The sequence below is a fragment of the Podarcis cretensis genome, assembly GCF_951804945.1.
Source record: "Podarcis cretensis genome assembly, chromosome: 3".
Taxonomy (NCBI): domain Eukaryota; kingdom Metazoa; phylum Chordata; class Lepidosauria; order Squamata; family Lacertidae; genus Podarcis; species Podarcis cretensis.
This window is the reverse complement of record NC_137172.1, coordinates 77,974,978-78,263,335: the sequence shown is the minus strand read 5'-3', so window position 1 is coordinate 78,263,335 and position 288,358 is coordinate 77,974,978. Positions and strand designations below refer to the sequence as shown.

The window sequence follows — 288,358 nt, the reverse complement described above, 5'->3', positions numbered from 1 at the left end:
GTCCCTAACCCCTCAGAGATCCATTCTCAGAAAAAAACAATGAGCCCAGTTCCCCTACAGCCTGAGGAGGCAGCATTACCTCTGAGGACCACGATGTTGCAGTCTTCTCCACCCTGCTACTCCCTACAGCAAGTAGGAAAAATATTTAAGAATAAAGGCCTCATTCATTGGAGCTCACAGTCTGAAGGAAGTCGAAACTTGTGTAAGGCTCAGGCAGAGTTTGCTAGGTGCTGGAGCAACTGAAAGTTCAGCTTATTCAGCTCCCAATCCCAATTGGCTCTCTATGGCTTCTTGGTTTCTTCTTATCCAACACATGACTTCTGTGATCATGTATCTGGAACCTGTAGCCAGTCCTTTCCCTAGTGTATTCACGATTGTTGCTTCTTGCGAGCTCTACATTCTACAGACATGAGGACAACGTGGCATAGCCCTATGCCATGTAATACCCCTGCTGCATTTATATATCCCCGGTGCAGTGATGATTGTGATCTTAGCCTATTTTGAAGCTGTGGAGCAGGAGTATGTGTGAGAAGATGTGTGAGTGCAGTTATCTAGGACTTCAGTGGGAGTGTTATGCCAGTTCTTTTTCAGGCAGAATGTTATACCATCAGAGAAGACAGGAACATACCATGAACACAAATAGGATTCTTCCACTTCTTGCTTTCCATGCCCATATTCAACTCTCTTCTTGCCCTTTCAACTGCTAGTATTTTACTGGCATGGTGTCTCCACAGTGTATTTTTGCAGCTCCACCATCATAGGAGGATTAAGGAACTCTATTCCTGTCCAGTAGGCATAAGTCGGAACAGGATTGCTATATTAATATACTGTGTATGTGTGTGTGTTTTCTCACAAGCATGAAAAAGATTTCCTTTTCTGTTCATAAGTTGCCAGTTTTCTTTTCTTTACTATTTAACGTTCTCTTTCCTGAACATTTGGTCATATCTGAAATCTGCCTTTGTCTCTGCCAAAGTCCATGAACAGTAGGGACTTCTGTTCCCTGCTCCGTTTTGCTGGTTTCCCCTCAACATCCCTTTGCTCAGTTGCATATGTTAATTCGCGTAAATGTGTGCAAATTTAAAATTGCCCATTGCCAAGCAGAGTGAGGCTGAGCTACAAAGAACTGACAGGGTGGCAAGAATATCTGAAACAGGCATGTTTCACAACAGTCAGCGGGCAATCCTTCCCCTGGCTGAAGTAGTCCTGGATGGAGATATTGCAGACCATGAGGCAATCCACAGTAGCTTTTCCCTCTGTCAGGGTACAGGCAGGACTGATATGGACTAGAGAGGAAAAAGATACTGACCAAGATGGAAAACCTGAGCCTGGGCTGTACCATGTTGTACTGCAGGTGGAGGTTAACAAAATGAAATGCTCATCCACATAAAATCTTCCTTCCGTATAGAAAACAAGATGTTGAGGGAAATTATCTAGCCTTTTCCTGGATTTGTTCATTTTCTGTATGCAGGTAATTTTGTATGCATCTTGTGACCTATCGTATTAAAGCCCATGAAGTTCTTAAGAGATTGGTGTTTTTAGTTTTGATGTATCTCAGTGCTGGACTGGGCTTTTAATGTTTTTGTGTAGTCTGACAAGGCCAAAATTGTCAATTTTTGAAATTTCAAATCCTCATAATTCAAAAATGGGATGATATAAAAAGCTAAAATTTTAGATTTAAACTTAGTTTTGATCATTCAACATGTGTACAAAATATTAAGAAAATCGGATGGCATGAGGTAAAAAACGTTGGATCACTTGATATGGAATGATCCAGCAGATCATTCAGTCATGTAAGTTCCCATCTGGCAGTCTGAAGCAGTTATGGTCAATCATAGGTTTGCCACCTCAGGAAGAACCCCCCTCACCTTCACCAATGCTTAAGTTGTCCATTCTTTCTACTCATTCTTTGGCTGGGTTAAAATTAGCAGTAGGCATCTCTTAGCAGAATATCTTTACATGCCTGTTGTAATTGTAGGCCTGAGATGGTTAAAGGCAGTGGCACCACAGCAAGGCAGGCAAGCAATAGCTTGAACAGGAAGACATCAACAGATACTAAAAAAAATATCAAAAAAATCCCATGTTTGCAAATGTCAGTGAAGATTTTGCATAGGCTGGATCACAGCCCAGATTTCTTCCACTGTATAAGAAGCATTATCTATTTTGCCCCAGGGAAATACATATTCCCTACTCTCAATTTGTAGCATGCATTCTTTTGTTTTGTTTTTCAGCTGTTCTAACATCTTACATGTTGCCCACGCACCACACTGGAATTTGCAGTGAGTTCTAACATTACCAAAACACTATCAAAGTATGCTGTCATTTCTTTAACTTCATATCACCAGAGAACTTATATATATATATATATATATATATATATATATATATATATATAAATAAAATCATATAGTCTTCCCATTTTCTTCGGGGATAGCCAACAGCCAGAGCAATTTGCCAAGTACAAAAAAAGAAAAGAAATATTAGCACAGTTAAAAAAATGATAGTATGTTAAGGTTAAATGTTATTTGCCTGGAAGCACACATTTTCACAGCATGCATATCAATTGTTTCAGCTTGTAATTATGATACAATAATGAAGTCCCAATGCGCATAAATGTGTGTTGATGAGGAAATCCTGGAACCTTTACTTCATTTACCCTTGAGTAGGAGACTTCACTTTCCTTTCCCTTCCTGGGAAATGCTGATCTGACCTTTGTCTTCACACCCACACCCACCCACCGCCTTTTGTTTTGTTTTCTAACAAGCCTCTTAGAGACAGAGCGAATTCACCACATATCCTGTACCCGAATCCTGGCAACTATTCTGCAACTCTTGTCCTGAGACCTACTTTGGAATGCAGGAACTGTGGCCACAACCACACACTGAAAGCATATATATATATATATGATTTCTTGGTTTACAAAAGTACAGTGATACCTCGGGTTAAGTACTTAATTCGTTTCAGAGGTCCGTTCTTAACCTGAAACTGTTCTTAACTGAAGCACCACTTTAGCTAATGGGGCCTCCTGCCGCCACCGCGCCGTTGGAACACGACTTCTGTTCTCATCCTGAAGCAGAGTTCTTAACCTGAAGCACTATTTCTGGGTTAGCAAATTCTGTAACCTGAAAGCATATGTAACCTGAAGTAACCCGAGGTACCACTGGGTGGATATTTTTGGACCAGGTTAGCCAGGTTGATTTGAATGCTGTTGGTGGGTTCTTGTTGTTGTCTTGTTGGGCTGTGAAGGGAAACCATATCAGGGTCACCTTGTCAGTTTAAGTTTGTTGGTTAGTTTTTCTAATAAGGCTGTTTCCCATACTATTTGATACCATTGGTCTATGTTTGCTCCTGACAGGTCTCCCCAGTGTCTGGCTATGACGCTTCTGGCTGCTGCGAGTAGGTGGGTTATGAGCTCTTTGTGTTGTAACAGTCATGGCTTCCCTTCAATAATCCTGGGATCAGCCAGTTGCTAAGGGTAAGGGGTGAACTACTGGATTTTTTTGGGGGGGGGAACCATGTTCTTTAAAGGTATCGTGTGGATGTGACCTACTTTTATGTGGGGGCGGGGAAGGCTCCCCTGAAACCTCACTTTATCTGAAGCTGATTCATGTTTTTAATCTCAAATTCATAAAAGTTTCACCTGGCCTGTCTGCTCTGGGGCTGATCCCTTGCCAAGCAGTCCCTCTTAGGAAGAGAAACAGTGTGTTCCTCTAAAATTGATTGTTCTACATAGTTCCTTCTAATCAGCTTTTAAAAGAGCAGCCTAGAGGAGAGAGTGTTTGGTGTGTATATCATGCCTGTTTGTCAATGAGAGACTATTTATTATATTCTCTAATTAAACACAGCCATACATTATTACTCATTGTTTCTGGGACATATGGAATCCTGCCTGTGGAAATGAATGAGATAATTTTTTTCTCTCACAAAACCACATGGGGCTGCGTTTGAGACAGCCCTCACCTTGATGTGTGTCTGTCTGTCTCGGCGCATGCACATACGTGTATGTGATAGAGACACAATGTGTAGACTTCAAGAATGTGTTTTACTTCCATTCCTTTTAATGACTGAGACACAACACACCCCAATTCCATATCACAAAAATGTTTTGCTCTCTCTCTCTTTTAAAAAGGCTCTCTTTACTTTCAAAAGCAACTCATTTGTCATGTAGATTGAGGGAGGAAAAAATATATAAAATCCTCACAGAACTATATCCACAAATATGGATGGTGTCCATTATATTGCAGATACTTTCTTCTAAATCCTACCAGCCATTAACAGCACCCTGAATATTCGGCAAGCTTTTGAGTTTAAGCATTAGAGCCATTTGTTCTTTTAATCATTAAAATGAATAAAAATTGATTTGAATGTTGTGAATGACTTCATGTTATTAAGAACTGGGATACAAATATTTCAAATAATAAAATAAAGCAGCACCCAGTATCAGGATCACTACCTCATCTGCAATCTTTTCTTAACATCCTAGATTCACTATTCTGTCCCCTCTACATTAATGGAGCACCATCTAGTCATAAATCCTGCACACTACAGGTTTAGGGTATACATTCTTAATTAACTCTCATATGGCGACTTTAAAACAGTGACAGAAGCATGATAAAGGAATCTTCAGGTGCCATGAATGAAACCCTGAAAAATAAGAAAACAATTATTTCTGTGAACCTGATTCACTCCATCACAATGGAATGTGCTTTGATTTCCAACGAGATGACAAGACTTAAGTAGGACTATTGTTACTCAAGAGGTCTCCTTGCCATTATTTTCCTGGTGTTTCATGGACACGTTGGAATGAACAAGGCTAAGGTAGCAAGGCTAATGAGTTCCAAAGAGTACAGTTGTACTAATAATGAGATATACACATCCAGGTTGGAATCCTTGCGGGCTGCCTCCTCTGATTGCTCCTTTCTATACGAGGGATTTTATAAAATATGGTAATTAACAGGGTGACTTTAGACTATGAAATTTATCATGGATAATACGTTCAGGAATCCTGGTAAAAGGCCAAGGCTGGCATTTCTTTAACTCATAATTATTGTGTTTTATTGTTGTGGTTTCTCTAACGCCATTAACAAGCTAGGACTCAGCTTTATTAGAATTCACTTGGCCCTCACTGCTCTATGCATATTTATTATGTGAGAGAATAGGATTCTTTTCCTCCAGCCTTCACTAATTTAAAAGAAGATATCCACAATGAAATGTATTCAAATATTTTGACATTTTGCTTCACCTCACTTACAGAGCAGAAATTGTTTCTGACAGTTATTATACAGTACGGGAATCCTGCTGTTTCACTCTGCTGAAGCGCAGGTTGAAAAGACACAGCGATTGCATTTTGTTCAAAGAGCGCTTCTTTGGCCTAGAAATAGCAACACTGTCAGCTGTGATTCACTGGAAGTTTAGATAATATCCTCTATGCATCTCCAATAGGCACACAGATTTGGGGGTTTTCCACCCCCTCCTTCGAACACTGAAGAAAACAAACTGAGATACACCCACCTTCATTCCTGAAACTTTTTATGGAAAGAATGTTTTTTTTAAAAAAAAATCAACAGTGGGGGGGGGAATAGATTTTAGAGATGGTGTCCATCAGGACCAGTCCTACCAAGAGGCAGAGTAAGGTAGACACATGAGGCGACAGAAGGGAGTGGCAGCAAGGTGTTTGGAGAACAGAGCTGGGTTCACCATGTAGCCTTCCCTTCACCCTATGAACTAGCTTGCTGCCTTCCGGTGCATTGAGGATATTATCTCATCAGCAGTGTGGAAGATGAAATAAGTGCTAGACCAATCAGCTTCTATACATGGAGTGGGTACCATTGTGTTCTTTGGCAGCAAAACGTCTTGAGTCAGCCCTGGTACACATGATAGGACACAACACAACTATAAAGTCTTATTGCTGTCAGATAAGGGTCTATGAATATAGGACACACATTCCCTTCCTTAAGCCAGCAGTAGGGAGGAAGACCCAATGGATATTCAACCAATTCCACTGATGTAGCCATTGAACAATAATTGTTACCCGCATATATTTTAACACGTTTTCTGAATTACAGTACTGTAACATTTACTCTTTTTAACAAATGGAATATAAGAATTGATATGTCTTAATGTATAATTCAAACATATATCAAGTTCATGCAGATTTTCCATAACTGGGGGGTAAACAAATTATGGAACTTGGCATGGTCTGCATCTGTAACCATGTCATTTCTATGTATAATTGCTTTCATCAAGTTGTTTATTCACTTCAAACTTTCTCTGTCTTAATTCATGTAAGTTTTTCCTCCCCCTATTTCTGAAACATACCAACTTTAAATGCTCATTCTTTCTAGTATTAAGTCTCCAGTTCATTCAAACTGATTTTGACTGCAACACATGCATACAGCATTATCAAATGCTTAATTTTAATTTCACATCTTCAAAATAACAAAATTGCTAGAGAGTCTCGCCTAAATCTATAACCCGTCACTGCATCTATGGTATATATGACCTTTAGCAACACAGTCGTACCTTGGATCCTGAACATCCTGGAACGTGGACATTTTGGCTCCTGAATGCCATAAACCCAGAAGTGATTGTTCCGGTTTGCAAACATTCTTTTGGAACCCAAACATCCGGCAGGGCTTCTGCGGCTTCCAATTGGCTGCAGGAACTTCCTGCAGTCAATCAGAAACCGCGATTTGGTTTTTGAACATTTTGGAAGTCGAACGGACTTATGGAACGGATTCTGTTTTACTTCCAAGGTACAACTATATCTCTTTAGCAGTGGGACATAACCAGTAGCATGTAGAAAGTCTGAATTGCCCTCATTGTGTTTCCTTTTTTCCCCTTTTTTCCATTCCTCTTTTTTAAAAAAAATAATATTTATTAAAGTTTTGAAAATTACAGAAAGAAAAAAGAAAAAGAATTAAACATAACAAAACCATACAATACAATACAAAGACAAAAATATTACATATATCTTTTTAGCAGTGGGACATAACCAGTAGCATGTAGAAAGTCTGAATTGCCCTCATTGTGTTTCCATCATCCAGGGTGCAATGAGCTCCTGGGTCTCCAGAAACAAGGAACATAGGGAAGAAGAGCATCACTGAGAAACAGAGAAATATTTTCTTAGAAGATGCCAGTTTCTTGGGGGATGAACAGCTATCTTCTCATCTCAAGTATACTTCTCCTGGTAGTTGGTGATTCAATCATCAAGAGCATAAATACTTGGGTATGTGGTTGGCATACAGATGGAATTGCCTGCCTGGTACGAAAGTTGTGGATGTTGTCCCTCACCTAGACCAGGCATAGGCAAACTCCGGTCCTCCAGATGTTTTGGAACTACAATTTCCATTATCCCTAGCTAACAGGACCAGTGGTCAAGGATGATGGGAATTGTCTCAAAACATCTGAAGGGCCAGAGTTTGCCTATGCCTGACCTAGAGAGTGCTTTGGGTATTTGGTTCTTCTTGAACTATTGTTTAAGTAGGTTCGGGAAGCTTCCAGTTTGCAGAACAGTTTACAGGAGTGTTATTATCTTGCTGCTGTTTTAAATTTTGGAATGATTTTTTCAAGATTTTATTTATTTATTTGCTGCATGTTTTATATTCTTTGTGAATTGTTTTGCAATTTTCTAAATTAGGAGAGGCATATAAATGGATCTGATCAATAATCAAATAAATTAAATTAAGTATAAAGGAGATCAGATATGCACAAGCTATCACATTTCCAAGTATGTGGGAATAATGTACAATGTAAGACTTTCATAATGTCTCAATGTAGCAAGTTCATTCATTAATATGACTTAAATTAGAAATATCATGTACAAAGCCTCCAATAAAAAGGAAGCAGAGTAACAGGTTGTGATCTCAGATTAGAATATTCATATGTTTTCTTCCCCTCGTTTTTAAGATTGACTTGCGATATTTAGGTTCCATCCAGAAAAGTAAAGATTTTCAGCCAGTTTTTTTTTGAGCCATCTGTTTTCACAGCTGATTCATATGACGATGACAGGAGTGGATCATATCTATTAATCATTTATGTTAATTCAATTTCCAATATCTCAGTCTTAGCCCAATGTGATTTACCATCCCAATTAATAACAATAACAAGCATTTCTTTAACGCCATTTCTGCTACTACAAACTCCAAGTTAGCAGTAAACTGAGGCAGTGCTCACATCCAACTCAAAAATATTTCATTCCTTGCCATTCGAAAAGGGGCGAGGTACTAAATGTAACTGCAGACATCAAGATTCTACCTTTCTCTTGGGAATCATGCTAGTAAAGTAAGTCTAAAGGTGAAACAGGAACCAATAACTTCGTGAAGGGTACTTTTTTGGCATTGTCTTGCTGCAAATAAAAAAAACGACATTATGGCTTAATGTGCGTTCTGAGGAAAAATAAATTTCTTCTTGGATTCTGTGCAACCTTGCTTACTATATTCTGCCATCTATATGTATCTATGAAGGCCTGAGCTGAAATGAATTGTTCACTCTGTCTTAGTTTTTCTCAGTGTTAAAAACCGTGTCTTGTTTCCAGGGCCAGCTCAAGACATTTTGCTGTCAGAGGCAAAGGGCAAGTAAGCGTCCCCATTCCAGTGTTACAACAAAATAATTCTAAGATTCCCCTGTGAAGGAAAGATGGTCTTTGTAAGTTTACAGAAAAGGTGAATAAGAGGCAACAATCAGAAGGGTATAAAAATATGCATGGCATAGAGATAGAGGGTAGAAAACAGTTATCCTCCCTTTCTAATAACACTAGAATTCAGGGAATCCAATGAAGATTAATATTCGAAAATCCATAACAGACAAAAGAAAGTTCCTCTTCACATAGTACAGTTAAATTATGGAATTCACTTCCACAAGAAGTTGTAATGGCCATCAACTAGGATGGCTTTAAAAAGAGTATTCTCTTTAGAGAATTAGAGAATTCTTGGCATATAAGGCTATCAGTGGGTGCTCTGCCTCTGTTCTGAACCACAGGCCCAATGGAGGGCCTGAGCGAGTGTTTTGATGCAGGGATACCAAAGAAGGATGTCAAAAGAACCAGAATTTCTTTATTAATAATAATAATAATTTTTATTTATACCCCGCCCTCCCCAGCCAAGGCCGGACTCAGAGCGGCTATTAGAGAAAACACAGTGTGCAGGGTCTAATTGCCTTTACAGGAGTGGGATGGACACTGCAACAGTGAGAAGTCGTCATGACTTGTCTGCAAAGTGCTAATATGTTAAACATGACTTGTACAGAAGACAGCATACATCAGTTGGGTCAGAACCTCCCATCAATCCACCTGACCACTGAGGGCATAGGTGGCAACTATCCAAGGCTGACAGATAGCTCTCCTCTCTGGACCAAGAGCCCAGCATCCCAGGGCCCACAGATATGCATAGCTTCAAAGCAAGCCAATTATCATATATCAAAGCAAGTGAATATAAACATATATGAGCTCAGTCTTGCAACAACTATCAATTAACTGTAGGGTTATCTTGACTACAGAGATGGCGGTTTGCAGAGCTTCCTTAACATCTCTCCTCTGATTGCTTTTAGACGTAGATTGTGTATGGACAAATATAGTGATATTTGGAATGCATATAAAAAGCATAATGACTTGTTACTAATTTTATACTCGTTAGAATAATCATGCTACTTTGATATCCATATATGTACCACAATTTCAAGCACTTTTATTTTTCTTCCCTTTGGACCACTCTCCACCCTTTTCACTTTATTTCTGTACAGTGGTACCTCGGGTTACAGACACTTCAGGTTACAGACTCTGCTAACCCAGAAATAGTACCTCGGGTGTTAAGAACTTTGCTTCAGGATGAGAACAGAAATCGTGCGGTGGCGGTGTGGCAGCGGGAGGCCCCATTAGCTAAAGTGGTACCTCAGGTTAAGAACAGTTTCAGGTTAAGAACAGACCTCCAGAATGAATTAAGTTCTTAACCCGAGGTACCACTGTACTGGAAATCTATACCAGTTGCTGGAAACCACAGGAAGGAAGACTGCTGTTGCACTCAGTAGCTACTTGTGGGCTTCCCATGGGTATCTGGTTGGCCTCTGTGAGTACAGGATGCTGGACTGGATAGACTACTCGCCTGATCCAACAAGGCTATTCTGATGTTCTTAAGCTTCAGTGTTCCTTAATATTACCACCACATTGACGACAGAACAGAATTCCCCACTACTCTTGAGTACAACCGGCTAGATTAAGGGACACAGGGCAGGCCATAGGGCACAAAAAGCTCTGTCTTTCAGACCCTCATGACACACATCAGTATTAGCTGCCTGAGGCAGCTGCTTCACTCATGCTGTCTAGTAGTAGGGCTTGCTTTTGTTAAAACAGGTTGCAGATAGATTTATACGGTTTCAGTGTGGCCTTTAGAAGGTGGCTCAATAGCAAATGAGAATTGTTCAGAATGGTCAAGTTTGGGGCTGGTGTAATGAATAGGACCGAGCAGGGATGGGGTAACTTTGTATTTAGATTGTGTTCATGTTGTTCGCTGGATATATACTTAACCTGAGCCCTTCAGACAGGGCAGGCTAGTCATCATGTTAAGAAATGTCCACATCCAATCTCATATAAATTTCAAGTCAATTGATAATGCTTTTGAGGAAGAAGCTCTTGTGGTATCAACAGCTTAGGTGGGAAAATGAGGAAACAAATGGCACCAATTAAATGCAATATCTAGAATATATAGGTGCTACAAAGTATGAGACCCCTGCAGAACAATTACATATTTTTTTACCATTTATAGTTCATGTGAAACACACTCCTTTGGAATATATACCTTTCTCTTTGTTGAGGAAGCCATGAGTACAGCAGATCTTGCAAAGACACCCAGCTTGGCTCTTGGAAGCTTGTGTACAGCCTTCCAAATGGAGATTGATATATCCAGTTCTGCACACAGTACCCAATTTGACAGATACTGATTCAGCATATGTGGTGCTGGTGATCTGTATGTCACTTGTGCAGAGGATGTATCTCTTGTCAGCTGAGACAAGAGTTGCCTCCAAAGTACCATCAAGTACAGAAGAAAGTATTAAACTCTGCAGAAGGCATTCTGAAACAGATCGTCAAGTCCAATTAAAATCTGCAAGTATAAATCCCAATGACCTCTATGAAAAGTAGGCTTCAGTGTTTTAAGATGTAGAGCCCACCTTTAATCCAAAATGCATTGGGAGACCTTTTTCTTTTCTATTCTATTTTGCATATATTTGTATGGTGGTACTGCTGCTGTTGTGACCCATCTTAGATCAGGCTGTGACCTGGCAGTGTGTCCCAGACCACAAGCTGAAGACCATGTTCTATGACACACACCTTATTTTCTCTGCAGTGTCACCATAAATTCACTCTGGACTGTTATTACTAACAGACCATGTCAACTGTTGCCAACAGACCTTCTCAAACAGAGGACCTTGCTAAGCTACAAAAGGCTGATGACAACGATGATGATTTGTGATACTCACACAATTGCCTTGATTGTGAAAGGGGGCAAATTTAGATGACAAGGCAAATGCAATTCACACGACTTCCATGATGTTCTTCAGATTAACAGTTTTCAAAGTTGAAGATGAAATGGAATTCTTTAGGATCAAAAGTATTCACTTTGAAAAGTTGTGATATTTCCACAAAAGCTGACAATGAGCCACTTCTGAATAATTTGTGAATGCAAATACCATTCCCTTCATTGTCCCTGGGATCCTCAGAAGATCTGCCCCTTTCTTTCTTTAAAAATGGAGGGTGGGAAACTAATAGAATTTAAAAGAACTTTTGTTCGATGTGAGGTGCAGTAAGGGTGCTAGTTTTCCAAGTCTTTATGGAATCCAATTATAAGTCTCTTTTTATTCATGCACTTTTACCTCAAGAGAAGCTTTGTTCTCTGTTGGTGTCATTTTCCCAGCGGGGGCTTCACCTTGACATTGGTGCTAAGTTTCAGTGCCTTTCTCATTAGGAGACAACTGACATCAATTCACAAGATCTTGAGGCGGGGCCTATCCTAACCAGCCACACACATGATAATTTAAAAAAAAAAATTCCATTGTTATCATGCAGGTTTTCCATGGTTCGTTATTCTGAAGCTTTGTGTGTGTGCTGACAAATATGAAATATTGGAAACATTTTGTGCATTATTACTATTACAGTATTTTAAATCTGCAGTGTTTATGCAATTGATAGCTTTAGATTTTATTAGTCTTGATTGGCCCTGGTTTGTTTGTTTTTTTAAGTGTGATATACAATTGATGCTGCTCACTGAAGTTTTATATACCTTGCATTTTCATGTAAAAGTACCCAAAAGTGAGACATTTCAAAGGCCCAGGTAAGAGTTGCTATTCTCACTTCCTGAGTCTTAGGGTGCAATTACGTGTTATGAGGCAACATGGTTACAACCCTATATTTGCCTTGTAATGCTATTGGAAGGTGGAATATGGTTGCTATACTTCCTTTCCGCCCCTCAGTCAGGGTCTGAGACCAGTGAAATAAGTCCAGATGGGAGAAAACAACATGGAAGACATTTTCAGTGGCGAATTGGTGGGCACAGGAAGGATTGAACTAAGATATAACCAGACTGTTGCTGTTTAGTCGTTTAGTCGTGTCCGACTCTTCGTGACCCCATGGACCAGAGCACGCCAGGCACTCCTGTCTTCCACTGCCTCCCGCAGTTTGGTCAGATTCATGTTTGTAGCTTCGAGAACACTGTCCAATCATCTCGTCCTCTGTCATCCCCTTCTTGTGCCCTCAATCTTTCCCAACATCAGGGTCTTTTCCAGGGAGTCTTCTCTTCTCATGAGGTGGCCAAAGTATTGGAGCCTCAGCTTCACGATCTGTCCTTCCAGTGAGCACTCAGGGCTGATTTCCTTAAGAATGGATGTGTTTGATCTTCTTGCAGTCCATGGGACTCTCAAGAGTCTCCTCTAGCACCATAATTCAAAAGCATCAATTCTTCGGCGATCAGCCTTCTTTATGGTCCAGCTCTCACTTCCATACATCACTACTTGGAAAACCATGGCTTTAACTATACGGACCTTTGTTGGTAAGGTGATGTCTCTGCTTTTTAAGATGCTGTCTAGGTTTGCCATCGCCTTTCTCCCAAGGAGCAGGCGTCTTTTAATTTCGTGACTGCTGTCACCATCTGCAGTGATCATGGAGCCCAAGAAAGTAAAATCTCTCACTGCCTCCATTTCTTCCCCTTCTATTTGCCAGGAGGTGATGGGACCAGTGGCCATGATCTTCGTTTTTTTGATGTTGAGCTTCAGGCCATATTTTGCGCTCTCCTTTTTCACCCTCATTAAGAGGTTCTTTAATTCCTCCTCACTTTCTGCCATCAAGGTTGTGTCATCTGCATATCTGAGGTTGTTGATATTTCTTCCGGTGATCTTAATTCCGGCTTGGGATTCATCCAGCCCAGCCTTTTGCATGATGAATTCTGCATATAAGTCAAATAAGCAGGGAGACAATATACAGCCTTGCCGTACTCCTTTCCCAATTTTGAACCAGTCAGTTGTTCCATACCCAGTTCTAACTGTAGCTTCTTGTCCCACATAGAGATTTCTCAGGAGACAGATGAGGTGATCAGGCACTCCCATTTCTTTAAGAACTTGCCATAGTTTGCTGTGGTTGACACAGTCAAAGGCTTTTGCATAGTCAATGAAGCAGAAGTAGTTGTCTTTCTGGAACTCTCTAGCTTTCTCCATAATCCAGCGCATGTTTGCAATATGGTCTCTGGTTCCTCTGCCCCTTCGAAATCCAGCTTGCACTTCTGGGAGTTCTCGGTCCACATAATGCTTAAGCCTGCCTTGTAGAATTTTAAGCATAACCTTGCTAGCGTGTGAAATGAGTGCAATTGTGCGGTAGTTGGAGCATTCTTTGGCACTTCCCTTCTTTGGGATTGGGATGTAGACTGATCTTCTCCAATTCTCTGGCCACTGCTGAGTTTTCCAAATTTGCTGGCATATTGAGTGTAGCACCTTAACAGCATCATCTTTTAAAATTTTAAATAGTTCAGCTGGAATATCATCACTTCCACTGGCCTTGTTATTAGCAGTGCTTTCTAAGGCCCATTTGACTTCATGCTCCAGGATGTCTGGCTCAAGGTCAGCAGCCACACTACCTGGGGTATACGAGACATCCATTTCTTTCTGATATAGTTCCTCTGTGTATTCTTGCCACCTCTTCTTGATGTCTTCTGCTTCTGTTAGGTCCTTTCCACTTTTGTCTTTTATTATGGAAATCTTTGTACGAAATGTTCCTTTCATATCTCCAATTTTCTTGAACAGATTTCCCATTCTATTGTTTTCCTCTATTTCTTTGCATTGCTCGTTTAAGAAGTCCTTCTTGTCTCTCCTTGCTATTTTTTTGAAATCTTCATTCAATTTCCTGTATCTTTCACTATCTCCCTCGCATTTTGCTTGCCTTCTCTCCCCCGCTATTTGTAAGGCCTCGTTGGACAGCCACTTTGCTTTCTTGCATTTCCTTTTCTTTGGGGTGGTTTTAGTTGCTGCCTCCTGTATAATGTTATGAGCCTCCATCCATAGTTCTTCAGGCACTCTGTCCACCAAATCTAAATCCTTAAACCTGTTCCTCACTTCCACTGTGTATTCATAAGGGATTTGACTTAGATTGTATCTTACCGGCCCAGTGGTTTTTCCTACTTTCTTCAGTTTAAGCTTGAATTTTGCTATAAGAAGCTGATGATCTGAGCCACAGTCAGCTCCAGGTCTTGTTTTTGCTGACTGTATAGAGCTTCTCCATCTTTGGCTGCAGAGAATATGATCAATCTGATTTCGATGCTGCCCATCTGGTGATGTCCATGTGTAGAGTCGTCTCTTGTGTTGTTGGAAAAGAGTGTTTGTGATGACCAGCTTGTTCTCTTGGCAGAACTTTATTAGCCTTTGCCCTGCTTCATTTTGAACTCCAAGGCCAAACTTGCCAGTTGTTCCTTTTATCTCTTGACTCCCTACTTTAGCATTCCAATCCCCTATAATGAGAAGAACATCCTTCTTTAGTGTCACTTCTATAAGGTGTTGTAAGTCTTCATAGAATTGGTCAATTTCAGTTTCTTTGGCACCAGTGGTTGGTGCATAAACTTGGATTACTGTGATGTTAAAAAGTCTGCCTTGGATTCTTATCGAGATCATTCTATCATTTTTGAGATTGCATCCTAGTACAGCTTTTGCCACTCTTTTGTTGACTATGAGGGCCACTCCATTTCTTTTACGGGATTCTTGCCCACAGTAATAGATGTGATGGTCATCCAAACTGAATTCGCCCATTCCCGTCCATTTTAGTTCACTGATGCCCAGGATGTCAATATTTATTCTTGCCATCTCATTTTTGATGACATCCAACTTACCAAGGTTCATGATTCTTACATTCCAGGTTCCTATGCAATATTTTTCTTTACAGCATTGGACTTTCCTTTCGCTTCCAGGCATATCCGCAACTGAGCGTCCTTTCGACTTTTGCCCAGCCGCTTCATCAGCTCTGAATCTACTTCTACTTGTCCTCCGCTCTTCCTCAGTAGCATGTTGGATGCCTTCCGACCTGAGGGGCTCATCTTCCAGCGTCATAACTTTTATATGCCTGTTGTCTTTGTCCATGGAGTTTTCTTGGCATGTATACTGAAGTGGCTTGCCGGTTCCTGCTCCAGGTGGATCATGTTTGGTCAAAACTCTCCACTATGACCTGTCCATCTTGGGTGGCCCTGAACGGCATAGCTCATAGCTTCTCTGAGTTATTCAAGCCCCTTAGCCACGGCAAGGCAGTGATCCATGAAGGTGATATAACCAGACAGTTCATGCTTAAAAATCAAAAAGGCGACAGAGGTGATTTTAAACTAATTGCTCAGGGGAAACTGATGGTGTACAATTTCTCTGTTTTAGTACAACTGTTACCAGAATTGTTACTGTGGCTACTCAGCTATGCTCAACTCATTCACACAAAGTCGTGTGCATTTGTGTACTTTTAGATGTCAAATCTCAGCTCTTAGATGTGTTAGATTTGAGTTTCCTAATCTGTTTCATTCATGAGTGACAATGGGGTCCCCTTCTTCTTTTCCATGTGAGGCTGTTTTGCCACATTTTTACTGTCTTAAACAACTTGGGTGCATCGCTCAGGGATAAGACAACTATGTTAAAGTTCATGCAGCCATTTAATCTGTTAGCAAGGAGGATTTCCCTATAACTACCAGTAGGACTGGCTCAAGAGAGTGATGCCCTGTAGTAGTAGTAGCAGCAACAGGCTATGGGTCAAATGACATGCCAATCTCTGTTTGTGGCTTGCAAATGTAATGTGGAAGTTTGGAAAGATCAAACTCTTTTGAGGCCTATGCAAGATGTGTTGAGATATAGACTTGACACCATTGGTATAAGCACCTCTACCACAACCCACTTTTTAAAGGTTAAGTGTTCTTCATGCATGCAAGTGATGCACACTACACTAAAAGAATGGGTGGCAGAAGAGAAATGGATGTGATGGTGAAGCCCATTACTTTTTTGCTCTGAGAGCTTTGAAGCAGCCAGCAGGACATGCACTAGCTATAATGAGAAGCAAATTATATTGTAAGGAGTCTGCTGCCCCCAGCGTGGAAGTCGCATGATCCAGTTGGAATCTGAATCCTTTCTAGTGATATTTAACCCTTATACATTTCCACTGCACTATGCAAACAATAACTAATTATAATCCATATGAAAGGATTATGTGTGTTGCCAGCTTGTAGCAAACGCTTTCACTGTGAAACAGTCATTGTTCAGAGCTTTAAAATTTTGTACTAAACTGCATTGCGAGAAGAAAGAAGGGAAAATAAGGGAAGTGCTGTTTAGGACATTGATGGTTCACAGTATACTTAACAGCCTGATAAATGCCGTAACATGGATTTCATATTAATAAAGTGAATTAGTTATTTAGCTGGCACTATTTTAATATTCCATATCCTTGGAGCTCCTCACAGCAAGGAATATATTTTAAGCCAAACATGAAAGTTCCAAGGCTGAAGTCCACACTTAATAAGGAGGGAGTACGCCTGACTGAGTTCAATGGGACTCATTTCAGAATACATGTGCTTAGAATTGCATTGTAAATATATAAATCGCTCTCTCTAATAGTAAGCTCAGGTGGTGAGTGCTGACAGCTCTGTACCCAGAACAGTCCCATCTGCAAACAAAAGCGGGTGAGAAGCCCAAGGCATACAGAAGTACAAAAATATTTCAAATACCCTCACCCCCCAAACAATGCACCTGAAGGATTTCTGTGAATGCACATGTATGAAATTGCTGGAATGATTCAACAGCATTTTAATTCCAGGAGCACTGCTTCAGTTCAGTCGTTAACTTTAGAATTTCTCCCTTTAGTAATAAAGGGGATCCAGTAATAAAGAGGGAGAGTAAAAATAAGAAACAGTTTCCCAGCAGCTTCGTTTCAGAAGTGCCATCTCCTACTCTGAATGTGACATATTGCTATGCTATCTTCATTCTCACAAACTTAAGCCTTTATTTAAGTTTGTCACTTGTAGAAATGCATTTCTGCATGAGGAATTAAAACTACTTTCTAGCTGTCCAATAACTTAGTGATGATCCACACATGCATTTTATATTATGTTTTTAACTAGCTGCTTTTTTTTAATGTGCTCTAATCTGAATTTATTGTCTTATTGCTTACCAGTGTGTGAATTAGTTATTTTTTATTGTGGGTTTTATGGATGGCTTCGGCTTTTTAATAGAAAAGTGGCACATAAATGTAACAAATAAATTATCACTCAATGAAGCACCTTACACACTACGAGGGAGTATCACTGGAGAATATGTGAGATGTTTGCACAGATTTGTTCCATGCTTCCAGGTATCATGAAAAGTACAACACTCGTGAATACGTCCCATGTGAGTTCCTGTTGGTGGATGTCCTTAGCAAAGCATTTAAAAGCATAGAAGATACGGTATGCAATTACAAAATGAGAACCTTGGGCATTCTTTGGGTATTTCTCACGGAGACCTGAACAGGGGGAAATAATATATTGATATGCATTACAATATTTTCATGCAATATGAAGTATATTGATGGCACAGATCCTTGGCATTAAAGATCCGATATCCTTCATATTATTTGCTTTGTAGCATTGGCGAAGTAAGAACAAGATCGGGCTTGCTGGCTGATATATTGTGCTACATGGTGATGTGCACCTGAATACCAATAAGAAGAATGCATAAAGAGGAGCCATCGTTTAAACTGAAGGTATAAGTTATTGAGACAAGATATCCAGAGAGATACAAAAAGAATCGTTCTTACTTTCTGCTCTGTTTTATTAATAAAAGATAGGGCACTCTCAGGAATTAGGAAAACATTTCTGTCCAACACCACAGCCATCAAGCCAGTTCTTTTCAGAAGTCAATGGAACTCCTCTTTCAAACATAGTTGTTTAACAACTGCAAAAGAAAAGAAAAAACTCTGCAGCCTTCTTTCTGTTGTCTTCCATCTGACATCACCACACTGTTCCACATCTTTATCTCATTCCAGGTCAATTAGAAGAAGAGGAGGAGAAGTGGTGTGATGTCCGCAAAAGTAGCGGGGAGAGGTGAAGTGTCATGGTACCATGTAAGAACATAATAACCTAAGACGAGCCTGCTGGATCAGGCAATGGTCCACCCAGTCAAGCATCCTGCTCCACCAGTGGCCAGCCAGATGCCTGTGGGAAGAAGCTTGAGTGTTACTACTCAGATTCCCTTCCAATATTGTAAGTTAACAGATGCTCTAGTCACTCTACTACAAGAACTTCAGAGGCTGATGATGGTATTGTAGGAAAGTCTTTAGATGGAAAAGATGAGCACAATCTTAGTCATGCACTCTCAGCATAACTTACCTCACAATGTTGTTGTGGAGATTAAACGTGGAGGGAAAGAAGCATGGAAACCACCTTGAGCTCCATAGAGGGAAAGGTGGGATGTAAATGCAATAAATGAATGATTGCAATAAATGAATAATTTCCATGAGTTATGAAATAAATGTTTCTGTATGAAATTACATGTATGCTATATTTTTTAGAGGAAGTGAGAGCTGGACCATAAAGAAGGCTGATCGCCGAAGAATTGATGCTTTTGAATTAAGTTGCTGGAGGAGACTCTTGAGAGTCCCATGGACTGCAAGAAGATCAAACCTCTCCATTCTGAAGGAAATCAGCCCTGAGTCCTCACTGGAAGGACAGATCGTGAAGCTGAGGCTCCAATACTTTGGCCACCTCATGAGAAGAGAAGACTCCCTGGAAAAGACCCTGATGTTGGGAAAGATGGAGGGCACAAGGAGAAGGGGACAACAGAGGACAAGATGGTTGGATAGTGTTCTTGAAGCTACCAGCATGAGTTTGACCAAACTGTGGGAGGCAGTGGAAGACAGAAGTGCCTGGCGTGCTCTGGTCCATGGGGTCACGAAAAGTCGGACACGACTAAACGACTAAACAACAACAACATATTTTTTAGAAGTTGTCTACATGGGGCTGCCTTTGAAATGTGCTCTGAAATGTCCTCTGGCTCAAAGAACTGCAGCCAGATTGTTGACTGTGGCTGGTTATAAGCAGCATACAACTAATTCCCTTGTTACAACAGCTTCACTGGCTACCAGTCTTCTTCAAAGTGCTGGTTATCACCTATAAAGCCCTGAATGGCTTAGGTCCAAGTTACCTGAAAGATTGTATTCCTTCATACAAACCTGCCTTGTTTTTGAGATCTTCAGGAGAGGCCCTTCTCTTGGTCCCACCACCCTCATTGGCACACTTGGTGCGAACACGAGAAAGGGCCTTCTCAGTGGCTGCTCCCAGACTTTGGAACTCTCTCCCTAGAGAAGCTAGGGGTCCGTCCTTGTTGCCCCTCCACTAGCAGGTAAAGACTTTCTTGTTCTAACAGGCTTTCGGGAACTGACTGCTTTTAATGAAAGGACCGGTGCTGTGCTGTTTTTATCATAATTGTTGATATGGGAAAACCCAGACAGATGGGTAGGGTATAAATAATAAATTACTATTAGAAATTATTATAATAGATTTTATGTATGTATATAGCTTTAATTCTATCAATGTTTAACTGTTTTTAATGGTTGTTTTTTCTATGCAGTTCTTATTTTTAATTGTAAGCCTCCTTGAGTTTCTTCAAGGAAAAAGGCAGCCTATAAATAAATTAACCATCATCATCTTGTGTCCCCCCCCCCACATTTCAGATTTTGCTCTTTGCTGTGTTCTCCCTGTCTCTTGTTCATGAACACACCATACTTCGTTTAAAAATCTCACTGCAAGAAAGCTGCTCCCCACTGCCTTCTTCCTACATATACAGTGATACTTATGCCCCTTGCAATAACATTGCATAAGCCTTGTATTATGTTGAGGAAAGGATTTTTCCTCACTGGTGCTGGATCAGCATAGCTTTCATACTTGCAGAGGAATCGTGGTGGAGAGGTAGCCAAAGAACACTGGTGGTGTGGGCCAATGAAGCAGCCAAATGCAGGGTCCTCAGAAATGGCTGGTGTGGCACAGGAAACATTCCCCACCCATTCCCCCACAGGGGAGCACTGAGGTGTGAGGAGTGATAATTCGCAACACTCTCTATAGGGAGTGCTGCCCCACCTGGAGCACTTTGGGTGAGGGACCAACAAGTCTGACATCAGTATTATTGCAAAGCCAAGTTGCCCAGTCTTGTCTCTCCTTCTATTAGAATGCAGAAAGTGAAATGGGTTGTATCAGAGGTACATGAGGTGCCACAATATGGCTCATCCCCTAATCCAACAAGATAAAGGCAACTCTGCTGCTTAAGAAACTTTATATATATAAGACAATCTAATATTCAGTGGGAATTTTTCAATATAAATGCAGCCCAAAACTCATTGTCAGCCTGTGATATAGTAAAACTTTCCCCATTGGTCTCCTGCGCATGACAAGGTGATTCGCATTTGAATCAGAAAAAAGGCTTCTAAGCAACTTTAGCTGTTTTGTCACAGAGTATATTTCTTGAGCAGTGCATCTAATTCACCTTGTAAGGCAATGAAAGTGCACCCTGGAGTGTTGTGAGTTGCCAAATCCTCTGGGTTACTAAATATGTTTGGTATCTGAGCAGCTCATAGATTTGCAGTGGGATGTAACAACAACCACCTTCATCACATTCTGAAAGCTTCAATAAAACAAAAATGTAAAGTTAAACCATCATCTCGGTCTATTGATTTATTGATGTTGGTTGTTTGCTCTCCTGTCCCAATTCTTCAAACATTACACAAGTGGCAGGAAATCGTGGCAAAGCAAGACCTTCTAATGTTTGTGTCCGCATAAGAACTGTTTATAATAAGTGCAGTCAGCAGCTGGGCTGAAAATACATATTTACTAAAACCAACTATTATGCTGGTACGAATGGAGGCTATAAAGAGGAGAACATGCCATTCCCTCTTTCCCAAGGCACATCCCTTAAACCTCTGGTTGCTTATTGAAAATATTGTGCTTTCTTTGTTTGTCAGGATTTATTATAATCCTAAACCACTGAGAGTAGAACCAAAAAAGAAGGGGGGAAAGGACTAGCCTGAGACCATGGCTTCTGGGAACTCTTTTTATGGCCCATAAACCAAGCAAACACTCAGTTGCTAATAAAGGAGTACATTTTGCATCACATAGTCATGTAGCTGCCATTTCCCTAGGTGCTGCTTTCATTGCACTGCCATCTACTATTGAGATGCGTCTTACTTTCCTGAAATCAGTGCCAAAGACTTGCTGCAACAACAACGAAATAACAAAAGAAGCACAGAGATGTTTAGGGCTGTGTGGTGTTCGCCACATGAAGTTGGGAATAAGAAGAAGCGCCTGTTTTGACTGCCTTGCTAGTCTTCAGGTGTGCTGGGATTTCTTTGACAAGTTACTTTGAATAAGCAGAGCCACTCTTACTGCTGTTTAGGGACAGCACCTGCTTCATCCTCGACTTGTAACCTCCTCCAGCTCCTTTGATGTCTCTCGAGGTTGTCGCTCAGTTCCTCTTGCCTTTGGAGAGAACTTCTGGTCCTTGTTTCATTATGTCGAGTCACGCAGAAGACAGAGCGATGTACTCCTGGTGTGATGATGAAATTGGTACAGAGTCTGCACTTGTCTGTAGTAGTTTATTATTGCGGCTGGTGAAGAAGGAATCCAAACCTGGCAGTAGCAGCCTGCTACAAATCAATATTTTACAGGTAGCATGCTCTGAAGAGATGACACGTTGACAGACTAGAAAGAGAGAGGGGTGGGTGGGGAAAGAGAAGGAGTGCAAGAAAGAGAATTTATCCTGGCATTCTGTGAAAGGTTTTTGTACAAAAAACGTGAGTGAAAACACAAAGCAAACACAGCTGCTGATGCTCTGTCTCCAGGCTACATTGACTCCTTTACAATAGGTATTATTTCCCACCTGCTTTCTCTACGGTACTTCTGCTTCATAGTATGTAAACGGAAGCAGTAGTGCCTACTTTCTTTGGAATTTATATACTGGGAGAGAGGAAGCATACAGTGTTCTGCAATGCAATGCCCTACCTTGGTCATTACTTCTCTGTCCTATGGGAAATAAACACCAGCTCTCACTATCTAAATCAGTGTTTCCCAAACTTGGATCTCCAGCTGTTTCTGGACTACAACTCCCATCATCCCTAACTAGCAAGACCAGTGGTCAGGGGTGATGGGATTTGTAGTCTGAAAACAGCTGGAGACCCAAGTTTGGGAAACACTGATCTAAATCTACAGCAGGGCCCTCCAGGTGGTTTTTTTTTGGGGGGGGGGACTCCAACTTCCATCAGCCACAGCCATCATGACCAGTGATCAGGGATGATGGGAGTTGTAGTTCAGCAACAACTGGAGGGCCAAAGCTCCACCAGCCCTAATCTATAGGTATTAGGTATGGGTTGTATCCAACAAAATCATTGGAGGAGCAGAATGACTTCTGCTTGTGCAATAGACCCCACCCCCATTCTTCTCATGGAAGGGGCTTCTTTTTCCTAAGCCATAGTCAAGAGGGAGGATGTTGGATTAGTTTTTTAAAGTTGCTTTTATCAAATAAAATATCCATTCCATTTTTTCTTAAACTACATAGTAGTGGGAGAACACACTTTCCAAAGCCACAAAAAATGAGGAAACAGGCATCAAGGGAGGAAGGAAGGAAGAAACTCTGATACAACAGAAGAATGGAACAGCTAGAGCAGTCGGGGCTGCGTATAACAAGGCTGCAGGTTGCTCAGCTGTGCCATTAAATAAGGAATTTCAGGAGGTTGAGCTAGGGGACAGCAAAACTTTGTCATATCACTGATAATAAGCATCAAATCTAATGTATGTTTTAGAAAGATGTTTGTTCACATTGCATTTGGACACCTCTTATGATGTCATAACCAAATTTTGCCTGATGGTTCCTAGGAAAAAGGAGCAGGTTTTCATCCATGTTTCGATACAGTCAGATTTCATTCTGAATCAATGTGGTGAACCAAACCTTTTAAAATGGCACTGAACATAAACATTGATTTCAAAACTGCACTGTTTTTGTTTTTTAAGAATTCCCGAGCAGCACTGAGAGTTACAAATAAATGGCACAACAAATATCATTGTTAGGAAAGAAGGCATTATAAATTATTAGCTGTTAGCTACAAAGTCATCAGAAATTACCAGCAGCAAACAATCCAGATATACTTTAGGTCTGATGCAACTCTAAGACAAACCGAAACTGCTATGCTACAGCTAATAGCATCCTACTTTAACACGTTAGTTGGACTTCCCCTCCAGTTACAGGATTCACTGCAAGATAGCAAGCCCATCTTTAGTTCTAATGTCCTTAACTTTTTTTTTATTAAAAAAAGCATCTATGTGATAGCAGCTGCTAGTTCAAAAGACACGCTGGGATGGTGACAGTAATTATTAGCAATACAAGATGAACTCCACCAAGTAATTTTGGTCAGGTTTAAAAGGATTATTTTATTTGATCACAGTGAGTTATAAACCAAATTACTTCTGCTAAAAAGAGATATTTCTAGTGATCTTCATGGCCTTAACAACTTGTATAAAATTATTTTGCCAATTTGAATAATGGAAAGTGAAATGATATAGATTTCCTTTCTCCAGCTTGTTCACTATAACCCCCAATTATACACACACATACATACACACACTTTTTTTTTTTTTTTTTTTGGTAGAAATCAGGTAGAGCCTTAATCCACCTGTGTGTACCCGGAATAATGACTGATGCAGGCTTTGCTAATAAGTCTGTGCTTGCTGATGACACTGACAATGAAATGAGGTGAATTAAAGTAAATAAAATTTCAGTGGCCTATCACTTCGAACTTTGAAACTGAGCTCCTGTTTACTGGCACCTTACAACACACTCTCATTTCAAAAGGTAATTTACAAGCTGTCCAGGAGAATGCTGCTACATATCCATTATATAATGGATGCTGAAATATAGCATACAAAAAGGGGCATAGGTTAGGCTGAGAGGTTGTGGCTGGCCCAAAGTCATGCAGTGAACTTCATGGCTGAGTAAGGATTAGAACCCTGGTCTCCCAGGTCCTAGTCCAGCAGTCTAACCACTATACCACAATGGCTATCAGTCTGAAGCATAGCAATGTTCCTGTCCCACACTGTTGTCTAAGATGTGCAGGTCTATTATTATTATTATTATTATTATTATTATTATTATTATTATACCGCCCTTCATCCAAAGATCTTAGGGCAGTTCACAAGATAAAAGGTCAAATCAGAATACATGTCAGAATCTGCAAAGTGCATAATGGAAGCTCCATATGAACAGTGACCCCATGAAAGCTACTGGTAATTTAAATCTCAGTGTGCGGCTGCTGCTGCCTTTGCATTTGAAGCCGTTTCTCTTGCAGGGGATGAATTCTCTGCCACTATGCCACTGCAAAACTACACTTTATTTATTACATTTATATCCTGCTCTTCCTCCAAGAAGCTCAGGGCTGCGGAACTCCCTCGCCCTCATTTTATGCTCTCAACAATCCTCTGAGGTAAACTGAGCTGAGAGACGGCCCAAGGCGAGTGGAGTTCATGCCCAACTGAAGGAGGTTAGAACCTAGATTTCCCTAAATTCTAATCTGAAACTAGTAAGGACATGGCAGTGTAATATAAAAGAACTGGGTCCTGTGTAGCATGCCAAGCTGACGAGAGGGATGGACAACCGTTCATCCCTGTCTCCAGGATCCCCCGGTTCTCTATCAGCCATGAATCAGTGCAACGCCTTTAATCGTGACGGGTGGGAATCACAGTTGCTATCCTGCCTGCCAAGATGTCCTGGCAGATAGCTTAGAGGGGTAGCCTTGATACTAGTAAATAAATAAATAAAAATACAGACTAAATGCGGGAGACAGTCTCACACACCTATCCAGAAAATCACAAGATTACATTTGGATTTGTCCTTCAAGGCACTTGTAAACATATCACCCAATCTATACAAAGGGTTAACAGCTGCAAAGAGAGGATGTGCTTTGATTCCCGCACCCCCCTGCCAAGAATCAAGTTTAAGATGGCTCACTGAATCTTCCCCTGCCAACAAAATGCAGAATATAAGCCATTAAGAGTATACACGCCTTGTGTTTTCAGACAGCCTCCTTTCGAAATACTGATGCCTGCTTATTAGGCTGGCACCTTTCATGCGACATAATGGGTAACACATCTGCAGCGCTGTTCTCAGAAACAGTAAAAGACAGCTGTTAGAATGACACTTCCCCCAATTTTAGGCAATCAACCGCTTGCGGGGCTTGCAAATATTGCTAAGAAGTCACCGTGCCTGAACCTTACTTTAATATGAGGCTTAAAAGCAGAACCAAAACTGATGTAAAAGAAAAGGAGGGGGGACAGAGAGAGTGAGCCTAAGAATCGTCTTGCTCAGTCAGTCCAAGGTCTCTCAACTAAGTCCTGTATGATGTTTCCAAAATAAGCCAACCACATACCATTATGCCAGGGGTAGCCAATATGGCACCTACAGGAGCCCAGGGGCCCACAGAAGCCTTCCCTGGCATCCGCAGGGTCCCCTCCCCCTACTGAAATTAGGTTTTAAAGAAATGTTCTCCAGGGCTGGGTGATATGCCTATATAGTCCAAAACCATATTGAAGTCCATATTGTCATATCGGTTTCACAATTTTTGACCTGGCAATATATTGTAAATCATGTGTGTGTGTGTGTGTGCACACGCACGCTCATGCTATGCAAAAATCACAAAAAGTGAGAAAAACTGTGAAGCCAGTTAATGCTTTTCTCGATTCCTGCAGCCCATTAACTCTGCTGGCTCAGCTCTCCCTCATGTAGGGGGCAGTAAATCACAAGAGCAGGTGTCGGTAAAAATCACAATGTGGGGAAAACCAGAAAGCTAGCCAATGTGTCTACATAGCTCCATCCCTATTTCTGACATCATGATATATCAGCATAATGCGATTCTTAAAGGTAAAGGGATCCCTGACCGTTGGGTCCAGTTGCGTGTTGAGTCCCACAGTGCCACCCCCCAAAATAATTCACACTTCACACATCAATTTTTGTTTAAGGTTTTTGGCATAATTTTGGCCACAACTTTATTCAAATACAAAAAATGTGAGTGGTTGCTTAGGCATTGGTTATGACTATCTGTCCATGCCCTCAGGGACAGAGCTGGCCTTCCGGACACCAACGGAAGCCAGAGTGGGAAACAAGTATTGGGTGAGAAATGAGGCTGGGAATCAGACCCACACTTCTCACCCTCATGTTCCTGTGGGGCTTGCACAGCCCAAGTCCGGCTCCACGGACAAGGACGAAAAGAATGGCAAGCCCCTGGATTCCTTTAACGGAATTCCCTTTCCGCATCATTTGGAGGGATAGGCACTTACCCCTCCAAGCACCAATTAACCAATGCCTAACCGCCAACCTTACAAGTTGTGACGATTTGCTACGCAGTAGGCAAAAACCAAATGGCACCAGCCAATCAGCCAAGTGGCAAAATTCCTACCAGGCCCCCGCACAAAGGCGAACGACCCCATGACAGGCATAGCAAGGTCAAGCGATCAAGAAAAAACCACCCTATTAAAGGGAGGGAGGGCGGGTGATCCGGTGCAAAATGGCCAAGAGGACGTCCCCATGTCTGGCCCCTATATTTAAAGCCTCTGACCCCTCCTCCGAATTGGCAACAATCAAAATTCCCCAGCAACCCAATTAACCCCTTAAAGGCTAGGGTTGCTGACCAAATTTGCCTAGTCATGGCAGGGTGGCCTGTTCCCCCAACCGCAACACGTGCTCTCTGTTAGGGAGAACACGCTTTGCGGACGACTCTGGGGTTGCGGCGCTCATCTTGCTTAACTGGCCGAGGGAGCCAGCGTACAGCTTCCATGTGGCCAGCATGACTAAGCCACTTCTGACAAACCAGAGCAGCACACGGAAACACCGTTTACCTTCCCGCCGTTTACCTTCCCTATTTATCTACTTGCACTTCAAGCTTTCGAACTGCTAGGTTGGCTATGCGATGCTTAGTTGGTGATATATCACAGACCCTCCAAGTGTCCCTATTTTCCAGGGACGCTCCTGATTTAGAGAAGCCATCCAAGTTTCTGATTTGATCCCAGAATGTTCCAGAATGTTCCACTTTTCCTTAGGATGGCCCTATTTCAAATGTTGGAGAGCATCCAAGCCCTGAGCCATCTGAAGGCAATCCTGTACTGTATAGGGAAGTTTTTTTTAAAAAAAAAAAAAGTTTAATGTTTTTATATATGTTGGAAGCTGCCCAGAGTGGCTGGAGCAACCCAATAAGATGTGTGGGGTGTAAATAGTAAAATTATCATTATAGAATGGGATGTCCCTATTTTCATTGGAGCAATGTTTTCGCATATGATATCACGATGTTGAAAACCATATATCGCCCAGCTCGAATGTACTCTTGCAGCATGTGCTTGGTTGTACAGTGCCTGTGACAGTTTCTCTGCCCTGCAAAGGCAAAAAAAGTTTGGTGATCTCCTATTCTAGGTACAGTGGTACCTCGGGTTACAGACGCTTCAGGTTACAGACTCCGCTAACCCAGAAATAATACCTTGGGTTAAGAACTTTGCTTCAGGATGAGAACAGAAATCGCGGCTTGGTGGCAGCGGGAGGCCCCATTAGCTAAAGTGGAACCTCAGGTTAAGAACAGTTTCAGGTTAAGAAAGGACCTCCAGAATGAATTAAGTTCTTAACCCGAGGTAGCACTGTATTCTTAAAGAACTCAAGAAGATTACTGTGCCAGCATCTGCCATACAGAGGTATGTTACCTCTGCACATAGAGATTCTGTTTAGCAGGGATGCTTAGCAGCGATTGATAGGCCAACCTTCCATTAAGTTCCTTCATCCTTGTCCTCTTCCCTTAGAAAAGCTACTCATTCTATGCATTTATTATTGCCCTGTAACCTCAGCATTGTTAAAGGTTCTTGAGTGAGTGGTTGCAAGCCAAATCCAACATCTCTTGGAAGAGTTTTCTATATCTGTTTCAATAGGGGCTTTGTCCCAATTTGTGGCACATAAGCTGCCTATATAATAACCCATGGCCTCCTGAAGTGGGTGAATGTTTCAGTTCTTCCTTTTAAAAGTACCGTATTTTTCCATATATAAGACAAAAAAAATTATTATATAAAAATGTTTAAAATTGGGGGTCGTCTTATACATGGATATTGCAGAGGGGGGACGGGCAATTGGTGGCAGCTGCGAGCAGGAGATTGTCAACAGCGATAGGGCGTGTTATTGGTGGCTGCGGCAATGCCTGTTGGAGATTGGCTGTTGCTGTGGCAATTGGGCAGGCGATTGGTGGCTGCTGGTGGTGAGTGGGCAGATGATTGGTGGCTTTGGCAAGGTGTGCGATTAGCAGCGGCAGTCAGGCAGGTGAGCAATGGTTGGCAATCCCCCCCCCAAAAAAAAAGCTTAACAACTCTGGGCAATCACCCATTTCCCTAATTTGGGGTCCCAAAAAACAGGGGTTGTCTTATACACGGGGGGCATGTTATACACAAAAATACGGTATGAATGAGTTTTAGGTTTTACTCTGTTTTTGTTTTATAGATGTGCTATTTATTTATTTTATTGTTGTAAGTCGCTTTGCATTATTTTTTGTTTAAGAAAGTGACCAATAATTAATAATAATAATAATAATAATAATAATAATAATAATAATAAAAGTAAGCAATGCATGTGAGACAAACATGGCATGCTAATGAACCATAAGCTTTAGTAGTGCTAGAGTTCATATCTATTCTTTAGATTCCACTCATAGCTGCAAGAGGTTCTCAAAGCAGCTTACCGAATCACAATCAAATCCCGTACAGTGACAGAAATTGCACCATCCATATGGAACCAGGATTAGTCAGGTGACATTTTCTGCCCTTATCCTTGTCCTTAATACCAGGCAGCAGCTCCCACCAAAGTAAGTGTATGGGGCTGAGCAGCTGGATCTTGATCCGTCTGTGACAGAGAGGTCTTCCCTTTCTGGCTATCCCACAGTAACATATGAAAGGGGCCTTCAAGACCTTGAGTATGAAGCCAAACCTATTCTTTTATGCCAAAGTAATCTGGAAGTTTGTTCCAATCAATACCCGTCACTAGTTCAAACAGACTTTAATTAAGGAATCATTGTGAAAGCAATAATAGGGCTCCAAATTTTGTCCTTGCTCAGGGCGCCATATTACCTGCCATTAGTCACCAGTTCCAATGACTTAGAACAAAATGGCAGAGAAATGATGAGCAGCCTCTTGGATATCAAGCTTCTCCTCCAGTTCAAACTCCTAACCATCACCCAAAGCAATCATTACTTCCAAATATCCATTAAAATACTTCTTAACATTTGCCATACCTCTTACATTAAAATCTGGGCTGGCATCTACTCATTCTGTATCTATGCTTTTTTAAACACACATAGGTGTTTAAATTGTAATGGAACGTAACGAAATAGAATAATAAAACCCAAGATGAAAATTAAAAGATATCTTGGACTGAACGTAGCAGGAGAAATATTCATACCAAAATGAAGTAGAGCAGGTTCCCAGTAACACAAATAGGTTTACATTATCCTGTAACATAAACTGTAACTTAAACTGACTTTCCCTTCCTCTGTGAACAGCAGACGAAGGGATCACTAAAGAGAATTATCAGCACTCACACTAGACTGCCATTCGCAGGGCTCTTGGTGAGCAGACAGGACAGTTGAACTAGTATAAAACCAATATAAATTTGTAGTGAAGATATGCCTTAGGATTACATGGGAACTTTTGTTTCTGCTAGAACATCCCAGTAGCTTTCAGTGAGATTTTATTTAATTTATTTAACAATGCAGGATTTACAAATCTGAACGAATAAAAAAGCCCTCCTCCTTCCTACAGCACTAGGACGCAATAATCAGGTAAGATACATGGTTATTGCACCCCAGATATCACTGTTCCATACCACTGTTTGTTTCTCATTAGTAAACATTTTCTTTTAAATTATCTCAGATGCTCATTAAATATTATCAGCTACTTAGAACCAAAGGATAATTATGAGTTTAATGAAGCATGTACTAGCTTGCTCAAGTCTAACGTTTGCTTCTCTGCTGGGACTCCATTTTACTCTGCACTTATCCTTCAGCAAAGCTACTCTACAAAGTCACTTTGGCAATAAGAAGTATTTAATTAGATTAATGAATTTTTATCACCTCTCTCAGGGATTAGGCTTGTTAAATCCTGGCGACCAAAGAACAACAGATTTTTTATTACTAAATACTTAGGGATGTGCTGGTTCCACTGCCATGGCCGCCCTCATAATTCTGTCTGCTCTGGGCAGTTTTTACCTTCTTCCTTTTTTTTTAGGTCCCTTGACAGGTTGCAGATATTTGGCAGGGACAGCCGGTGCCTTCAGTTAAATCACAGAAATCAAAATGCAAACGACAGTATGCCAGAGCCTCAGACAAGGTTTCAGTTGCTGACTTTATTTCAAAGTTTTGAGTGTGACTAAGAAGAGCGATTAAAATGTTTGCGGTCAATCCGTTCAACAGATTAAATACATAGTAAGTAAAGGTTTGCTTCGATTTATTGATTTCAAGGTCATATTGTACTGATTTATGGTTATTTTAGCTTTATTTCAGGTACTAATGTACCGCTTAATATTCAGAATTTCTAAGCAGCATACATACAGTGTTAAAATACAGGATCGCCAGCTTCTTCCCAATATGCCAGTTTACTGGTATAGCTGGGAGAAGGTGGGTGTCATGGACTGGGTGGATGCACCAGCCGGCAAACCCCCCTAGGGAACACCCCCAGGGGAAGAAGGCTCAGAATCAGGGGATTGGAGGTGGGATGATGACAAGTGGACAGAGGGAGAAGGAGTAGATTGGGAGGAGGAAGTGTCAGAAGCAGAAGAGGTGACAGGGTTTATCGAGCAGGAAGAGGCTGCGGCAGAGCACAGTTCAGACTCTGAGGCAGAAGTGGGGCTGGAGAGGAATCTGCTGAAGAAGCCGGGGAATGAGTCTCCTCCTCTTGTTGCGCAGTTTTTGCAACTGAGTCATCAGGGCAAGACCTCCAAAAGAGAGTTACTCAGTCCACGAGGCCTGAGCTGTGGTTTGTTTCCTTCAATAAATATTTGACTTCACTGACCCCGAGTGGTTTATTGCTTTTGCTGCTGAGTCCAACCCTGACAGTGGAGGGAAGATGGAGAGAAGTTCACTGAGGGATCCTATTCCCCATTGTTGCTGCAAAAATGAAAGGGTGAATCCACACCTGCCATGAAGTGCAGGTGACCTGCAATGCATCTGATGGGTTCACACAAGAGTATCTATCAAGACCAGTTCTTGGAAAACCTGTATGGAAAATGGTGACATGGAAGTATCAAATGTCCATGGTGTTGGACATGCCTGGGGCTGATGGGAGTTCTAGTCCAAAACATCTGGAGGGCACCAGGTTGGGGTAGGCCAATTGATTTGGAAAAAAGCAACCTTGACAGATTGATGTGAAAACTCCTCTGCTTTATAGACCAAAGTAGGACACTGTCTCAAAGTTGCTGACCGACAAATAAAACTGACACAATGAATCCCACGATAAATGCAGTAAAACAGACAATATCATCAATAGCCCAATAAAACACACATTGATAAAAACTATCCACAGCACCCTCAGCAACACAAGTGAAACTTTAAAAAAGCTTCTTAATCAACAAGGAAGCAAACTTTCCAGGCTTCACTGGGGAGTAAGTTCTTCCATTAAAAAGAGGGGCAAATATTAAGAAGATTATGTTTCTTGTAGGCATTGAACTTTGTATTGAAAACAGTAGCACTTTGATTATCTCCTCTGAAGATCTTTCAGCACATGGCAGAAGGTAACAGTTGGCATACAACACTATCATTATCATCATCATCATTAATTAAAAATTTATACTGCCCTTCATCCAAGAATAACAGGGCAGCTCACAACATAGAAATATAAAATGAGAACAGGAAATACATAATAAAAACAAAAACAAACCAATAATCCCCTTCCCACCATAGGATGTCTAGGCCACCAAAGATCAAAACAAATACTTTGAGCTGGACGCATCCAAGTTACAGCCTTAATGTGAATGGACACCATAAAGGAGGAGGTCTGTGGAAGCAGTTTTCCTAAGGGTGAGAGCGTAGTGTAGCCTGCCTGATCATTTCAACCCAGGCTGTATATTTCTGCGTTAAATGTATGAGCATCATTTTGGGTACCCAGGTTGACTGATGTCTGGCTTGTACTAGCCCAAAGCCCCATGTCTGATGTGCATCAAGTCAGATGAGTATTGGACCCAGGGGGACCATACTGTGTCACATGCCTGGTCCACATCTGTCTGTTCAGCAAACATGGTAAATTGCAGAGTGAACACCTAGAGAGTAGTCAGGAGCAATATTGGCATGGATCCATCCTGCACCATGCAGTGCCTGCTTAAACAGAGACTATTTGTCAATTTCTGATGCTTCAGGAGGCGTGTTGGCAAAACAAAGGTGTGAGTACAGGCTCAGCCTGAGGCTGCCATCTTCTACTCACATTTTATTTGGAAGCTCCTCAGCTGAACTCAATAGGACTAAAAAAACCAACACCCACAGTTACTCATTTGAACAGTGTAACCTCACATGCATTTCTTTGTAGCAGGTGCCCCATTCTTACTAGTACATCAGCTGATACATTGGATATCAGCTGATGTATTAGTAATAGCATTTTTTACAGCAGTAAGCAGTCACCATTTTCTCTTAAGTGATGCTGAGCATGGACTCAGAGTGGTCTGCTTGCCTGGTGTCTGTACCACATATGAATGAATGAATGAATGAATGAATGAATGAATGAATGAATCTTTATTTGTGTCAGCCATCGGCCATAGCAACAAAACAGCAATGCAATATACAAAGAACAGAAATAAAAAGTTGATTATATAAAACACACTTTAGGGTCCCGAATCAGCAGTCAAATAGTGGACCTTATTCTGATTGCCCCAGCTAGCAACCTTGCAACCTTTGCTGTCATCCACTCCTCTTGATCTTCCAGGAGAAAAGACACTATGGCAGTGTCCTGGAATGGACAATAAGAGAGGGGTGATAATCTCATTCTCAAGTCTTCATAAAGAGTGCAAGCCAGAAGGGCATGCGCCACTGATTCGATACCACATACATAGCTCAGGGTCCCAGAAGAACAGTATGAAAGAACAACTGGGACCTACAACAAAATTTTGCAGTGTCTATTCACCTCCTGATACAGGAAGAACATTCCCACTCAGATTGCCTGCTGACCAAGCTGTCATTGCATTTCATCCTTTAAGTTTCCATTTTTTTGTTTTGAGGTGACACATTTCAAAGCTTCTGACCATGCTCGTTCTCAGGGGTGTTTGTTTGGTTTTTGTTTTTAGGTGTTGCCCCTTAGATTATTTTTATGTTACACTTTGGAAACCTATTCTCAATCTGCATATCTGTTAATAAACTAAAAGTATTTCCAAACACTTTGCATCTCCAGAGATCCCACTTTTGGAGAATAGCCAAACACAGGTAAGCAATTGACTCCTGCAACTTGCCACCACCATAGGAAGTGGGACACATGCATAACAATACATTCTACCATGCGTGGTTCATGCATCTTACAGTGCAATCTTATCTGCTTGTATGCTTGGAAGTCGCATTGAGTTCATAATGCATAGGATTGCAACCTTAGTCATTTAAATGTAACGGAGTGTTTTGCATTGCCTGAACATGGCCTCCTAACAGTAGATTTCACACTTAAATTCCAAACACTATAGGCATACACAGGGTGATGGCATCGGCTAGCCACACTCCAATACATGTGTGCCATTTTCAATCTCTCTCCAACAGGACTACTGTGGTGGGGGTAATAGCAAAGCAACACCACTAGGGGGCATGAATGCTTTATTTCAACAACTCCACAAAGGGTTTGAGTCAGGTAAACAGTCTATAGCCACTTGAACTTGTTCGCAAAGATTGAGGTCTGCGTCTGCAGAGCTAGAAAAGGAGCAGAGAGTTAGCCAGCAGCACAAAAGTTTATCTATATTCCGCAGAGTGCTTCATTGAGTAATAAAGTCACCTTTCTCGGAAACCTTTTGCCCAAGAGTGAACTCCATCCTTCACAGCCTGTTTAAAAGAGTCTTATAGAGTGTCTGCATGAATAATATGTGAGCAGCACATGATTATAAAACTTTTAAAGAGGCAAGACTCAAAGGGAAATGGGAGAGGCGGAGAGGAGGCAGGAAAGATAAATGGGGAGGAAGGAGGGGTGGGGAGCGGAGGACCAAAAACAAGTCTCACTGCTAAATCATAAAGAGACTTGGTGAGCAGGGAGAGGGTGGTGCAGCTTCTCATAGTGCAGGCATGCAGGCTGCAAGGAAATGATGCTCAAGGAAGCACAGAGAGAGCAGAAGCATTGTTTTAATTTTACAGGGAGCAAATGGCATATTTTATCAGATTTCACAAGACTGTCTATGCCAGCACATTTCTTCCTTTCACTGTGTAATTAAAATCTAAATGTTATCTTAAAGCCTTCCTTTCTAGGAAGACAGCACTGGGAAGGGTTCATCCATACCATGACAACAGTAAATGACTAGAAACAAAGCCTATTAAGATATATATTTAGATCCTTTGCAGATCAAAGGCACAGAAGTACTGGGCGAGCTCCTAGGGCCATTTCGGGTGCAAAGAGGCACCAGGAGAAGATGCAGAGCAGCCACACACTCGTCTTGTGCTTCCAGTGTGAAAAGCGAAGGGCAAAACTCAAGCATCTTCTCTTCTTTGATGTGTGAGTTCCAAAAGTGTACAAAGGAATATGATGCACATAGGGGAGCTGCATGATGCTCCCACCTAACCTTAAAACAGGAAGTACATCCTTTGAACATCCATCCATCCTACCCTGCCATTGCTCTTAATGTTTTAGGGAAAGCATGAGCAATCTGTGATTTACCAGTTGAAAATATTTTTGGTGTGGTCATGATTTAATTTTCTTTCTTTTTTTTAAAGAGTTGAAGGCCATAACTTGCCCATTCCTTCTTTAGTGGAACCTATGCATTTCAGTCAACTCTAGGAAAGGGAATAGCCCATGGCCTTGGTATTTTTTCTGGCTTCATGCCATTTGAAAAGCTTTGTTTCTCCAAACCTTATGAGATTCTTGCCTTGCCTCCCACAGCAAATCGTGAGAGCCTTGTGGCTATATCGTCTACATACAAAGGTATCTAGAAAATCCAGCTAAACTGTTGCAGATTTCCCTTTTTTTGGCTGTTGACCAAAGACTGAACTTTACAGAGAGCTATGAGGGAGGATCTGCTTAACAGCCTCTCATACATCTGATTTGTGCCAGGCATGAAGGGCGAAGAAGTGTAAGAGCACTATGATCTGGAAAGCACAAGCCTTTTTTTGGAAGCTGAAGCTGAAGTTCATGTTGAAGGAATCACCTAATATCACTTATCCCCTAGTGCTTTGATAGAAATTGATCTGAAAATTGCAGACACAAGATGGATGCCTCAGGGTAAGAAACCTGCCAAGTTGCAGACAGGTCCAGGGGCTTTTGTGCTGTGCTTTTAGCAGTTGAGCTAGAATGAATGGCTTTGTCTTTTGCGAACTGAGGAACTTCTCTGGATTCCATAGAATTCATAGAATTGTAGAGTGGGAAGGGTCATGAGGGTCATTTAGTCTAACTCCTTGCAATGCAGGAATCTTTCACCCAATGTGGGGCTCAAACCCATGGCCCTGGAATTAAGAGTCTCATGCTCTGCCAACTGAGGTAATGAGAAGTTTCAGATTTTTTTTTTTATTTTTTTATTTATTTATTTATTTATTTTTTTGCCAACTTCTGCTAAGTTGAAAACAGCCCTTTGGTGAAAGGAAGAGGTCTCCTCCTAGCATCTTTGGATTCACCAAAAATAATAGGAATATTTTTATCTTATGGAAGTTTTGTAGGATACGATGTCTTATACATTTGGAATTTTAATTTTTGTTTATTGTAATATGCACTAAGGCTTCAGGACAGAGGGGTTGTACAGAGGCATGGAATGATGCAGAATGATCAAAGAGGAAAGATGAATTCCTTCAGAATTGTATACAGGAAATAAGGGGAAAGGTAGCACCAGGCAGCAATGGGTCTCCTCATCCCATTAAAAGTAATGCCAGAAATTCCACCCATTTTCAATTTATGAGGATTGCACCCATTCCTGTTGCAAGGCTGAAATCGGAATCAAAAATAAACAAACATTTAAAATATAATCAGTAAACCCCCATGGCTGAGAGAACGGAAAAGTAGGAAGCAGCGTGAAAGTGCTTAGGAAGAAGGGCACCTGTGACTAAGATATAATGCTATTTTTCATTTCATTTATCGGCAGCTAAAAAGACACAGTTTAAAATAGCTGAGTGGTTGCCTTTGTGCTAATATAATTTAGCACTCTGGTTTGAGTGACAGCTCTGATTCATCAAGGTAGCAAGATCTGTCCTGGTTCAGATAGCTCTTCTTCATGTGGAAGACAGCAAAGTGACTGGAGATTAAGAATCGCCTTGTGGAGTGGGGGTGGGGGGAACTCCTGTGTCAGACCTCCCCCTACTGGCCATAAAGCATAAGAGGAAAGACCCAGAAAAACATGTTAGAGGTGTCTCTGTGTCATAGTGCTTTGCAATTTCTACAACCACTTGAAAATCACCTCATAAGAATAAAGATTCCTGGGTCCCTTTTCAAAATCTGAACACAACTGCAATTAACCACAAAAACTACAATGCTGTAAAAAGTGCAAGAGGCTGCCTTTTTCCAATAGGGATTGAAATACATACTTATTGTTATAGAAAGTTAGACAGAATTTATGTGAAACTCAGAACAAATATTTTAAATGTGAGAAATTGATAATTAAGGCAACAAAAAGTTTGTGAGGCCATATTCTTAGAGGAAAGTTTTCTCTCACTCAGGCTATGCTGGTAAGCAATGTGGATGCTAAGATCTCAGGTTTTATTTCAGCACTGAGACCAGGATCATGAACAGGAACAGTATGGGAACTAAACCAGAGAAATTCCCGCATGGCAAAATAAATATTTACACCCATACGTCTCTTGGCACTGGGTCCATTCAAAGTGAGGGGAATCAGAAATATGCAGACTGTCCCCCTTCTGCAGTGCACAGTGGAGCTGGCTTTGGGGGCAAGTTTCTAACTCCCACCCTTCCTTTTAAATATAGCATGGGAGTTTGAAACTTGCCCCCAAAGTCAACCCAACCGTGCCTTATAGACAGGGGGGCTATCTGTATACTCCTGATATGAAATGAATTATGCAAATGTGTACCCCTCTCCTGGTTTTCTACAAAGTTTATAGCAAAGTTTTGCGCAGATAGCAAAAATTGGGTTAAGCAGGGAAATAGCCGGGGGGGGGGGATAGGCAAATGAGGGGAACATGAGAAATGCATATAAAATTGTGCTTGATGGGGAGAAAATGGGTGGGGAGACAGCTTCTGCCAGTGGGTGAGCAAGAAGATTGTACCTATGCAAAAGTACTGACTGTAACCAGTGCCCTATCTGAAATGGGCTGCCTTACTTCTATGTACAGCCTTTGTAAGCAAGTGACATGTAGCCTTGGCAGGCACTGCAATAGTACCCTAACACTGCTCATGCCAGGGGGACAACCTGTTATAAATGAGATGCTGCAAATATATTGCCATAAGGATAAGTACTTCTCACCTAGCCAGCATCACATTTAAATCAGGACATGGACTCCAGTTATTTAGTCATGTTCAGAGCAGAGTATTGAACCAGGATGAACATTTCATCTGTAATGTGATAGAATAGAGGCAGGACAGATTTGGAAACTATTTTGTGGGGAGGGAGAATACTTTTAAAATTCTGGGAGTTATAGAGGATTCTAAGAATAGCTGTAGATTTATTGTGGGCTTTTCTGCATGATTGGTTTCGAACAGGTGTGGGGAGGCTTTCTAAGCCTATGGCTGAATTTCCTCATGGGCAGCCTTCCAGGAGCCAGAGGTGAAAGTGGGTGGGGAAACAAGCCAAAGTGGGCAGATTTATTCATTTAGATATCTTACCTGCCCTTTACCACAAGGTCTCAGGACAGGTTACGACAATAGAACAAGTAAAATAGTGAAAAAACAGTTCACTTCCACATATAAACACTATTAAGAATAATTCCAGCACAGATGCAGCCCAGGATAAAGTTGCCCATGTAAAATATCCATTGAGAGGAGAAGAACTTTAGCAGGAGCCCAAAAGACAACAGAGACGGCACTTTTCTCATAGGCCTTTGGTCAGGGTTCAGTCTGACTCATTTTCTCTTTGTAGAAAAACAAGCACGAAGGAGGTTTCCCAGCCTGCTCACAGGTCCTTATAATATCAGCAGAAACAGTTGGTCCTGGCGAGTATTAACTGCTTTCAATTTTAACCTGAGGGTTGTCATTTGTTCAGTTTTAATTTTAATTTTAAGTTATTTGAATTAATTTTGGGATGCATTTTAATCGATTGATTGCTTGTTTTTATGCATATTGTATTATTTATATGATGTTAGCTGCTCTGAGCCTAGCTCTGGCCGGGGAGGGCGGGGTGCAAAAAAAAAAAAAATTATTATTATTATTTATGTGACGAGAGCAAATTCCAAAGGGTAGATGCCACTACACTAAAGTGATACCTATATTGTATTGAACAGGCAGCTTGTACAGCTGGCTACAGAATCCACCCTCTCAGAAAGTCAGAGGTTTACACACACACACACACACACACACACACACACACACTTTCATTCCTTTTCCATGGGAGCAAGATGAATTATTACAATCCGAGGGTGGCAGTCAGAGAAAAACACTTAAGAGGATGAGAAGCAGGCCATTGAGGGGTGGGGTCTGAGTGGGGCACTGAGTGAACGGCAGAGCCCTAGAGGGCTGCATTTGTCCCCAAGACTCCTCCTCACCCTTGGTTTAGAAAATCCTTCTTCTCCCTCATGCCATGATGCGGGAGCAGCCCTGCTACGGCTTGCCACCCTCAAGTATCCAAGATTTCATTGTCGTACCCCACTAATATTTTTTCCCCTCACGCCTCACTATAAGGAGAGTTATCTTATGGCTGTATCTCTGCTGCCGGCTGCCCTTCCTACTGTTAACAATTACAAAGTAATCAGAGACCTGCTGCTTTGTAATGCTAACTTCTCTAAGGATACTTGCTTTGCCTCCGCCCTTGTATCTTCCCCTTGGTTTTAAGATATTTTCAAGCATAGGCCTATTTAAAAGCACAACAACCCTGCTGAGAGAGAGAGAGAGAGAGAGAGAGAGAGAGAGAGAGAGAGAGAATCAACTGACGGAGGCAATTACACCCTAACCCCCACCCCAAAATATTAAGGGAATTGACATATCATAAATCGATCAGCAAGAGACAGAATGGTCAAAGAGGAACTGGGAATAATGAGCACACCTACAAGGTCTGGTAACTACCAAAGTTACCAGAATCCCCACAGTAATGCGAAACACTGTGATAATCTTTGGGCATTGTCACAGAGTTTGCCACACATCATAGCCGGAGGGGGGTGGTTCTCTCAATTTCAGCTTCTCTCATTTTTGTCATTTGTCCAACCCCAAATTCAGCTCTTTGCATTTCCACAGAAAGTTGCAATTTTTTTAAAAAAAAAACATTGCGAAAATTCACCAGCATTTTCTTCCAATAAACACATGGGGATGTGGTTTTGACTGAGATATCCATTTTTGCGATCAGTACATTTACACCAATTTACACATTTGGGTAAGCATTGGTTTGTTAGAGAAATGCATCCCAAACTTTTGAGAACTGCGAATAACTGTGTTTCAATCCGTGAATGTGAATTTGGTAGCTTCTCATTAAAATGTAAACAAAATGGAATTTTTTCTCCATCCCTAACATGACAATCTATGTTCACCACTACAGTGGTACCTTGGGTTAAGTACTTAATTCATTCTGGAGGTCCATTCTTAACCTGAAACTGTTCTTAACCTGAAGCACCACTTTAGCTAATGGGGCCTCCTGCTGCCGCCACACCACTGGAGCACGATTTCTGTTCTCATCCTGAAGCAAAGTTCTTAACCTGAAGCACTATTTCTGGGTTAGCGGAGTCTGTAACCTGAAGCGTATGTAACCCAAGGTACCACTGTATGGGCAATCTCCAGAACATCCCAAGGATTATAAAAGCTGATGTCTGAAAACCTTCTAATATTTTATAACCAAAGCTAATAGCACTTTGAGTAATGGCTGTTGTTTTAAACTTATACTTAATGCAGGGAACTGATGTGATCACAGAAACTACCACAGGTTTTCCCACAATGCATTGGGGTGACTAGAAGTGTCCACATGGGGCCCTGAGTCTGTGTGAGCCAGTCTTAATTTTACTACAGAATCCATCGGAATTCATATCCTACAGAGTCACGACAGGAACCAATTGAGTATCCACAGAATATACTGATTTTGTTGCTCTGTTACTTAAGGCTTAGTACAACATTTTGTGTTTTATCTGTAAGGCATGTTGAGCCTTTGTAAAATCTACCCAGCGTGGTCTCTAACTACATTCTGCAAAGCCTTCGACAAATATAGAAAGTTTAATTCAATATTGTCGGTTTCCTGTTTTAACACTGCAATAATTCCAGCTTTATAAATCTCTTTGTTTATCTGTGTGTGCAGAGACAGAGAACCGTGATAGATATGTCTTAATGCTATCTTCCTTGTTGCAAAGAGATTTTAATTTAATTTTGGGTTGTGTGGCATTTGTTTTATCATTTATGATTAAACGAATTTTTCAAGGGACACCAGAAAGGTGATTGAAGGTGACCCATATAATCTGCTAGGAAGAAGATGCCCCTTTCTACCCAGCTAAGATGTGAAATGCCATTGAATAAAATTATAGGGAGGGTGTGGGCAGCATTGACGCTACTTGCTATAGGGAGGGCTTGGGTTTAGTTTTGTTTTTTTAAAAAAAAACAGCAAATAAAGGAAGGAGCATAATATAATTTGGAGAAACAAGGATTAAAGGTTCCCCTGCTCATGCTGTTTTCACTGTACATATTGAGTTAACAGCATGCTATTGTACTGAATGAAAATAGAGCCCACATAGGAGGCTAGAGTGGCGCAGATAAATCCCCACAGCTTCTTGTAATAAATGCAGTTTTTGTGTCATGGAGGTGTGTGGCCATAAATAGTTTTAGGTTTCAAGTTGGTATAATAAGGCGAGATTGTTGCTTGACTCACTGTGGCGCACAGATAGTCTCAGTCACAGAACAAAAGAACCCCTGAGACTGAGGAGCACCAAACAATATCTTACTGCTTATCAACTTCTAATATGCGAATTGTCAAACTTCAGCATGTGAGCCGCTCACCTGTGGTGCTGGCAGCTTTATTTTCCTCAAAGATTACTTGGGCTTTATGTAATTGGTAAGCGGAAACATTGCCAGGGCTATACTGCAAATAAAATATAACTGATGAAGTTAAGAAGCCCAGCAGACGGCAAGGGATGTGTATAGTCAGCCTGAGGCTACACCAAACAGGCAAGAGAGAATAGGCTTCTTCTTGGCTTAGACTTACATGACTTACATGCAACAGCATTAAATGGTAACGGTTTTCCTAGACTGTATTAGTTTAAGGCTGTTGGGAGGACAACTGGATTTTGAATGTGGAAGGAAGGAAGGAAGGAAGGAAGGAAGGAAGGACCTCTCTACATCCTGAAGTGCAACGTAAAAAAGTAAAGGGACCCCTGACCATTAGGTCCAGTCGTGACCGACTCTGGGGTTGCGGCTCTCATCTCGCTTTATTGGCCGAGGGAGCCGGCGTACAGCTTCCGGGTCATGTGGCCAGCATGACTAAGCCGCTTCTGGCGAACCAGAGCAGCGCACGGAAATGCCGTTTACCTTCCCGCCGGAGCGGTACCTATTTATCTACTTGCACTTTGAACTGCTAGGTTGGCAGGAGCAGGGACCAAGCAATGGGATTCGAACTGCCGACCTTCTGATCGGCAAGTCCTAGGCTCTGTGGTTTAACCCACATCGCCACCCGTGTCCCTGAAGTGTAATGTATCAAGTATATTATTAATAATATCCTTACCTCAAGTTGTAGCATTCCCTGAATGACATTGACTGCTCCTGAGACCAAGGACATGGACCTAGTCAAATGTTAGCACACTAACAGCTTGCTAAAGCTTACATGTGAATGGACTAACACACGTGATGTGTGTGGGGAATGTGGAACACAAACTTTGAATATGGCTCATATTACCTGCATTTTGGCTCTTCGTACAGCATGGACAGGCTTTTCCATGCAGGCTTCTACAGGATGAGCAGGCCTGAGTCCAATCAGCTTGAGTATATGGTTGAAGATGCTCCACCAAGCTTCAGGGGGATCCTGGTAGAGGGTGATTCAGTCACTAGGCACATAATTAACTTGGGTTGTAATAGGCATGTGAACCACACAATGACTCACATGGCCGGCACAATGGTTGCAAATGTCCTGTGTTGCCCATACCCTGCAAGTGTCCTGGAAAAACTGGAATACCCTGTGTTTTCCTGCAGCACCATGATTTCGTGAGATTTCATGCTGAGATCTCACCCCAAAAAAGTGCTTTCTCCAGGGCTGTGAACTTGCACAACACCCCAAAATGTGTGTTTTGAGGCACCGTGCTCTCACGCAAGAGCATGGCCCTGGGGGGAAAGCATGTCTTTTGAGCTTTGTGGTCTCTCACAGGTCACATGACTTGTGTGGGAGCACAGATGGGAAGACATGCTTTGGGACTCAACATGTTGGAGGGTATGGTTGTCTAGATAGCCTGGTGCTCGGTAGAAGTCAGTGGTCATGGGGCACGTGGGCATCAGTGGTGTGGTGAAATATAGCTATATGGTCCTGGAAGTGAAATGGAGGTTGCTAAGTAGGAGGAATTTCAAGCTTTCTCTGAAATGCTACTAGTTCCATGCAGGACTGGGGGGGTGGACTTTCACTATCCTAATGCCATTATAGAAATCTATGGCAGGACCCCACTGATAATACTGTGTACTATTCCCCTCTCTGAGCCTTGAAATGGATAGTGAAAATAAGGACCAAGATTATCAAGCTGCTCATAGGTTGACCACTGTGAGAACAGGATGCTGGACTAAATGGGCATTTGACCTGATCCTGCAGGGATATTCTTACCTATGCACTCTGGGAATGACAGCCAGGAGAAGCCAGACTGCCCAGTGTCTGTTGGAGCTTCAAGCCATTGGGTCTATTATTTTCATGGCTGCAGTGTACAGAGCTGCAGCATTTAGGTGGCTGAGTAGCATTCTGGATGGTGACAGTTATGAGCAAGACAGACAGAAAATAAAAATAAATCGTCTTCATCTATGTCAGTCAAATATGCTCAAGAAGCAGTAAACAGATGAAAATGTCAGTCTTGTCAATTCCACAAGATGCCCAGGATGCATGGGTGAAAACGGGTGCTGTGCCAAAAATTTCTTCCTTTTTTAAAAAACCATTCCATATAAATTAATGAGAAAGGAACTTGCATTTGAAAATGATCAGAGGGAGCGAGAGAGAATTATCATTACAATTCTTATGGCTTGGGTTCAGGGTGTTGTTTGCACTCATTTTAATTTGAGGTGGCCAAGGGAAGTTGTAAGTTAGCTTTTTTATGATTCTACAAGTCATTTTTCAGCCTCCCTGGCAGCTAAGCTTCCTGAAAAGCCATGATAGGCTTTTCTGTAAGTGTGGGGAGCCGGAGAGACTATCAGGTGAAGTCTTTTTTTTACTCTTGTGAAAATCTGGTTTTTAAGGACAGGTTTTCACACCACTAGGAAAAATACTCTTCTGGACGAGATCAAGGTTTCCTCAGGCTCCTGCTTAGATAAAAGTAACAATAAAAATTGATAGTGAAGTTGCACAAGATCAACTTGTTTTGTTCCAGGGAGGCTCCAGTTCTTACACAAGAATTACTCCTCCTGATCCAACCACTCTTTTGAGCTATCAGAAGTGATCTGGTGTCACCATCCAGATTCCGCATGCTAACAGAGTCCCAGCTTTCTCAATCTGTGTGGCATTAGTTAGAAATAATCAATGGCAACAAGGCTGGGCAGCTGCGGATTCTGATATATTTACTGCAAAGCCTGCAAACTCTGTGAATATTTATATGGCAATGAGCTGCTTCAGCATCCTGAATCACTCCAGACAGTCGCAGAAGAACAATTGAGAGTAGAGTTACACTGGCAAGTAAAATATTTAAGAGTTGCAGCGGTGGCATTTGACAGGGATGCACTTCAGACCTCAATAGCACTGCAAAACAAAATTGTCAGCTTCTTCTGTAAAACATGGCAGAGGGGAGGAGGGGACAGCCCTTTAATCCTGAAAGGCAATAGATACAGAACAAACCCCTGAAAACCTATAACACTTAAAAAAAATGGAAATGAATAAATTTAGAAAGTACTTTTCCTAGCATTATACTAGTATTGCAAAGACTGGGAGTTAGGAGTGGAAGAGAAATTCAGTTCATTTGGATGGAGAAAAGTTCTGTGGCTATAGTTGCACCCATTGTGTACCCTCAGGTTCCTACAGCCAGTCAATGTCAGAGTTATGGGCATCGGCACAGGACTAATGGTCTCACTCAGTATAAGCCAGCTTCCTATTCTCTTATGTATATTCTACAACTATACCACTATAAAGGGTAAAGGCAAACAGGTGCTTAATTCCACTCTAAGATTTCCAAGCAAATTACATGAGATTTAGTTGATTCCAATATATTTATTCAACCCCGTATATCCAATTACACTTAACCATTACAATACGTTCACATCATTTAATTGGACACAACTTATTCTAATTTGATTACATATTTTTGTGGCTATGATAGCATCCTCTCTCCTTTAAGCATCCTTTATTTTGTCCTTTAAATTTTGGAATGGTTGCATTTCCTTAATAGCAAGGGTTTTTTGCCGCCATATTCCATGCTCTATCTTTGTGGCACATTTCCACATTAACAATGTGTGGTAAACTGACCAGCTGCCTTCCCTTGATCTTTAATCCCCTCTAATCTGTTCTGGGAACACTGAAATGTTCCACTTTGGTTCATTATATTTAAAAAAAAATCCTAATAGAATAATTTGTATAGAACATTTTTTTAAAATAAAAAATTAGTAAATGGATGGAAGAGGGTTCTATCCCCTTGTTATTACAGATTACATTTCTTGTGTCATAAAAGGATTATTTGTGATGCACAGTTCACACAGTGGCTGAAATCCAATGTCCGAGTGAAATCCAGTGTTGCTGTTCTGTTCCTGGGATGGCTTTTGATCCAACTGATGCAAGCACAATTGTAGGAGCCACTGACCATTTCAGGCCAGTGCACATAATAAGAATTTTGCAAAAGTGCTACAGGCACCAGTCACAAAATGGCTGCCATGCAGACGTGTAGGAGAGGTCAAGCCACTGCAAACAGGAGCTGAGCAGGAAGAGCAAACTGTCTCTCATGCCCTGTGGATTTTTGAGGAGATATTTACTGAGACTTTTGGCGGGCACCATAGGAGATACTGACTGGAAGGTGCCACACTGGCACCCCCTATGCTCATTTTTTAAAAGGGGGGGGGGGTTTCCCCTGCAACTCTCCACACCATCTTCCATTTTGCTCTGGAAGGCCCCCAAGCCTCTGGAACACTTTTTTTGGGAGGGGAGAGAGATAAGAAGTTACAGAGGGGATGAAAAATCAGCAAAAATTGGCTCAACTTTTCTTATGGCAGCAGATGTCCAAATGGCAGCATTGGATCTCACCCTATGTGTTTATTTTCATGGCTCTTGTTATTGTTGGTTTTTCCATTGTCAAAAGATGCTCACTAACAACTTGGAATGACTGTTTAATATGTTAGGGGTCCCCCCCCCCTTAATGTGTGAGCTGATTCTATATTCTGGCTTGATATGCAAGGTGTACTTTGCTGTGCCTGAAATTAGATCCTAGTTTTTATCCCCTAAGATAATAAAACAAAGGTGCTGTATGCTGTGTGGCATGGTAGCAGGATCCACCACTTTTGACTGCAAAGATATGGACATAAGTAGCTGGAAAATGCAATGCAAAAAAATAAATTTTCTCCTCTGTGTGTGTGTTTGTGTGTGTGTTTGTATTACTATTGTATACCAGTGTCACTTTCCATGTTGCTTTTATCATTTCCTGGACACCAAAATAACCTCTCTCCCTCTCTCTTTCTGCGCATGTGTGTTTAAATTGGATCTTATTTAAATGAACCCCTTAGCAGGTTGGCTGAGTTCTTGAAAGCCTAGCCTGGGCTGCAGATGTCTGCCTGTTCAGCCACATGGCAGAACCAGGCTCTGGGAATCCCTGGAGCCTAGTGCAGGAACAGGAACTTCTTGGTGCTGGATGCAAAAATCCATATCCCTTTCCAGTTCATTAGGAGCGCCTATTGTTTGCCATATTTATCTGCCATCACTGCTGTTTGTTAGCAAATGGAAAAAGAAGTGCCAAGGCTCCATTTCAAGCCTGCCCTCTGAACACTGGGAAGGGGCTCCAGCCATTCAATGACAGATGGTCTTTGAATGATATACAGAACCTCTGCCCTTGGGCCTGCTTTAGGGGAGCTGTTTTGGATTGTTGCTCTGAAGAGCGGGCGGTCGTTGCACGCGAGGTGATTATTCCATAATAATTTCAATTATTTTGCCTGTTTTCAGACAATAGTTGCAGAATGTTTGTTTGTTTCTTTTATTCTTTTCTCTTTTTTTACACTCACTGACTTGTGACACCAGCGTTGTTTTCGAAGGCTGGGAGAGAAACCGAGCCTGGTATCCCTTCCCATTTTTGCAGATCATCCTTGTTCACATGAATTGCTGCTGTTTAGAAAAGAAGTGAGTTGCGGGTCTTTCTTCTGGCTTGGGAAGTTAAATGAAATGAAATAAAAATGGATCCGAGAGAGAGAGAGAGAGAGAGAGAGAGAGAGAGAGAGAGAGAGAGGTGGGGAGGTGGGGAGGGGTGTGTGTGTGTGTTTTAGTAGAAGATTGTCACAGTAGCAAGTCTCCCGAAGACGCTGCTCTTTAACTCCTCTTCCTCGCTGCTGAGAACACAGCTCCAGGAGCCTCATTTACATGCATATGGGCATCTGATTGGATCTGTTCAAAGGTACAGTAGGAGTCAGTCAGATTGCATATGATGTGCATATAAATGAAGTTCCCCAAAGTGAATCATGATGCTTCAGGAGAGACGGGGAAAATATGCTCACTCTGGTTCATCCAAAGGTCCAATAGGAACTTGTGTTCTTTTTCCCCCCTCCACCTTTTCTTGCTCCCTCCCCCTCCCTTTCTGGTATATGCTTAGAGATAAGCAGAAAGTACACACTTTTCTATTTTATTTTATTTTTTTTAAAGAAATCAGCCTTCATAATTTGAATTTTAAAATCACATGCAAGAGATTTCTGGAAGCCCAGAACTTGAGTTAGCGCTGCCTCGCTACTCCAAGGCGACGTGTTTTTCCACACACAGGTGTACTCTGCATACCCCTACTGGACACACCCAGGGTGCAGAGATCTAATTCACTGACAGCATGCGAAATATGTGAGACATATCAGTGGTGCTGGGCAGTTGGAGCTTTTCTGGTAGCACTCACTCTCTGACAAACTGCATTATCAGCACCAGTTATTTTATTGGTGGGATGCAACTTGGCTGCAATAAATCCCAGGCAAAAGAAAGCAGATAAATGCATCAGGATGCCAGCTCCTATTCCCAAGGGTTCTGGGCTTTGTTCCTTTTTCACTCCAGGGAAGGCTACCCAGTGACATCTAAAAGAGGGGGAGCATTTATATGTGGCACTTTATCTCAATATATGCATTTTTTGCACACAATATTTAGCTGGAGAATTGCACTGCAAATTTCAGAGAAGTGCAGATTTCGGAGGATGGCTGTGTTTCTGTTCAAATATTGTTTCAGAACACTGGGATAGCTCAGTTGGTAGAGCATGAGATTCTTAATTTCAGGGTCCTGGGTTCAAGCCTCACATTGTTCAAAAGATTCCTGCTTCACAGGTGGTTGAACTAAATAACCTTCAGAATCCCTTCTATGATTCTATAACATGAGGATTTGGCAAGTTCATTTTCAATGCAAATTGAAACAAATTTCTCTCCCATTCCTATGTGACTGCCCATATACCCCTCCCCACCCCCAGTGGGACGTCACCACTTCAAGATCTGGAGGAACGTTCACATTGTTTTTCTATGTGATAAAGGACACAACTCTTTAGACATCTAAAACATTGATGAAGACGCCATTTCTGTTCTGACAGAGTTGTGTGTTTCCAGACATAGTACAGGAAAGCTAGATGTGATGGAATCCACTTGCTTGTAAGAGAGCCATCAGCTTGCCCTAACAGTTCTTGACTTTCCATGCCGGTTGTGTCCTACAACATTCCTTTTGTTCCTTTTGGTTGTTCCTTTTGGTTGTGTCCTACAAAGCGAGACACAGTCCTATGCCTTAAGTTACAAATAGAAACAGGAATGATTTTGATATTTTCAAGAGACTGTGTTCTATAGCAATTTGATTCAGGAAAGCCCCATAGCATGGGAATGAGGGACCTGTGGCCCCCTCATGGAATCATACAATTGTAGAGTTGGAAGGGTCATCTAATCCAACCCCCTTCAATGCAGGAATCTATTACCCAATGTGGGGTTCAAACCCACGACCTTGAGATTAAGAGTGTCATGCTCTACCCCTCCCCCAAGTGTTGTTAGATCCCTGGTTGGCCATGCTCACTGCTGCTGGTGGGAATTGTAGCTCAACAGCACCTGGAGAGCCCTAAAGAAGGAAAAATGTATTTCCAGAATGCTTTGGGCTTTAATAAATGCAGACACTTTTAGAATTCATCCCTCTCACACTTTCTTGTTTCCTGTAACAGACTGCGCAGGGGCCTTATCCAATATACAAGAACCAACACTCAATAGATAAGCCAAACTAGTTGTTAAAGACTGGAGAAAACAATGCAATGTAATCAGTCTGTGCTGGGTGTATTGGCAGAAACTCATTTTCCCCAGTGAAAGATAAATGTTGCAAGGCACCCCATTTTTATCATCTCTGCTTACTACAGGTGGCTGCTTATATTTCCTGAAAGGTGGTACTATTTTGCCGTAGATAATAATAACTAAGGCTGCAACTCCACTTACCCAGGAGAAAGCCCTATTGAATTAAATAAGATTTATTTCTGGGTATACACGGTTAGGATTGCTCTGTAAGTATGCTATAGAACAAAATCAGGACACAATATCAGTTAAGCATTTTTTTATTTTAAAAAAAACCCATTGGTTAAAGTTTGTGCCAACCTCTTCATGAAATCAATAGCCAAAATTTTTTGGATTGATCATGCCCCATGGGTTGTTTTACCACACACACAAAAATCTGGGCTATGAGACACAAGAATGAAGTAGCAAACTTAGTATTTCTGTTGTGAGCGGAAAATTATTACTAGCTTTCATCCAGCAAGAAAATCTAAAGTCGGCATATCTGATGGAGCTGTGCATACCAGTCCACACTTCAGTCAGCACATACCTGGCGGAGCATGTTTGGAGCCATTTAGGTAAATGTTCAGCTGGAAGGAAGGGAGCCCTTTGCATGGGGAGGACACAGAAGGAAAACAAATGGGGCTCCACACAGGGTCCCATCTTTCAGAAGCCTGAAGCATGCATTCATGCACGCGCACACACACACACACACAGGCACACAGTCACTAGCATGCACTAGCATTTTCATAGCCTAATGTTAAGCAGAGCATCTCCCAGCTGCACAAGTTTTTGGAACGGATTCCAGATATTTCATCCATCCTTTTGTGCTGCCTTTGAGGAACCTGTTAGGGAAGCCAAGGTGTCAGGGAAGAATTCTCCAAAAAGGAGGGGGGCTGAAATAGATCCCTCCATTCCGAGTACTAATAACCATCCACATTTTCAATATGTTGAGCTGTGCTTTTCATTTTCTAAAAATATTAATTTTCATGTTGGACTTGAATCATCCCCCTTCTATTTCCTCTCAATGTTTCCATCTCCCACTCTCTTCTCAGCCAGACCAGTTAAACAAGACATGTCAGTTAACCCCCATCACTATGTATGTATTTATTTGGAATTTATAGAGAATATATATATATATATATATATATATATATATATATATATATATATATATTGCACCTGGCTCTGGTTGGTAGATCTTTGGGTTTTAGTGAAAAACAAACCCACAAAGTAAAACTGAGAAGGCTGAAGACTACCCATCCACACCCTGAGCAAGGCCCATAATTCTCAGACATTTTGATATTTAAAATATCCTAGGTACATTTGATGGCCCTGTTTCTTGGCCCAAAAGAGCAAATGTGTCTTGCATTTTCCATCTTCAGAGAAACGATCAGCATAAAGCCTTGTAAGGGACACATTGAGCTGACATGACTAGGAGGGGGTTATTCGAAGCAAGAAAAATGACGTTTGCACAATGTAGCTTATATAGATGGAGGAATCCAACATCTACTCCAGGGGGACATATTCTGTAACATCTGCAGTTTTAGTTTAATCAAATCTTGGACTCCTTCTCCAAGGAGAAGTGCCTAGCAGTCAATAGTTAATACCCAATTGAAATTCAGATTGCTCCAAGATGTCAGTGAAAGGTGGACAGAAATGCCTGAGAAATGTTATTTGCCTGTCTGTGTCTGCACTGAAACCAAACCCACCCCGTCTAGCGCATGCTTGCAACACAAACCCTGGTGATGGTGAAGATTTGCACAGCATCTGCATGTGGGGAAGAGGGTATTCCCATAGTCCCAGACCTCGTCTTTGAGACAATGCTGAGTATGTTCTCACAAACCGCAACAGTCTTTTGAAGCTGTTTGCAGCAGTTCAAAAAGACTCCGACTGCAGCACAGTCTCCCCCCACCCAACAAACAAAAATATAACATTTAAAATTAAACTTCAACATTTTCTACCTGCCAAGACCTGTGTGTTCAGAACTCCAGATCTTTCAGGAAAACCACCGGTGATATTAACATTTCATGTCATTATTTATTTAACATCGAAGAGAGTGTTCAGTTTGGCTGACAGGGGGGTGAAGTAATATCTAGTTTTGCAAAAAAAGAAAGAAAGCTGCTAAAAACAGGACAAACAGATTTTTCATCTGTTATAGTTTTTTTTCCCTCCTGAGAGTCCCATGTGTGTGTGTGTGTGTGTGCATGCGCGCGCCTCTTGAAAGGAATCACAGGTGTGGAGAATGGTGTTGCACTCAGGTTCTGCTTGTGGTCTTCTAGTGACAAAAGGGTTCCGGACTAGATGGGCTTTTGACATGATCCAACAGGTCTCTTCTTATATATCCTTGCACTGAAATCAATACCATGTTATGGCTTTTTCTCAAGCTATTTGGAAAGAAGTGAGATGCTGGATAAAGCCCACCCCCAGTGGACTAGTTCAGCTAGAGCCAAACACTTCCAGCAATCTAGTAAAATACCTTCAGTGTGTCAGTCGCACAAGAGAAGGGAAAAGAATCATCATATGTACCTTAAGCATGGAGTTCCTCTCATATCTATCTGCCCAGTCCCTATATCATCTTCAGAAGCCCTTGTATGTACAGGTGCCCTCAGCCCAATAAGATGAGCTTCAGATAACAGAAAATGTTTTCTGTTGATCACACCTTCATCCAGTAGAGTCCTCATCAACAACTCCCAAACAGATTCAGTTTTTAAAAAAACTGAGCACTGAAGGAAGGTCCATCTCCCATGTTCTCAGGATTCCAGAAATCATCTTGACATCTTCTTTGCACAATGCACAAAACAATTTTGATTCAGAAATGGCCATTGGTCCCACATCCCAAACAGTAGTAAGATGGCCAACTAAGGTCACATCCATACCATACATTTAAAGCATTCTTATATCAATTAAACAGTCATAGAAAATCATGGGAACTGCAGTTTATTAAAGTCGCTTTGAATTTTGCCATATTAGGATGAGTAATTTTTGCTTCTTATATCAGCAAATCAAAGCTTTGAGTGGATTGTACTTGTTGGGTCGCAAATGCAAGCCATGATATTATGACAACATGGCAGGAGCATTACAACAGGACTTTGAAATGATATATCGGAGCAAATGTTGAAAACTGGGACATAATGATGTAATCCAATAAGCCCAGCAACATGAAACCCTTGTTTGTGGACCAAACATCTATTCTGTCATCACATCACTATTCTGTCATCACAGAGTGAAACCCTGCTCTCCTTCCAAGCCCTTTGCACATTGGTGCTGACCAAAGGAAACAGTTTTACACATGATAGTTGCAGATCGTTCGGACACTCAAATCATTTTGCTGTTGAATAATCCTACCAAAGTCCAGTGAAGAACACTAATGTTGAGGCCAATTTACATAATCCCCTCATTTACATTTTTGTTTTGTTTAAACCCAAATTCAATTTAACTTTGCATGTAATAACTGGTATTGTAAGCAGGTTCACCAAGCTACCAGTTTGCCAGCATAGACTGTGGTCATATAAAGGCTTGTGTGCATCAAATATAGTGCCAAATCTACCTCCTACCAAGATGTGGGTAGGCAAGGTAAAATCAGTCCAATGCAACAGCCACGAGAGGAAGATGCAAGAGCATCAGCAGGCATCTCCTGATGGTTCAGACTAAATACCGCATGATGTACACACTCACTAGGAAGACCTTGCTGGTTCCTTCATGACTCCATCCTTTGGTGTGACCCAGGTAGTGATGCAGAAGCCAAATCCAGATCCACCATGGAGCTGGAGTCCTAAAAGAAAGCTACATAAGAATTCAAAATGTCTTAACCAGTATAAGAAAGAGGGAGAGAGACATTGGCCGAGAACCAGGATTAAATTTTTGTTTGCTAAAATCAACTAATGGGGAAAAGTCAGGAGAAACCTGTGAGGTTAGCTTTATGCCCATCTCATCTTACATAGCTTGCTAATTAAATGTTTTGGCCCCAGTTAGCTAAGACAGCTGCTCAGTGATCCTACAATCTCTCCCCTGAACCTTAGACTCATGAACACATTCGTTTTTGCACAATCTGTTCAGTTCATCCACTCACTCCATTATGTTGGGGTTATCGTTTCCAAGCCAATGATTGAGAGAGCAAGAGGTGTATCCTGGGGGTGCATCTGAAGAACTTTAAGGAATATAAAGCTGGAGAGCTACTGTTTCAGACAAAAAAAAAGGGGGCCATTTGGCCAGGTTTTGGAGAACGAGTTTTACAGTACAGAGAAGACACTATGCCAGCTGATCAGCTTAAAGAAATGCCAGCGCAATGGAAACTGCATTAGGCAGACGTGCTTTTAAGAGAACTCTTTGTGGAGATGTTTGTTCTTCAGTTTCAGTGAGTATAATGTAAAAAAGCAGCTTGAAACTGAAAGGATGCCCAGCTATTGAAAGCATCTTATACAACTGGTGCCGTTTATGGGTCTGCTCAAAACATAGAAAACCATTACTGTTGCCTGTGTAAAATATAGTAAAACTGCCATGAGATCCTCAGGTGAAGGGCAGTATAAAACTTTAATAAATTAATTAATAACCACTGAGGAACCCAGGGCAGAAAAATTGGGTGAATAGTCCCCAATGACTGACTAGAATTGTTCTAGCTCTAGGGAGATGATGCAGGCTGAGCCTCTCATGTAGGATTCTGCTGCAAAAGTGAGACTGTTCACCAGTTCACACACAAAACATGCTTGTGCTAAGGCATAGGCAGCCAACATGATTCCTTCCAGGAACTGCTGGACTACAACTCCCATTAGCCACAGCCAGCATGGCAAATGATGGGAATTGTAAACCAGCAGCATTTGGAGGGCACCACTGCAGCTACCCACCCCCAGCCCCCTTCTAAAGCTCCTAATTTGCCCAGTCAAGACCTTTGAAATGTTTAATCATACAACGGAGTCTTTTTAGCACATTTGCTGAAGCCATTCGCATACCATGAGATTGGATCAACGTGCTATTCACTTCTGTTGGGCTGTCTTGTGGTTTAACAAAGAAAGTTGCAGATGCTTCTTTTAATCATTTGGAAGACATTGCTCATTATCTGTTAACTTTCCCCTTATGTAGAGACTCAAGAGATAACTTCCTGAAACCTTTGTTCGCAAAAGCAAGCAGGTATACGGGTGGCGCTGTGGGTTAAACCACAGAGCCTAGGACTTGCCAATCAGAAGGTTGGCGGGTCGAATCCCCGCGACAGGGTGAGCTCCCGTTGCTCGGTCCCTGCTCCTGCCAACCTAGCAGTTCGAAAGCATGTCAAAGTGCAAGTAGATAAATAGATACTGCTACGGTGGAAAGGTAAACGGCGTTTTCGTGCGCTGCTCTGGTTCGCCAGAAGCAGCTTAGTCATGCTGGCCACATGACCCGGAAGCTGTACGCCGGCTCCCTTGGCCAATAAAGCAAGATGAGCACCGCAACCCCAGAGTCGGTCACAACAGGACCTAATGGTCAGGGGTCCCTTTACCTTTATACCCTGGTAAAAAAATGGTCTGGTTTCTTTTGAGTGGTGATAATAGCCTTGTAATACACGGGGTGGCCTTCTTTGCACTAGTGGGTTGGGGGATCAGGGAAAGGGAGTTAGATAAAATCACTATAAAGTGTTGTGGTGGTACTGAGGCTTAATTTGAAATCAAGCTGGGTTAGAGTTTGTTGGTGTCTCTGGTAACCTCTCTCCGACATCATGGATGTTGGCTCATATTATGGATAGATGGGTGATCTGTATTGCTTTATTAGTACTATTGCTGCAGGTTTGCCAGGCCTTTATTCTAGTTAAAACAAAAGGCAAATAACTGGTGTTATGCCAAAGAACTGCCTGTGTTTATTGTCTAGCAAAGTTAGAGTGACCAGGAAATCTTTACATGCCCCTTACATTTGACTGTTATAAACAGTATGGAGCAGTGTCATAAAGCCAGAATTGCCCTGACAACTTTTCCACTACCCACTCACAGGCACATTCCTGTGGCTTGGGGCACCAGTTTTAATGCTCAAACCCCAAATCCAAGAGTAAATAGCTGCCACCACCCACCTCCTGTTTAAAGCCAGAAGTCTTTGGAAACTGGCTGAAGTCCTATTTGCTCTTGCTGTTGCTTAACTTGGCACCAGACTTATGATCCTTCCCCAGTCCACCCCTAAGAAATGTTTTATGTTTAATCATACAGAAGCTCAATGCCATTCATTTCACAAATGTGTACCTGCACACATACATCTCTTTATTTGTAAAAGGAAGATTTGCCAGAACAACCAGGAGTCGCAAAGTGTCTAGGCACACGGCCGTGATGAACACACAGCATGCATCAAACAAAGAAGCTTCTGAGTTAAGGATTTGAGTAAGATGTTGATGCATAAGACAAAAGACAAAGCCACCCACCAAATCCAGCTGTTCCTTGATCACACAGAAACTGAATGAACCACAAAATTCTCCTGCATGCATATAATACAAGGCAAATGTCATGCATTAGTTATATAAGCACATGCATTTCAAAAATGAACCCAAACGCATGGTGACATGGTAATTGCTGTTGGGAAAATAATAATGACAAGTTCTTGATCACTGCCAATCCCCAGTTAAGTACAGCATCTGTAGGCAGGATTCCACCCCACCCCACCCCCAAAAATGAGTTCCTTGAAAATGCAAAAGGACACTAAATACCAAGGGCTCATTCATTTTATTATAATAAAATAGAGAAACTTTTTTCTCCCTCTCCCATAATACTGGAACTCGGGGCCATGCAACGAAGCCGAAAGTTGAAAGGTCCAGGAGTGTACTTATTCATTCTGCTGCACATAGGTAAACTAATGAATTTGCTGATACATAAGGCAGTGATGGCCACCAGCTGAGGGGCAGGTCTACTATGAAACTATTGAAGCTTAAGTTTTGGGGGCCCTAATCTCACAGAGGCCCCAGAAGCAGCATTATTCATTCATGTATATATTTCCCTAATATTCATCCCCCCATAACTTGAAAACTATAAGGCCTAGGACATATTTATTCACACCAGCAATTTTGACATGTGAGATAATCCAGCACAGCAATTTTAATCAAAATCTGAGATGTAGTAGTTAATGTTTTTTTTAAAAAAATAATAATGTGGTGATCCATCATGGAACAACCCCATTGAAGAAGTTAACAGTAGTTACCCAGACCTCATTGCTGGTTGTGAAGTGGCTCCCATAACAGTTTAAGCTTCAAGGCCTCTGAAATGTATGTCCACCACTGCACTAGCTTTAAAGGCAGATTAGATAAATTCATAGATAGGGCTATTGATGGCTACTAGCCACAATGGCTAAATTCTCCCATCCCTCTTGGAAGTAGGATGTGTCTGAATACCAGTTGCCTGAAATCACAAGTGTGGAGAGCACTGTTCCACTCATGTCCCACTTGCAAGATCCTCGTAGGCCTCTGGTTGGTCATTGAGAGAAAAGGATGTAGAACTAGATGGAGCCTTGACTGATAATAATAATAATAATAATAATAATAAATTTTATTTATATCCCGCCCTCCCCAGCCGAAGCCGGGCTCAGGGCGGCTAACAACATTAAAACAGTATAACATTATAAAACATTATAAAAATGAATTAAAATCAAAATTGATGGCAACCATAAACTAAAGCTTTGTAAAGATTGCCAGAGGAGGGGGTCAGGCTGCGCCCTGACCAAATGCCAGGTGGAACAGCTCTGTCTTGCAGGCCCTGCGGAAAGATGTCAAGTCCTGCAGGGCCCTTGTCTCTTGTGACAGAGCGTTCCACCAGGTTGGAGCCGCAGCCGAAAAAGCCCTGGCTCTAGTTGAGGCCAGCCTAACCTCTCTGAGGCCTGGGACCCTCAAGGTGTTTTTATTTGAAGATCGTAAGTTCCTCTGTGGGGCATACCAGGAGAGGCGGTCCCGTAGGTACGAGGGCCCTAGGCCGTATAGGGCTTTGAAGGTTAAAACCAGCACCTTAAACCTGATCCTGTACTCCACCGGGAGCCAGTGCAGCTGGTATAGCACCGGATGAATGTGATCTCTAAGCGAAGACCCCGTAAGGAGTCTCGCTGCGGCATTCTGCACCCGCTGGAGTTTATGGGTCAGTCTCAAGGGCAGCCCCACGTAGAGCGAGTTACAATAATCCAGTCTGGAGGTGACCGTCGCGTGGATCACAGTGGCTAGGTCAGGGCGAGAGAGGTAAGGAGCCAACTGCTTAGCTTGGCGGAGATGAAAAAATGCCGCCTTTGTTGTAGCTGCAATCTGCGCCTCCATGGAGAGGGAGGTATCGAAGATTACACCCAAACTCTTAACGGACGGTGCTGGCACTAATTGCACCCCCGCAAGAGATGGGAGTTGCCCCCTCAGTCCCATGTCGTGCCGTCCCAGCCAGAGGACCTCTGTCTTCGAAGGATTTAACTTCAGCCGGCTCCCACGTAACCATCCAGCCACAGCCTCCAAGCATCTGATCAGTGTGTCTGGGGCCGAGTCCGGGTGGCCGTCCATCAACAAATAGAGTTGGGTGTCATCAGCATACTGATGGCAGCCCAGCCCAAAACTCCGGACAAGCTGGGCGAGGGGGCGCATAAAGATGTTAAAAAGCATCGGGGAGAGTATTGCACCCTGAGGCACACCACACACCAAGGAGTGGCGGGATGACAATTCCCCCCCAAGCGCCACCCTCTGTCCCCGACCAGAGAGAAACGAGCGCAGCCATTGAAGGACTGTGCCCTGGATCCCCACGTCGGCAAGGCGGTGGTCCAGGAGTTCGTGATCGACCATGTCGAAGGCTGCTGACAGGTCTAGAAGAATCAGCAGCCCCGACCCGCCTCGATCCAGCTGCCTGCGGAGATCATCTGTTAGGGCGACCAGAGCCGTCTCGGTCCCATGACCAGCGCGGAAGCCGGACTGGAATGGATCCAGAGCTGATGTTTCATCCAGAAACCTACCAAGCTGTTCAGCAACCGCTCTCTCAATCACCTTACCCAGGAATGGAAGATTCGAAACCGGGCGGTAATTGGATAGATCTAAGGGATCTAATGATGTTTTCTTTAAGAGCGGGCGCACCACTGCCTCCTTCAGTTCCCCTGGGAATGTCTGATCCAGCAGGGCTATTCTTAGGTTCTTATTACAAGCAAAAGACTGTCAGAAGACCCAGGCTTGAGCCCACCAGTGTGTTATAATGTAGGGCAGCCTTGAATGAGATCCAGATCACACATGCACAAATTAAATCTTGATTTCATATGTCATATGCTGTACATTACAGAAATTACACCACCAATTCAACCTGCCCTTCTCAAGTGCCACCCTCAATGGAAGCACCTTTTGGTTGTGGAGCCCCAACTTTGGAGCACCCTGCTCAAAGATGATTCTGCTGAATGCTAGCACACTTTTCCGAGAATCACAGCCACTGCATCATACAAAGAAGTGGTCTGCTGGCAAATAATTTGTTCACAGCATGCCCAGGTTTCCTGATCGCACAGGAAGTGTCCTACGTTGGCTACAGCATAAGACATGTAGGATCTGTTCACAGTTAAAGTTGAATGCATGGCTGTCAGAGCAAGAATGCTGGACCAAAGTTATTGGCAGTGTTCTTTACTTCCCTCTGCCCACCAAATTTTCAGTAAAACATCTAAAAAGTGCCTAAATCACAGGACAATAGTACTAGGAAAGGAAGTAAACAAGCCTGTTAATTGCTGCTTTGACATCCTTGTGGTCTTTGGGGAACTAGGAAGCCAGCACAACTCTGCACTAGGTCCCTTCCACAATGTATGTTTAAAGCACTGTGGTACCACTCTAAAACAGCCATGCTTATGACTTCCACCATAGAATTCTCGGAGCTGTTGCTTGTTAAGGGTGCTGTGAGTTCTTGGGAGACCTCTAGGGAATTGTCACTTCATGAAGGTAATCAGAGTCTCCTAACAACTCTCTGCATCCTTAACATGCCACAGCTCCCAGAATTCTTATATGGAAGCCATGGCATCATAGTGCTTTAAATGCGGCCCTAGTCTCAACTAAAAACGAAGGTGGAGGCATGAGAGAGATGTGTTGCAGGGAGGAGAAATGTCTCTATTTCCCTTCCAAAGCAGTTCTGCAGTCCAATGTAGAGTGAGTCAGGCCACAGACTAGAATTCTACCATGGGGAAATGAGTGAAGGTGAGCAGATTTCCATTACCACTTGTGGATCCATATATAGAATGCAGGTAGAAACTACAACTCTTTGTTATTCTATGGCTCTAAAATAAGGGAGCTAAACTTTTCGTGTGTGTGTGTGTGTGTGTAGCAAAGAATTTCACACAACTGTAATTCTATTTAGATTGCTGTCAGTGACAGACAGAATTTACTTACAGATATTTGTGTGCTTTCCAGTGACTCATTCATGCAAAAAAAGATAGCCCTTGAAGCAGTGCCCTTGCAATCATCCACCTTGCCCTTTGTAGCTGTGGAGCGAATGCTAAATTAAAATCGGCTGCACTGGCAGAGGTGGGCTTTTTTATATAAAGCCAGAATAATTATTTAGGCATATGTTTACAGCTGCAAGGTTATACTTCTGAGGACTTTTAAAAGTGGAAAATGCAAACCCGTGGCTAATAGGTTTTCTGCGTATTTCGCTGGAGAGAATGGCCATGTTCCTCACTGCGTCCACCATCTTAGTGCCATGTCTTCCTCTAGGTCTGCTTTCATAAGAAGTTATTAAAGCTCTAGGTGCAGAGGCAACAATAGTGTCCCTCTGGTATGGTTTGAAGATACCTGAGGCCATCACCTTACTGAAGCTAAGGAGATCTGGGCCTGGTCAATTCCTGGATGGGTGACATGTATGGCATCTTAGGTTCCATGGTAGAAGAAAAGTGGGATATAAATGTAAGAAAATGAGTAAGTAAAAATTACAGTGGTACCTGTACAGACACTTCAGGTTACAGACTCCACTAACCCAGAAATAGTACCTCAGGTTAAGAACTTTGCTTCTGGATGAGAACAGAAATTGTACTGTGGCAGTGTGGCAGCAGCGGGAGGCCCCATTAGCTAAAGTGGTACCTCAGGTTAAGAACAGTTTAAGGTTAAGAACAGACCTCCAGAATGAATTAAGTTCTTAACCCAAGGTACCACTGTAATTGCGTAATAGTTTATTCTGCATTAGTTGTAGTTGAATGGAGAAGACTAATCCTAATTCTTTATATTACCTAGATATTATGTGATGTGTTGACATTTGTGTTTCCTGTCGTAAACCACCCTGTGGCCTTTTGATGAAGGGTGGTATATAAATCTAAATAATAATAATAATAATAATAATAACAACTCTTTATAATCCCATAAAGGTTGGCAACCTAATGACAACAGACTGTATCTGATCTACCTAAGCGTTTCCTGCAGACAAGTTATCCAGATTTTTTTCTTGGAACGATGTTCACATGAGTCTGCACAACCATGTCGGGAAGCCTTGGTAGACTAGATACAACCCACAGTATGATGTCATCAGCAACTGCTCTCACTTCACTTAAAGGAAAATAGGCTACTGCTAAGAATAAGGTGGGGGAAATGGCTGTTAGACGACACCAGTGAAATTAAGAAAACTTCAGTGGAGGCCTTCAAACTCAGATTTAAGAAGCGGAGCTTCAAGGGTAACAAATGCAAATAGGACTTAAGAAATGCCTTGCAAGAATTCACAGATCTGCTTGCATAATAGGGAGGAGAACTTTAATTTCTGAAGTGTGAAGCACCTTGAAGCAATCAGAAGCGGAGAGAAAAATTACGCTGGGAAGAAAAGAAATTGTCATTTGGTATTTTGATCCTGCGTGCTCCTCTCAGCGATAGGTAGCAGAACAGCATCCGGCACGGGGAAGGATTCTGCTCTCAGCATCAAACTCTTGAGCAGCGATGCATCCAGAGATATCACAATAACGAGTCGCATTGATGAGGCACTTGAAAGGTCTCCAAACATTGTCCCATTTTTCATTTAGTCACCCTTTAGCCTCCAATAAAGACTGCTCTGAAAGAGACATGTCTGTAAGTATGGGCAAATTATTCACTTCCACTCAAGCAGCCAAAAGATAAGAGCGGCAAAGAAGATCAGTACCGCGCCGGCTCTCTAAATGCAATAACTAGTAAACCTACCAAGAAAATGAATGAGATAAGGACTGTAATGCAGTTTGCCATTCCTGCAGCACTTTTAGTATGCAAACTGTCATAATCGATAATTTTAAAAATCAGATAGCACCAGGTTGGGGGGGGGTGTTGCTGACAACCTTTTATGTTTGGTGACATGGTAGAACTAAGGCAAACTAAGCAGTAGATTTGTTTCTAAATTGAGAGCTCTCAGAGCTCAAGTCTGCCTTGAAGTCGTGCTCTCTTTCTCAGAACCCTTTCTTGAAATTGCGACTGCACCAGGACTTATGGTGACTACACGGCGGCAAAGGAAATGCACTCTGCAAATGCTCTAGGATACTGCCTTGCATTGTTTATTAATCACAGTTGCACCCTGCTCCTCTAAGGGACTTCAGGGTGGAGTAAATGGGCTCTCACATTTTACCCACCCAACACCAACACCACAACAGCAACAAAGTCTTGGAGAATTGTGATTGCCCCAAGGCTGAGTTTTGTGACAGAAATAGGATTTCAATCCAAGACTCCCCAGTCCAGCTCTCTTCACCGTGTCTGCACCTCTAGAGTCCTCCCATGGCTGAGTCTTGACATTGAAAGCACATGCTGATGCTGATGCTGGACTCTGACTAAAATTAGGCTTGGCATACACATGAAGCAGAATGATATGGAGAAGTTCTGGGGTGGTAGAGTAGGCTGGACCTTCTACATACATTTTTACAAAAACACATTGAAAGTGAAAATCTACCACAACAGGAAGCATGCTGGGTTAGAACTTTGTCTCTGATCACAGTTTGGGGGGGGGGGTTAATTGCAAGAAGGTTTTTTTTTTTATCAAGCAAAGCATTCTAAAATGCATCATCTTCCCTCTCAAGTTGTCATCTTTACCCCCTCTTTCTACTGCCTTTGTGGGCCAGGTATTTAGCTTGACCAAAAAGCTTGACAATATCAAAGGAGGTGTCGTCCTGGGCTTCTCGATCCTGAGCACAGTCACTAACTTCTGAGAGGAGGCATCAGGCTGTGAGAAAATCTTAACAGGGATGATGGAAGGAGCTTCACAAACCCCAGAACTTCAGTCTGAAACTGATCAACAGAAAAGGCAACCTTTCTGGGACTAAAGATTTTTTAAATGCAGGTGGTGGATCATGTGACCACACAGTCAAAGATTATCTGTTTGTATAAAGCAGGTGTGGGGCACTTTTGGCCCTCCAGATGTTGCTGGAGTACAACTCCCATCATCCTCAGCAAGCATAGCCAATGACCAGTGATATCCACCCCAGAGATTAAGCAACCTTGACAGGAACAAAAGGCATCGTTTAAATTTCTCCCTGGCATGGTAGGCAGCCTTTGAATGCAGGAGAGAATTTGACATGCGTACTCTCACCTGTAGTCTGAAGCAGTATCATTCCCCAAAAGGTTTCCATGTGATTTCTTTTAATGTGTAGGTCAGCTCTTATTTTGTTATTGTGACTCAGTAAGAAGCATGGTTCCATTGTGTTACCTATGCTCAACCCAGTTGAATCCACAGATGGTGTCTATGCCAAATGCTCAGGGGGAAAAACAGTGTTCTTGCACAGATTTGCAAAATGGGACCCAAGCCATGATGCAAAATTACATAGCAATTTTTTTTTTTAATATGGGTTGAGCAACCTCAGCTTATGCATAGACTGAAATGCACAAACCATAAACTTTTCAACTCAAAACTCACTGTTAAATTTTAGATCACTTCATGCTGATCTCAAGAGGTTGACATAAAGATCGCCTTGGAAGGGGTAGCTCAAGTAACAGAGTTTTCATATTTGGGGCTAAGCTACATACTATTGAAATATGGCCATATGAAGTATATCATATATTTGCAAAAAAAAAATATGGAACACATTTACTACTCTTTGCATCTACCTGTTGCATCTGTACTAACTTGAATCCAAACATAGCAGGCCTGGAATTTGAGAAGAGGAAGTTCTTCTACATTAGGTGGAGATGAATAATTCCTAACAAGACAGCACAATTACGCCTACCAGAATATTTATACACCCTGCTATGATACCTTGCACCTATCTGGCAAAGCCCAAGGAAGAAACTAGTTGCAACGCATCCCAATGAAGACTATTAGGCTTAAGTTTGTTGCTCCTAACTCCTATTCCATGGCTTTTCCAATGGAAATAAAAATTGTGAATAATATTTTTGCCAGTGTGCGCCAGTCCTCTTCTTTGTTCCATTTCTCCCACCTTCTCCAAAGTGGAGGGAGGATGGCTTTCTCCATCCTCTCTTTCATACATCCCGACACCATTGCTCAGGTTGCTTTCAGAATCCGAAAATCCAAGAAATATATTCACAGATGTTCCCTTGTTTATTTGTTGACTCTGTGTAATTTGTTTGCCCTAATTTGTTTTTGTCTGTCAAGGGACTTCCCTTTTTAATTTCCCTTTCTCTGTTTACCACTCTTTGTGGAGCAGCGGTCTGTTAAGCTGTGAGAGGCACATGCCAAATTAAAAAAAAAAGGCATTGCAGATTGTTTTAAGCATAGGCTGCCCCTTTGGGCCTGCAGGCCTTGCTTGAAGCCTGCACCTGCTCCTCCTCCAGAGACCCAGGGCTCCTGATCTTTATCCCCTGCCTTTAAGCTGCCTGATTCCTATTATCCAAAGTCAAACAGCGTTCTCTACATTCACGCCTCCAGCACTTGGCATGAAATTAATAAGCCTGGCTGATATATTTCCCTGGAAGCCTGCCACTCTTTAACAGTGGTGTTAGATTAAAAATTTTGGCATGGTTAATGAACAGGGAAAAGCCGAAGCCAAAAGTTTCATGCAGCAATGCAAAGATTTGGGGGGGGGGGGTGTTATGAAAAGAATACCAACTTTGTTCACATTTTCTGAATGCCATCCTAATTACAGAGCTAGACAACACATACAAGAGAATAGACAGAGCTGGAAGAAAGGGCATGTTCTTATCCTGCCCTCGCATTTAGATTTTTATCGCCAGTCTTTTCAATTGTGCACTATTCTGCTAGATTATCTCAAAAAGCAATAATAGCTGTTTGTGCTTTTAATAAAGGGGGGAAGGGGGCTGCCTTGCTATTAACTGCAGTTACAGAAAAACTCGCGCCAGAAAGCTGAGATTCACATTTGAACGTCAAGCAGGAACCTCACAACCGTTGGGAGCATTAAGACATCAGAGCTTCTGAACCAAAGGCAGGAGTCGGGCTTCAGGGTGATGAGAAGCAGGCAGGAATAAATGTATTTAAACTGGAGACTGAGGAAAGTGACTATCAGAGGAATGCATTTAGGGCTGGAGACCAGATTTGGATACCAATTGTCATAGGATGCAAGGTATTTTGAGTCCCTTTTATTCAACATTTAATTTGAGATGTACCTTTGCTGTATTTAGGGACAGTGAATTAACTGTGCACCATTTTCTTAAGGTCAGCCTAGGCTCCAGGTGCCCACCTCCCTCTTTACCATTAGTCTAAACCACAGAGCCTAGGGCTTGTCAATCAGAAGGTCGGGGTTCGAATCCCTGTGATGGGGTGAGCTCCCATTGCTTGGTCCCTGCTCCTGCCAACCTAGCAGTTCAAAAGCACATCAAAGTGCAAGTAGATAAATAGGTACCGCTCCGGCGGGAAGGTAAACGGCGTTTCCGTGCGCTGCTCTGGTTCGCCAGAAGCGGCTTAGTCATGCTGGCCACATGATGCGGAAGCTGTATGCTGGCTCCCTCGGCCAGTAAAGCAAGATGAGCGCCACAACCCCAGAGTCATCTGCAACTGGACCTAATGGTCAGGGGTCCCTTTACCTTTACCTTTAAGCCCAAGTTTTCTGCAGGTCTGTATTTTAGAGTTATGCTAGAGAGCTATATATAATCTTGTCAATAAATCAGTTAAGTTACCAACCCCTGTACGAACTTGGATCCAATAATCTGAAAGATCTGACACTGCAGTCAGGACTTTCAAATCACCCTGCTGATGTCGCCTCAGACACGTTTTGCTGGAGTCGTTTGGTTGCCTGTCAAGTACAAATGATGTTCATACTTGTGCAACTTATTCCTCTGTTAAGCAGGACAGCTCCTGCTTTTTCTCAAAGCTTCTTCTCTAGGTTCAATTCTTCATTCAGTTTTTCCATTCAATTCTAATGCCCCTCCTCCACCACCCCATTTCCCTCCTTATCCTGTTCCTATTGCTCACATATCAAACAGGCATCTCTTCTCCCTCTGTTTTAGATTGTGTCACTTCTTGATATTGCACAGCACTCACCACTACCACCAGTACTGTGCCTGGATAGAACTTGTACGTCCAACCATTTCTTAGTTTATTCAATATGCTTCTAAGGCATACCAGGAACTACTGGTGCAAATACTGTATTTAATCCTGGCCTATGACCCTGATTTGGTACATACAATGGCATACACATTTTTACAATGCCATATACCTCTGGTTTCCCCCAGTCTCACTCACTAACATACTCCACTCAAAATACATACCAAAAAATCCGGGAAAGTTATCGCACTCTGAAGTTGCCACTGATCACTAAGAACTGCCAGCATACCCTAAGGCAATTGGCAAAGCCTTCAACCATTATCGTCAGTAGGATATCTGCCATACCAGACATCTGGACCAGTTCTGTGACCCTCCTTCTATAAGAATCACCTCAGTAAAGCTGAGGAGTGCTTTGGCTTATGGGTAGTCAGAAACAAGTGCATTATTTTAAAGGGACTGATTGCTTTTGAGATCATGAATAAAATCATGATTCTTAGTGCCACAAAAAATAAAAGCAAAAGCATACCATGGCCCAGCAGTCTGTCCCTCCACTAGCAGAGAATGAGTTTGGTGACACAGATTATGGGGAATGCTGGGCGCATGAAGTCAAAAGAGTGTCAGAAACCACTGCTTCACCAGATGAACCCCCCACCCTGGAGGGGAGCCTCTGGTGCCAGTGATGCCTTCATCTGACTGTATGAAGAAGTAGGCCTGGCTTCTCCTCTTCAGAACCCTCAACAGTACAGGAGTACACTCTTCAGGTGCCACATCACACGCAGTGGCAGTAGGAGTCTCTCCACCTCAACTGAGGCAAGCCTCTGAGGAGTAGGGCCTGGGCTCCTTTAAGCCCCAACAGTTGTAACCTTGAAACAACAGTCTGATGTGAGGCCTCCATAACCTCTCATTTGACTCCAGACCACTATTAGGAGGTTGCACCTCTTGAGAGCCTTGTATCCAATTTCAATATGTACTTGGTTCCACAGTGAGCTGACCATGGTCCTGATCTCCTGCAAACTAGTTCTAGACTTCTGCTGGGCTTTGACCTCCCACTAGGCCCCAGACTGGAACAGGATAAACAGTCAATAATCATTTCTACATATAGAATCTCTATAATGAATCTACATGAAACTGTTAGTGGAATGTGGTTGCATGATGCAGGCAGAAATAACTGGGCAGGTTTCGTTTAGAGTTTTCCTGGTTCAGTCCCATAATGAAAACCTCATAGGTGGAGTCAGGGCTGCCTTTATGGGAAAGTATTATCAACCAGCAAGACTTTTCCCTTTTCCCTCGAAAGATACCCCAAAGTTAAAACTAAAGGTTCTTAGCTTTTGGCACCCAATAGACAATTTTTAATCAAAATGCAAGAGTAAAGATAAATTTAAAAAGATATCATAGGTTTCCTATGTAATGGAGTTCTTTGTTTTCATCCAGATAAGAAATTCAGACATCTGGGGAAATTGTGTACCTGGGCAAACAAGCATAACACTGCTCTTCCAAGAAATAATTTATCTAATGGCTATCGATACATAGAACAAGTAAGACCTGCAACAAAGTGTTGCAGCGTGAAGTGCTCCTATTCAAGGTTCAAGCCAGCTAGCTACCCAGCCATGCTTTCTTCCAAGATACTACATTTCATTCCACCCATGGTTTTCTGGCTACCTTTCCAACCTTCAGTCAGCATTCAGTCTTCATAGATGTTCAGTCTTCATTGAATTCTTTTGGGAGCCCCCTCTTTTTTCCTAATTTTTTGTATTTCTGAAACTTTTGGATTCACCCAGCCCTTCCAATATTTTCACCCTGCACATCATAATTCCATTTGTGTTGCATAAGGATCCACACTCACCCATGATCATTGGAAATATAGGGAACTAGTGAGAAGTGCCTGAAAATGTAACTGTATGGAATACTCCTCTTCAGGGTTGCTGCCAGACAGCTATTGTCTGTTTCACTCCCCTGTTTTTCTAGTTGTTTCTCCCCTACAGCAGTCAACTAAAATTCCATGACCACTGAGCATGCTGTCTTCATTGGGCTGCTTTTACACACACACACACACACACACACACACACACACACACACACCTTAAGGGTTTTTTACATAAGGGGTTTTTTTGGGGGGGGGTTGTTTGTTTTTTGCAAACTACAGGATAACTCCAAATCTGTCAGTACCATCCTGCTGTGCATTAATGGGGCCAGTTGGGCAATATAAGGACTTGCCTTCAGGAAATGAGTTTGCTATTAGTATTTCAGATGTTAGGAATCTAAAGCCCATTCTTCCCTGAAGGCCATATTTGTATTAAAGAGAAAACAGACACCCTGATTCATTCCACCGAATAAAACTTTAACAAATGACTCAGGGGAACTGGCAGCATCCCGTCTACTTTTTGGGGGTGGGGGAGTGCCACCCAGGTTCACGCCACCCACGGCTTTGCTATCTTTTATTGTTGCTTTGAGGAGGCAGGCTCATTCTGGGCTCAATTGCTGAGTGTTGACCTTTTGGTAACAAAACGATTAATCTTCTCAGAGCCTAAGAGTATAATTCAACATCTATCTTCAGTTCCAAAGAAGAGAAGAGAAGAGAAGAAAAATCTATTTGCACACAGACAGAGACGCACACACGAAACACCTGATTCAAACACCCTCTCACCTTCTCACTTCCCCTTTGCTGGAAGACTAAAGGGATAGACACAGAGAGAGATGGAAGGCGCTGTGTTCTATCCCTTGGGCCTTCCTGACACCCTGCCAGGATTCCAATTGGCTTCGGCTCCCAGGGCAGACGCTTGGCTGTATCTCTCAACAGGAACCGTGAAGCTGAGTGGTGTCTGCCTATCATGGAGAGAAGGAAGGGCACAGATCACACTGTGCTGCAAACAAAAAACAAAAAGCAAACCCCGCTTAGGACAGGGTGCCAAATGCTCAGCTCTTCATGAGCTCAACACGACCATTTCCAAGTAATTTAACATCATCCGTGTCCCCTGACTTTGAATCCAGCGATGGCGAGATTTCTCTGATGCTTTCGTTTTTAGACTATTTCTATGAACATTTCTTAGATAAAGGGAAGAGAAGTTTCAAAATTCCCAATGTGAGAGTAACTGCGATAGACTTTCAGTGATGAAAACAACCACAGAGTTTTGTGGCACCCTAAAGGCGAACCAATTTCTTATAGCATAAGCATCATCTCTAGAAAGCGGAAGTCAATTCATGTGGCTTCGGTATATCAAATCAATTCTCCAAAATCCTGCTTCCCCTGGTAGCTTTCAAGATAAATGCAAATAAGCACTGAGTTGAAGTTGATTTAACCAGTGTCTGGCTTTGCAACATCTGTTCTGTAAACACCTTGGAATCTGTAATGTCTCAGTGTTTGCTGGTGTGTGAGTTGTGGTGATAAGAACTAGCTCTGCTCACCTGTGGCACAAACTCACTTAACAGCCTTAGTCAAACCATCCTCCCTCTGACTTTGTCCACTCCCTACCACACGATCTGCAATACAGAGGATAATAGCACAGTGATGTTGTAATCCTTACAAATAAATAATGTAAGCAGGGTGCTTGGAACACTACATGCAAATGCTAGGTATTATTCTTATTATTTACCATGACCTTTTAATGCCATATTTGTGGGAGAAGGGTGGCTTGCATCATACATATGTTGAAATCCTTCACTTTATTCCCATATGTATTGTAAACAGTCATGTTCTAGCTCAGAACAGGGAAGAATAAACAAGAAAAGGGTGTGCAATGCTAAATGTGATTTTAATGTGGCAATCCCCCTTTGCAAACACACACATGGCAATCCTGTACAAAGAATGCTGCAGAGAGATGATCACCTCAAATAGAGTTCTAAACAGAAGCCTACCAGAACCTTGTTTCTCTCAGGCGACTGCAGCCAGGAAAGCCACATTTTTCAGAGACCTGCCCAGCAGAAAACACCCCACCTTCCAGTCCTCCTGATTTTCTGGAAGTAATTGAGAAGTGAATTGCTGCATGGGGGAGAACAGGGTGAATATGTTCTCTGGTTGTATTTTGCTGGCAGTGATTGGTGCATAACTTCATAAAACTCCATAAGCAATAAATACATCATACAATAGACGGCGCACAAATCTCAAAAAGTGAGTGAGCTGGTGATTGAGGGTCTGCTGACGCATGCGCAAACAAGGTTGTCTTCAGTTGTCAGCAGAAGCACATCAAAGAAGGTGCTTGCTAGAGCTCAGAGGAGAGAATGTTTGATAAGATAGGTGCCACCACAAATAAAGCCCTTTTCCTGGTTGCCCCTTAGCAACTGTCTAACAATAATTGCCATATGCCCTCCCAGTATGAGTCTCAGGGCACTTTAAAAAAAAATCGAGTGAGATTCAGTTTCATACCAACAAATTAAGGCTGCACTTCCACACACAAAATGGACTGTTTGCAGTAAGGAAAGTGAGGGACACATAGGAAGCTGCCTTATACTGAGTTAGACCATTGGTCCATCTACGACAGTAATTGTTCACACTGACTGGCAAAGGTTCTCCAGGTGTTCAGGCATTGTCTGCCTCCCAGCCTTACCTGGAAACACCATAGTTTGAGCTTGGGAAAATTGATACTCTATCACTGAGCTACAGCCCTTCCCCCAAAATGCACTGGGAAAACGTTCCCACAAGTATGGGATGGCAACTGCTTTTCATGACATAGCATAATCTTCCCACAAAGAAATCAAAACATACGCTCAATTGCCAGCCAATAATGTATAGCCTGCCCACAAACTGCACAAACAAATAAGAATGAAGGGTCATTAAATCTGGAAGCAACGACAAAAAGCTTTCTTTGGAACATTTGCCCCACTGCTTTTAGGAAAAATAATTTGGGTGATAGGCAGTGTGGAGCTCCCTAAAGGAAGCAAAGGTGGTTGGCAGATTTTAGCTCATGATCATATGTTAAATGCATTTGCCTTCTGTCAGCTGTTATTGCTTGATGCTGAGGCAGAGGCTCCTTGCCCTCTGTGGGCCAGGTCTTTCTAATGTTGCTGTTCTAGCTGAAATGGATGAGCCTTCTAGCGATACCAGTGGCACAGAGGGCATGAGGAAAAGGCGTTTTGGTGCGAGTCCACTTTGTGTTCCTAGCCCCAAGCACTGCCTCCAGCCACTTGCACTTGCTTAAGAGGATCATTTGTCACTGATGTTTGCTTCCAGCATCAGCACAAGGCAATGGTGTTGGAAAATAAACAAAGTTAATGGCCAGGCATGGAGCCAGCAGAGATTATGGGTAGTATTAATATTCTTCACTTGCTCGTATCTTTTCAAAAGTCTGACCTTAATTGCAGACATCCTTCTTATCGCCAGCAATCCTGAATCCACATAGACTGTCGTAAATCCTGTTGAGCTCAACAGGATCTCTTTGGGAATTGTAAGTTTACGCATAATATTAGGAACTGAGGCAGAAGCCATAACTGGCCACTGTGGCCTTTGCTCACGATACTATCAGCCAGACTTTCCACTTTTTTTTACATCCACTTTTTTTTTTTTACACCTTCAAAACAACACACTTTTAAACTTATTTTAAATCGTGTTTGCTTTGGGGTTCATGTAGCAGGGTGTTGTTTCATGAAGGCTTCTTGAAATGCATATGAAGGGCCAGTCCTATCATTTGCCACAGCTCAGCAACTGCCTCAGACGGCAGATGAAGCTCCCCTCCTGAGCCCAACAACCATGCGTCTCTGTTGGGTGACACAGCTGTGTCTGCCACCTAGCCTCCTTCCCTCAGGTATGAGTAGAGGATGCTACCCCATTGTCAGAGTTGAAACAAAGTTCAAATGCCAGTCCTGCATACGGGATGCAGGGGCACCATTTTGTCCTTCCCCTCAGACAGCAAATTTCTTGGGCCAGCCCTGCTCAGATGTAAAGAAGAGAAGCCCTGCACAACCTGAGCACATAATCTGCCTTCCACTTAGTAGGAATGGATGTGTCTGTCTACATCTGCTCCATTTGGCATGGATCCATTCCATCCTAGTTCTGCATTAGTCTGCATTTTTTAAAAATCTGCATTAAAGTTCAAAGTTAAGTGTGTATTTTACCACAGAACACATATTTAAATAGATATTTTATCACAATGAATGCATTTCTCTCTCTCTCTCTCTCTCTCTATATATATATATATATACACAGTGATACCTTGGTTTACAACCATAATCCGTTCTGGAGGTCCAGTTGTAAACCAAAATAGGTTGTAACCCAAGGCACGCTTTCACCAATGGGGCCTCCAAAAAAAATGGGTTGTAATCCAAAAAATGGGTTGTAATCCCAAAAAAGGGACACACACTTCAGGGTTTGACATGGTTGTAATCCAAAACAGTTGTAATCCAGAACAGTTGCAAACCAAGGTACCACTATACACACACACACGTTTTGGAGCATTCTTTTCAGCTGAAAACTATACTGCAAAATTCAGAGAACTGCAATTCTGAAGGACAATTATGTTCCAAGCCTTACAATCAGTCCAAAAGGTACAGATCAGGAAAGTTTGCACTGGCTTTCACAGAAACTGAATTCCTCAAGCATCACTAGCCTTAAGATCGCTCCTTGGTCCATCTGGCCCAGTATTGTTTACTGACACAAGCAGTTACTCTCCAGGGTCCCAGGGTGAGGTCATGTAAATTATGAGAGTTATGAGCTAGAACCCTTTCCCTTATTCATGGCTACGCCAAATTCAGTCCACCAGCTAGTTATGGTGGCCTGCTTGTGGTGTGAGAAACCTCCCTTTTTGGCTGGGTTGATGGGCTGTGCTCAGCTTGTTGGGTCACAAGCTGTACTTTCCCAAGTTAGGGTAAAACTACCGGTATATTGTGATGGTTGGCAAGAGGTCACTACAGCTAAAGCCAGCTTTGCAGAATGCTATCTAAATTTGATTTTGAAGCAGCTACCGTTCTCTCCCCACAATGTCCCAGGGTGATGCTAGGCCTAGTTTATCATGGAAGGATGCTAAAAAAAGGGGGGGGGGAGGCTGCCAATACAGTTACTGCTACTGTCACCTTGGAGGGTGGGGGGAGAAGCTGTACTGCTCTTGCACTGCTAACAGTGAAGCCCATCCCCTATGATACTATTGGGGAATTGGAGGTTGCATTGAGCTTCAGCTGCCCCCGAGTAAGTCATCTTAAAAAGAAATGAGTGTAACAGGCCACTAGAAGGAAAAAATAAATAAATATAATATAGTCTCTGATTAGCGTAAAATGCTTTATAGCCATTTGTATTCCTGAGATCAAGCCTTGACCTTGGACACCCTGTAGCAATTGTTTCTATGCCCAGCTTTCTGCTTTAGCCGGTGAATAGTACAAAGGATGGAACTGGTAATGTTCATTTGCCATGCACTAGTGATAAGCTAAGCCAACAAAAGTATGAAGAAAATGCATGAAGTACCACACAGAACTGAAAATCAAATCCCCTTTCTGCATCAGTGTCAAATTTTTACTTCCTGACATGATAAGAGTTCAGTGGGAGGGATGCCAGCTGATTAAAATACACAGATAGGGACCACTGGAATTCAGCTAAACCAAATCTTCTACTGCCCTCCTGTGGTTTTTGTCAGAGTAGCATCGAGCAGTTTCTGGCAATGAAATTCTGCATCCAGGTAATGTTATGAATTAACAGCTGTACTATATGAGGTTTTTGGGGTGTTGTTTTTTTATCCTAATGTTCGCTGTCTCTAGAATTCTTGAGCCAGTCCACATGGAAAGAGCTGTGGACAGTACAGTGTGGTGGTTATCCCTAAATCATTGAATGCCATTGTGGGAAAACATGGCATAAGGTGTCAGTAAAAAAGGGAAAAAATCTAAATGGTAAAAATAAAATCTCAAAGCATTTATAACTTGCACTCTTCTGCCTAAAGCAAGGTTGGGGAACCTGTGGCCCTCCAAATGTTCTAGGACTACAGATCCCATTATCCCTGACCATCAGCCATGCTGGCTGGTGCTGTTGGAAGCTGGAGTTCAACAAGCTCTGGAAGGACAAAGGTTCTTCATCCCACATCTAAAGCAACTTTCAAAGTTTGCCTTATGCTGAGATGCACATCTTTGGATCATCTGGGCCACTGGCCTACAACTGGTGGCTCATGATCCACAAGTGGGTGATAGCAGTTCACCAACCAAACCCTACATACTAAACTTCATGTATTTAAGGAGATAGGTTCACAAAATGCACATACAACATAGGAAAATGCATTCAGTCAAGGGGAAATTCTTGCAAAAAAAAAAAAAGTATATTAGTCAAAACTACATACAAAGATGTGCTTATTAGGATAAATTTGCACAAAATGCTAATGAATTTTCATGACACCCTCCACATTTTCACAACGATTTGAGAACTGAATTTCAGATTGAAAAAATGGGAAACTTAGTGGCAGATTTGACCGCCCCTACTGTAGAATAATTTTAATATTTTTTGAAAATAGATCTAAAGTTCATACGGAATACTATCCTACTACAGAGTAACACCATAAACAATGGATTCTTTTCTGCATATTTAGGTCAAACTTGTCATGAAGAACACAAAACCACTATATAACAACTTCAGCTTAAAGGCTGCCTGCTTGACAGTTTATCACCCCCAATGCAGCAGTCTTCATCATTATCCACTTTTAAGCTCTGCAACAGCTATAACTATGTGGTTGCTTTATAGCTACAGATTTTCTAAACTCTGTATGTGATCGTGCAATTTTAAGCTTAAAGTAATGGAGACTTCAGGGCCATTGCAGTGCTTTCAAGCTACTTGAGGACACTGGTGTACTTCTAAACTCAATGGGGTCTAAGTCTTTGGACACTGAAACTGGCTATTTTCCCACTCCGAGTAAGGTCTTTATGTCCTCATTCAATATTTGCACTACCTGCAATCCAGATCCATGTCCTAGTTCACATGTCAGATGGGAAACAGGTTGATGAAAGAGACACAAATGCCATTAAGGAGCCAGGGTATTCCACCCCACGTCTCAGCTTGCTGTAAAAGACACCTACATTTCTGGCTTGCTCTGCATTAAGTATAGAAACCAGCAGTGGAAGAAACCTTTCTTCGTTTTTAAAAAAAGATATATCCCTAAATGTTCTGAGGCATAGATCACTGAGGGCTACAATTGATTAATGGTCTGTGAACTGCCTAGAGAATTCAGTTATATGAAGAGGAACATAATATAAATGTAATGTGATAAATGAATGAATGAATGAATGAATAGAATAGTAGGGCTACCATCCATCAAACTAAGAAGTGGCAGTTGCCCCTGCCTGATTTTCACTGTGAGGATTCAAAGCATCTTGGCTGGGAGTCCTGGAAGACGTGCCCCCTGCCTTGCAGGCCTTTTCCCACCTAGCCTGGGAGGGTGGGGCCCAGACTGACTCCAGCTACAAAAGCTGAGGCTGCTGAACAGACAGTTGGACTGAGATATAGTTTGGGGGGGTTGGTGGTGGGTTTTCTTTCTCTTTATCTTAGATCTTATTGTGATTTATATGGAAATTATTTAATTTGGTTCTGTACTTTTTGATCTTTTATTTATTATTTGTGATTACATTTGTTATGTTTGTAATGATGCAATTTTGCCATGTTGTAAGCCACCTTGAGCATAGTTTTAATTATGGAAAGGCAGCATACAAATAAAATGATGTATGTATGTATGTATGTATATAAGCAATATTTTCCATTATTGGGGCCCTGAGGCTTTTAGGGATACAGTGAAACCTCAGTTCCCAAACGAAATCCATTCCGGAAGCCCGTTCGGCTTCCAAAACATTTGAAAACATTCCCATTGGTTGCAAGAGCTTCTTGCACTCAGCAGAAGCCACGTTGCACATTTGGGTTCCCAAAAAAGTTTGAAAATAGAAGCATTTACTTCTGGGTTTTTGGCGTTCGGGAACCGAAATGTACGAGAATGAAGATGTTCAGGAATCGAGGTTCCACTGTATCTGGAAGAACAGGGGAGACTTGAAACGTCCCTTCATATTGAGGGAACTGAGCTGGTTACATAAAATTGTTTCAGGGTATTATGTAGCCTATCTTTGTTTGTCACTGGGGCCTTTAATGTTGCAAGGCTGTGCAGAAGATTGAGAGGATTTGAAACCCTTTCCATACAGTCAGGAGTAATGGGACAATCACATAGAAGGGTCATAACCCACGGTAAACCATGTTTAATGGTAGCACCCCAAAATAGCACTTTTTTGTGGAAATCAAAAACAATCCTAGGGAGAGCAGGACTTACAGTGATACGGATGTGAACCTGCCACTTTTTAGTTTGATGTAGATCAGTCCTATTATTCTTCTATAATGAATTGCAAGATGGTGACAGGTTATGGAACTACAGGTACTTAATTGGATCCTGCTGATTAGGCTCACAGAAACTAAACTAGCTTCTAGTTAAACATCCTCATTAAAGCAGCATGGTCATTAGCAATATAAAGATTATCTGTAGTGCCCAACTAAGCACTGGGGTTTGCGTGTGAGAAACTATTAAAAGTCCCAGGTGCTCCTACTTCTTCGTTCAACAAAGGTCCTCTAGCTTGCCTATACAGTGGTACCTCAGGTTACAGACACTTCAGGTTACAGACTCCGCTAACCCAGAAATAGTGCCTCGGGTTAAGAACTTTGCTTCAGGATGAGAACAGAAATCACGCAGTGACGGTGTAGCAGCAGTGGGAGGCCCCATTAGCTAAAGTGGTGCTTCAGGTTAAGAATAGTTTCAGGTTAAGAACAGACCTGCAGAACGAATTAAGTACTTAAGCCAAGGTACTACTGTATATTTTATGTTAAATAGCGTTGGAGATATTATAGTGCCCTGTTGTACTCCATAGCACAACAGCCTGGAGGTGAGAAGCACTCATCCAATACTACCTTCTGAGAGCTTCTGTAGGCCATCTCCCATAGTCAGTCTAGGATACCATGGCTGATATCAAAAGTTAATAAGAGATCTACTAAGGGCAACAGAGTCCCCTGTCCCTCTCCCAGCTGAGGTCATCCACCACCAGGGCAATCAAGGCAGATTCAATCCCAAACCCAGATGTGAGCCCAAATTAGAATGGATTGCCCAAAAATGTATGCCAGATAAGATTGCACAATATTGGGAGGTGGGGACATACAAAGGGAGTTCAGGTTGAAATGGGTATTCAACTGTTAATTCTCCTGTGATTTGTTTATAAATACTTTGACTATAAGAGCAAGCAATCTTGCCTTGCAAAGGAATATGAAACATTTTACTGGCCCATCCAACACTGTATCTAGCCAGGTATTCCGTCCCCCAGTAATAGCCGAAAGCAGCTGCTATAGGAGATGCCTACAAAACAGAAAGGGCACCAAGAGACCAATGCAATTTCAAGTGTATAAAAGGATTCTAGAACTCAGATCATGAAAAATAAACTCATATTTTTTTTATTGCACTCTTTCTGCAACCAACAGCAGCAGGAACCAGAAATTGGTTTTATATTATAGCAAGGAACCTATTGGTGATGGGCAGGGCCTGAGGAGAAAGTGGGCAGAGCAACAGAAACAACACTTACCTTTCTGAAATAGTCAACATTTCAGCCATAACAAAGTCAGAGGATTCTACACAACTATGTTATTGCTCAGCACGGTCACCAAGGTCCTCCTCCAATGGTCTTCTGCTGGTTCCCTCATTGTGAGAAGCGAAGCTACAGGGAACCAGGCAGAGGGACTTCTCTGTAGTGATGTCCTCCCTGTGGAAGACCCTCCCTGCAGTTGTCAAGGAGATAAAGAACTACACAACTTTTAGAAGACATCTGAAGGCAGCCCTGTATTTTTTAAATGTTTTAAATGTTTGATGTTTTACTATGTGTTTATATATGCTGTAAGCCACCCAGAGTGGCTGGGAATACACAGCCAGATGGGTGGAGAAGAAGAAGAAGAAGAAGAAGAAGAAGAAGAAGAAGAAGAAGAAGACATTTGAGAAAGGCCTGCAGAACAAATGGTGAAGGGTGTGACTTGAGGAGAATGTGTGTGACCTGAGGTGAGGCATGATTTGGGGGGGTGTCTACATTCAGCCCCCAGACCTGATCTTCCACCACCTATGCTCTATATCAGACTTCCTCAACCTCGGCCCTCCAGATGTTTTGAGACTACAATTCCCATCATCCCTGACCACTGGTCCTGCTAGCTAGGGGTCATGGGAGTTCTAGGCCAAAAAACATCTGGAGGGCCAAGGTTGAGGAAGCCTGATCTATTTCCTGTAACACAGAGATAAGAAATATGGTGATGGCAAGCACTGGTATTTCTTAATATCTAAGGCAAGAAGAACAAAGATAGACTCACATTATATTTGATATCTGTTCATTGTCATTTACATTTAAACATCAACTACATATAGCATTGAGACCAAATATACAGATTTCCACATGTATATATTTACACACACACATTGATCAACATAGTGCACAGTTTAAAGGTATGTTACACTCAAGTGCACAAGTTTAAATATGGCTTTATAAACTAGTAGTAATAACAGTACTAAAATAATGGATACCCCATGTAACTTCATAAATTAAAAATAACAAATAGAATCGTTTTCGTCTTCTAACAATGTGTTACTTATTTCTGTAAAACAATGCACAGGGAACAGTTGGGCATTAGCTTGTTGTTCCACACCAGCTACATACATTTCATTCTTTCCCCAATATTTTTGGATACCCTGGTTAGAAAGACTTTTGGAGTTATCAGTGTTTTTAAAAATTAAAATCTGCATATTGTTGTGAACAAAATATTGGAGTCATAATAAATTTGAAAGAGTGCACAGACAAGTAGACTGATCCGTATAAAAAATATATGCCACAAACCAATGAACCCTTCATCTTTTTAATAAGTGTAAAAACAATAGCAACTGAACAGCAACAGCAGCCCAAATCCTGCTAATTACCACAAAGTCTTGACTTACCAGTGAACATATACAGAACAGATAACATGGTACTACTCCATCAGGGATCCACTCATTTGTAATATACATATGCTGGACCAGATATAAGATGCAATTTGTGTAGCAAGATGTCTGGAGACAGAATGTGCATATCCAGTACCATGTTAATTTCCCACTCTTGTGTTTATTTCATGCCATCTATGCAATTCCATTGCATAGCCTGCAGTGAAGTTTCCCTTAACCATACATATTATGCAACATGAATGGCAACACCAGTTTCAAGGTCAGATGATACAATGATCATTTGCAAACTGAGAAAACTACATGGTAACAAACTCCAGTCATTCTGTTGCAACTAAGCTTCTTTGTGCCTTCATTTGTAGTGTTTTCTATGCCTGCTAAAAACTTGTGTTCAGGCAAACCTACACAAACATATGATTTGATTATGTATACGTATCCTCAAATGCAGTTGATCTTAATCTATATTATGATAATTTTATGGTGGCTACTTGCTTTTAAGGTCTGTTGAACTTATTGGTATTTTCTTATATTTTATACTATCGAAGGGTATTAAGAGGTCTATAAATTGTTAAATAAATGTGCCGCCATTTGCTAAAATATATATTTAATTATGTCCAGGGGCCAGTGTACACAATCTCTCTCTAGGCCAGGGATGGCTAAGCTGTAGCACTCCAGATGTTGCTGGCTACGACTTCCATCAGTCCCAACCCACATAGTCAATGGTCAGGGAGGATGAGACTCATAGCCCAGAAATATATGAAGGTTAGTGACCCATGCTTTAGACCAGAATGAGGAAGCTCTGGCTCCTGAGCCAAATCTGGCTTGTCAAGACATTCCCATTTGGCCCACCAGTTTGTATCAGGCAAGTCACATCCACCTATAGCCAACAGCAACCACCCATAGACCACATCACATGTGACCTTTTTCTCTTCTGAGCTTGAAGAACAGGGCTAATTTATTAATTTACTTCCCCCTCCCTTGCCAAAACAACTTCTGCAGGTAGCACCATATAAGCTGAGCAGTAAGTAACACATGAAACACATTGCATTTCATATCTCCTGCTCAGTACACAATCACAGCACTCATCTTCTAGATGCAAAAATCAAAGAATAGCAAGAGAGGCATATTGTATCACTGACAAAATATCAGCAACAAAAAAACACAAAGGGAAACCCTCCGGCACAAACCTTCAAACCTGTCAAGCCAGAGGTCTGCGCACATTTCCACCACCAAGGCAAAAGCAAAACACAAAAAAAACCCATTTTAAATCCTGCTTCCTTCCTATCCAAGTCATGTCAACTCTTTTCATCAAAGCCTGGCACCATAAATATTCTGTCTTCTTCTGAAGGTTATGATTGGGGGGCATAGCAGACTAGCTGGTGCGCACACCCCCAACACACACACACACACACACACACACACACACACACACTAGAGCAGACATTTTTAGGGAAACAAAAGAAAGCATGGCACCTGTTATATACTATCCATTTCAATGTATCAAAACTGAAACATTGACTCATCAGTGAAAGATCTAGCCAGGCCAGCACAACTGGTACTCCACCCAGGCTGAACATGGAGCATGTATTGTGGCCTGCCAATTAGTTGACAACCCCATGCTCTGTAGTCCCAGGTACTCCTTAAAGGTCCATGTTCACTTTGGTGAATAATATGTTATGCCTGTATGATCTACTGATTCATTCACCAGCAGAAGATAAGTATTCACCTGTAGTGACCCATCAATGACGGCCACCTCTTAAATGCTGCACATCTTTCCCTTTTGTCTCTGTGGAGTACAAACAAATCTACAAACTGGTTGTCAACTAGAGATACAAGTAAGGTATGCATTGAGACCTCCTGCTTGCATGCCTGGTCTTGCTTTTGTCTGGTACAGCATGTTCCCCCACAATCTGCTACATCTAAGGAAATGAGGACACATGAAATACATGCTGTTGCTCAATCACATTAGTTAACTTTGGGTAAACACCTTCTGCTGAAATTGGCAATATGCTCTTGCTTAGGTCCAAACGCATATCTGCTTCTTGAGATCGTTTCCTATTTGTGGCAGAGGGAAGGGCGAGGAATTGAATGTTAAGGTTGTCATATACCCACTTGATACAGGTGTCAAGAGTGCAATGCTCAAATTGGCAGTCTTGGTGGCCCATTAAGAGAGAAGGGAGCCACTTGACAACCACAATGTTCATTCTGTGCTAACAAAAAAAGCAGAAAAATTAAGAGAGGAAGAAGTCATCGGGTGCAATGTAACTTGTACAATTTGACAAACCTAGCTGTCAAATTTCCTGATGCATTTGAATACTCACATTTTTCAAAAAAAACTGTACATCTATACAGCAAGCTAATTGATATTTTGCCAAGTAGTCTCTCCAGGTTTGGCTTACCAGATTATTGGATTGCACCCATTACTGTCTCTCAGAGAAACAGCTTTTTTAAAAACTGGCTATTTGTATAAGTGTGGAATACATTTTCCCTTGGGAAGAACAGGGATATCTGAAACCTTATCTTGCATGTATCCCATTTCTGTGTGGTACAGCCTCATCTAACCAAAAAGTAATGTCAAATCAATCTCCTAGCACCACAACTTACAATATGATCTAGCTCTTTAATTTCAATACTTTTTATAGGGTCACAGTCATTGCCAGACATCTTTTGCAAAGGGAGTAACTATATTCTTCAATAGAAGCAAGATCTTCAACTATATATCTTAGAAATCAATATACTTATGGTATTCAAAAGGTTTGCGTGTCCATGCATAGTTGCCTTATCCAGTTTAAACTCAAGCAACTCAATTGACCTCACCAAGGGGGGAACACAGGCTACTTAGCTTATTCCAAATAACCTGAGTTGTTCCTAAGAAAGAAAAGGCATACAATGTGATAAATACATTCACACATTTCTTGGGGGGGGGGCCCGAAAACCCTGCAGCTAAAAAATATCATGGGTTCCAGACATAACACCATGTCCTTTTTAGCTTCCTTGCAAGGTTTCCAAAAGCTGCTTCTTTGGATAGACAGAAAGAAGGAAAAGAAACTGCTTAAAAGGTTCAAGTAATTTTTTCCCAGGCAGACAAACCAAGCCATCTTAGGGTTGTACCCAACAGTATTGCTCAGGTGATGGTAAGGCTTCCAGAATGGAGAGAGAAGCAATTCAACCTCCTTTTTATAACACCCCTCGTGCACTCATCCAAAACTGTGCTAGAAGCTCCACCAACCCTATGAAGAAGATATATTACTATTACTATCATTATCATCATCGATATTCCAATTAATTTGTTAATCAGCTTCTAAACCAGCATCTCAAGGCGATTTACACAAGAGATCCTTAAAACCAGTTAAAAACACAAATACAACAGATACATTAAACAAGACTAAAACCCAAACAATGGACATTTGTGGTAAAGACCCATTTATCCAGCTTTGAAACCCTGTTGGGACAAAAAAAATGTCCTCAGCTGTTTCCAGAAAGTGCAGGTAGTAACTTGACAGGAATGCTATTCCACAGAACAGGGGCAGGCACACAAAAAGCCTTGCTTTGAGATACTGCAGAGTAGGCTTCTGTGATCTTGGGAGATTGCTAAAGAAACTATCCAGCAGACCACAATGATCTACTGGAAGTGTCTGCTCATGAGGCCAACTGAAGTGCTGTCCCCATGGGCGCCCTTGCCCACTTCTGCCACCAGGGTTGCACAGTGGTGGTTTCTGGTGGGATCTTCCAAAAGTTCTGCAAGATCTAGTTGGAAGCCACCCTGGCAGGTGTGTGACCCCAGTAAGCAGAAGAATGGGAGGGGATGCCCCTGTCTATTGGGTGTATAAGAGATAAAGCAGTCTCCCTACTAACCTGGACCTGAGCTGTATAGGGACTTATACGTTAGCACCAACACCTCAAATACATTTACGCAATATTAGGAGGGGCTGCAGTGGGAGGCAGAATGACCCAAAATTGCTTCCCTCTCCAGTCCACTGATGGGAGTCTTACATCAACTGAGAAACACAATTGGACACAACCCAAACACAGGTCCAATTATTTTCAAACACATTTGCACCAGTGCAGTGATTTCTCATTCAAGCCATTAAAGAGAAGAATGTACAATCTTTGTATGACCCTATATTCAAAAGAGGAGACAATCATAATGAATATTCTTTCTAAGGGTGTGCCCAAAGTGCTATGATTTTGGAGACCATAAACTATGTGGTTGTTTGAGATGTTTTTGTTGCAGGGGTGGAAAGCGCTGTTATTTCTGTGAAGCACTTCTGTGATTCCCTGTGGTCTGCTGTGGAAAGCACAACAGTGGGGTGGTCTGCTGTGGAAAGCACTCCCCAATTAAAGATTACTTACAGAGCTTGGTTTTATGGATGTTGTGCATGTTATTGTTGCTGCAAGTTGTTAACATATCTAGCCATCTATATTTATCCAAGTATAGGTTTCAATAATTTTACATTATCTATATGTCATAGTGTTAAGTTGTTTGAGTGTGTTTTGACACAGAAAAGCAACCAATATATTAATAAATATGAACAAACAGAGCAAATGGAGCTTAGAAGCAGAGTGATCACATGCACCGTCTAGAAAATCCTGCCCCATCTACATTCAGACACTTCGAAGCCCCCTCACAAGCCACTAAAAACTTGGCAGAGACAACTCCAGCCCCAGCTGTTCAAGAAGGGGCTCAAAGCACCTTTCAATACCATCAACCATCATGGTATTCTTCTGCTTATTTGGGGATTTATTAAGTGGTTTTCAGCACCAACCACCATGGTACACTTGGGGAGTGATTTGTACTGATGAGGATTTTAAGTTGGACCATTTGTATATGGACTGGAAGCCACACTGGGAGCAGTTAAAATGAAGAAGAAGAGCAGGATATGTGAATAAATAAATACAAATAAAGACATTCAACCCTGTGTTTAGTTGGGTGTCTGGTCCTTTGGAAAGCCACAGAAGTTCAGAGGAAGCCAAGAGGCCAACAAGATTTCCCTAGCTCACAAGACTTAAGGCCTCGGTTGGCATCCATCACCAAATATCTTCATTACAGACAAGGCACAATGAATTTTTGCCGTTGCTACCAACTTCTCTGTCTTTTCAGGCATATTTGGAACCAGCAAAAGTAAAGCAGAGGCCTTGTTAACCTCCCATCAAACATTCCATAGTGTTTTTGTTTCTCTTTGTAGAAAAGCATCAGCTAAGTGTTGGGACCTTAAAGAGGATAGCCTACAAACTTTTTTTTTTATCGATAATGAGAGTAGCTACTGTTCTCATAAGCTACATTTCAAAGAAGGAATAGGCCACATAGCAACTAAGAAAATTCCAGGAACTAGAAAATTAGAAGATCTATGATAAGTAAACTAGAAGCACATATTTGTTAGGAGACCAGGCACGCTGGTTCAGTGTATCCCAGTTTATCTCTGGAGGTTTCATATCTTGCTTCCTGTTGCAAGGACACTTGTGTCCTGGCTGAGCAGCTCACTATGAAGATGGATATAATTACATCTGGATATGCATTTGGAGCTGAATCATATAACTCAAGTTATCTGGCTCAACAGGAACCCCAAAGCACCCAAAAAACGATAAAAATTAGTCTGCAAACTCCAATATACCATCCCTACAGTAGCCCAGTCTAAGGTTGCATTCTCTTTGGGTGGGGAGAAAAGGAGAGAAACCATTTTCTTTCTATCTCCATTAGTTTGCTTATACACTGACAATTGTTTAACATCAAGACCCAAACACTGATGGAGCCACAAGAAGTGGGAGGTGGTTAATAATGGGCAAAAGAGTGGCTTCAAATACATCTTGCTGACAGACAGACTGCTCCAAGTGCAGGGCTCAACTGGAGTCAGAGCCCTGGAAATTCATTTAGGGTTGAACAGGGATCCCAGAAGCTGGTGCCCCAAGTGCATTTCCTTTCAGAATCCTGTCCTGTAATAAAATCAGTTGCCTTTGCAAACATTTGCAGCACACCACCATGTTCTGGATGTTAGATGTTTGTGGCATGCTCCACCTAAGAGCTGCTAAAAGCTCCTTGGGAAGATTATTAAGTACTAGCAGAAAGCCTGTTGTTGTGTGTGTAAGGAAGACTTGTATACTGGGAGGACATCAGTGAAAGATGCAGCACACTGTAGGATCCTAGCTAGTGAGAAACAGACCTCTCATTCAGAGATGGAGAGGAGAGAAAACCAAGTATTCATTTATGTATTAGAGAAAGGGTGTGTGTTTTTTAAGTGTAAAGGAAGGTTTTTGGGTGAAGACTAAACCTCTTCTTTTGACCTCCCACAATTCAAGTCCTCAAAAATCAGTTCTGCTTCTCTGTGCATAGCTGACCTCTCCATCTGCATAACCTGAACTTGGCTTCTGCTTCTCAGTCACACAAAAGTGTGATGAAATGTTGGCAGTGGGCTTTATCCATAGGGCTGAAGAGCAAAATTGGTGCACTGGCCCCTTAAAAAAAGTTACAATATAAATAAATTGCCAAGCTGATGTGTCAGATGGGAAATAATTGGTGGGATTTTGAATGCAAAACAAGTACCCCTCATTCTTTTTGTCTCTGTTGGCTGTTTCTCTGTGAAACTAGGGACCAGATGAACCTTCCCCATACGGGTGCACAGAGGAAATGCAGTCACTTGGCACACCCAAATTTATGGAGGACACAGAGGGGCAGGGTGGAGATAATGTTATAATCCCTCACTGTGTTTACTCCATTCAACCATTTCCACAATCTATGTAGAGACGAGAAATGAAGTCCTAATGACCCCTCTTTCCTCCCTCCACCAAGCCTGTCTCTGGGAAGATATCAGCTCAAACATCAGCCTTTCTCAATACTTCCTTTTGGCCTATGGATGGTTTCTGCATATCATTCTGGAATGTTCTTCTTTAAAAAGGGGGGGGGTCCTCGTCCCCACACATTACCTTCCTTGTCAACTATACCACCTTGTTAAACAGAATTAAAAATGGTTTCTCTAGAATCCAGTGGAATGTTCTAAAAAAAATAAAAATAAAAATGCTGAAAAGATCCACATGAATGGCATAAAGCAACATTGTCTCACGTCCCAACCAATTTGGGTCTCTTTAGAACCTGGGCCAATTGGCAGGATTCCCAGGAGGTGGTGGCATTTCTGATAAAAGATGGAGAAGCGTTTTGTAGACACATCACTTGCATTGTTCATGATCTGTGTAGTCATCCATGTCCACATCAGAATCGAAGAGGGAATGTCCCGTGTAATCGGTGTCAGGTGTTCGCGAAAAACTATTCTCGGTTCCCTCATCGTCAAATGTTTCTGTCCTTGAGTAAAAACTGAAGTCCTGCAACGGTTGAGTCTTACTTGCCTCACTGCTTTCTTCTGACTCATACAGAGTGTTGTCATCATCATGGTGCCATTCTGGCCAAAATTTCCTCCTTATTCTCTCACAGTACATAGCAAGGTTAATCAGTTCTCCTAAGAAAACACAGGGAGGGAAGTAAATAGCATTACCGGTATATGATTACCCAGCTACAAAGCCTATAAACGTAGTAATAATATTATTATTTTTCATTGAGAAAATACAATTCATTTTATTTTTATAATGTATAACTCACTTTTCACTACTACTGAAATAAAACCAGGTTTAACTAGGTGTCTGAAATTCAGCAGGGATGGGGCTTAGGGGAGGGAGTTCCACAGAGCTGAACCTGCAACACTGAAGGGAAGACTTCTCATCATGTGTCTGGTCCATAGGGAACCACTATTAGTGGTCCTCCAGTTAATATCAGTGAGCAAAATGGGATGTACAGCCTTAAGGCGGTCCTAAAGGTATTCCAGGCCTATGTTATTCAGGTGCACTAGTACAAGAACTTCGAATCTGGCCTGGTAGCAGATGGGAAGCCAGTGCAGATTTTTTAATACAGTGGTGCCCCGCAAGACGAACGCCTCGCAAGACGGAAAACCCGCTAGACGAAAGGGTTTTCCGTTTTGGAGGCGCTTCGCAAAACGAATTTCCCTATGGGCTTGCTTCGCAAGACGAAAATGTCTTGCGAGTTCCTGCGGGGTTTTTCCCCTTTTTTTCCCCTTTTCCTAAGCCGCTAAGCCGCTTATCAGCTGATCACTAAAAGCCGCTAAACCGCTAATAGCGCTAATCCACTAAGCCGTCAATGGGCTTGCTTCGCAAGACGAAAAAACCGCTATGCGAAGAGCCTCACGGAACTGATTAATTTCGTCTTGCGAGGCACCACTGTACTTGTGTCTAGCCTAGCCCTGGCATTCTGCATTACCTGAAGTTTCCAGACCACACCCAAGGGCATACCCATATAGAGTTTGTTGCAGTAATCAAGTCTTGAGGTTACCAATGCATGTACAAGAGTAGTCAGGTTGTTGTTGCTATATATTTAATTATACCTCATGTTGTCATTGTTGTTATATATTTATTTATACCTCATGTTGTTGTTATTTTCCTGATAGAACTCAAGGCGGCTTACAGCTAAAAATAAGGACCACTAAAAATAGAAATATATATTTTTAAATATTGTTTAATATTGTTTAAAAAGGAACCCTTGTGGTCCTTTCCATCTCTATGATTCTATAACTTGCTGATTTCTTTTGGAAGAAGGGTATTTTTCATATACAACCAATATGCTTCATAATCTTGTGGCTACATCTCAAAGTACCATTCCTATTTGTTCATACTTTAAAACACATTTTATTGACTTGTTCACTGTTATATGTAACAGCAGCCATTATCTAGAAGAGAAAAATGATATATGTTCTGAGGACAACATGGGACAAAATGAAGCCTAACAAACTGCAGTGGATGAATGCTTTCCCCTATAGCCTGTTTTTAGAACTCTAATAGACATAGGTAATGTGCAACCTTGTACCACCAGGTGGCAGGGTTGTCTGAGAGAAACTTGCCTTTCTTCATCAGGATTCTACAAGAAAATATTCTGTAGAACAATATTTTTCACATACATAAACATAATGTATCTTCTGGCGGTTCCCTCATTGTGAGAAGTCAAGTTACAGGGAACCAGGCAGAGGGCCTTCTCAGTTGTGGCGCCTGCCCTGTGGAACACCCTCCCATCAGATGTCAAAGAAATAAACAACTACAGTGGTACCTCGGGTTAAGAACTTAATTCATTCTGGAGGTCCATTCTTAACCTGAAACTGTTCTTAACCTGAGGTACCACTTTAGCTAATGGGGCCTTCTGCTGCCGCCGCGCCGCCAGAGCACGATTTCAGTTCTCATCCTGAAGCAAAGTTCTTAACCCGAGGTACTATTTCTGGGTTAGCGGAGTCTGTAACCTGAAGAGTCTGTAACCTGAAGCATCTGTAACCCGAGGTACCACTGTATCTGACTTTTAGAAGACACCAGAAGGCAGCCCTGTTTAGGGAAGTTTTGAATGACTGATGTTTTAATGTATTTTTAATCTTTTGTTGGAAGCTGCCCAGAGTGGCTAGGGAAACCCAGCCAAATGGGTGGGGTATATGTGTGTGTGTGTGTGTAAAATTTATTATTATTATTATTATTATTATTATTATTATTATTATTATTATTATTTTATTGCTTTGGGACAGTTCAACTACAGATGCTCTTCGACAAAACTGATTATCTTGGCCCATTCTAGTCTGGGTTCAGATCCAGTTGGGTACCAAAAGCAGCTTTGGCCACCCTGAGAAATGAGAAATTGAGAGGGGCAGTGCGACCCTGTTGATTCTCCTTGATCTTTCAGCCATTGACCACCATAATGTCCTGGAATACTTCAGGGAGTTGGGGGTACCATTTTATAATGGTTTCTTTTCTACTTCTGGGGTCACTTCCAGATAGTAGCATTAGGTAATATTGGGAGACTATACCTCAGCCCTCCGGGAGCTAATCTGTGGGGTACGAAAGGGTACACAATGCTATTTAATATCTATATGAAGCCACTGGAGGCAGTCATGGGGAGACCTAGAGCAAGGTGTCACCAGCACACTGAGGATGCCCAGGTCTATTTCACTGTAGCATCTGAATCAGGAGAGGTTGTGCATGGCTAAACTTGTGCCTGCCTAGATGCAGTCATGGACTGGATGAGAGGTAATGAACTGAAACTTAAATCAAGATGCTAGGATCGAACAGCAGAGACACAGCTGGCCTCAATCAGAAGTCAGGCATTTAATACCACCAGTCTGATGCTCTTCTACCAGAGATTTGGCAGGTATCCTTGCTTTTTACTTTCAGACATCACTTGAAGACCATTTTATGCCTACGGACCTATGCAGTTGTTTACTCAAGGAAATTTTAGCCTGACATTTACAGATTGTTCTCTATTGTCTTAATAGTTTGTTTGCTTTTTATGTTGCCATTCATCATCGAGATGTTTTGTGAGAGGGTGATATATATTAGTTTGACATTTTAAACTCTGATCTTAGACCATAGGTTTTGCCTGAAGTCAGAAGTCCCATGCACACTTAGCCCCTTCAGCAAAGAACTATGCCTCCTGGCTCCACCTTCCTGACAGTGTTCACCATCCCAGCTCTACCCTCTGACTTCCCTGTCTTGGTCAAAAATCTGAAGGGTGAGCTCACTGCAGTCACTTAGCTTGGATACCTCAGTTGGTTAGAGCATGTTGCTAATGGCAAGGTTGCAAGTTTGATCCTCATATGGGGCAGTTGCAAATTCCTGAATTGCATGAATAGGCCTTGGATCAGATTGCAAACAGGTCCTTTCCATTCACTATCAGACAATGCCTTCAAATCCATAATGCAGGAATTAAAGAAGCCCCTACCTTTAATTAGTCTCTCCGGCCTAGTTCCTGGCAGCGTCCACATTGCCTGTGCTAGATGTCCAAAGACTGTAGCATCTAAAGTGGAAAGTTTGGGCCCCATGATGTACTTCTTGTCACCTACAAAACAAAGCCAAAAGCATTTCTTTCTTTTTTTAAGCCTGTGGGTATTTATTTATTTCTCCCCTCCCAACTCACATACTGGTGACATCCTGCTATTATCTTCAAAGCATTAAGCTCAGCAGTTGAGCTTTTAAATCACAAATCACCAGGCACAAATTTCAATGATTGTAGAATGGCATTGCCATGTCACTGCAGGGGTATTTCAGCCAATTAATGCATCAAAAGGAAGAGTGTGTTAGAGTTCATACTGTATATAAGCCTGCATTTGAGGACGACTACAATATGACCAAGGAGTTTTGTGCGTTAGCAGTAATAGACAATTTCTCCCAAAGAATAAGATAAGCCCACAGTGCTCATTTAGCACAGGGGTGGGGGGCCTCAGCTACTACACAAGCAGTCTATTACACAAAGGCAAGACCCATTGCTCTCTCCACTTCTTGCCTCTGGCCCCAGGGGTGTAGGGCTTCTCGCCAGTGCCCAGGGCAGATGCGGAGTGTGCTTGTTCAGCCCTCACCTTGGACCCCACCAGGCAGGCACCCCCCAGCGCCTACCACCAACAAGCAAGCGCTTGGGTGCTGGATGAGACACATGGAGGGTTATCTTCACCCTTCGTGCTCTCCAGCCCCCACCACCGGCAGGGCACAACAGGAATCTCTGTAAGTGCACCTGGTTTGTGGCCCCCTATTGTGCGCCCGGGGCACCAGCCCCCCCACAAATACACTACACCACTGCCTGGCCTTCATGCCATAGGCATCTGGCCTCCAAAAGGTTGCCCCCAGATAATTGTGATGTTGGGGCCGACAAAGGTTCCATACCCCCTGAATCAGAGTCATCATTGCAGAGGCAAATGAGGATGTTCATTCGCAAGGGAACTCTATGTGTGCATTGCTGTGGAGTGGAAATGTGTGCAGTAATTTTAGGTGATCCATAGTGCCGGTATATTTAATTATTGTAGAGAATTTGAATGAATCATGGTGCATTCCCGAAAACATGTCTGAATCCTAGAATGCTGAGCCAAGTCTTCAATGACACCAGCTCTGCAGGTTTCCTTTCAACACAAAATTACTCTTATGCAGAATCAGAGTCGAATAGCCAAGACTGTGCATAATGAGAAATTAATCTCTAAAATCAACGCAACTAAATAAAATGTAAGTTGGCATATGAAAGCATCTCACAGTGGCTGAATTTCTGAAGCGTGTGCAATTTGGATTGTGGGGGAGATAATTTAACACATTCATGAGGCATATACCTAAACTATGCATAAGATGAAAGTGGTTGGAATAGTCTATCAAAACAAGTGATAATGCATTTTCAATATAATGTAATGTAATGTAATGTAATGAAAGGCACTGTACATTACCCAGAAGACCCGCCAGAGAGCGCATGTCTTTCTCCATCAGCTTGTAGATCTCTTCCTCAGAGAAGCGGCCGATGCCATGGCCATACATTTCCCGCCTCACTATTCCTTTCGTTATATGGCAGAGAATCCACTTCAGCAGGTCACTAAAAGGACCAGTAAAGGAAAGCATCTTCTGAGTCTCATGGAGATTGTCCACCCACTGGCAATACGCTAAGGTCCTAGAAAGTGGTGAGGGGGGGGGGGAAACGTTTATAGCTGTGAGGAACATAAACACACTTCTCTCGACCAAACCAAAACGGAAGCTGATAAACACGGATAATAGGAAGAACAGGCTTCATTGAGGTAGTAGATTCCCCAAACTTCTTTTGTGCTACACTGAAACAGAGAAACGCTGCTTCGGGGTGAGGGGGAGCACCATTTCACCACCCAGCTAGATCTACTATGAAGAGAAGGATGACAGTATAATTATCAAACTTCTTTCAAACTCTTATTTTTAAAATTTTTACTACTCATAATAATCTACTACTTTTTAAAAGTAGTAGATTATTAGTAGTAATAATCACACACACACACAGGCTTCCACCTCAGTAATACTATATTTAAAACATTTTTACACCTTCCTTTCCACAAAATGCCCATAATTATCTTGAAAGAATCAAGTTTTTCTGAAGCTTAGGTATGAGCAATTGGCTAGTGCTCTCACAGGCTAGTATCTCAGGTGCTTTTGCTTTTCCATACATGGCTTACTCTTCTGAGGCCTCTGGAGCTATTTGCAATGTACCTTCTCTCTGCAGTGGCATATTGTGATTTGGAAAGACCATTTTGTGGGTTGGTGTATGAGTGGCCCTACCTCCCAGCAGCAAGTTGCACCAGGTGGCATTTTAGTCCCATCTAACCCTTCAGCCTAGGCGATGACGATGCCAGTAATTACAAAGTAGTGACTGCAGACAATTTTGAAACAAAGGACTGCCTTGTGGATTAATAATAATGTTCTATAGCAATGCTTGTTTGAGTGTGAAAGCCATGTTTAATGGGACTGTTAATTACTTCTCTCAGCGACACTTGAATATTCCCCTTTCAAGAGGACTGCATGCAGCTGGAACCGGAGATGCACTTGTCAACACAGTATATTAACAGAGACTTCCAAAAGCTAAACATGCAAGGAAGCTACCAAGACAGGCTTTGCGCTTGCGTGTCCCATACCCACCTACCTAGCCCCAGCCCTCGCCTCTTTCTCAGGACTATTCCGGGTAGCAGAGCAAATCACAACTTTAAAAGAGCAAGAGATCAACAATGCTCTCAAAGCTAGGCGCAGTAGTTTTTCAGCAAGGTTCAGAATGAAATATTTATAAACCCAGAAATACTTTCTAAGTGGTGTCAATTCAGGTCGTTTACCCTACAGAGCCTGTCTACCGGCTCTCTTCCTTTGCCTCCTCATGCTGGCTTTTGAACAAAGTTGAGCTTCACCATTACCCTAATGCAGCTTTTACCAACCAAATGCCCTCCAGATATTTTGGACCACAAGCCCCACCAGCGTAAGAGCACAGGAAGCTGCCTTAAACTGAGCCAGAGCATTTAGCTCAGTACTGTCTTACAACGACCATCAGCAGTTGCCCAGGATTTCAGGCAGTTGTCTCTCCCAGCCCTACCTGGAGACACTGGGGACAAAACCTGGGAGCTTCTGCATGCAAAGACCACACTGACTGGGACTGATGGGAGTTGTCATCCAAAACATCTGGAAGGCACCAGATTGGTGAAGCTTTCCCTAAAATGACAGAGGGTGGCCTCAGGTGACCCCACTGTGGGGTGGAAAAGAAGCTTTCCAGTTAGATCACACAAACAAATCTGGTCCCCTACCCTGAAAATATGCCAAGTGTGCCAGCAAGGTGCTTTTAGCACACAGTTCTCACTTCAGCCAACTGGCTTTGGGAAGTTCCAAGTGCCTATAAAGCTCACAGAAAACAGTCAGAACTGCCAGGGGCTCCCCAGTAACATTGACAGAAATCATTCAACACTATGCAGAAATTGATCAAGGAGAAGAAATTGCCAAGGAGAATTACACAACATTTAGAAGACATCTGAAGGTAGGCCTGTATCAAGAGGTTTTTAATATTTGAAGTTTTATTCTGTTTTTAGTGTTCTGTTAGGAGTCATCCAGAGTGGCTGGGGAAACCCAGCTAGATGGGTGGGGTATTATTATTATTATTATTATTATTATTATTTAATGCTTTATGTTTTTATTGTATTTTTAGATATGCTGCAAGCTGCCCAGAGTGGCTGCGGAAACCCAGCCAGATGGGCTGTTGTTGTTGTTGTTGTTGTTGTTGTTGTTGTTGTCATTATCCATATTCTTTTTTTAAAAAACAGATACACACAGAATGAGCAGAACAAATGCCATTTTAGGTCTTATATACAAAGGTCTTGTATGAGTACCCATCTGCAACATATGTAAGAGAGCCATGCCTGGGCATCTTCTTCGGAGCCCCAGATAGCAGTCCTGAAATCACTGCTAGTGCCTCTCAGCTCCCACACCAGGTGTTCTGTGACCAGGAGTGCTTCCAGATTGTCACTACTTCGGAAGGGGGGTATTCAGTCACCTAAGGGCAAATTCAGGTTGCACAATGACAGTTGATTAGGAGGTTGTTGGTGCAACAACTAGCTTTCCCAAAAGATTAAACTTTTTTGAAATGAGGAACGCAATAGGACGATGGGATAACACTTGCTTTCAGTTGCCAATGTTGCCTAATCTCCCTGAATGCAAATCTGAAATGTTCAGCATACACTACTGTTTTTTTATGCCTTCAATAGATCAAGGTGCATTGTTCAAGGATGACATGTTTATTCTATTTATTTCTCTCCCCTCCCTGATTGTTTGGGTTCTTTTGTTTAGTATTTAGTTTTGGATATACTTTTATAATATCACATGCTATTCTGCAGTCAATGTGTATGTATACACGCTGAAATATGAAAAACCTTCCAAAAATATTTGTTTGCTTGTTTTAAGCATGGGATGACACAACAGCATCTAACCTCCCCATAATCAAAACAGAATGCATGCTCATTCAATAGCCAACACAGTCTAATCTCCCTGCAAAGAAATCAGGGTGAATGTGCGTTGGGAAGCACTCTGGGTTGCCAGAGCTCAGCTGCAGAAGCTGAGTTGGGGAGGGTTGGAAAGGAGGAGGAGGGGGAGGAGGAGGAGGAGGAGGAGGAGGAGGAGGAGGAGGAAAAAAGAGAGAGTCACGCCAGCACAGCAAAAGTCTTTTGTGGATCCAACCCTTAATTATTTATCAAGCTAAACTACTTGCTGAAATGGAACAAGAGAGAGACAACATCAATAGCAGTACTTTAAAGGAAATAACAAAGCAGTGGTTGAAGAGGAATGTAATGGAAGGGAGGAACTCTCCCAGCTTCATCTCCTCTGTCCTGCACCTTTATTGCTGAGAAGGAAAAACCAAGTATAATTTTAATCATTTCAATTCCCCAGCATCTCCAGACAGGTCTGGGAATGCCCCCTGTCTGAAACCCTGGGTAGCTGTTGCCAGTCGGTGTAGACAAAATTGATCTGACCAATGATCTGATTCAGTATAAGGCTGCTTCCAAAATTTCTAGTAACAGATAACAATGGGTGCCTATTTTAGAGGGAGCTCTTGGACCTTTCTTTCTCGACAGGCAACATTCCATCAGGAATTCTTCCTTGTATACAATGAGTATATGGGGTAAGCAGGCATTGATGCTGATGATGACAGTGGCAACTATGAAGGAGCTCAAAGCACCTTGGACTGCAATCTATAGGGACTGCAATCCCATCCAGGCAGCTTACAGGGCCAGAACCCATTTGACTTCAGAAATGCACTGTTTACCTTCAGCACATGCTCCTTGCATCTCCAAGCACATTGCTATTGTATGGTGTCAGCTGTTTTGAAATGGCCCAAAACCATACAGAATCTTTGGGGAAATTTCTTGAAATTCGGGAGGCTTTGCGGGCATATCTAGATGGTACAATTCTAAACTAATTCTAATTCAGTACAATTCTAATGTACTGAAGTGGACAAGTTGAATAACATGAATCGAATGTAAAATATAATATGGGGCAGCATAAGTTAATTCAGAAAATGGCTTAAAACAGGCTGCTGCGTGAAGAATCCTGCCTTTGATTAGGGAGGTGAAGCAGCTGGCTTTTACTGACTTATTATGGAAGCAAACATTGAATGTCTAAGAACATGAAATCTCTCTATGGCATTCTAACTGTGCTTTTTCCATTATCATAAATCCTCCAAGTCAGTGTTGTTCTCCCGGGGGTGCATGGGAGGCATTTGTTGACTTGATGAGTCAACAAGAAGAGAATAAGCCTAGGTGCAAGGAAATGGAAGTAGATGTGACTGTGTATTTTCAGGCACCTTTATTATCTGTATTTCAATTTTGGATAATCCCTTCATTTTGTTCCTTCCTACTTGTTGCCTTATAGCTGATTGATTAGACTGAAAGCCTTAGGAGGCCAGAAAACCCCTCTGGGCAACTGCTGTAGCTCTTGGGAAAGGGCAGGCTTGCCATCAAAATTAAAGAGAGATGAACAGAGGCTGCAGCCCTATATTTCTATGCAGACATAGATATTGCCAGGCTCCTTCAAAGTTGATGAGCATTGCCATTCAAATGGTGTGTGCCCCACATCTTGTGATCAATTATGTGGGGCAGGACTTACCTGCCCCATCCCAAATGTTTTATTCAGGTTGGCACCCCTGATGTGCAAAGTTTATGCAAATCTGTGCCCTCTTGTCTTTTGGGGTGAATGGAATCTTTTCGGGTGGCGTGAGTAAGCAGAAAAACAATGCTAATATAACTAGAAGAAAGAAAAGAGAATTGGGTCTAACAAGTGTGCTACCACATCTGAAATCATCAGAGAGCATCTAATACCCATGGCAACTTACCAGTAAAAGTGCTCCTCCACCATTTTTGTAACAGCTCTAGAAACAGCTCTTTCATGTGGGCCAAGATGTTTGTTTAAATTGACTCCAAGCTTCTCTTCCAGAAAATCAATAATGAATTCTGTGCCGGACACTTTTTTGCAATTGTATTCAATCCATGGCATTTTCCCTTGAGGGGAAAGTTTTCCATCAAAGTAGTTCTAAGAAAAGAAGTACCAAAACAAAAACAGGGGGAGAAATCAAACACACATTTAAATAATAATAATAATAATAACACAACAATCACAAATCAGTAATTCAGACTCTATTGCTAAGTCAACAACAAACCAACAGGTCACAACCAAGCATTATGTCTGCTCCCGAATGAATGGTGAGGTGTTTTATCTACCTTTTATGCTTTCATTCTCTGCCCGCAGGAAAATTTGCTGCAGGGGGACTCTCAAGTGTAGCTTGAGCTAAGCAATAGAGAAGGACAACAAGAGCAGACAGGGATGTGTGACTGGGCAGAAGAAATCACAGATGCCTCATTTCTAGAGTCAGAAACATGCTTTAAAGGTAAATTTGGCACCTCTCTATTCCAAACTGTAATGCGCTCACTAGACCTGTGTAGGTATGCATGCCCATTTCCTGAACCAGCCTACATTTTTTGACATTTCTAGATCAAAACTAGGTAACAGGCAAAATTGCAAAAAGTGAGATAACCCTCAGCTGGATTTTTCAGACTCGGTGTGGGTGCATGTGAAACTCTACCACCAACTTTAATCCCTTGGCAAGTCCAATAAAGACAGATGACTTTATTGCATCCCATATCTAGCCCTTATTCTTTCAAGTGTTCCAATATGGGTAACCAATTCTTTCTGCATGTCAAACACCTGCCTTCCCATTCCCATTTGAATATGGCTCACTACAAGAAGGTGGCAGAGGGTTAAAGGCAGGTGAAACAGCAAAGGAAGAACAAGAAAGGCAGGCAACATACAGAGCCCATCAAGTAGTTAATAATGGTGATGACATGATAGATAGATAGATAGATAGATAGATAGATAGATAGATAGATAGATAGATGATAGGCAAGCATAACAGTGATGTTGGGTAGAAAAAATGAAAAATGTTTGGTGGGAATTTTCCAAGATGGTTTTTTTTTTTCAAATTATGTTTTTTAAAACAAAAAAACCCCTCTGCTGCTACATTTTTATGTAAATCATTCTCTACTTTTAGAAATCAATTGCTTCACAAATTTAATTAGTAACATAATGAACCAACATAATGCTAGTCAAATTGAGCAATTGGAATGGAGACAAAACCAGTCAAATCTAAAATCAAAGCTGCAATTAACTTCTTCTCATGAGTCTAATCCCAGAAAGCACATTCATGAGACCAGTTCTTCAGGCCTGCTATGTTTTGATTGCCTTCATTTCTCCCACCCCCTTAATATCTTAACAACATAAGCAAAGAGTGTGCAATCGAGTCATTATATTATATCTCACCTTCCCTTCCAGCAACACTACATGTTTCTCCTCTCCCTCTCACTATCACATATTTACAAGTACTCAAAAAAACAACAAAAAACAACCCACCTTTACATGGGAATTATTTTTAACAAATTAACATTTAAACCATATGAAGTGTTTTATTGATCCCCTAATCAAATATAACAATTCTACTTTTAGTTACATGGGAAATAAAGTCAAATAAACCTGCTAAAAGACATCAAATCTGTGGAGGGTAGCAGAAAAAATAAATAAATTTGGGGGTGGGGAATCCAGTTCAAAATGGGCTGTAAAATTCACATGGCTAATAATAGCAGTCGTTTGTTACAACCCTTTGCCAATATGCCAAAACAATATGGTTTCTATGTTCTTGTCACATGTAGCAGTGGGAATGACACAAGCCTGGCACATGTGCATGGCACCATTGGGTGGGCAGGTTCCAGCAGGCCGTGCAAGAGAGGGAACCTCTTTTGCACATGTATGGACCTCACCGAGTTAAGACAACAGTCGGCTCCCAATCTACTGAAAGTACAACAATAATAAAAGCTTCTGCCTGAATCTGTTCCTTGACAAAAATAGTGAGGGATGTGACAAGACAAACTTCAGTATAATCAGGATATACCCAAGAAATAATTGTTTTTTAACAGCAGTTGCTTTCCCTTCCGCATGGAATTGCAAATGTCAGGTACAAAATGTATTAACACCACCAGGCAGGTGTTCAGGCAGTCCCTAAGCAAACCTGAACCACTCCCTCTATTTCCAGTGTACAGAGGCAAGTGACAGTGCTTACGTAGCCAAAATCGCATCACCCGTTTACAAGGGGGAAGTAGCAGCAGGCTCAGGGGAAACATCCCCCACTTCCCGGTTTTCAGAAGGTGGGGGGAACTAAAGAATGGAGATACACCCGACACCCTGAAAAGAGCATTCTCAATGACCATGAAATGCTGGGTGTCTTTGACAGAGGCAGAAGGGAATATCTGGGGGCAGCATGGCTCATGGGCACCACAGGATTAAACAGGAGCACTCCACACAGCAAAATTATGTGGCAGATCCCACTGCGATTCTGCATGTTTTAAAGCAAACTTAGGGATAGTAGTTCAATGGCAGCAAATATGCTGTGCGTGTAAAATCTCCCAAGTTCAGTCCCCAGCTATGGCTTGTTCCTATGTTCATCTGCTTCCTAAAAAGGGATATTCTACTCTAGAAATGCTCTTCTGACCTGGTCCCCCTGGGCTGTTCCACTTGTCTTTGTGAAAATTCAATCCAGAGGCATACTGCTCTCTTGGACTTTGGGTTGTTCACTGGATAAGGTAAGGAATGTGTGAGATAGCTATGCAGCCTTACACTCCTATGGCTATTACTTTCTTAGCAAGGGGTAGCGGAGTCTTCATCTCGGTGAATTTTGGAAGCAGCAAGAACCATGAAGAGTCAGAAAAACACAAAAGAGTGTGTGTGTGTGTGTGTGTGTGTATGTGTGTGTGTGTGTAAATGGTAGAGATAGATTGAAATTCGGTGTTAAGCTATGATTTTTTTAAAATCAGAATTGTTATTTTTATGGACATACCTAATATATTTATCTATTTATTAAAATTAACATGTTCAATCAAGTAAATGTCACCTTAATCAGAAGGCAACCCTAAGAATATTTGATTAAAGAAGGAGGCAATCACATGGTACAGAACTCTGGCATGACTGCACTACATCATTTGTATACAAGGATCATTTTTTGAAAACAGTCCCACCCAGAAACCTGTCTACTACACACATGTCAAAGCTTACATGTAAAGAGTTATGTGTTCCCATGTTTAAGCTTTCCACCAAGAGTGTAATATGGGAAAGTTTTCCAACAAGCTGCCTAAAAACTTGCATCATGAGGTGGTACTGTTCTGCAATGACTGTACCACGGGACTCTTTTCTCATTAGAACAGACCAATACACCTATCCTCTAGGCGAGGCATATGGTCCTATAATAGGTGGCATCATGCGCCTGTAAGTAGCCAAAGTAACATAACATGCACAAGTTTACCTGGTAGGGCAAATCAGCCATCCTTAAGTAAGTCTCCATTTTCAAACAGAAAGGAGATAAACTCGGAATACCATTGTTTGGCCTTGAAAACTGATGCAGTATAATAGCATCTTTTGAATCAACCTCTTGCTCTTTCCTATAAGCAAAACAAGTGAGTAAGTTTTACAAAACAGAATCCACCATGCGTCATACAGCATCAATATGTCAAACTTGCAAAGCACAATGCAACTGCTGAGGCAAACTTTCCTTATGTCATTCAATAGGCTGCCACCATTTTGTATTCATTAAGCTTTAAGTCACTAAGAAGCACTTTGGACTGCAAGGGCAAAATAAGCCAAGTCAAGATGATTCAATATTCAAAATATCTAAAACCTTCCACAGTTAAATTCATATACACACAAATGACCATATTCATAGTTATGATGAAAGTGTTACATGTAGGGATGCCATCTTGTCCAGAAACTGCCTTGATAGTAAACATAAGCCTTGATTTATTATTAGTTCATATCTAAAGCTGCTGAGTATTACCTTAAAATCATCAGGACAATATGCTATACTAAAATTAGCATGGTACTTGTAGCACGTTGTAGGAGAAGATACCATATAGCCATGGACCCAAAGTACTTGGCAAAAGCCTTTGAAGTTAGAATGTTGAGAAGTCCCTTTTTTTTCTTTTGAAGCAAGCTTATAGTCCTCATGGTGAGATAAATACTCTTTTTCTCCACCCCACCATCATTATTTCAAATAAACTCAGTCAAGTCAATCCAACGATCAACTTAATTTTTTCTATGCCTGTGAGGAACCATTTCAGAATAAATATAACCAGGCTTGTGTATATTCTGAAATCCCAATGTCAGCAAGCAGGACATTTAGTATTGACCAAGGAAGTTAACATCCTGAGAATATCAGTTTACTTCTATATTAAAAGCAAGGTTCAATCCACTAAGATTGCTGAAACAGATTTGGTTAAAAGTCCCAGAACCCTAGGGTGCAAATATTTACAAAGGTATTTCTTACATAAGGATGGCATACATGGTTCTTCCTCAATCAATTTTACTCTCACAACACCCTATGAATCAGCCTAGTGGCCCTGTATCTTCTAGTAAACTTTATAGCTGAGTAAGGATTCAAACCTGGGTTTCCCTGGTCCTAGTCTGACAATCTCAGCACTACACCATTCTGGCTCTTCAGTGTGATCTGTTGCCTCCACCTTTGCCTTCATCCCCTATCCTAGTCCCAGGAGCATCAGCAAGAGCAGGATTCCTAGAGTGATTGCTTTAGGGTGGTGCCACTTTGTCCAATATGGCGTCATTGTCCAATATGACGCCACCTTAGAACAACCACTCTAGGAAAAAGGTGTGCAATGCACACATCTACCCACTCACACAGCCCCCAGGCTTAATGGTGCATGAGGTCCACTGCCTGAAAGCGGTGTCCAGAAAAGTAGTTCTGTCAACATGAGGATTTCCATTTGTGCAATTGATCTTCCCCTCCCTTCTCATTGCCCTGCGTGCCCACACAAATCTGCTCCAAAGGGGTGGGGGAGGAACCAGAGCAAAAAGGAAGAACACAGGAAGAGGAAGTTCCATTCAGCAAACGGAAATCCTTGTGCTAATGGAACTAATTTCTTTAATGCTGCCCGAAGTCTGCCACATGGCAGGGCTACTTAAGACACTGGCAGAGGGCAGGGGAAGTAGTGGCCAAGATAATGTGGCCCCAGTGCCTTGCACAGCTCTTTGCCTGTCCTACAAGTGAACAGAAGTTATGCAGGTATATGCAAGTGTACTTAGTAAGTAAAATGCATACAGATAAAGTTCCTGTATGTGGCTATTTTGAATTTTAAAATAAATAAAACACATGGAGCCCTGAATATAATGTACAACACCCACCCACTTTGGTTGGGCATCTGCCACATGCATTAAAATGATATGAAAACCTTGTTAATTCATGAAAACTAAAACATGCAGATCAGCAAATCCTTTTCATAGATTATTTCCCTCAGTGGTGCTAATCAGATTTCCACATTCTATAATCCCATTGATTTTAATGAGATGGGATACATATAAAACTTGTGGATATATAAAAGCTGGATAACCCAAAAGGAATTCTGGTTATAGGGGGCTTCAGTTGCTATGAGGCACCCTGTATGAAGAGATTGATAGAATTAAACTCTTACCATGAGCCTTTGTCCCACACAACTCAAAGCTAGTCCTATGACAACTAGTCACTGTTAGACAAAGCTAGTCACAGCTAGTCCTATGACAACAACAGTATTTACTACTGTGCTTCTCCTAATCTCTTACAGGATTTCATATACTTTACCAAAATCAACCTGACAGTAGCTCTGTGAAGAAACTTCACAGTTAAGGTAAAGTCCTAATACAATAATATTGTTGTGATATGCATACTGTTTGGATGAAAATTGTCCACTGCGTCAATTGGGGCAGGATGAGAGGAGAGGAAAGAATCTGGCCTCCGGCTCCTGTCCAGAGAGCCAGGAAAAACACAAAGTGCTTGGGTTCAGCAGGCAGTCTGCTAAGAAATGGTTAGGCCAATAACAGTTTCAAAATATTGTGTTTTTTGTTACATACTTGCAAGGCTTCAGTTAACAAAAGAATCTTGCTGTTATATGGGTCAGGAGAATTGAAAAGGGTCAAATTGTCATAGGTTCTTTAGCAGACAATCTATTCAAAGATCATTCGTCCTCACGTTTATAGGCTAATGGGGATTCAGAAGTGCAGAGAGAACTCTGAAGATTGCTCAGAGGATTCTGGCAGGAGTGGAGGAAGGGAACAGAAGCAGGGAAAGGAAAAAGGGAAAGGAAAGACTGCCCTGCATGGAGCCATTCATGAGAGAACAGTTGGTCAGAAAGTGAAGAGACTAGAAAGAGGCAGAAGGTTAGCAGAGAATCACTAAAGGCAGACAGAGAGGGAAGGCAGTTTGGGGGCATTCCAGTTTCAGTTCTCCAGAATAATTACTGGTCAAAGTGACAGCAGCTGACACTCAGCTGCAGGAATACTTCAGGAGGTAACTGACATCATTGTGCATGAGCCCTGGCCATTGAGTAGCTGACCAGAAGGAAGACTTGAGATGATAGCTGCAGCAAATCTATTGGAGCGGCAGCCGTAGTTGCAAGAGGTGGAGTCTAGTGTGAGTAACAGCTAAGAGGCTATTTTACAATCCTGTATATATTTTTAGTGAGACCCTGACCACAGAGAAGACTTGCAACTGAAGCCCATGAGTTAACCAGGGAAGGAGAAAGGGAGAACTGGCTATTGGTTTTGCACAGTGATGAGAACAAGGGAATATTGAGCAACAATAACAACTTTACAGCAACAATTTGTAAGGTCACTAAAAGTAACCACGTATTTAACAACACTTGTTGGCTTAAATAACCTACCTCGATGTAGATCTATATTAAATAAGTTTTAATAAACTAATGCAGGTCTTCTGGTCTGTTCATCCCAGGCCTATACTCAGTTACTGAAGACTGTAAAAGTAGGTGAAAGGAACAGGTTGGAATTAAAGGGTTATAAAATCTAGGTACAGCGGTACCTCGGGTTAAGAACTTGCCATATTTTTCGCCCTATAGGGTGCACTTTTTCCCCTCCAAAAATGAAGGGGGAATGTGTGTGCATCCTATGGGGCGAATGCAGGCTTTCGCTGAAGCCTGGAGAGCGAGGGGGGTCGGTGCGCACCGACCCCTCTCGCTCTCCAGGCTTCGCGCAGCTCTCCCACAGCTATCGGAGAGCTTGCCTGCACCCAGAAGCTTGGGGCGCGCTGAGCTCAGCACGCTCCAGGCTTCGGGCTTCGCGCAACTCTCCGCTAGCCATGGGAGAGCTGCGCAAAGTCGTGCAGCTCTCCCACAGCTTGCGGATAGCAGCCTGTTCTGGGGGCTGGGGTCTGGGGAAGCTCGGGCTTCCCCCGCCCCAGCCCCGCACCTGGGGGGGAAATTTTTTTTTTCTTTATTCCCCCCCCCAAAAAAAAAAAACTAGGTGCGCCCTATGGGCCAGTGCGCCCTATGGGGCGAAAAATACGGTAATTCGTTCTGGAGTCAGTTCTTAACCTGAAGCACCACTTTAGCTAATGGGGCCTCCCGCTGCCACCACACCACCACTGCACGATTTCTGTTCTCATCCTGAAGCAACGTTCTTAACCCGGGGTACTATTCCTGGGTTAGCAAAGTCTGTAACCTGAAGCGTCTGTAACCCAAGGTACCACTGTACATCTTAATTAAACTGTATGATGTGGGGATCCTATTTATTTTTATTTTATTAATATTTATAAGTCACCCATCATCAAAGATATCAGGGAGGTGAACAAATATAACCAAAAACACCATTAAAAGAACAGTGAGGATAAAACGTAGCTACAATGCAGTAAGGATACATAGGACTAAGTGGCAATGTCCTTCCCTTGTGTAGCACAAAGGCAGATCTTCATGAACTAGGAGACCTTATCAAAGCTACAGTAAACCTTCCACTTGCTGTCAGGCATCAGTTTGGTACCCAGTGACTTCACCATGAACTCTGGCCCCAGAGGTTCACCTGCAAATATACTTACCACTAGATGCATAACACACAACTGTTCATCACTATGTTTGTGTATCCAAAGTATCTCCCACCCAGCACTTTTAGAAAATTCCATTCCAACAGGCTGAGCTCTTAATGCAATGTCCAGATATCAAAATTTCCCATAGACAAAGTCCAGTCTAGCTTCAGCTGCAGAAAGTATCATTGTACTAATGCCATGGAACAGATATTGGCCTTAAGGCTGTGCTGTTTATTGCAGTAAATATAGTTACAAAGAATGCAAAGTTGATTAGAGTGAAACAAGAATGCCCTCTGGCTCTTTTTTCTTCCCATTCACCCTTCTCCTGATTGATACCTGTGTCTTATCTGTGGCATCCTCTGAGATGGGGTGGGGGGGTGTCTACACTGGACTCTGAAGCACTGTTTACCTCATCCTTGGAATACGTAAGAAATCTCACTCCACTTGCCTTCCTCAGTGCTTTTGAGCTTCCACCAGCTCCTGCTACAAAAAGAATTGCTGAGTGTCTTTAACCGCAGTTGGTTAGAGACCATGGTGCTGATAACTCCAAGGTTGCAGGTTCAGTCCTCATACAGCACAGCTGCATATTCCTGCACTGTAGGGGGTTGGCCTAGATCAGGGGTGTCCAACTTCCAAGAGACTGCAATCTACTCCCACTAAAAAACTGGCAGTTATCTACGCATTGTATTTACCAGAGTTGTTGAACTTTTTTTAGGGAGCCAAAGTTATCTCTCCCCTTGCTTAGTAACCAGAAGAAACCTAAAGGGCACAATCCTTTATCCGGTGCTTTCACTTTTGCGTAGAGTGACACTCTGCTCTCATCTCTACTGCAACAGATAGGTGATGTTGGCCTTGCTTGGTGTCAAAGACCTAAATGAGTGCATAAATTACTACAGTGCTCCATTTCCTGATTGCAACCACAGCAAAATCTCTAATGATTTTCTGGAGCACTGACTAACCAGTGTTACAAGAGTCTTCTCCTCTGATGACTCAGGCCAGCACACACAGCAATTCAGGATAAATCCACCTAATTCATTTTACAAGCTTACTCAAAATTGTAGCACAAAGGCATGTATTTCCATCTTTAATTGTTCTTGTTTCTCTCGTGGCAATTTGCAACAGTTCTCAGATCTCACAGATATCAATCTGTTTACTCCTGTTTTGTGCAAGGATGGCTCCTTTGTCTACCAGAATAAATCTGTCCCAATAATCTCTGGATGTTGCCTCCATCACCACCACTCCATACTTATCATCTAGATCTATAGGAGAAATAGTTTGCCAGGTGCTGTCCCAAGACAGCCAGGACTCGCAGCTGCAGTTATTTAATATAGTTTACAAGAATAATAAAGACCAACTACAGCACCAGTTGTTAACTTCAGGTTCTGGCCTATGACAATCACAGATGCATAATTTATCTAAACATTGCTGGTCTCTCATTTTAAGCTGCTTGTGGCATTTACAGAAAGCTACACTACAGTGAAAGAAGACCATTGCAAATAGATGGAGATGGTATCATTTTGAAGTAGTAGGCACATCTATATTGACTTTTATGTCAACAAACCCTCATGTCTGAAGGTAAGGGAACATAAGAAAGGGGAATCACAGATCTGGGACGGTTTTCGAGGGTTTGGGGTACAATTCAGCAACTGTGGGAGAATGTAAACATGTCTCCGATGAGATACACTAACTGATTCTCCAATTGCAAAAGAAAGAGGGGTGTGTGGAGGATGTGGTGATTTATTTATGGCAGTGGGACTAGCAGGAAGTTTTTTGGGTCTGGGTTCATCCCACCATTACCACCTCCTAATACCTTCCCCAAAGAAGTAGCATTCCCAGAAAGTTAGAGGCTGACCAGATATTTAGTGGAACTGCTATGTTTGGGTGGAACTTCAAGACTTAGTGCAGGTATAAGAAACTGCAGGCCTGGGAGCCAAATGCAGCCTCTCGGGCTTCCCTGCTTGGCCCTTGGGCCTTTCCCCCATCCTACTTCATATCTCTCTTGAGTGTCTTTTCCTGGCTGAAATGTTTTGTGGAACTCCCATAATGCCCCTTGGTTGCCTGGAAACTAGCCTAGTGTATCAATGTGAAATTTACATTTGCTCCTTCAGTCGCTTTTGCCTCTGGCCCCTCTGACAACACACTGATCTTTTAGAGTTTAAAATGTGAAACACTAGTGGAGGGCAGGGAATGGACAGCTGTGTGCCATGGAAAAATCCCACAGTAAGCAGTTTTGTAAGGGTGACGTATTATGACTCAAAATGATAACAGAAGCAGAGATAACAGAAGGTGCATCCCAACTGAATGGAGTTGCTATCCAATACATGAAAATGAGTTAACGGAAGTTTCCGCTCTGATTCTCCCCTTCTCCGTTTTCTACACCCATTTCTGTCATATTTGGTGCTCATATCATATGCTTTGCAGCATAAACACATACCTATAATAGGGTAGAGAGGGCCATATAAACCAGTGGCACAACCCACCAGGAAGTCTCCAGTGCAAGCCCTTTTTGTCAGGAGGCTGCCCTTGGGGACTACTGTACTATTCTGTATGCCCAACCAGTATTATTTGGCTGTGTGTCAAGTACTCCATAATAACCACATTGCAAGAAACCCACAACAAACCACACCCCTACGAAGTGTCCACATCAACTGCTAGCATTTAAGAGCTGTGTATATATTATTATTGGGATATTATTTTTCCTTAGCCCCTAACCTTAAAACATAGTTGGCATGGCCTGATCAGCTTGAAGCGTATTATAAAACTCACCTTTATTCATGGGAGGGGGGCATGGAAACCTGTCTGAAATCGCACCTGGAAGCCCCCCCACCCTTCAGCTGCAGGCTGCATTTACTCAGTGCCATAAAAACACTCTACATATGCTCAGAGGCCCATGACAAGCGTTTCACAGGAGCATTGGCACTGAAAACAGGTTCCGGGGTTGATGGACCTTGGGCTCAGACTAAGGCCTGCTGTTGTGATGGTCCACATTGAAACAAAGGAGGTGCAGCTTCTCTTTCTGCGGGTATCCTGGAACCCATTTGATCGATGCATGATGGCTGATCACAGCCCGTCCCTTCCCCCACCCAGCAAGGAATCCCCCCACCCCACCCTAGGAAAACAACCCTCCTCCCTAGGGGTGCCCTTGCTGCGCGCTATTTTGCACCTCTTAGCTCTCCATCTCTCTCCCCCAAAGACACCTCCCCCCGGAGGTGCCCCCCTCTCACCTGATGGCCAGCAGTTCGTGGAGCAGGTAGGCGGCGGCGGCGAGCAAGGCTCCCCCGGTCAGATAGAGGGTTTTCTTCCACCACGAATCGGACCCCAGCCCGGCCATGACCCCGCCGTAATCCTGCAGAGGGAAAGCGATGATCTCCCCATAAAAGGAGAAGCGCTCGTCGGAGCCCGCGCACCAGAGGCTCTGGTTCCGGCTGAGATCCACCACGCACGACCTGGACGAGGCGAAGCCAACCCCCCAGGGCATGCTGCGCGGCGAGGGCGGCGCTGGATCCCGGTTCCCCCAACGAGCACGGGCGCAGCCAGGGCCGGCGTCTGCATCGGGGGGAGAAGCAGGCGGCGAGCCGGAGGCTGAGTTAGAGGCGGAGGAGGAAGAGGAAAAGGAAAGCGAGAACAGCGTGAGCAGCAGCAGCAGCAGCAGCCGCGCCGGGTCTCCTTGGCGAGCTCTGCAACATCATCCTCGCCGTCCTCCTGCAGCTGCTTCTCGCCTTTGTGCCTTTGCATGCAGGAGGGGTGATGTCATGGCTCTCCTGCCTTGGGGAAAACAAACAAATAAATAAATAAACCTTAGGATCGATTCATCTACCCTGAAACATCCCCCTCCCCCCCCCCCCGCGATCCAGGCGCACCCACCCAAGCCTGCCTCCCACTGTAGCGTCGGCTGGAGGGAGGACGAGGAAGGTCGCGGCGGCAAAAGGGCAGGTCTGCCCAGAGCTCTGGGACAAACAGGGCGGGGATCGATGCGGGATTGATGGCTGGTTTGGAGGGAGAAAGCGCGCCCCGGTCTGCTTCATTGGCTCATCATCATGGTGCTGTCCTTCCTTCCCTGCAGCTTTCACAACATTAGACCGGACCGTGTCACGTGGGTGGCGTTCAGGTGTGTGTGTGGTGGGGCGAGGGGGGGGGGAACGCAGCATCCTAGCAAATAACAGCATGCGTTCTCGTTGGTAAACAAAACCCCTGCTTTTTAGAAGATGCGGGTTTTTATTTATTTTAATTATTAGCTTTCCTTCCATGTTTGGCCATGAGGACGAACAGCGTGATCCTATGCATGTTTGTTGTTGTTGTTGTTGTTTAGTCGTTTAGTCGTGTCCGACTCTTCGTGACCCCATGGACCAGAGCACGCCAGGCACTCCTGTCCTCCACTGCCCCCCGCAGCTTGGTCAGACTCATGCTGGTAACCTCGAAAACACTATCCAACCATCTCGTCCTCCGTCGCCCCCTTCTCCTTGTGCCCTCCATCTTTCCCAACATCAGGGTCTTCTCCAGGGAGTCTTCTCTTCTCATGAGGTGGCCAAAGTACTGGAGCCTCAGCTTCACAATCTGTCCTTCCAGTGAGCACTCAGGGCTGATTTCCTTCAGAATGGAGAGGTTTGATCTTCTTGCAGTCCATGGGACTCTCAAGAGTCTCCTCCAGCACCATAATTCAAAAGCATCAATTCTTCGGCGATCAGCCTTCTTTATGGTCCAGCTCTCACTTCCATACATCACTACTGGGAAAACCATAGCTTTAACTATACGGACCTTTGTTGGCAAGGTGATGTCTCTACTTCTCAAGATGCTGTCTAGGCCTGTCATTGCCCTTCTCCCAAGAAGCAGGCGTCTTTTAATTTCGTGGCTGCTGTCACCATCTGCAGTGATCATGGAGCCCAAGAAAGTAAAATCTCTCACTGCCTCCATTTCTTCCCCTTCTATTTGCCAGGAGGTGATGGGACCAGTAGCCATGATCTTCGTTTTTTTGATGTTGAGCTTCAGACCATATTTTGCACTCTCCTCTTTTACCCTCAATAAAAGGTTCTTTAATTCCTCCTCACTTTCTGCCATCAAGGTTGTGTCATCTGCATATCTGAGGTTGTTGATATTTCTTCCGGCAATCTTAATTCCGGCTAGGGATTCATCCAGCCCAGCCTTTCGCATGATGAATTCTGCATATAAGTTAAATAAGCAGGGAGACAAAATGCAGCCTTGTCGTACTCCTTTCCCAATTTTGAACCAGTCAGTTGTTCCATATCCAGTTCTAACTGTAGCTTTTTGTCCCACATAGAGATTTCTCAGGAGACAGATGAGGTGATCAGGCACTCCCATTTCTTTAAGAACTTGCCATAGTTTGCCATGGTCGACACAGTCAAAGGCTTTTGCATAGTCAATGAAGCAGAAGTAAATGTCTTTCTGGAACTCTCTAGCTTTCTCCATAATCCAGCGCATGTTTGCAATTTGGTCTCTGGTTCCTCTGCCTCTTCTAAATCCAGCTTGCACTTCTGGGAGTTCTCGGTCCACATACTGCTTGAGCCTTCCTTGTAGAATTTTAAGCATAACCTTGCTAGCGTGAGAAATTAGTGCAATTGTGCGATAGTTGGAGCATTCTTTGGCATTGCCCTTCTTTGGGATTGGGATGTAGACTGATCTTCTCCAATCTTCTGGCCACTGCTGAGTTTTCCAAACTTGCTGGCATATTGAGTGTAGCACCTTAACAGCATCATCTTTTAAAATTTTAAATAGTTCAGCTGGAATACCATCACTTCCACTGGCCTTGTTATTTGCAGTGCTTTCTAAGGCCCATTTAACTTCACTCTCCAGGATGTCTGGCTCAAGGTCAGCAGCCACACTACCTGGGGTATATGAGACATCCGTTTCTTTCTGGTATAATTCCTCTGTGTATTCTTGCCACCTCTTCTTGATGTCTTCTGCTTCTGTTAGGTCCTTTCCACTTTTGTCCTTTATTATGGAAATCTTTGTACGAAATGTTCCTTTCATATCTCCAATTTTCTTGAACAGATCTCTGGTTCTTCCCATTCTATTGCTTTCCTCTATTTCTTTGCATTGCTTGTCTAAGAAGGTCTTCTTGTCTCTCCTTGCTATTCTTTGGAAATCTGCATTCAGTTTCCTGTATGTTTCACGATCTCCCTTGCATTTTGCTTGCCTTCTCTCCCCCGCTATTTGTAAGGCCTCATTGGACAGCCACTTTGCTTTCTTGCATTTCCTTTTCATTGGGATGGTTTTCGTTGCTGCCTCCTGTATAATGTTACGAGCCTCCATCCATAGTTCTTCAGGCACTCTGTCCACCAAATCTAAATCCTTAAACCTGTTCCTCACTTCCACTGTGTATTCATAAGGGATTTGACTTAGATTGTATCTTACCGGCCCAGTGGTTTTTCCTACTTTCTTCAGTTTAAGCTTGAATTTTGCTATAAGAAGCTGATGATCTGAGCCACAGTCAGCTCCAGGTCTTGTTTTTGCTGACTGTATAGAGCTTCTCCATCTTTGGCTGCAGAGAATATAATCAATCTGATTTCGATGCTGCCCATCTGGTGATGTCCATGTGTAGAGTCGTCTCTTGTGTTGTTGGAAAAGCGTGTTTGTGATGACCAGCTTGTTCTCTTGACAGAACTCTATTAGCCTTTGCCCTGCTTTGTTTTGATCTCCAAGGCCAAACTTGCCAGTTGTTCCTTTTATCTCTTGACTCCCTACTTTAGCATTCCAATCCCCTATAATGCATGTTTACTTAGAAGCAAGTCTCACTCTAGATTCAATAGGGCTGGCTCTCAAATAAGCGTCCAGACAAAAGATTTGCCGCCTAGCTCCTCTTGGCCTTCAGAACCATGGTTGCTTCATTCATCACCATACACCTGGCCCAGATGTCAGCAAGCAGTTTGGGCCGAGGACCGTTGTTGCTTTTTTTGCAGAGAATGGGGTGGGTCCCTGATGGAGCCCATTGCCACTTATTCAAATGGCATTGATGCAAAGGCCTACTGGCATGGATTGGCATGGACTGCTCTTCCAAACCCCTCTTGGGAAGGGAAGGGTGACAGCAGAGCTTACTAGCTGCTGAATCCTATCATAGGAAACAGCTAATTTTCCCACCCATGTTACCCGAGATGCCTCTGCAGATGGGGAAAAAATGTTCACAATGCAGCCGATATTCTTCCTCCCAATTTAGGGTGGCAAGTGTGAGGTTATCCTTACAAGCCTAAGAAACTGTCTAGAGCAGATCTAAATGCCAGGCCACTTCCATTTGTCTTCCCATTATGATTTTCATTACTGTCCCTTGAAATCTACTTCTCCCTGTATTTATAAAAGTAATTTTTCTTTTGTTAGACATTTTCTTTCTTTCTGCAGAGAATCTACTGAGGACAACTTGTCCTTTTTCTATTATGAAGTGCATCTTCTTTTCCAATTAGCTTCCTGCTTACCGCTTTAAAGATGACTTCCATCATACATATTTAAGAATCCATCAGTAGAGTAATCTTGATGTCAATAACTGGAAAGGGGAAGCCTTGTGGTTATGGGAATGTTGTTGCGCAACCAGGCAAACAAACATTAACAAATCAATGAACGTTTCAAAAATTGTGCATTTACTTGTATCTAACAGGACATGAATGATTATTACTTCACAACTGTACACTGTGGGAATGGGAGTGAAATGCTTCCTCTCTCTCTCCCTCCCCCCCAATTAGCCCACAATTGGAAAGCCAGAACAGAGACCTGGGTTCAGAACCACATTCTGCATCAAGTTTGCTAGGTGACCTTGAAATAATGATTATCTAAGAGTGTAGGCAGTGGTGAAGCTGCATGCTCCGCTACCAGGGGTGGAGAGCAGGTGGGGGTGTGGCTGGTGTGCCCCCCGGTGGGCATGACGTGCACCTGTGGGGGCATGGCGCATGTCTGGGGGGGCACCACAATGGCACCCTACTGGAATAATGGTATTGGGGGTGATCTGCTCCCTCCACACTCTGGTTCTTCCGCCAGTGAGTGTAGGTTACGAGGAAGATGGGAGTATAGAGTCAGTTATGCCACCGGATCTCCTTAAAAGGGAAAGGAGGGGAATATGTAATACAGTGGTACCTCTGGATGCGTACGGGATCCGTTCTGGAGCCCTGTTCGCATCCTGAAGCGAACGCAACCCGCGTCCCTGCGTCTGCGGGTTGCGATTCGCTGCTTCCACGCATAACGTCATCTTGAGAAGTCTGCGCATGTGCAAACGGCGAAACCCGGAAGTAACGCGTTCTGTTACTTCTGGGTTGCTGCGGAGCACAACCCGAAAATGCTCAAGCCGAAGCTACTTCAACCTGAGGTATGACTGTACAACTATTTCTATTGCGTGTACTTTGGCTTAGTTAAGATACTGGGGATAGCTCCAAAGGTTTTCCAGAAAAGGTGGATCATATACAGTGGTACCTCGGGTTAAGAACTTAATTCGTTTTGGATGTCCGTTCTTAAGCTGAAACTGTTCCTAACCTAAGGTACCACTTTAGCTAATGGGGTCTCCTGCTGCTGCTGCACCGCCACCTGATTTCTGTTCTCATCCTGAAGCAAAGTTCTTAACCCGAGGTACTATTTCTGGGTTAGCGGAGTCTGTAACCTGAAGTGTCTGTAACCCGAGGTACCACTGTAGTTTAGCTCAGAAAACTGGGATCTAGTTTCAATCTCTTTGTGTACTAAATCTATGGAAAATATACGGAGTATACTTAATATAGACACTATACCTTTGGTGATACCCAGAGAATCTGCCATTCACATTTCAGATGAGTTGGTATATTAATTTGGTGCTAATTAGTAGTAATAAAGCTCACTGGCTTTTGTCATGGAATACCATAGTAGATTATCGTTTGTTAACAGGGTGCAACAGATGGAGCTGAACATTTCCTGAATTTGGTAGCTATATGGCTACTATATAGATATTCCAGCAGAAGGTTGGACTTAATGGGGCAGTGGTTTTTACACCTTATCCTACCATAGAAGTCAAGACTTCAAACCTCTAGCTACTTAATGGGAAGCAAACCCCATTAAACTGAATGGTACCTGCTTCGGAATCGTCATATAGAATCAGGGCTAGATTTCTCTCAGTAGGAATGTGGCAATTTTGTGCAATCCAAAATATCTTGCTAGAATTCTTGTTTTCCCACAATCCTTACTGTCACAGTAGTGACTGAAAGGCACAGAGTTCCTCAAATAAAAAAGCCCTCATGAATGGTTTCAACTTCTACAAGTGTTAAAATCTGTGTTCTTTTCATAGTTCTATTTTTATTTACATGTTTCCTTAAGACTTCTTTTCCCATTTATCTGATAAAAAGCAAGAGCTATACAAGATTGTATCTGCCCCTATTCAACCCACTGCTGACAGCACAGCCCTTTGCTATCAACAGTGAGCGAGTAGTGGCAGATATACTCTGCTGTAATTCTTGCCTTAATTGTTTCTAGGGTGCAAGACTATAAGGTAGGACCAGCTTTGTTCTCCTGAAGCCAGGATCAAAGAGATATAAAAGGCTGCTAAAATACAGAAACAGGAAGTTAATAAAGCATTTGCTACACAAATAGCATAAAGCCATGGTTCCATGTTAAAGGTAAAGGTAAAGGTACCCCTGCCCGTACGGGCCAGTCGTGTCCGACTCTAGGGTTGTGCGCCCATCTCACTTAAGAGGCCAGGGGCCAGCGCTGTCCGGAGACACTTCCAGGTCACGTGGCCAGCGTGACGAAGCTGCTCTGGCGAGCCGGCACCAGCGCAGCACACGGAAACGCCGTTTACCTTCCCGCTATAACACGGTACCTATTTATCTACTTGCACTTAGGGGTGCTTTCGAACTGCTAGGTGGGCAGGAGTGGTTCCATGTTACTACCAACAAAAACAGCTGCTGGTAAGGAACAACATCCTTTAAGTACCCGACTTCAGCTATTTCTCCACGGACAACAAATAATGCTACAAGAGTCTCCATTCATTGCAAAGCAAAGCAGTAATTTGGGGAAGTTTCATAGAATTATCCCATCTTTTACTTTTACAAAAATAAACCTGCAACACAATTTTGCCTTGCAAAATTCTATTGAGAAGTGCCTACATTTTTATTGCTAGAGATGGAATGTGTCTGTTCCTCTGATTAGGCACCAATGGTGCTATTGCAACCAACTTCACATGAAATATTGATTGTAATATTTAATGGAATTATTCTTCATCGTTTCTAAGGGTGGTAAAAGCTATTTTAGCAAAAAACTTTTGTGGTTTGGTACTGACGATCTTGCTGGTGCAGTTCAGATTTTAGAATTTAGCATAAGAAGGAATAAGTCTTAGCTACTGCCATTTTTTGGTTAGACAGTGTTCTTGAAGCTACTGTACTAACATGAGTTTGACCAAACTGCAGGAGTCAGTGGAAGACAGGAGTGCCTGGCGTGCTCTGGTCCATGGCGTCACGAAGAGTCCAACACGACTAAGCAACAGCAACAACAACAAATTGCCATTTTTTTAAGACCAGTTTATTTCTAGGCATTACCCTCCCTCCAGTTTGTGATATGTTTTCTAAGCACAATTTCCAATCCAAGCTTCTTTAAGTCAGGTGACCTCCACATAGGAACAGTGCATTAAGCAGCCCTCTGCTCACCCACATATTGAACCACAGCTCTTAACAAGTCAAGAAATAGTCCTTGCATTGATTTAAGTCTTGGTTCCATCGCATGTACCCATAACAGCATACCTGAAGATTAACAGGCAAGCAAGAAATAAGTAGGGGTTTATTTCTTAGACAAGCTGCTGAACTAGGATAATAAAAGCAATTCAGCTATTTTACAAATACAAAATGTAGCATTTTAAACCGGTAACTCTAAAGTCTATGAAAATAATTATTTTCTGGAATTTTAGAAGCATGCATTTTAAGAACTCTTTCACAAAGAACTGCCCCTTTCCCAAAAACTTGCACAGCACACCTAATCGGTAAGTATACAATTGACTCATTATTTAACATAACCCATCTCTGAAATCTTTGTAGATCTGATACTGTGGAGAATGAACCATTCTTTACCACAAGACAGACTGGCAGACACATTCTAACATCCAGCACTGTGAACACAATACTGCTTGTTCCTTCCTGGTTCATTACAGTCATTTATGCAAATCTTCCTCCAACTTCCTACTACCTCTGGCTATAATGTCTTAGCCGGAGGTTCTGATGCCATAGTTTTTGTCTGGAGTTGCTCTTTGTCTGTCTCTAGATTTGGATCCACTTGTTCCTGCATATCTGCTTTTACAGCATGGAGTGCATAGTTAATACTAGTGCTTTCAGTCCAGCTCCAGGACCCAAACAGGGGGTTGTACAACATTCCTTTCACTGTCTTGACTAAAAAGCCATCTGTAAGAAAGGAGAGAGAGACAGCATAAGGAGACTATTCTTAAAAAGGACCTAACATCCACAGTAAACATGTGCAAAAATTCCTGTAATGTCATTCTGGCACAATGGTGGTGTTGTCTCAATAAACTGCGAGCCAAAGCAGCGTTACGAACAGGTTTTAAATCTTGATGCTATCAAAACATTCAAGACTGTCCATCCCAAGTAAAATGTATCTTGCTGAATACAGTGCTACAAAGTCAAATTAGCACCTGGCTGATTATTTTTGAATTGTGACTAAAATCACAGGTTAACACATGCATTAACCCAAACTCAGAGTCAAAACAAAATACCTATCTTTAGAAAGTTGATGTTTATAATCATTTTTAAAGGACACCTACAATTTACACACCAACATTTTACACATCAGATGATCCAATAGTCAGTGTTTAGGTATATCTACATGTTCCTGTGTGTGTATAAACCACTTCATCATTTCATTGTCAGCCCTCTCCCTCCCCCAAGTGGAATAAACACTGTTACCCAAACCTGCCACTTGTAGAACGGTACACTTGCCTCTTCCCAACCCCAAGATATCATACAGTAAATCTTCTCACTGGTGCTTAATTAACATAAATTCCTAAAGCAGACATACTGTTTTATGATAGAATCCCTTCTGAAAATACACTTTAAATGCAACCTACAAAAATCAGGGTGAAAACGGGACACCAAAAAAGGACTAACAGGGCAAACCTATGTTCACTCGGAAGAAAGTCCTATTTAATTCAATAGAGCTCAACCCCAGGTAAGTGGGGTTAGAACTGCAGGACTCACTTCTGGCAGGGACAAGATGCTGCTCTCCCTGACACCTTCCCCCATTTAATTATTTACAGTCATTCTTCACCACTCAAAGGATTCCAGGGTTGTGGGTGTAAGTGTGAACAAATTCACAAAACTGTCTTTCACTTCCTGGTGTAAGCCTGGCAGGTCTTTTGATTTAGAAGAGTTTGGATTTGATATCCCACTTTATCACTACCCAAAGGAGTCTCAAAGCAGCTAACATTATCCTTTCCCTTCCTCCCCCACAACAAACACTCTGTGAGGTGAGTGGGGCTGAGAGACTTCAGGGAAGTGTGACTGGCCCAAGGTCACCCAGCAGCTGCATGTGGAGGAGCGGAGATACGAACCCCGTTCCCCAGATTACGAGACTACCACTCTTAACCACTACACCACACTGGCTCTAGATTTAGTATTTCATACACCTTAGATTCCCCCCACCCATTGACTACATATGATTACTCTGCAAAGCATGCTTGCTTTATGCGACACCTGTATCAAGGGATAGTTAAGGTCAGCTAGCAGCCAAACTTGAAGGAAGTTACTGACTATGTCCTTTCATTGGGGTTTAAACACTTACTTGACTCTAGGAGCCTCTCTAGCTCCTCAGGCGGTATGAACTTCTCCCAATCATGGGTGCCTATCGGAACAATGCCCAATACTCTCTCAGCTACCACAATGCCAAAGATGTAGGACAGCTGTGATTTGTTGATTGTAGTAATAAATAAGGAGCCTTCCGGCTTAAACAACAACAGCACAAGTGTTAGCACATCTGTCATATATACACAATATAACTAGCAGCATCCAGTTAGTGTGTGAAAATCAGGATTGTCACCAAAGTAAATAAAAAAAAATGTGGTTCAAGCTTAAATTGATTTTAAAAATCTTTACAGATTTTCAAGACATTGCAGCAGACACCATCTTAGAAAAAGAATTTCCTTACATATGTGCATATAATGCTTCTTCAAATATTATGCTTGCCTCCAGTTTTCTGGAATAAAACTATTTTAAAATTCTGCCATCTCTACAAATACTGGCACCTTTCATGCCAATCACCAGATTTTTAATTGGTGAAACTAGCCTATCAGCCAAGTAATGTAGCCCTAAACATGTAGGCCTAGCCAAAACATATTTGTATGGGTCAATTCAAAAACAGGTCTCATAAGAGCTGTTTGAATTTGTACTATATGCAATGCAATTTATACTGAAGCCAAATTCAAATTTATTCATGTTACTATGGTTCTGAGATTGGTATACAGAATATCTGTTAAGTGTTACTGCAATATTTTTGTGCACTAATAACTGTTTGGCTTGTTTCTATAATAAAATAATCTAGGGCCCCATCTGCATTCTATATTCAAAGCAGTACTGTATCACTTTAACAGTCATGTCTTTCCCTGCAAAATCCAGGGAACAGTAGTTTGTTAAGGGTGCTGAAAGTTGTGACAAGACTGCTATTCCTCTCACAGAGTTATAACTCCTAACGGTTTAAGAGTCAATCCCTCTTCGCAGGGAACGCTGAGAGTTGTAGCTCTGTGAGGAACAGGGTGCCACAAGCCACATGGCAGGGTTATGTGATTGATAAACTACTATTATTTACCCTAGGCCCTTGGGATAAATAGAACTCAAAATATCTACAGTCATACCTCATGTTACGTTTTTTCAGATTGCGTCCCGTGGCGATGACGGAAAGGGTTACTTCTGGGTTTCGTCGCTCGTGCATGCACAGAAAAACTAAATCGCACTTCGCGCATGCGCACAAGCACCAAATCGCACCAGCGTAGATACAGCGCTTCAGGTTGCGGGCTTTTCATGTTGTGAATGAGCCTCTGGAACGGATCCCGTTCGCAACCAGAGGTACCACTGTACTTATTTATTTTGTGTTTTATAATTTATTTCCTTCATGTTTTTAGATCTGTACCCAGAACCCATTTATTGTCTGGTTCATTTCCTCAGCAGGAAAAAGTGCAATATTCTAAAGGTTGTGTTTGTTTTCAATATGGATAATTTGAATCAATAAGGGTTGCATAAAATTACACTCTTTAGCACAGAGCAAGTCAAAAAAAGGAAACTAATGCAAAACATTTGTTATAATCAACACCTTAATTTTACAGTGCAAATGATTCAGCATTCTTTTTTTGCTTTATTCCAACTCACTTTTAACACTTTGCTGCAGCACCTGATAAACATTTCCACATCAGCCACATGTTCTACAACTTCAGAAGCTACAATGACATCAAATGTGTCTAATGCCTCTTCCACGATATCCTCTAGCGTACAGGATTTGTACTGTATTCTCTTAGCCAGGACTGGGTCAAATGATTTATGCAGTTCTGCTGTTCTAATGCTGTCTTCCAGAGGATCAATCCCAGTAACCGAAGCTCCCAGTCTACCTAGAGGCTAAGACCATAGACACGTTAGTCTCTTCTGCTTAAAAAAAATAGAATATGTAACCAAGTTGTTATTTGATTAGAAGGAAGTTACTGAAGAGCTTAAAGTAAACTCTGAAGCTTCCTCCCTAACATCTATCCCTTTGGTGTCTCTCCACCCCCACCCCCACAAAACCCTACTGGAATAATAGAAGGGACAGATCCAATAATATTCAATTATTCAACTTTTTCTAGGTTGATTAAGGAGAACAGATCATCATAAGAATGGTTGCAGTTTAGACTGCCAATTATAATAAATAGCTAATTATTTTGTCTTCTAGCAATTGTAGACCACAAATACACACTATGAAAAGTAAATCATGCATAAGGCTTCAATCCTGTCAGCACCTACTTGGAAGTAAGGATCACTGAACACAGCACAAAATAAAAAAACTTTGTGGAAGTTCCAGCAAATTAGGGAACTTCAACCCTTTCCACAAAACCAGTTGAAGTGTGTTCCGGCTCACAGTTTAGTTCTACAGCTAAATTCTGCATTTCCAGCAAGAACACAGCAACGTCCTGCCTGCACATAATAAATATGTGCATTGGCACACATGCCGTACCACTTTGCTTTATTGGACTATCTTACTCTAAATAATCCAATAATGAACTAACAGAGCAGATTGCAAGAGAGACTTATGGTTAAACAAGTACTTGGAAGAACCAAAGAAGCACTATTCAAAACTTCAGTGCTGTGCTACTTCAAAACAAAGGGTCAGGGATAAGAAAATTTATTATCAAAAAGAGTAAGCCCTACCTCAGTTAACAATCCACCGCCACAGCCAACATCCAGGATCTTCACACCAGAGAGTGGGCTTCCAGGCTGATGATCATTTCTCATATTTAAAACAGTATCTCTTACACAAAGTACAAAACAAATGATGTTTTAATTATGACCATCCACCAGTAAAGAGCTTTTAGTTGATCAACTACACTTGCATATTACCAAAGCCTCAAAATATTTGCCTTGTTGAGATACGGAATGAAATCAGGGAACTTTCTATTTACTAAACAAAGGTTTGTCATCCTTAATATTCTCTTCTTTTTCATCTCCTATTACAATACACACTCCAGAATCAACATTGGCTCAAAAATAAAGACGCATATGCTTACCTCATAGCTCCCATTATTAAAACACACCCTCACTAAGTGAAATTGGTCTCCACATATCAACTAAGTAGTAAACAACAAAAAGCCCACTTACTTGTGAATAGGACTGCTCATTCAGTCTACCACTTAAAGTCTACAGCTCCAGTTGTAATAGCTTTGCACTCAGTAAATATTTAAGCTGAGCAATACAAATGAAGACACCTCTACTCTAAAAGGTGATGTTACGATTTTCAGATTCCCAGAAGTATGTAAAACTGACCCATTCCAAAACCTTACCTAATAAATGGCACTCTAATATCATTCATAGAATGAAGAGCTGCATAATCTCCATGCTCATCCCACCATTTATGTGCCAGGAGTTGGAATGTTTTCATCTCCTTTGGATCGACTGTTGTTTGTGACATGCTGTAGTGTCGCTCTGTGAGTAACCTAAACATCAAAGGTGTTATTACATTAGGTGGCATAAAAACAGGGATCAGCTAGCAAAAATTGATTATAGAAGTGCAACAAGAAGTTCCCTTTATGGAAAAGGGAAATTTCACGAGTGGATAAATTCAGGTTACAGTTGGACCCCACATGATCGTTCCTTACACTGAAGGCTAATGTATTTGGGAAATAGTTTTATCAATGGCTAATAAACACAACAGTTTCATGGAATCTCCATGTTCAGGGAGTGACATTATGCCTCTGAATACCAATTGGTGGAGTACGAAAGATGATGGTTTTCATGGCCTGCTTATGAACTTCAAAAAAATCTAGCTAGCCACCCTAGGGTTAGTTGGGTCCCTGGGTTGAATCAACAGAGCACTTATTACATTCATGTTGGCAAAGTCTAGCATGCACAGACCCAATTACATCTATTAGAGACTTCAAACTATCTGACCTATATAGAGACAAATAATTCACAAATCACATCCAGTAGTCCCAGAGGTGGATGTGCAGAATCCTGTTGCCCAATATATATAAATTATGCCTTAGCAACATGTAATGACCCTTTTGTTTGAATAATACAAATGGCTGCCCATTAGCAAGGTTTGCCATGCCACTACATAAAACATTGGTTGCAGGGACACTAACATAGTGGCACAAAATCTGCTTTATGCTTACAATACAAAGGCACAAGTGCCCAGAATGCTACTAGTTTGTAGGCCATGTACCAAGAGAGTTACAGATTACACTACTGTTATTTTTTACTTATTAAGAAATGTATGAAAACTATAACTCCCTCCAAAAAACCCACAACCTTCATTTTGAGCTGAGTCGATCATTATGAAGTAATCAGAAAATACAGAAAGTGTGGGAGGTTATTATTTTTGTTTATTACAATGTTATGCATTTTGTGTTTTTATAGTGTAAACCACTCTGTGATCCTTGGATGAAGGATGGAACAGAAATTTAATAGATAATAATAATACTCACATTGTGTTCCTCGCCTGAACCAAACTAACAAATATATGATATTTTAACTGATTTTTACACCTCTTAAGGAAGGGTATTTGGACTATTTGAGGAGGCTGTCCATAGCGATTACCTGGAGAGAGAGAAGTAAAGCAATTTTTGTTGTAAGCTTCCTGGCCCAACAATTTTTAAAACTGCTAAGAATCCCCAGTACATCTGAGTTTCTAGCTGAACAAGTTAGCACCTATTTTCTACAAACAATGGCTGCAAACGGTTGGCTCATCACTCCTTGTCTCCCTATTAGAAAGATATGTAACATTTTGGAGTTCTTTCAGCAACATATAATATTTTGCACATTTCATAATTAGTCTCAGGAATCAGATTGTTTTAATCCAAAAGGGCAACCATGTGTTACCACAGTTATACATTAGTTATGTTTGTGACACTGCTTTTTAATGGGCTAAAACTACTATGTGCAAGAGCTCCTTTTCCCATATTGACACACCATTGCTACAAGATCAGCAGATCAGGCACTCCTCATCTCATATGGTGCAAGAATCAAGAAAAGGCCCTTTTTGGTGGTGGATACTTGCACTTTGGGATCCTTGCACATGCATCTCGCCTCATTTCTTTACAGATCCAAGTAGCTAGTAAATACAGTTTTTCAGCGGACATTTGGGAGAGATGAGACCTGATTGTTGCTGTGATGAAAAACTGTTATTCAGTGATCTGTTGTATGTTTTTAATGGATTTTATATATCCATAGTTAATTGCTTTGATTTTAAACCATAATGTGGCCTGTACAAAGGTGACAAAAATCATCTAAATAAATAAATACACAAATACTGTCAGGAAAACTACCTCGATGGTGAAAGATCTACACCCTCACACTCCAGTGATAATTTCAATGCAAAATTAACATTCAATAGAATAAGCTAGTGACAACCTGGTTGGGGCTGTGAAAATTCATCCAAAGTTAGATGGCAAAGGTATTTACCCACCTTCTACCGCATTAGCAGCACACCCTAGCACCTTGCAAAATTGCATAAGCAGCAAATCGAGGTCCCTGTTCCCAAGGACCTGACAATCAACAGACAGCGGGGAAACACTACAATGGCAGGTGCAGGCAAATGCCGCGAAACCTATCTAGAGCTTTGGCTGTGACAGCTGAAACAATGGGGTAAAAGGAAGAGTTAAGCTCACCAGGCATGAATGCAACAGGTGCTGTTTTCTGCTATGTCAATTGGTAGGGCTGTAATTGGTAGGGTTTTCCTAAGCAAAAAAACTCAGTAACTTCCAGAGTGTCCTGGTTTTTACTTTTAGAAATTTGACAGCCCTACGAGAGGAAGCCCCGCTTGCTAGGGTTGCCGCCTGCCCTGTACAATACAGGATTGTCCCCTATTCCGATCTGAAATGCTGCGTCCTGTATTGATACATTTTTGTCTTCTCTCTCTTGCTCTCTCTCGTTAGGGATCCTCTCCAAATGCATGTGAAAGGTCCTGTATTTAAGCCAAGCACAGACAGATTTACAAATCCATTTGTAGGGTGGGTGGGTGGGTGTGACCAATTCCAAAAGGATCACCCTGATAGGCTGCAGCAGATTGTAATGAAATGCTTTCAAGTCACTTCAGCACCAGATTGGGGTGGGGGAATCGGCTCCCCAAGCCTTTTACCAGAGCAAAGGTGCCAATTCCGCAGGGAGAACAGGGAGCCGCCCAGCCGGAGATACGTGCGGAAGAAGCCCGTCAGCATGCAAGGACACCGAAGGTAGGGCAGGACCCCAAAGCCACGGCGAAGCGCAAAGGCTTACTCACAGGAACTCAGGGCGCGCCGGCAAGCCGCCCAGCCTCCCGCCATCTCCCCGCGGAAGACCCACAGCCGCCTGGCCCGGCTGAGGCAGCCGCTCTGCCAGCCCTTCATGGCTCAAGCGGACCTCCGCGCGGTGCCACTCTCAGGCGGGGCTCCACCTCCCGCTCCCTGCACCTACCAATAGGGCTCGCCGTTCCCAGCCACAACTCGCGCTCAACTTCCGGTTCCGGCGAGAAGAGACGCAGCTTTTAGGAATAGCGCCACGGTCATCCTGAAAGGCCGCCGGGGGGAAACAGCCCTGCAGCAAAGTCAGACTGTAGCCCTGCTCGCGGGAGGCGAGGAAGCCGCTTTTTTGAGCGGTTTATTTGTTAGTTTATTTAAAATATATATATTTATGTACCGCTGTGTCATTAAAAAACAAACCACACACACCCAAATCGGTTAGCAGCAATAAAACATAAAACCATACAATAAAAGACAAATAGGAAAAAGTTAATAACACAGGCATCCATTTACTACTGTGGGAAGGATGCATTCTTAATTGTCTGCATAGGCCTGAATAGAGAAGTTTACACCAAGGCTGACACAGAAGGAGCTTGCTGAATAATGGCAGATCATTCCACAGGACTGGGCAGATGACACCAAAGGTTCCCTTTGTTACTGTCCAAGGAGCCGCCCCAACTTTGGGGAGTGACAGACGATGCTCCTGCAGATGATCTCTGGGATATAAGGATTCAGGCAATTCCTGAGGTACCCTGGACCTAAATTGTTCTGGGCTTTGTAAATTAGTGCAAGAACCTTGAACCTGGTTCCACAGTAAGTGAGCAGTCAAAACAGCTGTTTTAGCAATGGCATCACAGGTTCTTGACCAGAAGCTTCTGTCAGCTTCATTCTGCACCTGTTGGGAGTTTCCAAACCAGACCAAGGGCAGGTCCACATAGAACACATTACAGTAATCCAGCCTCGAGGTTACCAATACATGGACAACAGCAGCCAAGTTATCCCTGACCAGGAATAACTATAGTTGGTGAATCAGACAAAGCTGGCAAAAAGTTTAAAGGGGGGTGACTCTTGTTTTAGGTCTTTCTCAGCAATCATCAGTCTCTGTTATAGCCTTTCCTTATTGCAACGTTTCAATATATATTTCGTAAAGTGGAGAATAAAATGGCTGGAGCAACAAATGTATATTTTAATTTGTACAGTAGGCTAATTTCACCAGCCAAGCACTCGAGTGTGGCCTGGCTCGCAGACAGATGTTCCCTTCCTGCCTTTATGGCTTGCACATGAGGGGAGAAAAAACTTCTGGTTGTTTACAATCTTGTACATGGGATGGTTCTCCGTGAGACCTTCAACCTCCAATAACTCTTCAATTGTCTCTTCATTCAGCACAGAGAATAGACTCTTATCTAGGCAACCGTTTTGATTCCACAAGCACTAGAATAATTGGCAGGGTGTGTAAGAAAGGTGATGAAATTATAAGAAGGTAAGTAACTGATTGTATGGGCTGGTGATGGCACAAGGCACTAAAACCCAAATAGGCCCAGACAGCCTCCTTCTCTCACTTCTTTGGATCCAAGTCAATATGTTTATCATATTCTGTAGAAAAATTAATTATAGCTCCAGTAAAGGAAACTCAATTTACTTAAAGGCTCATTGTGACAACAGTTTGGTCCCACCATTCTCTCTGTGATGTGTTATATAGACCATTAAGTAAAACCTATGAACCTTTTAAATAGGAAGAGTATGCTCTCTTTATTGGCATACAGACATTACTGAAATTAGTGCACTTGTGTGAATGAAATTTCCATTGATACAGGGAGTGACAAATCCAGCTGGTGTAGTATATAAAAAGCTTCATGCACAATCTTGTTTACTTAACAAAAAAACAAGTCTAGTTTAAAAAGTGGATGCAGTAGATCATAGAAAGCTGTATTCCTCAGTACTTCATTTTAATTTTTGAACCAAATCTCTCAGATTCTTAGTTATCTAAAAACCAGTTTATCCTTAGAGCTTGTTTCTCTTCTTTCGTTTAAAACTACAGTAGGTTGAATTCATGGAGAAAGGGATGGGAGGACTCTGGGCAACATAATTGTTTGGTGCAGTTCTTTTTATGCAATATTTACCTGCAAGATTTAACGGAACATTCCCAATTGCATATGCCATTGCATTCGTTAGCCATTTTTAAAGGGTATATTTAGTCAGCAGAATTATATTTAAAAACCAAAAAGCATAATACCCCTCATCAGAATGTATTATTTGACATTTTGAAGTTCCCAAGAACTCACAATGTTTGTTGACAGTTGTTTGGGATGAGCAGGTTGTAAATTTGCAGTTTGCAAATGCCTGTTTTTACGAGTTTAGTTCTATCAGCCAAAAGACCATCTCTCTAGATGGTTAATATGTTGGAAAAAGAAGTTTAAAAACTGTTTTGTTTTTGAAAGTGAAACCATATTTCTAGTAATAAGTTGCAAGACCAGACCTAGTTATTTTTATTAACCTTCTGTATCACAGAGTTATTTAATGGTTTCTAATGCAGAAGTTATAGAGTAATAAAACAAATGAATCCAAAATAGATTCTAGCTTCTCTAACCATATGAACCATTATAGAGTGTGCTTTTTAACACAGAAGTAGGATATTGAGGAATAGAGTTTCAAAGTTACAAACTCACATCATACATGTTGTTTACTTGCACTTCGCTATTATTTGTGCTTGGCTAATATTGGTATGTTGTACAATAAGAATTATGCACATTTTAGTCACAGACAGTAGGATGATAATTCAATAAATGTTTTCTTAAAAACAAAACCCTACAGTTCATTTTAACAATTCTTTTGCCCAGGGACTGACCAACCTTGAATTATCCAAGGAGGAAACTTAAAACACTGAGAAAATTTAAAACTGACAAACTGTTCAGTATTTTACAAAAGTGTATTGTAAAAAAAAAAAGTAATTTAAAATAAATTAAAATACAAGAATTTAAACAAAAAATGAACTAAAGAACTTTATTGACATCACAGTACATTCAATAGCAATTTTAAGAACATTACAGCTGAAAGAGAATGGCATATTTCATAGTCTTAGTAAGCACTACTAAGGAAAAATGTAAATACAAAGAAATCCTAGCAAGTACTTAACTCCGAGCAGCGTTTCCCAAAAATACAGCTATTTACAGATTATTTTTTTAAAAAGGAGGGTTCAGCTTTCACCTACAAAGCCACAATTGTAGCCTCTATAATGAGCCTCTATAATGAGACAAGCCCTTAAAAACTCATGGAATTTTTAAATCATATGACTAGTGCCATATCATTCCTCAGCGTTTACGACGTGGAGGAGTCATTGATCTGAAAAATAAAGAGAAAGGGAGGGAAATTAAAGAGGAAAAGAACTATCAAAAAACACGCACGTTAGGCTTAAAAACTTAAATTTTCTTAGTTGGAAATCAATGCTATCAAAGTCGTTCCCATCCGCCGCCACCCCCACCCCACCGAGAATAATCTAAAGAAGTTAGCTTAACTTGTAAAATATATAGTTGCAGGCATGATGATGAACAAAAACAGAAATAAATACATAAATCAAACAAGATACTTAAAAGAATACTACCTTGATCGTGATTTAGACTTGTGTTTGCGGCTTGCCTTCTTACCAGACCTTTGAGATTTCTCCATGGACCGCGACCGACTATGCTTTGCTTTCTTAGACTTCTTTTCTTTGCTGCTGCCTGGTGACTCAGAACTGCTCCTTGTGCTAGATTCCGAACCTGAGTGCTTTTTGCTCTCTTTGGTAGAACTTTTCTTGCTTTCCTGCCTAGAATCATGCCTTAATGTTTTTGAGGAAACTGGATCGCTACGAGAGACCGTTCTTTCACTATCTCTTTTCCTCTTTAATCTCTCATCATGATTGCCAGCTTTACTGTCTTTTTCTTCTTTTCTCTGTTTCTCTTTGCGCTTCTCCTGGTCTCTCTCCCTCTCTCTGTTCTTTTTCTTGTCTTTTTCTAGGCTCCTGCTGCGTTCCTTTTTCCTCTCCTGAACTTTACTATCGTGGCTGTGTTTGTGCCTGTTTCCACTTTCACTTCTACGCTGGTCCTCACTTTTACGCCTATCTCGACTCCCACTACGAGTGGAAAGGCTAGCAAGTCTATCCCTTGAGTGACTATCACTTCTACGCCTCTCCCAGTTTCGGTCATGGGAAGGACTACGATTTCGCCTCCTCTCCCCCCTGTCTGCACTCCTATGTCTACTAGATCTCCGCCTTTCTCTTACCTTGCCCCTACTCCTGCTCCTCTCTCTCCTGTTTCTGTGAGAATAGCTCCTGCTTCTGCTGCGCCTAACCTTATGTGAAGGTGATCTACTGTGGCTACGCCTCTTTTTCCTTTTAGGGGAAGAAGAATGTGAAGAACTGCGACTGCTGCCAGAGCTACTGCTATAGGATGAACTAGAGGCTGTGCTGCTGCTACTACTGCTACTACTTCTGCTGTTGGCACTCGAACTACCACTGCTTGAACTTTTTGACCTACTCCTCCCTATTCTCTCTTTTTCTTTAACCTCTTTTTTGGGTTCAGCATCTGGTGTCATTTGCTTTGGAGATTTTTTCTTTTCACTGAACACATCCGCCTCCACCTCTTCTTTTGCATCCTCTGGTGGTAAACTGCTGTTTTGCTCTTTACTGGTGAGTTCACTCATCTCTTTAGCAATTTTCTCATTCTGGAGCTTTTCTTCTGCAAAAGTAAGTGCATAAAAGAAACAAATACAAAAATCACGCCAAGCAAGATGGCAGAGATACAAGAAATCTCTCCCTATCGTCCACTAATGGCCAGTGTATCAACAAGGCAGCATAGTATAACATTACTTCTTTTATATTACTTCTTTTCTGTAGCTATGTGAAAGTCAATGGAGCTTATTTACAAGTGAACATGAATTAGATTGGGTTGTTAATAATCAACAATTCCCTTTTTAATAGGGTTTTGAAGCAAGTATATAAATGGAACCTAAACAATAATCACAATAAATATCTATGAAATATCTCTGTTGCCATGGGCAACTGTAAACTGGCAGTCTCAATGAATTCAGAGGAATCTTTGTAATATGTGTGTTCCTGGAATCTCTGTACTGGAAAGTGTGTGCCTTTCCCCAAGGATTTCTTCATGCTATAGCTAATTCTGCCTCTATTCTATCCAAAGATTCTAGCAGATTCTTTACTTGTTACATTCTGGATGTGAGCCAGTCCTTGTGTGTCCAACTCTTAACAGATCTTAGGAATTACAATGGCCAAGGCCTCTGCTTATGAAATGTTACTATCTGTGTTATTGACAGAGGTGAGGTCACCTAAAGATAAAACTATTTGGAGTTGTGAACTAGTATCAAAGCACAGAGAAAACACCAAATTCCTCAGTTACCTGTAATGTACTCTATAGCTCAGGCTTGTGTACATGGTGCATTATTCTGCGCTTGGCTCCCAGGTTGCAAGTTAGGGTACAAGCTGCCACATAAGTCTGAGAGGTTGGAAACCACTGCTGCTGTCGTCAATTCTGAACCAAACACACATCCTACCTTCCAGCTGTTTCTCTAGCAATAGCTGCTGTTCTCTCTCCTTTCTCCAAAATGCTTCTTGTTTTTGCCTGATTCTGTGTCGCAGTTCCTCGTCATCAGTATCGGATGACTCAGAGCCTCTGTCGCTCCTCTCATCGTCACTGTCTCCTGATCCATAACCACCCAGTCCACCTGCGTGCATAAAGCCTAGTCTATCACGAGGGAAGATTAATCCTGGTTCTTAATATTTCTGCAGGGCAAAGAGGAGAGTATATTGCCCATCTTTCACTTCTTCACTGAAGAAGCCACTTATTCTGGAGGAAGTGCCAAAGGTGGTTGACTGGATGTTCAAGGCCCACACATTTGACCTGCTGTTCAGTATCTGGTTTTACTTCTTCCGGAATAGCTTGCCATGTTTTCCAGCAAGCAATCGCTATGGTTACATACTTTCCCGTTAAGTATATGGGTAAAAAAGCTCTTTACAGAGCCAGTACCAAATGCTTAGTGTACATCAGCAAGAGCATATACACAGGAGTGCAGTGCCTAAGACCTGTCCCTGAAGACATCTTTGCAATGATTTCAGCCAGCTTCAATATCCAGGGCTTTAAAAAGTCCCAAATGCCAATCAATTTTCTACTGTTCAGAAAAGACTGTACATTAAAGAGGTACAGGCATGGAATAGGAATGGACTTCTCTTCCCCCAAAAGATAGATCTGGAAAAACTAACAAGACTAGCAGAAAGTAATACTGAACATCTGATACAGAAGCATTCTTACTTTCTTTTTATGTTCTCTTCAGTATTAGTTGACTAATACATTTAAGCTAACGTGAAAGATTTTTTTACTAGTAGTAAAAATATTTAATATAACAAGTTACTAAAATTGTATAATGTTACACTGAGATTTCAAACATTTTTTAAAAAACTATTACATCTCAGAATGTAATTCTTAATTTCATATCCAGCATATCCCAATATTACACTAACTGCTGGCTATGAGAACTCAAAACATACATTTGTTGTGTGGATTGCTGGCAGGACAAAACTGTAGATTTTTATTGGTTTCTTTTATCAAAGCACACACTAATAGCTGAATTAAAAACAGGAGAAAAATTCCTCCAAATTCACTTTATTTAGATACTGTAGTAGCTATCTGGTGCAAAACATTTCATTTACAGGACAGGCTTACATTATGTTTACAATGGAAATAACACCACTGTACAATTTCGCGTATTTTAATAGGTTTATTTGCAAGATAAGCCCTTTCTAAGAAACACAAAAGTTATCAGATGTTTGCCTATTGCATGTTGGGCAGTTTCAATACATATTTAGAAATGCAAGCCAGAGCAATCTCCCCATTAAGTCCCTCTCAAAACTGGGAACATACTTACCAAGTCCAGTAAGGGAAGCCAATGCACTGGACTGTGCCAGCTGTTTTGCAGGAGCTTTGTATCACATCAACAACAGGAACAACATGTTAACACAAATAGCCACGATTTCATAGGCATGAGAGTCTATGGTATTGTTAAATCTACTACTATTGCTGTTTTGTGGAGGAGAGAAAAAACATTAAAAACGTAATCCATTGAAAACCCAGTTATTTTCTGGCCACGAATGTTTAGAAATTTAAACTGTGAATTAATAGTGGATAGATCAGTTTCTTATAGTTATACATTTCCAAGTTAATAAATTTCATCTGCAGACAGAACTGTATATAATTATTTACTCACAACTACATGGAATAAAGCTGCCTATTTTCGTAAAAAGAAAATAGCTGGCTAACAGTGAAAGCAAATTCATTCATAATTCAAGTATGCCTTAAGTTTTACTCAGCTAAATTTGAACTAGAATTATCTAAAATATGTAAACATTTAAAATAAATAAATGACATTCTATAGGAAAGAAATGGAATAACTGAAGTTAACTCACAATACACTGCACAGAACAATACACTGCACAGGACAATAGTATATGATTATTACAACTGAATTTTTGCAACTTTTCTTCCTTAACATACAGACTGCTTTTAGGTACAGATACTATGGATTTAAATGTTCTAGGACATGCAAAAGGATATTTAATTAAAGTACTAGAAAGCCTAAGCATACCTTTTATTGCTTTACGATGGGCATCTTTAGCCACGTAATATATTTCTTCATTTGTGACATCTAGGAGAATTTCTGTCAGCAGCATTTTTGTCAGCAACATCTAAACAATTATAAATATAAAATCCCCAGTTCAAACACAATTCTCAGCAAACCCTTGCAATTCTATTCGGTTATTCAGGTTAGGAAGCATAATGGTTCCTTTACCCATGATTTCTTGGAACTACTGAAGAAAGCATTGGGCTCACACTATGCAACTTCTTACATGTTCAACCACAAGCAACATACTTTAAAATGTACCTATTTGTTCAGTATGCACAGCAGTTCACCTTTGCATTCAGTGATGTGTAGTCAAGTAATGAAAGCAGATGGAAACAGAGTTTGGGAGAGAAGAGCGCTACAATCACATTTCACATACATCTTTTCTGAGTAAGAGAATCAAGATCCTTATAGGAATCTGTTGATCCTATAAATCAAGAGCTTGAATTATCTAAAGTTTGCTCAAGCGTTTATAAACCTTTGGGTATGTTATGTGTACCTAACTTGACTCTAGCCATTCTCTCCCCTTGCCATGCATCTTATATCAGCACCATATCAGTGACATCCAGTGTCGCGCTAGCCGATAACTTTACAAAAGGTCATATATGTCCACTTTTTTGCCCAAATTTGGTTCTATGTCCTTTCTCAAGCCGGTCATATGTGTAGTTAAATGACAATGCTGGTTGTGTGGCTTTAAAGTTGGAGTTGACTGTCATCATATTAGGCTGTGCACACAACCATTTTGTTCTTGCCTTAATAGCTACTAGTGGAAGCACTAGTGGAGGCAGAGAGAACTTGCTTGCTAGCAGGCTTGCTAGCTTTCTCTAGCTTAGCCCAAGGGGGACAGCTTTTCCTAATAACTAAGAGTGCAAATTTTAACTAATTAAGGACAGGTTAATTAAAGTTATTTTTATTCAACTCAAAAAGGAATCCTTGCTTAATTTTTTTAAAAAATGTTTTTAAGTAAGCATAAACAACAGGTGACAGACACCATCTTTAAAGAGGCACCCCCTTCAATTATGTAGAGGAGAGAATGCCTCTCTAAAATTGCACTTGCTGCAAAATACATGTACACGATCTAAAAACAGAGTTTTCTGCAAACTATTATTTTAGTCAAATGAATTTTAACAAAAATTAATTAAATCAGCATTATTTGATAAACCAACTATGATTTCTTGAAATAGAATGGCAGCCCTACTAATAAGCAAGCACATACAGGCATGGCCAATGAACTGGTCGCAAACTCATCCATACCATCTGATACTCCTTTTCTTCCTCTGTCATTTCTGGTTCGCTTTGCTCCTCTTGAGGAGCTGGAGAGGGACTTCTACTGACTTTTCCACTACTTGTAGCTTCTACATTATCAAGATCTTCATCTTCTTCATCACTATCCTATAAGAAAAGGGTTATGAAATAGGTTAAAATACAGGTTAAAATTCAATGCAGCATTATTACAACTGTTCTGTCAGTGCAATAAACTTTTTCACTTACAAATTTACTTTTCTGAGGTAACCGTGGTCCATCTTCTTCTCCTGTGTGAGCATTTTCCTTTTTTTCTTTCTTAGACAACTGAGAACGCTGCTGCTCCATTCTCTCTTTCTCTAGCTTCTTTTGCTTTTCCCGTTCCATCTTCTCTAGGCCCTCACGAATCCATGCAGGCAGAGTTCGTCGTTTAACAGCATCTAAATATTCATACAGAAAAGTAGTTTCTTAAAAAGGAACCCATTCATTTTCTTTTTAAGCTCATAAGATAATGGATGTGTTTGAGGTTTTTAGGATGTTTCACGGAGAGAAAGCCACTGTAGCTTTCTAATTCTCTTCCTAGGCTAAGCTAGACATTGTGGTGGCAAACACATAAATAGGAGTTGGGATGTGGCTAAGGTAAAGGACCCCTGGACAGTTAAGTTCAGTGAAAGGGGACTATGGGGTTGCAGTGCTCATCTCGCTTTCAGGCCAAGGAAGCCGGCGTTTGTCCGCAGACAGCTTTCTGGGTCATATGGCCAGCATGACTAAACTGCTTCTGGTGCAACAGAACACCGTGACGGAAACCAGAGTGCATGGAAACGCCATTTACCTCCCCGCCACAGCGGTATCTATTTATCTACTTGCACTGGCATGCTTTTGAACTGCTAGGTAGGCAGGAGCTGGGACAGAGCAACAGGAGCTCACACCACCATTTGAAATCCACAGCATAGGAAGGTGCAAGGGAAATCTCCTGGCCATGCATTTTCTCAGCATTTTCTCTCCTATTGGGGCTCCAAGATCAGCTCGCTCAAGCTGTGATAGTACTGTACTGATAACAGGAGCTGGTTCAGCCCAAGGCACTACAGTTATTAAAATTAATATGATGAGGACATACCGATTTGAGGAGTCTCCTGTTTTGCAGGTAATGTGATAGGTGAACGCTGGCGATCTCTGAATGCTGGCCTCTCCCTTCGATTCTGAGGTGGTGCAGGAGGTGCTGGAGGACCTGGAGGGCCTGGTGGTCCAGGCTGCCAGTAAGGTGGATGAAACCCACCTTGAGGTGGACCAAAATTAGCCCCATGCTGAAAGAGTAACGAAGCTCATTTTCTTTCAGATCAATGCTACACATTTCCTAACTTTAATATTTGGTCTGTACAAAAATGCACAGTAGAAAGTAGAAAGAACCTTACTAAAGTTGAATAGAAGCCCTTTTGATATTTTAAGGGACAGTCTATATTCTCTAAACTGTGAAATTGACAGTTTCAGAAAAGAAAATTGACTAGTCCTTCTAATTTCAGAATTCAGAAATAGGAATTTTGCATTACTGTAACACAACATAAATAAACTGGAAAAGTTCCAAGTCCCTTCCATATTGGATGGGTGTTGGAAGAGAAGATTTAAGTAGATATATTAATTATATTAATTTCAACTACAATTATCAGCTTGATTTATAGTTCAAAGGAAAGCCACTGTAGCTGCAGTAAGCTAGCTGCTAGTTTGGGATATAAAGTAAAGGAACATAACATCTCTTTTTAAATCATACTTGCCCCCTGGTTATGAGAGTTGTAATTTAGTTTATGCTATCTCTGTTCTAAGGAATGGTGTGGGTTTTTTGGCTGCCTCTTACTGTTTAATTTCATTTTAATTGTTATATGTTGTACTTTAATATTTTTGTAAGCTGCCTAGGGAAACTATATAAATGTGATATGTGTGAGAACAATCCGCATAGCAATGTCTGCGTCAATCTCAGTCCCAAAAATTCAATGTGTACATTTTTATTTGTGTGTAGAGCTTCAGCTGACCAACCTAACAATTACATTAAAGTCTGCAGCATTTTTTTCAGTTAAAAAAGGCCAGGGGGAAAAACTTGTGATATCTACATCTAATAAGCATGTGGGGATTTGACACAGAAGTGAAAAAGGGAAAAGAAAGAGCACTGAAAGAGTCATTCTCCACTGATGTTTACTTAAAAAAATCATTTACAACTTCATATTTGACTGCCATATATCATACTTTATAACACTGTATAACATCGACATACTGTTTATAATGGCAATTCAGAAAAGTGTAGGCATGTTTAAGTGCCACTGAAATTAATGGAACTTGGCACTCCCTCTGAAAAGCCTAATCCAGAAAGCCCACACAGACTCAAATGTGCACAGCGGTCCACACTGCTCACTTCAATCCACACACCTAAAGAAATATACACTTCCAGTAAAATGAATGGAGATGCTTTTTCAGGTAGAGGTGTTCCTTGCACATACTGGGACTCTTGCCCAGGAAAAATAACAGAAGCAGAGTAAATGGCTATAATTTTGGCCAGTTCTACACTTCTAAATTACTGTATTTCAGAGAAGCTTAGTTGTGTGCAGGAGCACAGAATTCATTTTGGAAACTGATATTGTGGGCATGATTCACCTTTATGAATCAAATCAAACTGGTGAGAGGTGGAAAATAAATACTAAACCATCTAGGCTATCTTTCTAAACAGGCAGTTCCTTCTCAGAATACACTTGTTCATGTATTTAAGCATTTTGTTTTCTTTCATATTTTTCTCTTTTACACAAAACTTATTGCATTGGAAAACGAGGTGTTTTAACAACCAAATTATAAAGAGGTGTTCACAATGCAGGTGGTTTGCAGATGACAAATTGTATCTGAGCAAACAATAAAACTTGTGGATTCTGTTGAAAATCAGCACTAGAAGCACAACTCCGTGGAATGGGCTCTGCATGCTTACAATATTTAAGCAAGAAATGTTTCACCTGATAGTCAAACTGGTTCACTGGGCCCATTGCAAAGTTATCAGGTGGTGGTCCCCCAAAGTTGTGATTATTCTGACTAAATATATGCCTGTTGTCAGGGGCAAATTCCCCACTGTCCTGACTGTTGCTGTCTTCCGATGGAGGAACAATATCCATTGGGCCTGGTGCTGGAGGAATCCATGGCTGCTCTGGAGGTGGATGAGGGGGTTGGTGGGGCATGCTCCAGTCTGTTTGGATTTAAAATCAAAATGTTAACAACTCATTTTTCCCATTACTTCTCTTGAGACTTTCAAAATAAAACCTTTAATGTAAAATACACACAAATATATACCTTAATAAAGCTATCATTCATTGTTTGTGTCCAGACTATCACTGATATTCCTTCTTGATTTTTGTTTGCTGGCTGAATATACCATGAAATCAACCAAAATCAGGATGATCTTGTGTTTCATCATCCATAATGTACTAAGAGCTAGTTGTGCACTTGAAAAAGGATCATGAAACAAGCCAGTGAGGAAGAACACTGTTCTTGGCTAGTTTATCCAAGTAGCTTACCATTTCTGTTAGCATATAGCTGTACTAGGCATACAGGCAGAACTGGGGACGGGGGGACGGGGACGACTTTCAACTATACATTTCCATACTGTATCCTTTAACCAGCCTAATTTGAAATACATTTAAGAGTTTGTGAAACTGAAAAATCCCTCATGTACATTAAGCAATGTACCATAAGTACATTTGTACCATTTTAACAAATAAAGTTGGCCCATTTGAAGCATAGAGGAAGAACAGCAGCAACTGCTAAAAAGGCACCAGACTTACTGGTATGTAAGGCTGCGTATGAAATGCCTGTGAGGGAATAGAAAACATTTTGATCTATAGATTGCTATCTGACCAGAACCTGAATCTGACTACAGCTGGCTGATTAAGGCAGCATCTAGATGCGTATCACAGAGCACTACAAAGGGCAGAACTATACGCTCTAATTTATATTCTGTGCATTAACAGAGAAAATAATTCAAAGCCAATGAGGTTTGGATCTTACAGTCAACTTGCCTTTTCCAAGGATGCTCCAGGCTTAGAAAGATAGAGCATATCAGTGTTAGAATCCAAAAGCAAAGAGGAAAGTATTAAAAAACAAACCTGGCTGCCACATTCTGTTGAAGTTTGGATCACCCTGAAAGTTGCCATGGTTGTTTGGACCAGGCTCCATGCCTGTCATCTCCTGGCCATTTGGCATCATCCCTTGCTGCTCCACTACACTCTGCTGCCCCGAAGCTTCTCGCTGAGCAATCCATGCTTGAGCTAATGCTGCCCAGTCAATTTGGCCTACAAATAAAATTAGATTTTCAACGTACAGATTTCCATGGCAGAATTAGGAAGACATATTTGTCAAGCCCATCAGAACAGCACCTTATTCACATGTCATAGGAAGTATATTAAAAGCTTCCTTTTAAAAGTGTCCTTCACATAATTTATATGCATTAATCTATTTTCTGTTTCAAATAAGGCAAATAATTATTAGATTTAGGCTGTAATCCTATATACACACACATAGAAATGAGCCCCAGTGAACACAGTGGGACTTCCTTCTTAAGATTGCACCTTAAAACTACCAAAACAGTTCATTGTCCTATCACAGTTTCTTCCAATGCGCCATTTCAAAAATATCTAATAAGCAGACTTTGTCAGCTGTATTCAGAGAATGAAACCTGTACTGGTACTAATACTCCAGTTGCTATAATGCGCATACATATTTAGCATGCATACTTAAGCTTCAATGGATTTAGTGAAATTTATTCCTGAATATGTAGGAATGGGCTGCACCCCTGCAATCCTGAACACACGCCAGTTTTAATGGGATTTAAAGATTTAAGCAGTCTACTTGAAGGCTTGCAGCCTAAAAGGTTCAATTCAGCATCACACTGAAGTCAAGGGGAAAACTGCCGATGGATTTAAATGGATGTGGTATGCGCCCATTTTAAATTGCAGCCTATCTTCTTTCTCCCATCTCTCAGAAGCTATTTGGGGGGGCGGGAATACTTTTCAGCCAGACAACCTAAATTTACTATCATTTTCAAGGCTGAAAGTTGCAATATTATTTTTGGGTACCCATGTTACCCAAGTAGGATTCATTGTAAGTATTCTAGTAGTATTCTTTAGTTAGTGCATTCTGATCTAATTGAGGGGTGCTGGTGCTGACCATAATAGTTTTAAAAGACTATAACAAATTGTCAACCAACCTACTTCAAGTCAACATACAAGAAATCAAAAGATAGCAAATAAAATACTAACAGTTGTATTCAACCTAGTGTTACATGTACAAGGTTTTCCACTTGTGCAATGGGATTCTCACCCTCTCGCTTTCCCTTGCCTCCCCAATTTATTACAGGGGTTCCCTAAATTTTCTGCAGATTTGGGGAGGCTGTGGGGTGCATACAGTGGAAGATAGAGGGAGAAAGTTTCGTTGTGCTAATGAGAATCCTTGCACTGATGGGACATGTAAGTTGCATGCTGCCCAATGGAACAGATTAGCTTGATTAATTCTGTAGCAGGTGAAAGATCATGTCCTCGTCAAATTCCTATAATGCTAATTGCTGTGCTAGCTTTTATCTTGAAAGCACTTTCCCAGCTATTCACTTACTTGGATCTTGCTGGTGCTGAAATGACTGCATCCATTGCTGCTGATTCAAAGGCCACTGTTGCCAAGGCTGTCCGCTTTGATCCCACATCTTTAGTTCTTTATATATTCTACATTTAATCAAGAATAACAGTTGATGTTTGAGTTGAAGCTTCATGTGTTTAGAGTCATTTAACTTTTTCAAAAGGCACAAATTATATTTTAAAATAAAATTAACTACCCAAACATTATCTCAAACAGATCAAGTAGCATTTCCATTTTGTTCCAATTCCTGGTAGCTTCCAGAAACACTTCTATACCAGACAATTGCAAATAACAGAATTGCCATTTCATATTGCAGGATTGTCATCAGTTGAGAAACAAGTAAACACTCCCAGAACTTTATACTTTCAGAAAACTGGTCAATTTAGATATTACATGAATTCCTAACAAAATTGTGAAGGAGAGGGAAAACAACAATAAACACTTTTGGGAAATAAATATATTGTGAAAAGATGTCTAGAAGAGTTGCCAAATCACAGGCATTGGCCCAGAAGTGCCTTCCAAAGAACCCGGTCAAGAAAGATTAATTTAGTCTCTGTGACTAGACAGGTGATAACAAAAGTGTTCTCAAAGCACACTATGACTTTGAAGTGCCAACAAAAGCCAATTAATTATTGAGACTATAATGTATTATCATTTGCTTAAATAAAACTGCTACTGGGCGGGGTAGGGTGGGGCACAGACCAGAAAGCTATTGATATGCTTAAGAGACATGTTCCTTAGAAATACTTCCGGATACCTACTGAAACATTCCTACTAAGTAAAGGTAAAGGTAAAGGGACCCCTGACCATTAGGTCCAGTTGTGACCGACTCTGGGGTTGCGGCGCTCATCTCATTTTATTGGCCGAGGGAGCCGGCGTACAGCTTCCGGGTCATGTGGCCAGCATGACTAAGCCGCTTCTGGCGAACCAGAGCAGTGCACGGAAACGCTGTTTACCTTCCCACCGGAGTGGTACCTATTTATCTACTTGCACTTTGACATGCTTTTGAACTGCTAGGTTGGCAGGAGCAGGGACCGAGCAACGGGAGCTCACCCCGTCGCAGGGATTCAAACCACCAACCTTCTGATCGGCAAGTCCTAGGCTCTGCGGTTTAACCCACAGCGCCACCCGTGTCCCATTCCTACTAAGTAGGATTCAACAAATATTTGTAACAAATTATTACAATGTCAAAAGTGAAATTATTATTTTGTTGTAAATATTACACAAGCACAGACAAACTCATAACATGGGAAAGTGTAACTTCCTTCCTTACAATTCTATGAATGCTACCCTAAGCAGTGGAAACTACTGAAGGAAATGAATATTTCTGTTCTCCCAAGCAAACATGCTCGACCACTTTTTCTCATTACCAGTCTGCTTGATCACTAAGGTCAGCATCTGAGGCTCTTTCCAATGTGCTTCAATGCTATATATTAAGGCATGTAGCTACCAAGTACAAAAAGAGAATCGCCTGATCACTGTTCACATGACTACTTGCCTGTGGAATGTTCTCCCCAGGGAGGCTCACCTGGCATTCACTTTGATGTCATTTTGGCACCAAATATTTCACACACATCCTTCCAATTTTCCAACATATTTATTACACTCCATTGGTTTTTTATTTTATTATTATTGTATTTAGGTGTTACATTACAGTATTGAAATAAATTGTTGTATTATTTTCTAAGCTGCTCTGGGAATATATCCAGCATGGAAGATGCTTGATATACATCTTTGAAATTATTGTATACTGGATACGAAGAACCATGAACAAGAGATTTGAAAAACAGCTTGCACAAAAATTCATATAAAATAACAGGCATGGGGAATTCAACACCATACAGTAATGTGATTTGTCTTGCCAGATGGAATGCTCCCCTCTAACAACCCCAGCCAATTTTGGGGGGCACACAGTGGAGAGAGGGAGCCCTGTTGCACAAGCAGAAGTCCTTGCACGGGGCTTTCACTGATGAGACTCATTCATACATTGAATCCCACCCTTGGTTTATACTATAGCAGTTCAGATGCATCCACTAAGAGGCTGCAGAAGCTCTTGTGCAAGCAGGTGAATTTACTTTTACTTTCTTTGCACAACATTCCAGTGTGAGATGGAAGACAATCTTTCCATAAACAGTAGGAAGCCATCTTCAAATCAAACCACTTGGTTTTCTCTTCAGTGTTTCACAGAAGCCCTATAGCAGGAGTAGTCAATGTGGTGCCCTCCAGTTGTTGTCAGACTTTAACTCCCATCAACCCGACCATTGGCTATAATGGTTGGGGCTGATAGGAGCCGAAGTTCAACAATGTCTGGAGGGCACCACTTTGCCTACCCCTGTGCTAGAGTATTAGGGTACTAATCTACATGCATTATTAAGACTGAATTTGTTTCCACTTGACTGAATAGGAAATACTTTACTAGATCTAGACATATTGTCCCTTCATGACCTATCCCTGTGATCTTTTGCCTTGTTTCTGAATGCCTTGCTCTTCTGGTGCAGCTAAAATACAATATTCCAGGCTTGAATTTTACAAGGGGGAACCCCAATTCCTTCTGATGCACTTGGATTTAGAATCTAGAAATATGCTAATGTTCAAACCATTCATATAAATTAAGACATGACCTATAGTTTCTGGGATTTTTAAACTTTTTGAACAAACAGAAGTGACAACAAACAATCCTACGATCATCTAGTACACAAGAAAAGTTATGCCATTATATATTTACACATAAAATGCCTCACAGAACTATAAAATAGGTCTCTCCTTCATAAGTATTGTTGAATTCCAAATGATGTGAAATTTGAAATACTAGAACTCATTCCGCTGGCTTTGTTGTTGTTGTTTAGTCGTTTAGTCGTGTCTGACTCTTCGTGACCCCATGGACCAGAGCACGCAGAGCAATAGCAGATTGCTATTGCCTAGTTTTTATTATGTTTTAATCCATTAGAGACCGATATCTTACATATATTAAGAAAAACCATTATATTTAATGGAATGTTGTTGTTTAGTCGTGTCCGACTCTTCGTGACCCCATGGACTAATGGAATGTACTTCCTAATAATTTTGGAAAAACATTTTACTATGTTTTTCTGTATCAGAGCATTCCAAACATAAATGAAAAAGTTGCCTTTTGATTCTTGCCTTCTCCTCTATTTGCCTCCTCTTCTTGTTGAACAGTATATAATTTCCAGGTGGAAAGTGTCAGTACAGAACCACTGAAAAGCAACACTCTATCTTGCATGCCGCCCCAATTCTCATACATTCAGCTGAGATGGCACTGCAACAGAATAATGATGAATGAGTGGCACAAGACCACCCTCTCCTCCATGTGTAACTGGCTCATCTGCTTAAGTTTGAATGGAGACATATTAATGTGATTTTTTCCCTTCAAAAAGCAGGGGGAGCTCACAAGTCAAAAGGGCATATGCAGAGAGCCAAGTTCACACTAGAGACGGTTTATGTGTAGGTGAGGAGCAGCCAACATTGGTCCTCCACTGCTAAACTATTTTAGCATGAGCCAGACAGTAAGGTTTCATCTATAAATATTCCCAAAATATGAATCATTTTCTTCTTCTGTACTAGGTATAGGGAAGCTTTCACCCTGCAGATGTTGCTGAACTACTACTTCCATCATCCTTAGCCATTGGTCATGCTTGCAGTGTTGATGGGAGTTCTAGTTCAGTAACATCTGGAGGCCCAAAGGTTCTCCACATCTGTTCTAGATCTTCTACCATTCGTACATGCCTTATTTTTCAGTATTCTAAAATGATGCAATTGACACCTTTTTGATCTCAAATGCTTTACTTCTATTAATAAAAGTTTCAAAATTATTCTTTCTGCCTTTGAACTTGCATCCCCAAGCTGGCTACCTACTCTCAGCAGATGGGAATATGTGTGTAATTTCAGTAAAGGACTGAAAACAGATAACCAGTACATAGTAAACATACATGACTCCAACACAATCTAACATATGTACTCTATATAGAAGAGGCTGCAATTTCCTGTTTGTTACTAGTACCATGCTACATATGTTTCACTAAGATCTTCAATAGGTGCCCCCATCATCTGAGGTGCAGCGGGTGGCTAAAGAAAACAGCCTACTTATTTTTTTTACAATTGGAGTGCATAGCCCTCCAGTTGTAGAATGCTGTACCCAGGGAGCATTGCCTGAAAACGCCATGTAATTTCATGAGTAAGCAAATACCTATTTTCTGTTCAAGCCTTTTAATCCTATCTACATTACTTTTATGCTTTGGTGTTTGCTTTTATGCTGTTTGTTTATACTATGGCTTTTTAATGTTTTTAATTTTAATCTTTTATAAGCTATCCTGGAAAACCGTAGAACAGATTTGACCTGAACTAAAATCTATTTACAGTAATGGAAAAAACAATTTCGCCTAATTCTCAGACACCAGTTTGACTACACAGGATCATATGCAACAAGATACCTTCCTCGATTTCAGGCATTTAACAGATATATTTTACTTTTAAAGCCAAACTGGTCCTTTATATTTTATATTTATATTTCTTTAACTAATATCATATGCCTTGAATATGTCTATTTTGTCCTCTATTAAGCACAATGAAAATTCCAACAAGCAAAATGTTGCTGAGAAGCCATTAGAGTATTCCCACAACACCCATCACAGTATAACTATGTCAGCTCCCAAAAGTACGTAAACTGCAATTGGCAAAAATGTGGCCAAGGCTGATGTATGATTTTGCTGAAAAGTAAACTTGGGTGCAGATGTTTCACGCATTAGGTGTGTGAAGTTATTCACTGAAGTTCAAGCTTCAATGATTTCCAGAAGTGCAGCAAAGCCTTCCTGTCTGGAGTTTTGACAGCCAAAGTTTTGACACCCATGTGGTAATTTTAATTTCTAAATATTTTAACTAGATAGTCTGTTTTTACTTTATTTTCTTGAGCTGCTATTATTCATCCCAAACCTTTCGAAAGAGGTGGGACTTAAAACAAAAATAAATATTTAGACAATGGCTGGTACAGAGAGACATCTGGATGTTATCAACATAGATTACCCAACAGTGAATTTTTGACTATCAGAGTATTTCAGTTTTCAGTGTATGTTGAGAAGTGTATGAAGTTGATAAGTATGTTTTAGTACCTTAGTTTCCCACCATAACCCCACTTATCTAGAAGTCTTATTGAATACAATAAGACCTACTTCTGAGCAGACTAAGTTAGAATTAAGTTATCAAAATAGCTGTATGATTTGAACACTATATGTTAGCATGGACAAGACAAGTCCTTTTGTACATATTCCTGAACACTGCATTCTACATGCATTTCCATCAATAATGTAACTGGTTCCATGCATACTGAAGCTTCTTTTCCATGAAATATTTACACTCAGGCCATCCAGAGTTGGTATACAGTGGGGACTAAGAACTGTCAACTGTGAATTCCCTGTTTAAAATCTCAAAGCCATTAACTCAGCTGGTAGCATCCAGCAAAATTGCTACTCTCTCTTTCCTCTTCTTCCCATCTACAATGTCAAAATACTCTCCTACATTACAGAATCTTTATTAGGATTACTTAGATAGTGCATGTAAAATCACTTGAATTGCTGAAATAATCTGTATATAAAAGCTTAGTTCCTACCCCAATGTTTTGTGTACACAATCACAGATTTTACTGCTGTGAAGCAAAATGAAGTAGAGTGCTTCAGTTAGCACACATGCTTTCATAGCAAAGATGTGAAAGGCTGCAAATTATCGGTAATCCTAACCATGATAATCTTTCATTTATAGTTCAACTTTCTTCCATCATGGAACCCAAATCATTATACAGAAAGTTCCCAGACTGTCTCCCATCCCGGCACTGATTCTTTATTGCGTTTATATCCCACGCTTACTCCCCAAGGGACCCAGGCAGGCAAATAAGATACACAACTTAAAAACAAAAAGCCAAAACATCCTGAAAACAATCAGTTAAAAAATCTCATGTATCAAAATCCAGGGTAAATAGGTGCGTTTTCAGCATTTGCCAGAAGCTGTATAATGAGGATGCCAGAATAATGAGAAGATAACACAACTTCAGGGTTGCCACAGAAAATATGTTCTGCCACCGCTCCTCTTTGAGCATCTGGGGGCTAAGGAAACACCAAGGGGGCTCCCCCTCTGCTGATCTGTGCAAGATCTGTGAGGTTAGAGCTGCCTTCCTGAGCCTCAATGCTTGTGGCTAGGCCTCACTAAACTGAACAATGCTTACTGCCAAGTAAACATGTGCAGGGTACTGTTGAAAAACATTATCACAGTTCAAATGAATAACTGCAAGAATTTGACAAACATTTTTGGGCCAGACGATTATGTAGCGAAGTATGAATTGCTTTACACGAGGGGAAAACCCACTTAGCTTAAAAAGCATCTATCCCCATTAGGGCAACTATCAGCCAGTAATCCTATATCATAAAAACGCCTATCGAGCCAATGGGCGAGACTGACTCCATCCCTTCCCTCCAGGCACCACGAGCAACAAAACCACCACCGGCCCCAAACGTCAAACCCCATATATTTCATTCCGATCAACCGGGAGCGCACCGGCGCATGCGCATTATGGATTCGTAACGGGTTTTAATCTCAACCCGCCCGTTCAGTACCACAGCTAGGACAACGGCGCATGCGCAAAAGGGGGTGGGTACGTGAGGGGTGGGGGAAAGAGAACCTCGAGAAAAAGGGTTACGTGCAGTAAATAAGCGCCCGCTGCGAGTCAACCACTGTGGGGGAATCGAGAAGGGCGAATCCCTCCACGTTTCTTCACATGGGCCCAGAGGGCAGACCCCTCCCCGCCCCCACCTTCTCAACCGCCCCGGCTGCTGGGACAACGGCGCGCCCCCTGACGGCGAAGGGAAAGGCGCCCCAGTCCTTCGGCGGCGTCGAGCGTCTTTTCAACGGCAGCCGCCCTGTGGGCCGTTACTCACCCCCTCCCGCTCCTTCCCCGCCGACCGGCGGCACTAGCAGCTCTTGGGCTGCCTCCGTCTCTCCGGTAGGTTTTTTCCCGAACCACACAAAATGGCGCCCGCTAGGACTCACCCGGAACAGAAACTCACGTCACTGGAACCCACTGGAGAAAGCGGTCCGACCGCCATCTTTGATAAGGGCAGACGCGGCGCCTGAGACTCCCTTAACGAGAAGTGGGCGGGGAGGGTTAGCCATTTAGGGGCTAAAAAACCCCCACTACTGACAAGAGAATACGGGTCCTCCGAAATATATGCTAGGAAGAGGAAAGAGTCCTTTCATGTCTGCTGGTTTTAGTTTCAGTCTGCTCTTCCCCGCCACCGACACACACCTTTCAGGGTTCGGATAAAGTTTATTCTGCCGGCGCCATTTTTAGGAAGGGCGCAACGCCCTTTCTTCCGCTCTTGGCATTTCCGCCTCGAGGCGAGGCTTGGGAAGGGCTGTGGCGCGTGCCTGGTGGCTCTAAGGTGTGTTCCTGGGTTGCTGGCAAGAAAGCCAGTGGAGCTGCGCGTGCAGAACGGAGGATTAGTAAGACCGTTTCACACTTCGAGACTGCTGCGAATAAGGATGAGCCCAATGGATGGTCCTTGCAAAATTAAGACATGCCCCACGCTCCTGTGCATGTTTACCCAGAAATAAATTCTGCACTGTATGGTATTATTCCTAGGTGAGTGAGCGTAAGGTTGCAAGCACTTACATCTAACGCCGCCCTAAACTGCAATTATAAAATTTTGTTGTTGTTGTTTAGTCGTTTAGTCGTGTCCGACTCTTCGTGACCCCATGGACCAGAGCACGCCAGGCACTCCTGTCTTCCACTGCCTCCCGCAGTTTGGTCAAACTCATGTTAGTAGCTTCGAGAACGCTGTCCAACCATCTCATCCTCTGTCGTCCCCTTCTCCTTGTGCCCTCAATCTTTCCCAACATCAGGGTCTTTTCCAGGGAGTCTTCTCTTCTCATGAGGTGGCCAAAGTATTGGACCCTCAGCTTCAGGATCTGTCCTTCCAGTGAGCACTCAGGGCAGATTTCCTTCAGAATGGAGAGGTTTGATCTTCTTGCAGTCCATGGGACTCTCAAGAGTCTCCTCCAGCACCATAATTCAAAAGCACCAATTTATTTAGAAATAAAAATCCGTAGCAGTAAATGTGACATGCTGCTCGTTTCCATGCAAGTTTGCAGTTAGTCCCGCTGAATTTGAGTGCAACCTACTTCTTAGTAAGTATACAGGTCATCACAGCTTTATGTCCAAATAAATATGCTCAGAATTTGTGGGTGCACTGCAGCCACAGCCTTCTTGTCTAGATAAAACCCACAGAACCCTAGAGCTGCAGTCTTGTGCGTTCTTCTCTGAGATAGATTTATTAAATACAATACTTTTAATCATTAATTTATATCCCACTGTTCCTTAAATTAGCCAAAGGTCCACATTTCATCCTTTCCCCAACCCTGCAAGGAAGTAATAATAATAATAATAATAATAAATTTTATTTGTATCCCGCCCTCCCCAGCCGAAGCCGGGCTCAGGGCGGCTAACAACATTAAAACAGTGTGACATTATAAAACATTATAAAAATGAATTAAAATCAAAATTGATGGCAACCATAAACTAAAGCTTTGTAAAGGAAGGTTAGGCTAAGAGACGTGCCTGGCACAAGAAAGGCTGTTGAGTGGTGAGTTGAAGCCTGGTTTCCCAGATCCTAATTTGACACTCTTGACTACAGTGGTACCTCTGGTTAAGAACTTAATTGGTTCTGGAGGTCTGTTCTTAACCTGAAGCACTTCTTTAACTAATGGGGCCTCCCGCTGCCGCTGCGCCACCGGAGCACAATTTCTGTTCTCATCCTGAAGCAAAGTTCTTAACCCGAGGTACTATTTCTGGGTTAGTGGAGTCTGTAACCTGAAGCGCTTGTAACCCGAGGTACCACTGTACTATGCTATGCTATACTGATTCTGAGCAAATATGCATAAACTCATGCTGTATTCACATTATGTCAATGTATTTTCACATTCTGTGTTGGACGGGATTTGCATGATGTGGGTGTGTCCCTCTGCTTAGTCCTGCCCAGCTCTGTCATGAGGGAAGCTGTAGCAATAGGCCAGCTGAAGCCACTGCCAGCAGCATCCCTAGGGTGGGGCTGGTGCAGCAAAAGAGTATCTATCCTACCTTCCACCCTGTCTGGTATGAGCAGAAGCTGTGCTGCTCCATCAAACCCTGCCGTTGTTGGCCAGGGACTTGGATCGACCCCTGAGCTTATGGGTAGGAAAGGACCCTGATCCAATCTACCTCACATTCCATTTGTTTCCACCTGATTATTGGAAACTTTACAACTCGCAGAACAGGCAAGTAGTAAGGGGCAAACTGCAGAGCACAGCATTACTCAAAAAGACATAACATAGCTCTAACCATCTGCAGCTTGATCTCAAGAGGTGCATGTGCCAGATTGCCTGCCTGTGTCTCCTCTCTGACTCCTCACAGTGACAGCACTTAACCAAAGCAAAGATAAGGGAGATAATGCTGGGGATACATCAAACAAGGCTGACAGCCACATCCATCCCATGAGCTCAATAGTAAAAGAATCATTTGGCAAGTTAGGGAAGGCATGATCCCCCACCCGACTTAGTGAAATCAAACACAATAATCTGTTTAACATCTGACATTCATTTCTGGAAATTTCCCACTATTATTTTCCAACATCTTAAATATAAAACACACCTCAGAGAAGTAAGGGAACGATAGATTCTGGGTAAGCTGTGGGTTCAAAATAAGCCCTTTCCCATCCTAAAGTGGGGTGACTTTAATGAACCCACATACTGAATAAAGTAAGCTTGGAGAAAGAATAATTTAGAAACCAGAATATGACACCAGATTTCAGTTAATAATTTATCTTACCCCTTCAAATAAATGTAAACTGAACATTTTTCTCAACTTGTGTGCTGACTTTTATGTTTTATTTTGACAATCAAAAATAAACAAGTGTTTTTGTATCCCAATGGTATATATTTAGCAGACATTTTCATATTTTGCCTCCATTCAATTAAATACATATTCCTGTTTAACATTCTCTATACATTTTATACATAAAATATGTAAAAATACAGTAATAGGTTCATTTATTGCACATACAAAGTAAATTATGCTTTCATTTCTCTTTGCTCATCATTACACAAGTATCCTCTGCAATATATTATTGGCCTGAATATTTTAATATAATCCAAGTTTACTAGTATACTGAAATATTAAGGAATAGAAAATCTGTTATTCATAGTGCATTCTAAATTTATTCTAAGTATCATCTGCCTCACAAAGTTCCCTGGTTTAATCTATCATATGTAAACCATTGAGGAAAAATATAAAATATTTCATTTCGAAATTAAGTATTTTGAAATTCTAGACTTCTTTTCAACACACTGCTGTTCCCAACAGGCAAATCAAGTTCTCATTGTGCCTTATACATAAAACTCACGGCGACTCTTGAGTTGCTAAGCGAACACCCTTGCCTTGGGAAGTACTGGCCTGAAACTTTGTAGCCTAAATTCCAATAGATCCAGGTTTTACAGTGTGCAGTTCCAAGATTTAGCCAGAAGATGGTGCCACTTGCACTGCTCAGTTACCATACTACAGTAGTGGTCGTATCAGATTTCCTTCTATGATGCCTCCTTATCTGAAGAAGTGTTTTACAGTCAGAGGACTGATTTCAGTCTGAACCACAACCACACTAACATGGGCATGCAAGTATAGAGAAAAGGAAGTCGAAGGTCAGGAGCCATTTCAAAAGGCTGAAAAGGTTGAAGAGCATGGGGGGAAAGCAAAGAGGGAGAGGGAGAATAAGTGATGGTGGAGTGTGTCTGTTATTGGGATACTGAATTCTAATTCAAGGGCTGAATATAAATACAAGAGGTGAAAACCTGAGGTAGTACAAGGAGATTGCAAGGGAGATTCGGGCAGAGATCCTTTTTTCAAAAATCATAGAAAACCACTCAACTATGATAGCTCCAGAAGTAGATAGCTAATTAGGCTTTTGTAGCATGAGCAGAACCCATACACTGTTCATTTGCTATCATGAGCCAGCCAAAGCGAAGCATATTTAAAGCCCACTGATTTTAATGTGAGCATTAAAAAAGTGTAGTTAACTCCCTTTTAATTTGACAGAATTTAACTTTGGATTGCGTGAATTTTAAAGGATGCTTTTTAGAAAGGTGCCACTGAATTTTTTTAATATAATGCCTTTATTTCATGTAGAAACCAAAACACAAATCACATTCCAGAGCTTGTGTATGCATTCTTCAGAACTCCCGTACCAATGAATAGGTACTATTTCCTTTCAGTGTAAGAGGTTTTAACCCCTGCTGAAACAGATAACAAATTCCTGTATGCACTTGAATCTTCATGTCTTACCCCCAAAGTGCTGGAATGCAGTATTTAAAATAAATTCTGGATATGATTGTGCATAAAAAGGTACATCTGAGTAAGCTACATTGTTCTAAACGTGCATGGGTGAGTGATGGATTTGTTGGGATAGATACGTAATCTGGAAATGATCAGTCACTGTAACTGATTAATTTACTTTAAATTATCAGATTAAATGTGGATCATCATGGATTACTACAGGTCACAACAACTCTCTCTCCAGTGCTGGGATTATAACATAATATCAATAAATTATCATTAAAACTGGAATTAGTGAGGTGGGTATGGAGACATTCTGGATGTATTCTGCAAGAAACTACTCAGAGATAGATGGATACATATGTGCATGACACACTCACTGCTGTCCCATTATACAGCTTGTTAAATTGACTCTTTCTTTTGTTTTTAGCAGGCAGTAGGTTATATCCAACAGTGTTACTCTGCTGGTAAGCAAAGCTGCTGTGACTGGAAAGGGAGGGAAACAATTTCCCACAATTCCTCCTCCCTCTTGCAGCCCCTTACTTCCCTTAAATAGGCTCTGGAAGCCCCCCCGCCCCAGCCAAACTACTTTCCTCCCCATTCCACTGATGGAAGCCTTACCATCTGCTAAGACACATAACTGGCTGGAACCCAATGGCTACAATTTAAAAAGTATCCTAGAATATGAGGGGTTCAGTGCACAGGAGAAACTTGGATTGTCCAGAAGCTGAAAAGGAGCATCCACAAAGAGATTATAATTTTTCTTTAAAATTCTCCAAGTCCTAAAAGTAGATCATGTGGTGCACAGGTAAAAAATAATAAGAAAAAAAAACTGCATTTCACATGCGGAGCTAGTCCCACTGTCCTCTGTACAATAGAAATAATATGCATAAATCCATATTATTGAGGACAGTAATAAACAGCAGCCCTGATCCTTTGTAAGAGACAGCAATATACCCCCACCCCCATATTTAATAGAAAAAAAAGTTGAGTACAGTCGGTAGTGTATATATTGTGTAAATCACAGGAACTAAGAAAATGTATAATTATAAGTTACCCAGTCACCACCCTAAAATGTTGGGTGTGCAGCAAATCAGCATGCTTGACTATATGATGCTTTGCAGATAAAAATGGCAGAGAACATAATGTACGACTAGAAAGTATATTTGGATATCTATAAGCTAATGCAAAACACTACTAAACCTTAGGCTACGTAAGTACAATCCTGGTAACAACACACACAACATAACGGCCTGTTTTTGACTATGTAACTTGTATTTCAATCACAATTCAACATATAATATCTCACAAAGTGTAATTCCATAGACCAACACATCATGCAAACAGAACATATCAAGAGAAATTAAAGTCCAATGGATGGTCAGGAGAGTTAGAATCTATACTGCCTCTCTGTTTAAAAAGGAACTTTGGCCAGTGATTGGATTTATTTTGTTTCATGTTTCCGTCATACAAGAATATGGTATGTAAACTTGTTTAGTTTGTATAAGGATTATGTTACATGATGTTTGTTTAATTTAGAGCATGCACAGCTGATGAAGCCCGGTTGGGCAAAAAAAGGTATTATCCCGGAATCCTTGTCGTGCCATACTTTCAAGTTTTCCATCTGATCCAATATCTACATACAAGGAATGTTAGAATCCTCAAAGCAGCGATACAGTCATACCTCGGGTTGAAGTAGCTTCGGGATGAATATTTTCGGGTCGCACTCCGCGGCAACCCGGAAATAACACAGACGCTCAAAATGACGTCATGCGCGGAAGCGGCGAAACGCGACCCGCGCAGACGCGTAATTACGTTTACTTCAGGATGTGAACTGGGCTACGAAATGGATCCGTTCGTATCCAGAGGTACCACTGTACGTGGAAAATCATAAGATAAGCATACCATATTGTGGTTATTGCCAATATGCCAATTTAGGAACCGAATGGACTTGTGAGATATTATATGTTGAATTGTGCTTGAAATAGAAGTTACATAGTCAAAAACAGCCTGTTGCATTGTGTTTGTTGTTACTATATCTATAAGCAAAGTCAAATGTTCTGAAAAAAGTAGCATAGTGACTATAGTCATGGTGCATATCTGAATACACTCCCATGTCAAGCACTCCTTGAATGTGAAAAGGGAGCACATAAGGTAGAAAGGTTCTGTTTTAATGGTTCTGTTCTAATCTACTCCCTGATGTACTCAACTTTCTGCATATAGAACTCAACATGCATTCAGAAGAGAATCAGTTCTAGAAGAACTGTGCAACATGCCTTTTTTTAATATATGAACTGACAGAATTGTAAAGTTAGAAGGGACCCCGAGGGTCATCTAGTCCAGCCCCCTGCAATGCAGGAATCTCAACTAAAGCATACACAACAGAGTAGAACTCAATTGTTGAGCTTGCAACTTAAACTACAGCAATGTTTTAAAGGAACACGATTAGTGAATGGCACAGGCTAACTCTTAATGGTTGCACAAACAGAAAGCCTGTGCAATCTCTCTCTCTCTTCCCCACTCCCTTCTATACTCCCCCGAAAAAGCCTTCTCCAAAGGAGAGGGCTGCACAGTGAGGGTTGTGTTATACTAGCTTTCAGTGGGAGGGGGGAAATCACCAAAATTAGGTGGAAGAATTTTGCTCTATCCTCTGCTGTAGAGTCCTCTGCCTCCCCTTTTTGCAAGAGAAAGGTAGAGAAAGAGACTGCTTATGTGAGCTGCAACCCTACCTCTGTATTAAGAAAAAACCAGGCACAACTCCAGTTCATTTCTCAGTTCATGTTTTTTTAAATTTTGCTTATCCGAAACTGAAATTTCACTACAGTATTCAGTTTCCAAGCACATTGTTTCAAATGCATTTTGGAGATTTAAATAATGAGCATGTGGGCTTATATTCAGAGAAACATGAAGTTATTTCCACTTACACATGACGTGATTTTCTGTTCCTCCACTCTGGTGGCAGCTCAACATGCCCCTTCCAAAAGCAGCAACACAGGGTGCTAAAACTGCATCCTCTGCTGTTTGATAGGTGCTTTGTGCATGCACCAGCTTCTCAGAACACAAGGCATTTTTTTCAAAGTAAGAAATCATGGTAAATTTTGTATTAGAGAACAGATAAAAGCACAATATTTACATTACTGCTGCATTTAAGAAAACACAAAAATAACTTAGACTTTCAGTCTTGATTACAGCTACAGTATTCTTTCATAGAAAAGCAAGTAAGCTTGTGAATTTAATACTCTTGATTCTGTAACTGCTTGTACATGGGTATCACTGACATATACCCACTGTCCTGCAGTGGCTCCAACAGAGTCTTTCAAACCTGAAATGCAATAAACAAAACAAAAAGAGCTATTAATTACCATCATAGTGCAAAAGAGAATACAATATGACTGTAAGTAACTGTGAGAATTTTGAAGGTTTGCTATTGTATAAAATTCACTGAAACTTTGTTTTCATATTCTCAGTACTGCCAGCTTTGAAAATTGTCTTAGCAAAAGAGTACAAATGAGGAAAAGCAGTGTTTTCCCAACTGCATGTTGGAGTGAGCTAGGGTGGCCTTGAAAACTGAAGCTATTTTGTTGGATACTTCCACTGCTCTGTGCTTGGGCAGGGAGACAAGGGCCAGTACTGGGGGCGGGGGGACAGAGAAGAAATGGAAATAAAAGTGCACAGAGCACCAAAACCCCACTACATGAGCAGTGGATTTCTCCTCCTTTCTAGCCTCTTGAGATTTCACTAGAAACTTGTCCATGTTACAAATACATTTCTGCTTCTGTGCAGGTTACACACTGATATTTAAAAAAAGAGAAAACTTAGCTTCTGAAGATACCCATTTTATGGGGCTGCTTTGTAAATTCAGAATCATTGAGTCTACAGCACAGATATCCAGCAGTCCTGGATACTACACAGAGTCCTGAACAATGTTAAATGACATATTATCTCCAATGTAGAAGATACAAGATTTCAGCAGTAAATGTTAAGAAGAGCCCTGCTGGCCCATCTAGACCAGCACTCTTTTGTCATGCCTATGAGAAGCCTATGCTCAGAACCTAAGTGCAATAGTGCTCTCCCCACTGACTTCCAACAACTGGTATTCAGAGCATTACTGCTTCCAACATAGTCATGATGACTACTAGCCATTCATGGCCTTACTGTCCATGCGTCTGTCTAATATTTTAATGCCATCCAAGTTGGTGGCCATTATTACTACCTTGTGTGGGAGAGAATTCCACTGTTTTAATTATCATGTGCTGTGTGAAGAAGTACTTCCTTCAGTATGTCCTGAATCTCCCAGCATCCCGATTCAAAAGTTACTATTTATGACCAAAGGCTGAAAATCTTGAATGTGGAAATTAATGCAAGCGTAAGAAACGGAATGTCTTAATTGTTCTTTTGCTGGAAAAAGGTGGATCTAAAAGATAAACGTTTATTGTAGCCTGCAGAAGTACTGAACTGATAAAACCAACTGCGTGATACCGAGAAAAGGGCATGCATTTAATGTACTAGATGTGCGTGTCCCAAAAATACATCATTTTCTTTAGGTACATACCTTGAACATTTCTGTTGCTAGAAATGTGCTCCAAAATCTTTTTGGATGGTGCTCTGACTTTCACATATGCTGCATAGTGACCTCCTCGCATGGACCCACTATGCTCCACTATTCCATAAAGAGAATAGAGAACTTTCCCACCATCTGCCACATTCTTCATTGCAAAAACAAAAGGGAGACAGAAAGGGGGAAATGTGATTTCTATGCAGTGAGTTTTGAGAACATACTCAGCTTAAAAATATAACAATTAGCAAAAACAGTGACAAGCCTTCACTAATTCTACATCTTAGGCTAGCAAAAGGTGTTGTTGTTTTTTAAGCTATTACCAATTCAATACAGCTATCTTGACTTGGCAGAGAAATGAGGCTTTCTGTAATTTAAGAGGAAGCCTTAGGCTTCACTTGAAAACAAAGACAGCTGTAAAAACTAAAGCCTGAAATTATCTTTGAAGTACTGTATAAATTGAAATGGTGCTTCTGACATGCCATACCTTGCAAGAAGCAGAACAAAACGGAGCCAAGTCCAAAACAAGAGGGAAATCCACATGACGGTTTACTTTCCTTAGACTCATACCAGCCTGAAGAAGAAATGAAATATTTACTGTTTCTACTTGAGTGCCACCTGAATCCAGCTGTACTGCAAAAGCACAGTACTGAACTTTTTAAATTCAAAAATTCTGAATCGACTGCAATGACAAGAACAGTATACATACACTGACAAATTTATTTATTGACTTGTTATGTTGATAAGAAAATTGCTAAATTCAGTCATGCAGAAATGCAACATAGAAGGCTAAATTGCAGTACCACAAAGAGAAAGGCTGCATCTGTTGAAATTATGTATTGTACAGAACTAAACTGCATTTTAAAAAAATCCTATAAATCTAAAGACCCACTTACAAAATGGCTTAGTCATTTCTACCTTATTTATTTATAAACCACACAGTCATAGAAAATATAACAAGGCAGTACATAACATTAAGAGCCAACAAATCCTACTCAGAGTAGACTCTTTGAAATTCATGAACCTTTGTTAGTCATGTGTATTAACTTCAATTGGGTCTGGTCAGAGTAGGATTAGCAATGGATACCACCCTAAAACACAATTTTCTTTGGCTGTTTATAAAAGGATCAAGTCTTTGATATTTCTTCCACAGTCAAAATGTGACATGGATGAGGATAATTTTCATCAGCAGAAGAATCACTAGTCACTCTGGAGAAAATACAGTTTTACAGAAATTCAGTACAGTCCAAAATTATAACTCCTTTCAATAACACCTTATTTCAAGACTTTACCTGATGAAATCTTTTCAGATGGAGAACAAGAACAGCAGGAACCGAAGAAATCAACAGCTGCTTCCTGGCATTTGTATATACACCTTCTATTTTCTTTTCTGTACAGAAAAAAAAAATACCAGTTTAAAAAGCATGGCAGTATTTTTTATTTTCTGTAGTATTTTAAGTATGCATACAATCCCCGCAAAAATCCAGAAAGATGAATGTTTAGTAATAGTCCTATATTCCTATTTTTCAGATGACAGCTGAGGTTAAATAAGCAATGATTTCCCTAAAGTCACCAACACAGCTAAATATCTGAGCCAAAAGTCTCCAAGATCTAATTCCATTAGACTTTCTACTGAGAACACTGGCTCAGTGAACATATTGAATGTTCAAAAATGGTCAGAAGGACCTCTCTTTTTTTGCTGGATATTTTGGACATAATATTGGAGAAAAAATATTTCAGATTTGATTATTAATTTTATAGTCAAACTAAAGGAATGGCTCTGGGAAATCCTGTTGCCTCTAGCACAGCAAATTTATGTAAGTCCTACTTCAATAGCAACTATCAGTTCTGAAAAGAAGAAAAACCTTCATGTACAGTACAGCAAGTATATGATACTACTGCTCATCAGGACTGTGTGCTTTCCCCATGTTTTATACAGGTGAACATGGATGATATTCAGTCATATGAACTTACAACAGACATGGTGTTCGATGTTATGATTTATAACTCACACATACAAATTTGTGTTAAAAAATTACAGTAAATCCACTTTTAAAACAGATAGATACAGTCATGGAAGAAACACTTATCAATTTTTAATTGGCCCGGACACTCAAAACAGTGTTTCCATGCACTGAAGCAATATATCTCTGATTATCGGGTGCTAAGGGCAAGCAACTTGTGGAAGTAGACAGACCTCAGTCTGGTCCAGCAAGTAATATTGCTAAATTCCTAAATTGTGTTCTGAAGGGAGTAAGTTTCTGCCAGAGAAAATTCAGCTAGAGGCAACTATTGCCACCTAGCCACTCTCCAACTGCATTATTTCCCATGTTTACAAATCACAAGACAAATCTCCATCTCTTTCACGTTGGAGTGATTTTGCTGAGAGGAACTGGGAGACATCAATAGAAGAAGAAAAACACTGTAAATGCATTTTGGCCACAAGAGGGCATTAATATACAAATACAAACTATGAAAGATGGTGACAAATGTCGTATTTATTTAGGTCCTCTAGAATATATAAATCACACATGCACGTATAGACAAAACCTATTTATGCTACTGGAATAAATTACATATCTGGGGAATCTGCATAAATTTCATCAATCACAAGCTTTGTATTATATGCCAATTAGAGTTAAGGTTTTGTGGAGTTTCTTGTTGTTTTTTATTTGAAGTGCTTTGAATGTATCACATCAATATGTAATTGAGTGCATTTGTAGCCAAAATGGCATTATTCACACAGAAGAGGGACGTTATTAGCATGCTCTGGAGAATCTCAAGTTCTGTAGAGAGACAGCCAAAGAGAACTGAGCTTGCCTGAGTGGGCATAGAATGACAACCAACTGTCCCGAATCCTGCACGGGAGCACTGCACACCACAACCTTATGTTGCAGGCCCCATTTGTGCTTGTGTCATACAAATGTAATGGTTAAAAAGATTTAAGATTACTGAAGAACTGTACTGAGGTCAAAAAGATTTGCAAAGACATGGTGAGATGAACAGGTTCCCCTCAAAAATGCACATTAGTTCAGTCTCTTAAATGTCACTGGTTGTGTTCTGTGGTGCAATCATACAGCTTTTCAGGGTCTCTTGGTTATACAGCCAGAATCCAAAGGACTATTTTAGGCTGATCAAGGTTTTGGAAATGCCCAAAAAGAGTTCTGAACTTTATCTCTGGAACTTTCATGCTGGGTGACAAAAGGTCTTTGAAATTCCTCTCTGATTCAAATGCAGTTTACCATGCAGGATAGTGGCTGCTTTTGAAGGCATATACAGTGGTACCTCTGGTTACGTATTTAATTCGTTCCGGAGGTCTGTTCTTAACCTGAAACTGTTCTTAACCTGAAGCACCACTTTAGCTAATGGGGCCTCCTGCTGCTGCCGTGCGATTTCTGTTCTCATCCTGAAGCAAAGTTCTTAACCCGAGGTACTATTTCTGGGTTAGCAGAATCTGTAACCTGAGGCGTATGTAACCCAACGTACCACTGTAATACATTCCCCATCCCCCCGCAAGTGTGCCAGAATCATACAATCCTTTGGACCCTGAAAAGCTGTCTATGTGAAACAATATACTCAGCCACCATTTCCTTACCTGTGAAATTTCCTTTCTTTTGGTGCTTCTGTTTCCGTTCCGTACAGTTCTCACACAAAAGTTTGTTGTTTCCCATTAAGAGCTCCACATATGTAAACTGGTAGAGGCATGACTGGACTGAACATTCTTTAGAACTAGTTATGTAACATTGAGAAAGAGTCTGGAAAGCATTTTGAGGGTTTTGCAGTAATGTGGGGTTCTCTGCTGAAACGTCTATGTTGTTGGACAGACTTGACAGCTGATCTCTACTGAGAGTCCCTTCAGTCTCACTGACACCACTACCCAAGCAGAGGTTTGATAAGCCAGTAGTAAGTCCCTCTGTACCGCCATCACTTGATTTGTTACACTGTGATTTAATGCTTGCAGATAAATGTTTATGCTCATCAGTGCACAAGCCAGGTGTGCTACAAGCTCTGCTGGAAGCAGTTTGCTTAGAATGACTTTCGCTTTCAGAGGCCTCACTGTCTGCACCAATGCTACTTTCAGAATGACTTGCTTCTTTTTCACTGCCTTCAGTCTGACTTCCATTTGCTGCAGATTCCATTACCGAACTGCTGTCTCCTGTATATGGAACTGCAGCTCTGACTTCACCTTTAGAGCTTCTGACTTTTTTGTGCATGATAAAATGTCTTGCTTCTTCTTCAGCAGAGGAGGATTTTTTGGCAAATCTTCTTTCATGATTTTCTTGGTTCTGTCAATTTCCACATCATTAGCAAAAGGGAGGAAAAAACCCCAAATGTAAGTCTGTTGAAAATCCATAAAAGCATTGCACTAACTCTTAAAAGCATTTCGAAAAGATGGTTTTAAAAAAACCAAAAACACAGTGTTTATGCATTTGCTTTAAAATGTCTTTGGCGATGTACTCCAGCCTGAAATATCCTACCTTTCTGAGACAGAAAAAAGCTTTAACCTATCTTATGGAAACCCTACAGCCCCTCCCAGGTGTTAAGATCAGCAGAAGGGGCTTCTTGGTAGTTCCACTACCCTCAGGAGTTTGGGTGGTGGTGGTCCTGGAGAGGGCATTCTCTATGGCAGACCCCAATATCCTCGTGGATTTCCATGGTCTTTATATAAGATGACAACAAAACCAGCCACAGAAGGCACAAAGACCTATGATTTGATAATGGTTTTGAGGGGATTCCTTGCACAAATGATGATGATCCATAAGTATCTGTGCATTGGATCCATGTTTTTGTATGACAGTGCTGGAAAGCTCTGGATCTGTGAACACAGTGAACACAGACACAGCTGACCAGTTATTTGATAGGAGTTGCAGGGCAGTCCAGTTTCCTTTCCCCAAATAACTCGCCTACCCGCATGCCCTTCTCAGTTACTCCACCTTCTGGTTAAGCTACTCAGGTACAGATGAGCTCTGAAAAGTATATAGAGCTGAAAGAGGTAGTGCCTAAGGGTAAAGGGACCGCTGACCATTAGGTCCAGTCGTGGCCGACTCGGGGGTTGCGGTGCTCATCTCGCTTTATTGGCCAAGGGAGCCGGCGTACAGCTTCCGGGTCATGTGGCCAACATGACTAAGCCGCTTCTGGAGAACCAGAGCAGTGCACGGAAACACCGTTTACCTTCCCGCCGGAACGGTACCTATTTATCTACTTGCACTTTGACATGCTTTCGAACTGCTAGGTTGGCAGGAGCAGGGACCGAGCAATGGGAGCTCACCCCGTCGCGGGGATTTGAACCGCTGACCTTCTGATCGGCAAGTCCTAGGCCACCCGCGTCCCTAGGTAGTGCCTAGGATATCTTAAATTAAATGCATTGATTAAGTATTGCAAACAAAAATATTTAATTACTAACTAAACTTAAAGCTTAAATTCAATTTTTGATTCCATGCAATTCTAACTTAAGATTCCATCTGTAATAAAATCTCTTACGCTTTCAAAATCAATTTATCTTAAGGGCTTGTAAAACTTCTGCAATAAATAAAGAAAAAACAGTGGCAGCTCATTCCTCTCATGACTCCAATTCTACAATATTTCATGGATGGATTATTCTTAACATAAAGCAATTTTGGCTGTAAGTGGGATATGAAAGCATAATAAAAATGAACGTGTACGACTTAAGTAAAACTGAAAGTGTTTAAAAATCCCTCTTGAGATGAAACTGGGGAAAGCCCCAGGCCCAGACGGGTTATCTGCCAAGTATTACAAGGTCCTAGAGGAACACTTAACACCAGTACTATGTGACGTAATCAACGAGATACTAAGAGGAGGAAAAATGCCAGCATCCTGGAAAGAAGCCTATATCACGTTGATTCCGAAACCAGATTCAGATAAACTTAACATCAAGAATTATAGACCGATTTCATTACTAAATAACGACTACAAGATCTTCGCAGATATAATGGCACACAGACTTAAAAAGTGTTTAACTAATCTCATCCATATTGACCAGGCCGGTTTCCTTCCCAACAGACAAATAAAAGATAACATTAGACATACAATAGACATCATTGAATATTTAGAATGTCATAATGAAATTCCCGCTGCTTTAATGTTCGTCGATGCCGAGAAGGCTTTCGACAATGTCTCCTGGGGTTTTCTGATAAAGTGCCTGGAAAGATCAGGGATAGATGGCATATTCCTGCAAGGAGTTAGAGCAATCTACACACAACAAAGAGCTAGATTAATTATTAACAATACCCTGACAGAACAGTTTGAAATAGCAAAAGGCACTCGACAGGGGTGCCCTCTGTCACCGCTGTTGTTTATCATGGTTTTAGAGATAATCACAAACAAGATAAGAAAAACCCCAGAGATCCGTGGCATAAAAATAGGAGCGAAAGAATATAAACTGAAAACATATGCAGACGATCTTATGCTGTCATTGGAAGAACCAAAAGAGAGCGTCGGCAAAGTGTTAAAGCTACTAGAGGAATTTGGAAAATTATCCGGATTTAAATTGAACAGAGCAAAGACTAAAATAATGACCAAAAATATGGAAGAAGAAACCAAAAACGATCTTGAAAGTCAAACTGGAATTAAAATAACTAAAAAAGTAAAATACCTTGGAATCTGGTTAACTATGAAAAATATAAATCTGATTGAAAATAATTATAAGAAAACATGGAAAGAAATAATGAAGGACTTGGATACATGGAATAGAATACATCTTTCGTGGTTGGGGAGAATGGCGGCGATTAAAATGACCTTACTACCTAAATTACTCTTCCTATTTCAGAATATACCGATAATTAGAGGAACCTCAATATTCAAAGAATGGCAGAGATTACTTTCTAAATTCATTTGGCAGGGAAAGAGACCAAGAATCAGATTTAAATTGCTCACAGACCAAAGAGATAGGGGTGGCCTTGCGGTTCCAAACTTGAGGTTATATTACGAAGCTGCATGTCTTTGTTGGGTAAAAGACTGGATTGTCATCAAAAACAAAAATTTGTTAGATCTAGAGGGGTTTAATCTAAGATTCGGTTGGCATGCCTATTTATGGCGAGACAAGGGAAGGGTTCATAAAGGTTTTTCTAACCACATTTTCAGAGGGCCACTGCTGGAAGTGTGGGAAAGGAATAAAAAACTGCTGGAGCAGAAAACGCCCTGGTGGTTATCACCAATAGACATTTTAACAATTAAAAAATTAAATATAGAGGGGGAAAGATGGACATATGAAGATTTACTAACCAAAACAGAATCCGGGTGGAGGATTAGACCTTATGAAGAAATAAAAAGCAAGCTGACTGGCTGGATTCAATACCATCAAATTAATTCAATGTGGAGAGAAGATAATAAGATCGGAATAAATGACAAGAAATCTAGATTTCAGATTGAAATAATAGAAAGTAAAACAAAATTATTATCAAAAATGTACAACCAGTTACTTGAGTGGGACACCAAGGACGAGGAAGTAAAGGATGTAATGGTGAAGTGGGCGGTAGACCTAGGGTACAACATAGAGTTTGACAAATGGAAGGCATTGTGGAGTAAAGATATGAATTTTTCAGCATGCACGACACTAAAGGAAAACATGTATAAGATGATGTACAGATGGTACATAACGCCGGTAAAACTACATAAAATGTATAGAACGGGCGATAAACTGTGTTGGAAATGTAAGAGCAAGGAGGGCGAATTCATTCATATGTGGTGGACGTGCGAGATTCTCAAAAAATTTTGGGAATCCATCTATAATGAATTAAAAAAAATTCTTAAATACACGTTTGTTAAAAAACCCGAAGCCTTCCTGCTGGGGATAATTGGTAAGGATATCAAAGAAGAAGATAGAACCTTTTTCCAATATGCAACGGTGGCCGCCAGAACCCTCATAGCACAGTACTGGAAAACACCAAAAACCCCAACACTAAAGGAGTGGCAACTTAAATTATCCGATTATTTGGAGCTGGCTAAATTGACACAGAAAATAAGAAATCAAAGAAGTGCAAAATTTAACAATGAATGGGATAAATTTAGGATATATATGGAAATAGAGACAAGGGGAAAATTAAAATGTTGATCAGAAACACATATGTACTTATAGAAATCACAGTAGGCATGAGATAACGCTTACTACGTAAAAAGTTTTATTAAGGAATAGACACAGCAGATAGATAAACAAGATAATAATTTCCGAAATCGAGATAAAGGGAAGTCGATCAATGTCATCAAAGTTGTATGTATTTCATGTTTTGTTTGTTTGTTTTTTTTCTCTTTTTCTGTTTTTTCTTTTTCATTTTGTCTTTTGTATGTTTGTGAAATATATTTATGTCAAAATTTAATAAAAAAAAAAAAATAAAATAAATAAAAATCCCTCTTGAGAACTATATGAACACTATTATACATTTATCAACACTACAAAGTTTAACTTTGATTAACAAAAGCAGCATTAGGCTCAGCAAAAAGGATTTAAAAGCCTGCCTTCCAATGAAGTGTTGGTTTTTTTCCAAATGCCCTTGGATATTCAGAGATAGCTGGGCTTTCTGTCATCCTTGGCTAAGGAAAGAGGATCCCAACACATGGTGTTTGGAATTGGCAGTGCCCTATCTCAAAATAAATTTTCTAGTAAATATAAAGATGGTAAATATCCCTTAGGTGATAGTCCTAAATTACCTCAGCTGGAACTAAAGTCCACTGAATTCAACCGGGCACACATACAAGATATGTTTATATGACCAAGGGGACCAAGAAAGCTTTCCACTAGCAACAAGGAACTTTCTAAATGAAAAGTGAACTATTTAACTATAGAGTGTAAAGACCTCTTTAGGTCATTTACACACTCCTCCTCAGATGTATTTCTCTTTATTTTAATTCAGACTTTGAATCCTAAAATTAATCAGCCTCTAGACCTTATTAGAATTTTCCCAACTTGCCGTATTATTATGGGCAAGTCACACATCTAAAAATGGGAACGGCTTACATTAATTTCCATGGCTCAAAGCTTATACTATTAAAGCCTTTCTAAACAATCAGGAGGGGACCCGGGACCCGGGACCCGGGTGGTGCTGTGGGTAAAACCTCAGCGCCTAGGACTTGCTGATCGCATGGTCGGCGGTTTGAATCCCCGCGGCGGGGTGAGCTCCCGTCTTTCAGTCCCAGCTCCTGCCCACCTAGCAGTTCGAAAGCACCCTTAAGTGCAAGTAGATAAATAGGTACTGCTTTATAGCGGGAAGGTAAACGGCGTTTCCATGTGCTGTGCTGGTGCAGGCTCGCCAGAGCAGCTTCGTCACGCTGGCCACGTGACCCGGAAGTGTCTCCGGACAGCGCTGGCTCCGGGCCTCTTAACTGAGATGGGCGCACAACCCTAGAGTCGGACACGACTGGCCCGTACGGGCAGGGGTACCTTTACCTTTACCTTTAAACAATCAGGAGGAAAGGAATTGCACTTTAGTTGCATGGGATCCAAAATACCCTTCCTTACAGAAGCACTTGTATTGGCTGCATCACATTTTCCTAGTGCTCAAATCACAGCCTATGTTGCTCATCTCCCAGCAAGCAAGGTCTTTGGATTGAAAATTCTGCCAGGAATGTGGCTGAGCAAGTTTCATGGGCCACCAACAGGCCATCATCATTTCAGGAAATGGAAGAGTCCAAGCCTGTACCCCAGAGTAGGGGACCCACTACCAATACCTGCAGGCTCCTGATCCTGATATACTCATCCTCACTGCTGCTGCTGCTGCTGCTTGTTTATCCGCCCTCTTGAAAGGAACAAGCAAGGAGAAGGAGCAGAAACCCAGAATGCATCACTGATTATCTTAGAGGACTGGGCCAGTGGGAGAGGTAAGCAAGTGAGAAACAACAGCAAGGTAGGGAGAGGGCCATCTCAATCAGTATCTTGCCTCAAAGTACCAAAAAGCAGCACTTGGTATTATCAGTGACTTACTGATACTGCTGATGACATTCTTGATCACCCCATCCCATGTCTGAGATTGCACAAAAGAGACTTGCATGAAAGTTGAAACTGACTGCTTTCCTGCAGGCAAACTATTGGGCGGGGGGGGGGGGGGCGAAACTCATAGTATTTACAATTATTCAACTCCCATTGAAGGATTTCCCAAATAGCCCCTGAAATTCAGTTCCCTGTATTGCTAGCTCTGGATTCCTCCACATACAGTCTGAGCATTCCCACTTGTCTTGCCTTTTAAAAATAAGAAGGGGGGAAGGGAACACAACAAAACTATTATTCTCCATGCATTGTACATGGCCTCAATTTCTCACTGCTACCTCTGAATTAATATGGATTCCCCCCCCCCAAAGATTAAAACATAGCAGGGGCAGACTGTGACCTGATGGTCTCACTACAATTCTTTTAGTGAGCTTTACCACTATACAAGTGGTAGAATGTTTGAAGGAAGCCTTGTGGTCCAGTTTCTGAAACTGGAAAAATAAAAAAAGCATCTCCTAATTCCAGACTCCATTAAAAAAGAGGGGGAGAGTTTCTACAAATTTGCATGACTGCATACAAAGAGATACCAAGTAGAAGATTTTGTGCTAAGAGCAAATGTATCAAAATCTGAAACAGAGAACAAACATAAAAATCAAAGCATTTGTGTGTATATGGTGGGGGGGGGGGAGAGAGACGGGGGGGAGAGAGAAAGAGCACAATAATGGAAGGGAATGGAAAAATAAAAAGCATAAATAGCCATTGAAACCTTAATGCCATCCAAAAATAAATAAGTAGGTTTTAAGATTTTCAGCAATGGTATTTTTAAAGTCAGTGGATTAAAAGAACGACTAGGAGATGGGAAATTCTGCCAGACTGCCTTAGAGGCCTCATGCTCACCACTCAGCTGTTAAGCAAAATATTTTTTCATCTGTCAAATGCTGAAGGATATAGGTTAAATTTTTAAATGAAAAATGGTCTGAAGTATTCTATTTTCAATAAATGATCTAAACATAAAAGCTTTCCTTGTAAAATAATCTACAGTAGAATATTTGCAGCAAAAAATATCAGCATCTCAGATTGTATTAGCACATCATATCTGCAGCATGCTGTGCCACCATCAGGAAGAACCATGTTAAGAGGCTGAACTATGGTTCATAGGCCCTTGGGCCACTGGAGGCTGAGCACATCATGGAAGCCATGTTCCAAGTCTCCTGGGAGACTGTGTTGGCTGCACTTCTCATATAGTACACCCTGCCAACTGATCCACCAAATGGCACGAAGGCTGACTTGTCTGCTCTCTTGGCCAGCCCTGCACTGCTTGCAATTGCAGCCAGAAGCAAACTTGGACAACACTAGAGGAAAGCAGGGAGGAGGGCACAGAGTGTGGAGAATGAATTTGAAAAGTAGCTTTTTATTTTATTTTATTTTAAGAAAGAAATATCATTTTTAAACCCATTATTTTTTTTTTAAAAAATCACCTACAGACACACACACATACAATATTTATAGGTGTGGGTGTGAATATATCACACACATTTAAGTTTCATAAATACAGTACTTTAAAATGTATTAACACCACATCATGAGCCCCGGAAGTATTCGGTGTACATATATAAAAAATCTGCAATACAGTGCTGTAGATTAAAAGAGACCTATTCAAACCAAATTTGCAGCTACTGCAAATTTCCATAAAAATGTGATTTGTTATACAACTAGTTGAACTACAGATCAGCAATGCTGTTGCATTCTTACCTTATCTTTTGTTAACAAATGTTTTCTAGACAATTTAGATTGTTGATTATTCAGAGCAGTAACAGAAGAACAGTTGTATTCAACATCTGCTTCTTGGATATGTTTACCTCTGCTTGTCCTCCCAAAAGGAACAGGTTTTGAGATCTGGAAAATACACGTGGTTATTCAAGGTAAAACATACAATCTCCTATATAAAAAAATATCTTTCCCCCCTACCTTTTCCAAACAAGAAAGTGCTGGCTTATATCAATATGCACAGGGTAAATTAGACATTTGACACTTTAAAAAATATATATCTGGTTAGTTTACTGGTCAAGTCCTAATCATATTGTGTAAAATAATATTAATGTGTTTAAAAATTTAACTAGATTGTGTTAATAATTACAAAGACATGTATCTTCTAGAAAACTTCACAAAATTACTGCTCCCAGAAACTTGAGAGAGTAGCAAAGGTCAAGGCTTTCCTTTTAAAAATCAAATACAATGGGCTAAATCAGCCTTTTCCAAGCTCAGGTCCCTAGTTGTTGTTGGTATACAGCCCACATCAACCCCAACCATCAGTCATGTTTGAAGGGAATAATGAAGGTTGCATCTGGGCACCCAAGGCTACAGAAGGCTGGGCTAAGCCTTGAGCACTTGCAATCTATGCAGGGTTGCTCCTTCAGGAACTCCAGAAGCTGCCTTATACTCGGTCAGGCTACTGTTTCATCTTGCTAAGTACCCGGTAACTAGCAGTGACTTTCCAGTTTTCAAATGGGGTTTTCTCTGTAGATGTAGGGACTGAACCTGGAATCTTCTACATGCAAAGCACATGCTCTGCTAATAGAGCTGCAGCCCTTCTCCAAGAGCTATGGTCCTGCCTTCAAAATGTTCCGGCAACTGTAGCTAAGTGTCTATGAACAGCTGTAGAATTTCCAAACATAAATCAAGTAGTCCCTGAGCATTTTCAGAGCACGTTCATCTATTATAAATTCATTTGGGTATTTTATATCCTGCTTTTAGGATTAAAATTTCTCAAAGCCCTTTTTTGTTAAGTTCATGAAGAACTGACGTCTGTCTCACCATTAGGCTGACTACCTAGGATGGCTGCAGTGTGAGAGGTGTAAATCAGCAGTGACTTAGGAGGCTGTCTGAAGTAGAGGAGGAAGCGCAATAAACCAGGGTTAGGGAACTTGTGATGCCCCTCCCCCAGCTGTTGTTGGACTCCTAACTCCCATCGGCTTCGAGCAGCACGGCAAATGGTCAGAGAAGAGTTTGAGTCCAGCGACAGTTGGGATCTCCACCAGTTCTCCATCCCTGCAATATGTGAAGTCTAAGTGTTCCCTACAAAATGGTGGCATCATTGCTGAATTAAGGAGTGCATGCATTTGCACATACATACTCATTACATACAAGTGGTCAAACATGTAGTAAATTGACCAGCTTTCCAACTCCAGAACAAGTATAAAAAGTATAAAATTGCTTGAAAAAGAAGACACACACACAAAAAAACACAACCCACAAGTAAAAGATCCTGCAAGCTGAATGTAGAGATTTAGCCAACTCCACCTAGCTTTCTTCACTGCACCTTCCATAGTCATTACATGCTGGTTTCTCTGTTGAGAGATACTGTTTGCTAATCTATTTTACATAGCAGGGTCCTAGGGTTTTAAAGGTCCCCTCCACCTGCTTGACTGGCCATGTACCACATGCTTCAAGGCATATCCTTCCTTTTTTTTCTATTGGTGACCGGTTAAAGTAATACAGTACAGCTGAAAGTGTGTACTCACATATGCTTGTTTTAATAAATTTCAATTCACAGAAAAATGTGGTAGATTTGTACATGCATATCGGCTATCCAGTCCAAATCAGTAGCACTAGCCTAAGGAGATCATATGTTGCAGAAAAGCAAAAGAACTTCAACTCTACAGGTCATACTCAAACATCTGACAAGGCTGGGCCTGTACAGAATTCAAACTTCATTTATTTGCTCATTTCAAAGTCGTGAGGCGGCTTAGATAACCAGCTGGGGACTGCATCCATCAGAAATAGCTCTTTTCCCACAACAGTGATCCTTACCCATCTCCAATAATGCTACTTGTTAAAAATACCTGATTACCTGAAGAAGTTCACCCTTCATTGACCTGGCATGTGTAACAGAGACTTGGTTGGATGAAGCAGATGGGCCTGTCCTTGCCGCTGCTTGTCCACCAGGTTTCTCTTACGCACAGCAACCCAGGTCATGTGGGCGGGGAGGGGGGGTTGCAGTGATTTTTAGGAAGTCATTAGTTTGCACCAGGCGTCCTATTGGGAAGACCCAGTTTTCCGAGTGCATGTTCTGGAAGTTGGGCAATAGGGGCAGTACAGGATTCCTTTTGGTGTACCGACCTCCCCGCTGCACCAAGGATTCCCTGCCCGAGCTGCTTCAGGTCGTGGCGGATGTTCTCCTGGAGACACCTAGCTTGGTCGTCCTAGGGGATTTTAACATCCATGCCGACACGACCTTACAAGGGGCTGCTCGGGACTTCGTGGAAAGCATGGCCTCCATGGGGCTGTCCCTGAATAAGTCTGGCCCAACCCATAGTCGCGGACATGCCTTGGACCTGGTGTTTACCTCTATGGATGTTGGTGATCTGACACTAAGTAAAAGCGAAACGAAAGAAGTGCCATGGTCAGATCACTTCCTGGTGCAACTGGACTTCTCTGCGACCCATCCCCTCTGCAGGGAGGTGGGACCAATTTGGATGGTCCGCCCCCGCCACTTAATGGATCCAAATGGTTTCCAGAGAGTGGTAGGGGATGCTTTATCCCATGTTGATGGCCTTTCAGCCGATTCCCTGGTGGCCCGCTGGAATGTGGAGTTAACCAGGGCTATTGACTGTTTGGCTCCGAAGCGCCCTCTCCGATTGCATGGAGCCCGGACAGCCCCGTGGTTTTCCACGGATCTGAGGGCAATGAAACAATCGTTGAGACGGCTAGAGCGCCGGTGGCGGATAACTCATTCCGAATCTGACCGGACACAGGTTAGAGCTCAACGTCGAGCCTACCAAGTGGCGATAGCGACGGCGAAGAAGAATTTCTTCACCGCCTCTATTGCATCTGCAGAAAACAGCAGCAGGAGACTTTTTCAGGTGGTTCACAATTTAGTGGAACCACCTGCAACATCGGGGCCCAGTACGGGCCACATGTTCTCCTGCAATGATTTTGCAAAGTTTTTTGCAGATAAAATCGCTCAGATTCGGGAAGAAGTAGACTCCACTGTGGGAGCAGGGCCGGGGCGGGAGAGTGCTAGAGTTCTGTCTAGTCAAGTTGAGTGGGATCAATTCCAATCTGTTACCTCCGAGGATGTGGACAGGCTGCTTGGACGAGTGAAGCCAACCACCTGTCTCCTGGATCCTTGCCCATCCTGGCTTATAAAAGCTAGCCGGGAAGGACTGGGCGATGGGCTTCGTGGGGTGGTGAATGCTTCCCTCCGTGAGGGAGCCTTCCCAGACCCGCTGAAAGAGGCGGTTATTAAACCGCTTCTTAAAAAACCATCTTTAGATGCGGCCACGATGGCCAACTATCGCCCAGTTTCAAATCTTCCATTCTTGGGCAAGGTGATTGAGCGAGCGGTGGCCGAACAACTCCAGGCACGCCTGGAAGAAGCGGACCATTTGGATCCCTTCCAGTCGGGATTCAGGCCTCATCATGGGACTGAAACTGCCTTGGTCGCACTGGTTGATGATCTTCGGCGGGCTAGGGACAAAGGTGAGAGCTGTTTCCTAGTTCTGCTGGATCTCTCAGCGGCGTTTGATACCATTGACCATAACATCCTTCTGGACCGTCTTGAGGGGCTGGGAGCTAGGGGCACTGTCATACAGTGGTTCCGCTCCTTCCTCCTGGGCCGTGTTCAGAAAGTGGTGGTGGGGGATGAGTGTTCAGACCCCTGGGCTCTCACTTGTGGGGTGCCTCAGGGTTCTGTCCTCTCCCCCATGCTTTTCAACATTTACATGCAGCCGCTGGGAGAGATCATCAGGAGGTTTGGGCTGGGTGTTCATCAGTATGCGGATGATACCCAGCTCTACCTCTCCTTTAAATCAGAACCAGTGAAGGCGGTGGAGGTCCTGTGTGAGTGTCTGGAGGCGGTTGGAGGATGGATGGCGGCTAACAGATTGAGGTTGAATCCTGACAAGACAGAAGTGCTGTTTTTGGGGGACAGGAGGCGGGCAGGTGTGGAGAATTCCCTGGTCCTGAATGGGGTAACTGTGCCCCTGAAGGACCAGGTGCGCAGCCTGGGAGTCATTTTGGACTCACAGCTGTCCATGGAGGCACAGATCAAATCTGTGTCCAGGGCAGCTGTTTACCAGCTCCATCTGGTACGTAGGCTGAGACCCTATCTGCCTGTGGACTGTCTCGCCAGAGTGGTGCATGCTCTGGTTATCTCCCGCTTGGACTACTGCAATGCACTCTACGTGGGGCTACCTTTGAAGGTGACTCGGAAACTACAACTAATCCAGAATGCGGCAGCTAGACTGGTGACTGGGAGCGGCCGCCGAGACCATATAACACCGGTCTTGAAAGACCTACATTGGCTCCCAGTACGTTTCCGAGCACAATTCAAAGTGTTGGTGCTGACCTTTAAAGCCCTAAACGGCCTCGGTCCAGTATACCTGAAGGAGCGTCTCCACCTCCATCATTCTGCCCGGACGCTGAGGTCTAGCGCCGAGGGCCTTCTGGCGGTTCCCTCACTGCGAGAAGTAAAGCTACAGGGAACCAGGCAGAGGGCCTTCTCGGTAGTGGCGCCCGCCCTGTGGAACGCCCTTCCAGCAGATGTCAAAGCGATTAACAACTACCTGACATTCAGAAGACATCTTAAGGCAGCCCTGTTCAGGGAAGTTTTTAACGTGTGATATTTTATTGTATTTTTGCTTTCTATGGAAGCCGCCCAGAGTGGCTGGGGAGGCCCAGCCAGATGGGCGGGGTATAAATAATAAATTATTATTATTATTATTATTATTCATTGGTCAACATTGAATAATTTAGGTCATTTACTTTAAATATAACTGATGCGGCTGAGCAAATTCCTTCTCTCCCACCTGTCCACCCTTCAAATACCAAACACTGTGAGGGTGCTTATACTTTATGAGGAAAACACCTCTTTCCATAAGACACTTCAGTTACACTGCATGTTTTCACTGTGATAACAGATTCATAGCAGAGAAAATGCTAATAACTACTTGTAACACATCAAGTTAATGCTTATACTGCTCACCTTTTATATCTGACAAGATCAGTTGTGTGCTTCTGGTATAAAACTAGTATATCATACAGGCAAAGGGAAATGGCTAGATAATAAATGTGTTTGAATTTATTAATCTTGCATGAGTCCCAATTCAGGAAGAGCAATCCACACACATTAAAAAGGCTCCAGGCATGATTTAAAAAAAAAAAAAATCTGACAGTCACCCCTTTGGTCAGTGCAGATGGTCAAGTTCAGTTTTGCAGTGCCAATATCTAAGGTTGGGTATGGAGAGACTGAATCCTGGCAATCTAATGTTTTGGCTGCTCCAACACCCAGTCAGTGATCCGCAAACACAGCAGCATGATGCTAATGTAGCAATCGTAGCTATTTATTAAAGAAGTTGTTTCTTACCCTCTCTTCTATTATAGGAAGTGAAAGATCAATGAAAGGTTCCTTTACTGTGGAAATCTTAGAAGAAAGTAAAAAAAGAAATATATCAAAGTGGAGTATGCATCATTTCTGGTTTCCATCATGCATTAGAATCTATAAACAATAAACAAAATTATGTTGTGAACCACCCTGCGATCTTCAGATGAAGGGTGGTAAACAAATTTAATAAATAATAAAAAATTAATAATATCTGCCTAATTCAAAAATATTACACACATTAAGGTTTCTTTATGTAGTGAAGAACTTCACAATACTGTTTTAGAAATGAAGTGACTGTGATTTCATTTTGGTTGTGTTGTTGTTGTTGTTTTTTTAAAAAGCAAAACGGAAGTATGAACACTGTCAAAATCTAGAGATAGGCATAGATTTCATTCGCAACAGAACATTTTGTCTTTTAGAACTTAATTTCAATACTATCAGAACATTATTAGAGGCTAAATTTAGGCACAGAAATCTAAACATGTTTAGTTTTTTGCTGTTTTACACCGACTTTAACATGCTCCCCTTTCTCTTAACCACTAGCATCACTTTAGGCTTCAGCAACACAAGAACTCTGGCAATGGGCCTATACTAATAAGCAGAGACAGCAAAATGCCCCACTTAAGAGACTTCACTGGAAACCCACACATTTAAAGGTGGGTCATGTTTCTTTCAAAGTTGAACTTTGAGAGACACTGATGAAGTCTTTCCAGATACTAGGAGAGGGAGGGGGAAAGAAATATTTTTTCAAGTCCAGCTACAACTGTATCAATGTGGTGCCTGCCAGCAGGATTCTAGCCTTGTTTCCTATGGACAGGGACTCTCCATGTCCAAAAAAGCAAGCCAACGTTTGCAGTTCAGGGCACCGGTTTCCAGCGACTAGTCCCTGCCAATGCTGGCAAGAGAATACGAGTCGGAAACTTGTTTACCAGGGCTGTAGATAGCTCATGCCTGACACCAGCATGAGCAGGATTGCAAGGATGAGGCCACAATGATACAGAACAGTTAATCTTTCTGGCACCCCAATCCTAGCCATATGCATGGATCTAGCTGCTTGCAAAGGCTTTGGCTCAATGACATGTTTTCTGACATTTTGCTTATGAAGTATTCAACATGCATCACAATCGGTAATTTCCTGGTACAGCAAGTCTTAAGGATGTATTTCCCTTGGTGGTTTTTTCCAGGAGGTATCTTGGGAACAAATGGTTCACACAGTTGTTGCAAGATGGTAAATCCCACATTTAAGAACAATTTGCCCCCCAGGGACATTCTGATCTACATTGTGAGGAACACTGCCCTCTTTCAAACAGACAGTACAGAAGTTAATCAAAAAACACAGTACATTCACATCATTAAGTGATCTTTTACTTTAACAAATCAAATTCCAGAATACCTACATTTTCACATTCCTCACACATGATAGTGCTAGTCAATTCACCAACAAAGATCCTATCTATGAAGTTCATCTTCACACCCTCTCTTCCATATGCTGCAAAAACATTACCCTTTTTTAAAGGAGGAAACACATACATCCATTCTAAAAACAATTCATTCTAGGATTTTCTTCTGAAAACAATTAGTGCATTGTAAGTAAACATCTGCAATACTATCAACACAGAAACGTTTCCATTCAGCAGTACTTAATACAGTTTTTGAGAGTGATAAAACATTTAGTTTTGATTTCTGTTTCAGATAGGTAACAGCATGTATTTCAAAATGAGGGATTAAAATGCAAAATATGACTATACCTATCCATATACCAGTACTCTTACATAGTGAACATTTTATTATGCTATACAAAGCATCAACAGCACTTCAGAGTGATCCCACTATGTTTTTCCTCCTTGAGTAGTCTGCCTTAAGTATTAAAGAACTAACATTTAAGGCAGACTCCTTTGCAGGGCAGGGAGAGGAACTTTTGGTTTTCGTATTCAAAACAAGACTCCATAGTAACTTGTAATAAGATATCAAAAACAAATACTTTAACATAAATCATAATGCTTGTGTTTTAAATTCATAGCTAAAAATATATTCCGACTCATGTTTTTTGTATGTGTGCTTTGATATTTTGACTTATGCAGCTGTTAAGGCAGTCCTGCTGGTTTTGCCTGAACTTGCTTCCCAGTAAATGTGGAATGTGACCGTATAAGGTTACAGCCTTATATCTCTGTCTTACAGGGTAATTTATGGACAGCTTAATGCCACAGTTTCTAAGTGGTGATTTGCCTTGAACTAGACTTCACAGACTCATCCTCCAAGGGCTGAGAAAAAGGGGAGGGTGTTATCCATTCCTTACTCCTCTAGCCTTCCCCAAATTGAATCGTCAACTTAATTAGAATATGTATACTTGAGCAGAGGGCAGCAAGCAGGACTTCCTGACCCACTTAAAATTCTAACTTCTCCATATAGATTTTATACAGAGGGCTAAAGACGGAAGACAACCTAGCTATGTGAATCATAGATATGTGAATCATAGCTAGATCAGAGAATCACGTTACAAGTGTAGAACAAAATGATCAATGGGAGTGTTTTGCATGTGCACTAGATGGCACCAGAATAATAGGCACAAGCCCTGAAAAAGCCACACGGAACCTCCAGTGTGAGTCATCTGAATGAAATTACATATTCATGAATACAATATTTCATAGTCAATTCATCTGCAAAAGGAAACTCAAACCAGACTCTGTGCAAGTTAACACAATGGCACATTTGCTAAATACCTTTGACTTTCCTTTTTGTCTCTTCGTCTGCAGTTTTAGTAGTTGGATTATTGAATGCTTTTAAGATTGCAGCTTGTATGCGCTGTAAGAAACATTCAGCACATATTTTATTTGTGAAAAGTTCAGACTTGCAAGTATATATAAGTGAAAAATATTAAACGGAACAAACAACAACAAATAAGAAGAACACTTGACATTACTGTCAAAAATACGTAGCCTCTTACACTTTATACATTGTCAGTAAATTTGAAATTTAAATTGTTAATATTAAAGGTTTCCTTCAGCTGCCCCACTTCAAAGATAACTATGTTTCTTCAGGCAAGTAGCAAACTGATTACAAAACTGTAGAATGATTATCTTTTTCTCTCCCTAAAAAAGCCATGGGAGAAACCCTGAAATGCCACGTAGAAGACAACAAAATTGCCACCCTAATTTAATTGTTTTAATGGAAAAATGCAGCTGTATTTACTGAGCCAGCTTTCTAACATAAAGGACAATGACAAAAGTAATTAAAGTCAACCCCGTATCTTGGTGATGGGGTATTTGTTACAGGGCTCAGAACCTGTGGCTCACCAGATGTTGTTGACCTACAACTCCCATCGTTCTTGACCACTGGCCATGCTGGCTGGTAGCAAAGGGAGTTGTAGTTCAGCAGCAGCAGCTGGAGAGCTACCAGTTCCCTGCACCTGACATAAAATCTATAAAAACAACACTGGTATGGTATAATGGCTAAGAGTGTGAACCGAAGTGCCCAGTTTGCTTTTGCCTCAATGTATATGAATATATTTAACATGTTTCAGCTTTCTCTCTCTATAAACAACAGAAGCAAAGAGACAAGGCAATCAGAATTGGGCCTGTGTTGCATGCAGGACAGAGATTAGCTCTTTTCCCCACTGTGGTTCAGATTGAAATAAAATACACAGACACACACTGAACTCTTGTAAACCCTGCCAGGGAAGATTCCATCAGAGTCAATGGAAACTTTATTGCTAGGACTTATAATGACTTCAGGGGGATACAATTTCCACTGGGACTACTGGGGAGGGAGTAGAAAGGTTAACTCCTTCTCCCCATACATCATGGTTCCAATCCTTAGGGATGCCCCCCTAGCACAATTAACAATTGTGTTAGGGAGAGTGAGGCCACACACACTACTGAACTTCTGAAAATAGAAAATGTTAAGTATTAAATAAAGCCGTAATGTTTGGGGGTGGATTATAGCCAAAACATATATGAACATGGCATTCAATGAAAATCTAATTATATAATCCACATGTAGCCAAACATTTAAGTACCTTAAGTATCTTCCAACTAAGTCATGTTTTACTATGCAATTCTAGATATGGGCCTTTCTAAACCCACATGTGCTGATAAGATGTGTCAGTGTCAACATCAGAAAAGAAGAGGGGGAAAATACAACTGTATTTCTAACTTAGAAATGATGTACTAAGTACCATGATAAATGTATTTTGAAATATTAACTACATCACTAGTGCACCAAGTAACAGCTTCTACTTCACGAGTATCTGACCTGGCTAGTGTATTAACTCCCAGTGCCTCAAGCTCTTTGTTCATCTTAAATCCAACAATATACTAAAGAGGGCTAATCAATAAATAACTCAGCAAGTTGGATACCATAAATGGGTTTAAGGCCATAAGCTACTCCCTTTTTGTTGGGATGAGTGCGTTGAACCATTTATTTAGGTCAAAAAAAACATAGTCTTTGAAGGGTTTGGGTGCAGCTAACAATGGCATCAGACATTAATCAATTAGCAGCAGGGTTCAAATACTTCAAGCCCTGGTGTGAAGCATTTCCAGTGCACAATGTTGGAAAAATCAGACAACGTGCAATTTTGACTGTGGTATTGACTATTTCCATTTGCTGTGCCGTTTTCAAAAAAGGCTCACTTATACATTAATGTAATTTAGAAGGATGCAAATACAAAGAATAAGGGAATAAGGAAGCATTCAGAGTCCACAAATGAGATTATCAGCATGAATGAAAATTTGAAAGCACTTTAACAGGAAATAAAATGCAGGATCGACAAGCGATAGAGACTCCCTGCACTAAAAAAAAAAGTTGTCATAAATTTTAGTTTAAAATAGTCTTTATATTATTGTATTTTAAAGGATCAGAAGATTTTTTATTTTAAAAAATAAAGATCATATTTTTTAAAATTATATTTTAATTTATGCAGAATAGATGGTTCAGAAATACAAGTTTATTATGGGGAAAGTGAAAAACATGGCTATTTGGCATTTTAGCAAGACTGGTCTAAACTTTTACACTCAGAGTAAATACATTTAAGAGCAGCGTGAAAAACAGGAAGTTTTAAAGGATTCTGGTGGCAGACAGATTGCTCTAGGCTTCTCTTCAAATAAAAAACAAAACACATGGTAGTGACACTCTCTAACAATAGCACGATTAACAGCTGTGGGGTTCCCATGACAGACAATGTTGCTCATGTTTTGTTTCAGACTGGCACAACTGTCACGGCTCACAAGATTGACCAGATCTACAAATCTGACATTTTCAGTTTGTCACACATCTATAAAATCGAAAAGGGGAAAGGGGGGGAAATCCCAAGAGCTTTTACTAGTAATGTCCCTTGCTGTGATGCCTGAGGTGATAAATTCCCAGTTCATACTATTCCACCATTATGGCAAAACGTGGGTTTAATTGTTATCAGGGGTGGGATCAAGCTTTGTTTGTCCGTAAGTGGAAATGGGACTAGGAAACAACTTCTACGCAGCTTTTCTTTTTCTGGTTTAAGTAAGACTAGAATGCATAATTATTGGCAAGGTAATGAAATAAACAAATAACTTTTAAGGCCCAGCAAAGGGTGTGTGCTAATTTTGGTTTATTTATTCTAACATAGTATTGGCCAACATTCTATTATAGGCAAGCGTTTTCTTGCTATAAAATTTTGCACAAAGCGATCAAGTGTTTCAAGCTATCAGTTGTGAAAATTAATATCTAATTAATACCTAAACAGAAAAAAATTCCCCCATTTCTACCTTTGGTTCTAAAGCATCAGCATGTCTGAAGTGCTCACGCAACAATCTCAATATTTCCCCTCTATGTTTAACCTATAACTTTATTAGCTAATTAAGCATTAGGGATACTTCTAATAGTGTACATGCAAAACCAAAGCATATTGTAAGCAACCTTGTCCACCATACACGAAGAGCATTTCAATAAAAGCAAAACATGTTGTGTGATGATGACATGAATACAACTAAATAGGAATAAAAAGGAACAAAAACAGACACATATTTGCTACTATTGCACAGATGTGTTAACTTTGCTGGGCCTGGAGTCCAGGGGTCCTCTCCATGCAGTAATATCTTTAATATAGACTCATAGAATTGCAGAGATGGAGGGGACCGCACGGATCATCTCATTCAACACCCTGCAATGCAGGAATCTTTTGCCCAACGTGGGGCTTGAACCCAGATTAAGAGTCTATTCTGCTTGTCTCAACTACCACATCAGAGCACCAAAAAATAGTTGAAATGTAAATTTAAGTCTACTGCCTACTTATTCATTTACAAACATATCACCTTTGTCTCTTCTATTCTCATTGCATCTAGCAAATAGTGGAGAACTTCTTGGCTGTCCTGCTGTTGAAATCCCTTAAAGCGAGGAGCCCTGCAAAACGGGAGAGAAGAAATGAGTACGTCTCTAGCAGATGAGTTTTCAGATTCAATAATAAAATCATACGTTTTCTAAATAAGGTAATTTATATACAAATGTGTGTTTGCTAAGGAATCAAAAGAAAACCATGGCCAAAAAGAGAAAACCACAGCAAGAAACAGGAATATATAAAGGTGAAAGGGAGGTGGAAAGCATATAAGCTTCAATATGAGACATAGCTGAGAGGCATCAAAACTCAAAACTGTAGGGGCAACGCTTGAGAAAAGAAACAAACTTATCACAGTGGTGTCAAGTTTCTCCTACACAAGTGAATGGCTGCCATTTGCTCCTATGACAAAAAATAAATGCTGGAATCGTGGCCAAAACCACCAACCCACCACCTCTGAGAACAAATGGCTGATCTTAAATCTGCAGAGATGTTCACAAATTTATCCAGGCAGCCAATTTTCAGAAGGACAGTCCACAGGGCATTACGAAAATGCTGGAAATTTACAGACCTTCACTCTGAACACATAATGACATGGTTTTTTTTAGTTCCAGTAAAAAATATTTTAAGGTACTTGAGTTTTGGTATATTGAGGGTTATACAGCACCTATTATAAAGTATATGAAGGCTAATCTTAAAAGTCCTACAATATGTAGAAGAGCAGGTAGCTTGCTTCTTTGTTGAAAAGAGCAGCAGAGTATTGTCACATTAGTGCAGCAAACAGGGGGCATTTCATTAGCAAAGAAAAGGAGTGCACGCTACCAGCTGTCTTAGATGCACAATGCCAGGTGCTTAATGAAAATTAAGAATAAGTTTTAGCTCACCATTACCAGCATTGTTCCTATAAAAATATTCAACTTTCCATAAAAAGACTGTGGCCCTGTTCACACATAATAGTAAAATATAGTTAATGGTTTATAATAATCACACCTGAGTGGTCTCTTTCATTCTTCCCTGCTTGCGCTAGGGAGAAGCCATGCAAAGCCAGGCTTTCCTGGTAATCAAACTGGATGTACTGATCATAGTTTGCTAAAACAAACCATGATCCCTGGTTCAGACATAACACAAAGGGAGGGATCAAACTCCCCACTGCCTGCTCCCCCCTCCCCCCCAGCAAATATACAGAGTAGTGAAAGAGTCCTCTTAGGTGCATTCACAATAAATTGTTAACTGTGGTCTGTCCAAGCAAGACTGCAGAATGCAAATGTGATAGAGACATGTATCAGGCTTATAAATAGTGATTAGCCATGGCAAGTATGTACTGTATTGTCTCAAGGTGAAGAGGCCAGAAAGCATTACAGAAGTTTGATCTTTATTTATTTTAGACCTAAACACAGATCAGCTACAGCCTTTGGTGGACTGATTTCTTAAACTGAAATATTATATTCAGAGACTGGTCAGTTTTAAAACAAACAGTAATTCTTACTGCAGAATACTATACATTCTTATCTAAGCTGCCACTGAAAGGCACTATCTCATGGGAAACTGAAACTTGTTTGTAAATACCAGTAAATGTCAAAGCCATTACTTATTTGCGTAGAGAAGTGGAATGGGACACATGCACAACGCCTGTCCACTCCTCTTGATATACAATCCAGAGTATAATTGACAGAACACAGCTTATGGTGATATTTAATAAAACTTGAAGTTATGGGGAAAGAAAGAATTTCCTGCTTTGGCCTGTTCCACCTTTTAATAAAATTAGAAGAACTGATTCCAATTTTTGTTTTAGCCTAAGGAGAGATGTTCTGAACAGTAGGAGCAGCAGAAGAATTTTCAGTGTATGTCAGCAACTTGTCCTGTATACAGTAATTTCATTTGTCATTTGCCCAACCAAGGCCTTTTTCGTCAAGGTCTTATACAATTGTACCAGTTAGTGAATACAAGAAGAAAAATGTTAGAGCTAGCCCAAAATTTCTGATAAAGTATTTCTTTCTGAAATTTTCCCTTTTTCTCACCTACAGTTGAAAAAGAGGACACCTTGCAGAACATTTTCTGAATCTTCTCTGCCATTTATTGTGACACAAGCCATCAACACACTTTCTACTGGAACTACTTACATTTTCCTCTAAAAAACCTCAGTTTTACTCTCCCCCCCACCCCACCCCCGGCCATTTTATTCACAACAAATACTTGTGAAGTAGGCTAGGACAGGCTAAGAGATGAAGGCTGGCCCAAAGTCACACACTATAAAGGTGTAATCAACACACTTTTCAATATAAAATGACTAAAGTACAGCAGTTTAAAAATAAGACATTTCGTGGTTAAGACAGTTGCTTAAGGCCTATAAGTAATAAATATTAACGTCTGTTAACATACAATACTGCACTAAAATTCTTAGTGAGAAATGGAAAGATTTCTACAGGAAACCTTTGTCAAAAAAGCTAAAGAAAGAAGAGTGGGGGAGAATGTGTAGGAAAGGGGAAACAGAAAAGCTCTAATCAGCATTGATATGTTCAGATTTGACAACTAAAAGATGTGCATTCTTGTCTCCTTGAAAATATGCTCCAAGCAAGATCCTTGGCAAAAGTGGAGGACTCTGAGATGGTTGGTTGAACTGACCGTTCACAGATGTGCTAACATATGGAAGCCAGTGTCAATGCGCTACAACCTGTTGTACAGTGTCAGCAGTATAAATGACAGAACAGGTTGAATTCCTGTTAATGGCCATAAGTAGTGAAGGACAACTGTGACAGCTATGTCATGGCAACTCAAGTCTACCATCTCAAAGCTCAACATGGTACAAAACAGAACTGTTTTGAATAACACCTAAATATTTAGCCAATACTTAGATATAGCATCTATTCATTTTAAGTGAAGGAGAATTTATTTTAGGTAAAACTTTCATGATTCAATTGTCAGTACATTTAAACCAAATATGCACTGTTAATTATCAACTCCAAGGAAAAAATTAAATGTCAAGACTGCCACCCTGGATTCCTTCAGGGAGGAAGAGCAGGATATAAACTAAACAAACATTTCACTGCATCAACCAAGCATCATCATGGTAGCCATAGAAACAGGTAAACAGAAAAAGAACCAGAATACTCTGATCTGCAAAACAAGAAACAATGTTTTTCTTCATCAAACAAATAGCTTGAAAACTTAATGGTGTAACTTAAGAATGGGTGGGAAAGTTTTGATAAACATTTTTATGGACAATAATAAATATATTGTAGCAATATCTATATCAAAGGTTTATCACAAGAAACCAGTATGTCACAAGAAATACAGTATGTCACCAGTATGCCAGGTTCGAGTTAGTAGTGAATTTTAAAAGCTTAGAATTTAAAAATATTTAAAGTCATAACAATCTTAGATTACTTTTTGACCCTCACTTGCAGAGCCCCTTTCAAAGTGCTCCGCGAGACAGCACTTCGAAATGGGCTTAGTGAGACCCAAAAATAAGCCCCTTCCAAAGTGCTTTGCATAGGGCAAGGAGCCTCTGGCCCTTGGACTTAATCAGGTCTGCCAGTGGTCCATGAGGCTATTTCAGACAAGCCACAACCACATGGAGAAGGTAGAAGACCAATTCAGCCAAAAAAGGGTTTGCAAGCACTGCCAATGCTTAGCAAGACTCCTGTTTGAAAGGTGCTGTGCAAGTGCAGGGAAAAAAGGCACCTGATGTCATTGTGATATTAAGTAACTGACTTTAAAACTTGGCCCCAGGAGAGCCAAGGGAGATAACGATCCACCATACCCCCAAGATTGGACAGTAGGTACCACTAATCAGCTGTTCAGAAGAGCCAGCAAACTCTCTTTTGACTGAGCCAGATTTTTACCTGCCACACATGTGATGTCATATATGATGTACGGTGTAGGGAAGATGAGTGTGGCTTGGATGAAGTGGCCTTGTGGACCAAACAGGGAGGCCTGGCAGACCTAATCAGACCCACGGGTCAAAGGTTTCCTACCCCAAATTTATGGGTTTTATAAAAGGTGCATCTAACGGTGGAATTCCAGAATGTTTGCTCAAAAGGCTCACTGAATTCAGCAGAGCTTGCTTCACAGTTCTTAAGCCACAGATTTAAGGCTGCAATCCTAAATGTTTGTAACTAGGAAGTAAGCGCCATTTAAAACAGTGGCACCTATTTCAAAGTAAACATAGTGGAGAATCTCAGGCCCAAGAGCTAAATGAAACTCTTCAGATCTCTATTTACCTCTCAGTACAGGTGGCGCTGTGGGTTAAAGCCTCAGTGCCTAGGACTTGCCGATCGAAAGGTCGGCGGTTCGAATCCCTGCGGCGGGGTGCGCTCCCGCTGCTCGGTCCCAGCGCCTGCCAACCTAGCAGTTCGAAAGCACCTCCGGGTACAAGTAGATAAATAGGGACCGCTTACCAGCGGGAAGGTAAACGGCATTTCCGTGTGCGGCTCTGGCTCGCCAGAGCAGCGATGTCACGCTGGCCACGTGACCCGGAAGTGTCTCCGGACAGCGCTGGCCCCTGGCCTCTTAAGTGAGATGGGCGCACAACCCCAGAGTCTGTCAAGACTGGCCCGTACGGGCAGGGGTACCTTTACCTTTACCTTTTACTCTCCCTAAGCCACACCTCTCTCTGGCCCTGTTCCCATGCCTTTCCTGAGTGCTTTTGCCTGGCTGAAATATGTGTCCTAAAAGTGTGATAATTATTACCTTGCTTGGGGATAAGTGTGTGTATGTTTGTGTGTGCATGAACACAGATCCCTCCGTTGCTCTGCCCACATACATAGTTCTACCCACTTGACCTGTGGAACCACCCACCACTAGAATGCAGTCCATAGAAGGTTCTTTGTGAAGGAACATGGCCTTGAGGCTGAAAATTGTATATATGATTTACAGATGTATAGGATTGTGTAGCTGATGCCTTAAAAAATATCTAGAGCAAAAAGAAGTGACACATATACTAAGTGGTGGTGTTTTTCAATCTGAACCATCTGTGGTTATCCAGAAAAAGAACCAAGATGAGACAAGTTCCTCTTTTGCCTACTATGTGACCTCCTTTTCTTACAAACTACTGGATTTTCTAAGCTCCAAATTACAAGACACCATAGTTATCACTGCATTATTGCTAATAAAGAAAACGTTACCCAGCAATGCTAAAGCACAAGTTTGGATTTTTAAAAAACACCAATAACTGCATTTTTTGAGCACACCAAGCAGAAACAAAGCTCCACTTTCCAATTCAGCTGAAAATCTACTCAATAGCAAGGAGTACTGCCATAATACCTGGCTTCACAATTTCTTCCACTGATAAAATTACTCAGCCGTAACAAAAGAATTATTTATGTCCTCTTAGTACATAAATGTTGTGTGAGCCACTAAGTCTCTAGATAAGTCAAAAGTCTGCATCCCTAATATTCAGAATAGTGGAAAACAAACAGAAGGGCCCTGTAGCTATGCACACAATCTGTCTTAGCAAAACGTCTGACAGCTGCAACACTAACAAAATTAACAGTGGATGAATTAGTACCAGACGCAGAACAGTTGCTATAGAAAGAATCATCAATTTCTTTCTTTTTTCCTCAATAACCTAACAGTTAAGAGGGAAAAACTCATATAAAAATCACTGCCGTTTTATTTCAACATCATACGCCATAATAAATTTCTACTGATTTAAATAAAAAGGATTATGTTAGGCAAAGCATTTCAAATTTAACGTGTGGATGCCATGCATGTGAAACATGCTACCAACGTGAAGTTGCTCTTACTTTTGACAGAGCTGGCTGAAAAGAACTTTGGGAGAAAGAGGCCCTTTTCCAGTTTCTTTCATGCTGTGAAGGAACAGGAACATAGCTGAAGTCAGTGGCCCAGGACTTGAAAGGTTCACTACCAAAGGTTCCTTTAGGATCAAAATAAATACCAGACGTTAATTCACAGTAATTCCTCTTAATTTATAAATGTATACTACACAGTTGATGAAACAGCTAATTTAAATTAGGAAAAGGGGGGAACCCGAAACCTCTCAAGGTTAGGACTTCATGTGTAAAGAAAAACAATTTGTAGAATCCTGTATTTAAAATATAGCATTTTGCTTGAGGACAGTCTACTTGGTGAGCATTTTGAACAAAGAACAAAGGAAGATTTAACATGCCTTGCCATGTATCAACATAAGGAAGTGCAATATATAGACTAAAACACATTTTACAAGGATAATTTTTTAAAAAAGTCAAGTGTGATTTTTAATTTTGTTTTAGAGATGAGCATGAAAAAGACATATGTGGGTTGAAATGTTATTTGGAGACAAAATTGGACATCAGTTTCTCCTTAAAACAGTGGTTTTCAACCATTGTGCCGTGGCACCCTAGGGTGCCCTGAAGGATGGTCAGGGGTGCCGCAGGCAACACTGGCCTCTGTCCCTCTTTGCTTTTGATGCCCTCTCGCGCCTCTGCCTCCTAAAGGCTTGCACAGCTGTCTGTTGCAGCAGTCCTGGCTACAAGTGCCCCAGGTGAATAGCGCCTCTGGGGCTGGCCAGGGGGTGCTGGTTGCCAGGGGCTGCAAGGAGGAGCCCAGTCAGCCGGCCCTTGCTGTTGGGAATGGGGAAGTGGGAGGCCGGGCAGGCAAGCAGGCACTGCACTGACCTTTCTTGTGCTTGCTGTGTGCAAAGCCTGCCTGGGAGCTGAGTGCCCAGCGCTGAAGTGGAGCCTTTACACCCGGCAGCACCCGCTGCTGCCTCCCAAGGTAAGGTGCTGGCCTCACATTCTTCACCTTTGGCTAGCCTCCATTGGGCCACTAAGGCTGGAGGCGTCCTCTTCCCAAGCCACTGTGGGGCAGTGTGAGGAGGCACCTCTCTTTGGGACGTGGGGGGGGCAGCTCAGAGAGCAGGGTGGCAGAGGAGTGGGGAGAGGAGAGGAGGTTTGAAAAAGGCTGCCAGCTATGCATACAAGGGGTGACATAACTGGGCTCTTGAGCCCCACAGGGGCTCCACATTAAGAATGTAGTTGGTCAAGGGAGCCTTGGACACAAAAAGATTGAAAACCTCTGCTTTAAGAAATAAGAACACTGCTGAATCTCAAGGTCCATCTAGTCTCACATCCTGTTCCAACAGTGACCAGACGACTACAGGAAGCTGGAAAGCAAAACTCAAGTCACACTTCTCTTTTAATTTAGCAGAACATCACCCCAGTCACTAATTTTATAGAACAATATGTCTAAAAACTAAAGTAGAGGCATATTTATTCATGATCACTGAATAAATATTAAATTGGTCAAGAATATATTCACCACTATCATTTTTCAATGTCCAGTCAATGCCATTCCCAAAGGAGGGTCCTCTGAATATTTCACACAAAGCATTTCTCACTAAATGCTTACCAGTTGAGATGCAGGACTCTGACCAATTTTAAGCTTTGTCCCCTTTTCTTTAACTTCACACATTAGTTCATTTAACAAGTGTGTCTGTGCCATGTTCTAAAGGAAAAAGGAAGGAAAAGGTTATAGATGACATTTAATTGTTAACTGGACTACTCTAACAAATTATTATTGAAAGTGAATTTATACTGTGGCAAGCATAATTCTCCTTAATGGCAGTAGTATAATCACAATCCAAAGAGCTCCTTTAGAACATATGTCCAGCGAGGCTTCTGACCATTTCTTTAATGTGCAGCTGCCTATGCCACATCAAAAACTGCTTTCGAAATTCCCTCAAGTTTCAAATTCTGCAAACTGCCATTTTAAAAATAGGTAAAGGTAAAGGTACCCCTGCCCATACGGGCCAGTCTTGACAGACTCTGGGGTTGTGCGCCCATCTCACTTAAGAGGCCAGGGGCCAGCGCTGTCCGGAGACACTTCCGGGTCACGTGGCCAGCGTGACATCGCTGCTCTGGCGAGCCAGAGCCGCACACGGAAACGCCGTTTACCTTCCCGCTGGTAAGCGGTCCCTATTTATCTACTTGCACCCGGAGGTGCTTTCGAACTGCTAGGTTGGCAGGCACTGGGACCGAGCAGCGGGAGCGCACCCCGCCGCAGGGATTCGAACCGCCGACCTTTCGATCGGCAAGTCCTAGGCGCTGAGGCTTTAACCCACAGCGCCACCTGCGTCCCTGCAGGTGTATTTTAAAAATACATACTTCAAATTCTAACTGGTCACACAGTTTGCAGCAACAAAACTGCTTCTACACTAGCTGCTCAGTTCAAAATTATCATAGTTTTTTCACTCAACAAATAGATCAGCTAGATGACATCTTTAGATCAACGTTTCTCCTTATTTTTCCTCTGTTCCATTTAGGAGCTCATTTATGTTGACTTTTTTAAAATAATAAAAAAGTGCAGCACAACTCCAGCAATAGTAGATCACCTTTGTGTTACAGTTTAATTAAAGCTGGTCCTTGCACTTCTCCTTATCTCCCACTACCCCTTGAAATGCAACTACTACAAGAATAAAGGTACTTGATATATTGCTAAATAATATAAAATAATTGAAAATGTAGCCTAGCATCAGGTGAAAGTTCAGAAAACAGGATGGAGCTGTCCTAGGTAGCCAGTGCAGCAGAAGAAGGCTAACAGGGAAATTCATTACCAGATTTTTATCAGCATATTTCGGAACCCAAGACAAAAAAAAGTGCAACCTGCAGCCTTAATGAAATACATAGGTGTACTTCAGAATACGGTGGTGCACCTTAATTCTTACCTGCATGACAGCATTAAAGAAGCATGTGTTCCCTAGGTTATTAATGCCTTTAACCGGAACTGATGCCCAACTAGAGCTGATGCCTTTGCCCTTTAATATGTCACTTGCTTCATTGTTTTCTCCATGTAACCATATAATTTTTGATGATGAACCTTTAATAGAAAAGAAATAGCAGTAACAACTATGGGTAGAAAGTCACTGTGTGCTTATGGGTAGAAAGTCACTGTGTGCTTATGAAACTGATATAAAAGACAAAGCAGTGAAGACTTATCCACAGATGCTTGATCAGTACAACCTAATTAGAATAACACCAAGTTCCTTAAGGTAAATGAACACACTTTTTTTGAGTTTGGGATCAGCTAGCACATGTACCATCACATGTGCTGAATACCATGTTTGTACTCTTGACATAGGAAGGTTTGCTAGTCAGAATCTTATTGTCCTGTCATATTAGCTGTCCTCAAACTCATAAAAGTGTGTAAGCAAAATGTTCAAACTACAGGCAATATCTGAACTTTCAATATCTGAGCATTGCTTCTATGAACTACATGTTTAAGGGAATTTCTGACTCCCTTTTCTTTAACAGAAGTCTGAGATTTTCCCCAAAGGACCAGATTAGAGATACACCTTAACTGTGTTTTAATCTTTGATGTAATTTTGCTGTTATATTTTGTGGTACACCTACTGGGCTTTGCTGGAGCAATGTTATAGATAGATATATAGATAGATGACAGATAGATATCAATTTTGAAAGCAGCTTAGGGTATGGGTAAGGAATCATCCGTTAAAAGAAAAAAACAAAATTTGGCGGGGCTAGCACATGCACCTTGAACAAGCCTAAAACAGGTATTTATAATGGTAAAACCGTCATGTGTGAAGTGGCTCTCAGCCTTTATCCCAAACCAGCCACACATTTAGGTGTTCTCTGCTATGAGGGCTATACTTATATGTAACTATATATCTAAATGAGGGTTGTATATAGGTGTTGGCAGATCATATGATTAAAAAGGCTATAAAAATATAAAAGCTATACCAGACTCATACATGTAGGGCATTTTCTGTGTCTTGCAATACTTCATATATTTTTTCAAGTACATAGTAACATGCACTGTGTACATGACTCCAATGTTCAAGATGTGTAAGACACATGGTATCTATGGCCCAAAGAATTATGGATAGGAGATCATATATATATGGCCACTGATTCAAAGGGCAGCAACAATGCTGTTCTATTAGCAAAGGCATTTGAGGCTGAAAAACTATTATCCCGCAAGGTGTGCTCCGCTAACTGGAGACTTTGGGGTGGGGAGGATGATGTATATACCCAAGCATAACCCCAGTTTTCAACTCCTTAAAGTAAGAGAACCCTTAAACATTAAAACATAAATACACAGTTCAGAGAACAGCATTACTTTCTGAAATAATCCTGAATATTCTGGGTTGGACACATGAAAAGTTAGCTATCAATGGAGCCAAACATTCATGACTTAGTATCATGTTGTTGGTCATCATGGTCATTTCAACCGTCAATATGAAGAAATATACATCCTATCCATACTATATAGAATGCACATAGATACACCATTAAAAGACAATGTTAGCCAATTTATACATACGTATATATTTTAAAATGCAAACCAAAATATTTAAGTTTCTTTATTTCATTGACAATCAGGTCACTACAGTCCACCATATTATCCTTGATGAACATTCTTCTCAGTTTTTAGTCATGACTTAAGTCCTATTGATTTAAATGGGAACCAAGTGCAAGTAACAGTCTACAGTCTACAAACTTCCATTTTATTTCCCTTAATATATCCAAGAATCACACAACACTCCCCTCACAGCCTCTGTTGACTATTATACTATGTCTGAAGGGCCTTTCATGGAACTTATAAAATGCAGAGTATATGCCAGATGCTAGAAAGTCTAGTTCATAAATATTCCAGTGGTGGCAGAGTTGAGAATCGTGCAGCACAATTCAACACATTCCACTCAGACATTAGTCCCATTAAGTTAATTCTGACTTACTTCCAGGCAAATATGTATAGGATTGTAGCCTTAGCATCCTGCCCATCAGGAGATCAGCAGATCTTCAACAACTGGATGGATATAATATTTTCCCTATAACATACTTGCACTGTTCTCTGCCCACCACAGTTCACCATGTGACACGGACTTGTTAATTTAGAACAAGATGAAGCGACTGCTTGCTATTTGCTTTAAACCTTTAAAATCCAATATATTTAAACAAACTGTAATATAATGTGCTACCAGTACGGTGTCCTTGTATTTCCCTATTTGCCTTATTGCTTAAATATATATGGGGCAGTGAAGTTAGACAGCCATTAACTTGTAGCCTAGAGGTAATAAGAATACTTGAGACACAGTATTTAGCCTAGATTTCTACTAGCAACTTTCATACTGTCATGGCTGCTGTACTAAATATGAACATTACTGACATCTGCAGCATTTCAAGTATTGATTAACAATGCATGTCAATGTGAACAAGTTATGGACTTAATGGATGCCAAGAGCTGCAGTGCTGCAATCTACATTTTGACATATGAATTCATTTATTTGCCCTAATGAGTTACATACTGAGGACTCATTAAGTGTTCTTGAGAAATAACTAAACAGACCTATTTACATTAATAGAACTCTCATACTGAAAGATTTCTCTATGCATTACCCTTAGATACTTACATCCTCTGTCGGAAAATAGGGAGGTGGTTGGAGGGTGGGGGAGGGACTATAATTGAATAATGAAAGAAACCAAATATGATTAAATATTCCTATTATAGCTGACATAAGATGGCTGAACTGATTTCCCTGCCTTCCAGTCAAAGCACATTTTTTTTGAAATTATGCCTGGGTTTGCAAAAGATGCCATTTCATTTTTGACACCACCCCCACTGCCTGATACTCAGAGTGAGGCAGTTCCTATAGAATACACCCAAGTTCACTAATAGAGGCCAGTAAAAAGCAAACAAGACATGCCAGGAGATTCAGGAGCTGCTTTACTGAGCTAGTTCTCTTTGTATAAGTGTGTGTGTGTGTGTGTGTGTGTGTGTGTGAGAAAGAGAGAGAGAGAGAGAGAGAGAGAGAGATTGAGATAAAGATATATGCATCAACTGCATATTCAATATATTAGTGGAAACATACTTGTGCTGAACTTCCTACAACTGTGTGTGCTGTTTTCTGCATGGATCAGCTGTGTGATCAAGTTCCCCATAAGGAACTTGGTGATGCAGCCGATCCTGCTGTGTCTCTAAGATCAGAAACCTGAGAGGTGCATTCTCCAAATGGTGCACCCATAAAAACCTCATTCACAGTGCAAGTCTCTAAAATCTCCAGTGGCATAAAACTTATACGTTTATTAATATATCTCACCTAAACAGAGTACACATGGCTCCCTGCCCCCACCCCTGGCAAATGTTATCCTCACAACAATTATGTGAAAGAAAGTTAGGCTGGAAGATAAACCCACTGAGCTTTATCACTAACCAGAGATTTGAACCCTGGATGTGTTTGTCTAAACCCAGCATCTTTTTACTACCTTATACTGGCTCTTTTCTTTTAAAAGTAAATTAAAGTTGAAAGAATTTTTGCCAAAGTAAAAATAATAATACATAAACATACTGGTTACTTTTTATTTTAAAAAAGTCAAAATTGTGTACATAATCTGAATATTGGACTACCACAGTTGTTTCATTTATCCATCGGCATTCAACAACATCTGGGACAACATCTTAAAGTAAACAATGCTCACAAGGCCATCTGGACAAAACTGCAGGCAAAAATTAGAGCAGAAGCATATGGAAAAGCAGATTTTTCTCTCCCCTTCAGCAGTGCAGGATGACAAATGTCAAACCTAGATCTGTCCACGCTTCACTGTGCTATGCTTTGCAGCACCACCTGGCTCTCCTTGTACAGCCACCAAATATGGACAGCACTGCCACAGAGGACCATATCTGGAGGGCAAACTCAATAAAAGCATTTCATTTCATGGTTAAATGACAGCTTCACACAAGTAGCAAGGTTCTGTTTACTGAATTTCAAATGTGAATCATTCAGCGGTGGCGGGGGGGGGGGGGAGAGAATAAAACAAAACCCACCACAAAAAACAATGACTATGAACAGGACAGCTTTGTTACTAAGACATGAATACCCATATAATTATAAAATGCAGGAAGCCATAATTATACATCCAAACAGCACATTAGCTTAGCAGTTATCAGGAAACTGGAAATATAAAGAAAATGTGTTTTGTCAGTTCTTAAAATCCAATCCGTAACCCAGACTGAAATCCTAAGCACACTTAACTGAATTCACTGAACACAGTGGGAATTACTTCTGAGTAAACATGCATAGGCTTCCTCTGCCATTTAAGGTGAAGTATGAGGATGTTCAATGGGACTTAAACTGAAGAAAACATGAACAGGATCTGACTGTTAGTTCAACTGCCCTAAGAAATGAAATCTACATACTTTGGCTTAGCTGATCTTCACCTGAAACATTTTGCTTTTCATAGATATGAGAAGTATTTACATGTTCATTGGCAATTTGAACTCCACAGAATTCTTAAATCTGGCTGGTCCAGATCTGACCAAAGAATTCTGTTCCTTAAACCATTTTATAAACCTCTTTAACATTCAGAGAGGGTTATAACCAGCACAGCATTCAGTTAAGGCCACACAGGCATAGGAAGTTCCCAACTTCCTTCTCCTCACTTGAAGAATGAGTTCAATGTGATCTACCCTGTCTCAGGAAATTTTGTAATGAAGTTATATTCTTTTTAAACATTTCAGTCTTACAATGTATTTTTTTTTTAGTTAGAAAAGCTACAGCTCTACTGCAACTATCTATGTTTACAGCATACAGTATTCACTTCACAGACATACAAGACTGGTAGGACTTCTGAATCAATTTGCTTTAACCATGTTTCTTAGAAGAACTCTGTCTTCTGTACACACGTTTCCCATATTCTTCCTGAAACAATAATTTAACAGGATGGGCAGATGGTATAAAAGTAAAAAGAAAACAAATGTTCACTGTTTTTCTTTTATCAGGGGATTATTTTGTTGTTGTTGTTGTTTTCCATTAAGTAAAATAAAAAGTGGGGAGAGAGAGATCAGGGAACATGTTTCAAGGTCAATGCTTTTCTCTAATGAATATTTCTCTGGAATAAAAAGCAAAGTTAATAGCTTTCTTTCCTTTTAGCACATTCACACATTGCTGTATTATAAACATATTGCCATTGTATTACAGAAAATTAAGAAAAACTGAAGCAGCAGTTTCCCCCCCAATACTATGAAAAGGTTAAGATTTTCTAATTTAAATAAGATAAATCAAGTGAATGTTCCATTCTTAAATGGTTGATAAGACTATTGTGCCATTTTTTTCCATACTATACTATAACACCACTGCATCAAACAATTAAAATGGCAATTTATTTATAGGGCAATGACAGAATAAATGGGTATTGCTCAATTTCATGAAGCAAGCACAAGCCCCATCAGAATGGAGATATCATCCGCAGCGCTTAGTGATAAACTCTCTACATCTAGTTCTTTTACATGATCCCAGGCTTGAGTCACAGACAATGTTGAGGTATTGCCTATTTCAAATTAAGCAATGAAACTTAAATAGTTTTTAACTGAGTCAGCACATCTGTAAGAAAATTCTCCTTCCTTGACTGGCGGGGTCCCAAAGGATCAAGAGGCATCCCAATTAGAGTGTCCTTCCGAAAGCAGGTTTACTTGGTCTTCAGGAGACAAGTGAAAACCATTCCATCATACAGAACCTTTATATTTTAAGCTGAAGAGTTATTTTTAATTCCTTGCCTGTGTTTCTCTTTTTAATTGTAGTGTTATGCCATGATTTTTATAGATTTTGGCCACAATCCACAGCTGAATTAATTGTGCTTAAAACCATTGATTAAGTCTTCTTGGATTATAGTGTTTATTAGTTGTTTTGTTTTAACTCATGCACTTCATTTTAAACTAATCCAAGAGTTTTTCACTGTGGAGTGGTGTAACACATTCAAACAATAAAAAATGAGATTTGATATGGTTTCATCAAAATGTTTTGCTAGGAGAACATGGAGCTGAAATCCCACATGACTAAATCCCCCTGATTTTAATGGATTTACTCTGATCAAATCTACATTCAACCCTATGTTCTGACACAAATACATCACATTCTAATAAAGCATGGGGTCCACCTAACCAGTCCTGTCAGTGGAAGTCCAGCACAAGGACTTCCACTTGCACAACAAGGCTTTCCCCCCTCTTCCTGCCTGCACACCTCCTACCCACTCAGAATTGGCTCTGGGAGAATTGAGAAAATACTCAAAACAGCATGGGAGTGATCTTTCCATCTGGCGAGCGGCAATGTTTGTGCAGACAGAACAACCGGAAGACTGCAATATTGAATTCCACCCACTTAGTTCAGGATTCTGTTTCCAACTCTGGCAAATTCACAAACAGAACATGATGGAAATGATAATTTATTTGCCCAGAACACCTTTAAAAGACTTAAATAACATCCGCAATAAAATAAAAATAAATAGCAGCCTCCAGAGTGCATTGCAATAGCATCATCAATATTTTATAGTGTTCTCCTTCTGCAGAATATGATCAGACCCGTTCTCAAGGGAGATATTTGGAACAGTAACATGTTTCTGGATCAGTTAAGCAAAAAAAATAGATAGCTATTATAACTATTTCCCATCAATTTCTTCAAGTGCCTGATTAGATATAACCTGAACAGAACTCTTCCTAGAATGTTTTAGACTCAGTGTTTGTGTGCACACACCCTTCCTTCTATTTCTCACCCCAACAGAGAAAGTAATAAATAAGCTGGATATCCTATGTTTCTTTGAACGCTGGACTACAAAAACCAACAACCACTAGTCAGACTATTTATTAGCATTATCTACTTCTATTGAGATACACTGCCCAAAAAAGAGCTTATATAAATCTACATAAAGAGGTAATATAAACCTACAAAGTTTAATTACACATAGTTTGCAAAAAATACTATTTATAAAAATTGTACACCAGTTAGCAAAAATCTTCAAGTGGTTTACATAAAAATGCAGTGTTATAGAAATATTCAATATATTAGTGAAAAAACCAGCACATTTTTAAGCAGTAATTAATACTCAGTGTCAATGTTATGACTCTCAAAACAAGCTGCACTGCAAATTTTACAGAAACTCTGCCATAAGCAATGAAGACAAGTACGACATAAATAAAAATGGTTTTCCTGCTCCCATAAACTGAAAGAAAAGATGCAGAGAAAATAATCTGCGTAAGCTTTGTTTCCAGTGATCAAGCACACCCTTGTTTCTAATTTCCCCCATTCCTAGAAAAGACTGGCATTCAAACTATAGCAGCTCAGCATGGTTCCTGTGTGTTACATGTGCACTGGGTTCATGTGAAACTCACAAGTGTGCCATCACAACAATAATGCACCTGCTTTACTGGCAAATAAAACATAATGGCCTGCTAACCTTTTCCACAAAACTAGGTTCTGCTGAGTGGTTACTCCTTACAAAGCCCTTGCTTTATTCTTCCATGTTGTGCCAAACATGCCCTTTTAACCAAACAGATTACTTTTTAAAAGCCAGGGCAGGGAATTGGAGGATGGAGAAAGCAAAGAAAACAACATATTGTTGGATATGGTAAACCACTAGATCATAGTTGAAATCCACACAGCTGCAAGCATTCTTTTGGGAAACCCCACACTTGGGCTTATCTCAATTGCTTAATGTAATTCCCTGGGCCAGTCATGTAGAAGTAATGTAATTTGCACATTTCTGCAGCTAAAGTTTAATCTTTACGAACTGCCAAGTGGAAAGACAGGGTCCTGCTGCCACTCTAGTCCTTCGCATCCACACCAATCACAAGCATTTTGCTTTTGTCATTCCTCAAAATGTACCCAACAGGATATCTGTGTTCTCAACACCCCCACCGCGACATCTTTGCCTTCCCTTCAAATGAATTCTCAATTAAACTGAAACAGGACAAAGTTGCCATGCCCAAGTTCTCGTATTCTTGTTGGACACATGGTATTTAGAAAGATTTCCATGTAATAAAGGTGGCAAAGTTATTTTTCAACACACTATCATATGGCTTATATGTTTATAAAAGAACCTGTGCTGTTTGAACCACAAATACAGCAATTTTTCTTCCTAAGGGAAAAAAGGCTATTTTCATGGGCCTTTTGTTATTATCCTTTATATTCCTAGTACAAGGCTCTTCTAAGATGTAAGGAAACACCTCTTGTAAGATGAAACCTGTTGCAATACAAACGCAACAGCCAAAAAAAAGTATACATTCTGCTTAAAAGCTATAGTAAAGTTAGGTAAAGGTAAAGGGACCCCTGACCATTAGGTCCAGTCGTGACTGACTGGGGTTGCGCGCTCATCTCGCTCTAATAGGCTGAGGGAGCCGGCGTTTGTCCGCAGACAGCTTCCGGGTCATGTGGCCAGCATGACTAAGCCGCTTCTGGCGAACCAGAGCAGCACATGGAAACGCCGTTTACCTTCCCGCCGGAGCAGTACCTATTTATCTACTTGCACTTTGACGTGCTTTCGAACTGCTAGGTTGGCAGGAGCAGGAACCGAACAACGGGAGCTCACCCCGTCATGGGGATTCGAACCACCGACCTTCTGATCGGCAAGCCCTAGGCTCTGTGGTTTAACCCACAGCGCCACCCGCGTCCCTTTCATAAGTTACTTAGTAACTTAGTAATAGTAAGTTACTTAGGCACATAACTTAGTAAGTTACTTAGTACATTACTTAGGCACATAACTTACTTATGTATATCCTGTACCTCTTCCTTCATTACAGAATAACCTCTCAAACCTCAATACAACTAGATGTCAGGGTTTTCTAGACAATGGCTAGAAAGCCTGGCACCGCTCTTTTGCAAGTGAACTACTGAGGTGCTCTGCAGAGTTGTCATTGAGATAGCCCTCTTACATACATACATAATTTTAATTGTATGCTGCCTTTTCCATAGTTAAAACTATGCTGAAGGCGGCTGACAACATGTAAAAAAAATACACTATCACAAGCGTAACAAAAGAAATCATAAACAATAAATAAAACATCAAAAAGTACAAAATTGAAAAATTTCCACATAAATCATATTACGATCTCAGATAATGATACAAAAAAGTAATATCGGTAACAGCAATCCCCCCCCCCAAACAAATCTTCCCTGAGCAATTCCCTAGCCCAAGAGTCTGTTCAGCAGCCACAGTTTTTGTAGCTGGAGTCAGCCAGGGCCCCACCCTCCCAGGCTAGGTGGGGAAAGGCCTGCAAGGCAGGGGGCAGGTCTTCCAGGACTCACAGCCAAGATGGTCTCTTAAGATTCCCTACTAATTTAGGGGCATTACTTATTAGCACTCAAGATAATTCAGTCATTTGTTTGGTGCATGACTGTAGTGTTGTGGGCAACACAGGACTCTTAAAGAACCTGCTGGATCTGCAAGCCTCATGTTTAATTTCTCATAAATAAAAAGAGGCATGATATCGACTTTAGCCCCATATAACTTTTATTAACGCAAACTTACTTGATTCATTTCTAGTAACATGTCTTTGGAGGAAGTCGACTATCTGTGCCAAAGCCTTCTTGTTACAGTGTGTTGATAGCTCTTCATTACATTCATAACACCTAGAATAAGGATTTAAAATGTTGTCATAACGATTCTCCAGGCAAATCTTAAATTCTTATGACTTTATATGAAGTCATAAAACATTGTGATTCCTTATTTCAGGTAATGTCTATATACAGACTACATGTTACAACTACTATAAACAACATATTCATTTTGGGACCTGAACCAAGCAAATTCCCCACCACCAGCACCACCTAGACCCTACTGATTTTGGCGGCGGCGGCGGCAGCAAAAAGAGACTGTGTAGCCACAATGCTAGGGTGAGCATACTACAGTGCCTGGATGGGGATGTCAACAGTCCCCTCTACAATCACAGGGAAGGCACAGACAGAAAGGGTTAAAACACCCCTGCTCCCAAACATATGATATTTAGTTTGGCCCTCGGTCACAAGGGATGTCCGAAGCATCATTAGTGCCAATAGAACTTTTGCAGATGAACTGTGATCTATCCCTGGAAAGGAAAGTCCCTCTTAGGTATGAGCAGTGTAGATCACTTTGCTACTGTGAATTTGACTGCTTCAAAAAAAAAAGCCATGTATGAGAGAGGGGAACATGGAAGAGACTTTGTCCTTCCGCAATTCCACCACTTCAACCACCACCAGGTGGTAGAGTGAGGGCTGGATCCCATAGTCATTACATATGGAGTAATTATCTTCTCAAACTACTACTGGAACCTCTATGTCTGATCCTATTAATCCCTATTAACAGCAGGGGTAATCTTTTTCAGGGGTTGACCTCTGGGAGGTCCAATGTGAAAAGGAGGTGTCACTTTTAAAAGTGACATATTTGGTGGGTCTTCAGGTCACAAATCCATTTTGGCATCACAGAATCACAACACTGGACCTGCAGCAGTAGCTGGTAAAAATATTATTATTATTATTATTATCATTATTTATTGTTGTTTCACAAATTTTGGGGGAGGCTGTAGGGTGGTAAAAAAACTGTAATAAAGCAGATGACCCATAGGAGCAGATTTTTTTATACATATATATAATATTTTATATATATAAAACCTCTGGGGAGCAGAAGCTACATTTCAGAGTCCACATTAACAAACTTCACATTCTAACAAGTTATTAGTTTGACATACTAGAATTATCATTCGCAATAAAACAAAGGACTTTCTTTAACCTGCTTATATTTTCTTGTTGAGTAACTAAATCAAAAAAATGTTAGTGCAACTCCAAGAAGAATTTCACGTACAAAAGGAATGAATCATTGGATGTATGCATACCTGTATATTACAAGGTGTACAACTGTATGTCTTCCCTCACAAACACACACAGCTTCCCCTCTCAAAACACAAATTTACTTACCATACGATCCATGTGCTGAGGTTGATTACAATGCAATGAGGCTCTCCTAGTGCATTCTGGAAATGCTTAAGCGAATGCTGGCCTTCTGAGTTTTGACTGCAGCCCTGAATTCATTAATAAAAATGTTAAACTATAGTTATCATAACTACTATGTTCTTTAGTAAAATCAGCAAATTTTCTTCTTGTCTTAAGTTTCCGTTCCTGGGCTGAACTGTTGTAGCTTAAATGACATTTTGAAGACCCCTGACAAGAACAGCTTCTAAACAACCCAATGCCTAGATAAAGAGTAATTGTTCAAAAAATGTTACTCTTTATCTAGGCACTTATAGGCATTAGGTTATAATAGACACAAAATGGCCAAACAATTTCATTGTTTCAAAACATATGCACTCCTCCAATTTTGGCTTTTCTTCAAAACATCCAGACAAAAAGACCTAAGGAATAACAAGCTGCTAGGCATACCTAAGCAAGAACTAAAGTGTTATTGTCCAGATGCCACAAATGAACAGAACTCCAAACTCTTAGTCCTAGACTGATTTCTATTGGTACTTTAGTGGAACTCTACTAAGTTGATAAGCTGCGTTATATACCTTGTTAGGGGCCAGAGGGCAGGTTAAAAAATATACATATTACATATCTTTAAAGTCACATATTTATTTACCTGAGTACCACATTTGAGGCACAGCCATATGTCAGAAGGCATTACTGGCTCACCATCACATATTCTTCTTTCTTTTAAGCACTCTGAACATATTGACCAGACATTTTGAGCTACTGCTCTCTTCACATTATGCACATCCACTGCCTGGCTTACATGCTGGCATGTCAGACCTATAGAAGTAGTAAAAAAATAAAAGATGAACATGTTTAAGGCATATGTTTTATTGTTGTAACAGATATTTGGCAAGAAAACATTTTTGTAAATTTGGAAGGGGAAGAAATCACGTAACGATGAGACTGCCATTAATGGCTTCTCAAAGTCTATAAATGCACCCCATCCCCTTCATAGTATCATTTTGCTATGTATTGATGACATGTTTTTACTGCTGTTTTATTGGGTTTGCTTCATAGGTTACTGTGAGGCTTTGCTCTTTTTTAGGTTATGCCATGCTTCACGCTTTTAAGCTTTGTGAGTCACTTGGAGACTTTTTATATGTCAAGTGACTAATAAATTAAATAACAATTAGCAGTAATAGTGGTCATGTATGAAATTTCAGCCGTTGCATGAACCAACAAGATTTCTGCACTTTCTCCTCCATTGTGCAAATCCGATAAACCTATTCTGTCTGTCTTTTCCTCCTCCTCTCCTCCAAGCTTTTCAGTACTGTTGTCACTGCTATTCTTACTTCCCTTCTCATTCCACCATAAAAAGATGCAGTTCTACAAACATATAAATTCCTGAAATAAGAGTACTCCAAGGATAATATCATTTCATAAATCATCAGGCCATAGATATTTCAACTGAAAGCAACTGTTGGACGTCTACTAATTAAACTAGGAACCAGCAGTTCCCATGGACTGTATTTTTACAGTAAGTTTTTAAACTGTATTTTAAATTGTTTAAACCCACCTTGGAACCTTAGGGTGAAGGATGAGTTAATAATAATAGAAACAATATGGACAATGCTTTCCTTTCCTTGATGACCATGGGCTGAGTCACTCCAACCACTCACATTTAGTAGTTGCTCAACAACTACCTAAAATCACAGGCAATATTGCCTCCTTGTCTGTGGCAAAACAGTTGCATGCAAGCACTATCAAGATCAGGCTTTTAGCATTAGTATGGGTTACTGGAGTGGAGGTGTGCTAAAAGCCCTTCTTGATACATGGTGGGGTCTCCACATTTTCTGTTCATCAGAGTCAGGAACCAGCTGATACAATAAATACAAATTGTTACTACTACCCACATGATTGTGTCAATTGATTCAGACCATTAGATGGCTTTTTTTTACCTGTGATATCATCAGAAGAATCATCATCTTGATGCTGATTTGTCTTTGTGTGTGTCTTGCTTTTGACAGGGATAGCCCTTGATGGATCTTTTACCCGCATCTGTTATCTGCTGGAAAAGAAATGAAGAAATATGTATTGCTAATACGGAAAGGTTTGGCTGCCATAAACTACTCCTAAAATTCTGCATTATGTTTACAAAGAAATGCAATAAGCAGCCCGACTGTCAAATAAATGGCCTGGAGAGGTCCCAGCAGCAATTATTCCCACTGCCTTAATTGGCAGTGACTCTCAACTTATGCTTAAAAATATTGCAATGAAACTGCAGCTTCCCAAAAATAGTGGGAAGTGGCTACATTTTTAAAAAGTAAGTTTGACTATAACTCTACCTAGTATAACTCTGCATAATGCAGACCCCAATTAGATACCCCTGGACTTTTCATTGGAGACATGAATGCCTTACAACTACCCTATTGGTACTTGCTACTATGACATTTCTCCCCCAGGATTAGTGTATTATTTATACCTTACATTTTATGCCATCCTGCTTCCAAGGACCACAGGGAATTCCCATCCATTTTATCCTCACAACAAACCTGAGAGGAAAACAAGCCTGAGTGACAGTAGCCCAAAGGCATTCAGTGAGCTCCATGGCCAACCAGTTACCCCCAGGCCAAGGCCAATGCTCTCCTCAGAGCTAGAACACTGGTTACTGCCGCTATATCAAAAGCAATTTTAATAAAAGAAAAGCTTTTATCTGTTTTATACAGCAGTGACTGCCTGATCAATACTTAACCTCATGATAATTATAGGATAAGGCTTGGTTTTACATGTGGTCAAAAAGCATGGATGATGACAGGTCTTGCTTCCTCCCATTTTCTATGAATGACATGTTTACAGATGTCTTGCATTTTCACATGAGCTACACGCAGATGTGTTTCGTAACTACCTGTGGCATTTTAGATGTCCAGAGCTAGATCAACTGTCACCCAATTACAGTCAGGACCGTATTCGTCATGACTAGCAACTGGACAATGTCATCAATCAGCAGATAAGACGTTTCAGCACAGTGACAGCTCTGAAAGCTTTTCAAAGCATACAAGCACTTAATGCCTCCTGGAGCAGTAAAAGAACCAGAACTACAGGCTGGTAGTAGCAGAAACGCTGTTTCCATCCCCAAACGTCATTTGAAATTCTCAAAGTGTCATAACCATGATATTCCATGCCATAGGCACATCCCACCTACAACATTACTGGGGAAGGCGGGTGCCAGAAGATTACTTCTCTTTTCCATGGGGTTCTGTGGGGATCCATCAATGGCACCCTCTACTCATAGGCCAGATACACAGCTAAGCTATCACAGAAGGGTCATGCAGAAACTCAAAAGCAGGGGAGACAAGACACACACAGAGAACAGCAGTAGTCTCCCAACACCACCTTCTGAAGCCTCCCAGTAATGCATGAGTAATGGTACAACTAGCACAGCCCATTCCCACTCCTAACTCACTTATTAGGTCCAGAAGGATACCAGTCTGGATCAGAATCCCCCTCTCAGCACGGGGCATCAATCATGAAAACACAGGAAGCCTCCATCTCAAACGATATCACAACCTATTTCAGTTCACCCATAGAGCTGGCCTGCCCTTTTCTGCTCTGTTTTTTGTAGGAATGGGAAGTTAGACTTTAAATCAGGCGTAGGCAAACTCGGCCCTCCAGATGTTTTGGGACTACAACTCCCATGACCCCTAGCTAACATGACGAGTGGTCAGGGATCATGGGAATTGTAGTCCCAAAACATCTGGAGGGCAGTGTTTGCCTATGCCTGCTTTAAATCCACAACTCCAGGGTATCTAGAGAAGCCTTTTTCAGTAGAGGCCTTGCTACTGCATCTTTTGAAGAGGATGCAACTGAACCTTCTCTGAAGGAAGCTTCCACAACTTTGAAAATACAGACCTCACTGACTCCAATCATCACTAACTTTGATGCGTATGGATTGAACAGGCAATGCACTAGCATTGACTGAATCCAGCACCTTGTCCACATTCTTAGGTCTCAAAAATCTAAATTAATCCAAAGAACTCCCAAGTTTCTGGATGCCTCAAATTATGGAAGACTACTGTAGCTCAGACTTTAATCCATATGTGACTGGCCCATATGGTGAGCCACAAACTACCAGCTACAATATCTGCCTAAGCAGCCAAGGCCCTGAACTGTTAAATATGATCAGAAAGGACCAATTGGTTAAAGGCATACAAGTGGGAGCTAAACAGTACAAATTGAAAGCATTTGCCGACGATTTAGTATTGACTTTGCAGGAGCCAGAATCTAGTACCAAAAGGGTACTGGAATTGATTCAAGAATTTGGTCAGGTAGCAGGCTTTAAGTTGAACAAGACGAAAACTAAGGTTCTAGAGAAAAAATTAACTGTGAATGAGAAAGAGAAGTTCCAGGAAGAGACAGGACTAACATTAGTTAAGAAAGTGAAATATTTAGGGGTTAACATGACTGCTAAGAATGCTAACTTGTTTAAAGATAACTATGAAAAATGTTGGACTGAGGTGAAAAAAGACTTAGAAATATGGTCAAATTTGAAGCTATCATTGCTAGGCCGAATTGCTGTGATAAAAATGAATGTATTGCCAAGGATGTTGTTTTTGTTTCAAACTTTGCAGATTTTGGACAAGATGGACTGTTTCAAGAAGTGGCATAGAGATATTTCTAGATTTGTCTGGCAGGGCAAGAAGCCTTGAATAAAATTTAAGATACTAACTGATGCTAAAGAAAGAGGTGGATTTGCCCTGCCAGACCTCAAACTTTATTATGAATCAGCCGCATTTTGTTGGCTGAAGGAATGGCTGCTTCTTGAAAACACTGACGTATTGGATTTGGAAGGGTTCAACAATGTATTTGGTTGGCATGCATATTTGTGGTATGATATGCATATTTGTGGTATGATAAGGTCATACAAGGTAGTTACAAGAGACAAGGTCTTTCTCGTAGTGGCATCAAAACTTTGGATTGTCCTTCTTGGATAAATCTGTCATGTTCCCTCTCTTCCTGAATTTAGATGGGTTCTGAAAAGTTATTTTTTCTGTATTCAAGAAATTGATTTATTCCAGTCCTGCTATTTGATGGTTTTAACTGCAGATTTTTAAATGAGTAAGTAGGTTTTACTGATTCTTGTTTTTATAAGCCATTCATGTCTTCCAAGGTCATTCATGTGTGTCACTACAGTTTGCTTCATCACAAATATTTTTGACAACTCTCTACAGTATTAAACTAAATGTTGAAAAGAAGGGAAATATCTGCTTGCTGGCCATCTTTTATGATCCAATTTAGATGCTGCTTCTATGGTCAGAGAACCCAGGAACTTGGAGATAATGGGTTCTGAAGTGTGGCTCTGGTACAGCCCAAGGGGAAACATATAGTGGTTGACAAGACAGCAGGATGTCAGGCCGATGGAATGATTAGCACTCTTTCCTAGGAAGCCACTAACTGCCGAGGGTGTAATATTACATCACTTTTTTTCTACATAGCAGCCTGCCCCAGTTTGTTCTTCATGACACATGTCAATCTCAAACCAAGGACAAGTTGCTCTACATTGGACACTACCAGCAAAACCCAAGACAGATGGTGTGCTGTTGCACAACTTAAGGGGGAACAAATCTACAGAATACCAGTTTTGCAATATTTCCTGGAGAAATCTGACAAAAGCTTTACAACTCAAGTACATTATCAAGAAACTTCTCAAGTCAACAACATATAGCCTACTTGTAAGCTGCAGTGCTGTCTTCATTTTGAAGCCAGAAAGAGATACTTAGGAAGCTAAATTACAGTAACTGGCACAAATATTCTGAAATATTTGGCTCAGTACTGCATAGCGGTAACTTTGCACAAGTGTTATTCAGGTGGCTGTATTTCATAGAAGTTGCTTGGCCCATGTTACCACTTTAGTTCAGTGATAAGGCTGGAAACAATAGAGGATGTCCACCACGCTACAAGCATGAATGGGTGGCTACTGCTAGAAACAGGATGTTAGATTTGTTGGGCCTTAGTCTGATCCTGCAAGATATTTCTTATCCAAGAACAAAATAAAAAGGAAAAGCAAGTAAAACAAACGCTCATTAAAACTACGTATTTTCTCATTAAGTGACCAGCACTCAGAGAAGATGTAGGTGTTACGGAAAAGAGTGGAAGCAGTACATTTTTTAAAGCATTTATCTCACTCAGGGTGGCTTGCAACAATTAAAAATTACCGTATCACAATAAAAGAACCTAGGATCGAACAAAATGCAATAGAGGCAGGTGTGACTGATAAAAACCAGTTCTTCAAATAAAACATTATTTGCCCAATAGGACAAAGTACATCTGAAAAAATTCTAGGGGTTTAGGTCTGCACAGAGGTTCTGCACGATTCCCACGGAAATGAATGAAAAGTCATACAACTGATGGATGAACTGAACCCTAAAATTCCAAGTTGATGTCACTGCTACAAAGTTGCCTGTGAAGGACTACAATCTTAATGTCGGTGTGGGTGGGGAGGGATGCATTAAGAACCACATTCAACATAATCATGGGCTCTGCCAGCAGGGTGGAAGTGAAGATAAAGAAATGTTCTGCACCACTCAATAGGATTTCTGGCTCCCTGAATAAGCTATTCCACACTTCCTAACTATTCTTTCCAAAGAAAGGGAAATAGGAAGGAGGAATTTAGACACACACAGAAGCATATCTACATATCTCCCTGGTCATGGCCTAGGCTCCTTCAGATCCTGGCACCTACTGGCACACCACAGAAACACCCATTTTTTTTGCCCTTCTGACATCAGAGGTTGAACCAGAGTGCCAGAAGCGCCGACACCGTCAGAGCTACAATACCAAATCTCCCTCTTTGAAGCTGGAAAATTAGATTTAACCCGTCCTGGGAGATACCCTCCCAGAGACAATATGATTGAAGTCTAGGTGGAGCAAAGTACATCTTTGTGTCTCTCGATACAAGACAGCTTCAGATACCCCACCCCCAAAAACAAAAAAGACTGTGCTCATCAAATAAACTGGATTTGAAAACACTTTCCAATGACTTAGAATCATAGAATCATAGAGTTGGATGAGACCACAAAGGCCATCGAGTCCAACCCCCTGCCAAGCAGGAAACACCATCAGAGCACTCCTGACATATGGTTGTCAAGCCTCTGCTTAAAGACCTCCAAAGAAGGAGACTCCACCACACTCCTTTGCAGCAAATTCCACTGTCAAACAGCTCTTACTGTCAGGAAGTTCTTCCTAATGTTTAGGTGGAATCTTCTTTCTTGTAGTTTGGATCCATTGCTCGTGTCCGCTTCTCTGGAGCAGCAGAAAACAACCTTTCTCCCTCCTCTATGTGACATCCTTTTATATATTTGAACATGACTATCCTATCACCCCTTAACCTCCTCTTCTCCAGGCTAAACATGCCCAGCTCCCTTAGCCGTTCCTCATAAGGCATCGTTTCCAGGCCTTTGACCATTTTGGTTGCCCTCCTCTGGACACGTTACAGTTTGTCAGTGTCCTTCTTGAACTGTGGTGCCCAGAACTGGACACAGTACTCCAGGTGAGGTCTGACCAGAGCAGAATACAGTGGCACTATTACTTCCCTTGATCTAGATGCTATGCTCCTATTGATGCAGCCCAGAACTGCATTGGCTTTTCTAGCTGCCGCGTCACACTGTTGGCTCATGTCAAGTTTGTGGTCAGCCAAGACTCCTAGATCCTTTTCACATGTACTGCTCTCAAGCCAGGTGTCACCCATCTTGTATTTGTGCCTCTCATTTTTTTTGCCCAAGTGCAATACTTTACATTTCTCCCTGTTAAAATTCATCTTGTTTGTTTTGGCCCAGTTCTCTAATCTGTCAAGGTCAATTTGAAGTGTGATCCTGTCCTCTGGGGTGTTAGCCACCCCTCCCAGTTTGGGGTCATCTGCAAATTTGATCAGGATGCCCCTGAGTCCATCATCCAAGTCGTTGATAAAGATGTTGAATAAGACCAGGCCCAAGACAGAACCCTGTGGCACCCCACTAGTCACTCTTCTCCAGGATGAAGAGGAACCATTGATGAGCACCCTTTGGGTTCGGTCAGTCAGCCAGTTACAAATCCACTGAGTGGTAGCATAGTCAAGACCGCATTTTACCAGCTTCTTTACAAGAATATCATGGGGCGCCTTGTCAAATGCCTTGCTGAAATCAAGGTAGGCTACATCCACTGCGTTCCCTTCATCTACCAGGTTTGTAATTCTGTCAAAAAACGAGATCAGGTTAGTCTGACATGACTTATTTTTCAGAAATCCATGCTGACTATTGGTGATCACAGCATTCCTTTCTAGGTGCTCACAGACTGTTTGCTTAATGATCTACTCCAGAATCTTCCCTGGTATTGATGTCAGACTGACTGGGTGGTAATTATTTGGGTCCTCTCTTTTCTCCTTTTTGAAAATAGGGACAACATTTGCCCTCCTCCAGTCTGCCGGGACTTCGCCTGTTCTCCAGGAATTCTCAAAGATGACTGCCAGTGGTTCTGAGATCACATCTGCCAGTTCTTTTAATACTCTTGGATGCAGTTCATCTGGCCCTGGAGACTTGAATACATCTAAACTAGCCAAGTATTCTTGTACTATCTCCTTAGTTATTCTGGGCTGTGTTTCCTCTGCTGAATCATTTGCTCCAAATTCTTCAGGTCGGGCATTGTTTTCTTTTTCGGAGAAGACTGAGGCAAAGAAGGCATTGAGGAGTTCAGCCCTTTCTGTGTCCCCTGTTTGCATTTCACCATCTTCTCCTCTGAGTGACCCCACTGTTTCTTTGTTCTTCCTTTTGCTACGAACATACCCATAAAAGCCTTTTTTGTTGCTTTTAACCTCTCTAGCAAGCCTGAGTTCATTCTGTGCTTTAGCTTTTCTGACTTTGTGTCTACACGTGCTGGCTATTTGTTTGAATTCCTCTTTGGTGGTTTCCCCCCTTTTCCATTTTTTGTACACATCCTTTTTTAATCTTAACTCAGTTAAAAGTTCTTTAGATAGCCACCCTGGCTTCTTTAGGCACCTTCCATGTTTCCGTCTCATTGGTATTGCCTGAAGTTGTGCTTTTACTATCTCCCTCTTAACAAACTCCCAGCCATCATAAACTCCCTTCCTTTTAGTATTACTGTCATGGGATCTCACCCAGCACTTCCCTAAGTTTTATGAAGTCGGCTTTCTTAAAGTCAAGAAATTGAGTGCTAGTATGCTTGGCTGCTCCTTTTCGCTGTATAGTAAACTTCAGAAGAGCATGATCACTCGCGCCTAATGATCCTTCCACTTCTACCCCACTAACTAGGTCATCAACATTGGTTAGGACCAGATCTAAAATGGCTGTTCCTCTTGTTGCTTCTCCCACTTTCTGGACAATGAAGTTGTCTGCAAGGCCAGTGAGGAATCTGTTTGACCTTATGCACTTGGCTGAGTTTGACATCCAACAAATATCCGGGTAATTGAAGTCCCCCATTACTACTATCTCCCTTCCTTTTGCATGCTTGGCCATCTGTTCCAGGAAGGCATCATCTATGTCCTCCGTTTGGCTTGGGGATCTATAGTAAACTCCCACAATGAGGTCACTGTTATTCTTCTCTCCCTTAATTTTGACCCAAATGCTCTCACTTTGGCTTTGAGGTTCTAAATCTTGGATCTCTTCACAGGTATACACATCCCTGACATATAACGCCACTCCTCCTCCTTTCTTGTCTGGTCTGTTTCTCTGAAATAGATTGTATCCCTCCATTATTACATTCCAATCGTGGGACTTATCCCACCAGGTTTCAGTGATGCCTATTATGTCATATTTAGTTTGCTGTACCAAGAGCTCAAGCTCATCTTTTTTATTTCCCATGCTTTGCGCATTAGTGTACAGACATTGAAGTCCATTAATCATTCCCCCGTGTCTCTTATTTAAGGATTTTTTCCTCCCACCACTAGGTCTGTGTGCTGTTTGCTCCATTTGGTCTATGACATTTGGATGATCATCTTCATCAATTGATAGACTCCTACCTTCAGGAGCACTGTCTCCCTCCCCCACATTAGTCAGTTTAAAGCCCTCCTGATGAGGTTTCTGAGATTTTTGGCAAAAACATTCCTCCCAACCGTTGTTATTTTGTTATTATCAAAACCGACTTATTTTGATTCACAAGAAAAAGGATAACTGCACTCTATAAACATGCTTGATCCTGATCCCTTTTTCCTCTAACACCGAACCACATGACGAAGGGCAAGGCACATATGACACAAGGGCCTACTGGTATAACTAGAAGTGACTAGACAGCAAGTCTGATTCTTTTTTAATTGTTTGCATTTCTGGTCATCTGTCACACCTTAGGAATAAAGTTCACATTTATAGTAATGAAGCAAAGGAAAACTTCATTGATATGCACAAACCTATCAGTCAGCTTCTGGGCACCAAACAGGTAAGCATGCAAGTGGGAAAAAGTACAAAGGCACTCCAATTAGCTTTTACTGAGCCAGTTTCTATAATATATATGTAATAATTAGCTATTCCTATCCAGCAGTGGTCTATGATATAGAATACTATATTCAACAATGAACCAACCCTTAGAAGCACATTATGGGCAGGCTTCAGCTAACCAGCCCTGTCAGCAGAACCCTGAACAAGAACTTCCACAACACTCCCGAGCAGGTGGGGAACCTGTGGCCTCCAGATATTGCTGGACTGCAATTCCCATTATTTCCTATCATTGGCCATGCTCGCTGGGGCTGATGGAAATTAGAACAGCATCTAGATAGTCACAGATTTCCCAACCTGTCCTAGAGTTCTTAATGAATTTTCCTTAAAACATGAACTCCAAGAACTGGGTGCTTCTGCAGGTGAAAACAGTGTTCAAAACTCCCATTGTTCTAGGTGCATTTTGCGACAGGGAATTTCATCAGCGCAAGCAGTTTCTGAGCTCTGAGCTCAGTACTGCGCCTAAAATTTCTGAAAAAACTGTAGAGTGGAATGAAAGGAGGACTTTTTTCTGCCTCCCCACTTCCAGCTACTATCTGAAAACTGGAGAAGAGACCCTCCTAAGAATATTAGGGGGTGGGCGGGCAGGGGAAGGACTAGACCTTGTGAAAAATGAACATAATATTTTAAGTGCGGTTCATTAATTTTCAGTTTTGTATTCTTGTTATTAAAAAGCATGCCTAGATATTCTGTTGTTGTGCCCATAACCTAGGTTTAAGGTGCCATTTACGTAGCTCCTAGCCTTCATATCTCAGTTTCTAACACGGGGTGGAAAGGGGTAGTCAAATATTCACAAAATATTGTTCTGTGCTATTTGCACTGGCAGTTTGAGGTTGGTTTGTTCACACTTCTTCTTGACCATTTATTAGAGTTCTGTGTGACTTGGCAACTTGCATAAGTGTGTACCAACAGAAGGCAGCCTCAAGCAAGGCAGCTCAGCTTACCTATTTTGTTTCTCCTCCTTTGGGACTAATATAGCAACAACTCCCTGGACCCAAACTGCCCTTACTACTTGACTCACAATTTCCTGCGGACATATACAGGACACATTTTCTCCCCCACCTTAGGTGCTCTTTATGCTTTTGCAGTCCCCATTCACCATGACCAGCAAAACAACTACCTCCTTGCATGATCTGAACATGTTTTCTTGGAAGCAAATCCTGAGGTGTTCAGTAAGGAGTGCTGTACACTACAGAGGGTATGTATTCCCTAGATCAGGGCTGGGGAAACAATTGGCCCTTCAGATATCACTGGAGTACAACACTCACCCTCCCTATGCTGATTAGGGCTGATGGGAATTGTAGTCCAGCAACACCTGGAAAGCCCAAAGTTCCCAAGATTTGTACTAGTTCATAGAATTGCAGCGTTGGAAGGGATCCCAAAGGCCGTCTAGTCCAAGCCCCTGCAATGCAGGAATATGCAGTTGGCCCGTATGAGGACTGAACCTGCAACCTTGGCACCACAGAATCTTGGAAGGGACCCATGAGTAATCTAGTCCAATCCTCTGCTATGCTTAAGTATCTATGATCATCCAACCTCTGTTTGAAAACCTCAAAAGGAGTCCACCACCTCTTGTGGGGGTCTGTTTCACTGCTGAAAAGCTTACTATCACAAGGTTTTTTTCCAAATGTTAAGCCGGAATCTCCTTTCTTCCAACTTGAAGCCATTGGTTTGATTCCTACTCTCCAGAGCACGAGAAAACAAGCATGCTCCCTCCTCCATGTGACAGCCCTTAGGATACGGCTATCTTATCTCCTCTCAGTCTCCTCTTTTCCAGGATAAACATACCCAGCTCCTTCAAGCGCTCCTCATAAGGCTTAGTTTCCAGACCCTTGATCATCCTGGTCAACATTCTTCTTCAATTGTGGTGCCCAGAACAGGACACAGTATTCTGACTAGGGCAGAATACTGTAGGGTGGTAGTATCACTTCCCTTGATCTGGGCACTGTACTTCTGCTGATGCAGCCTAGAACAGCATGAGCTGTTTTGCTGCCGCCTCACACTGTTGACTCTAGCCAACTGGGCCAACAAGAAGTTAGTGGGCACATTCATTTGGGCAGCAAACACTAGGGAGCCCAGGGTCGAGGCTTTAAAGGCCTGGGTCCTTTAAAGGCTCGGGGAGAGCTAAGCGTTCACCACCCGGCACCCGGCCTACCAGTCGTGCCGCCAGGGCGAGCCGGGTTCAAGGAGGTGAAAGGCGGCGTCCCAATTCAACCCCCAAAGGTGTCCCCGGGCAGCGCAGGCCGCCTGCCTAGGCCACGACTGAGGAAGGCCGGGGCAAGGGCGCCTCAGCCACCGCCTGCAAGACCTCGGGCCCTCGGGGAAGCCCCGCGGAGCCCTTTGCGGGGGTCCCCAGGCACTGCAAAGCGGACGAGGAAGGGCCCACATGCCGCGCAGCCCCTTCCCTGCCCAGCACCGGCCGCCCCCACCCAAGCGAGAGGCCTCCCCTTAGCTCGCCTCCCCCGGCCCGCCGCACTCACCGCGCTGGGCGACGGGCTTGGCCCTCGCAGGTTGCAGGCTGGAGCGGCGGCGGCAGCAGAAGCCGAGGAGGAGGAGGAGCAGGAAGCGGCAAAGGAAGCCGAGCTTCGGCTAGGGCCGCTTCGCTCGCTCGCCTGGGCTGCCCGTCCCGCCCCGAGAGCGGCTAAGCGAGAGCCGGGGCAGTTGAATGGGGCGGGATTGTGTGTTGGGGAGGGGGGGGGGTCCGCTCTGCTTTGTAAACACCAGCCGGAGTTGCCGCATCGCCGATAGGGAGCCGCCTGTATTTACATCGATGTCAACCCCGGTTGAAATTGCTGGTGCCCACGTGTTTGGAGAGGCCTCGCTCGCTCCTGACTCACTTGAAAACGGGTGCGGCAGTTTGCACCGGGAACGCAAGCCATCATCGCGCTAAATGTGCACAGCGGCTTTTATTCTCCTCCATCGTTAAAGGAGCAGGCGTCACGTCCTAGGCTACGAATTGTGCAGGATTCCGGATTGCCCCAGCCCCTGCCCTTTACGGATCGGGGGATGGGTATAGGAGGGCTGATCCACCGATCCCTGCTTTGTCTCCTCTTGCCTGGCAACAGTAGTTGTCTAGGATCTGAGGCAGAGTGGGGCCTTTCTCATGATCCTATTAACTGGAAGTGCCGGGGATTGAACCTGGGACCTTGAATATTTTAACTGAATATAAAACTAATCCCTTGCTCTGCATGGTTTACTTATGGACAAACGATTCGGCTCAAACCACTAGGTTCCATTTAAGCCAGGGCGTATTTAGCATTGTTCAGGGTTTGAGCATGTGTAATTGTACTTCTGGGCATATGCAGAGTGCATTTCCTTGATAGACTATGAACTAGAGCCACACATACACTTGGGTGTTTGCAATAAAACTACTGCATGTTGTACCCTGCAGAGAATTCTGGGAAGTGTCCATTGAACTCACTAAATGGCAAGACTGCTTGTTAGAACAGGCCACACCCAGTACTTTCAGGCGGCTGCATAGGACCCAAAGTTGAGACTTGAGATTTCTGTCTCAAAGTCCTGTTCTAAGGGCACCTCTACCCTAAAGCTCCATCAGAACAGATGCCACAACTCTATAATATCTTGTTATTTTTAATGTTTTGTCTGGTACAGCACCATGCCACTGACTCTACCTCTTTCTTTCCAGCCATCTTTCTTGGTATGCCACATAAATAGGCAAATTTACTAAATAACACAAATTAGATCCATCTTTAGGTTTAGGAAAGATTAGCACAGTGGGAGTGGATCAATCAGAATATTGCCTATATGTCGTGTATACTGCAACACTTGGTTTACTTTTTAATTACGCTATCATAAATATACTCTTCTATCTGTAGAAAAAGGAATGCCATATGGATAGGCTGACAGCCAGCAACCAGAGAACCAGTTTATATGACAGCTTAAATTAATCACCCTTTTATAGAGATGTTTTATCCTCGTTTAATTAAAAACCAAGGGGAAATCCTGTTAGATATTTCTTCAAATTCCACCTTTGCTAATGAAAATGTGTTTGATCAAAATTCTTTTAAGAACTGTGTCAAAGAATATCAGAAAGAAGCAGTATTTTTCCAAATCTCAGAGCCATTGGTTCTGATCCCACCCCCAAAATTGTGTGCCCTGTTGTAAAAGCATAAATGAATGGAGATGTCCTCCTTTATTGCTTCACTGACATGAATGGGAAAATTTGCACACGTGGCATCTACATGCTGCACATGCAAGACAGTTGTCTAAGAAATATTTCCCAGTGATTTCCATGGATCACAATAGACTATTCCACAGCAACCTCTAGTCTGGAAGCCTCAAATAAATAAGGCTTGTGGTGGAACAGTTTGCAGGTAATTGCTTATCTTTATAATTGTAAAGCCACTCAGTTTAGCACTGTACTGAGGTAACGCTATGTGATCATTTGTTTCTGGGACTACTCTGGAGCATGAGGCTCTTAATTCTTAATGTTTGCTTTAATCTCTAAATATGTTACCTTCTGTTTCTTCAGCTAGAGATCAGATAACTGTATATGAAGTGCCATACTGTAGCTAGCTATCGAATGACATGACTGGTTTGTACCAGTGATAGGTCTTGCATGTGGAAATGCAAAGCCACCATATGTCACAAGGCTGGCTGCTAAAGGCCTTTCAAAATATTGTGAAGCATATATTTTAAACAATACACATTTCATTACAGATGTACACAGAAAGACACTTTGGAAAATTGCACCCATGACTGTTTTATAGAAAACTTGCTAGCAAAAAAAAGAAAAAAAGGTTTCATATGAATGAATAAGCCTCATCTAGGTTTTAAAAGTATTTGTTTGCATAAAGCAATATAATTTGAAGCATTTCTGTGTAAGAAATGTTGTCATAAATAATGCTACCGGGTGAATCACCAGTCTGTAGTCTCAGCTGGTAGCACAAGGCTTGCCATGTGGAAGGCTCAAGTATAGGAGTGATCTTTGCTCCCAAGACTAGCCCAAGGGTGAATATAGAGTTCTACACTTGTTAGTATATTTTTTAAAAACATAGTAATACTTGAAATCTTGTACCATCAAATTAAGGTAAGGGAGGGAGTAGAATGCTTTCCCCAGCAATCTTTCAACATTCCACTTCACTGATTGTGGAATTATGAAAGAAGCTTTGCTCTATCCACTTTTATCAACATCATACATATTTTTATACACTTCTAGCATGTCCCCGCTTACTCCTAAACTTTTTCCTAAACTACAAAGCCCCAAATATCATTTCCTCATAGGGGAGTTGTTCCAGTCCCTTGATCATTTTGATTGCCCTCTTCTGCACCTTTTCCAGCCCTACAATATCCTTTTGAGGTGAAACGAGGGCATAAACAAAAGAACTTCTTAATTGTGCAGAAAAAGGGAAACTGAGGGCACCCTGAGGGGCGCATCCAGAGAAAAGGAAGTGGTGTTAACATAATATGACTCATATAATCAGAATTGTAGGGTTGGAAGCAACCCCAAGGGCTATCTAGTCCAACCCCCCTGCAATGCAAGAGTCTCTGCTAAAGCATCCATGATAAATGGCCATCCAACCTCTGCTTAAAAACCTCCAAGGAAGGAGAGTCCACAACCTCCAGAGGTAGGGAAACCGTTCCACTGGGTTGAGAAGAAAACAGAAGTGCTTATTTGGCATGCAATTCTAGACTCACTTTAAACAGCAAACGTTTAAGCACACACCCCACTCCCAGGAACCTTGAGAACTGTAGTTTGTTAAGGGTGCTGGGAACTGTAGTTCTCTGAGGGGTAAAGTACAGTTCCTTTGAGGGATATGTGTGTGTTTGCACTTTAAATGTATTTTGTGCACTCGGGAGTAAGCCCTACAGGAGGCTTCTAAGCAAATGGGCATAGGATTGAGGTAGCAGCTTCTGGCGCAAAGCGCCTATAAGGCACAGACGAAAAGACAGGCAAACGACGTGGCCTGCTATAGCTTGGGAAGCCCGGCAAAGAATGGGAGGAGATATGTTGAAACGCGCAGATACCTGAGCCGCGTTGGGCAGCATGTGGGGCTGCTGCAGCCGGCTGGGTCGGGCGGCCTTTCTTTTGACAGCAAAGCGGACAGGGGTCACTGCGAGAGGCGGGCGAGGAAAGAGCCTGCTGGCAGGGAGCCACGGTTGCGGCTCCATTCTGCGGCCGGGATCGGGAGCAGGCCGTGGCCCCTTCCGGAGTCCGGCGCGTAAGTGCCCCGGAGTGGGTGGGGAGAGAGGGGAGACGCCGGCGCGCGCGCTTCGGGGCGGGCTTGGGGAGAAAGCCTCTCTCCTTCCCTATACAGAACCGACAGCATAGTCTGACATTCGCTAGCGTCAGTGTTAAGATCAGATCCGCACTTGCATAAGTCACCAGATCTGTAGAGTCGGTAGAGCATGCGACTCTTCATCTCAGGCAGGGTCGAGGGTTCGAGCTGCACGTTGGGCAAAATATCCCAGCATGGCACGGAGTTGGACTAGATGACCCTCGTGACCCCTAGCAATTCTACAAGTCTGTCATTCCGTGTGGCATCTCTGACCATAAAATGTGCCCCTAATCCAGTTATGTTTCATTAGTGGAACATTTCTCAGTCCTAATTTTAGGATTAGGACGTTTGGCTCTGCTTGCGAAACAGATCCATTGCAGCCTCCAGATTTAGCTTCCAATTCCAAAAGGGGGAAAGAAATTGGGCAAAGTTGCCTATGCTATATTTCGGCCTCATTCTTTCTTTAGAAAAGAGTAATGACCTCATGCCTCTGTAAAGCAGCTGGGGACAAAGGTGTGAATGATTTTGCGTATAGGACGTTTTAAGGAGGAAGTGGTATCTCAATATCAGATCAGATGCTATATATTTAAGTTATTCCCAGATCAGGAGAGAAGGGTAAGCACACCCACATGTCACAGAAGACCTGGTGGTGTGACCAGTGGGGCTTTGTGGGTTTGTGCTCCACAGTTAAGTAGCAACTACATATTTCACACTTAGTGAGAATAGTTCTAAGCTGTTTTTATATCTTTCATTGCATTGGTTGTTTCCCTATTCCTCTGGAATGGGAGGGAGAGGCTGCAATCCAAGCCTGCTTTGTGCCAGGCTGGGAGCAAGGGTGGTTGGGGCCCCCCTTCTCCCTAAAAGGAACACATTTAAAAAGGTACCACACAGTAAGTCCAGACTAACAAATTTATTATAGCATGTGGTTTTGTAGACTATAAAAATACTCTGAACCTGTAGAGTTTTACAACTCTCAGCAAAACACAAAAAAACATTTTGCCAATCTTAATAAACCCTCGCCTGCTTTAACCTAATCACCTTTAAAATGGTGTGTAGGCCAGCGACCTATACCACATGATGTGTTGTTTGATGAAACACTTTCTCTTCTGAGACTACTACTCCCTTTCAATTTCACTGTCAGATCCTGAGTTCTAATGATACAGAAATTATGAAAATCTATAAGTACATTTGACAATGCAGTATTTTTTTTGGGGGGGGGAGGATACTGTGTGTCACAACATAGTGTGTCAGCTGCAGTGTGTATGTCTAAAAGTGTATCACCAACATGAAAAGTTTGAAAAGCTCTGCCCTATAAAGCCACTGACATAAACTGTGCTCACTGGTAACATTAAAAGTTGCTAGTAGATGTATTTGAGAAATGATGGTCCAGAGACAATATTGCTTGCTTGAGTAATAGCTTCTTCTCTTTACAGATCTAAAAACTGAAAAGCCAGAAGGGATTGTTTGCCGTTTTTGCACTGCTAAAGATAAGGTCTCCTACAAAGAACTCAAGGAGTTGCTGCAATCCAAGGCCATTTTGCTTGTTGATGTTAGAGAAAAATGGGAAATTGAGCAGTATGGGAAAATTCCTGGATCCATCAGCATTCCATGTAAGCTTCCACACTTCCTGGTCATGAGCGGAGTGATGAGGAAATACAAGGCCACCTAGCTCAAAACTTTTTACCTATGTAACAGGAGATATGTAAGGTTCACCCACGTATCATGGATTTTATGAACTGTTGCACTTACTTGCTTTATAATGATTCATCATAGTCAGCTGCTTAATTCAACAGTCAGTCTTTGTTTTTGTAGTGGGCGAGGTTGTGGAAGCTTTGCAGATGGAACCGGTACATTTTAAGGAGATATACAATCAAGATATGCCTTCTAAATCAGACATTTTAGTGTTTTCCTGTATGGCAGGAGTGAGAAGCATACAAGCTCTAGCTGCTGCAAAGTCTCTGGGTTTCAGCAGGTGAGTTTATATACTCAGGGACAAACTGCATAAATGTATCTTTACTGACTTCTACCTCTGATTTAATACTTACACTGATGTTCTACTCTGAAGTGTGGTGAATCAATAGCTTTTCATTCCATAGCCCTGATCTTTGCTTCTAAGTAACTTATTGCTCAGTGAAGACCTAGGCCTGGCACAAATGAAGCAAACCGGAACCTTTGTCTCCTGCCATTCAAAACTTATTACAGTTGCAAGTAGTCTGTGCCATCTATTTGTGCACATCAGTGAAGTTGAAGCAGCACTGGTCACTCTAGTCCTTTAAACAAAAAACAAAAAAACTAGGTCATCTTGTTTTAAGTTCTTTGGAATGCTACAGGCATTTCATTCCGTAGAAGCAATCACAAAAAGTAATGTTCTCGTGCATGTAGGCTGACAGCAAACTGCCTAGAGCAGTGGTGGGCAGAACATAGATCATGATCTAGTAGTAGCACTCTGAGTGACTTGCAATAGATTGTCAAGGATTCCTGGCAGCCAGTCGTTTAACAGCCACAACAAAAAATGTCACACGAAACACCTACATTAGACTGCTGAAATGAAGACAGCTTGAGATAATTAGGATTTTTTTTAATGTATAGAAAGACTGGAGTTCAGCTCAGTACTGGTACACTAATCTCTGTGCTCAGCAGCTTCCAGGAATTCTTTAATTCTAAGTGTATCTATTTTGCACAGGGCTCCATTTGCAGTAAATATAGCCATAGAGCCGTAGCTGGGTGATCTTGCACCCCTGGCAAAACCGTCCAGATTGCTCCCCCTAGCCATGGACAAATTAGCTCTTCTTTCCACCTCTCCTCCACCCATTCAATTCACCCTCTATTTAAAACCTTTTCTTATGAGGCAATAATCAATATTTTAATTTATAAATATATTTATGGACATATTTTAGCTGATTTTGTGCCTCCCCCACCTGCGGCCCTGGCGGGGGCCCACCTCACCACCTGCTAGCTACTGCCCTGCATACAGTGACAGATCTTCCTTGAAGATAGTACATGGAAATACAGGCAACCCCTGATTTGTGTGGGGATTGCATTTCAGGTCATCATCGCATGCAACAATGAAGCATGCATAAGCCCATTAGGCCCCCTTCTGCCCCCTTTTCTAGCTACTTCTGGGCCACCTTGGACATATGTAAATCAGTCGTTGCCTTCAATCTAAAACTGCCACCTGCCATTTCACAGCTTTCCTCTTAAAAGGAAATCCAATTGTGATTTTAAAAAACATAACTAAGGTGATACCTTATTCTGCTTTGCTACATCAAAGATTCTGCATGGACTCTGCAGAATCTTAATACCTTTGGCTGCTCTGACAAAAACCAGAATTAAAAATCTTGTATGGGCTGCAGCCAAATCCAGTGGTGAGATTAATAGTTTTTAATCAACAAAACTATTATCTGTTTTGCAAAAATGAACAATTTGTTTAAGAGGCTATTGTGGGTTGTGTTGTTTGAGGAAGATATCATATGCATGCTCCTTTGTTTCCTTGTCTTATTAAATAATAATTGTTACACCAAAGAATGCAGCAGATAGTATTTTGAAGTTGGAAGTAGAAGGTTAACATTCCCGTAAAGTTTTGAGCCCACTGAGTTCTGAGCAAATCAGTGATCTGGCCAGTATGTTTTAGAGAAAGGATAACTAACTAAAATACTTTGTATAGTGTGAAATGTTAAGATTCTTATTTTATGTGCTTGCAGAGCTCAGAATTATGCTGGTGGCTTCAAGGAATGGGCTGAGTATGAATCTTCTACGGGGGAATGACGTCTGGATATTCAGTATCCTCATAGTACACAGAGTGAAGGCTAACTAACTTTTATTAAGGATCTATATAGATTTAGGAACTATTTTGTGTAGCAATATATTGGTTGTGTTACACAGCAGGAAAGAACTGATACCTGTTTTGAATATTCAGTCAGGCTATTCTCCATTAGACACTTTCTTCAAACAACTTTAGCTAATTTTCCCAGTAATTTTTCCTGCACATAAAACAGAGCTCAAATGTTTATCCAGCATGTAAGAGATAACCTTGGTTTCTTCTTCTTGCTTTTAAAGTCTTTGACTCTTTGTGGAAGTAATAGTGTGTGGAAACATGTTTTTATCCAACAGGGGAAGTGCTCATAGTATGAATACAATATGCTACATCTACATAACCTATTACTATTCCGCAGTTAAATCAACAATGCAATCATATTTCCAATTAAACAACTTCCACTGATTTCAGCGGATCATGATTCCATTCTTTATTTATATATCTGCAATACCACCTTGATTTATTTGTATCCTTTATTTATCACTCCAGAATAAAAGAACCAGACAAAGTTGTCAATTTGCATTTGTTTTTATTCCTACCCAGCTAGTTCATATTACAAATAAAGTTTAAACCCTCAGGGGAACAAAATTAATTTCCATATGGCTAAGGACAAGGTGTCTTCAACCAATCATGTTAGCACGGGTGTGGAACAAGACAACAAAATAAGCAGAACGAATAAGGAGAGTATGAAAAGGCCAGAAACACATCACTTCTCACAGAAGTGTTTTCGTAAGTCAGTATCCAAACACGCTTTATAAAAATAACTTACAGTTAAGTGCAAATAGCCCAATCACTTGCATACAAAAACACTTTGGTTACACTTAATTGAATGACAGATCAAGTAGAAGCAGGCATTGCTGCTTTTTAAAAAATCAAGTTTTAGAACAAGCACCAAGTGACAAGATTCTTCAAAACAACATTCCTCTGGTTTTGTACCAGTTTAAAGTTGTTCTCTGGGATGAAAAAAGACCTAAGACTGAAATCCAGTAGTTATTTTTATTTGATTTTGTTTTAGGATAACAGACACTTACTTCATTATGAAATTGTGTGTGCATAATGTTCATTAAAATCTAAAGGCTTTGAAGCAAATCCCATTTTCAGTGGAAGGTGTGCCTGAGTAAAGAGCACAGGATATGGCCCTGTGGTTAAAAAAAAATTAAGCCTCTCTAGTTAAATTTTTACAGTAATTAATAAATAGTTTCCTACGGAGTAAGTTTTATTTTCATCTGAATACTTGCTGCTTTCTTAAGAAGCCTCTGTTACGATGAATGATTTGTAACAATGAAGGCAAGCTAACTTCTATAGCACACAACACATCCACCATTACCTCAAATAGGTTAGATTATTCAACTTGATTGGATTGCAAAGTATGACTTAATAGTTTAGCACTTGTAAAGGTTGAAATTTTCCTCCCTACAACAGCCACAATTTGCATTATACATATTGCACTTTTTTGGGTACTGGATTTCAATTTTTGCTAGCAAATTATAGGTACAGACTAAGACTATCTTGTTAAATTTCAGGTGAGGAATGCAAAACTATCTTACTCTTTGTTTAAGGAGTCTTTTCCTTTCAAGAATTTACTGAAGAAGTGCATTTTCCTTCTTGTACAATATTCGCTAGCATTTAGAGTATATACCTGGTCAATTAGGATTTCAAATCCAACATTTCAAGCCACCTCCTGTGGTCAAACTGGTATGGGAGCAAGAAGATCCAGTTACTCACCCAGCTTCGTGGTAACAGTTTCTTTAACTCTTCATTTTTTAAAAAAACAACAACTAAAGTGTTGAATGCTGTCCATACTGAAGTTAATCATGTTTTTTCTAGCTTTATCCAGGCTTTCGACTTGTTTGGAGACTGAGAAGTGGTGTTAAATGTGTTAGTGCCACAATTCAAATGGATGTGTATTTATGGAAAAGTTTTCAATATGCTTGACAGAAACATTCTTCAAGTTCTTTCTGAAAAGACATTATTGAAACCTTGTGTTCATGTCTTCCACACAAGAAAAAATCCATCATGACATAATCCAAAGTGGTCCACAATGAGTTTCTTTGGAATGACTTAAGACTGGCTGTAGCTAGAATTCTGACTTCCATTTGGACCTTGGTCGCCTTCACTGTTCGGGACAAAACAAATAATGGATATATTTTTTAAAAAATTATTTTACTTCTGTGAATTATTTCATGAAGGCATCTCTAATGTAACAGCAAGGCAGGAGATTACAGTCTTTATTCTACAATCTTGGAAGCACAAGAAGTCACAATGGAGAAGATCAATCATCATGCAGCTCTTTAATTACATTTACTTCATGTGAGAGCATAAAAGAATTTATTCTAGGAGAGCCTGTGCAAGTGGCAAAATGTAAATAGCACCACGGAAATTTGCCTCAATCTCCTACAAATTGTGAGTCTTGCTTAAATCATGACTGAGGAAATAAATAAAAAAAGTTTTCTGAGTCCTTGTAGCTTTTGTCTTCATACTTTCACTTAGTTATGCCAACAACTGCCTGGGTAGGGAGCAGTGTGGTTATTAAAAAAATTACTTGTTCCTGAAATGCACATTTGTTTTTCAAAAACCAGGGATAGAATTTAGCCCACACAATGATCTCACACTCAGCTCATAACCAGAGTTGCAAGGGGCAAAGGTTATATATATATCTTATCCAAAATCACAACAACCTATCCACCAAGCCCTTGCCAGTAAGCCTGTGCTAATTCTGAGTATTTGTTATAAGCAGACAATGTGCCTGGTAAAAAGATTCCTGCAAACCCAAAAGCTTTAATATGATAGTCAAGGAACAATGTCACTCAATTTACAAACATCCAATGACTAACAGTCCAAAATCATAGTTTAAAGCATTATGTTCAAGCACAGCCATTCATCATGTTCAAATGACATTGATAAAGGTTATTATAGTCCCTGAAGATTCAGAAGGAGGTTGCCTATGCCTACACAATTCCAGAGAGTTAACTCATTTCTATTAGGTAATTTCACAAAAGAAAAGCAGGAAGTTGTGTAACTGTTAACATGAGAACTATCAAATTTCTAGCAAATAGGAATACATTCTGATAGATCTCTGGAATGTTGTTAAAATTTTTGTTTACACTTTGGATACACTCTTCAGAGAAAAAGAAATAGATATAGACAGCTATAGAAACAGGGATAGATAAGTACAACAAGGAGAAAACAAAGTTTGAAGACACCTACCTGTTTGGAGGTGGTTTTGGTTTAGGCATCTTACTTAGAATAGTAGCCATTTCTTTCCTTTCATCAAAGTTCTTCCATTGTTCATACAATTTCAAGATAACCCTGATTATTTCTAAAATCTAAACAAAGATATGTCTAGATGACAAAATGTAGGCATGTTTCTATGTGTCTGTCAGCAATAGGCACACAGTTCATATACAATATTAAGTTTTCTGTTACCCTTGTATAGTACCTCTGTGTTTAAATTTAGTAATAATATATTTAATATTTTACCCACTGGGGGTGGGGAAGGACAAATTCTGAGCCTAGTTTAAAACATTCAACATCTTAAGACATTGGATTATTTGGGATTTGTTACTGGGAATTAACATGAGCTTTGATCTTAGAGCATAACAGAGTTTATACTCAGGGATCAGTGCAGTAGGAAATTAGCTGAATGGTCAGTAATTTCAAGAGAAAATAAACACAGCCTTCATTTGATTTACATCAGCCCAGTTCCAATACACATAAGACTTTGAAAATAAGCACATGCCCCCAAAATGACCAGAAGCTAGTCCGGTGTTCAAGCATTGTCAAGAAATGATTATAATACCTGGTCCTATGAAGCTACCACTTTACATGAGGACATGTGGCTAGCATACATGTTTTCCCATTACACCATAAATTTGTACCTAGGAAAGAAAATGTATCTACCTTCTCCATATCAACAGAGAGCTCAGCAAACCACTGTCTAGCATCCTTTTGCTGGACAACACAAGCCACATGTAGACAAGCTGCAAGGGAAACAAATGTTGCATAAGGTTAGATAACAATACTTGCAGAATGATGGGTAACATACTAGTAATGGCAAAGGACATTTCCAGAACATGTTCTTTGTACCACTGTCTACCTCTCAAGAGAGACTTTTTCCATCAAACCATTCCAGATACTATTCACACTGCTGACTCTTAACATGTACATTTAACTTTTGTTTCCTAGTTGCTCCATTAGATTTTTTTAAATTAACACCATAAAATCATTTCAGTTGCTAAGTAAAAAAATGAAACTGAGGCTATGACGTCAACACCAGACTTTATATGAAGATGGTCATGGGTGGAACTCTACACCAACTCACTCCATTCAAATACAGTGGTACCTCGGGTTAAGTACTTAATTTGTTCCGGAGGTCCGTTCTTAACCTGAAACTGTTTTTAACCTGAAGCACCAATGGGGCCTCCTGCTGCCGCCAGGCCACTGGAGCACAATTTCTGTTCTCATCCTGAAGCAAAGTTCTTAACCTGAAGCACTATTTCTGGGTTAGTGGAGTCTGTAACCTGAAGCGTATGTAACTTCGAGGTACCACTGTAGCGATAAAGCACTTTTTAACGTGTTACTTACCTAGAGCTATCATGAAAGGAGGGTACAGCAGACAAAGATCAGTTCTATACGTGTCATTCACTATCCTCCTGCACAAATAAAAGCAACCAATCAGCATGCTGCCATTCATTTCTTCACATAAGGGAGTCAAGGTAATATGCCACAAACACACCAGCTTATTTCTCCTTTAAACATTTACGTTCTGTTTGAAATCAGGATGTTGGTTATCGTTATATACACATTTCATTGTATATTTTTTTCCTACATACTTTGCAGTTTGGAACACTGGTTTAATTTCTTCCCAAATCCATTCCAGAAGTCCGTTCGATTTCCAAAGCATTCGACTTCCAAATCACGGCTTCTGATTGGCCGCAGAAGCCCCATCGGACATTTGGCTTCCAAAAGAACGTTCAAAAACTGGAACAATTACTTCCAGGTTTCGATCATTCAGGAGCCAAAACGTCCAAGTTCCAGGGCGTTCTACAACCAAGGTACAACTGTAATAGGTCTGTATTCAGAGACATTATATGATGTCATCTTTCCTACTGCAAGACAAGGTTAGGGATGGTTTGAGGGCAGGCACCTTGCTGAAGCCACCTTGAGTTCCATGAAGAGCAGGGATAAATATACTAAATAAATAAAATAGTAATCAGAGTATCTAATTACTATGTGTTCCCCTTGGGTGTTTTGAAGAAAAGGCTGTACAGGTCATATGTAAAACAATCCATTGGTGGCAAATAAACCAAACTGGTTCCATGTGTTCTCCAGTATGTATTAAACTAATACTGATCCCCAGGAAAATGTCTAGATATTGGCTCACGTGGCTTTGGCAAACTGGGGAAAGTGTCTGCAAAGTCAGTTAGCAGACTTCACCTCCATTGTTGTATTTAATCTTGTACTCTTCTTCAGATGAGCACATTCTTTAAAAATTTTTATATTTATTACCAGGCAAGGGGTAGCAGCATATCTTCTTGGCCCATATCTTGCACATACTGGAGTAGAGGTCTATAAGGATGGTATACTATCAAACAGCAGTCCTGGAAAGATTGATTTTAAAAGGCCATTTAAAATTAAGCGCAGCACAAAGCTCATTGTCACTAGCAAGAATTCAAAACATCTGACTTACAAATTTAGGTGCTTCCTGCCTTCCATTCAACATGTTACTGTTGCAGCACCCTTATTCTGTCAAAATGAGGTCAGTAGTCTCTTTAGAATACTCCTCTGTAGAAGCTGATCGACTGTCTATCAGACTATCTCCCTCGGAGACACAAAGTGACACAACTGCAGCAAACAAAAACCTTATTTGCCCACAAGCCTACATACCTCACAGGAAAATGAACCTTGCGAAATAACAGCCTGTGTTTAAAACTGCATAAACTAAAAGCTTGCCAAAATAACTGGCACTAGTTTGAAATTCAAGTAAGTTCTCACTTCTCTTCTTGTAATATAAATGGGGGATTATGTCAGAGAGACTGTAGGGGGAAGATCCTCCTCCACTAGTTCAGAACAGAGATGCAATGTGCAAAGGCGCTATATATTGCAAACCACACTAAAAAGAGGCAGAATTTTTAACCACAAAGCACACCTTAGAACAGAGTTTTTAAAAGTCAAGGGTAATCTGACAGAGGCCACTTGCCAATGGTGAGCAGGGCCAAAGCTAAAGGTGGGTGGAGTCCAAAGTATTACACTGCCTGTTGTCTGACCAACATGATGAACAGAGTAGCTATGCTGCCTGTACTGGTTAGCTGACTGATTGGAAGAGCAGTTTTCAGTACTTAAAATAGCCAAGAGTACACACATTTCCAGAGAAGTACTTATGAGATGTAAGAACATGACATGGGTCCCTGAACCTACACCTGTGGTTAAGTATTTATAGTACAGTGGTACCTCAGTTTAAGAACAGCCCTGTTTACGAACTATTTGGTATACGGACTCTGCAAAACCGGAAGTAGTGTTCCAGTTAGGAAACTTTACCTCGGTCTACGAACGGAATCCAAATGGTGGGGTGGAAAGATACCAGCAGCGGGAGGCCTCATTAGGGAAAGAACGCCTCAGTTTAAGAACAGCTTTAGTTTAAGAATGGACTTCCGGAACGGATTAAGTTCGTAAACCGAGGTACCACTGTATATCTTACAAACTGAATATAATGTATTCAAATATCTATACAAAGAAAACATTCGGGTTTTATATGTAATTTGTGCAACTCTATTCTTAACTTCTGCTTAGCTTTCATGAACTACTAAACTATAAAAAGGAATGCTCCTTTCTTAGGGCCTTGCAGTGCAACTGGGGAGAGGTGTGGACAATACTGCCTATTTAAAGGTAAGTGCTGTGAGTAATAGCTCATTTCATCCCCTTTAACAAATAGGAAAGCTGTATAAAGTTAAGCCAATGCAGAGGTAAACAGATGAACTTACCATTAATTCTAAGAGATAGAATTCACATTCTAGTATCTGCAAAAATAGAAAATAAGTTAATCATATCAAACACACTGCTCACATTAAAAGGAAGGAGGGAAAACACAGATCCTTTGGAGACTCGGTAAATCCATTCCATTCATCAATATATTGTAATAAAATTTTGTGTATAATACATTTTATTAGACACCAGTTCAACTGTTGCACCCATTTACAAAAGAGCAACGTAAGTGATGCACATGAGGGAGTAAGTTCCACTTATCAATTGGTGGAGCTTACTTTCAAATAAATATATTTTTGGTGCAGGTGCCAATGTACTAATTCAGAGATGATATGCTAATGCAAACTATATCACTACAGGGTTACTTACATGGTTCATCCTATAAGGAAATTCCTTCGGAAAGGCATACGAAAACCTAGTTTTCACTGCAATTAAAAGAAGTCAAGAGACATTTTTTTAAAAAGAGGATAAAATTAAACCACCATGTTTATTTTTCATTGAAATCACAAATCTCACAAGACTAGATATTGGATGCATTGTTTTACATTTTCAAGCACCGGGAAACTACGTATATTAGAGCATATGGACTTTTGAGATTACCTGACAAAATTCAGGTACAATAAAAAACTACTATGAAAGAATGTGAATAAAATAATATTGCAATGACCAAAGCAAAGGGTAGGTGGGTGAGAATAGGTTTTGAAATTTATTTTATATACTTTGAAAAGTAAGTTGGTATGGCTTTTTAAAAGAAAATGTTTACCAGCTTCTGAAAGCTTACAAATTGACCAAATTATCTACTGGTGTGGAAGCATTTACCACTTTCTGGAAATTAGTTTTCTAATATCATGCATGTGCAAATATCTATTTTGCAGAGGGGTGAGGGGAGACAGACTTTAACCAAGTATCAAACATACTATGGATAAAGAAATTCATTTTCATTGCTGCTGCTGAGATTGAAAACTGATTTCAGTTAATACTTAATCTGTTTTATTTATCTCAGATAGTTATACTATTTAATCCCCAAAGTTTCTAAGCAATGCACAGCTTCCTATGAAAAAGACAACATTTAATCTATAACTATTATGATGACTATTTTATCTATGATAAAGCAGCAGAAAAGGACATGATTTACACTTACATACAGAAGTAGCAGCAGATATCAGCCTTGTATTTGAGACCACACCAAATTCCTAAAGCAAAAAAAAGGAAAAAAAAGAAGTCACACTGGAAGGTATTCCACACTAGAAACACACTGTGACAAATTGCCTGTCACTATGATTGGTGAAAGGAAGGTTCTCTTGAGAGGCTTGTAGGCAAATGCTGAGCACTTTCCAAGACAGGCTGACAGAATCCGAGGCCAGCCATGCCCAGCTCCACTGCAGCTTATGGTGAACAGGTATAAAAAGGTTCATTCATCTCCACCTCACCCTACTATAGTCACAACAACGCTGAAAATAATAAAGAAGCCTGTCAGAGAAGGAATCTCTTTTCTTTCCCATCAGCAGAATATCTTTCAATTGCAATGCAGCTGCCAAGATGGCCCTCATACCTAGCTTCTGTAACCACAAGGCAAGAAAAGCAACCTGTAGCACTGGAAGCATGGTGTGATCAAGGGTCACCATTTATTCTGAATGTATGAACAGCCAAACACCAATAATGATGGAGGGAAGGGCACAAAACCCTTGGTGGGAGAAATGCTATGCACTTTACTAAATCCTAGAATCTATAAAGACTGAGAAGACAAGACAGCAACTCAGCCAATAGGACAGATCAGAATGGTAATGAACTACAGTTCATCACCACCACTGGATCTTCTTTTTAAAATTTATCTTTATTGATTTTCTTCTTAAAGGTTAAACAACAACACATACAACAAAAGAAACCCTCCCCCTCTTGTAAGTGTGACGCAGCATTGAATAATGGAGCTCCTGTTTCTCCCAGAAGGACATGGAGAAACAAAGCCACCAAATGCTCCAATTTAACTTTTCTCTTTAGGGTTAAAAACTAATTCCGCTCTTTTTTTATACCAAATTTATGCATGCACAGAAAAATATGCTCTACGTACCTCTACTTTGGATGCCAAAAACACACACGTAGGAGCCATTAGTACTGGATCTATACTTTTTAGGGAATATCTGAAAAGTTACAGTACATGATTTTAAGAAGGCAGAAGGAGCTATTCACCTAGAACACTGCTTTTTAGAAAAGTTACCACCAATAATGCAAACCGCTTTGAGGTTTTTTTACAATCAAGCAGTGTATAAATTTTATTAAAATAAAATAAAATAAAATAAAAGATTTGCATATATAGAAGGACAATGGGGTTGAATTGAATGGTATCACTCAGCTGACAGGAAGGCTTCCATAAGCAGAATGGGAAAGGTAGCAGTTTTTAGCTATTTGCCTTCCCTCCTGCAGCCCTCACCCCTCTAAATCTGTTCTGCAGGGTCTCCCAACCCTCTGTAGCATATTTAGCAGGTGGAGAGAGACTGTGTGTGTTGTGTTGGCATCCATCTGTCTCAGGAGACAATGGAAGAGTGTGCCACTGGGGGTAAAGTCAAACCGTTAGAGAGTTGCATTGCCTGCTGTGGCTGTAGAGGCCAATATGGGATATATGTTTTATTACAGCTGGGGCAGATGAAGGCATCTGGGATCGCTATTACAGAAGCACCATGGCACTGTGGGATGTAATAACTGAAAATTGCTACCCTTCCCATTCTGCTTACAAAAGCCTTTCATCAGCTGAACAGTACCCACTGGAAATGGCTACAAACCAACTTATCTGTTAACTTTTGAATTCTGTTTAAAAAGGATATATATATATATATATATATATATATATATATATATATATATATAAAAATATACACACATACACACACACATATATATATATACATACTAAAGTGGTCCTACCTGGCATAGAATCTTTTGAAGTAGACAGTGGCAGTGGCAATAACTTGTTGTCTTAATTTCAAATGTTCACCTAAGGCCTGGATAACTTACAAACAAAAACAAAAGAGAGTTAAGATTTTTAAAGTACAATTTGCATTTTATCAGAAGTGGTGAAGGTTATCTCCCTTGGTGCTGTGAAACAATCAGTATGCCAACATTTCTACACTGTCATTACAATCAGATCCTATCCACATTTATTCAAAGCCCCAATGATTTCATGAAATTTACTGATGCGTAGGACTGCAGCCTTAATATGTAAAGAGTTGTCAAGTTTAACCGAGTCATCCTCTCAGGAACCCTAAAAGATACATCAATCATATTTTTACATATTGAGACCATAGCACAGTTGCCTGGTTCATATATACATTTTCTAGACTGCTAAACCATAATATAAAACATGATTTAATATCCTCGTCAGGTACTGACATTAAACCAGAGGTCTCTGTTTCAGACATACCAGGGAACTACCAAGGAACAAATGGGAATGTGGTCTTAATGGTTGTTTCTGGCTGCTAAATTGAAATTTAGCAAGCCTGAAAATATATGGCTGAACTGGATCAGTGATTTCCCCTCAACTACCTGAGGGATTAAAAGGTGATTCTAGATCAAAGTGTAGCATGCTACCCACTAAGTCAAACTAGTTCAAACACAGTCAGATGGCACTTAATTCCAGCATTTAAAGATGGCTCCATGAAAGAAGAAGAGGCATGTGACATCTCCATACAGTGAAGGCAACAGTTTGCTCTAGGATGTACAATTTAAGGCAACTCTCAAATCACTTACTCTAGACTCCTACAATTACATCACACATGCCTTCTGGAGATCCGTAAGCCCTCAGCTAAAGAAACAAAAAATGAGCCACCTCTAGCCTACAATGCTTAAACACATCACAACGCTGATGTTATTTGTCCAATGAATGAAGCTGCCAATAACAACATAGTTGCTGAATTTGGCAGGGCAGCAGGTGTTTGAAGTATGACATATTTAATCTAGGGAAAGGAAAGGGGTGCAGGGGGGAGAGACACTAGAGGAAGTAGTCAGCTGCTCCATCACAAGCTCTGCCTGCCAGTTGGCCAAGAAGCAGCCCTGGTGTCAGCTGTGCAGGTAGCTCTTATTTGGCCTTCCAGGCAAAGGAGATGTGCCAAGCATGTTAGAAGCATCCGTCTGGGATCCCGAGCAGAGGTGGAAGGACAGAATGATGGAATGAAACATAAGGTGATTACTTGGTATTTTTCCTGAATGCCCTCATCCATTTATAATCCAAACATGGCAATGCTGTATCATTATCCTGCCATTTTAAAACAGCACTGCAAGTTATGCCATTCTGATTCACATAACTATGCACAGATTTTAAAGGCTGACTGCCAAGCAAGGCATTTGCACACATGATTAATGTTTAAAGGAACAACCATTACAATTGTGGTCAACCTGATGCTGCACTGTAACACCATGAATAAATGCTGTATACATTCATGAGTACATTCATGATATCCAACTATCATGACACAAAAATCAGCAGCAAATACAAATATTCTCCATCCAGCCATAGCAGTTTCTAATATACTACCTCTCTTTCCCATATTAAGTTTACACAGATCTGCTACAGTGGCTAAGAAAACAAGCGAAGAACCAATAGATCACAGTGCAGATCTTACTGCAGCTAAAAAAATTCATTAGGCAGGCTTAACAAGCCACTACTTAACAGATAGCATCTACAACAAGAAAGATCATCAGCAACATTTGCGCATATATGCCTAAGTCCAAACCATGTTCTGGCCTTACACCACAGAAGAATCATACAAGCTGAATCCAAGTTAAATGCAGAGAAGTCTCTTATCAGTTTCACAACAAGTCTTCAGAATTGCAGAGGAACCTAAGAAGGACTATTAAAGTGAAAGACCAAGAGAAGAATAACCTCAAGGTAAAGGCTGGACTGTCAGTTTCAGCTCCCCTGCAAGTGCCATCTTTACATACAAACTAGGCATTATGTTATTGCCATTAAACCAGAACCTGAAGGACTGTCACATAAAAATAAACATGTAGTAGATGCCCAAAGTTCAGTGTGAGAACACATGCCTTACATCCACAAGGTCTCAGGATGAAAACATATGCATAATGCCAAAAACAACAAACCATAAATAAACCTGAATGCTATATTTAAGGTGAAAGATAAGGTCTCTTGGGGGAGCATGTTCATGTCACTAGGTACCTAATGAATGTTTCTTCTAAAAAAAAAGTTATGGTGAATTTGTGTATTTTAAGATATTAACACAAAAATAATTCATCACACACACAGTATGAAACAGTGGGCTAAGTTAAAAGTGAAACTATTTTTACCATTTGTAAAAAATATCTGCAGCTTCCAATATTCTTCTTCTGCCAAAAATTTTAAGTCCTTCTGGCGTTCCTTCAACAGATCTTGTTTATCCAAAATCCATTGTAAGCTACACAGAAAGTGAAGAGAGAAGAGACAACTTTCAGTATAAGTTAGATTATTATACCAACTAAACAGAAGGGCATTTTACCACAAATAGAAAACAGCCTGCGTTTCAGCTTCCACTACACAGCCTGATGCAAAAGTCACAAACTTTCCTAGGTATTCAGACCCATACTAATGTGTTCCCCCAGCACCTGTGCCACAAGAGCCAGCAGCTGCAAGAAACAGCAGCAGCAGCCAAGCAAGGAAGCCCCAACCTGTGGCATGCTTCAGCAGACATTTCCTCTGAGGCCTGCTGGGGCTGAGAGATTCAGCTGCAGAGCAGCATCTGGAGTATCTGAGAATGAGGAAGAAACTTGTATACGTCTTTGTTCTGCCCTAGTAACTTTCTGTCTATTTTATTGTATTTTAAATATACTGCTAGATGCCTTAAGAACTCTGGTTAGTAAGCAGAATATAATTTAAATAAATAAATGCTATGCAAAGCATGCATACACCTAAAAATTCAATCCAGCCTCTCTGCCTGTGGCACCAGTCCCAGAAGCATCTCAACATCATCGTGATTTCCAATTATGTGCTTATATTGTTTTGGGTTTTGAGATCAGACTTTCTCACAAATAAACACATTTAGAATTTAGGTGCTGGTAGATTACACATAAAAAGTGGGCAAAGAAAGATAAACTGACTGCTGCAATAATGAGAATTGTCTCCAGCCAGGTGAAATTTTCTCCTATTTGTAACTGCTAGTTTGCATTATCCTAAAATATACCCATTCATTTTCTGTCAAAAAATTATGAACCTGAGTCAAGTCTTTTCACCATGGATATTTTTTACAAGCTTTCAGTTATTTCAAAGGTAGCCAACATGGTGGCCTCCTGATGTTGCTAGACTACAACTCCCACCTTCCCTGACCACTGACCATGCTGGCTTGGGTGGATGGAAGTTGGAGCTCAACAACATCTGTAGGGCACTAAATTGGTTACCCTCAAGTTATCTGCTGAAGGTTCTCTAACCTCATAGTATCACAATGCTCTATTCACCTAAGACCTTGTAGGTGGAGGTGGTGGGGAATAAGCGACCCAATTCTTGGGAGGTAGTACAATATTCATTTGTGCACAGATACAGTATGCAGATACGAAAGCATTTGAAGAAAGGAGGGGAAAATGATGAATTTAAATGGGCAACATTCCTCTTATAGTAAACAACAAACAGATATCAGTATATTCCACGTTTTTCTCATTACCTGTTTCCATCCAAAATTTAAATAACCACTTGTTGCCTTTCCATTTGTACCAAAATAGAAAATAAAAACTGTGTGCATAAGCGATACTAGTAGGATGGTTCAATAAAAGACATCAATAGTTTGTTATGTTTTTTTAGCTCCACAAAACTCTTGGGTGGGGGTCTTTACGAAATTATGTAGTATACTAAATTATGTAGTATACAGCAGGCAGCACTTTTACTGTGTCAAAAGCACCTTGCCCTACATGAGCTGTCACCTTATCAATGCCACATGAAAGAACACAAGAAGAGCCTGCTGGATCAGGCCAATGGCCCACCTAGTCCAGGATCTTGTTCTCACAGCAGCCAACCACGTGTCTGTGGGAAACTTGCAAGCAGGACATGAACACAACAGTACTCTGCCTACCTGCGATTCCCAGCAATTGGTATTCAGAGGCATACTGCCTCAGACAGTGCATGGAGAACTGTGGCTATTAGCCTCTAATGGCCTTCTCTTCCATGAATTTGTCTGATCCTCTTTTAAAGCCACCCAGTTTGGTGGCCATCACTGCCTCCTGGGGGAACGAGTTCCAAAGTTTAACTGTATGTGCTGCATGAAGGAATACTTTCTTTTATCTGTCCTGAATCTTCCAGCATTCAGCTTCATTGGATGCCCACAAGTTCTATTGTCATGAGAAAGGAAGAAAATATTTTCTCCATCCACTTTCTCTGCACCAGGCAAAATCTTATGAACTTCCACCATGTCACTTCTTACTGGCCTTTTCTCTAAACTAAGAAGCCCCATATGCTGCAACCTTTCCTCATAGGGAGATTCTCCATCCCCTTGAACATTTTGGATGCCCTTCTCTGGACCTTTTCCAACCCTACAAAGTCAGTTTTTGAGGCAAGCTGACCAGAACTTTACCATAGATTTGCATGACTTTCTATAAGGGATTTTCCATCTGGAAAAACACAGCAGCACACACAGCCAATTTCGTCCTTACAGCCAGTAGCAGAAAACCCATAACAGCTTTGGCATAATCCCATACAAACATATAACAGTGTAAGAATTCATATTTTCCCCAAAAGCCGCAACCTCTAGACACACCCCTTCCACCCGCAAAGCCGCATCTCACTGCACCTAATAGTCCAACGACTATTACCTATGAAGGACCTACGGAGGGAATTTGCCTCGCCCGCCTTTTTCTCCCCCCGCCCCCATTTGTGCCTCCCCGCCCCGGTAATCCGGCACAGCTTTCGCTTCCCATCCTAGATGCACCCAGACCCGTGGAAACAGCTACTCACTAATGTGAGCTCTGCCAGAAGTTCCCTGCCATGTAGCGGAGTCGGCGGGAGGCTTTTCGTTTCTGGTTGCCCAGGCGGAGAGCACAGACGCCGGTACCGGTGCAGCCTCCTCTGACGCCCCCCTCCCGCCACTCCAGGAACAGGAACAGCTTCAGCGGCAGGAAAGAAGAGCCTGTAATGAGCGGCAGCGCTCCTAACAAGCGGCAAACCTCGGTTCTGCGTGCTCACCCTTCCGTCGTCCGGCAGCTCGCGGCCGCCTTGCAAATCAGTTCCGCAGCAGACAAGTTCCGCCCATGGGGGGGGGGGTAGGGGGCGAATGGAAACTCAAAATGCCGGCTTTCCTCACCCTCAGCTGTTCAAGGGTGCATCAGTTAAGTTTTGCCTTGCCCTAGAGGGCTTTTGTTCAAAATGAAGTTATTTAAGCGAAACGAGTGCACATTCATTGGGGAAGACAGGTTACGCCCTGTCTTATGTTCACTGTTATTGTTTAGTAGTTTAGTCGTATCCGACTCTTCGTGACCCCCTGGGCCAGAGCACGCCAGGCACTCCTGTCTTCCACTGCCTCCCACAGTTTGGTCAAACTCATGCTGGTCAAACTCATGTTCACTAAGTCCCACTAAACCACTAAACCAGCAGACCGAGATTAAGAACTGTGGAAAGAGAAGAGTTTCTGTATCCGGAGAGAGCATTCTACCATGACAGTCATAACAAAAAGTCCAGATGTTATCCCTCGAGCAAGGGTGTAATTCTGCCCTTGCATATTTTCAAATCACTTAAATGACAATCTTACCTGAGAAAGAGGATTGCCTCATCCTGTGTTTTTAAGTCCCAAACACATCTCTTCAGACCATGCTCCAATATTTCTTTTTTGTTATTTTTTTTTATCCAGTCCTTCAGCAGAGATTCTAAGGCAATTTTTTTCACTACAAGTAAAAATTCTGGCCCTCATTCAACACACTGAGCAATCTCAGTCCTACAGAGGGAGCCGTTATCTAGCCGTTCACAGCTGGCAACATTCGTCCACCAAGCAATTCCTGAGAATCCAGAACGCACTGTTCCCAAAGCAACAGATTTCCCATGTTTTTCCTTTTACCTTTCTATTTTTCACATATGCTCATTTGTGGCAATATTTCTGCTTCAAATATTGTGTGTTATTTGTATGCATTATCCTTAACTACGGTTTTCCCAGTAGTGATGTATGGAAGTGAAAGCTGGACCATAAAGAAGGCTGATCGCCGAGGAATTGATGCTTTTGAATTATGGTGCTGGAGGAGACTCTTGAGAGTCCCATGGACTGCAAGAAGATCAAACCTATCCATTCTTAAGGAAATCAGCCCTGAGTGCTCACTGGAAGGACAGATCGTGAAGCTGAGGCTCCAATACTGTGGCCACCTCATTAGAATAGAAGACTCCCTGGAAAAGACCCTGATGTTGGGAAAGACTGAGGGCACAAGAAGAAGGGGACGACAGAGGATGAGATGGTTGGACAGTGTTCTCGAAGCTACCAGCATGAGTTTGACCAAACTGCAGGAGGCAGTGGAAGACAGAAGTGCCTGGCGTGCTCTGGTCCATGGGGTCACGAAGAGTCGGGCACGACTAAACGACTAAACAACAACATCCATAACTACAGTACAGGGAAGTCAAACCTGACTGATTTCCCTTGGAGTAGGACAAACCCTGCTACAGGCCTGTATTGTCAAGCCCAGTCAGGGAGCCATATATGCCCTATTTAAATATCTGTTAGGTTACCAATCTATATGAAGCCTGGGTATATAATAAAGGTACAGATTTAAGAAATTTAAGTGGGATTACAACATTGTTCTTGCATCCATAGACTGGCACTGTGCTATTGCTTTCCCTTTGCAAAAGCATTTTCTGCGTTGTAGACAGTGGTGTGGCTGATGGTGGTGTTTCCCCCCAGATCATGTTATTGCATTACCTACCTGCATTTCTGCACTACCTTTCCTGCAACATGCTATGCTCCTGTCATTATCATTCATCACTTTTGTAAAATTTATTTTCCTTACATTTTTATTGCATTATTCATATCCATATTACATTATCCAATTCTGTACATTATGAAGAAAATATACAATGATCCTTAAGAGGAATTATCAACAAAGAATTGTAAGCTTCTCTCAAATGGTATTCTAACCTTATTATGAATAGTTAGAATAGGAAATGTTTCGATTCAATTTTTGGTACATAATAACATTGCTTTAAAAAATGTTTGGTTAAAGTGCAATTGCACCTGAATTTTTTGTTTTGTTTTGCTCTGATGGTTGACCATTGCACTTTTTAACTTTCGAATTGCATGGCTGCCGGGGGGGGGGGGGAGCGAATATCCACACACATCATGAACCAGTGCTGGATTTACATATAAGCTAAACAAGCTATAGCTTAGGGGTCCACTCTCTTGGGGGCCCCAAAAAAATTAAAGGAAAAAAACAACTGGATGTACATTTCCAAAATATAAAATAAAAAAATAAAAATAAAACCTACATACAGCAACAGTATTTTGTGTTGTGTAGGCTCCTATAATGTAAGTAATGGGCCCCGCCTGCTAGCCTGCTCCCTAAAACATAAGATATAAAGGGCCCCCATTACCTTCAGTAGCTTAGGGCCTCATCAGACCTAAATCCGGCCCTGTCATGAACCAGTGGGGCACTAGCAATATTCAAATAAAGTTCTCGGAGTTCATCATGGCCATGTGTTTCTACTGAAATAGTAATAATAATAATCTTCAGGGCTACATTCCACTTTGGCACATTTGCACACTTTTTGCAAGTCAGGGGAAAACCCCAGGTGGTATGGTTCTTGTTTACCCATAATGCTCTGGATATACTCACCTGTATTGTACTGCTGACTTGTAATTTGGACAGGGCTGAAAAACAGTCTTTCACAGACGAATGCTCTAGCTTCCTTACACCGAGGAGGTGAGGCTGAGACATGTCTCTTGGCTTACATTTTATGTCCATTTCATAGAAGACATATCGCTGCATTAAAAATATTATTGGTCGCATAATACACTTAAAGCACTGACCTCTCTGCCTTCTCTCTATCTATCTTTCTGTCTATCCATCTAGCAACCTTCAGGGATGCCAAGTGTGGAAGGTGATGGTTTTATATTGTGTTTATATACAATAGCATGCCAGCTTCCAAGCATCACACATTGTTTCACTTGCATTTCCCACAATATGGAAGGAGTATAGGTAGCTTTTCTTTCTTTCTTTTTTGCAAAAAAATTATTAGTTTTTACAATATCATCGACAAACAAAAACATAAAACAAACAAGACATAACAAACATAAATCAAAACCTTATTGAAAATAACAGTTATTTACTTTGTAAAACGACTTCCTCGTTTCCTCTTAGTTGAATTTCATTGCATATCCTTATAACGGTCTTCCAAATCCCAGTTTTAATACCCATTAAATTAAACATTAACATCTTTAAATCTTCTCCTTCTTGTATTAGACATATTATTTTATCAGTTAACATAAATGCAATCCTAAGCCCATTAAGTATCTGGACGCTATTTCCAGTTATTTTAGCTTAACAAATTTAGCTAAATAATCATTAAATTTCTTCCATTCTTTGTGGTGTTCCTCCTCCTTCTGGTCACGGACTCTTCCGGTTAGATCGGCTAGCTCCATAAAATCCATCATCTTCATTTGCCATTCTTCTACTGTTGGTAATTCTTGAGTTTTCCACTTTTTAGCTAACAAAATACGAGCCGCAGTTGTGGCATACAAAAATAGATTAACATCTTTCTTGGGCAATGTGTAGGTAGCTTTTCTAGCAGGGATGAGGAACCTTTTGCAAACCAAGGTCCACATCATCTTCTGGGCAACTATCTGAGGATCACATGCAGTGAGCTTGAGTTGGGCTACAATTCCATACCCACCAACTGGTCCCTTTTTCAAACTTAAGAAAACCAGGACAAAATTCTTATGCCAACTTGGATTTTTCTGTTATATTAGCTGCCACAATGCATTTAAGGCATCATACAATGGTCATGTACTATATGCATGTGCACACTGTGGCTATAAGGTAAAGGGACCCCTGACCAGTAGGTCCAGTCGTGACCGACTCTGGGGTTGCGGCGCTCATCTTGCTTTACTGGCCGAGGGAGCCGGTGTACAGCTTCCAGGTTATGTGGCCAGCATGAATAAGCTGCTTCTGGCGAACCAGAGCAGCGCACAGAAACGGCGTTTACCGTCCCCGCCAGAGCGGTACCTATTTATCTACTTGCACTTTGACGTGCTTTCGAACTGCTAGGTTGGCAGGAGCTGGGACTGAGCAACGGGAGCTCACCCCATCGTGGGGATTCGAACCGCTGACCTTCTGATCGGCAAATCCTAGGCTCAGTGGCTTAGCCCACAGCGCCACCCACGTCCCATACTGTGGCTATAACATATGGCCTAATGTTGAAACAAGGGACGTGGGTGGCGCTGTGGTGAGCCTAGGGCTTGCCGATAGGTGGTTCGTATCCCCATGACAGGGTGAGCTCCCTTTGCTCGGTCCCTGCTCCTGCCAACCTAGCAGTTCGAAAGCATGTCAAAGTGCAAGTAGTTAAAGGTAAGGTAAGGAAGGTAAACGGTGTTTCTGTGCGCTGCTCTGGTTTCACCAGAAGTGGCTTAGTCATGCTGACCACATGACCCGGAAAAACTGTCTGCAGACAAACACTGGCTCCCTCGGCCTGTAAAGTGAGATGAGTGCCACTGCAATCCCACAGTTGCTCGGGACTGGACTTAACTGTCAGGGGTCCTTTACCTTTACCTTTTTAATGTTGAAACACGTGGACACAAATTCAAAGTGCACAGGATTGGGCTGCACAGCTCCCAATAACTTCAAAAGAGAACGTATGTATGTGCCCAAATATATCCTTTTGTAAGCTGCCCTGGAAATGTTTTGGAACTTAAGGGGAGGTGCTTACGTCACCATCAAATGCAAGACGTAAAAGGGCCAAACTCTGACGGGATGATACCCATTTGGACTAGGTCACTTTGGACCCACTTGCATGCTTAACAATTTGGCCTGATGTTCACTCCACAGTCATGCAAAGCAAGGAAACTTTTTTTGCCACTTGCTGCAATCCTTCCCGTGCACTGCCCCCACTAGCCGGGCTTTAGCTCAACTTCACTGTTTAGCAACGCTGCTGGTGTTGCAGCTTTTCCTATTCTTGGAAGAGTTCCGGAGGAGGAAAGGCCGGGTCCCCCACTTCATGCTGCTGAGACAGGACTGGCATTTTTTGATTCCTAAATTAGTTGGTTATATGCCCTTGATCACCCCAGCAAAAAACTCAAATCTCCGTCCATCCTTACGCATTTATCTCTTTCCTCTCCGAATCCGTTCATCGCCCCACCCTTTGTTTTTACTCCGAATTAAGTGTGCCTATGGGATCACAATCTTAACCTTTCCCTGTGTCGACCCGCGCCTCTTCCATGCCCTTTCCTCGTCTCCATTCACTCCCCCGCCGCCTTGCAATGTCTTAGACGGCAGCCGCCTCTCTCCAAACAAGCCGATAGGCGTCGCAGCATTGAGACGAGCGCAAGAGGAGGAGGAGGAGGAGGAGGAGACTACGGCGCGTCACTGCCGCGGCTGCTGCGGGTGTCCAGCCCACCTCCTCTCCGCCAGCGGCGTCGGACGAGCCAAGCAGCTCCGCACTAGCAGCAGCAAATTCGCGGCGGCTTAGTGGGAGAGCAGGCGGGCAGCAGGACCGACTCAGCCACCCGACGGCTTCGCACCGACCGGTAAAGAGAGGATCGGGGCGGGGCTTCGGAGAGCCGGGGAGGCGGAGCCCTGCGCTCTGCCTGACGGCTGTCCCGACGCATGGGACTCGGTGGGCCCCACCGCAGAAGCGCGCGGCTCCCGCAGTTAAAAGGGCAACGGCAACGCTCTTACCTTCCCGGAGAATGCGCTGGTTACGTCGAGTAGAAATGCAGCTCCTCGCTGGAAACAGGCACGTCGAAGTCAACACAAAGGAAACCTCGGCACACGTGATGATGTCCAGTCCCTTGTAACTAGAGCCTCGAGGCGCTTTGAATCCGGATCCCAAAGGCATCGGAAAAGTGCAGGAATTTTCAGGTCATTATACCGAGGATCTTCGCAGCCTTCGTTGGAAATAAGCAGAGCCGGCGATTTCTGTAGCACTCGCTTTCCAAAAACACGGGTGAATCGGATGAAAGATCTTCCTCGCACTATCACCGTTTCCTCCTCGTTTTGGACAGACTTCCCTCCTGTGACGTTTGGCCCGGGCCGGGAATAGCATTTTGATGAAATGAACCACAAAATAAATTAAACCTCGATCAGAAAAAGGACAGAAACATGGGAGCTCGAGCCTCGAGAGAAGCGCATTGCTGTTGTGGCGTTTCCCCCTATAGTAGAGGAGAAGAGGATACTTCTTTTATGTTACAGTATTTCCGAAAGTAGAAAGAAAACCAGGTCTGCAGTCCTTCCACACCTGGAAGTAAGACCCATAGAATTCAATAGGACTTACTTCTGAGTAGCCATGGCTAGCATTGCGCTGCTGTGATGGTTACAACTCGAACAAACAATGCCATCCTATGTACATCTCCACAGAAGTAATCCCCACTGGGTTCAGTGTGTATAGGATCCCATCCTTAATTGGAAATAAGCCCCGTTAAACACAGTAGGACTTACTTTTTTATAAATATGCCTATGACTGTTCTGTAGATGACTTAATATTTGCAGTCTGTGCCTAAAGTCCTTAAAAACCTCTTTGTTCTGAAACAGTCAATTAAAATCATTGGTATCTACAAAAAATTAGATTCGCGGGGTCTTGTGGGATTCCTGTTTTATTCCTTCGTATCATCATCATCATCATTTCTATACTGCCCTTCATCCGAGATTCACAAGGCACTTTACAATATAAAAACACAAAAATACATACAATTCCTCCCACCTCCAAAATTATGTTAAAAACCAACCCGATCCCGAAAAGGGGGGGGGGGTATTTCAAAAATAAATAACAGTATCCTGATATAATCTTATTTTACTATTCTAGGAGTTAACATTTCATTAGATTTCTGACGCACTTCCAGTTAATGTGTTTAGTATGGAAGCACAAGCGTTTAAGTAGGGAAATGCATCTAAAGTGTGTCTGTGTAATACATAATTAACTGTGTGATATACCTGTGTGTGCACATAAATACTCTACATAATATTTATGGTTCCTTCATATGAGTGAGCTACAAAATATAGCTACAAAATAATTAACAATAACCGCAAATCAAGAAATCCTTTAGCTGAGCTGTTCCAGAAGCTGTGGGTTGAGGAGAGGATCGGAAAACTGTATTTCAGATTCTCCTGGCAAGATCTGACAATATTTATTTCTAAGAATACCTGAAATAGTATCACAACTGTTGTTGCCAACCCCTTGATTAAAAGCATTCCCTGGCATTAATACTAGCAATATGCAAATTGCATATCATACTTATGTTTGCTTAGGACTGTTTCACACATATGTGTACATTGGTTTAAAAGCTGGGGTTTCAATCAGTCATAATCATAAATATGTGAATTTAACTCCATTACGTACTGCTAGATGATCTGACGGTCAATGTGTGAGTGACACTGAAAACGCTGTTTTGAGAATTTTCTGACTATACTCCTTTATATAGGAAACTTTGAAGGTCCTTTATTTCAAAAAGGATGTGAATATCGAAAGGGGATGTGAAAGACAGAGCATGCATATGCAAACATCTCCTTGGCTTCTCGTTATGGGGCTCAAAGGATTCAAATAAGTTTTACTCAGAGTAGACCCACTAAAGTTATGGACCTAACTTAATAATACTCATTAATTTCAATTATTATTCTAAGTATAACTAATATTGGTCACCACCCAAAGACACAAAATCCAAGAATTTGGGGTAGAGGCTCTGTGCAGACATCCTTCAAGGATGCCTTGCTCTAAATAACCAAGAGTAAGGAAATTGGGGGATTGGGCTCCCTAACAGGTGTCCCAGTACCCCACAAAACCACACTCCCCAGGATTTTTTGGGGAATAGTATAAAAAAAACCAGTTACATACTAATTTAAGCTCCTCATGACTGGCCAAAATAGGAGATGCCAACTAAAGCTTTCTGTCTTTTGCAATCCTCCCAAAAATGGCCCATAACAAATACATGTGCATTATCAGCAAGCAACTGGGACTTTCACAGAAGCTGAGTCCAGTACACATGTGCTGTCCTCTGGCTAGGTGGAGAGCAAGGGCTTGATGTCGTCCTGAAGCAAGCAACATGATTACCATTGTCCCCACCCTGAAAAGTCTCATGTGTAGGTGGTTGTCCAAAAGCTGGGAAGATCTCATTTAGCTGCAAACTTCATCTCCATGTAGGAAAAATTGCCTTGGGCACCATTTCATTCATTTGGGCATTACAACACTTCTTTGGGGTAGGGGAGTGGGGGAAGACTACAGCGTGACATAACTTATTTCTGAATTGTCTGGTCATAGGAGATAATAGAGTGAGATCGGCAACAAACCACAACTGTTTCTATGCAGGAGCAAACACAAGCATCCCTTTGGCCCTGTTGAACTAGCAGGTAGCTGCAGTCCATTGGGAAGAATGGGAGTGTTATTTCCATCACTGGGAGGTAGATTATTATCCCCTGGTTCCCAAATCCTGAATACTTCACTATGGAAATAACTCTGCCTCTCCATTCCATCTGAATCAGGATAAGCTGTGAAGGTGTTGGATCAGTGTCTGGAAGCAGTACTGGGCTGGTAGGGAGACAATAAACTGAATCCTGATAAGAGGGACATGATCTGGGTGGGGGGGTTCTCCTGTCTGGGAATTATCTGCTGTGGGAGGTTTAAGCTAGTTTGCCAGCTATTACTGTTTCTGGGCCAAGATAGTTTGGCCTCAGCAGTCCATCCTCTAGTGACCTCCTATTTGGACTACTGCAGTTCACAATATGTGGGGCTGCCCTTGAAGACTGTGCAGAAGCTGAAGCAAGTGCAGAATGTGGCTAACAGGTTGGTTAGTGGGGCACCCCAATGGGATCATGTGTTGGCAGACTTGAAAGTACTGCACAGGCTAACAAAGAACAACTGGGCCTAATATAGCTAAATACTACTGTAGAAAGCAAAAAATGGCTTTAGATCCAAGAATCTAAAAGGGCACAACCCCAGATTCAACCATCTCCAGACTTACGATCAGCACCTATGTCTTTTAGAAGAACAGTTTTTAGAGTTAATCAGTGCTAGGTTTCAGCCTTGGGACATAGGGGTTATGAATTATGAGCTGTTATTCTCTGACTGTGGACAGAGTTCATTTCCTCAGTCATTAAGAAACCATAGTCCACCCATGAACACCTGAGACTCTGAGTTGTAATAAGCCAGAACGAAGGTCTGTAAAGTTGGCTTCAGTCCTACCTCGGCTCTTCTTCTTAGTCATATGTGACCTAGGGTACAATAGTAGCTGAAATCCTAGGTATACACACAACCCAATTCTAAGCATATTATTTCAGTTCCGTATTTGCTTATATCTTTTAGGCATTTATATGTCACTTTTCAGGTATAACAATATCCTGAAGCAGTTAACAAAAACACTAAGACAGAAGAAACATTAGTAAACATTCATACTTGAGTTTGATATTTGATGTTTCTTTCTGTATACTGATTGTTCTTTGTTCTTTCAAGCTTTAATAAAAATAGAAATATGAGAAAAACACACAAGTGTGTAGCAAATTGCAGCCATTACTGCAATTACATAGACTAGGACCACTGATCTTAGTTGCTTAAATATGCACGGCATCAGGCTATATGTATATTTTAAAGAAAAATGCCCCACATGGGAAATTGGATTATGGGAAGCTGTCTTATATTGAGCAAGACCGTTGTTTCATCTACATTGACTACTCCAGTGGCCAGCAGGCTACTCCAATGGCCCTGAAGTCTGGGGCTTCAGACAAGAGTATTCCCACTCCCACGTGGAGATGCCAGGGGCTGGACCTTCTGGACCTTCTGCACAGAAGGCAAATGAGGTACTACTGAGATACCATGGTGGTGGTTGATCAGTGGGAAATCCCAGGCTAGATTCGCACTGGGTCACCTTATTCCAGAGGGGTGAGTCTTGTTAAGAGTGTTGTGGCAAAAACAAAGTGTCCTGTGACACCTGAACAACCCCCGTATTGTGCCATAAGTTTTCTCAGGCTACCATGAGAGTAGTCAAAGTGATGGCCTCCAGATGTTTTAGACCAGGCATAGGCAAACTCAGCCCGGCATATGTTTTGGGACTACAATTCCCATCATCCCTGACCACTGGTCCTGTTAGCTAGGGATGATGGGAGTTGTACTCCCAAAACATCTGAGTTTGCCTATGCCTGTTTTAGACTCATTCCCACCAGCCCCAGCAAGAATGACCAATGGTTAGTGATAGAGGTAATTGTGGGAGGTGTTCAGGAAGATGACCTGAGGGACTGCTTGGCTGGCAGCCAGCAGTTCATTCCAGGAAGTTTGCAGGATGAAAGGAAGATGGAAGAGAGAGAGTGTGGCAACATGCCTTGGCCTTTTTACCAGATCTGGAAAGGTCACGACCACCCACTAGTCACATGCAAGCAATAATGCTCCAGGCCAGGAGAAACAGGAAGTTTGGACTGGCTGGACCAAACATTCCCTTGCATGTCCACTCTAGCAAAACAAGGAATGTTGTATTTGACTGCTCCCAGTGGATTACATCTCACAGCAATCACAGTCTAACAATATCTGGATGGCACCATGTTGGCTACCCCTGAGAGAGCATAGAGGAACCTCAGACGCATCTTCTGCATTGCACTGCACTGGTGAGGGGCTGGGGGGGTTACAAAAGGATGTTGTAGATGCTCCTAATGCCCTTTGCCTGGTTCTGAGGTCGGGAAAAGAGGTGGGGAGCTGGGTTGCCTGCCTGGCAGAGGATGGTGATGTTGGAAGCTGTGCATGTCCCGAATCTGGTCCCCCCAAAAAGGCGCCAGCCACCATCACTTGTCGCTCTGGAGCAACTCGAGGAGCTGCTACAAAAAGAATCATCTTGCCGATCCTGTGTGTGTGTGTGTGTGTGTGTGTGTGTGTGTGTGTGTTTCTGTCAAACCAAGGAAGGCAAGACGCGATGAGAAACAAAAACTCCAACGTGGCTGCGTGTGCTGTGCTGTCTCCCACTCAGACCGAGACCTGGTTGCTGCTCAGAGGGACACACTCAGACGGAGGATGAAGGAATCGCAGCCAAGAACCTGCAGGTAAAATTAGACTCCCTCAGATTCGTAATACGAAATTAGCTGTCACATTTGGCTTATCCAAAGAGGAGCCTTGTGCGTGACAAGCATATTTAGTATATTCACCATTGCATCTCTTGAAACACACACACACGTTCATGGGCATACAGAATAGACAGATAATAGGCAGACCGAAGAACAAGCTGGCTAATTAGAGATCCTCGTGGAAACAAAGACAGGACGATGGAGAGACAGATATACCAGAACTAAATAGGCGGATATCTTAAAAAAGCATTAGTGTTATCTTTAAGCGCAAGAACGCACGGGGGACAGCGACTTTCGCTGCTCCTCTGGGTTGAAATGATCTGATTGCTGCACACCCTCACGTAATAATTAGTTTGGACCAATTTCCATTTTCTTATGGTGCGCAGAAGGCCTGTGCGTAAGTAGGTAATGAATTGTAAGGGTGCACAGCATATCTTCATGCGCTGCTCTTCCCCACCCCCTTTGTAAGATCTGACAATAAAAAATCGTGTTTGCGATATCCTATCTAATCCCCCCGCAGGAAACCAACGAGGAGCACAAAACTCGATGCCTTTGATTTCCATCAAGCCTCGCCCGACAAACATGCGGCGAATGTGAGACATTTCAAGGAGGAAATCAGGGACGACCAAAGAAGTGTAACTGGATCTGAAAAGTCCTTCCAGCTTCTATTCTGTCACTTCTCATGGAGCCCTTTGTTATGATTTCACTAAGTTAGGTAATGTGACAGACGTCTCAGATTTTCCTGAAATGGTGGCCTTTTAGGCTATATATTGAGTTTGGGGAGTGGGGAGGGAAGAGCGGGAGGTGGATGGAAAGAGCAACTCTTGGTGACCCCGTGTGTCAATCCGCTGCTTGAACCTGGTGGGAGAGCATTTTGGGTACGGAGAAGAGAAGATAAAGTTTTGGCTGCTAATGAATGTCTAAAAGTGGCCTCAGTTCCAAAACAAGCATCTAAGCCATACGCAGAGTAGATTCATTGAAATCAGTGAAGTGAAATTAGCCATAATTAACTCCAACCCATTTATTACAGTGGTCTGCTCTGAGGGTATCTTAGTCTCATTCAGTCCCAAGCCTGCACATCTAACAGGACGAAACACCACGGTTTTGATCTCGACTTTGCCTTGGGTACATATTTAGGGCAATACCTCTGTTAGATCAATCAAAATAAGGCAAAATAGTGGGCAAGCTTTCCAAATGTTCAGAACCGTTCATCAAGTTAGACGGTGAAAAGAACCATGACAGGTGAGGAAGAGGACTCTGTCGCCTTGCAGATGTTCTGAGACTCCAACTCCCAGCTGCCCTTCCCAGTATGGCCTGCAGTCAGGGATGATGGGAGTTGTAGTCTGACAGCATCTGAAGAGCCACATGTTCTCCATCCTTGGTATATAGACAGCAAGGAGCAAGATGGGCCCATAGTCTAACTCAGTATCTTCATAACCCTCAAAGTATGTTAGACGGAGAGACCGTCACTATCCTAAGGTCAGCCATTGAGCTTCGTGACTGAACCCGAGTCCCCACAGACTTAGTTCAAGACACTAAGCAGCACACTAAACTGGCCTCCAGACGTTTACAGACCCGTCCTTCCTCCTGTATTGCTAAAACTGTTTTAAGTGTTGGGATGCAACTCACCTTGTCTTACGGCTGGTGGGGTTTGCATGGGGAGAAAGTCGACAGAGAGAGGAACCTCCAAGATTCCTAGATTGTCTTTCTAATCTAACTTAATTTGTGCTGACATTTCCTAGATGGTTAGACCGCTATTCTTAGGGTTGCTGACCACCACGACCCCTTGTCTCTCACTCTCGCTTCTGAAGCTGAAAGGAGAGGAGACATCTTCCTTTTGTTTCTCTCTCCTGAAGAAATCAAAGACCAAGCAGGGCTCCTTTGCATCTCCGACTATGTTAGCTAAGGCAGGAACTCCTTACTAGCCAATATCTGCATCCTATAAGAAACGAAGCTTTCTTATTTTCCACCCTTGAAGTCTCACTGTTATTGCTCCCCAGACTGGACCCTTGCAAGGCTGGCCAAATGCATTTCTCTGCGTAATCGAAAGGACAAGGAACTACCCCACCGCCATTTCTTTACTAAGCGGTGCGTTGAAACTCTCTGCGTCTTGGCCAAGGTGAAGTCCAGGGCAGCTGCCTGTTGAGATTCAGTTGGCTGCTTGGGGAAACCTCAGTCGGAAGTTATCTACCCTGTTCCTAAACACATTGCTTGAATGTGGAAAGTTTGCGCAGCTGCCTTGAACAGCTCCGATGTGATCCATCAAAAAAGGCCAACGACCCTAACCTATCCTACCTGATGAAGTAAGCAAGCAAGCGATGAATGGACATCATTTCCCGACCAAAGAGGAGAAGTGATCCGTTAAAACTCTCAAACCAGCCTTGTCGTTGCCTTCTGCTTGATGTGGACTGCAAACTCCTAACGCTATCCGACCAAAGTTGAGTCCTCTTAGAATAGATCCTCCTATTAATTTAAAGTGAAGAGATTAGACTGCATCCCAATACACACTTACCCGGGAGTAACCCCACTGATCTCCTTGATTTCCTTCTGAGTAGACGTGAGGATTGTAAACCACGCATTTAACTCTCCCATTTGCCTTTAGCGCTTGGCTAAAGTGTTTCTAGAACTGGGGTGTAAGCGAACCTTTTTGGTACCCATATCCTAAAAGTGTGACTCGCAAGTTATTCCCAAGGTGTTGTTTGCTACTTATCCGTTACATTGCAATTTGTTTTAGCATCATAGGTTATATATATTGGGCCGCTGTATTTTTAAATGACCACAATGGCCGTTGGAGCCATAGGGACTGGGCGAGCTAGATGTTTGGATAAATGTGTGCGTATCACATTTTCTCTATCACTGCCTCTCAATGTCTGGAAAAAACTGCACCTGCTTTATTTCTGCCTGTCACGCGTGTGCAGGAGCCCTGGAAGGGGCGGGGGGAGTGGGATTCCTTGTGTTGCGTTCTGCCCAACATTTACTGTAGGCTAGCTAGTAGCCTCCCTTTGCAGGACTAGCGTGCTCTCTGCTAAGTCCAGATGGAGGAATGGGGTTAGTAGCTGCTACGAAGAAAGGCGTCGTGTATTGAGGGCGCCAAGGGAGAAGGCAGATCGCTTCTGCTCGAGCGCAGTTGACACCGAAGTATTTGCATTCTGCCAGGGCTGCAACGTTTGCTTGATTAACAGCGCAGGCCTAACCGTGTCGGCTCAAAGAAGGGTCTGTTGAATTCAGTGGGGCTTACTCCCAGGTAATTGGGGTTAGACTGTCGACTTTCTGAATATAAAACGGATAAGGTGGTCCCCGTGAACCGTGGTGATGATGATAGAGACTTCTAAAAACTGCCAGCGCCGTATTAGAATAGACACACCCCATTTTTCTATCACACGTCTTCTACAAGATGGCGCACGCGTCTTATGAGTACTCACGTCATTATTACTAATATTATTTTAAATATTTTCTGAGAATATATATTCCATTCCCTTAATCCAGACAACCTGTCCTAGACACATGCAAGGTTCATTAAAAGCAATGGTCTTGGTCCGTGAGAAAGAAGAAGAAATAACCTCGCAAAATTCATAGCTAGAAAATACCTTTATTAGGACTTACCAAAATGCCACCAAATCGTGGCGAGCATTTGCATGGCTAAGGCTGCAGCCCTGATGCTTTTCTGGGAGTAAGCCCCAGTGACCTCAGCTGGACTGGTTCCTGCGTAGACTTGCAGGACTGCACTCTTAAGAACTGGGAGTACGTCCCACTGACGTGAAAATCGCAGCCTTCTTTCCCTAGGAGGAAAGTAAACGGAAATAAGAAATCACAACGGAGAGGCGATTTGCTGTGAATTCCTTATCTCGATGTTCTGCGAATTCGGACACCATATTGAGTGGTTTGAGGATTATACCTTAAAACAGGAGGGTGACACGCACCCCTTAACCACCCCCCATGGTGTTGTATCAGCCTCAGCTAGCATGGGCAATGAATGGTCAAGTATAATGGGAGCTGGGAGTCCAGAAACATATCGAAGTCCATAGGTTCCCCAGCCCTGCCTTATCAGTGATGATGGTTTTTATTTACACTCTCAAACAACTAGTGCAAGGTTTCAGGAAAGTCATTCTCAAAATTTATATTGTCAAGAGTCTCTCCTGGAGGAGAGTGCCTCTGGCTGGGTGTGGATAGTGGTCCTGATGCAAGCTGGGTTTTTGTGCGTGAGAGCAAGAGAACCAACACGGCTGAATGTTCTATTTACAAGAAGACGCAATATTCACAAAGTGGAAGAGGAGGCGGCTGCTTCTGTGCCAACGTGTTTCGTGAAAATAGAACAATGCCTTGGTGAGCTTTGAGCAGGTGGTGATCACTGAAGGAAGGCGAAGACAGGAGTGCTGCTGCCTTGAAAGGAGCCGAGCAGGTCAATCCCACCTTCTTACAAGAACCTGATTTCATCCTCTCCCTGTTTTATTCTCCTGTTTTATCCTCACAACATTCCTGTGAGGTAGGCCAATATGAGAAACAGCGACTGGTTCCGGGATCAGATAATGAGCTTTTTTTAAAAAGCAGAAGGTGGGCTTGTATCCCCAGCTGTGTCTCCCCAGCAAGGTCAGCCCCCTCGCGCCGTTGCGCCACACTATCAAGATAGAAAGAATGCAACTTGTGGAAATGTTCTTTATCATATTGCGGAACCCTTAATGAAGCACGGTTGCAAAGTTGAGATGAAATCCGTCGGCTTTCGCTACGGATGTCAAAAGCGCTTTGCCTCTTCCCTTACACCCAGAGACCAGAGCAGCCTGTTCCATTGGTGCCTAATTGCAACCCACCACACCAGTCTCGTTGGCTTGCCTGCCCTTTTCTCTGGCATGCTTCCCTCATTTAATTAACACAAGAGCCCTTCTCTCTCTCTCTCTCTCTCTCCGTTTCTTTTTCCTTAGGACAGCTCAGGACTCCTAAGCCTCAATCCCACAAGACTCGTGGGGCGGGAAGAAGGATGCCGAAGGTGCCTGGCGCTGAGAGGATGCAGAGAGGATACAGAGACCAAGTCAAAGGTGCTCGCCTGCGCCGCTTGGGATGGAGCGAGAAGCGTCCCCCTCTCCCGGTGCCTCCCGCTTTCCAAACCTGCTTTAACTCGATTAGGAAATTAAAAGGCACTTTTAAGCGCATTTTCCCTGCCTCAGTGGCTCCCCCCACCATTCCTCTGTCTCTCTATAAACTTCTGCTCTGTTTAATGATAATTCATCGCGCAAGGCGTTTTGTGCGTCTTGCGCTCCCGAGAGTGTGTGTGTTTGTGTGTGTGATTTTCCACTCAGGTAAACTTGGCGAACCTTGAAAGGACCCGACGTCTTGCCTTTTGAAAACATTGAGTAGGAAAGATGGAAAGAAGTGGCCTATGGAAACACCAAGAGAAGTTTCCGTCTCAGACAAACGCTGCCGAGAGAGATGAAGTAATCAGAAAACCTAGCAAAGGAGAAAGTGGTGGGGGAGAGGGAGGAGAAAGGAAAAGATTGAATTAATTAGCCTTAAAGAGCTCATGCTTGATGGAAAATCAACAACGATCTTAGTTTCCTTGGGTCATTTGCATGCGTTTCAGAACTATGCTATCGTCTTCATCCTGGCTTCCATTTTCTAGAGAAATTTTCAGTGGCGTCAGTATCAAGAAGAAAACCTATTTTTTACCTTTTGCCCCACGATTCTATTTACCCCAAAGTGGTACAGTGTCCTACGCACACTTACCAGCAACAGGCCCCATCAGGAGTCTCACGTCAATCACACCAGGATATATTTACAAATATGATATTTTCAAAGACGTAGATATATATGCCTTCATTTGGTGTGTGTCACATTTCATTAAAAACATGCTTCACACCCTTAAAAGAATCCTGAGAACTGTAGTTTACTCTGTACAGAGCTACAATTTCCAGCACCTTTAGCAATATACAGTTCCCAAGATTCTGGGGGGGGGGGATGCTTTAAATGTATGGTGTATGCACAGCCTTGGTGCAATTCTATACACACTTACCTAGGTGTAAGTTCTACTGAACACAACTGGGCTTACATCTGAGTAGATGTAAAGGTAAAGGGGACCCCTGACCATTAGGTCCAGTCGTGACCGACTCTGGGGTTGCGGCGCTCATCTCGCTTTATTGACCGAGGGAGCCGGCGTACAGCTTCCGGGTCATGTGGCCAGCATGACTAAGCAGCTTCTGGCGAACAAGAGCAGCGCACGGAAATGCCGTTTACCTTCCTGTTGGAGCAGTACCTATTTATCTACTTGCACTTTGACGTGCTTTCGAACTGCTAGGTTGGCAGGAGCAGGGACCAAGCAATGGGAGCTCACCCCGTCGCAGGGATTCAAACCGCCAACCTTCTGATCGACAAGTCCTAGGCTCTGTGGTTTAACCCACAGCGCCACCCGCATCCCTAGGAACACACTAAAGCATTTTGATATTTCCTGAGTCAGAAAGTCCCAAGAGCCTTTTCCTGTTTTGTGCAACTCCTCCTGCTCTTGAAGAGTTCAGAGGCACAGGGTGGAATCAGTGCCAGTTTTTTCATCCTGTTGCAGTCAGTCTCTGATGCTCCAAGGCTTTTTTTTTTTTTTTTTACATCTCAGACTCACCCAACATGTGGTTTTATGCAGGAGTAAAGTCCGCATGTGCTGTTGCTGACTACCAAACTCAGGTAAAAAAGAAATAATAGAATGGAAGAGGAGGCAGAAAGAAAATAAATAGATTAGATGCATAAATGGGGAACTGTGAGATGCAGTGCTGATGTTCCTTTGGCGGTAGCCCACGATGGAGATGCATTGAGGATTAAATCTGTAAATTACATTTTAAACCTTCTGTACCATGTGTGTGAGAGAAATATGAGAGTAAACAGGCTGTGAAGCCCTTTTAGCAGAGTAAAAACACAAGCACTTTGGCAGCTTACTAGATGCTAGGAATTACCGTAGGCAATTACACCTCTTATTCCTGCTTATTTGTGGTTGGCTGACCTTTCCCCTCTTTGTCCCCATTGCTAAGAATCAACCACATGCTTTAGTGTAAAAAAAAAAAAAAGTTTACTTACGTTTCAGTGCAGGCAGCAAATATATCAAAGTAGTATGCAGGCAAAAATACTTCTTAGTTACAAAATACAAATGTAGTTTGGGCAGAGTCCAAGGATGTACATCTGCTCACATTGTTGGCTTCAAAGGAAGAGAGAAACTGAGGCAAGGAGGAAGGAGAAAATATTAAGCTCCTCTGTCCTGTTTCCTGCTGCAGGAAGAAAGGGATATGACATCACACAGACCTGTGTTCTCTAGGAATATAGAATCTCTGAAACCTTTTTTAAAATCATTTTTATTGATTTTCCAATAAAAAACCTCAGTTTTATTTTAATTGAAGCATTATGATTGGATATTTAACAGGAACTCTGAAACTTAACCCCTTCATATGCTTATTTAGCAAACATAATTGTAATTTTGATTGCAGATTTTCTACAGCCCAAAGGGGAGAAGAGGGAGCTAATGAATCAAGGTGTAGAGACACTTCTGTAGAGAAAAGTGAATGGTGGTGTTTGGAGTTTAATGCTCAGAAGAAGTAAAATTAATACAAAACCCCACACACTGTACCCTGGGTACAACCACCCTGGATACTCTAAGTTTGCAAAATAATAAAGCTATGTTTATTACTGGAATTACATAGTTGATTGGGGGGGGATCCCTACTTCTCTCTAACATTTGTAGGCAAAACTATAAGGATCAATTTTCCAAGGGTGAAACCATTAGGCCAAAATGAGATAAAAGGGGTGGGTGGGGGAGAGAATTTTTTTTTAAGTGCTAATAAGACTGTAGACAGGAAGCCATGTTTTTGAAATATCTTTCTGTCTATCTATTGTATTCCATGAGCAAAGCTCCCTGCATGTAAAACATTTATTTATATTACACTTACATTCTGCTGTGGCAGCATACAAGACTCTCCACCCTCCCCAATTTCGCCATCACAACAACCCTGTGAGTAGGCTGGACTGAAAATGAGTGATTACCCTGGGGGTAGGTTTTGATATTCTACTTTAAAACATGCAGGGAGAATTTTCATTGGTAGAGCATTAAAAAATGCAGCCCCACTCTTGCAACCTGTGGGGTGCAGCACAGCATTCTACCACTTTTCTACTTAAGGTAGCCCACCTCCAATTACTCAGAGAGAAAAGGGGTGTGCTTTCACATCTGCCTCACTGGCCAGAAGTTGCCCATAAGGCAGCCACACTAGACCCAGCTTTGTTCGGAAGATAAACATGCCAAATGAGGAGATTAGATTCTTGCTTGAGTTAGTTGCATGTTGGGGCTATATGGCGAGTGCCAGTAATTTTGATATTTATGTGAAATGAGGGCCAATGCAGCCAGCAACTTGATTTGCCCCTTCTGGCAAAATAGAGTCAATAATGACAGCTTCAGGTGTCCTGTGATGAAAATGCAGAAATTCCTCCACTGGCAAGTCATCTCGGGAGACAGATTGGGCTCATTATTTCCAGAATATGCATAATCAGCCCATTGCTTTATACACAAAGGGAGGGGATCTGGTTTCTCGGGCTCTGCAGCAAGATCCTGGGAATGTTATGCAGCGGGGCGGGGATCCTTCTGAGTTCAACACGGTTTAACTCTATCAGCAAGTGTGCATGCCACTGCCCGATCCTATGCGTGTTTTTACTCAGTAGAAATTCTCACTGAGTTCAATGAATTCTACTCCCAAGTATATAATGATTGGAACGCTGGATACATTTTCAGAATAAGAATATAAATGGGGGTTGTGTGTGTGTGTGTGTGTGTGTGACTTATTGACCTTACATTCTTTAAGGAACTCAATGTGGCATACATGGTCCCTCCCATGTAATCCCCACAACAACCCTGTGAGGTCAGTTAAGCCAAGAGGCAGTGATTGGCCGAAGGTCACTCACTGAGCTTCATGGCCAAATGGGGAATCAAACCCTGGTCTCCCAGTTTCTATTCCGACACTCTAACCACTACACCACACTGGGCAGTGGTTACTGTTTTACACTTATGAAATCTGAATCATAACATAATTGTTATGATTAAGACTGAATACTTGGGTGATGCCTTACTGGAGCAGATTACCAAACATTGAAAAAGGAGAGAAATAGTAATCGTGGGGGACTTCAACTTCCCTGATATCTGTTGGAACTCAAACTCTGCCCAGAGTGTAAGGTCAGACAGACTCCTCCAATGCATTGCTGACAATTTCATTTTCCAGAAGGTGGAAGAACAAACAAGGGGACTATCTACCTTGGACCTGGTCCTCACCAATAGGGAGGAATTGATTGATGATGTGGAAGTGCTCAGAAAGTTGGGAGGAAGTGATCATTTTTCTCCTGGTTTCAGGATACAGAGGCAAGGGGAAACTGAGTGTAGTTGGACATGCATTCTGGACTTTAAAAAGGCCAATTTCAAAAAGCCTAAGGAGCTACTGTGTGTGATCCCATGGTCAGAAATACTCAATGAGAAGGGAGTCCAAAAAAGATAGCAGTTTCTAAAAGGAGAAATATTGAAGGCCCAAATGCAGCAGACAATATCAACAAGAAAGAAAAGTGGGGAGCATCTAAGGAAATTGGTGTGGCTGCATAAGGAGTTTACAGATGAGCTGAGAATTAAGAAGGGCATGTATAAAGAAATGGAAGAAAGGGGAAATCACAAAGGAGGAGTATACATGAATAGCCAACAGTTGCAGGGGGAAAGTCAAGCCGGCTAAAGCTTAGAATAAGCTCAGGCTTGCAAGAGAGGTTAAAAATAATAAAAAAGGTTTCTTCAGCTATGTCCAAAGTAAGAGGAAGAACAAGCAAGTGGGGAACATGGAGAAATGCTATTGGGTGACAGAGAAAAGATGGAACTACTCAACACCTACTTTGCCTCTGTCTTCAGTGATGCCCAACCTGGTGATAACAGAGTAAATGATGTAAGGAGGGAGTTGCAGCCCAATATAGGAAAAGAGGTAGTATGAGAACACCTAACTACTTTAAATGTATTCAAATCTCCAGGGCTTGATGAGCTGCATCCAAGGGTACTAAAAGAATTTGCGGATGTAATTTCAGAGCCTTTGTCTATTATCTTTGAGAATTATTGGAGAACAGGTGAGGTCCCTACAGACTGGAGGCAGCAAATGTTGTCCCCATAGGGGGGAAAGGAAGATCCAGGTAACTACGACTGGTGGCAAGTGGAAAGATGTGTGGTTTTCATTTTAGAAAGTCTCACGAAAAGCAAGCAACTGCTAAGAGAGAGGCGAATCCTATTGCAGCCCAGAATTGCACGGCGTTATCCAAAGCCGGGAAGTCTAAAACGAAGGAAGCGTACTTCTCAGGGAGCTATGAAAGAGCAGCCGATTATCAGTCACCGTGTTACTAAATTATGGGAAGTAACATTAAATAGAAGCAAAAAACTATCCACTCCGTGTTCATAATCAGTACAAAATATTTCTAATCGCCTTCTTTGTATTCGAGTCAGATTTTTTTTAATGTGCATTCGTGTGGAATAGCGTGATGCTAAACCTTAAAAAGGTACATCGAGTTCAACATCCTGGATCCCAGATACCTGTGGGAAACCCGCAAGCAGCGGCCGTCTCCCGCTGTTGTCCCCCAGTGACCGATATTATCTGAACGTCTGACACAGCCAGCCACTGATAGCCTTACCCACCATAGTTTGCTGAACCCTTAAAATAAATTAGCAGCGCAATGCTCTGAAATAAGTCCTATTAAGTTCAGTGGCACTCACTCTCGGATATATTCTAAACCGCCCTGTAATTCTGTAATTTTCAGATGAAGAGCGGTTTAGAAATTTAATAAATAATAATAAAACAATAAGCGTGCGCAGGAATCTTAAGCAGCAGCGCTAAAGCGGCCCATCAGTCAACAAGCTGCAGCGATTGGCTCGTCTTCTCTCTCTCTCTCTCTCTCTCTCTCTCTCTCTCTCTCTCTCTCTCTCTCCCTCCCTCCCTCCATGGCTAGCCCAGCTATATCAAGTCCCTTTTAAAAAGGCAGGATTCAGAGGAGGCTTCCGTTTGTCAACATCATTCATTTCAGATCATCATACGGAAAAGAGGGTTTTTGTTTTTTGTTTTCAAATCCACACCGTCCTTCTCTCCTCTCCTCCCTAAACTGTTTAACCAGGAGGGAATGTTTAACTAAGTGTAAGGAACAGTTTCTGACTGGCTGTGTCCGTGTGTGCAAAACTTGGATTTGTTCTCGGCAGATATCTGGCCAGACAGAAGAGGATGCAAACCCAGTTTACAGCATTATGCGCCCTCATTAAAATAAAGAAAGTGCGCCTCTCGCGCAAAACCCTCTCCTCCTCCGCCTCCTCCTCCTTCCTGGCAAAGCCGGCCTCGTTCTCCATTTAGATGATTACCAGCCAGCCAGCAGCCGAGCAGGCCTCCCCTCTCCCTGGTGCTTTCGCATCGTCGTTCCAGCAGCAGCTACCATCTCGCTCCCTCCCTCCTCCTCCTTTCCTTCCACGCGAAGAGGCTGCTCTCTTGTAAAGCAACCGAGGCGAATTCGCAGCGAATGGGGGCGGGGGGAGGTCAGATCGTGATCCGTCTGACTTTCTCTCAGCCAGCGCTGCTTCTTCTTCCTCGGGCTTTGATGGGAAGAAGAGGCAGAGAGAGGCTCCTTTTCACAGGCGGAGTGGGAAGGAGGGAGGCAAGACAAATCGCCGTTAAGGTCCAAGGAGGAGAAGTCACGATTCAAGCGCACCATAGTAAAATACAATATTTCGATTCGATTTTCAGAGCACTTTGTGGAGTTATACCCGCCAACGCTGTCAGCGCAATCCTATGTAGGTTGACTCTGAAGAAAATCCCACTGGGATTAATCAGTGGGATTTATGAACCATCTGGTGGTTATACAGTTTACTCGTGTGTGTAGAATCATTAAGTTGGCCAGAAGCATACAAGGAGGAATGGTTGTAATGGGAATAAAGGGCTTCCGAAACGAAGCCCCTGAAGACAGATTCTTCACTTGTACCCACTACCTACATAAGTGCTGGCCTCATTGTTAACATTTATTTATATAGCACCATCAATGCACAAGACGGCTGTACACAATCAAAATAAGAATTCTACCCCAAAGGGCGTACAATCTACTACAACAAAAAGAAGCATTACAATAAAAAGCATTACAATAAAAAGCAAAAAAGTGGGGTTTGCAGCCAAATCACAAATGCGAGTTTTGCCAGACAAGCACAGGGCTGGTACACAGAAAGCTCCTAAACTTCCTAGAGAGGACCCTCTGTGTGTGGCCACTTCCTCGGCCACCTCTGGGCCGGAAGTCTGTAACAAACGAGATCCTTTACACTACCTTCCATCTCGGTTTTTTCCACCATGCTTCCAAACTTTTTCAGACTTGTGTCTGAGGGATCCAAACACATGCAGCCTATTTTGAAGCCAAATTTATATTTTAAAGCCGAGAGGTTTTCTTACTTGAATTTGCTGCCTGCATTGAAATTTAAATAAAAATTTTATGTTTATCTTACAAAAAATGTGTGGGTCAGTTTCTGCAATGGGGATGAAGAGGGGGAAATCAGCAAACCAGAAAAGGGGTAAATATGTGTATTTGCTTAATTCCTAAGCTTTAGTAAGCTGTAAAATGTATGTGTTTTACTCTGCTAAAATACTTCACAGTCCCCTTACTTTTTGTATTTCTCCTACATATTTGTGGGAGGTTTAAATTTTAATCTACAGATTTAAACCTCAAACCATCTCCTACATTTAATAATAATAATAAATTTTATTTATATCCCGCCCTCCCCAGCCGAAGCTGGGCTCAGGGCGGCTAACAACAATAAGTGGACAATTCACATACTTAGCATCTCAGGGAACCACTGAAAAACAAAACAAAATATTGTGCTATATACCATAATTTATTTACACATTTTTTCTCAGATGTGAAAGTCATTTTCACTATTAAAGACATGATATAGCCAACGTCTGATGGAAATTATTTCAGTGGGAGATATTTAAGCATGCATGTCTTCAACTTTCTCATTGAAATTGTTGGGGCTTAAAGTGTTTCTATTTGAGTGGATTGTGAATACAGGAACACAGGAAGCTCCATTATACTGAGCCACCCACTGAGCCATCTAGCTCAGTACTGTCTACACCAGGGATGTCCAGCTCCCAAGAAACTGCGATCTACTCACAGAATAAAAAACTGGCAGTGATCTACCCCTTTTTTGGGGGGGGGGAGGGGGTTCAGGTTCGCAATCATCCTGTTGGACATCCCTGCTCTACACTGACTGGTAATAGCTCTCCAGATCAGTGGCATAGCGTGGGGGGTGCAGGGGGGCCCGGCCGCACCGGGCGCAACATCTGGGGGTTAGGGTTAGGGGGCGCAAATCCATGGGTTAGGGGGCGCAAATTACTTGCCTTGCCCTGGGTGCTGACAACCCACGCTACGCCACTGCTCCAGATTTTTCAGGCAGGAGATATATTCCCAGTCTTACCTCACCTCAAGATGTAAGGCATTGAACTAGGGACCTTCTGCATGCAAAGCAGATGTTCTACAACTGCCCTCATTTTCATCCTTTTTAAATGAATTAGATTCATGAGTATATTCATGTTTTACAGAATGATCTTGTGTTGACATAGTGCTGGTAGCATTTCACTCCCTGGTTTAGTAGTTTCAGTTCTTCATTTGGAAAATACAAAGAATCGCTTCAGCAGTGTGCTTTTTGCCATCTTATGCCAGCCATTATGGAACAGAACAGGGTGTTGGGGTATGTGTGAGTGTCAGTAGTGACTAACAGGGCAGGTGCATGTTGAAGGATTAAAAGAAGAGAGCTTGAGGCATGGAATAAGGTCAAGAAAGGGTTTCTAGATAATGGCAGCCTCATAGAAGTCACAAAGCAAGCAATTAGACCAGCATCTTCAGTTGAGCTAATAGCGCAACAGAGTGTGAAAGGAAATAGAAACTGACGCAGGAATGTTCCATACCAGAGAGGACTTAGTAGGCAAGAAGAGAGAACCTGAACAGAATATAGTAGAAATAAAGAAAATGTGTATAAATGTTTTTTTTTAAGATTTCACAGTGGTTGCAATTTGCAGTTTGATGTAATGAATATGTAAATTTGAATTTTATCTGGTCCCATGGCAGTGACTGGGGGAAATCCAGTTGTAGTTCCCATATGAGATGGGTTATGAACTGGACAGTTTTTCAGCAGGACTTTGGAAAGCTTGAAGAATGTCCAAGTACTGATCGAGATGTTCCTGGGACCTTCTACATAGTGGAGTAGCTGCATGTCCCCTTTGCTCCACCACACAGGTGACATAACAGATGTGAACATAAGAAGAACATAAGAAAGCCCTGCAGGATCAAATGAGGCCAAAGGCCCATCTAGTCAAGCATTCTGCTATCTCAGTAGCCAACAGTGGCTGTTGTGTTGAGATTCGGCTTGTGGGCTTCGAATAGGCGTCTGGTTGGCCTGAAAACAGTATGCTGGACTAGATGAACTATTGGCCTGATTCAACAGGCTCTTATTATATTTACTAACTGGAGAAAGCAGTATGTCCACTCAAAACCTTTGCAGATGCAAACAGCATTGAAAGCAGCATTGTGTGTATAACCAAACTGATACCATCATGAACACAAATCATCATGAGGATACAATAAAAAGAACGCATGGAGGGGCCCAATAATTGGGCCTGACACCATTTTATGCATATTGGGGTCCCTGTATATGCCTCTGTCATCCGAAAACTTGAATTGTGAAGCCCAATCCCAAATATCTCTATCCTTCCTATGCCAGCAGGAACCTAAACATCTAGAGGCAAAACTATGGTAGGAGTGGGCTAAGTTATAGATCTAGTCATGGGAGGGAAAAGGATGTGCTAAAGTGAGCAGATTTGAAGGAGAACAGCAACTTTAAGAGTTGTAAGGGGGAAAGGGAAATAGGAAGCTGCCAATGACTAAGGCCATTTTAGTCCATCTCAACTCAATATTGTCTGCTAGACTCAGAAGCTTGCTTTCTGTGTTGTGACATTTTGGTTGGCCATAATAGAGGGACTTTTTGTTTTTTCCAGTTGCCAATTTGACTCTTAGCCCTCCATGCTAATGTAACCTACCTCTTCATCTGCTTAGCATATTTGGTGGGTTTCTCTCTGAGGAAAATTTGTTCATTTGGCATGCAGAGGATTGGTGAATAGCACCTCAAGAGATGATGTCATCATATTTGTAATCAGTGGCATATGTGCCCATCCCTCCTCCAGTACACCACTGCACCCTTACAACATGGATAGCCAATGTGATGCCCTCCAGATATTATTGGACTCCAATGCCCTCCAACCCCAGACAATGTGGTCAACTGATTTATCTATCCTTAGTAGACTTATTTCTGGTTTATTGTAATTGAATATAAACTACTGTGCTTATTATTATTACTAAATTTATATGTTGCTTATATGCTATAATGGCTTTTAAGTGGCTTACAAGCATAAAAGCAAGTATAAAATCCATACATAATTAAAACAATTCCACAAAATAATTCTATAAATCCATTAAATGCCCATATTTAAAATATACAATAAACTATGACAATTAAAAGTATGACAATTAAAGTTAGAAAGCAATTAATACAGTTGGATCAAGAAGTTCAAGTTCATGGAAATGCTTGCCTAAACAAGACCTAGCAGAATGACAGTATGCATGCAGCCTCTCATATTTCAGAAGGGAGGGCATTCCACAATAGTGCTGCCAATTGTATCAAATTGTAAGGGAAACGGCCTTGCTAGAAAAAACTAACCGATAAACTGAAACTGACACGGGGACAAACAGAAGAGGACGCCTTCCCCCCAATATGGCTCCCCTTTATCACATAAACAGCTGAACAAGACAACGACAAGAACCAGTGAAAAAGCCTACCTCTAAGTAACCACAAGCCAATAAACATCAGGCCTTGGGAAAACTAGATAAGCCCCATTTGCTAATCTGGATGCCCTTACTTGGCAGTGGAAGGGGAAATAGTTTTTCAGGAAACTTGATTGAGTGGCTAATAAACAGCCAGTGCAGATTCCTTAGCACTGTGATTTGTGATATCCCTTAGTGTGACATGTGGGACCCTGGGACACTTAATTTCCCATTGACCAGGTGAATAAGGAAGTTTTTATCTGGCCAGTAGTGAGGCCAGTAGTGAGAAGGATAACCATATTTTCCCAGGGAGTGAGTTCCAGAGGTCTAGATGCTACCACTGAGAAGACCCTTTTCTTGTGTAATCACACCATGAGCCACTTCTAGTAGTGGAGCCATGAGCATTTTCCTTTTGGGTAGACAGACAGACAGACAGACAGAATAATGCTGATGACAGGGATGCCTTGTTTATAGTAATCTGTAAGCTGCCCTGGGAGCCTTTATTAAATTTTAGGGCTATTTTTAAAAGTAAAAAGAAAATCCCATTAAAATTATGAATTTATCTGGGTTTGTTACTCAGTTCACATTCAGTCAAGGACCTCAATAGCTGCAATATGATGTTCATATTTAATCATCACCTGATATGATATGATGTTCATGTTTCCGACACCTGTACTTTGCTTTGGCATTTTTATATGTACAGTTAAAATTACCTTAGGTATAAACATCTAAAAAACACAAAGGGTGAAGCAGTCAGTGTGGCAGGCTCAAGTTCAGGGAGCAAGCTTTGATTTAGAACTCTTGATGTTTACATGGCTGAAATTCCCTTATTGCAGGAACAAGTCTATCAGCTTCTGACCCAAGAAGCATGTGTGCACCATCCTAGCCCCTTCTGGCAGCATGTTTGGTTCAGTGGCCATGCAGCTATTATCTCTCCACCCACAGCTGCACTAGCTCCCTCTCCAAGATGGATAAAACCCAGAGACTGGAAGCAAATGCTCCAGCAAGCAGAGTTCACTGAAGAAGCATTTTGACACAGAATTTACTGGCGTGCCATTGAAAACTGGCTGCCACCAAACTCTGACCTCTTTCCTGACAGCCATTCCACCCACAAGCATACAGAAAATGAAATCACAGGGCTTGGGGGTTAACCCTGTAGGGAGACTGCAAGGTCTTTGGGCTTGAACCAAAACATTTTGCATTACCTTTGTGGTCAATGACAAGAATGACATCTGCCACTATGAATGTTGAAGAGATCCACAATGGGAAGACATGAGAATCATCCTGCTCCTATCAAAATGTGGTATCTAATGCAGAGGTTGTTATTATTATTATATTTTAATATGAATTTTAAAAAACTTACCAGAAGATGCTTTTCTCTCATTAGACAATTTATGTTACAATATGTAATCACAGGGATTGAATTCTGTGTTTCTGTAAACAGCAATACAAGCATCAGAGTGCTGTGGTGTTTGCAGAATAATGGTGCTGGACTTGAAATAACACATAGACTGAGCCACCATAAATGATTTTCAGAGAAATATGTCACATGTTCAAACTTCATTTTGTGCTGCTGCTGCTTCTGTTTGTCTGCTATTTCCTTTAGTTAAAGCCTTTTATTTTCTTTGGACACACATCCAATGTATGATGTGCTGTCTTAAACTTTTATAAACACCTAGTTTCATGCATGGCCTGTTTTCAGGCAACTCTCACTGCATCATACATTTTGTGGTCTTAAAGCTTCCACCTTTACAATTCTATGATTCTATGACTCATATCACAGGTTCAATCCAGTTCAGTACTGACTACACGGACTGGCAGCAGCTGTCCAGGATTTCAGACAGGGGCTTCTCCCAGCTCTACCTGGAGATGCTGGGGACTGAACCTGGGACCTTCTGCATGCCAAGCAGGTGCTATCCCACAGAGCTAAAGCCTTTTTCTCACCATGCTTATTACCCACCACCCCTTCTGCAACAGTAATTATGGCTGTTTTGAAGAAGGATTTTGGTGACATTATTTTGGCCACCATCCCATCAGGGCCTAATTAGGTCACCTAATTTGGTGTCTGCTATTTTTAAAATAATCTTTCTCTCTCCCCCCCCCCCCCCCTTTCTTCTCAGAAGCTGTCAGGAACATTTGCTGGTGTGGCAAGTTCCACAGTGGAGAGAGAAGCCTGTATCTTCTTCTCCATCTTGGCAGGGCCCGTCTCTTTCATGCCCTCCGCTCCTCTGGGCCAGCCCCGCCGAAGCAGCGCCCTCTCTCTCTCCAGGAGGAGCGTCCAGGCGGGTGGAAGGCCGAGCACAATGGAACCTGAGAATTTCTGTCACTCTCCGCATATGGCCCGAAGTGCTTTAATCCCAATTAGGGGCGGCTGACACACGGTCCTATTCATCCCCCTCAGCTCTTGAATACATTTGCCTAGAAATGAACTTCGCCCATAGAGGCGCCGCTAAATGTGCCCAACAGCAAGGAAAATCGAATTGAGGCCTGCGCTCAATTGGAAGGCGAGGGCGGGAGAAAAGGTATGAATTTATAAGGTACACCGAAACATTGCGATTCAGCCACAAGTCGGGTGACTTTTCTTTGCACCCTGTCAACCGAAAGAGCCGGGAGATAAGTAGGCTGAGGGGGGCGGGGGCGAAGGGAGGAGGAGGACGGACGAGAAAAAAAGGCAACTTTTTCCACAGACTTTGAATAAGCCAGGATAGGCCTTTCCCCCCTTTTGAAAGTGGTTGATTGTGCGCGCCTTGAAATACGCTCGCCTCCCTCCAGGCATTCCAGCGGGGCGACCCAGCCTTGAGCGCGTCCATTTCACAGAGGGGGGGGGCGAGGCGGGCTGGAACCAAGGGAGATATTTTATTTTAAAAAAATAATCATGGCGTTTTCCACAGGCCCCCAAAGCGCATTGAGACTATGACTCTCTCTTTCTCATTCTGTCTCTCTGGGAGTTGCCAAGGCAGGGCTCTCGACAGCCCAGGCCGCGATCGTGTCATCTGCCGGGGTTCCCATAGAAGCCTAATTACTATTCAAAAGCTGCTCCAATATCCCACCCGCATCTTGTCTGCCCCGCACAGCTGGTTGGGGGCCTCGGAGGTTCGCCTCCCCTCGCCCAGCCACCAAGCGAGACCTGGTCGCTTTACACAATCGGCTGCCTTTTTTTCTTTTTTCTTCCGTGCAACAAGATCTCGATTCTCGGGCCTCTTTTCTCGTTTTGTAAAATAAATAAATGAATGAATTAGGAGTACTGTAAATGAAAGGAAGCCACCAACTCGAAAGGAGAGAGAAGCACTGTTAACAAAGCGGGGCTTAATTGGATTTGTCGGCTTCTTCTCGGGCAGAGCAGAGGGGCAGCAGTGAAGCTGGAGGGTGGGCTGGGTGCAGGCAGAGTCCAGAATGACACTTCCAGGATTTAGGAAACACTTCCCCCCATCCTCCAAAAAAAACACATGTCTTTGAAATGAATGGCAGATCTTGGCAACGTGTGTTACTTTGCTGACTTCAGAATTTGGGAAGCCAGCCCTGTTGCTTTTTGGGCTCCCTTATGCGAAGTGAGGCCCTGGACATCTCCGCTAAAGTCGCCCTTTGACGGCGCCACTGGAGCTCAGAGCCGCCCGTGGAATCCTGAGGTGGCCAAGTGACCTGTAACACTTAAGGCTGCAGGTGTGTGTGTAGATGACACTGTGGAATCCACCCCCTAAAACAGAGCAAAAACCCAACAACCCCAGTGTTATCAGGAAGAGTAGTGCTAGGGCGAGCTTAGTAATTTTCTGCTTGCATAGCGTTTTGTTTTGACATACAGGAGCCCCCAAAGAGGTGAGTCCCTCACCTGCAGGATGATATGGCTCCCTCCATTCTACCACTCCCAGACTCCTCTGCTCTGCTTCATGTCCAGATCAGCCTTGGGGCATGCAAATAAACAAGAGCGCTCCTAAGCATACACAGAGTGCATGTCTCTTGACACTGATTAGCCACAGTCCTCTTCTATATCTCTGAGGGCAGGGATTTCAGGGAGACCTGGGCACCTCCTCTATTCAAGATGTTAGCCACAGAATGCATGCCCTATAGCCAGGGGTAGGGAAAGTTTTTGAGCAAGAGGACCATATTCACCATATTCACAGTGGGCAAGATTCTGAGGGACACATGTCAGTGGTGGACAGGGCCAGAGGCAAACTAGGGCAGATGTTTCAACACCCACCCGTACATCTCTCTATCCTTCATCTAGGCAAGCAAGAGGCCTTCTGTTAGTTGGAAGGTCACCTTTCAACCAGACAATAGGGAACATAGGGAACAGCCTTATACAGTGGTACCTCAGATTACATACACTTCAGGTTACATACGCTTCAGGTTACAGACTCCGCTAACCCAGAAATATTACCGCAGGTTAAGAACTTTGCTTCAGGATGAGAACAGAAATCGTGCTGCGGCGGTGCAGCAGCAGCAGGAAGCCCCATTAGCTAAAGTGGTGCTTCAGGTTAAGAACAGACCTCCAGAACGAATTAAGTTCTTAATCCAAGGTACCACTGTACAGTGTCAGACCATTGTTCCACCTCTCTGGCAAGGGCTCTCAGGTTTCAGATAAGGCACATTCCCAGGCCTACCTGGAGTGGCTGGGAATTGAACACAGGACCTTCTGAATGCAAAGTAGATGCTCTATCACTGAGCTACAGACTTTCCCTAGGGAGGGCATAGAGTAGGGCGGGGGCCTATGAGGGGTGTGGCCTGGGAAGGGCCCAGGGGTCAGATAGATATGAAGGGGCATATTTGACCCTAAGCCTCTGCTTCTCCACTCAGCCCCTGCCCTTAACTTAAAGCACACCTACTATATCTGAAACAGAATATGTTTACAAGGTCAGATGGCACGACTCTTGGGCTTTCCTCTCTGTGGCCTAAGCCTTAGCATTAGGGAGGTTTAAATGAATTACTGGGTGGCGTAGTGGTTAGACAGACTAGGTCAGACAGACTAGGACCTTGAAGATGAGAATTCAAATCCCAACACAGCTATGAAACTCATTTAGGCCAGTCACTGTCTCTGAGCCTAACCTACCTCACAGGGTTGTTGTGATGATAAAAAGTAGAGGTGGAAGAACTATGTATGTCACCTTGAGTTCCTTGGAGGAAAGGTAGGATAGAAATGTAATAAAACAAAACAAACAAAATTGTCTTAAAACTTGTTTTCAGGGGGCCCCTGCTGCCGCAAGTGAGATAACAGAGAGCCTAGTATTCATGTAGGCTTCAAACCCAGCATGATCTCATTTTTAAAAATTCACAACTGTAAGAAGAGATAGGACAAAAAGAAAGAAAAAAGCTATTGAAAGCTTTATAGGCTTTAAACGGTCTCCACTAAATATTTGTCCCAGTGAAAGCTTCTTTTCATCTTACCTCTATTTAAGAATATAATTCAAGGCAACAATCCTCAGACTGTTTACGAAGAGTCAAGTGTCGCTAGTCAAAAGCAAATTACACGGTTGCTATCCTGGGAGAGAGTTCTCTCTGTCTCTCTTTTAACCCAGGGGTGGGTAGCTATATTCTCTCAAGGCCCTTCCCCACTAAAAGCAATATATATTTGATTTACACAGCCATGAGGAACAGAAACTTATTTTTGATTCTAAAATAAAATCTGGCATTGAGTGGATTCTGTCCTGAAAGAATCATGTCAAGGCTGATCTTGTGTATGAAAATGCCGGCTTAGAAGGGAATACACATAAACTTGCAGTGGATAAACTGATTAGGGGTTAACTGAATTTACTCTGGTAAAAAGTGGTGGCTATTTTGTGTGTGTGTAAATTGTAAATTGACTTGTAAATTGACTCCGATCAGATGCCATGCGGAATGCTCTTTAGCCCTTACATCATTTATTCTCACCGGCCATAACAATCCGATTGACTTTACTCGGATTGTGGGGAGGAGAATGAGCGGGTGCAGGGAATAAATGGACTGGAAAGACGAAGATGCTGCAAGATTCCAGGGAGCTGATTTTGGCTGAAACACACCTTTCTTTGAGCAGGAACGAGGTCCTGCCTTGGGGAGAGAAAATAGGCCGCTCCGTTTGCACTGGGAGAATCTGGGCCACTGAATGAACTTGCAGCATTTCTTTCTCTTTCTTTCGTTCCCCCAACTTTTTTTGTTTTGTTTTGTTTTGTTCAAGCATCCACTGTGTTTCTTTCCCCACAGCATAATGGAGCTGGCCCTGTATACAGGCATTCATGCTGGTTTGAATGTAATGTTGAACCTTCTCAGTGCTGGAGCGGTTTGATGGTTTGAATGGAGCTCCCTGGTGGGACATTGCTAGGCGCAACTGTGCCTCTTTGGACGCCTGTTGTTCCTTAACATTCATGCCTCATTATGGGGCAACCTGTTCAAGCCAAGAGAGAGCCAGTCCTGAGCCAAAGCCTTCCCTCGGGGGCGTTGGCAGTTCATAGAGAGAGAGAGAAGGAGGGAGGGAGGGAGGGAGGGAGAGGGCTAAGGAGGAGGGGGGAGTTAAAAATCTCTTTTGGTCGCTGGGCAAAAGTGGTTTCCCCCTTTTAACTGGTCTTTCCAGCGGCCCAGTTGAAGTGTCTCAAAAGGGACTAGTGGAATGTTTTGACTCTCAACATTGTCTCGGAATAAAGTTAGAAGCATGTAATTAATGTGTCCTTTTAATAAGGGACAATAAAGCCGTTCAAGCTATTTAATTTCATTTAATTTTCCATCCCATTTGCTTCCAAGGCTCCTTTTACCCATTTATTTTTTTAAAAACCCAGCCTTTCATGGCGTGGCTTGCTTCAGTGGGCACGTTAGATCGATTTCAGCCTGCCTTTTTAGGGACTGGGGGGAAAGGAGATAGACAAAAATCAAAGCAAACGTGTCTCCTTCCCTTTTTGGGGGGTGGGGGAGACAAGTTATGGTAACTAAAAGAAGCTTCCAGACAACTGAGCCACAGGAACGGAACAAAATAAATATAATAAAAATAAAATAAAGCCAACGTGCCATCCTTTCCAGGGGTTGGGAGACGAGGTATAACTTGGATGTACATGCGGTTATAGAAAGAAATGTTTTTTTTCTCGCCATCGACCAGCTGTGGGTTGCTTTCCGTCCGAGGCTTGGCGTGGCGAGGCTGCCCCACCAGAGCAGAAGGGAGCTTCTACCTTTCCCCTTGGACGCCTCCGACCAGTGCCCTGGCGGCCGGCGGGCGGGTCAGGAAGGGTATATTTCAACCGGTTGTCACCCCGAAGCCGGCAGGCCAGAGGTTAGACGGATTAGTCCTTGGCTTGAATTTATTGCTCTCCGCTTTTTGTTTCGCCCTTTGCTTCCTATTCAGGATGCGGACCGCAGGGGTCATCTTCAGTCTTCGGTCCCGGCCACCGCCCCCCTCAGAAGCCTCTGCAACAGCCCAAACGATCCCTTCTCGAGAAAGCACCGATCCAATTCCACCTGACCCAGGAAAGAAAGGACTTCTGAACTCGGGTCGGTACAAGGGCTGTTTTTAGTCAGGTTCCCCCAATCCACAGCTCTCCCCTCATCCAACATCACCGTTTGTCGTTCCCAAACTCATACTTGCTAGAAAAAGTATATATATTCGATTTGAAATTGGGTGGGGCGGGGCGGGGGGTTTTCTTAGGTTTTCCAGTCTGCAGCATCGGCGACTTGCGTAAGTGACACATCTGGAGCCAGATGCTACGATCGCAAGCTTACCTGGGAGTAAGCCCCATTGAAATCAATCGGATCTCCTTCTAACTGGTCGTATATAGAATTGCGCTGGAAGGCTTCACTCCACAAACACATTTACTAGGGAGAAAGATCCATGCGACAACGTGGAACTTACTACCGAGTCAACATGAATGGGCTTGTACTCTGTGAAAGACACTTTTGATAGCCCATACTATCTGAGACTCTTAATCTCAGGGTCGCCTGCTCGAGATCCAGGCTGGGCAAAATATTCCTGCTCTGTAGGGAGCTGGACTAGATGATCCTCGTGGTCCCCTCCAACTCTACAATTCTATGATTTCCGGAAACTGGATTTGTCAATACTACTTAAGTCCTATTCAATGGAGGGCGAGTGACATGGATTTGGGGTTGTAAAGCAGTCTAGTCCTTCCTTGGAAGCATCTCCATCCCAGAAGGACAGCCGTGTCATTCCCGGGGCATCAAGGAATCTTGTAGCTGCACCTTCCAACACATCACGCAATGTTATTCTGACATAATTTTTAGCGCCCAGTTCCTGAAATGCCTTTAGGTTTTCCAGCCCACTAAATGCAAGTCAAACAGGGGTCGATAACTTGTGCCTCGCCAGATGTTGTTGGACACCGACTCCTATGCCTTGGAAAGCGTTAGGATTTACTTCATTCACTAGGGTCTACTTCAATGTTAATTTATTGGTGCCAGACCAATTTCCTCTTCTGGTCATTTGCTCCGACTTCATTGAGATATCTAGGTAGCTGTTGGCGGAGCAACCTGATCCGGTGGGCGTTTCCTCAGAAGCAAGCCCAAATGAGCTCAATGGAGCTTGCTTCCAAGTGAGCACCGATAGGATTGTGGCTGTCGTGTGTGCCTTCAACCCCACATTTCAGAGCAGGGGTGGGGAACCTGTGGCCCTCCAGATGTTGGGTTCTGACATCCACTAGCCACAGCCTGCAGAGCCAACGACCAGGGGTGACGGGGCATTGTAGTCCAGCAATATCTGAAGGGCTACAGATAGCCAACCGGGACTACAACTTCCATACACCCCCGATTGTTGACCATGCTGTCTGGGGATGATGAGGGCTGAAATCCATTGGTAGCGTTAGTTACCCTTGGTGTAGAGGCACAGCATCCATAGGAAAATCCCTGGGGATCTTTTACTGGGGTTCTCATCACATTGCATGAAAGGAAGTATTCTTGAAATTCAGATATAAACCTAAGCAGAACTCAACTCTTCCTTATACGGCCCCCGAAGTTGCACCTCTACACCATTTGGCTAGGAGTAAGCTCCATTAAACTTAATGGGGCTTACTTCTGAGTCAGGGATTGTGTTGTAAATTACTTACACTTCACAAAGCCTCTGTGAGTTTCTACAAGGAAACCTTTATTGATTTTTACCTTGGGCAAACTACCATGCGTTTCTGTTACGTAAATGCTTAGGAAATATTTCTGATGTAAATATAGGACAAACGAGTGGATTTGCATGAAAGTCAGCTTCAGCTTCCGAGTGCTAGGCGGAGATGAATGAAAGCTACGGAGCTGAATAGAACCTGCACAAATGAAGTGTCACGTTAATGTTTTCATTAACTGCAGAGAGTTAGAGCCAGGCTTAGACAGCAATTCGGAGCACACTTCCTAGCAAGGAGTAGGACTCGTCGAACTCAGTGTAACTGACTTCTAGGTAAACATGCAGAGGATCGCGCTGTTAAAGTTGTCCGATCCATAAAGAGTTTCAGGAAGCAGCAGAACATGAGCTGATTTAAATTCTGGTCGGGTGACATTCTGCTGAAATCAATAGATAGTTGAAGGTTATCCATATTTACACGGAAGTATATTCCACTGAATTCATTTGGCTTACTCCCAAGTAAGCGTGCACAGGATTACCGTCCGACAACCCAGGCGGTAGGCCGAAATGAGTTCGACTGAGCTGAATAAATTCGACTTACTCCCGAATAAATAGGTTTAGGGCTGTAGACTTAATTGTGTGTAAGGCCATCAGAGTACGATCCAGTCATGTTTTAGGTTCCAATGATTTCGAGGGGGTGGAGGAGGAGAGGGGCATAAATAAATGCATGTTTTTAATGCTGTAATGGAAACCAGTGTGCTGTAAAAGTGCCGTGTCTCTTCCTTTGCATTTAAAGGGAATAATGCCCTGATCAAAATGCTACTTGAAAGTAAGTTCCATTCATTTCATTTGGACCTACCTTCCAGTGAATGTGTAACCACCAGCCTGCAAGGCGTCATTGCTTTATCAAATGTGTTGTACTTAGGCTGTATTGAGCTTGACTCCAAATAGGGAAAGTGACAGAGGATCTGCTTTTCATCTAGAAGGTCCCAGGTTCAGCTCCTAGCATCTCAAGGTAGGGCTAGGAGAGCAGTAGAAAATACCACAGCTGTTCCAAGACATGTTGGCACCTGAGACGAACTACAAAATGACACTTTCCATCCCCGCCAGGGAAGGAGAAAGTGAAGAACCTACATCAGGGACAAGGGGAGGCGGGACTTAAGATCTAAATAGGGATCTGCTGCCCCTGTGGATCCTGCCACCCGAAGTGGTCTCCTCACCTTGCCTCATGGGTGGGCCGGCCCTGGAAAATACCGAACTAGATGGGCTAATGATCTGAATCAATTCGTATGCTCCGGCTTCATCATCTGACTGTGGATTTGGTACAGTCTATCCAAGGCCTCGGGTGTAGATCTCTGTGCCTGTTTGTCGTGGTGCTTAAAGCAACGTGCATCTCGCTACAAACTGTGCGAGTGGGCTAGGTGACAGTCTGCAAATTTACCGCTTGTGTGGGAAAAGAAAACTCTTTGGAATCTATTCCCATTACTAAAGAAGCGTGGAAGAAGCTAGTAAGTAGCAAATTAATGATCCAGTCTGTAACCCTATAAGAATACTTAACTGGGCAGACAATGGACCCCACTTCTTTAGAAGCATGTGTAGGGTTGCCTTCCAAGGCTACAACATTATGCTCATAGATATGGGTAGTAAGTCCCCATTGGATTTAATGGGACTGCATCGAAGTAAATTTGCACAGAAACAGACCACACACCTTCCGTTCCCGTTATGAAAACTTTAAGGGAAGGCAGTAAACTCTGGCCCCTCCAGCCTAAACACTCGAGGAAGTGCGTTCCATTTATTTCGGTGGGCTAAGACTTTGCTGGAACTTTGCAATCATTTCCCCGCTCTGGGTTTTAAGTTATCGGCTTTTGTCATTTTCTTGAATCGATTCTTGTTACTGGAGGACCAATTCCTGGTCAGTTATGAAGTCTCATGATTCTTGCTCATACTTACACATTTTGTTAATGTCAGTGGGTCTCTGCATAGCTTGAGCAAAAGATTCTCTTTCCCCCCAATGCAGAAACCGGTGAAATAGTACGATGACCACGTGCATTCTGCCACCCTGTTTGTGATGGCCTCATCCTGACTCGAAAGCTGTCGCCTCTCATTTCAACATGACTTTCCTCTAAGAAACTAAATCTAGCAAGCCAGCACCCTCTCCCCCATAGTAGCCCTGCGACTCAATCCTCCGCAGAGGTAATCCCCTTTATTTAGTGGGCCTCAGCTAGTGTGTGCATAGGATTGCAGCTGTAGCCGTATTTATATCAAATCCAATCTCAATGATCAAAGTATCTCCTTGCAGATAAGTATTTTACGAGTTTTGGCTTATTTCTTCCGTCCATCCTCTCTGCCTTTCCTCTGAGATGTTTTATCTTCACCCAGTGAATAAATATGGACACGAACAAGTACGTATTCGGATTATTTCGTCCCCACTCCTCATCATTCCCCCTCTCTTCTGGATTTCTTAAATAAATTCTTGTCCGTCTTTGGAAATCTCATAGAGCACATGGGTTGCGTTTTGTTCTAGGCCTGTTGGAATGTGAGTGCTACTTTCCTATTGAAAGTTAAAAAAAAAAAGAACCGGACCACAACAATCTTTGTAGCTTAGCGACCTATATCGGGGTCGGAGAATGGATCCAGGGATTGAAAAACGGATCCGTTCCGCGAGACTCCTGCATGAACTTCCCCTGTGTATTGTTTTGTGCGCTCGTGCGCCTTTTTCGCCCAATACAAGGCGCTCCCTTCGATAAGCCAAATAAAACTATTTCTAGAGAACTTCCAAACGCGAAGCTTGGTGCTTTCAACTCAGGGCGAGGATTTCTCTGTTTTACGCAGTTAAAAGCAGGAGAAAAATGAGAGTTGAGGAACCAAGCCGTTGTTGCAAAGGGATTTCTGGGCTCCAACCAACCCACTGAATTGGTAATATGGCAGCGTCCCCGTCCCCCCTCTTTTTTAAAGTGTAGGTATTTTCTGGTGTTTTCCCATCAAGTACCTGCCCAATTTCTGTATGGCACACGCCAGGAATCAATAGAAGTTAACAAGTCCTCCAAACATCCCCCCCTAATCTCTTTGTTTAATCGCCTTTACAATCCAGCCCAAGGAAAGAGAATTAAAAATCTTTGAAGTCTCCTGGCTGACAAAAGGCTCAGCCAAGTAGACTTAAAACACTCCCTTCTTTTCCAAAACTGGTTTGTCGGGGAACAATCGAAGGAAGTAAAATTTATGGAGAAATTATACAGTGGATTTGTCACTTAAAATATCGTAACTGTCTCGGGGACAATCCCCCATGCTGAGGATTAATGGTCCCTCCAGACCTTTGATTCACCAGCGCCTTTTCTTTGCCCTTGACAAATTGGATTTTTAGGAATGGGAAGGTCGCCGGGGCCATTGTTGGCTGCCCCATTCAAAAAAGCCCTTGATTATGCGTTGGGGTGGGTGGGGAGAGAGAGAGAGAGAGGTTGGTGGATGTGGCGGGTGGGGGGTGGGTTAGGGAAAATCTCCATGTGACCCTCTCGGGTGGGACTCGGCAGCTGCTGCAAGAGCCACACTCTCTCATCGCCCCAACCCGGCGCCCTGGAGCACCGGCGGGCCGAGGGGAGAGCCCTCGTGTGGCAATTGAAAAGGCGGCGCGCACCGTCGGCCGCGTCACTTTGCGGGCGGAGATAACGCCGGTGCGGCTCAGCCCTCCTCGCTGCCTGCCTCTGCCTCTCTCCCTCTTTCTGCCTCCCTCTCTCCCTTCTGTCACTCGAAGAGAGTCCTGGGCGCCTTTCCCGATCGCCGCGTCTGTAACCCGGAGGCAGCGATGCAAAGCAGCCGGGGTCCGCCGGCGCTCAGCGTTACCGCGGAGAGCTGCATCCCGGCTGGCCTGCGCCTGGGTCCGGTGTCCGGCACCTTCAAACTGGGCAAGTACTTGTCCGATCGCAGGGAGCCGGGACCCAAGAAAAAGGTATTGCTCCCGCACCTTGGCGGAAAGCACTGTGGAGGGAGGGTGGGGGAAAGAGGGGAAGTGTCCGAGGGGCTGGCGCGCATCCTTGCGAGGGAATGTTTCCGCAGCAAAGTTATTTCTCTGTCCTCCTCCTCCGTTCATAAACGGGTTTGGGTGTCCACACGAAGCATCTCTGCTCTTCGGATCTTCACGAAGCCAAGAGGCTGCGGGGATGGGCAACCGCCTCTCTTTCAGACCTCTTCCTGGCCTTTCGGGGGAGATTTCTGACTTTAGATGACTTATTTGCGGGGATGGGGGGGGGACTGTGTTGAACCCTGCTGGATTGGACGTAGATGGGGAGGGGGAAGCTGGAAAAACGAGACAGCGGCGGGTCAACAGACTTACTGGTGCCCCCGCACCCCGAATTCTAGGAAATCAAATCCGGGTAAATCAAGGTAAATAGTTTGCTCCGGCTGATCCTCCACCCTGATACCAGAGTGGTGGATACGAAATCGGATATATATTCACAACACGAAATAAAATAATAATGAATGAATTAACTGGTAGCTCGACCCCTGTTGCCTGCGATGCCAGTTTCTTTTATTGAATGTACTATGTTTACCTTCTGTTTCAAGGTTCTTTTTTAACCTTAAAGTGGAAGAGGCAAAATAACAGTTAAGTGAAACGAAATCTAAAGGTTCCTAACGCCAGCAGGTGAGATTTGCCTCTCATGCAGGATAAAAAAACCGCAGAAAAACCTCGCCCGAAACAAAAGCGGCCTGCAGTTGAGATTTCAAGAAGGGTGGCTGGATGGTGGAAGTTTGTGGGAGCGAAATCCACAGTCTTGCGGCTCCTTAAAGACTTGCGGATTTATTGTGGCTTAAGCTTTCCTGGACTAGAGTCCGTCTCATCACCTGCTTGAAGGTGACAGATGCACACACGCGCACAAGAGCGCGTCGATGTTTGTTTGTTTAGGGAATGCTGGGGCCTTAAGGCCATGAAGTGCAAGGGGGGCAATTGTAAGCTTTCCCCACAGGCATCTGTGCAGAACCCAAATTAATGCAAAGATAAGAGATGAAAACAGTCCCCCCACAGACCCCATGTCTGGAATGATCCAATTTATGAAGCACCCTTTTAACGCCGAAATTCTCGCGGGCTCGCCACAGTCACCGTCATTGTTGTTTTGTTTTGCTTTTAAAGAGGATTTCAGTCCATAAGAAACATTGACCAAGTAAAAGAGGATCGGAGCAACCGACCTGATTTCCCAGCTGGCTCCAAATGTTGATCACTGCTTTGGAGTGCTTTACAGAGAAGTCTCCAAAAGGAACCCCAAATAAGAAAGATTTGTTTGTGTGTGTGGATTGCAGCCTTCGAGCATCCCCTCGGATGAGCTTAGCAGAAGGCAACGTTGTCTCCTTTCTTCCCCAAAGCGCAGAGGTTTGTCGTACGTTCCGCTCGGATTCTGAATGCCCTTTAATTGTTTTTAAACGCTCTGCCAGCCCCTTCAAATTTATTTCTCATCTGGCTCCGTTGGTTGCTCCCTTTAGGCTGCCTTTGTTACAGTGACTTTTATTGCCTGGTCATTCAAAGAGGTAGCCCCTCATTTGCTCGCTCTCTGTGTATGACCAAGCAGATTATGAAGGATGAGACAAGACTCCGAGGCTCAACAGAGTTGCTCCTGTCCTCTTCCTCTTTTGCTCTCATCCTTTTTTATTATTTCTTATTAGATTATTCGTTAATTAATTGCCCTACAGAGGCTTGGAGCCTTGAAACTAGGTGTAGCCATTTCCCCATCGAAGTAGGAAATTTAATAACTATGGTTCTTAAATATGTTCCCCTTCGTCTTTGCAGGCTGCAGCCCTATAGGTCAGGGAAAGTGACAAGAAGCGGAACAGAGTTTGAAGAAGGCTCTTTTCCCAACTAAGAGGGATTGTTTAAAGAGTTTATATAGGGCGTATGGGGATCACTGACCTCAGGGCAACTTACGCACTTATCTCACTTGTCTCACTTCGGAATGACATGGCATCGAGTGGAGGTGTCCCTTTATTGGTAGCTGCAATTAAGGTAAAGGTAAAGGACCCCTGGACGGTTAGCGGTTATGGGATGCGGCGCTCATCTGGCTTTTCAGGCTAAGGGAGCCTGCATTTGTCCACAGACAGCTTTCCGGGTCATGTGGCCAGCATGACTAAATCACTACTGGCGCAACGAAACACGTGACGGAAGCCAGAGCGCACGTAAACGCCATTTACCTTCCCGCTGCAGCGGTACCTATTTATCTACTTGCACTCTTGTGCTTTTGAACTGCTAGATTGGCAGATGCTGGGACAGAGCAACAGGAGCTCACGGATTCGAACCGCAGACCTTCAGATCAGCAAGCCCAAGAGGCTCAGAGGTTTAGACCACAGCGCCACCCGCTCCCTTGGTAGCTGCAATTACGGTACATGGCAGTGAAGCCGACACACGTCGATTCAAACCCGAAGGACAACCTGGTCCACAGCTCTGGCTAAGTCTAACAATCGACTGCTATCTAAGTTAATTTGCACATTGATCCTAAAGACTATATATACATGTAGCAGTCACATCGATCTAAACTCCCCAACTTCGACCCACCTGGATTTAAGAGGATTTAAATCTCCCCCAAGACAATAAAGCCTAAACATACTTACTTAGAAGCACTTTTCAAATGAAATAAAGGAGAACCAAATGAAAGAGTGGAGTTACGGCTGCAATCCTATGAACGTCTACTTGGGAGTAAGAGCCCTTGAACGCAGTGAGGATTTGCTACCGAGTAAGCATGTACGTTCCAATTCCACAGAACCAGTCGCTTATAAAATAAGAAGGTGTCCATCCTCAAACCGTTTGCTAGGAGACCTTTGCCTCGTTCCGGATTAGTGCAGCAATGGCTGCATTTGGTTAGCCCTGTAACTCGTCTCCTGGCTGCTGCCTCCGACTAGGATCGAGCTGCGCACTGGTTCACCTCTCTCTCTCTTGATTGTGGGATCCGCTTCTCATGGAAACGATCAAACACGGAGAGAAATTAGACAAATAAATTATTTTAATAGGTTATGGTGTGGGGGGGACAGGGATGTAACATTAGCGGTCTTTTTGTCTGTGGAGCTGCTCAGTACCAGCGAATGTTGTTCTGGCTAAATAAAGCAAGGACCCTGAACTGACTGGCGGTATAAATGACAGCCTCTGCTGTCCTATGTTCCAGGTGCGGATGCTGAGAGGGGAACTGGTCGACGAAGCCGGGGGCTCTGCTGTGGAGTGGATAGGGTTAATCCGGGCTGCCAGGCACTCGCAAGAACAGACTTTGGAAGCTATTGCAGATCTACCGGGCGGACAGGTACCTACAGCCTCCTTAACTCAGCTCTATGAGCCTTTCTGTCTCAGGGCTGGATAGATTGGCTTTGCTGTCTGGTCCCTTGACGGCCTCTTTCTGTTCTCCTAGATTTTCTACCGGGCGCTGCGAGACGTCCAGCCGGGAGAGGAGCTGACCGTGTGGTATTCCAGCTCCTTGGCTCAGTGGTTTGATATCCCCACCACGGCTACTCCGACGCACGACGAGAAAGGTACGTACAGCACCTTGGCCAGCGACTTGCGCAAGGAGGAAGAGCCTCCCCACAGCGCTGCTCAACTAACTACGCGTTACAGTGAGAGTTTTGCTGTAAGCCCCGCTGAGTTCAATGGGATTTACCCACCAGTAAGTTTGGGATTTCAACCCCCAGATTCTTCTATTTGAACTTAAAGCGAGACGGAAGATATCAGCTGAGCCGCAGACCATCGAGTACTTAATACAGTTTAGGCGGAATGAACTTGAAAGTAAGCTCTGTTAAAGTCAACACTGGCTAATAAATTTGTGTGCGGGTGTCATTCAGTAGGTCGGTCTTATACCTTCTTCTAAACTCTAAAAACCAAACTACGGGGCAATTAATAAACTTGTCACAAACTTGGAAGTAAATCCCAGTGTAAACAGTGGTGGTTGTTTTTAAAAAGATCAAACGAGCTGTTCGTTTGTGGTGCTGGATCTATATGAGACATGTTTGCAAATACATGCTGCTCAGCATGCTCACTCGGAGAGAAGCCTCAATGAAGTTAATGGGGCTTACTCTCAAGTAAGTAAGATTGAGGGCTGATGTGCAAGAAGAACCCCAGTCATGCCAAGTACTTGGTGAAAGAAGTGGGGAAGGCTTAAATACGGCTGAACCAGGATTGTGGACCTGATTGCAACAAAAAGGCAGTATTGGACCACAGCTTAGAGCTAAGATAAAAGTAGCTTAAGTAGGTCAAACAAAAATATTTACTCCAGATACCGTCTTCCCAATGCGGTTGACCTTTCATTGGAATAGTTATTGAGCTACGAATTTAGACCGTGCTAGAAGGGAGTTTGGACCCTGTTCCTGCTCAGCCTTTCCTGCATGTGCACCGATTCCCTCTGCACCTTACCCAGTGGGCGCCCTGCCACACCGACATTCTTCTCCTTACAATACGACAGTTTTGGATTTTGCCCCTGCCAGTGCTAAAAGAGGCTCGCTGGTTCTAAAGGCCTAGATGGCTTTCCTTCTGCTTTTGTGCTTTGCCTTGCATCTGCCTTGCATCTCCCTCTCCGGCTTTTCTCGTAACCTCCGGATCCCGTTCTTATTCGAAGTGACAGTATAATCCATTTAAAGCGGGAAAGTATGCGCGCTGACATACGTGAGGACACCTCCAGCGCTGTTCAGAAATCTTGGGAATTCTTGAAGGGACTACAAAAGAAACAAATGCCACTAGATCTTCTCAGAGTTCTAAGTGCTAGAGGAGAACTCGGCCCGCTAGATTTCTTTCCCCAACCCGCCCAATCATAGTTATGGAGCTGTAGTTTATACAGTGGTACCTCGGGTTACATACGCTTCAGGTTACAGACTCCGCTAACCCTTCTTCAGGATGAGAACAGAAATCGTGCTCCGGCGGCGCAGCGGCAGCAGGAAGCCCCATTAGCTAAAGTGGTGCTTCAGTTTAAGAACAGTTTCAGGTTAAGAACGGACCTCCGGAACGAATTAAGTACTTAACCCGAGGTACCACTGTATTTTGAAATGGATTTTTGTTCCATCTACTTTTTTTTTTTTTTTAAGAATAGTGTTTTCAGTCAATCCATTCGTTCTCCTTTTCACTCTGGTAATGAGCGTCCACAGCTTCTTGTCCAAGTTAACGCTTTGTGTACTCTTGCTATATATATCCGGTGGCGGGAAGGACTTTGGTTTAAGACTCGTTGATTCTGAGGCAGGGAAGTGCATGGAGCTACTCGGCCTCTCGGATTCAGTGACTTGTGGATCCGTAATGCCGGTGGGCCTTTATCTGTAGATTAGTGAGCTTTAGGAGATAATATGTTAAAACAAAGAGGAAACTTAATCCTGTTAAAATACAGAGGCTGTACGGATTCAGCAGCATTTCTTGGTGATGGAACCTATCACGAGATTCTGGCTGCAGTCCTGATCACGCTTTTATCTTTTCAGCAACGTCCCAGGAACGCGATGGGACGTGTTTAGAATTGCACAGCGAATTAATGAAACTGGAGTGTTAGCTGTTAAGTCATCAAACAGCCATTCCGAAAGGCTTCAGCTAGAACTGGTGTCCATTGATTCCGGTGGAGGTTATTTCCACCACAGAGTGCAAGTTCTACACCGTTGACTTAGATTTAAAACAGCTCGGCGCAATCCGAGGCAGTGTAACTGGGACCAAACCCAAGAGGTTTAGCAGAATAAATGGGTCAAGGAGAAGAGCTGCGTAAAATCCAATTTTCAGTTACAGTGGTACCTCGGGTTACATACGCTTCAGGTTACATACGCTTCAGGTTACAGACTTTTCTAACCCAGAAATAGTGCTTCAGGTTAAGAACTTTGCTTCAGGATGAGAACAGAAATCGGGCTCTGGTGGCACAGCAGCAGCAGGAGGCCCCATTAGCTAAAGTGGTGCTTCAGGTTAAGAGCAGTTTCAGGTTAAGAACAGACGTCCGGAACGAATTAAGTACTTAACCCGAGGTACCACTGTATATGGATTGGCCCACATAGCCCTAACAGACTTTAACTTGCACTCAGGCCCAACCCATGCATGTTTAATCAGAAGTAAACCCCACTGTGTTTAAAAGGATTGTGGACTTTGCAGGTTTGGGTTTGCAGAATACTTAGATGAATAATTTTGTAGATCCTGCACATGCTTGGGAGGAAGCCCTTTGAACTCAGAGCAGCTGCTTCTGAGTTGCAATGTATAGGATTGGGCTGCGTGGTGAGAGGGAATGAAACTTGTCATTCCAAGGACCCTTCTTCAAAAGTGCAAGTAATATAAATGTAAAAGGCAGCTACAGGGGACCGTTTAACATAACCACGCATGTTATTGCTTTCTGCACCTATGTGTGGTATAATCCTCCTTACTACATGAGAAGGGTGAAAGAGAGAAAGTCAATTGTTTTAAATCCAAGTACTTCAGGGAAAGTGAATTTAGGAGCAAGCCAAAAACACTAGAGGAAGAAATAGGACCCCACCCTACTCCAATACTAGCAGACAGGAATTACTGAATCAGAAAAAAATAGTTTCAATATAGGAGAACTATCCTAATGCAAGAAAACTCCTCAAAAAAGTTATCAATGAATAACTGATCTGATTGCCCATTTCACATCACAAATATGTATAAGAGGCTTTATATCCCAGACAAATGGTAAGATCTACTGGTCTCAATGGGAAATTTATAAATCTCCTGCAAAAGATCACAGATGGTGCACAGAAAGGAGAACTTTTGCCTCACAGGCATTAATATCTATAGCTAGGATGATGATTATAGTTGCAATGATTCGTCGCTTACTACAAAAAGTCTCAAAGTGGCCTACAATTATAAAAGCATGCATAATGCATTAAAATACATCAAAAAAGATAAAAGAATATTAATTGACTAAAAGTACCATCCTGCAATAACATAAGAAGGCCAAATCTTACCCCAACATGCTACAAGATGAACACCAGTACTGGCTAGGCTGTCATTGGCCTTTGACTTATTAAACAATCTATGGCCTTTTTAACTATGGGGGTGTTATTGTTTTTGTTTGTTGTTATGGTATATATTTGTGTGTTTTTATATTGTAAACCGCCCTGTGATCCTTGGATTAAGGGCAGTATATATATATATATATATATATATATATATATATATATATCCATATGACCCCAGTTAAGAGCTAGGTACCTGGGTGAACATGCACATATTTGCCTGGAACCTAAAAGTTGATAATTATGGCACCAGAGAGTATTCCACAATCAGGGGGCCACCACTGAAAAGACTGTGAAGCTGCCTTATCAGACTATTTTTCCATCTAGACCCCTGGGTATAGGGTGGTATATAAATTCAAACAACAACAACAACAACAACAATTGTTCAGTATTTTCTACCCCCAAAGAAAAAAAATAAGTAAACAAACCAGCTATGGTGGGCTGCAATCCTAAACACACAGGAGGAAGTAAGCCCAATTGAACATCCTAGCTTGGGACTTACTTCTGAATAAACAGGCACAAGTTTGCACTCCATAGGAAGCTGCCTCATAATGAGTCAGACCATTGGTCCATCTGGTTTGGACTGGCTTCACTGTCAACACTGACTAGCAGCAACTATTCAGGGGTTCTACCTGCCCTACTTGGCTATGCTGGTGATTGAATTTGGAACCTTCTGCATGCAAAGTGGATGCTCTGCCATTGAGCTATAGCCTTTCCCTTTCCTCTGATTTCTTGTTCTGTACTGGACATCATTTTGAGACATTATGGTCCCATATTTTTATGATATGGTCATGTACACTGACCATACTGCAACGACTTTTTAAAATACTTTTGTTAACTTATCACCCTGCAACATATATTAGCAGATACATTATCTAATAAGGTGTAAAGAGAATCAACGGGTCACATTTTGGCACTTTGTGTTCTGCTTTCCATGGCTTGAAATCAATAGGAGGCAAATTCACGGGCACATAATTTAGGGGTTCCAGTAGCACCTAAAGCTGTTTTAGAGTGAGTCCAATGATTGGCTCTGCCTAGCACAATATTGTTTCCTCTCCTTGGCAAGTGTCTTCCCTAGCCCTGCTACCTGAGATCCTTTATCTCAGGCGTGGGAGGAGGGGGGAATCTGTGGCCCTCCAGATGTTGTTGAACTCCACTTCTCTCAACCCTATTCTGTAGTCCAACAAAGTTTGGAGATGCATGGGCTCTCACTATTCCTTCTTTAACTGGGAAAATCCGGGATTTAAGATGGGATTTGCTGTACGTGAAGGTGTTACTTTGACGCCCACTTTCCCAAAACTGTACACCTTTCGGAAGCATGTCTTTTCAATATAAAAACAACGATCATGAAGGGGACGAAGCCGTCTTTCCCATCTCCCTTCCCCGTCTCTGTGTTTAGAGTCCATAATAAATAAGAAAGTCCGTCGGATATTGGCCAGGTCTAAAATTAGCATCCCGTTACTGCTGTGGCCTGTGACCCTAACTAAATACGCTTAATCCCAAGTAAGTGTTATAGATTTCAAGTGACACAAACTTATTAAGGATTCGAAAACTTCTGCTAGTCAGCATTTTCTTTCCCAACACTGCATTTTAGCAATTTCTAAGCTTCTGGCAATTACTAAACCCTTCATACGAAATTATAATACATAAGGACTAACGCAATAGGAAGCAACTTGAACCACGACTTTTTGCGGGGAAGGATTTAGATATTAAAAGCCGATTCAGCGAGTCTCTAGTCAGAGATTCTTTCTTCCTGGATAATCTAAAATGTGTAGGGAACTGAAGTCTGGCGAAATCAACACGATTTGCTTCTGGAGAGTTGCGAACTGCGCGAGACATTCAATAGGCGAACTTTTGTTCACCATCATCCCGTATCGCCTGCGTGCGTCTGCTGAATTCTTTTTGCAGCTGCTACAGGAACAGGAGCCCCTCTTGAAAAACAAACAAACAAACAAATAAACAAACAAACAAACAAACAAAACCAGCCTTACTTAGTACTGCCGTGCCAAACCAATTCTTATGCTCAGCTTCTCCAGTTCCGCTAAAATTATTTTTAACTTTCTCGAGTAGACTTTCATTCAATCCTAAAACGGCAACACAAACCCTGAGACAAAAACAGTTGTCAAGCAAGTGGAACTGTAAAGAGGGTGGCACTTTTAGTTTCACAAAAGTGTTTGACTCGCTCCATTTAGTCATAGATTGAGTAAACGAGGCTCTTAGCAGCATAATGTGAATCGAGAATTGGGGGGGGGGGGAGGGAGAGGAGGACAGAAGCCAGCAGTCTGGGTTTAGGGATCGTTAGTGTTTGCAAACAAAGATAATTGGAGAGCGCAGCCTTTGACGAGCTCGCCAGCCGGAGAAAGCTACTCAGTTAAGCTTGTTAACAGCGCCATCCTAACCATGCACGTTTATGCTGAGATGTAGGTCCTATAATCCGATGTGTTTAGGACTGTAGACTTAAATTCGTAAAGTTTTATCATTCATTCTTTCCTTGCAACCGGGTTATCTGCCTTTCCAGTGTAAGGCCGTAGGATGCTTGCAACTGCTTACACTCAGGCTGGGAGGGAGCTATCACTGAACAGAAAGACTTTAGTTTTCTCTGCAGTTAATGAACAGTTCCACGCTGGTTGATTCTTGAACTTTTAAAAGACCCATTGGCTTGCTTATTCCAGCAGGATCGAGACCTAGCGCCTGCTATGCCTTCTTGGGCATCCTTTCCTACACGCCAGTTTCGCGTTAACCAGCGACGGAATCCTATCGCTGGAATCCTATCGGTCAAGCACCACCACCGCCACTAAACACAGGAACCGTAGCCCATGGCCGTCTTTATTAAGCAGCCAGGGACATTCACAATTATTTCGCTGAGATGGCCAACTAATGCATAGATCAGAAATTAAAAAAATTCCTTCCAGTAGCACCTTAAAGACCAACTAAGTTAGTTCTTGGTATGAGCTTTCGTGTGCATGCACACTTCTTCTGAAGAACACATTCTGAAGCACACGTTCTGAAGAAGTGTGCATGCACACGAAAGCTCATACCAAGAACTAACTTAGTTGGTCTTTAAGGTGCTACTGGAAGGAATTTTTTAAATTTGTTTTGACTATGGCAGACCAACACGGCTACCTATCTGTAACTAGATCACAAATCTTATTGACGTATAAACTTACAAGGTAACCCGGTGTGGTTGGACCCCAGGTGCCATTAGCCTCAGGATGCCCTACGGTCAGAGAGCATGGAAGCTTAGTTCTTTTGAACCCATAAAAAAGGGAGGGAAGGAAGAAAGGAAGGAAGGAAAGTACATTGGCATCTGATTGGCCACTGCAAGAACAGGATGCAGGATTAGGCGGGCTTTTGCCCTGGTCCAGCAGGACTGCTCCTATGTTATTGAGAGTAATATATCTGTATCTAGGTGTGGCGTTTATTATATGTCTGTATTTCAACTTTTAGAACCACATGTAGAAGAAAGATGATCGAATATAGATTCCACAAGCTATACATTATCTTTCATTCTTTGCCTCAGTCAGGCTCTTCACTATCTGTCTTTCCCTCTAAGCGATTTGCTTGTTCACTATTTCATATTCCGGCCCACCCCCCACCCCCCACCATCGAATTCCTGTGGGGCTTTTCTTTTTGCATTCGGAAATGCCACCTCTTTTACGAGTCTCTATAGCTTTGAAGCGCTGGTCGCTTCATTTAACCCTTGCTGGTGAATCCTCCGGTGCAAAACCTCCGTGTTCTGCTGCAATGGCCCCACCGTCTCCACAAAGTATCGAAAGAAGGGGACGTGCGTATCGCAGGAGCACGAAGTCGCCCCGTCGGTTTGTTCCGCCTTAGGAAACGCCAAGCGTTTAAGGATCGGGGGCACAAAGGGCACTGTATTCTGAAAGGAGCAATTACGTATGGCCCATACATATAGGATATTGTCTCGCCTGGTAATGGGAGGCTCATGATCATTAGATTGGCCTTTGTTTCCTTGCGTCAGCTCCCTGACATACGGCACCTATTCTGCAAACGTCAACAGATGGGCCGCCGGACACAGGCGTTAAGGCAACAGCTGCGCGCTTTTCATTCCTCGTGGAGTCCAAAGGCAGCCCAGCCAGAGCGCATTTGTGGCCCTCTGCCTTTGCACTGCTTTTTACTCAACTCTCTACCTCCCTCCTCCCTCCTCTCTCAGTACTCAACAGAGAAAGGCACTAGCAGTTTAGGATTCATATCCCACAGCCATACATCTTTTGTTTTAAAAAAACTAATCTCAAACAACTCCTAGCTCGCTCGTTTTTTACAATCACATTCTGAGATTGATTCCAGCCATACACGCATGTACTATGGAAAAATAGAGGGAAGGGCCTTCGACTGAATCAGACCCGATTGGTCTTTCTAGGTCTACACAAATTGGCAGCGGCTCTCCAGGTTTTAGACAGGGAGTCTCTCACAGCCCTACCTCGACATGCCGGAGCTCGAACCTTGGGACATTCCGCATGCAAGGCAGGTGCTCTAACCGCTGAGCCATGCGCTTCTACCCCTCCTTCCTTATATCTTACATTCATATATCACCTTTCTTTCTTCATTGAACCCAAGCAGTCTCCCTTCCAGCAATGTCCAGCCCCATACCAGATCAGCTTCAACAAGGTGTTGGCCTCAGGTGCCCTCGGAGCGCATCTTTGGCACTCCTTACCTGCTCTCTGGGCAAATGGGATAGCGAGCCCTTTCTATGTTACCCGAAGTGTGGGCTCCAAAGGCGAGTAGGGGATAGTCACAGCAGTCCACGGCTTTAATGGTAAGCACGCTTACTGAAAAGTAAATCCTTGTGCATAAACACTCATGTAAGAAGGCTGCTAATCCGATAAATTACTTATAATGACTTTTCTAATGCTACTCACACACTCGTATTAAAGTCACAAGTCTATAGTAACTTGGACGGGAAATGAGAAAAACAAGGGACTACTGACTGATAGTGTAACCCTATACACACGCCTATTCAGAATTAAGTCTTGTTGAGTTTCGATAACTTCCTATAACTTTGGGATTGCCGCCTGAAGCAGGCGCATCCACATTTAAGTGATCGTCGGTTTTCCACGGAGGTAAAAGAATGAGAACTCCAAATCACAGTCTAGTTAAGAGATGGAGTGTTTAAATATGAATGAAATGGGTTTAGTTCCGCTAACGTCTCTGCTGCTGAACTGGCTTAAATCCAAGTAAGTTGACTTTGCCAGACAATGAAGCAGAATGCAGTTCTCAAATCATTCACCCTGGAAACTTCTCGTTGTAGGTGGCAACAGAATTCTCTGTAGTAAGTTAGCGCTGGGCTCCAAACTTAAGGTCAGTTCAAAGCCTGCAATTTTATGGTTGCAACCCTAATTCTCACACTTGCCAAAGTCCATTTGAACCCAGTAGGACTTACTTCCAAGTCCACATGCACAGTTTTCACTGCAGGGAAAGGCTCTCGTTATTTATCAACCTCACTCCCTCCTAACGCGTTCCGAAAAGCCATCCACTATGGCTTCCTGTTCTTGAGACTATGCCAGGGTGTTTGGTAGGTGTTAGCTCTGATTTGATGTTCTAACCCTGAGAGGTTCCGACTAGTGGCCATCTTGTAACCACATTCCTTCCTGAGAGTTGCCATGGCCTAGTGTTGGGCTTTTGATTCACAAATCTGTGCAGTTATTTATTTAAGTGGAGTCCTCTCAGCTTCGCGGAGTTGTGAACATAAACAAGATATGGGATGCAACGGATTGTTAATAGTTACGCAGGGTTCCACTACAATATCAGAGGCGCAGTGCAGGTTGTGTACCCTGCATGCGGTCTTAGGCCGAGTCAGACGTTGAAGTATTTTAAGTTATTCTTTCTAGAACGTTAAATCAAGCTCGTCTAAGCTTCCAAGTTTAAGGCGCAAAGCATGGTACTCTGCTGATCTCACGGGAGCAAGGAAAGATAGAGTTGTCAGATGTCCCCTTTTTCCAGGACACGCCCTCTTTTTCATGAGTATGTAAAATGAGAGTCGTTATAACGATTCATAGGTAAAAGTATAAATCGGCAATAGTGTCCCTGTTTTTGCTCTTCAAAACATGGCAACCCACATTATTAAATAACTAAACAATATATTCTCTCCTAGTGTCGAAATCCATTCTACAGACATTTGCTCCATCTACCTTTATACTTATCTATGTGGACTTGTCTTGGCTGTCCACGGCTTCAGGCACGAACATTTCCTTGAGATCCCAGGGAATTGAACCTATAGGACCTTTTTGCACGTGAAGCGCGTGCTCTACCACTAAACCCGGAATCACCCCAGAATCTGGTTCTCTGCCTTGAATGTCAGCGCAATAAAGCCAACTTCGCCGCTCCCACACGTCTGAGAGCAACTGCTTTGCACGCAGGAGGTTCCAGATTCGACCCCCAGCATCTCCAAGACACCTTGGAGAGCTGCTGCTGTCAGTCAATGTGGACAGCACTGACGTAGACGGACCAACAGTCTGACCTGGCGTAAAGCAATTTCCCAAGTGCAATAATGAAATGACTACCCAGGCACTACCGACTTGGATAAATGATAATGGTCATCCATCCGAACATGGTTGGCTGGAATGCACTGGAGGGGACCTCAGCAGAGGCTGAGAGAGATGCTTGCTATGTGACTGTGGCCTGATGTAGCCCGCTTTCATCTCCTCATGTTTGGGAAGAAGGGTGGGGAGTTGATATGTGCATGAATGGACTTGATATGCCCCAATGCTGGTCTTTGCTAGAAGCATATGGATGAACTTTTTTTTTTTAAAAAAAAAGAACGTAAGTGAATTTATGAAAGACAAGTAACTACAGTGTTTAATTATGGGCAGAGTGTTCTCCACATTGCTAGTTGGCAGTGCAGAACTGGCAAGTGGGTTGCCCAGGGCAAGATAAAGTGACGAACAAATTCAATAAATTATAATAATATTATAATAGCTGTGAAGTATGAATGCCACACGACTTCACATTAAAAAAACAAACAAACCGAGAGACATTATGTGTATTCCAACAAAATCTGAATCAAATTCCACGTTTAAACAACACTCCAAATTATGGATAATGCTGCACGGACAGCATCTGTTTCCGTAATGGGTTTGCAGTAATTAAATATTGGGACATTAGCAAGCAGTTCTCAAGTTGCCTCCACGCTGACCTAGCCTTCAAATGGGGGTGGTGGTGGTGGTTAACAGGTGACTCAACTACGGCTCCCATCATCACAAAGCTTTGAGGGCTGGCGGGAGTTGGACGTCTAGAAGGCGCGAGATTAGTAGCGTCTGCTTCAAGCATTTCTCACTTTCACAGTTGAACATATAATATTTCAGATCCAGGTTTCACATTCCCAGGCACGAAGAGCTTAGTCGGGGTTTCTACGTGTTTGCCTAGTTAACGTCTCCCTGCTTTGCTTTCCCTCTGCTAGGCGAAGAGCGCTACATCTGCTGGTACTGCTGGCGGACCTTCAAGTACCCCAACAGCCTCAAGGCGCACGTCCACTTCCACTGCGTGCTGAACAACGGCCGCAGCTTCCTGGGCTCGCCGGAGCACGCCCGGCCTTCGGACCTGTTCAGCCTGTCGCTGAAGCCCGCGGCCGCGCCGGCGTCCTTAAGGACCCACTGCGCCGGCGGCTCCCGGGAGAGCATCAAGCGGGAATCCTCGGGCTCGCCGCCAGTGGCCAAGGCGGGCGGCGGCGGCGGGGGGCGCAAGGCGGCGGCCAAAGAGGAGCAGGAGAGGGCCTTGGACATGAGCGTCAGCTCGACGGGACGGGGTCCGGGGCAGTTCCTGGGCTTGCTGGGAAGCGGCGGCGGCAGCAACGGGCTGTCCTTCTACCCCGGGGCGAGGTCCGCCTTCAAGCCCGCCGGCCTGGCCAAAGCGAACCAGGCGGACTCTTCTCCACCGGCCTCTTCTTTCCGGGAAGAGGGCAAGGCCAGCGGCTTCAGCAAGCTCTTGGGGAGCCTCAAGCCCGGCCGCTCCAGCGGCGAAGGCCCCCTGGGCGTGGGCAGCAGCCCCCACGGCCACGCGCAGCAGCAGCACCACACGCCCCAGCCTCACCACCACCATCACCACCACCACCACGCCAAGTGCCACGCGGCCACCGCGCCGCCTCCCTCAGCGGCGGCGGCGGCGGCGGCGGCGGGCTTGGCTTATTCGGGGGGCACCCGAGGCTTCCCGCTGCTCTCGCACTTCGAGGAGACGTCCGCCTTCAAGCACGTCGAGAGGGGTCTCCACGCAAGCCTGTCGCCGCCCGCCTCCGCCCGCTACCCGCCTCTCCCCAGCGGGCTCCATCTGGAGCGCTTCGCCGCCGCCCTGCCACCCTTCGACGGGCTCAAGCCCTTCTCCGCGTCGGCGGAGTGCAGCCTCCCGCCCTTCATGCCTTTCACCGTCTACAACGGCGAGCTGCTCTACAGCGCCCCTTACTACCCGCTCAAGCTGCACTTTGGCAACCTCCTCAAGTACCCGGAGTCCGTGTCCTATTTCAACGGGGCCGCGGCGGCGGCGGCTGCAGCGGCTGCGGCGGCCGCGGGCCTGAACCCGTCGGAGCTGGGCTCCCTGGCCAGCATCGACCGCGAGATCGCCATGCACACGCAGCAGCTGTCGGAGATCGCGGCGGCCGAAAAGAGCCGCGGGCGCTTGGAGAGCTTGCAGCCCTCGGTGTCGTCGGGCCCGGCAGGCGGCAAGCCCAAGACGGGCCACTTGTGCCTGTACTGCGGCAAGCTGTACTCGCGCAAGTACGGCCTGAAGATCCACATGCGGACTCACACCGGCTACAAGCCGCTTAAGTGCAAGGTGTGCTTGCGCCCCTTCGGGGACCCCAGCAACCTCAACAAGCACATCCGCCTGCACGCCGAGGGCAACACGCCCTACCGCTGCGAGTTCTGCGGCAAAGTGCTGGTCCGGCGCCGGGACCTGGAGAGGCACGTCAAGTCGCGGCACCCGGGCCAGAGCTTGCCCAAGGGCGGCGCCGGCGGCGCGGAGGACAGGAACGGCGCCGACGCCGCCGGGTACGCGCGCCCGGAGCTGCAGGAGCCAAAGACTGACAACGAGAGCGACGTCGACGTCTGCTTCACGGACGATCAGAGCGACCAAGACACGGGCGGCAGCAGCAGCGGAGGCGGAGGCGGAGGCTGCCGGGCCAAGGAGCAGCAATAGGAATAGGGGGTGGCGGATAGGTAGGGGTGGGCTTGGGGAACGGCGCTGCCAAAGCTGCCGCCGCCGCCGCCGCAGTTTCCTCTCCACCAGCTCTGCTGATTCACTCGCTCCTTGACTAAGAAAACGACCCCTAGAGTCTCCCTTCTTCCCCTAGGAACAGGACAGTGTTGCTTCAACACAACAGCGGCTCGTTTTAAGGCATGCCCGCATAAGATTTCAAATCATTTCTGTCCTTT

The 288,358-nt window shown here is 42.2% G+C and overlaps 7 protein-coding genes and 1 long non-coding RNA gene across 15 annotated transcripts; 2 read left to right on the top strand and 6 right to left on the bottom strand.

Annotated features, from left to right (window-relative positions):
• Window positions 1-85,061: 85,061 nt before the first annotated feature.
• FAXC (failed axon connections homolog, metaxin like GST domain containing) lies at window positions 85,062-107,945 on the bottom strand. 2 transcript variants are annotated; one of them, XM_079971184.1, is made up of 7 exons: window positions 107,687-107,945; window positions 107,047-107,587; window positions 99,272-99,407; window positions 95,762-95,958; window positions 90,834-91,051; window positions 89,354-89,470; window positions 85,062-86,051 (listed from the first exon to the last, which is right to left on the bottom strand). In XM_079971184.1, exons 2-7 carry the CDS (start codon window positions 107,298-107,300, stop codon window positions 85,765-85,767), a joined length of 1,209 nt encoding a protein of 402 aa, XP_079827310.1. In that variant the 5' UTR covers window positions 107,301-107,587; window positions 107,687-107,945; the 3' UTR covers window positions 85,062-85,764. The 2 variants fall into 2 exon arrangements, with proteins under 2 accessions (XP_079827310.1, XP_079827311.1); XM_079971185.1 differs by having other exon boundaries at window positions 107,047-107,583.
• Window positions 107,946-114,532: 6,587 nt separating this feature from the next.
• On the bottom strand, window positions 114,533-122,896 carry COQ3 (coenzyme Q3, methyltransferase). 3 transcript variants are annotated; one of them, XM_079971188.1, is made up of 8 exons: window positions 122,729-122,823; window positions 122,118-122,186; window positions 120,936-121,047; window positions 119,793-119,945; window positions 119,164-119,263; window positions 118,135-118,377; window positions 116,558-116,717; window positions 114,533-115,164 (listed from the first exon to the last, which is right to left on the bottom strand). In XM_079971188.1, the coding sequence occupies exons 2-8, from the start codon at window positions 122,122-122,124 to the stop codon at window positions 114,959-114,961; spliced, it is 981 nt and encodes a 326-aa protein (XP_079827314.1). In that variant the 5' UTR covers window positions 122,125-122,186; window positions 122,729-122,823; the 3' UTR covers window positions 114,533-114,958. The 3 variants fall into 3 exon arrangements, with proteins under 3 accessions (XP_079827314.1, XP_079827312.1, XP_079827313.1); XM_079971186.1 differs by lacking the exon at window positions 122,118-122,186 and having other exon boundaries at window positions 122,729-122,896; XM_079971187.1 differs by lacking the exons at window positions 122,118-122,186; window positions 122,729-122,823 and adding an exon at window positions 122,588-122,681.
• A 2,803-nt stretch (window positions 122,897-125,699) lies between these two features.
• Window positions 125,700-144,323, bottom strand: PNISR (PNN interacting serine and arginine rich protein). Its single transcript, XM_079971183.1, has 12 exons — window positions 144,224-144,323; window positions 137,265-137,371; window positions 135,764-135,949; window positions 134,621-134,847; window positions 132,751-132,937; window positions 131,883-132,073; window positions 131,646-131,783; window positions 130,356-130,455; window positions 129,639-129,692; window positions 128,271-128,441; window positions 126,325-127,438; window positions 125,700-126,065 (listed from the first exon to the last, which is right to left on the bottom strand). Exons 2-12 carry the CDS (start codon window positions 137,350-137,352, stop codon window positions 126,035-126,037), a joined length of 2,487 nt encoding a protein of 828 aa, XP_079827309.1. The 5' UTR covers window positions 137,353-137,371; window positions 144,224-144,323; the 3' UTR covers window positions 125,700-126,034.
• A 2,850-nt stretch (window positions 144,324-147,173) lies between these two features.
• On the bottom strand, window positions 147,174-213,071 carry USP45 (ubiquitin specific peptidase 45). 4 transcript variants are annotated; one of them, XM_079971120.1, is made up of 18 exons: window positions 212,954-213,071; window positions 198,449-198,558; window positions 197,158-197,327; window positions 196,497-196,600; window positions 195,076-195,176; window positions 185,487-185,638; window positions 184,172-184,267; window positions 182,569-182,699; window positions 176,805-176,892; window positions 173,241-173,322; window positions 171,918-172,009; window positions 170,503-170,559; window positions 164,889-165,032; window positions 156,795-157,485; window positions 154,492-154,589; window positions 153,687-153,773; window positions 153,197-153,350; window positions 147,174-151,966 (listed from the first exon to the last, which is right to left on the bottom strand). In XM_079971120.1, the coding sequence occupies exons 2-18, from the start codon at window positions 198,546-198,548 to the stop codon at window positions 151,836-151,838; spliced, it is 2,478 nt and encodes an 825-aa protein (XP_079827246.1). In that variant the 5' UTR covers window positions 198,549-198,558; window positions 212,954-213,071; the 3' UTR covers window positions 147,174-151,835. The 4 variants fall into 4 exon arrangements, with proteins under 4 accessions (XP_079827246.1, XP_079827243.1, XP_079827244.1 ...); XM_079971117.1 differs by lacking the exon at window positions 212,954-213,071 and adding an exon at window positions 209,446-210,233; XM_079971118.1 differs by lacking the exon at window positions 212,954-213,071 and adding an exon at window positions 209,446-210,233 and having other exon boundaries at window positions 198,449-198,555.
• Window positions 212,973-217,529, top strand: TSTD1 (thiosulfate sulfurtransferase like domain containing 1; the record flags this gene model as incomplete). Its single annotated transcript, XM_079971124.1, has 4 exons — window positions 212,973-213,147; window positions 214,638-214,814; window positions 215,017-215,176; window positions 216,906-217,529. The coding sequence occupies 4 exons, from the start codon at window positions 212,973-212,975 to the stop codon at window positions 216,967-216,969; spliced, it is 576 nt and encodes a 191-aa protein (XP_079827250.1). The 3' UTR covers window positions 216,970-217,529.
• Window positions 217,528-232,140, bottom strand: CCNC (cyclin C). 2 transcript variants are annotated; one of them, XM_079971122.1, is made up of 12 exons: window positions 231,921-232,140; window positions 229,295-229,401; window positions 226,919-227,003; window positions 226,068-226,137; window positions 225,141-225,192; window positions 224,369-224,424; window positions 223,999-224,034; window positions 222,527-222,618; window positions 221,603-221,670; window positions 220,919-220,998; window positions 220,226-220,344; window positions 217,528-218,976 (listed from the first exon to the last, which is right to left on the bottom strand). In XM_079971122.1, exons 1-12 carry the CDS (start codon window positions 231,950-231,952, stop codon window positions 218,898-218,900), a joined length of 876 nt encoding a protein of 291 aa, XP_079827248.1. In that variant the 5' UTR covers window positions 231,953-232,140; the 3' UTR covers window positions 217,528-218,897. The 2 variants fall into 2 exon arrangements, with proteins under 2 accessions (XP_079827248.1, XP_079827249.1); XM_079971123.1 differs by having other exon boundaries at window positions 217,528-219,134; window positions 231,921-232,136.
• A 14,607-nt stretch (window positions 232,141-246,747) lies between these two features.
• On the bottom strand, window positions 246,748-250,354 carry LOC307213689. The gene is made up of 2 exons (XR_013837641.1): window positions 250,226-250,354; window positions 246,748-246,957 (listed from the first exon to the last, which is right to left on the bottom strand). It is a non-coding gene; the product is annotated as an uncharacterized lncRNA (long non-coding RNA).
• A 21,375-nt stretch (window positions 250,355-271,729) lies between these two features.
• On the top strand, window positions 271,730-288,122 carry PRDM13 (PR/SET domain 13; the record flags this gene model as incomplete). Its single annotated transcript, XM_079971649.1, has 4 exons — window positions 271,730-271,983; window positions 275,177-275,308; window positions 275,414-275,534; window positions 286,396-288,122. Exons 1-4 carry the CDS (start codon window positions 271,840-271,842, stop codon window positions 288,120-288,122), a joined length of 2,124 nt encoding a protein of 707 aa, XP_079827775.1. The 5' UTR covers window positions 271,730-271,839.
• Between the last annotated feature and the right edge of the window lie 236 nt (window positions 288,123-288,358).

Excerpts from the sequence above, each read along its gene's own strand:
- FAXC (XM_079971184.1), bottom strand. The coding sequence starts at position 107,300 with ATGCCCTGGGGGGTTGGCTTCGCCTCGTCCAGGTCGTGCGTGGTGGAT. Across the intron at positions 99,408-107,046 it reads CACGAACTGCTGGCCATCAG|GAAAGAGCAAGAGGTTGATT; the intron begins GTGAGAGGGGGG and ends TTTTGCTTATAG. Across the intron at positions 91,052-95,761 it reads GTGGAGGAGCACTTTTACTG|GACCTTAGCGTATTGCCAGT; the intron begins GTAAGTTGCCAT and ends ACCACTTTCTAG.
- COQ3 (XM_079971186.1), bottom strand. The coding sequence starts at position 122,834 with ATGAAGGGCTGGCAGAGCGGCTGCCTCAGCCGGGCCAGGCGGCTGTGG. Across the intron at positions 121,048-122,728 it reads CCGGCGCGCCCTGAGTTCCT|GTAATCGCTATGGACAGCCT; the intron begins GTGAGTAAGCCT and ends CTCTCTCTCCAG. Across the intron at positions 118,378-119,163 it reads GCGGTGGATTGTTAACTGAG|CCTCTAGGTAGACTGGGAGC; the intron begins GTAGGGCTTACT and ends CTATGGTCTTAG.
- PNISR (XM_079971183.1), bottom strand. The coding sequence starts at position 137,352 with ATGTGGGATCAAAGCGGACAGCCTTGGCAACAGTGGCCTTTGAATCAG. Across the intron at positions 132,938-134,620 it reads TGAACCAGTTTGACTATCAG|CATGGGGCTAATTTTGGTCC; the intron begins GTGAAACATTTC and ends TTACTCTTTCAG. Across the intron at positions 128,442-129,638 it reads GGCTTCCCTTACTGGACTTG|GTGGACTGGGTGGTTATGGA; the intron begins GTAAGTATGTTC and ends TTATGCACGCAG.
- USP45 (XM_079971120.1), bottom strand. The coding sequence starts at position 198,548 with ATGCGGGTAAAAGATCCATCAAGGGCTATCCCTGTCAAAAGCAAGACA. Across the intron at positions 173,323-176,804 it reads TGAGAATAGAAGAGACAAAG|CGCATACAAGCTGCAATCTT; the intron begins GTGATATGTTTG and ends TGTTTCTTACAG. Across the intron at positions 153,774-154,491 it reads ATCTGAAAAGATTTCATCAG|GCTGGTATGAGTCTAAGGAA; the intron begins GTAAAGTCTTGA and ends TTTCTTCTTCAG.
- CCNC (XM_079971122.1), bottom strand. The coding sequence starts at position 231,952 with ATGGCAGGGAACTTCTGGCAGAGCTCACATTA. Across the intron at positions 227,004-229,294 it reads GCAGATATTTTTTACAAATG|TTATCCAGGCCTTAGGTGAA; the intron begins GTAAAAATAGTT and ends TTTGTTTGTAAG. Across the intron at positions 224,035-224,368 it reads TTCCTTATAGGATGAACCAT|ATACTAGAATGTGAATTCTA; the intron begins GTAAGTAACCCT and ends CTATTTTTGCAG.